The sequence below is a fragment of the Hypanus sabinus genome, chromosome 17 (assembly GCF_030144855.1).
Source record: "Hypanus sabinus isolate sHypSab1 chromosome 17, sHypSab1.hap1, whole genome shotgun sequence".
NCBI lineage: Eukaryota > Metazoa > Chordata > Chondrichthyes > Myliobatiformes > Dasyatidae > Hypanus > Hypanus sabinus.
The window spans coordinates 32064939-32353296 of NC_082722.1; the positions used below are offsets into that span (position 1 = coordinate 32064939).

General features: G+C 41.0%; 2 protein-coding genes and 1 pseudogene across 3 annotated transcripts; 2 read left to right on the forward strand and 1 right to left on the reverse strand.

Annotated features, from left to right (window-relative positions):
• The first annotated feature begins 22531 nt into the window (after positions 1–22531).
• Positions 22532–66200, forward strand: dpep2 (dipeptidase 2). The gene is made up of 11 exons (XM_059992810.1): positions 22532–22701; positions 23368–23553; positions 26291–26417; positions 32632–32761; positions 32862–33003; positions 37047–37116; positions 51065–51241; positions 55906–55990; positions 59847–59922; positions 60002–60137; positions 65789–66200. Exons 2-11 carry the CDS (start codon positions 23420–23422, stop codon positions 65972–65974), a joined length of 1263 nt encoding a protein of 420 aa, XP_059848793.1. The 5' UTR covers positions 22532–22701; positions 23368–23419; the 3' UTR covers positions 65975–66200.
• An 18251-nt stretch (positions 66201–84451) lies between these two features.
• slc12a4 (solute carrier family 12 member 4) lies at positions 84452–210617 on the reverse strand. Of its 2 annotated transcripts, none has more exons than XM_059992807.1 (24): positions 210367–210617; positions 151515–151609; positions 145443–145574; positions 141898–142044; positions 139111–139165; positions 138619–138749; positions 131041–131282; positions 129167–129375; positions 126021–126185; positions 114433–114531; positions 113056–113113; positions 108655–108829; positions 106671–106789; positions 104342–104440; positions 103864–103983; positions 102140–102244; positions 100989–101157; positions 99255–99450; positions 97814–97983; positions 94208–94339; positions 94011–94118; positions 91694–91881; positions 90057–90190; positions 84452–85538 (listed from the first exon to the last, which is right to left on the reverse strand). In XM_059992807.1, the coding sequence occupies exons 1-24, from the start codon at positions 210518–210520 to the stop codon at positions 85447–85449; spliced, it is 3294 nt and encodes a 1097-aa protein (XP_059848790.1). In that variant the 5' UTR covers positions 210521–210617; the 3' UTR covers positions 84452–85446. The 2 variants fall into 2 exon arrangements, with proteins under 2 accessions (XP_059848790.1, XP_059848792.1); XM_059992809.1 differs by lacking the exon at positions 210367–210617 and adding an exon at positions 180049–180252.
• Positions 210618–255017: 44400 nt separating this feature from the next.
• LOC132406622 (uncharacterized) lies at positions 255018–262682 on the forward strand (annotated as a pseudogene).
• Positions 262683–288358: the final 25676 nt, after the last annotated feature.

Sequence of the window (288358 nt, forward strand, 5' to 3'; positions counted from 1 at the left end):
TCCCTGTGGCACTCGGTTACCTGGTCGTCAACACGAATAGCCCGATTAATCAGGTCATCCAGACCATCCTGCTCATCGCGGACCCCTGCGTTGAGTCCCCGCCAGAAGGCAGTGATGAGAGATCTCTCATTCCATCCCGTCTCTACTGCAAGCATTTGGAATTTGACTGCGTAGGCCTTCACTGTACCTCGGCCTTGGCGCAGGTCCAAGAGTCAGTGGGCAAACTCCTGACCCTGTACTGGAAGGTCAAAAACCCTTAACTCTACAATGAAATGTCGGAATGATTTGGCTGCAGGTTATCCTTGCTCCCGTAAGGTGTTGAACAAGCAGAGTGGAGGTCCATCTAGCAGATTGACCATGTTTGCCAGTTTTTGCGCATTATCACCAAAACAACCAAGCTGGGCTTGGAATGTCAGCTAGCATTGGGTAATAAAGTTTCTGCAACCATTGGGATCACCAGAATATCTGCCTAGTGGTGGAATACTCAGTTCTTTCATGGACACGGGTGTCTGTGATGGTCGAAAAGCGGAAGTCAGTTCTGGACCTGGCATGGGAGTGGAAGCAATAGTGGCAAGGTTGTAGGGGCAGCAAAAAAGTAGGACCTGCGAGATGCTGGGTGTGGGACTGATGGGGCCAGAGGTTGCTGAATTGTTTTGGTGAGAATGTTAAGATCTGTCAATTGACACTGGATATCGACACTGTTCGTGGACAGAAGCCGTGAGAGCGGAAATCACAGAGACCTGACTCAGATTGTCTGCAGTGAGCTGCTGCACAGATGCTGTGAGGGACGATAGCTGTTCCTTCAAATGAGACTGGGCTTGTTGGCATGAAATTATCTGCCGCATTGCTTCAGTAACTTCACTGAGAACAGATCCCATTGCCTGTAGTTTGTCCCCTACCTGACCAACAATTCTCAGAGCCAAGGTCAGCTGCACTCTTTCTGCTGAGTCCATGTTTGTGTGGTTGAGACTTGCTGTCAGTTTGTTTGGATATGGCCCAAGTGCAGAGAGCAAGAGACTGAAGCAGGCCGATAGTTCACAGATGTTCACAATAATGTGAACAGTATTTTAAGGGAAAAAGAAAACAATAAATGCTAGACCAAACTGGGTTGTTAGCTAAAACTCTCAAATGGAAAACTATATGCCAACACCATGACTGAAAGAAATATCTAAATATAAAATGAATAGCACTAGTCCTCCATATCAGTGGACTTGACTGTTCACTATTCTCAGGCAAGGCCGAATGCAAGCAGGTATTGGAACATTGCTGTGCTTTGCTCAAGTCTTGACAAGTGCTATAATGAAAAGAAAGGAGTTAAATACAATCATAATGGAATAATAATTATCTGACAAGTGCATATTCACGAGCACAATTGCCAAATCTGCCGTGTGGCTGAGTCTGTGGCTGTAACAAAGTAATACATTACGGGTTATATGTAAAAGTATGTAAATGGCATACATCATCACACCACCATGTGATACATGGGCACCTTGCCTAAAGTAAAAAATAAAGTTAGGTTTACATTTCAGACTCCCGTTTTCCCCCCTTGTTATTAGTTTTTATCTTTTGGAGTTACAAAATGTAACAAATAATCTCACTTCAGATCAGCTGAAAGAAGTTAGACAAAGGAATTCAAAAGAAACATTCTGGAGATGTTTAGCTTTCAGCATCATTAAAATCAGTCCTGGTGCTGGGAAGAATTCCAATAAAGGAAATTATCTCTCCTTTGGTACCATTGACTTCAAAGGTTTCTGACATAGGTGGTCTTCTTGTCAACAATTCCTGTTACTTAACCTCGGTTTTCACTCAGGACAGTATTGACCTCTAAACTAATGTGGCGTGAGCAGGAGTCAGCATCAGTGACCAGTTCATCACTGAGTAAATGCTACCTATCAGCTACAATGCTACAATCCTTTCCAGATTTTGTTGATGATGAATTATATTGATGGAGTACTGATTAGCCAGGTTCAATTATTCCTGTTTTAGTGGGCTTTCATAACAGGAAACAAAATTTCTTATCTCCCAGTCTTTAAGAATTCTAATCATCTGAGGACCTCCCCTCCACCCATGTTCATTGAATCACATTTCCTGCATGAGTTTTCACTTCTCAGATGACAAAGTTCCTATTACAGAAGGGTGCTGGAGAAAGACCAAAAACATCCGACCCACCCTGCTTGTGGACTGTTGGTCTCACCCCCATCAGGGAAATGGCAATGGAGCATTCACACCAGGGTCACTGGACTCAAAATCAGTTACTTCTCCCAAGCTGTCAAGCTAATCAACACCGCCACCTCACCACCACTACATACACATCACCTAGAGTCACTCTACGTGCTGTTCATACAATCAGTTTGCGTACAGAAGAATTACTTGTACATTGTATTTTATAGGACTGTTTTTATAGTTAGATTTACTGTGTTTTCTTTAGTCATGTTCTTTATGCTCCTTGTGTTTTTTGTATGTAACAATCGTTACATTCTCTTTTACATTCATGTACTGAAGAAAGACAAAAAACAATCTTGAATCTTGAATACTAAAATTTCCAAAATCAATTTCTTATTGTACTAGTTCTGTTAAAAGGTCAATGACCGGAAACATTAAATAATGGTGGGAATTTTTGTAATTTAATGTTTTTACTTTCAAATGATTAAATGGAAATACACATATGTATTTCCTCCCAAATCTTCTGCAGTCTCTTTAGCTTCAAGATTGGCAGTCTATGAAGTTTTATCTGTCTGCTTGTGTAACAGAACCACGTCACTCCTGTTACACAGTTGCCTTTTTCCCTTTGAAACGATAGGGCTTTTTGGCCCAATCATCCGCTAGAAATATTGCAGAATACCTACTGATCTTGTGTTCCTCCCAAAGTTTTACATTATCAGTGTTCATTGTTTGCTTGTAAGCAACAGAAAAACATTTTCTGGCTGTCATCCACATTCAGGTGTTAACAACTGCTTGTGCTGCTGGCTGGATGTGTTATTTCTGTCTCCTCATTTTCGGAAATCACTGTCTGACCTGAACAGGCTCTTGAAATACAAACGTCCTGGGGTGAATAGTGTTGCATAGGAAATTCTTGGAACTGAAAACAGGAACAACATTACATCCATGTGAGGACCAGAGTCAGAATCAGGTTTATTATCACTGGCATGTGTTGTAAAATTTGTTAACTTAGCAGCAGCAGCAGTACAATGCAATACATGATGATATATTAAAAAATGGTGAATTACAGTAAATATATATATATATATACACACTTATAAAATAAATATATGTAAAATAGTTAAATTAAATAAATAGTGTAAAAAAAAGAAATAAAAAAGTAGTGCGGTAGAAATGTCCGTTCAAAATCGGATGGCAGAGGGGAAGAAGCTGTTCTTGAATCACTGAGTGTGTGCCTTCAGGCTTCTGTACCTTCTTCCTGACAGTAACAATGAGAAGAGGGCATGTCCTGGGTGGTGGGGTTCCTTAATGATGGACACCGTCTTTCTGAGGCTCCACTCCTCGAAGATGTCTTGGATACTACGGAGGCTAGTATCCATAATGGAGACGACTATTTTTACAATTTTCTGCAGCTTACTTCAATCCTGTGCAGTGCCCCGCACCGTACTAGAAGTGATACAGCCAGTTAGAATGCTCTCCATGGTACATCTGTAGAAATTTGCGAGTGTTTTTGGTGACATACCAAATCTCCTCAAACTCCTAATAAAATACAGCCAGTGTCTTGCCCTTTTTTATGGCTGCATTGATATGTTGGATCCATAAGGCCATAAGATATAGGAGCAGAAACAGGTCATTCAGCCCATCAAGTCTCTTCTGTCATTCAATCATGGGCTGATCCAATTCTTCCAGTCATCTCTACTCCCCTGCTTTCACCCCATACCCTCTGATGCCCTGGCTAATCAAGAACCTATTTATCTCTTCCTTAAATACACCCAATGACTTGGCCTCCACAGCCATTCATGGTGTTGGGTTATGCTTTGTAGGAAGTAACGGCCTGTAAGCCCTGCCAGAGTTGATGTGCATCCCATTCCACCTCCAACCTCATCCAGAATTGTTTCTTAGCTCCTGAAATAGCCCTCCACAAGTTCTACTTGGTTTTCTTGTACAGATCTGTGTCACCAGACTTAATTGCCACAGATCTAGCCTTCAGCAGCCTACAAACCTCCTGGTTCATCCCTGGCTTTTGATTTGGGTAAGTTCTCGAAGACACACACTTATCCAACACAGGTTTTATTGAAGTCAGTGACAGGTGTGGCTTCTTCATCCAGAATCGTAGATGAATCTCTGAATACAGTCCTGTAAGCGCCCTGTACCTCCATTGTCCATATCTTCTTGGTCCTCACTACAGGTGCTGTAGTCTTCAGTCTCTGCCTATATGCAGGTGATCAAACTTTCCAAAGTGTGGGCACTCTTGATGGTGGTGTAACAGTGGTCCAGTGCTAAAGTGATGTAGCGTCTGGTACAAGGGATTTGTTGGTAATAATTATTTAGAGACTTTTTCATGCTGGCCTGGTTAAAATCTTCCAGAATGACAGGGAATGCATCAGGATGTGCTGTTTCATGCCTGTTGATCACATTGCTCAGTTTGGCTGGAGCCTTCTTGACATTGGCCTGAGGTGGAATGTATACCACCACCAAAATGGTCGCTGAAATCTCCCACAGCAGGTAAAATGGACAATACTTGTTTGTGAGGTGTTCCCGGTCTGGTGAACAGGACGGGGTCAGCACAACCACATTTATACAGCATGAGGATTTGATCCTGAAGCATACTTCACCTCCCCTGCTGTTGAAAGACTCAGTGCTCCTATCTTGGCAGTGTACTGTGAACCTGTCTATCTGAATCACTGTGTCTGGAACAGAAGGAGTTAATCAAAATTCCGTTTAACAAAAGATGTAAGTAATCCTAATGTTTCTCTGGTACAGCACCCTAGCTCTGAGTTCTTCAATTGTATTTACCAGAGACTGTATATTTGTCAGCAAGATAGTTGGCATTAGGTGTTGAAAGCCTTGTTTTCTTAAACGAACTTTAAGTCCAGCTTGGCACCCTCTCTTCCGTCACCTTAAAGGGGAATCACGATTGGAGTCCATTTGGGTTACATCAATTTTAAGTAGCATTAGATTTTTTCAGTTGCATTGAAATGATGTTACTAACTGTACAGACCTTCGGTGTAGTTATGGTTCTCAGCTGTAGCAGACTGAAACAGGAGTATTTGATGGTTTCCATCGGAGCTGCTTGCGCGAGTCACCTTCTTCAGTGGTGCCCTGGGGATGAAAGGGGATTTGCTGATGGAATGTCTGCCATTTCCCTGCTGCCCTTTGACCTCATTAATGGCACACATCACAGTTTTGGACAGTGGTGTTGGAGCAGCCTGGGCAAATAACTGCAGTGTATTTTATAGAAAATTAACACTGTGATGGAAGAAACAAATGGTTAGGATGTTGGATAGGTTACTTATCAAGTGGATTGCTTTGTTCTGAATGACATTAACCATCCAGACAAGTGGGAAGTATTTCATTATGCTCAAGCCTTGTACCCTGAAGATGGTGGAAGGCTTTGGGGTATAGGGGGTGATGATTGAGTCACCCCAAGATACCCAGACTTGTCATTTGCTGAGGAGCTGAGAATAGAACTGAATACGGTGCAACTATTGACCTTATGATAATGAAAGGAAGGTCATTGTTAAAGTAGATTGATGATTGGGCCTTGGACACTGTCCCTAGGATCTTCTTGGGTTCTAGTATTAGGACTGACAACCACAACTATCTTCCTTTGTGTGAGGTATGGCCACGTGCTATGTACCAGTGGAGCGTTACCTCCAAAATACCCAATTAATTTAATTTTATCAAGGCTGCTGATGCCAATGGCAGCCCATTCACCCCACCTCTGAAAATTAGCACATTTGACCAAGGCAATATTAACTTGGCAGGGGCATGGAAGGTATTGTGGGGTGGAGTTTTGTCTTGAGTTTTGGAATTGTGGAGAACTAAGTTAAAATTGTGACAGTGGGGTGGAGGAGAAGGTCAGGACTGGGGATCGTTTTTCATTGTTGTTGAATGATCTTTAGAGTTGATGGTGTTGATGATAAGATGTTTGGTGGTTGGTGGAGTTTGATGCTGGATAGGTGAAGCCCAGTGCTGGAGAGGTAAGTGCGATGGGGATCTTTGTACAGAAGAGAATACAGGAAGATTTGAGGAGGTGAGGATTACTGTGTGGCTTGTTGGGCTTCGAAGAAATGTTTCTATTCTGCATGGAAACAGCAGTGCTGTAAAGGCATCTAGCTCATAGATTCACTCCCTTGTTTGGCTTCCTGACCAAATATAGTTAAAATGGAAGAACTATTAAAATAATGACTTACAGCATGAAAAATAGTAATGAACAACCACTCACAAACAGGTCTGAATGGTAAGGTTACAGATGGTGTAACTTATCACCTGTGAACTGATCTCAACTGTTTCTTTTGGGATGTGCAATTCTGTTCAGTGCTATGGAGATAGTTCTGATTTTGTCCAACTTATAAAATAGAGTGCCGCACCTGTCGTTTTTCAAACATATTTAATTGAGCTCATCTGAAAGGAGAGAAAATTCTTTAATTCAGAGAATTGTAGCCAATAAAGTTGGATTGGGGTAGAATTTGCCTGCATGAATCAGGCCTATAACCTATTATAATGTGGAAAGGACTGGAAGGTCGAGAGCAGGGTACATCATAATGAAGTGAATGTGCAAAGACAGACAGGCATACCTCTCCAAAAAGCACAGAGAAGACTGGTGCTAGGAACTCTGCCACAGTTTAAACATTTGGGAACAAACCCATAAAAATGTGTTCCTAATTAAAGGAATACCCACTTGGAAGTCTGTAATTAATGGGATCTGTGCTGTGACCTCTGCTGTTTGTAATGTATATGAATTACCTGGATGAAAATGTAGATGGGTGGGTTTATAGATTTGCATATGTTACCAAGATTAGTGGAGTTGTGGATAGTGTGCGTAAGCCTCTGTTAGTCGCGGTAGACCATGGATTTGCACCTTGGAAAGTTTCCAGGGCGCAAGCCTGGGCAAGGTTTTTTTAATGGAAGACCGGCAGTTGCCCAAGCTGCAAGTCTCCCCTCTCCACACCACCGATGTCGTCCAAGGGAAGGGCATTAGGACCCATACAGCTTGGCACCGGTTAAGTGTGGTTAAGTGCCTTGCTCAAGGACACAACACAGTGCCTCAGCCAAGGCTCGAACTAGCGACCTTCAGATAACTAGATGAACGCCTTAACCATTTGGCCATGCATGGATAGTGTAGAATATTGGTGAAGATATAGACCAGTTGCAGATATGGGCAGAGAAATAGCAGATGGAGTTTAACCCGGATAAAAATGAAATGTTGCACCTTGGTGGGACAAATGCAAGGAGACAGTACACCATAAAGAGCATGGTCCTTAACAGTGTTGCTGAACAGAGAGATCTTAGGATCTAAAGTCGTAGCACCTAAGTGGCTACATGGGTTCATAAGGTGGCTAAGGATTATGGAATGCTTGCCTTTATTAGTTCAGGCAACGAGTTTAGAAGTCACGATGTTATATTGCAAATTTATACAACTCTGGTTTGACCACATCTGGAGTTGCATACAGTTCTGGTCACCCCACTTTAGGAAGGATGTTGAGGTTTTGGAGAGGCTGCAAAACAGGTTTACCAGGATGCTGCTGGTTTAGAGGGCATGGGCTATCATGAGAAAATGGATAAGTTTAGGGCTGTTTTCTCTGGAGTGTGGGGAGATCTGACAGAGCTTTATAAGATTATGAGATGCTTAGCTAGATTAGACAGAGAGTATCTGTTTCCCAGGGTTGGAATGCTCAATACCAGGGACATGCATTGAAGGGGAGAGGGGTAGGTTCAAGGGGAATGAGGGGTAAGTTTTTTTACTCAGAGAGCGGTGGGTGCCTGGAATGTGCTGCCTAGTATGGTGGCAGAGGCAAATATATTGGAGGCTTTTAAGAAATGTTTGGATAGGCACATGGATGTGAGGAGGATAAGCATGGTGTAGGTAGGAGGGATTAGTGTTTGGGTTTTGTTGACATGCTTTTTAGCTGATTTGGTACATTACTGTGGGCTGAATTTCCTGTTTATGTTTATGAGGAAATAGCAGTTAGCAGTTGTGAAGATTCACCAGTGAATATATCCGTGTGGGTCAAGATCCCCGGTCCTCGTTTGATAAATCCTCTTTCTTAACACCAACTTCTACACATCCTTTTCCAAAAATAAGGAAATGTGGAAATTTAAATTGGCTTGTGTCTTGAAATGGTAAAGTGGACAAAGACTTAAAAATAGACAAAAATAAACAAGATGCATACATTTCATCAAGTTCCCTTAAAAAGATTCTGATGCATGGTTCCTTTGTTATGTATTCAACAATAGCACAGAAATATGTTCAGAAGAGTGAGTCACTAAGAGGAATAATACATTCCAGTGACAAACATCTCTCAGTCTCTGATAATGGAGTTAATGTGTCCGTGGGTAATCATTCAAAGCTTCATCAGAAATGGATTAAAATATCATTATGAAAGTGAACAAGACTAATTTAACAGGTGCATCAATCAGCTTGATGGAAATACCAACTGCTGAGGCAGTGAGCAGAAATTACCTGTGTTACAATCAATAAATCTAATTCTTTCTGTCATTGTTGAAAGCTTTGCAATATATTGTGTATGCCCTTTCCTTGTATCGATTATTTTTTTAAAGGAACTATTGTTAGGATAAGGCTTGAGAAAAAAAAGCAATAAAATTAAAGACCAAAGTCAAGGTCAATAGTTTTTGTTAGTGATGACAATGATAAATCATGAAGTTTTATCTTCATCATTATGTGACATGTTGTATGACATGGGCAATCATGGTCTTCAATCTGTCTTTAATCTGAAAATCTCTTAAAAAGCTCTTCAAAACTTTTTCTTCTATCACTTTTTTTCCCATTACTGCAAGATGTTCAAGCTTCTCTGTCATCTCCTGATTGATTATATCAGCTTTCTTCATATTGGGATGACAGAGAGGAAGTCATCACCCTGACACAGTGGTGTCAAGAAAACAACTCCCTCAATGTTGCAAAAACAAAAGAGCCAGTTGTGGACTACAGGAGGAATGGAGACAGGCTAACCTCTATTGATGTCAGTGGATTTGGGGTTGAGAGGGTGAACAGCTTTAAGTTCCTCGGCATCCACATCACCGAGGACCTCACGTGGTCTGTACACACCAGCTGTGTGGTGAAAAAGGCACTACAGCGCCTCTTTCACCTCAGACAGTTGAAGAAGTTTGTTATGGGCCCCCAAATCCTAAAAACCTTTTACATGGGCACAATTGAGAGCATCCTGACTGGCTGCATCACTGCCTGGTATGGAAACTGTACCTCCAACAATTGCAGGACTCTGAAGAGAATGGTGCAGACAGTCCAGCACATCTGTAATTATCCACTTTTCAGAATAATTACAAAGACAGACATGTATCCGAAATGATAGGAGAAGATCCTGCCTGTTCTCCATCTCCCCCTCGTGCTCCCCACCCCCTTTGTTTCTCCCTAGGCCTTCCGTCCCATGATCCTTTCCCTTCTCTAGCTCTGTATCACCTTCACCAATCACCTTTCTAGCTCTCAGCTTCACCCCAATCCCTCCGGTCTTCTACCATTTTGGATTTCCCCCTTCCCCTCCTACTTTCAAATCTCTTACTATCTTTCCTTTCAGTTAGTCCTGACAAAGGGTCTCAGTCCGAAACGGCGACAGTGCTTCTCCCTATAGATGCTGCCTGGTCTGCTGCGTTCCACCAGCATTTTGTGTATGATGTTTGTTTAATTGTTTTGTTGCCCTCTTCCAGTTTGCATTTCTGTATTTTTCTTGTTTGTGACGTTTGGTCTTGTATCTGATGGTCTTTTTGCACCTTCTTTGATGACTTTGTCAAGCATTTCTTGGAGTTTCACTGTAGAAGTAGCTATTAGCACTTGTCATCTACATATTGTAGGCTGAGTTTTATATTGTGGAATTAAAAAAATCATAAGTGATATTTTCATTTTTGTTAAGCAGGTTTGTGGTTTCAGCTGCAATTCATTGACAGCTTAACAAATGGATTATAAAACTATTCATAAGTTTTTATGGACATATGGATATTTCATGTCCAGATAGAGTGGGTTAAACTTTCATCAGTTGTGATGAAAGTTTAACTCTTGTGAATCACACAACTCACCTGAGGCAGAATATCATGACCATTGGCAGTGTCAGCATCGCCTTAATCTTTTATCAGTATCCTCACAATGACTCACTGATCTTCAGATTAATTGATTGACATGAACAGATCTAATACTGTCCTACAAGAGATATGCTGGAATTTGAGAATATTTGTATGTGGAATTTTACTTACAACGCCCTTCCTCTCAACTAATTTTCTTTACTTCAGCCACTATCTCACCTCTCAGTTGCCAAATCTTCCAGAGCAGCAGGTCCTGAACCTGCAGCTCCTAAATTCAGATCGTTTAAGAATTTTTTTTTTATCAATTTGGGCAATTTGAGCTGTAACACCCATCCCCTGACCACCCCAGCATTGCACAGGACATGGTAAGATGGTGATAAATAGTTAAAGTAATTTTGGGTACTAGTGGATTGTACAAGAGTCAAAATGTCGGATGTGATGACAATAACATTTCTTAACACAACTTCTATTTCTATCCCGTTGTAGTACTGCAAGAGCCACCTTTGTCCTTTCAGTTGTCTTAAGTTAGGTGAAACCTATTAGTTGCAAGGGTTGGGTTGAAAAGATTTCTATTAGAAGAGGGATATATGCCTGAAGCAGGTCAGAACATTTTAATTATTTTGTCTCCACTTTAGCCTTTTTTAGATATCTAGCGTCTTGTTTCATGCATCAGTTTGGCTGTAAGGGAGTCTGGCAAAAAACTGGCAGATAATCTAAAAATAGTTCAGTCTGCTGAGAAGGAATCTAGTTTTGGAAGATGAAGTAATGGCATAAGTGACAGTCACGATAGACTAATAATCAAAGGGGATATAGGGAATATGCCTGATCATATGTCTCAATTTTCCACTGCTACAAGTCGAATAGAACAAACTTTATTTTAATCTGGTGTGGATTATACAATAGCACTTCACAGCACCATTAAATACCAGAGGAACTCAGTGGGTCGGGAAGCATATACGGAGAGGAATAAGCAATTGATCCTTTGGGCCGAGACGCTTCATCAGTCCCAAAACATTAGTTGTTTATTCCTCTCTATGATGCTGCCTGAACAGTTGAGCTCCTCCAGCAGTTTGTGTGTCTTACTTTGGATTTCCAGTATCTGTAGAATCTCATGTGCTTATCACAGCACAATTTGTGCTCTTGATATATATTAGTGTCCTGGGCTTGGACTAATTATTAACTGCTGCTTCTGTGCTTCCAAGGTTAAATTGATTGGGTTTGTCTTAAAACAACTTGGTGGATCAATGTCATCCTTTAATGTCCTCCAGTCCTCTGTCAGGAGTCAAGTTAGGGTTGCTTTGCCTTTCGTCTTGCTAGAAACATACCCTAATTATATCCCCCTCTCGGAGGTGGGGAGGGGATGTTTGGAGCACTCCTCCCCCAAAGCCACATAGGTGTGCAGTGACACAGTAACGGAAATGCTCCCGTGCACATAGCCTTTGTTGCTGCACAGCTGGACTTTTCTTTTACATGATGTTTTATTAAGTGCTGCACAGTTCTCAGGCTGTGTAAAAAATTGCCTGCTCAGAGCAATGGTTGGTTTGTGCAACTACATAAAAAAAAGGAAACTTAGGTGTTACGTTTAGTAATTTACAAATGTTAAACTGATACAAAGGAAGGTGTGGGAGACTAAAACTGCTGGTCTAGTTTCATGTTTACTTTAAGCAAGGCACACATGTATCACGTGGTAGCGTGATGGTGTATGCAATTCATATATTTTTATATATAACCGTAATTAATTATTTAAACAAACAAGAATGATAAACCAACCACTATCACTCAGATATTGGTTGGTCACTCCAGATCACTCACACATTACTTAGACATTAAACACACAACATTCCTTCTTGCTTAGCTGTAAACTCCAACTCAATAGAGAATGCATCTCAAATACATTCACAGTATATTATATAGGTCAACTACTATATACAGACATCCACAGCATAGTAAATTTTAAATTGTCCCATTTAGGCCTAAAGGCTTAATCACTGTGGCGGGTTTCTTACTCTTGTGGAATAATGTCTTTCCTGGCAAGGGAGATCACTCTGCTTTGCACGTTAGACTTGTGGCTGTGAAATTAATCTCAGGCCTCTTCCACGACGGTTGCAGAAGTTTACTCTGAGACTGCAGGAAGTGGTTCTGACAGCTCTGGGCAATTTTGTTCTCCTTCCTTTTTCTCCTTCTAGGTTGTGCATCTTGATCTTGGGAATGTGCATTTAGTTCACTGGAGTATTCTCTTACTAATCCATTTTATTGCTCCCTTTACGATCTTATCTCTCCTGTTGGTTTCCTCATTCACAACATCATCTGACAAATCCACTGTTTTCGTAACTCCTTTTTTTTTTGGCCTTCCATTCGTCCTGCTGGGCTTTGGTCTTTGTATCTATTTTTACAAGCTGCTTTCTGTCTCCCACTTGAAGGTCATGCAAAAACCTTAATGCTTGCAGCGTCGATTCTGGTTCTTTATGCTTACAAAAGCTGAGAGCTTGCAACTTTCCTGAAGCTCCTCGAACTCTCTTCTGGCTTAAAAACCTAGCCACATTTCACAAGTAACGGCCTGATTAACCTATCAGAATGTTTCTCAGATAGCTTGCCCACGAAAACTGTTGTAGTCAGACCATTCACAATTCCTCAGAGTAACACAGTCCTTCCATGGTCCAATATGCTTTCCAACTGGAGGCACAGAGATTGGCCCCAACACCTATCTGTCCTCTGTTGGGCAACACACCATGTTGTACAGCATGGAGACAGTTGTGTCCTCATCCAGTACCTTTCCTAATTCACTTTCAGTTGGCTTCATTGCAGGGGATATGGCATGCAATTCGTGAAAGAATCTCCAATCAAGTTACTGTTGTCTCTGCCAATCACATCCTGTTTGTCCCATATACAAGCTCAACGTGGCTTGTTGGGTTTTGTATTTCACTGTCACGAATGCCATTCCCACAGGAGTTATCTTTTCTCCAATATAAGTTCTTAGCTGGATATCCGCAGGCTTCAGTTTAGTATCTTTGAAAAGCTGTTCACTTGCTGCATGTGTGAGTGCTCGGTGGAGGGCGCTGATGGTTTTTTGCTGGTGGAGTGGGTTGATGCCTTGTTGCTGCTTATGCGTGGGAGGGGGAGTTGGGGGGGGGCTTTGGGGTTCTAACGTTTAACTGTCATTCATTCTTTGTGGCACCCCTCTGCTTTCGTGGATGATTGTAAAGAAAAATAATTTCAGTATGTATATTGTATACATTTCTCTGACATTCTTACTTTACTGGTTGGTGAGTTGATGGAGGATATCCTGAGAGGCAGGATTTATGAACATTTGGAGAAGTATAATATGATTAGGAATAGTCATCATGGCTTTGTCAAAGGCAGGTCATGCCTTACGAGCCTGATTGAATTTTCTGAGGATGTGACTAAACTCATTGATGATGGTAGAGCAGTAGATGTAGTGTATATGGATTTCAGCAAGACATTTGATAAGGTACCCCATGCAAGGCTTATTGAAAAAGAAAGGAGGCAGGGGATCCATGGGACCATTGCTTTGTGGATCCAGAACTAGCTTGCCCACAGAAGGCAAAGAGTAGTTGTAGGTGGGTCATATTCTGCATGGAAGCTGGTGACCAGTGGTGACCTGGCCTCAGGGATCTGTTCTCGGACCCTTACTGTTTGTGATTTTTATACATGACCTGGATGAGGAAGTGAAGGGATGGGTTAGTAAGTTTGCTGATGGCACAAAGGTTGGGGGTGTTGTAGATAGTGTGGAGGGCTGTCAGAGGTTACAGCGGGACATAGATAGGATGCAAAACTGGGCTTAGAAGTGGCAGAAGGAGTTCAACCCAGGTAAGTGTGAAGTGGTTCATGTTGGCAGGTCAAATATGATGGCAGAACATAGTATTAATGGTAAGGTTCTTAGCAGTGTGGAGGATCAGAGGGATCATGGGGTCTGAGTCCATAGGACAATTAAAGCAGGTTGACTCTGTGGTTAGGAAGACATACGGTGCATTGGCCTTCGTGAATCATGGGAGCCTAGAGGTAATGTTGCAGCTATATAGGACCCTGGTCAGACCCCACTTGGAGTACTGTGCTCAGTTCTGGTTGCCTCACTACAGGAAGGATGTGGAAACTATAGAAGGGGTGCAGAGCAGATTTACAAGGATGTTGCCTGGATTGGGGAGCATGCCTTATGAGAATAGGATAAGTAAACTTGGCCTTTTCTCCTTGGAGTAACAGAAGATGAGAGGGGTATACAAGATGAATGAGAGGCATTGATCGTGTGGATAGTCAGAGACTTAGTCCCAGGGCTGAAATGGCTAGCATGAGAGAGCACAGTTTTTAGGTGCTTGGAAGAAGGTACAGAGAAGATGACAGGGTAAGTTTTTTACGCAGAGAGTGGTGAGTGTGTTGAATGGTCTGCCTGCGACAGTCATGGAGGCAGATTTGATAGAGTCTTTTAAGAGACTCCTGCATGAAACTTAGAAAAATAGAGGGCTATGGGTAACCCTCAGTAATTTCCAAGGTAAGGATATGTTCGGCACAGCCTGTATTATGCTGAAGGGCATGTACTGTGCTCTAGGTTTTCTATGTTTCTATTAAATGTACCTAATGAAATTTGTTTTGTAGAATGAGCCAAACCGGTGCCCAATTCCATTTTAGTTAATTCGCCATTCACTTCTGGTGTCAGCCCTATTGCTTGTCTGTTCTAATTTTTACAGTGTAATTCTTAAGGCTACACTGTTCTGTGTCATTCTCATCATCAGAGTTTTCATAAACAGCATGCAGATTTGTGCTCTTTGTGAAATTGAAACTTGACGTTTTAGCTTTTTCTCTTCCCTGAGCAGTCCATATATTTTCGTCTGCCTGACATACTCCTTTTAAGTATTCCACTTTGTTGCATTTTCTACAAGTTTTGTCTTTAAATCTGCATTGGCCTAGTGTATGAGCCCCTGCTGCAACGGTAACACAATTTGTTTGGCCTGGCCAGTTTCTGTATAGACACTGCAATTTTATTCACCCTCACTTTCATTCCTGACTGCAACTCAATTATGTCTCTGCCTGTGGTTTCCATTAAAACAGTGATTTCAACTGCTGTTTTAAATGTCAGTTGTGCTTCAGTTAGGAACTGTTTTTAATGCTTTCTTTTAAGATTCCACAAATTAATGACCTCTCAGTGCATCATTGAACCCATCGCTGAACTAACAGTGCACACACAGTCTTGTCAATTCAGCCAGATAAGCTGAAATGGACTACCTGGCCTTTTGATTCCACTTAGGAAATGTAAAACATTCTACAATCAACAATAGTTCCAATTCTAAATGTTCCTGCATTACATTCACAATATCAACCAAGTTCATTTCAGCTGGTTTGGTTGGAGCAGTTAAACTTCTAAGCAAATAGTTTTTTTCCCACTTGTGGCTCTCAGTATCTCTGGTACTTGCTTTTCATTGGCTATTTCATTTACACGGAAATACTGCTCAATTCATTCATCTTCCATCCATCTACTAAATCCTGCTCATAGCTCCAAATGTTACTGGGAAACAGGTTCACAGGTTTGGTAAGTGAGACGGAAGGCACTGATTACAAGTACATTAACCATTTATTTACAGACAAATAGTAAAACAATTGACCAAACATCTAAGTCAAACAAATAATCATCTAAGCCACCTTAAGTTACAAAAGCTATGACACTCACCATTCAGTAACACTTCAAACTTCAGATACTTCATTAAGTATCTCCAAGTTACACAACTACAAAAGATACTTAGCTAATTGTGTCTGCCCCTTCCCCCCTCCCCCCCCCCCCCCCCCCCCCGTATCTCTAGCAAACTTTCCCAGTGGTACCTCTGTGTGAAGATGAACCCCTGGAGACAAAGGAAGGAGAGCGAGTCTCTGACACATGCTATTCTTATACCCTTGAGGTACCTGGAAATGGAAATCGGTGCCATGGCCTGCAAGGCAACCAACAGAAAAAGAGTTGTTGTATCCCTCATATAGGTCAACAAACTATGGCACAGCTGAAGCACCTGTCGACTGGCAAGTAAATTAACCCTGCACATGATATCCTCTTGGATTTGTTTTAAAACTCTCTGATCGCCATTGTTATAGACAATAGACAATAGGTGCAGAAGTAGACCATTCGGCCCCTCGAGTCTGCACCGCCATTCTGAGATCATGGCTGATCATTCACTATCAATACCCAGTCCCTGCCTTGTCCCCATATCCCTTGATTCCCCTATCCATCAGATATCTATCTAGCTCCTTCTTGAAAGCATCCAGAGAATTGGCCTCCACCGTCTTCCGAGACAGTGCATTCCACACCTCCACAACTCTCTGGGAGAAGAAGCTCTTCCTCAACTCTGTTTTAAATAACTGACCTCTTATTCTCAATCCATGCCCTCTGGTACTGGACTCTCCCAACATCTGGAACATATTTCCTGCCTCAATCCTATCAAATCCTTTAATTATCTTAAACGTTTCAATCAGATCCCCTCTCAATCTCCTCAATTCCAGCGTGTACAAGCCCGATCTCTCCAATCTGTCTGCGTAAGACAGCCCTGCCATCCCAGGAATCAACCTAGTGAATCTACGCTGCACTTCCTCAATTGCCAGAGTGTCCTTCCTTAAACCTGGAGACCAAAACTGTACACAATATTCCAGGTGTGGTCTCACCAGGGCCCTGTACAAATGCAAAAGAACATCCTTGCTCTTGTACTCAATTCCCCTTGTAATAAAGGCCAACATTCCATTTGCCCTCTTCACTGCCTGTTGCACTTGCTCATTCACCTTCATTGACTGATGAACTAGGACTCCTAGGTCTCTTTGCATTTCTCCCTTACCTAACTCTACACCGTTCAGACAATACTCTGCCCTCTTGTTCCTGCTTCCAAAGTGGATAACTTCACATTTATTCACATTGAATGACATCTGCCAAGTATCTGCCCACTCACCCAGCCTATCCAAGTCTCCCTGTATTCTCCTAACGTCCTCTTCACATGTCACACTGCCACCCAGTTTAGTATTGTCCGCAAACTTGCTGATATAGTTTTCAATGCCCTCATCTAAATCGTTGACATAAATCGTAAAGAGCTGTGGTCCCAATACAGAGCCCTGTGGTACCCCACCAGTCACCTCCAGCCAGTCCGAGAAACACCCATTCACTGCTACCCTTCGCTTTCTATCTGCCAACCAGTTTTCTATCCATGTTGAAACCCTGCCCCCAATGCCATGAGCTCTGATTTTACTCACCAATCTCCTATGTGGCACCTTATCGAATGCCTTCTGAAAATCTAGGTACACTACATCCACTGGCTTACCCTCGTCTAACATCCTTGTTACACCCTCAAAAAACTCCAACAGATTAGTCAAGCATGATTTGCCCTTGGTAAATCCATGCTGGCTCGGCCTAATTCTATTACTGCCATCAAGGTGTGCCATTATTTCGTTCTTAATGATGGACTCAAGCATCTTCCCCACGACTGACGTTAGGCTAACAGGGCGATAGTTCTCTGTTTTCTCCTTCCCTCCCTTCTTGAAAAGTGGGATAACATTAGCCACTCTCCAATCCTCAGGAACTGATCCTGAATCTAAGGAACATTGGAAAATGATTACCAATGCATCTGCAATTTCCTGAGCCACCTCTTTTAGAACCCTCGGATGCAGACCATCTGGACCCGGGGATTTATTAGCCTTCAGTCCTACCAGTCTACTCATCACAATTTCTTTCCTAATGTCAATCTGTCTCAATTCCTCTGATATCTTATGACCCTGGCCCATCCATACATCTGGGAGATTGGTTGTGTCCTCCCTGGTGAAGACAGATCTAAAGTACGCATTAAATTCTGTTGCCATTTCCCTGTTTCCCATAACAATTTCTCCCAATTCATTCTTCAAGGGGCCAACATTGTTCTTAACTATCTTCTTTCTCTTCACATAAGCTAAAAAAACTTTTGCTATCCTCTTTTATATTCCTGGCTAGACTGAGCTCATACCTGATTTTTTCTCTCCGTATTGCTTTTTTAGTTAAGATCTGCTGTTCCTTAAAACTTTCCCAAATCATCTGTACTCCCACTCATCTTAGCCCTGTCATACTTCTTTTTCTTTAATGCTATGCAATCTCTGACTTCCTTTGTCAACCACTGTGGCCCCTTCCCCCTCTTTGAATCCTTCCTTCTCATTGGAATGAACTGCTTTTGCATCTTTTGTATTATCCCCAAGAATATCTGCCACTGCTGATCCACTGTCTTTCCTGCCAGGGCAGTAACTTTAAAAGCTAATGGAAAGAAAAACATGGGAGCCTGGGAAAACAAGTTTACTTTATTTTTACTTTAGTGAGACACTCAAATACGACATGGTGGTGTAATGAGTATGCTATTTACATACTTCTTACATGGATAATGTATATGGATGATGTAAACACACAAAGAATGCTTAACCAAACAATATATTTACAATATTCCTCAAATATTGCTGAAATATTATATGCACAACAGGTCGCTAACTAGATAAACTTTAAGAGAATGTTGTTGGAGTAAAAGGGTGGCCTGGGTAAATGTAGATTTGTTGATTAAAACCCATTTCTGTATTCAGAGAATATGTTCAATGCAGTTCTCCTGTACAATTTCACAGAAGTTATCTTCAGTTTGTGCAGCAACATTTGAAGTCTTGTCCAACAATCTCCACTCACTAGCACGGGAAGCACACTGAAGTGCATTTAACAAATTTGTGTGCTGCAAAGTATGCACCACAAACAGTTTCCTCTCAATGCCAGAATGGTCAGGTTGGAATATGAAGTCTCCAAAAATACCCGCAAATAGTTTCAGTTCTTGGCAATGATTAGATCACCATCTTACACCTGAAGTGATGCAAAAAGAGGCCATTCATTATTTCTCTATTCTTTTTGCCATTAACCTACCTACAGATGTTTGGGATGTGAGAAGAATCTGGGGTGCCTGGAAGAAACTTACAAGATCACAGAGAGAATGTGAAGGTTCTGCATGTAAAGCACTCAAGGTCAGGATCAAATCTGGGTCCCAGGAGCAATGAGGCAGCAGCCGCAATATCAGCCGCCATAATAGAGTGGCACCTTTCACAGAAAGTGCATGAAAATCTCTAGAACATACTGACCAGAGGAAATGCAACAGTGGAAACAGATGAAATATCAAAGGTAGTTGGGGAAAGCTGATCTTCTTCAGCTCCACAATCATTAGTCAAAAAAATCATCAGCTTAAAATAGTCAGTGAGAAAGAAGAGAAATGCTAAGACATTTTACAATGTGGATGGCCACATTTCAGCTGGTGATCATTCTTCTGTTGTGACTTAAGTAAATACGCATCCCAAACAGTTTAAGAAGCAAATGTGTGAAGAAGTACAGTGCACTAACAAACATCTGGTACAGGCATAATGGAATAACTGACTTCCAGATTTTATATAACCTATTGTTTATGCTTTGATGCACCGGTTGCACAATGAATGCATTTGCATGCAGTGAATCATCAAAGTGTTATTAACTTATTTAATAGACTTACAGTAGATTCACAAATAATGAATTAAAGCTCCAAATGTTGGAAATAGAAACAGCAAATGCTGGAAACACTGAGCAGCATCTGTGGAGAGGAAAACAGAGATGATGCTCTCTCAGGAGAACTGAAAAGGAATTAATCCTTACTTAAATTGTAGATTGGAAAGAACAAAAGGGAATTCTGTTGTGTGGAGGGGAAAAAAGCAAGAGAAGTTCTAAGGAAAGAGATACAGTGTGTGTCAGAGTTATTCGCTACTGGAAAAACTCAGATCTGATGAAGGGTCTCTGAACTGAAGCTTTAATTGTTTCTCTTTCCCAAAACACTCCCTGACCTGCCGAGTGCTTACAGCACTTTCTGTTTTTACTTCACAGCAGTTGTTTTGATTCTCAGTCTTGTTAGCTGCATCTTGGTTCATTGACTCTTATCATTGTAAGGCACACCAGTGATTGATTTTCATATCCTTATGCGATCAGTAGTAGGATACCATTGTTTTCAGTTCCCTTGAAGGAATTCTGGCCCACACCTGATTTGTACTTGTTTATGGTTAAACTACATCAGGTGCATTTGATAATACTTCCACTTTTTATAGTGCTCAAACACTTTACGGGCATCCAAAAGTTATATTTTCCTCAGTCCTGTAATCATATAGAGCCATGGAGCCATACAACATGAACACAAGCCCTTCAGCCCAACTGGTTTACGTCAACTAAGATTTCCATTTAAGCTAGTTCTATTTGCCCAAGTTTGGCCCATATCTCTGCTAAGCTAGTTGTGTCATTGGACTGGTCAGCTGCCTTGGTCAGGTTGGCAGAAGTTCTCCACAATTACACAGCTATTGTGCAATGCTAATTCATTCTTGAAAGTTATATTGATTAGTGTTTTTAATTCAAATAGTTCTATACTTTGTCAGTTCAAATACTTGATAAAACAGTGTACAAAATTACTTCTCTTAAGAAAATAACATCGAGTCTTTAGGGAAATATTTAGAAAGGTAACAATTGTAAATTAGGCTTCTAAACATTTTTTTGACAAAGATAATGGCATTATAAGGGAGGTGTGAATAATTTTTCAGGATGCATTTAATGTGACAATATTTTTCTGTTCTATCAAATGAATTATGCGATTGAGTAAGTTGCAGCTCCGACAAATATTTGGTACCATGGACAACTCTGAAAACTTAATGCCTTCCAACAATCTTTGTTCTGTGGGTAATTGATAATGTTTGTGTGAGCGTGTTCAACGGTATTCAATGTACATGATACAATTGCTGCGTATGTTTCAGACATACGATTTCCTTCAAGTGGGCGCATAATGTACCAAAGTAATTTTGTACCGATTTGCAGACTCGCACGCACTTTCTCCAGCCAATCCCTGCTCTTCTTGCAGGCCAAATGCAAAATGGAAGAGTAGCAACTCATATTCTGCCTGTGTTCTCTACAACCCAACAGCACTGAAATTCTCCAGCCTCAGGTAAACTACTTCCCACTCTGTTTCTTTGTTTTTTTTCTCTCTCAGACCCACCCACACACTGGCTTTCTTGCAACTCCCTCACTGTACCCCGCCCCCAGGCTTCCTCTGTCAGTCAGGTCCCTCCTCTCATGAATCCACCTATAATTTGCCAGCTCTTGCCTACCCCTCTCCTTCACCTTTACATTGGCTATCTAGCTAGTACACTTTCAATCCCATCATCTGAAACGTTTGATGTCTATCTTTCTCCCCAGAAGCTGCTTGACCAGGTGGGTTTCTCCATCTCCAGCATCAGGTTTGTTTTTTTTTAAAATATAGGAACAGAGAGATGCAAGTTAGTTTTCAATAGAAAGGATGATGTAGGAGGGATTTCTGAAAAGTCAATGCACAATTCTGGGTTATTCCTCTTTTAAACTATTTATTCATTTTTGTGACTGATGATAATGTTTCACAATGCACTGTTGCTGCAGACAGTTCATTTCATACCATACTTCAGTGACAAATAAATCAAATTCTGATCTATCCAACCTTCATAAACTGCTTCATAAATTTATGTTAATTTATGTGTGCCAGATAATTAGGATGCATTATCAATAGAGTGGCGGGGGGGGGGGGGGCGGGGGATGGAAACACTAGAAAAACTGCAGATGCTGGAAATCCAAGCAACACACACAAAATGCTGGAGGAATTCAGGAGGTCAGGCAGCATCTGTGGAAAAAGTAAACTGTTAACGTTTCATCCGATGAGGGATCTCTGACCGAAACACCGACTTTACTCTTTTCCACAGATGCTGGATGGCCTGCTGAGTTCCTCCAGCATTTTGTGTGTGTTGCTTGAACAAACAAAAACTGCGTTGTTAGAAACATAGAACACCTACAGCGCAATACAGGCCCTTCGGCCCACAATGCTGTGCCGAACATGTACTTACTTTAGAAATTGCCTAGGGTTACCCATAGCCCTTTATTTTTCTAAGCTCCATGTACCTGTCCAAGAGTCTCTTAAAAGACCCTGTCGTTTCCACGTTGCCGGCAGCCCATTCATTCCACACACTCGCCACTCTCTGCGTAAAAAAAACTTACCCCTGACATCGCCTTTGTGCCCACTCCCGAGCACCTTTTGTTACCCTACAGAGGCAACCTAACTTCTGCTTTCGAATATAAATTGATTATTTAAGCAAATAATTGGTTTACGCTTTCGCATTCTAATTCTTTCCGAAAGGTATCTCGCCGCCTTCACCTACCCTACCGCCCACAACTTCCTTCGACTCTAATTCTTGCACTGATAAACGCTCAGCCCGTTCCCGGAACACTAGCCACTCTAAAGCGATTATTGCAGTCAGGCAATTGGATTGTGGGAGGCCTCTCCACCCCTCTGCTCCCTCCAGCAGGTCCTTGGCTGGGGTTTGGAGATACCGACCGAGTCGGCGGAAGGAGAGGCAGCGTCCCCGCAGAGCGCAGCGCTGGGTCTCGGACCGAAGGTAGCGGAGACGGAGTTGCAGGGGACTGGGTTAATGGCACAGGTACGTGAGGCAGTTTGGGCTACACCCCCTGCCTGCCGGCCGGGGTCCCGAGTTCGTGGGAGGACTTCCAATCTGTCTGATGAAAGTTGGGAAGTGCCTCGGATCAGCGTTGCCTTGATCCCTCGCCGTCGTGTTACGCGCAAACTATTCTTATCTTCGGAGCAAAACTAGTGATGATGCCGACTGTGAAGTCCGGTGCAAACTGTGACAATTCACTGCCACTCTTGCCTCCCAGCCAGAAGGCAGTGACTTTGGCGCTACTTGCGGTCTCAGGCAGACCCTGAACAATCCCCTGACGATGTTTCAAATACAGAAAATGTGCAAGATGTTATAGCATCCCCAACCTGTCAGTTATTACCTCACTATTGACTCCGGTGTCGGGTGAATTTGTTACAAATTATGTGCCCACTGTTTCAATTGCAACAGCGGCTGCACTTAAAATAACCCCGGTTGCTATAAGAGCTGAACGTGTACAAAGCGCATCTTTCACTTGTAAATTTTTTTCGTGTGGAAGCGGACTTCTCAGAGGTAGTTCAGAGAAGTTCTGGTGGAATTTCAGCATGTTGCCATCTATTCTTCAGATGCATTATTTTGTGAAACACGGCCAGTGTCACTGAAAGAGCGAGCCATATTATTTTACACTTGTTTTTGCCTTCGTTTTAACAGACGACTTGGATTTAAAGAGGTAGTGCCAAGATAAGGGACTCCCATCAACACCATGGCTTTCTGGACATTATTTCAATCAAATTTATGCCTACTTTTGCTACTGTCCACCAGACCAGTGTCCACAACAGAGAGATCAGAAACGGAACGTGTGAAAGAAATAATGAGAGCAGCACCACTGATTGATGGGTATGTTGTCCATTGCACCTAACCTCCTTTGCCAATGTTCTGACTAGACCTCTGTTAATATTCAGAGGGGAAAGGTGAAAAAAAAATGGAAAGGCGCTGTGCAAAGGGATTGAACTAGAAGAATACACCCTCAGAGTTAAGGACCAGCATCTTCCTGTGAGGGTGAAAGACAAAGATGACAAGGGATTTTGTAAATTTAGTCAAATAGAAAAAGGAAGTACATGAAATATTCAAGAAGCTGAACAGGAACAGGGCCCCTCATGAATGTATGAAAAGGGAGGAAAGATCAAGGAATTAGCATGGTTAAAAAGAATCATGAAAATGCCAATGTTAAGTAGAATGAAGGGGCATCCCAAAGCATTTAATATATGTAGCGAAAGCAAGGGGTTAGGTCCACACAAGAATTAAGAATGGAATTTATGCCTAGAGCCAGAGGGGGAAGACTTTGCATTAGTACGTGCCAAAGAGTGTGTACTAATTCACAGTGGATTCTGGATAATTGGGACTGAGTGGAACCAGTACATTTTGGCCTAACTAAGCAGCTGCCCCAATTTTCAAAAGTTTAAAAGGATATAAAAAAGCAGACTACCAGTTAACTGATAAACAAATTATGTATTTTAATGAAATTCAGGACAAATTAGAACACTACCACAACGACCACAGTATTAGTACGTATTCTTGATAGTTATTGACAGGAATTCATCCAGTGGGCGCAATGGACAAAATCAGCACAGACACCTAGTGCAGATAATGGACTAAGATGAGAAAATCTGCAGAATCTGGAAATCCAAGCAACCTGCACACAAAATGCTGGAGGAACTCAGCAGGCTAGGCAGCATCTATGGAAAAGAATACAGTCGATGTTTTGGGCAGAGTCCCTTCATCAGGACTGGAAAAAAAAGATGAGAAGTTAGAGCAAGAAGGTAGGGGTTGCTCAAACTTATCTTTCTCTCCAGTCCTGATGAAGGGTTTCGGCATGAAACTTTGACTGTTTATTCTATTCCATTAACTCTGCCTGGCCTGCTGGGTTCCTCCAGCATTTTGTGTGTGCTGCAGATAATGGACCGCCTTCATACAATGCTGTGAATGATTTCATCCTCCAAATCTTCATTTTAACATGCAAGATGATTATTTGTAACTCCAAACTCTTTTGTAGTTTCTAACTTGTTGAAGGAGAGAAATCATTTAATTTTCACTCCTGGCCATTTCTGACATCTCCAAGCCTCAGTGTTTGAAACCGCAGTGAGCTAACAGTTTGGAATTGTCTTGCTGCTAATTTCTCACCAACTATCAGTGACAAAAATCACTGCTTTTTGAATACAAGCACACACAACTGACAATATTTTAAAATGACATAGATAGAATCTAGGGGCCACAAAGTGCACGTGACTGATGCTGGTTAGAACCTTCTCAGCAACCTGTTCCTGCCCAATTAAGTGACATTGTGTCCCAAATAGATGAAGGTAATCCCTGCAGTTTTCTTGATTAGTTTTTGTTCTTTAAGGTTTGTCCCAAATAAGCAACTGCCCTGATTAACCAATGGCCTGATTAACCAATGTCCCAATTAACCAGAATCCACTGTGTTTATTTATTTATTTATTTAGAGATGGCGAGCAGAACAGGCCCTTCTAGGCCAATGTGCCACACTGCCCAGCAACCCCAGCCTAATCACAGGACTATTTACAATGGCCAGTTACTCTACTAACTGATATGTCTTTGAACTATGGGAGGGAACCATGCAGTCACAGAGAGAATATACAGACTCATTACAGATGGCTCCGAGCTGCAACGCCCCAAACTACGATAGTGTTGTGCTAACCACTGTGCTACTGTGATACCTTAAAAGACTAGAACAATGATAAGATCGGGGGATGTAGATGATCTATGTTCTAGGGTATATTGATACTAAGAAGGAGGAGGTGTTTGGGGCTCATAGAAATAACCAATAAGGTGTAAATGGAGCAGCCATTGTAGGAGTGGACAGTGTTAGAGTGGTCAGTCTTTGGCTCAACAGGCTTAAGCGAGAACATGTGGAGACTCTAAGTATTTATCTTTGTCTTATAGCACATAGCCAGCATGGTGAAGGTGGGTCTAGAGTTAATGGTGTGAGATGTGGGAACTTTAGGAGTCCTCCAGTTTTCCTGAAAACTTCATTTGTATGAAGTGCTCCTTAGAGACCATGTAAGGAACTGGATGACCTCTGGCTCATATGGGAGAATGAGAAAGTGAGTAGGAGCTACAGGGAGGTTGTCACCCCTAAGTGACAGGAGGCTTGTTCTGAGATTACAGGCGGGAAAAGGAAAGGGAGTAGGTAGCCAGTGCAGAATACTGTTGTGTCATTCCCCTCAATAGTAAGTATTTCATTTTGGATACTGTTGGGGGAAGACAACCTACTGGAGGAAGCCCTGGCGGCCGGGTCATAAGTCTGTCTGTGGCTCAGAAGGGGAGGAGGGAGAAGAAGAGTACAGTGGTGATCAGGAATTCCATATAGTTAGACGAGTAGATAGGAGATTCTGTGGAACCAGGTGAGAACAGCGAAAGTTAATGGATGAGATCGCCATCTGTATAATATCACAGAGATAAAATAAAATATCGTTTAAGAAATAATTGATTGCCATAACAAGTGTTGATGGTGACAAAATAGTGGCAATTAATGTGGTTAAGCTAGAATCAAGGTGATTAAACTACCTAAGCTGGCACTTTGAATGAGCTGACTATCATTTGTTATTGTCCATAGCCACAATGATTTAGCACTCCAGCTAAGAAAGTACTTTAACAACAACCTGACTGCAGTTGATCTGAATACTCTGAACAAGACCCGAACAAACATTAACAAATTGAAAGAAGGAAATGTGGGAGCTCAGGTATGTTTTCTCAGTTTTCTTTCCCGCTGTTCCTTTTCCCGTTGCTTCCTCCAAGAGTAGCCTGGCAGACTTTTCTGCAAATTAATGGAAGAATTTATTTATTTATTGGGCTACAGCGCAGTATAGGCCTGTCCAGCCCTTTGAGTCGCGCCGCCCAGCGAACTCTGATTTAATCCTAGCCTAATCACGGGACAATTTACAATAACCAATTAACCTACCAATTGGTACATCTTTGGACTGTGGGAGGAAACCAGAGCACCCAGAGGAAACCCACACAGTCACTGGGAGAACATACAAACTCCTTACAGACAGCTGTGGGATTTGAACCCTGGTTACCGGTACAGTCGGCCCTCCTTATCCGCGGATTCCGCATGCGTGGATTCAACCAACCACGGGTCGGGAAAACCCGGAAGTTCTCTCTCCAGCACTCGTTGCTTGAGCATGTACAGGCTATTTTTTCTTGTCATTATTCCCTAAACAATACAGTATAACAACTATTTACATAGCATTTACATTGTATTAGGTATTACAAGTAATCTAGAAATGACTTAAAAGTACAGGCAGTCCCCAGGTTATGAATGAGTTCCATTCCTGAGTCTGTCTTTAAGTCGGATTTGAAGTCGGTACAGGTATATTCGGTATTATTTAGCATCAGTTAGTCAAACGTTTTTCTTAGTATATAGTACATATTTTGCCTTTCTATGCATATAAAACACTTAAGAAATGTACGTATTTCAATAATTTAACCACTGCATTGCTTAGTAATAATTGTAGCTTTCATCGGGGCAGGGCCTTTCACATTCTCCATTAAAATTGTTTGGATTGTTGACTGACTGTAGCCTAACACTGTTCCAATGACCGATGGCGTTTCACCTTTTTCCAATCGCTTTATTACTTCCACTTTACTGTCAATCGTGATCGTGATTATTTTCGTGAACAGAAACTCTGCGGATTCAGAGCTGTGCCGCCAGGTCCTAATGTCCACCACACGGAGACATGTTAAATAAGGTCCGGGGTTCCACTGGGTCCTAAAGACCTAAAGGCACTGATACATGTTAAATAAGGGACTTGAGCATCCGCGAATTTTGGTATCTGCAGGGGGTCCTGGAGCCAATCCCTCGTGGATATGGAGGGCCGACTGTACTGTAATGTGTTGTGCTATTACACTACCATGCTGCTCCAGTTGAAATGACCAGGGAAGTATAGTGAATATTCACAATAAATGTTAACTCGATCATTTGGAAATGAGAAGGTGCTTTGGTTTGATATGGTAACTTACAGCTATGGGTTGATTAAAATAAACACAATCCTGGCACAATGTACGGTGGATTCTGCTTAACGAGGCCATTGGTTAATTGGGATAGATGCTTATTTCCTAAAGAGCAAAAACTAATTTAGAAAATCCCTTTGTTTACTTGAATCACCATGCTGTTTAGTTGGGGCAAGAGACTGTTATCGATCAGATTCTAACTAGTGTTAGTCATATGCACTTATGTGACTGTTAGGCACAACACTGCTTGCTACTCTGTGTCAGAGTGACCAGTTTTTAAATAGCGTCGCTTGTATGTGCTTGTGTTCAAACAGCAGAGATTTTTGTTAATGATAGTTGGCGAGTAATAAGCAGTAAGACAATTCAGAATTTTTTGCTCACTGCAGTGTCAAACATTCAGGCTTGGAGATACCAGAAACAGCCAAGAGTGAAAATGAAACAATTTCACTAGATCAACAAGTTAGGCACTGTGAAGGTATTGACAATCTTCTTGAATATTACAATGGAAATGAAGATTTGGAGGATGCAGTCATTAAAAGCATTGTATGAAGGCAGCCCATTATCTGCACTAGGTGTCTGTGCTTATTTTGTTCATTTACAGTCAGTAGGAAGAACACAGCAGCATGCACTGGATTAATTCTTCCATCTCTGACTACTAGGAACTAATACACAGTTTTATAGTACTGTAGTAGATATGGCAATGTTCTAATTTGTTCTGTATTTCATTTAAATATATCATTTGTTACCATTTAAAAGGTAGTGTATCTGTTTTATACCTTGCTAACTATTTTCACAAAACTTCAGCTCATTGGGGTAGCTGCTTCATTGGGCCAAAATGTACCTGTCCCAGTGTTCCAATTAACTGGAATCCACTGTATTGAGTTTGGAGTGTAAGCATATGGACAAAGGTGAAGAAGAACTTGATATTCATACTTCATGAATGATTTTTTTATGTTTGGGTAAAAGGAATGTCATGGGAATTATAGCAACACCCAATTTCTCTGCCATTTGAAAATGGGCCTTTTTGTTAACCTGCAGAATGAGTACAGGCAGTATGATCCATTGCCCACAGCTCTGTAGCATGGTAACAATAGTAAGTTTGAATTGCTTAAAGCTATCTGCACTTCCCAATTGACCTTCATGGAAAATTAATTGACCCTGGAATCATTTTATTACAAGGGATCGACGACAGGGGAGGGCACATCATCGTGATTTGGAAATATATCGTCAGTCATTCAATGTGATTGGCTCTATAACTCCCTACCAACAGTACTGTTGGAGGGCTTTTGCTCGAAGGACTGGTGCTGCCTGTGAGACTGTGCTGCTTCCAGGGATTCTACTCGAGGGCTGTCTTCCATCATCCAGTTGTTGCAGGACTCCAGTGCGGCCTCAGTTGTGAAGCAGTGTTTCAGCATGCCCGTGATCGACAGTAACTTAATAGTGTGATTCTCCCTGAGAGACTGATGCCTACTTGAGTGCAAGTTGTTATGAGATAGCTCTTGCCATTTGGTTTGCCAGAGTGACAAGATGGCAACTGGATGTTGAGGAAGTAGGTTCCTCGGTTCCAATGTGGACCAGAATTGACATGTTGTATGCACGCTGTGGGGGAAACCTGTAGACATGGCAAGCTCACACATGAATCTGCCTGCTTGTCCCTTTGCAATGGGGAAGGAAGCATTGACCTCTTTGAACAGAAGAAATAAACAGCCCTCCTCCGGTAACAGTGGGCTGCAAGTTGTGAGATGTTGCAAACACCTCTAGCCACAGTCTATAAGAAGCCTGGTATACAAAAGCTGGTTTTTTGAGAGCCATGGGGAATGTTGTCCTTGCTCTGCTTGGAGGTTATAATTTGATCACAGCAGTTGGCAATTTTCACTGAATATTTCCGCATTGAATTACCGGCATACTTTTCCTCGTCAAGGGTGAGGCAGCAGAAGTGATCTCAGAACTTTCTGTGGATGTAGACTCCGACTGAGAGACCTCTTCTTCCCACCTCTCTTCCTTCTCCCCTCTTCCTCTGCCTTTCAGCAAATTCTCCCTGCATGCATGTTAATCATTTTTATTTCTCCAGAGATGACATTCCCCCAAGGAAGGTAGCCACTATTACCCCCATCTGGAAACAGTACATTGGACCAGACACTATGAAGTTCAGGAAAAGTCCTGTATGCTGCTGAGTCTTTTGCATTTATGTCAGTAATTTAGGTAGAGTTGAACTCATAAAGAACCCAGCTGACAGCAAATTATCGTTATCTGCCAGGTGATGTGAAATATGGTCAGGAGCATACCTTCTCAGTTAGCTCACATTGCAAACACTGCTGGATTTCCTTGCATGCATTAATGCCCTGAACAATATAACATCTAGCATGATTTACCCGACAAGTTTTCATGAGCTGTGAAGGTGCAAATGATTACTATTTTTTTTGACAATTTATAAAGAAACTGAACACAGTAAGTCTTTCAGCATATTTTTGTTTTTAAGTCATCACTTTAAATTCAATTATTCATAGGCAAAGGTCTGGACACTATTTATAAAAATCCTTAATTTTTATGTTGTACCCATGTTCAGCAGCACAAAGTTTCCCATCCTTAAGTACACTATGAAATGCATCTTGAAAGGAATTAGAAGTTTATTAAGTTATGCTGCCTCTTTGTACTGACTCTTGGGATCGTTTTTGTATCTGATTATCCGACTGAGTTATTCAATATCTTTAGCTAGCACGTCATCAAGCACAGTTTTGGTGTAATTTCCCATCTGATCCCAAAGCAGAAGTTTTATCCAGAAGTAACACAAATAAAACGCTGGAGGAACTCAGTAGGCCAGGCAGCATCTATGAGAAAAGTACAGTCGATGTTTCTGACCAAGACCCTTCAGCAGGACTCCAGCAGTGTTTGTTTTTAGTATCCACCTTGAGCTTTACTGAAAGATTTGTAGTGCCTTTGATACGGAAAGGAGAGAGGATGTAGGGGAGAGTTAAAGGTTGCTCCTGAACATATTTCACATCACCTAGCAATCCTATGAGAGTGGGAAAGCCTTGGTGTGGATAGCATGAGACAAAATACCCAGACATATTTAGATGTTTAATCAGCTTATATTCAAATCAATTATTCATATTAGTCTGAATCACTTGAGGTACTTCATGAATACTTTGCTTCAGTATTCACTACGGAAAAGGATCTTGGTGATTGTAGGGATGACTAGCAGTGGACTGAAAAGTTTAAGAATGTAGATATTAAGAAAGGCGATGTGCTGGAGCTTTCGGAAAGCATCAAGTTGGGTAATTCACCAGGACTGGACGGGATGTACCCCAGGCTACTGTGGGAAGCGAGGGAGGAGATTGCTGAGCCTCTGGCAATGATCTTTGCATCATCAATGAGGACGAAAGAGGTTCCGGAGGATTGGAGGGTTGAGGATGGTGTTCCCTTATTCAAGAAAGGGAGTAGGGATATCCCATGGGAACTATAGACCAGTGAGACTTAAGTGGTTGGTAAATTGACGGAGAAGATCCTAAGAGGCAGGATTTATGAACATTTGGAGAGGCATAATATGATTAGGAATAGTCAGCATGGCTTTTTCAAAGGCAGGTCATTCCTTATGAGCCTGATTGAATTTGTTGAGGATGTGACTAAGCACATCGATGAAGGTAAAGCCATAGATGTAGTGTATATGGATTTTAGTAAAGCGTTTGATAAGCTACCCCATGCAAGGCTTATTGAGAAAATAAGGAGGCATAGGATCCAAGGGGACATTGCTTTGTGGATCCAGAACTGGTTTGCCCACAGAAGGCAAAGAGTTGCTGTAGACGGGTCATATTCTGCATGGAGGCCGGTGACCAATGGTGTGCCTCAGGGATCTGTTCAGGGACCCCTACTCTTCGTGATTTTTATAAATGACCTGGATGAGGAAGTGGAGGGATGGGTTAGTAAATTTGCTGATGACACAAAGGTTTGGAGTGTTGTGGATAGTGTGCAGGGCTGTCAGAGGATACAGTGGAACATTGAGAGGATGCAAAACTGGGCTGAGAAGTGGCAGATGGAGTTCAACCCAGATAAGTGAGGGGCGGTTCACTTTGGTAGGTCAAATATAATGGCAGAATATAGTATTAATGGTAAGACTCTTGGTAGTGTGGAGGATCAGAGGGATCTTGGGGTCCGAGTCCATAGGACACTTACAGCTGCTGCGCAGGTTAACTCTGCGGTTAAGAAGGCATACAGTGCATTCGACTTCATCAACCATGGGATTGAGTTTAAGAGTCGAGGGGTAATGTTGCAGCTATATAGGACACTGGTCAGACCCCACTTGGAGGATTGTGCTCAGTTCTGGTTGGCATAGAAAGTGTGCAGAGGAGATTTACAAGGATGTTGCCTGGATTGGAGAGCATGCCTTATGAGAATAGGTTGAGTGAACTCGGCCTTTTCTCCTTGGAATGACAGAGAATGAGAGGTGACTTGATAGAGGTGTACAAGATAATGAGAGGTATTGATCGTGTGGATAGTCAGAGGCTTTTTCCCAGGGCTGAAATGGCTAGCACGAGAGGGCACAGGTTTAAGATACTTGGAAGTAGGTACAGAGGAGATGTCAGAGATAAGTTTTTTACGCAGAGAGTGATGAGTGCGTGGAATGGGCTGCCAGCGACGGTGGTGGAGGTGGAAATGATAGGGTCTTTTAAGAGACTCCTGGATGGCTACATGGAACTTAGAAAAATAGAAGGCTATGGGTAAAGCCTAGGTAGTTCTAAGGTAGGGACAAGTTCGGCGCAGCTTTGTGGGCCGAAGGGCCGGTATTGTGCTGTAGGTTTTTCTATGTTTCTTCTTTTACAGTGAGCTTTCTTTTGCACACAGTAGAAAAATATGTTCCACTTTTCTGTTGCTTGATAATTGTTAATTCTGAACAGCATTCATGCAGTATATAAAATAATTACAATGCGGCATCCTGTTCCTTTACAGTTGTGGTCTGCGTATGTACTATGCTCCTCCCAGAATAAGGATGCAGTTCGCTTAACCCTGGAACAAATTGATGTCATCAAACGGATGTGTAGGAAGTATCCAGAGTTTGAATTGGTCACATCTTCAGGAGGTACCCTTTAGGATCATGTCAACGTGGTTCTTTAACATTTCTGAATATATGCAAATAATGAAGAGTATCGATGACAGCTTATTCATTTGATTTAATCTAGCCTTGAGCAACACTGAAAAGATAGCCTGTCTAATCAGCGTTGAAGGAGGACACTCAATAGACAGCAGTTTGGCAACCTTAAGAATGTTTTATGAACTTGGAGTACGTTCGATGTCCTTGACCCACAATTGTCACACACCCTGGTAAATATGCAAAATATTTATGGGAAGAGTGATAAGTTTTCTGAGTCTAAAGAATATCAGTGTGAGGATTTGGAGCTGTGCTATTGTAATCCTGTCTCAGAATTGTGCACTCTCAGAATTACATGTGATAGCTTACCGGAGTTGGGAGGTGGAGGTGGAGCACCCTCAACCAAAGATGTCTTGATTCATAATGAATGTGAATTCATTTCCATTTATTTGAAAGTTTATTTAATTAAATATTACTGTTAGTTTAGCTGGTTTATCATTTTAATGTGGAAGAAAGGGAGCAACTGCCCTGTATCTGGTATAACCCATGAAACAAACTTGGTGATATTAAGTCATGATTAAATTCAACCATGACCAGTAGATAATTAGAGGTAGTTATATAGTCTCCAAAGTTATCACAGTCTTATCCCATTTACTTAACCTGCCTCTATTAATCCATAAAATTTAGCTATCTAATTCTGGAGCCTGGCAACGAATGAACTGTTTATTCTAACTCGTATTCCAAAAATCAATAAAGTATTATTGCTTGTTCGGAGGGTGTGTACCGTATGTTCTTCCTGATTAAGAGTGGATTAGTGAAATTAAATATTTGTGTGAAATTTCTCATAAGCATTTAGTGAATTTAGGACTGCGGTCGGATCCCAGCTATGCTGGTTGGTGCCCGAGGTACGGGCAAATGATGAGGATACGCGGAAGCCTGTTACCTCTAAAAGGGGATTGATTTGCTGCCTAATTTACTTTTCACACATTAATGGAAATTAAACAAACTTTGTCCTGTACCTCTACCCAAGGGTCCAATCATTCTTTTTAAGTTTAGGTTCTTCTCCCCAAAGAAAGTCACGTAGAATCATAAGGTGGTTGTTTTCTCTTGCACTGAGGGTTGAAAGTGAATGAAATTTATTACTACCTACTTACATAATGTGAATTTTGTAGTTTTTTGGCACCAGTGCAAAGATATAAAATCACTTCACAGTAAATTACAATAAATAAATAAATTAGTGCCCTCCACCCCCAAAAAAAGAAATGGGGAGGTATTTTTCATGGACCTTTCAGAAATCTGATGAAGGAGGCACACTGTCTGCTGGATTGGTACTTGGCTTTGGCCTGAATAAAAATCTTATTTGTACTTCAAAATGGCATCCTGACCATAAAAATGTTAATAGAGAAAAAAATTCTGCTGATGTTCTTAAAGGTAAAGACTGACAATTTATTCCAACCTCATAAAATCTCCATACTTAGCGAGATAAATTCTTTTTAATTAACAAATGGTGTTTCATGCATATTGGTAAGTCACTGTATTAAGTGGCTGTGAGGCTGAGTGTAACAGTGACCTAATCTTGCTAGATATGTCTCCAAGGCTGTGCCAAATATGGACAAACTTGCCAGTTTCTTACATTCTTTTCATTCTGGTTTATAAAGCACAAAATTGATCAGCTTATTAACTGCAAAAACAAATCTTCTCCCACACACTCCATATTAACGTTGCCAATCAAACTACTGTGCTACATCTAAACAAAAACAGTGGCTGCTTGAAATCAGAATAAAACCAAAATAAAGAGGACCGATCTTCAGTGGTGAAAGCAAAAGAGTTAATGTTTCACGTCAATTAAATTACAACAGACAATGATTATATTTGGGTCAGTAGTTCGACCAACCAAAGCACTAAGCTTTGCATAATCTCTGACACCTCCCTCCTTTTTCTCAATCTCTCTGTCTCCATTCCCTGGAGACAAACTGTCAGACATCTTTTATAAACCTTCTGTTTCCCACAGTCATCTTGACTGCTGCTCTTCCCACCCTGTCTCTTATAAAAATGCTGTTCCTTTTTCTCAGTTTCTTCACCTCTGCCATGTCTGTTTTCAGGATGTGGCTTTCCGTTTAAAGAGTGAGGTTTCTTTCCCTCCGCTATTTATGCTGACCTCACCTGCATCTCCTCCATTTCTTGTACATCTGTGCTCAACCTATCTTCCCACCTCTTAAATAGTGGTAGAGTTCCTCTTGTCCTTAACTATTGCCTCATTGGCCTCCACATGCAACACATTATCCTTCGCAACTTCCGCCATCTTTAAAGGGACCCTACCACTAAACGTCTTTACCTCTCCCCTGGTTTTCCATAGGGATCACTCCCTCCTCAATTCCCTGGTCCATTTGTCTCTCCCCAGTTGTATCCCTTCCAGCACTTATCCCCGCAGAGTGCTACATCTGCCCAACCACCTCCTCCCTTGCCTTCATTCAGGGCCCCAAACAGTCCTTCTAGACAAGGTACCACTTCACCTCTAAATCTGCTCGGGTCATCTGTTGTGTCTGGTGCTCCGGATGTGGCCTCCTCCGCATTGGCGAGTCCTGTCACGAACTGGGGGACCAGTCCGATGAGCATCTTCGCGCCATCTGCCACAAGGGGGACTTACCGGTGGCCAAACATTTTAGTTCTGATTCCTATTCCCACTGCCTCCTCTTGTGCCAAGAAGAGACCACCCACAGGGCAGGGGTGTAGCACCTTATATTCTGCCTGACACTCTTCAACTGAATGGCATGAATATCGATTTCTCCTTCCAATTTAAAAAACAACCTGTTGCCTCACCCTTCCCTCTTCTATTCCTGACTCTGACCTTTTACCTCTTCTCTCCTGCCTATCACTCCCCTCTGGGTCCCCTCTTCCTTCCCTTTCACCTTTGGTCTACTCTCCTCTCCTATCAGCTTCCTCCTCCTTCAGCCCTTGACTTGTTCCACCCAGCTGGCTTCACCTGTCACCTTTCAGCTAGCATGGTCATCAACCTCAAATATTACTTCTACACTTTTGGAAGAGCACCTGCAAGAGTGACCCTGAGCTTCTAATTGTCCTATCACTTCAGTTCTCTATAGCATTTCCACACTTCCCTTTTTGCTCGTGGTCTCGAACATTATTCCACCAGTGACCAACACAACTTTTCATCTTCCATCTGGGCACATCACAGCTCTTAGCTTTAATGTTGAAGCCACTTCTGTTTTCTTCCTGTCTCCCTCTCTCCACAGATGTCGATATCAAAATAAACTTATTATCAAAGTCACCTTGAGATTCATTTTCTTGCAGGATTTACAGGAAGGTAAAGAAATTCAATAGAATTTATGAAAAACTATACATAGACTGACAACCAATGTGCAAAAGAAGACAAATAGTGCAACTTAAAATAAAAAAAAGTGGTTGTTCTTCTCCCTATCAGTTTTCTCTTTTTTTCCCTTTTCCTCATTCTAATTATTGTAATTTTTACCTTGACCAGCTTGGTCTGCACCCTATCACAGAGACCCCTTATCTTCTCTTCACCTTCCTCTGTAAAGAATAAACATGTTTGTTATTTCATTTTTCCATTTCTTATGGAGGATATTTGCCAACTCCTTTACTCTTCCTGGATGCTGTCCAAACCATTGATAGTTTCTAATAATGACTGCCATTTCAATGTAGAGAAGTGTCCCATGAGACTTTTCAGAAATACAAGGAGAAAGTGAGAGCCCAGCTTCCAGAGAAGGTTCTATGATGAGTGACTGAGACGTTGGCCAATGAGGTTGATATGTGAAGAGCCAAAGGGGTGAGGGAGTGGGTTTGGATGATAAAGGGGGAAATGTGGGTGTTTATGCACAAATCTAAGAAATTACAGTTTGGCTTAATTGGTTGCAAGAAGCAGAAAGACAACATAGCTGCAAATGTCTCCCTCTAACCACACATACCTGACCATAACCATGGAGGGCATTAAAGATTTTGATGCTCGTTATCCGAAATCTGATCTTAACTCAATGGAACAGTGATTTAGGAATAAATACAATGTGTATACTCATTGAGAAATCAGAATTAATCTTGGAAATGAAGGTGGAGCTCCCTCTCTTTAGTATGCTTGAAATGCCTTAGAATGTATTGTTATGACGTCAAGCATGTAATGCTAGATAGACAGATCACCATATTACATAAGTTATTTTGGAAATGTGCAGAAATCTTTCACGGTGTTGACTGTATTTTAGAAGTTATCTTTTAGTCTGAATTTAAAGCACAATATTTACTTTTTCAGGGCGAAAAGTGCAGTAATTAGTCGTGCTAACATTTATGACATAAACACGAATTTAACACAGTTTGGTCAGGTAAGATTTATGTTTTGAATGGACGTTCATGTTCTGGCATTCTTGAGCAGAGATGATTTCACTATTATATATTACCCCCCACCCCCCGAGTGAGCAGCCCATGTTAATTCTGGCATCCCCATTTTGTAAGTGTCACAATGTATACTGCATTCTGTATCAAGCATAATGACGGTATGCCAGAGGAAGGGATTTCCCATTCGTGGCAGTTATAAAACTAGATGGATTACGCTGTGTATATTCTCCAATGCCACGCTCTTGTAAGGAAATCTATACATTAGACACATTTTGGAGAAAGGCAGCCAAATGATGTTGATTACAATGTATCTGAGTTACAGTGAGGCTTTGAATACCCTTGAGGTTGTGTAGTTTGGGGCAGGGGGGAGAAAGGGCCCATGCAGAGATATTATGAGATCCAGTTCTTTGTTTTAGAGCTCTACAGTCAGAGGGCGCTGAATTAATATTAGATTCAAAGTTCAAGATACAAAATTCATTTCCAGTACACAAATGTAAAGGAGAATGTAATAATTGTTTCTTTGGATTCAGTGCAGCACAAATAAAACACAATAATTAAAAAAATGCAATAAATGTAAGTACATAAGAGAGCTTTACATGGATTGTATGTCCATAAAGTGACACTAAGCACAGGAGTGTCTGTATGTAAAGTGACTGATAGGAAATGATACAGTAGTGGTGGTGTGGAGGGGTGGTTGGTGGGCAGAGGTGCTGGTCAGCCTTACTGCTTGGGGAAAGGAACTGTTTTTGAGTTTGTAGGTCCTGGTGGATGCTACATCATCTCCCCCTGATGGGGTAGGACAAACAGTCCATTGGGGAGGGGATCCCTCGTGATGTTACTGGCCCTTTTCTAGCATCTTTTTGGCCTTGATGCCTGGTAGGCAGGTGCTGGCAATGCGTTGGACATTTAAAAGAATTATGTTGAAAACATTTATATTTAACCACCGTAAACACAGTGTGATAATTGTAAACAATGAGTTGTAAAGAAATGAACACAGTTGAAGGGGAGAGTGATTGGAATGATCTTTACTCTGATTAAACAGATGGATTGAAATTTATTGAATTCCTTTAAGTTTTACATTTGTGTGTTGTCTGTTTTTACTTCAAGTTCTTATGGAGAAACCCCCTTCCCCCTTCTCCAGTCCTTGTACACCTTCCACCCCTCCCCACTTTCCCTCATCTACTCTATCTAACTTCTCAGCTTTTTTTTCCAGTCCTGGTGAAGGGTCTCGGCCTGAAACGACTACTGTTTACTCTTTACACCGATGGTTCTTGTGCTCTGAGTTTGGTTAGTTCTTGTAAGCAAAGTTATCATTCTCAATCAAGAGACACTTAAACTTTAATTTCATTCATCATCGTTATAAAATTCTGGACAGTAATTATACAGGAATACTGGCTGTTTACATTCATTAGCTTTCAGTACATTTGGTTATGAAAACAAGGAACACTCTGATTGGAGCCAAAATATACAAGAACCATCTATCATGATGATGCGCATTAATACTCTCCAAATCTTTCTGTTGTACTCATTCATAACTCATTCCTTGAATGGCTGAAAATTACACAAACAGCAAACCCCTGGACTCAGCATATTAAACCAGCCATTTACTCTGCTTGAAGACTCCCTGCATGGTACAAGGTAAATGTCACAGCTCCTATGTACATGATGAAGAGAAGCTGGTAGGAGGTGGCCACAGAAAGATTCTCCTTAAGTAACTCCCAGAAGTAAGTACAGATAGATCACCTAGTTAACCACACTTACAAGTGTTCCACCCGAGTGTGTAGCTGGCTCTTGGCATTCATGAGGGTGGTGTTGCTTTTGAACCCTTCTCCTCCCATTAACTGTTCAACACTAGATGTACCATTGTTACTTCATTTCTAATAGATTCTAGAAGTTCCTTTAACTGATGTCAGGCTAACTAATCAATAGTTCCCCATTCTTTTTCTTCTCTCTCTCCCCCCTCTCTCCCCCCTCTCTCCCCCCCTCTCTCCCCCCCCTCTCTCCCCCCCTCTCTCCCCCCCTCTCTCCCCCTCTCTCCCCCTCTCTCTCCCCCTCTCTCTCCCCCTCTCCCCCTCTCTCCCCCTGTCTCCCCCTCTCTCCCCCTCTCTCCCCCTCTCTCTCCCCCTCTCTCCCCCTCTCTCTCCCCCTCTCCCCCTCTCTCCCCCTCTCTCCCCCCTCTCTCTCCCCTCTCTCTCCCCCTCTCTCCCCCCTCCCTCTCCCCCCCTCTCCCCCCTCTCCCCCCCTCTCCCCCCCTCTCCCCCCTCTCCCCCCTCTCCCCCCCTCTCCCCCCCTCTCCCCCCCTCTCCCCCCCTCTCCCCCCCTCTCCCCCCTCTCTCCCCCCTCTCTCCCCCCTCTCTCCCCCCTCTCTCTCCCCCTCTCCCCACCCCACAATGATTGTTCATTTGTTCAATCAATAGAAATTTAGTTGATGAATTTTCCTATATATTTTACCCTCTTATGTGTAAGTGTCTCTGTAGCAACTTTATTACCCCTTCTTTTTCTTCTATTCCACTTACACCTTGTGTGAAAACGGTGTAACCAGGAAGTAGAGATGCCAGTCCTATTTTATTGAAGGCTTTCCTTCATCAGTCGGTTCTTCACAAGAATTGAGCACCACATTAAAACTGCCATGTTGCACTGACCAATAATTTCAGTGAAACCGAAGTCTTGCCTCCCCCCACTGATAGCGTAAGCACCCTTTTCCTGAAAACTCTGTAGGTGCTCCAACTGTCCGAAGGGCGACAGCTGGTATGTACGATGACTTGATCCACCAGGTCCAATTTCCTGCTTTGGAAGATTGTCCCAGAAAGAGTGGTGCTTATGTGTTCCACTTTGTAAATGCAATCTTCTTGTTTCTTTCCAATTATTCATTATGCAGCACTGAAAGCAGCAAGCCAATAGAAAAATACGATATTTTATGTTAGTTCTCAGCCAGTATTTGAAGCACATTGAAATACTTGTAATAAAGTTAGAGATACTGGAATTTAAATGAATTAGAGTTTGTTCAAGTTTAATGGTCATTCAACCACACACAGTAATAGAGCCAAACGAAATTGCCTTTCTGTGGAGCCAGGGTTCAATACACAGTACCAACAGTCACACACAGTCAACAACGCATTACGCGTACAATTATGATAGTAGAAAAAACATGGTTACTAAAATAATAATAACAAATGCTAATAATACAATATTGTTTACAGTTTTGTTTTGACATAAACAGAGATCAGTTCTGTATTATAATCTAAGATACCTTATTTAGAAAAGTGTTGAGATTATTAAGGAGAAGATTCAACTTTCTTCCGTAAATGTTTGTGCTAAAATTAAACTAAATTTGTACTTCTAGCCTGGAGTGAAGAAGCCACTGGTGTGATATATTGTCAAATGATGTGCATTACTGATACTATGTTAAGGAGGTAATGGGGGAGGATATAACTAGTCCTCGGATTTAGATTCTGAGTTGGAGCAAGGCCAGTTTTGATGGCATCAGGAGGTGATGGAGGTGAGGATGGGTTATGTTGTTTTCTGGGAAAGGGATGTGGGAGGCTCTTCAAAGTGAAATTTTGCGAGTACAGAGATTATATGCTCTAGTAAGAATAAAAGGTAAGGCTAACAGGTTTGGGGAACCTTGGTTTTTGTGGGATATTGAGGCCCTGGTTTGGAGGAGATGGTGCAGAACAGGTATAGGCAGGCAGGAACAAATGAGGTACTTGAGGAGCATAAGAAATGCAAGAGAACATTTAAGAGGGAAATCAGGAGGTCTTAAAGAAGGCAAGGGCTTTTACAGATATTTTAAGAGCAAAAGGAATAGCAAGGGGCAAAAATGGTCCTCTTGAAGATCAGCTTAGTCATCTATGCATGGAGCTGAAAGAGATGGGGGAGATCTCAAATGGACTCTTTGAATCCGTATTCACTCAGGAGATGGAGACTGAGTCGATAAAACTGAGGCAAAGCAGTAGAGGAGTCGGGGGCCACATCTGATTACAGAAGATGAAATGCATGCAGTCTTGAGGCAAAGTCCCCAGTGCCTGACGAGGTACCTTTGCAGGCTTTGCAGAAAGCTAGTGACCTAACAGAGGACTGCAAGGTAGGTATTCTGAGGGGAAAAGGATATATACAGTAAGTATTTGAATAGACAGGGCATGATTAGAAACTATAGCTTTATGCATGGCTTTTGTATGGTAAGTCATGTCTAACCTATTTTATAGTTTTTCAAGGAGCTTACAGGAAAATAGATGAAGGAAAGGCAGTGGACGTTGTCCATATGGACATTACCAAGGTCTTTGACAAAGTCCCTTGTGGAAGGTTGGTCCAGAAGGTTGACATACAAATCGGATTCAATATTCACTTAGCAGGTCAAGCCAGAGTCGGTCGTAGGTGGTTGCCCCTCTGACTGGAGGGATTGGTGCTGGGTCTGTTGTTCTTGGGCATCTATATCGATGATGTGGATGATAATGTGGCAAACTGATCAGCAAATTTGCAGATGACACAAGGATTGGGGGTATAGTGGACAGCAGGGAAGATCATCAAAACTTTCAGTGGGATCTGGACTAGCAGAAACAATGGGCTGAAAAATTGCGGATGGAATTTAATGCAGACATTTGTGAGGTGTTACACTTTAGAAGGACAAAGCAGGGTAGGTCATTCACATTGAACAATAGGGCACTGAGGAGTGTGATAGAACAGGGTGATCGGAGAATACAGATCCATAATTCCTTGTAAGTGGTGTTACAGGTAGATAGGATCGTGAAGAGACCGTTTGGCACACTGGCTTTATAAATCAGAATACTGAGTGCAGGAGTTGGGATGTTATGTTGAAGTCGTTCAAATCATTGTTGAGGTCAAATTTGAAATATTCTGTACAGTTCTGCTCATTTACCTACAGGAAAGATATCAATAAGATTTACAAGAATATTGCCAAGACTTGAGGAACTGAGTTATAGGAAAAGGTTGAATAGATTGAAACTTTATTCCCTGAAGAGTAGGAGAAGGAGGCAAGATTTGATAGAGGTATACAAAATTTTGAGGGGTAGGAGAAATGCAAGCAGGATATTTTCCGCTGAGGTTAGACCTAGAGTTAATAGGTAAAAGGCAAGAGTTCCTTCACTCAGATGGCAGCAGAAGTGGTGGGTGCGATAGTTAAGAGAAGTGGATGGGAGGGGTATCAGGGATATGGTTCAGATATGGAATGCTGGGACCTGGCAGAATAGCAATTCAGCATAACTCGGCTGCGGTGCTCGATGACTTCATGATCCCACGTTCAACACAAACCCAAGTATCAAGTTGAACTGGTACACATCATTGTCAGTCATGTCATGCACAGTTTCTCTCTTTCATTGAGAAGACTAAGCTGCCTTTTGTGGCAGGAGGAGGTTCAGTATAGATGCATGGGCGAGGAAAGCTACCAGCAGTGCCAAAGATGCATGGGTGATGAAAGATGTATGGGTGATGAAAGATGTGTGGGTGAGGAAAGCTACCAGCTGTGCCAAAGATGCATGGGTGAGGAAAGATGCATGGGTGATGAAAGATGCATGGGTGAGGAAAGATGCATGGGTGATGAAAGATGCATAGGTGAGGAAAGCTACCAGCAGTGCCAAAGCAGAAAGGGTCTTCACAAGAGTGTGTTGTTTGGTAAGGGTAATGGCAGCAGCATACATTCTGACTGGCGAAGGACGACTGAGTATAAACCAGAAATATAAACCAGCCCATCATCCTGTGCTCTACAATTTTATTAAATGTCACCTAGCCTAGATTTTGTAAGTAGAAAAAAATATATGCAAGCAGAACAAGTGCCAAACCTGCCCCTACACCTCCTCCCTCACTACCATTCAGGGCTCCAACAGTCCTTTCAGGTGAGTGGACACTTCACCTGTGTGTCTGTTGGGGTCATCCACTGTATGCGGTGCTTCCGGTATGGCCTCCTATATATTGGTGAGAGCCAATATAGGTTGAGAGACTGCTTCGCCAAGCACTTACGCTCCGTCCACCAGAAGAAGCAGGATCTCCCTCTAGCTATCCACTTCCATTCTACCTCCCATTCCCATTCCGACATGTCAATCCATGGCCTCCTCTACTGCAGTGATGAGGCCATACTCAGTTTGGAGGAGCAACATATTGTATTCCTTCTGAGTAGCCTCCAGCCTGAATATTGATTTCTTGAACTTCTGATTATTGCCTCCCCTCCACCTCCCTCTGGTACTCCTCCCCCCTTTCCTTTCTTTCACGGTCTTCTACCCTCTCCTATCAGATTCCCCCTTCTCCAGACCACTATCTCTTTCACCTATCAGCATTCCGGACCTTTACTTCACCCTTCCCCCACTCCTGGTTTCACCTATCGCCTACCAGCTTTTCTTCTTCCCCTACCCTCCAGATATCTAACCTGGGATAGAAGTTCTAGGGTTGGAACTTCTAACCCTAGACATTCTTGAACTTCTAGATCAAGAAGTTAGACTTCTTGATCTAACTTCTCATCTTTTTTTTCCAGTCCTGATGGAGGGTCTCAGCCCAAAGTGTCGACTGTTCACTCTTTTCCATCAATGTTGCCTGGCCTGTTGAATGCCTCCAGCATTTGCTATGTGTCGCTTGGCTTTCCAGCATCTGCACATTTTCTCTTGTCAGAGCACAAGAATTACTGTATTATCTCAATAAGTGTTAGGCATTTTTTTTGGCTCCTAACAAACCACTTTCATGGCTGGTTCATTCTCGCGAATGCCCAACAGCAATAATGTTTTAAGCAATAATGTAGTATTGAATGCTACCTTCCACATTTCAACTTCCATTGTGTATTGTTAGCAGCTCATGCATCAAGTTTGTTTCCTGTCCTGTTAACAACCATGGAAGGTTTAATGCTGCTAAGTAGTTTTTTTTCCACCTAAAGCAAAGTTGCTCCATTTTAACTGTAATCTCCAAGCCTCAAGACATTACTTTGCAACTGAGATAATATTTTACTTCCATTTTACTAATTGTGTTCTTGGAATAGATTTAAAATATCGATTGTTCCAGTTTTTTCCTTCCCCTTCTATTTATAATTTAGTTATTCTCTTTAAGGTATTCCTGAACCAACCAAGGTTGATTTACACTGTTCCTTTTATGTAGAAGCTATGAATGCCCAGTGATTTTGTTGAGTTCAGTAAAGCTTTTAGAATTAATTACCTTTTTACAATAGAATATATCACATAAGCTTTAGTCCTCATAAGGTCATTTCCTGATGTCTGTCAACTCAGAATGTCCATAGAGATAGCAATTGTCAAAAATATACTTGGTACTGACTCAGAATTTCCAATTTTGAATTATTTTCCTTTGCCCCACCTTTTGTATTTGAAACTCAGAATGATTCATAATTACTGAAATTGGGGAATGGAGGACCTGAGTGAAGAGTTGCAACAGTAACTTGCATTTCCCATGAATGTGACATCGAAAGATGAATTGATCCTGCATAAGAAATATCAGGGTAAAAATCCCTCAGTGATTGTATGCATAAAATAGACAGTTGACTCAGTGATGTCTGTTGGGTCCAGTTTCCAGAATTTGCTTCTACTGCATTCAATAAATATCTGTCCTGATTGGCTTTTCTTTAGCTTCTAGCAATAAGATCAGTTATGATAAATATCTACTTGCATCAAGATGAATGGTTGATAATGCAATGTTATTTTTCAGTTCTCAGCTTAATTCATTATCTATTATAAGCAATCTACATTTACTGCACAGTTTGTAACAGCACAAAGAATGAAAAATTTAACTCACTATCCAACTACAGCTAAATGCACAGATTATATCTTTTGTACTTGATGTACAATGTAGTAAAAGATATGTTTTCAACAACATGAATGTAAAACTTTCTGACAAGTTTATAAAATTATGAAAGATAGATAGGGTAGACAGTCAGAATCTCTCACACTGGGTGGAAATGTCAAGTACAGTACTTGACGACATGCATTTAAGCTTCTTTAGTCCTGATGAAGGGTCTTGGCCCAAAACGTTGACTGCTCGTTTCAACGGATGCTGCCCGATCTGCTGAGTTCCTCTAGCTTTTGTACATGCATTTAAGGTGAGTGGGGGAAAGTTTAAAGGAGATTAGTGAAGTCAGTTTTTTACATGGAGAGTAAAAGATTCTTGGAGCTGGCTGCTGGGGTAGTGCTGAAGGGTGATTTTTTAATTAGGGTAACTTTTCTGTCCCTGGGATAGATTTTCAAGAAAAAAATAGCTTTTACAAGAAGAGTTACTGTTGTTTTAAAATTTATGCAATAGTAACTCTAAACCTTTTTTCAGTATGCTTCATAAACAATATTTTCTGAATTTTGAAGTGAGTTAAAATCTTGAATGTGCCAGAATTTCCCTACTCAGACTGTCTTCAAAATGAAGTAAAATAAGTACCAAAGTCATGAAATGTTTAGTTTATATTTTCTCAAAAGAGCTTTCAAAACACATGTAAAATTCATGTGTGTTATTATTTATACAATTTGTACATTTTTTTATGACAAAGAACCGCAGTCCCCAACACTTCTGTCATTACCAACATGCAACACATTTCAGGTTTTTTCAAACAACTGCTTATGTGGTTGCCATGGGAATGAGAAGTGACAGGGGAGCATGTAGTTGTCATGGCAGAAGACTGACATTTTGATGTCAAAATGTGAGTGATTTAAAGATTTGTACCTCCTGATCAGAGTGTATGTTTATTATGTGGCATTACCAAATCAGTTACTATTTGAGTGTTTTAACTGAGAAATGATTAACTTCACCTTGTTTCTGTATGTTTAACTTGCATTTGCAAGCTAGCTATCCAGTTGAGTTAGCCAACTGCTTTGTTAAAAAGTGAGAAATATCATTACCATCCCATCTTTAACATCACACAACTAGTGGTGTTGTCAAAATCACCAGCAGACCAATCAAAAAATACAGAGATACAATTAAAGAAGACCCAGTGAAATATCAGCAGTACCTTGAAAGAGAGAGATACAAGAAAAGAAGGGAGGCAGGAAAACTTGAGATCATCTCATAGTTATCAAAGCACAAACAGAGACAGAAGAGATGATGGTGGAGAGTTAATTAAAGTAACAGAAGGGCTGCAGATAAGAAAAGACAGGCAGTACAAAGTTTTATAGCAGGGAATACCCAGCCAGAAACCCCAGTGGGCCAGCAACAGGAACAGAGTGACCTCCGTCTTCCTGGGGCTGCACTGATGGAGACTATAAAAAAGTACTTTCAATTTCAAGTGTTGCATTTTTCAGAGTTGTTGAGATTTATGTGGATGTATCATAAGTCTGACTGATTTAAAAAAGTGTGTAGAGGGCTGAGTAAATGTTTTGTCAGTGCTTTTAAAAAAAAAAGTGTTCTCTCCTATGGACAGTTGAAAAATAATGATCTCTATAATCTGTTTGAATCATGAACTGCTGCTTATTCCAGAGTTGGGGAGGAGTAGGCAGATGTTTTGTTAGCATTATTGTTTTTTTTAAAACAAGATTAGACAATGCCTCGCTTAGCTGGGCTGCCTCTGTTCATGTTTCACATGGATGTTTTTAACAAAGTTCTCTTAAGGAATTTTGATAAATAGTGCAGACTACGAGGATGTGATTTTATTTTTAAGTGTTACTTCTAGATGGACAGATGTTTTGTCAGAGTTAATGTTAAACTAAAACCATTGTTTGTCAATATTGAAACTATTACCATTGCAGTGCATATTTTGATGGGAAATAAAGTAATACGGGTCTGAACTCATTTGCTGGAGTCAAGTGCTTTGATGCAAAAATTTGCATTCTGTCAAAAAGGGTTAAAATTCCAACAGTCTAATTAATAAACATGTTTCATTGTTTAGCCATAGAATATATTGACACACTGAAGAAAATTTGGCTCAAAAACATATTCTGACTGTATTTAAAAATGAGTTTAAACAAATTTAACAAAGGGCATGGTTTTTATTTGCAGGGTTGACTTTGAAATCTTTGTCATTTCATTTTGTTAAATTCAGTTGATGGTATGGTGGTAATAATACTCATCCATGAAAACTCTGCAAAATGCCGTAAAAGATAATAGTTCTCTTAAAGGATGATCAATACAAAGATCTGGTCTTCATTCCAGAGCCTAAAATAAAGGTTATAACCTAAACAAAATAGAGTTTCAAGAAATTTGTTTTTTCAGAATTTCCAGTGGTCAAAAGTGCTCCTAATTGGAGAACCATGAGATGCAGATACAACAGTGGCATTTAAGAGGCTTTTAAATAGACGCAATATGCAAGGAATGAAAGGATATGTATCATGTACAGGCAGAAGAAATTCCATTTAATTTGGCTTCGTGTTTGGTGCCAGCGTCATAGAGTCCTGTTCTTGTGCTGTGCTGTACTGTCCTGCGTTATAAAACAGGCAAATAAAATGGTATTCACTTGAAAAGAAGGCTAGGCTGAATCAGCTTGAATAACAAATGATGGAAGGCTTTATTAATGAATGAAAATATGCAGATGTTGGAAATCCAGGCCCCCCCCCCCCCCCAAAACAAAATGCTGGAGGAACTCAGTAGGAAAAGAGTACAGTCAATGTCTTGGGCCGAAACCCTTCGGCAGGAAGGCTTTATTAAGTGCTATTAAAATAGAAACAATTTTCTGAGGAGCATTCATCTTGACTACAATAAAAATCATCTTAAACAAGATTGACGTGCAAATGACCACTATTAGTATGATGCAGATTTGAAGTATTTGTGTCAGGAAAGTCTTCCCCCTGCATTGGAAGAGAAGATGAGCTGCTTTCACTCCAGGTTTGTGGACCCTGAGACTCTGCCACTGGTGGGTCAAAAGTTGCTTGCAGAGGCAGCCAGCTGGGTAGTTGAGAGACCGTGTCTATCTTCTGCTGTTTATACTGAGCTTCTCTGTTCCGAACTGTAAAGCTCTCAGTGCCAGTTGTGCTCTTTCTCACTCTGAGCAGCCACGGACTATGGTTTGGTTGGATTGTTGTATATTTTCAAGGAGACTCCGAAGGAAGTAACCGTAATTTTAGCAAATTGTTTTTAAGTCCTCACCCAGGCCAGTACTCTTTGACCTCTGAACTTGTGTGGAAGTAGCCATCCTTTCCAAAAAATGATTAAGTTTATGGTACAATTAGCTCTTAAACCAGGTCAATTCCTTTTGGTCTCAGACTAGTTGTGTTTGGGAGATTGGTTGCATTTCGGTTATACTTTTAATGAACTACTGATGATACTGAGAAATGTAGAAAAAACTATTCCTCCTGCCATTCCAATGCTGCCAATAATCAATCCCTTCTAACAATTAGCTAGGTTCTGACTGTGTGAAGAAGCCGGTGCTCTGCAGTTAATCTATTTGAATTGATTTGATGAGCCAGTCTTTGAGAAGTTAATCCCTCACTGCCTGTAGTCATGGGGGTTACAATGAAAAATGTAATACAGTAAACAAAGTTTTTATAGCAGCCTCACATTTCACTCAATCATGGGACAACGTACTGATGGTCTGAGGCCTGAATTTCCTCACAGTCTTGCCAAGGATATCCTCAGCAGAACAGGACCTGGTTAGAAGGGGTTGATTATTGGGCCTAGCTAAGGAGAAGCTGGTGATTTTGAATCCAAGAAACTTGCTTGTTACTTGCATCCCAGTCCGAACCTGCTCACCTGGACAAGCGTGTGCCATTTGCCAGATAGGCAGGACATCAGCCAGGAGAGAGGAAATGCTTTATGAACTTGTTCCACAACAGAATGCTCTGTAAGCTTAACAAAGGGGATTGGAAAATGGATTCTCACCAGAGAGATGGATGAACCTATTGACACCAGGTCAGTGTGAGCTTGTGATGACCATTTTAAGCAATGGTTACAATTTAGAAAACCACTCAGTCTAAAAAACCATTAATTTGATAAAACTTGATTGTAATTCACTCATAAATATCTCAAAATGCAAGAAATTTAAAAATAATCGAATTATGTTACTGATATTCCAGTTTCTGCTTTATTCACGCACATATATTGGATATTGATTAAAACTGCCCTCTTTTTTGTACTGGTATCTATAAGCCTCAGAGAGCTCTGTGATGTTAGTAGCTGTTGGACCCCAGGGAACTGTCTGAACCAGCACCCAGCAAGAGATCAGATATTAGAAAAGGGGGAACTGTCACTACAGAGATGGCTGTCTCGTTGTGGGAAACTTTCTTCAAAGTCAGGAGCAACTGCTATTGCTTTTTTGCTAACTACCAGTATACATTATCGACATTGTTCAATTTTTAACAATGTTATCATAATTGTAAAATTGAAAATCATTTAGGCTTTGCTGATTCTAATATTTCAATTCTCACACCTAGCTCTACACTAGATGACCTTTCTCTTGAAATGTGGTGTTGTGGACTGACATTATGAAGTACCTTCAATTTAACGCCCATTTCCATTGTATTTTCCTGCATTCCAATGGTTCTCAGCAGCAGTGCAATTCCAGGTGAAAAACTAATACTCAATATCATAAATATGTAAGTTACCTAGAACTCAGGGAGCAGGCTGCCACACGAAAGTTCGGGATGACACGGTGGGGACTCTTGAACTGCTGATGATATGGCAACATGGCTTCATGGAGAGAATCAACCTTCTGTGATGTACTGAAACAAGCAAATGACATCGTAGATTAAGAGAGAAGAGAAAAGTTTCCAATTACGTAGCACTTTTCACAATTTGTCCAGAAAGACTTCTTTGAAGTGATGCTGATGCATAATCACTGCGGTACTACGGGGAACACAGCAATTGATTTCTCAGGAGAAACTAAGGATTATCTGTAATGGTGAGCATGTTTTGGGTTTAATGGCTCTAGTCACAGCCTCAGCAGGAATATGCTCACAGTGTAAGCTCAATTCATTTGTCAATATCACTGCCATGTTTAAGTGCTATTTAAAGGACACATAAAACTGTCATCTGCTACTTCAAGTTTGTGAAGTTAGGATGGAGCCAAAAGTAGTTATGATACAGAGGTTACTACATGTGCTTATGATTTAATATGTTTAGAAGTGATCAGTATAGAGAATAAATATTTGTTGATGCATGTTTCAATCCTTGGCATTGACTGACAAGGTTCACTTTAATGAGTTTAAAAGGCAGCTTTACATTCTACACAGTTAGATAATGTTATAGGCAGACAGCATGGAAATGGGTTGGTGATTACTGTCAATAAACTTTGGTGAATATGTTGCTATAAATTGACTTTATTCACAAAATGCTGCTTACCATATGTGAGAATGCAAAGTGGGAAAAAAACTCAGAGCCTCTGTACCCTACCTGGTTCTCCCTGAAGAGCAAAGGATTCATAGGTTTGGATTTCCCAAGACATTATGCATTGAAGGTATGCTTTCAATTTATAAAATGTTGGTCAAGCCTTAGCTGGAGTACTGCATTCAGTTCTGGAAGGGTTCGAAGGAGATTTAGCAAGACTTTGCCTGGGCTGAAATAGTTCAGTTATGAGAAGAAACTGTAGAAGGTAGGTTTTCTAGTTCATCCCGAGCCTTCTTAATGTTAAGTAAGCATTTAAGAGGTGCCTAGATGATTGCTTAAGCACATAGGACTCCCCATCAAGTGCTGAGTGATGGGGTTAATATACAAGGGTGCCCACTAGTTGGTCTGGATGAGTTCTTCCAAATGGTGTATATGTTGTACGGTTCTGTGCTGTACAATTCTATGATTTGACAGAATTTATACATAAGTACCCTTCACCCACTATTTTTTTCTCTGGGAAATTTAATCTCCTGTTTTGGAGAGGTCGCTATGGTTTGTTTCCTTTGCTCATTAGACAGTTTCTGAGTAAATTGACGTTGTGCGCAGCTCCAATTCAGTGGCTGTTGTATACCTGTCAAGAATATTAAAACAATGCTAACGAGGTTTATTTTCAGTAACGTACTTTAATTCCATTCAGGCCAAGCCCCAGTAAGAACATGAATAACCATAATATGGAATTTCTTGTTGAATTTCCAGGAGGTGGTGTTGGAGATGAATCGATTGGGGATGATAATAGATCTGTCACACACTGCCACAGACACAGCAGAGATGGTGCTAAAGATTTCCAAGGCTCCAGTCATATTCAGTCATTCTTCAGCCTATGCCATCTGCAAACATCCCCGAAATGTTCCAGATAAGCTTCTTCACTTGATTGTAAGTGCTTTTAACTCAACTCTACAAAAATGTCTTTGTTAATTCCTTAGAGAATGTAGAAAATTGTAAATTGCTGATCTATGATATAGCCTTTTGGCAGTGGATCTTCGCCAGAAAAATAATCAGAGGAAAAACTCATTGATATAAGCTGGGAAATTTCCTCAGGCATATCCTGCTATACCTTTGTAACACAGCATTTCCCAGATTTCATACTCCATATTTTGTAATGACATTGAAAGAAGCCATTTGCTGATTGGATCTGTCAACTCTGAGAGCCTTCCCACTAAACCCATGCTGACATTTATTTCCCTGTAACCACTTCTCATTTACCACCCCTGATTCTCTTACCAGCCATCTGTACTAGTTGACAACTTACTGAACAGTTGGCTCGCTGTTGGGATATAGGAAGGAATCCATGTGGCCACAATCTGCAAACTGCACGCAGACAGCACGAGAAGTCAGGACTGAATCTGAGTCGCTGGAGTTGTGAAGCATCTGTACTACCCGCTGCATCGCTGTGTATCACTATTGATCCCTGTAGGATTTTATGACATTTTACTTCGGTTGGGTTGGTATTAGATTTAAGCCATTTATATATGTTTGTTTATAATAAGAGTGTGTCAGTGTGTTATTCTTTAAGTCCAAAAAGGAATAGAAGTATTTCTTCATTTTTTTGTTTTCCCTTGGAGCAAGGTCCCAATCATCGATGTGTCAATAGAAGGAAAATTTCAAGTAGAGGCTGATAGATGCTGCAAAATAATGAAAAGGAGCCTAGTCTGCCTTCATGCCTCATTCCTTGATACACTAAGGAAACTATTGTGAGTGTGTTCGATATAGGAAGCAGGGGGTACAGGATTAGTACAGGAAAGTGATGCTGGTATAAAAGACTAGCTATGATCATATTGAATGGTAGAACAGATATGAGGGGTCAAATGGCCTCTTCTTACTTCCATTTTGTCAGTTCATTCTCTGAGCTAGGGATCATGCAAGAAGCTCTGAAGGTAAGATGGAAAATAAAAGAAGCTTTAAAAATGAGAATCTCATGAGACCACAGAGACTAGCAATGAGATTTTGGATGTCATTTTTTCCAACTTTAACTCAAATGGGAGTAAGTAGCACTGGAAACCATTTCAATGTGAAGTTAGAACAGAAGAAGAATTGGATCTGGCACTTGCATGAGCTATTTGAGCTAGTACACTTGCTATTCCAAGTGTTGCCTGTGCACCAAACTTATCATCACTATTCACAGAGCGTCCATTTTTATCCTTATCAATTAATGGCAAAAGCTGCACCTTTGTTGAAGAATTTAATGAGAACAGGTTGGTTATTCTATTTGCTATTTAAAGGGACTTTCTCCTGACATCCGCGACAGGTGACAGAATTGAGTAAAGGCACTTAAGCATCTCCCAAAGACTTCAGAGTGTACTACAGCTCAGAGATAGTGTTTTTTTCCCTAGTATTTATTTGCTGTATTTCTCAAATCCATCAGTCTTGACACTACTGGACCTGTCACGGTGGTTGTTTATGGTGAGTCTGGAGCTTCAGGTCAGGAGGTGTACCAGTGAGAAAAAATTCAGAGCCACCACATTATACTGGACTTCCCTAAAGAATAATGTATTCACAGATTTATTCACAGAATATCACTGAAGTTAGTGATATTCTTCAGGAATCTTTTAGTCACAGTCTTCTTTCTGGGAATTCAATGCCACGTTGACTCTCAAAGTTGTCATCACATGATCTAAGGTCACCACAGGAGCTCACTGCCATGTCTTACAATTTGTTGTTACTTGTTAGAGTCATTGAGAAATATAGCACTGAAGCAGGCCCTTTGGCCCTGCTAGTCCATGCCTAGATGGGCCAAAGGGCCTGTTTCTGTGCTGTACATCTCTGTGATTCTAACAGGTAGCGGCAAACTGGGAGACAAACTGTTGCAATAGAGAATAACTCAGATCTTAACCTGAGAAGAAATCATTGCAGTTACTTTGGTCTCCGTGAGGAACAGGCAGCAGCAAAGGCGGTGAGATTGCCCAATATTGTTGCTTCCCACAAGTGCACGTGTGTGGCCACAGAGCTTCCCTTCATAATCTAGTGGTTTTTAAAAACATGGAAGGTTCTCTGCCCTCAGGGTGCAGGTAGAAATGGAACAGAAGTATTTGTTTCCAGGAAGCATACGTGACTCCTTCATCCTGAGGAGTTCACTTTGTTGGATATTTCCAGCTGCCAGCTCTGCCTGCAAGGATAGATATTGGGGTACAAAGGCTACCCACAAACTTGCCGGCTCTTCACAACAGTGTCCTCTCCAGCCACATTGTCAGCACGGATACAATGATTGCCTGGAGTGGAAAACAGCAAAGCCTTTTTGCCTGTTGTCGAAGTTCGTGTACACATTGTAGTGTACACCAATGAGATGTTGAGAGTTCATCATCGTTGGCAGCAGGCTGCACTACCTTTCCGATTGAAGATAGCACTGGTGTAGCATGGAGAAGGTGCCTGAAGGCCTTGAGGCCACCCTTGGCCTTACTCATCCTCCAGAGCCTTATCTCCCAGTGGAGGTTGGCATTCAGCGTACACAGGGTAAGAGGACTATTCATGTGAGGAACCTGCAGAAGAAAATTCCACAATGGAAAACCAAGTTGTGTCCACAGAGCATAGAGTAGTCAGCAGAAAAGCTAGATGAAACAAAGGTCCTCGTATCCTGTGTGTAGGATTGCATTGAAAACAACACTTGGTACACGGCCAAGTGGTTAAGGCTTTGGGCTGACGATCTGAAGGTCGTTAGTTCGAGCCTCAGCCGAGGCAGCGTGTGTGTCCTTGAGCAAGGCACTTAACTACACACTGCTCCTGAACGTTTATAGCCTAGTGGCAACGCAGTATGGACAAGACACTGACATGAATGATTCACTGCTTCTATTACATACATATATGGCTTCATACAACTCCTCTATATTTCTTGATGAGAGATGCCTTGCAGAAACAACTATGACCTCTAGTCAATATACTGATTCCTCTGATCAGTTCCTCTCTACAGGTCTAAACATTGATCAAAATCATGAAGCCTTTGGACTGCTGCTCTACATCAATAAAGTTTAATTTCCAGGAAATATGAATAATCTATTCACATTTTGATCAGTTTGGTGTTGAATGACACTTAGATGGGCTAATATTTTAAGCTCGTAAAGCCTACAGTCACCCAGCCATGAGCAATTGCTCATGAGACTCCAGGAATGAGGCAACATTAATTTTAAGTCATTGCAACAAGTAACTATTTTAAATTACACAATGGAGCTCAATAAATAATGTACCATCTACAATTGACACTGATCACTGTAGTGATGGCACACTCCCTTAAACAAGCCATAATTTCTTATTAATTCTGCCTGACCTGATACTGATGTTTTCAATCTCCAAACCTAAAGGGTTGTTCCTAAAGAAGGGACAACATAGAATAGATGTTATAGGCAGTGATGCCAGCAGCTGCCACACCTTTGTAACTTAGCTTGGCACATTAAGTTTGCACTCAGACAGCTGAAATGCATCTTATTTGCAGTAATTAAGATGTATTTCAGCAGCTCAAGTGCATTCAGAATACTTTATGAAGATGCCAAATCAATAATACCTTAATCAAAACTTATTACACTGTCTTAATACCCTAGTATCTCACTTCACAGGCAGTTGATCATAGCAATATGTCACAGTGAGGCATGAGGGGCAGTGAAAACTGAAGGAGTTAGAGTACTGAAATAGAATAGCTGCTTTGGAATTACAGTTTGGCTGGAGGAAGTTGTTCCCTCTCACTGAGTTGGTAAAGATGAATTTGAAGATGCAGAGGAATCCCTTATATTGAAAAAAAATCATTTTTTGTGACCCCATTCCAAATGGTCTCTGAAGTATATATTGATGAACTACCAATGACTGTGTGCTTTTAGGCCATCCCAACACACTTCAAAATGGATTTTGTTCAGCTTCATGAATTTTTTTTTTGAGAGGGGCACAATTACATTTTAGTACTAATTGCAACCATGTTCTGATGCCCTAAAATTGAGTACAGTCCAATTTCAGCATTATAGCGTGGGTTATGACTCATATTTAGGCTAGACCAGAGCAGGTTAGCTGTTAAGGATGGTAGCTTTCCTCCCTGAAGATTGTTTTATAGCTATCATTAATAAGAGTTAACATAATGTCACTTTCCTGATTATTCACTGAATTTAACGTGTAGATGTATGTTTAAGGGGGTAGTATTTATAGTGGTGTGTAAGTTGCCTTGACGTATCTGTGAGATTGTGAGATCTTCCTGGTGCTATTGCTCTGTGCAGCAGAGCTTATCACTGTTCTGTCTGCTGGCATGTATTAGTGTGCCTGGCTGTCGTGGAGAGAATGCCTTTAAAGGCACTTCTGAGTGCAGTACTGCAAAATGCTCTCAGATGTATTTAACTATGCCCAGTCACGTTCAGGAACACAGCTTTTATTTTAGGACACCTTTCCTTACATTATCCATCCCAATGTACTTTAAAATGGATTTTATCTAGATTCATGTTTCTTTCGAGGGGGGACAGAATTTGCTGTTCTTGCTAAATACAACCACGTTCTGACGCTCCAGAATTGAGTGGAATCCGGTTTCGACGCCTACACAATTAGTGCAGCTGTGATCTACTTCTACTTTTCAGAAAGAGAAAGAAGGTCTCGTGATGGTGAACTTTTACCCTGGTTTTGTGGCCTGTCAGGAGCTGGCAAATGTTTCTCTAGTTGCAGGTACAGGATTTATACAAACATATTTGTTTAAGGAAATGGTCTTATGTCTTATGGTCTTCAGTTCTTTTATTTGGCTTTATTGATTGATTGATTTTACTGGGGGAGGGGGTACATTTCTTGATGTCCCAATATTTACCTAAACTAACAATTGCACCTCATAATTAAATAATTTTCCATGTGTCTACTAACAAAGTGTTTTGAAGCTAATGATGGTTGAGAAATGTGGGGGAAAGCCGTGCTTGAATCTCAGGATGGCAGCACTCTGAGACGTAGCTCTTGTGACCGAGGTACAAACCTGACCTCAGGTACCGCCCCTGACGAATTCGTACCTTCTCCCTGTATCTGCCCCAGTTTCCTGGGTGACTTGGTTTTCTCCCACATGGCAAAGTTGTGCTGCTTAGCAGGCTGATTGGGTATTGTAAATTACTCCCAGTATAGGTAGGTGATAACAGGCTCAGTAAGGTGTTGAGAGAGGGAGAAAAAATAGATTACAGGGAATGCCAGCATAGATTTGCAGGACTGAATGGCCTCCTTCTATGATTCCAAGAGTTATATATAGTTTAAATTTAAGAGTAAATTAAAGACACGAGCAGAGCATTCACCATTGCTAAATTCTTTCCGAAAGTGTCTTTATCAAGGAAATATGAATTAAAGTAATTGATCAAGAAGCTGTCACATTTGGAGTGAAAAACTCAGAGGAATGCACAGAGGTTCTAGGGTATGGCCGTAATAAATAAATATTGCTACTAGAGTATTGCAATATATGTGGGGAGCTTTGGTACCTGTTGAAGTTCAGATGAAAAATAGATAAAGCAAAGTTAGGTAACTATGTGTTCAAGTCTGAGAAAACTGGTTTAGTGGCTTTAGAAGAATCAACTTCTGAAATGGGCAGAATGGGTTTAGTGGTGTCCAACCATGCTTCTGACTGATCAGTCAGTTTGTACATGTAGACCAGTAGAGCAAGTGAAAAACCTGAATCTTGTACACTCAACCACTGACATTCTGTTTTATTTAAAAAGTAATTTTTGACAATATTGAACAAAATCTTTAAATGTTGAGACACAAAAGAGTGTTGATGCTGGAAACTGGAGCAGAAATCAAACTGCTGGAGTACTCGAGGTCTTGACTTAAACATCAACTGTCTCCCCCGGCTCCCACACAGATGCTGACCAACCGTCAACAGTCTCCCCCCGCTCCCACACAGATGCTGACCAACCGTCTCCCCTCGCTCCCACACAGATGCTGACCAACCGTCAACAGTCTCCCCCGCTCCCACACAGATGCTGACCAACTGTCTCCCCCCGCTCCCACACAGATGCTGACCAACCGTCTCCCCCCACTCCCACACAGATGCTGACCAACGGTCAACCGTCTCCCCCCACTCCCACACAGATGCTGTCCAACCGTCTCCCCCCGCTCCCACACAGTTGCTGACCAACCGTCTCCCCCCACTCCCACACAGATGCTGACCAACCGTCAACCGTCTCCCCCCGCTCCCACACAGATGCTGACAACCATCAACCGTCTCCCCTTGCTCCCACACAGATGCTGACCAACTGTCTCCCCTCACTCCCACACAGATGCTGACTAACCGTCTCCCCCGCTCCCACACAGATGCTGACTAACCGTCTCCCCCCACTCCCACACAGATGCTGACTAACCGTCTCCCCCGCTCCCACACAGATGCTGACCAACTGTCTCCCCCCGCTCCCACACAGATGCTGACCAACTGTCTCCCCCCGCTTCCACACAGATGCTGACCAACCGTCTCTCCCCACTCCCACACAGATGCTGACCAACCGTCTCCCCCCACTCCCACACAGATGCTGACCAACGGTCAACCGTCTCCCCCCACTCCCACACAGATGCTGTCCAACCGTCTCCCCCCGCTCCCACACAGATGCTGACCAACGGTCAACCATCCCCCCTGCTCCCACACAGATGCTGACCAATGGTCAACCGTCTCCCCCCACTCCCACACAGATGCTGACCAACCATCTCCCCCCGCTCCCACACAGATGCTGACCAACGGTCAACCGTCCCCCCGCTCCCACACAGATGCTGACCAACCGTCTCCCCCCACTCCCACACAGATGCTGACCAACCATCTCCCCCCGCTCCCACACAGATGCTGACCAACCGTCTCCCCCCGCTCCCACACAGATGCTGACCAACCGTCTCCCCCCGCTCCCACACAGATGCTGACCAACTATCTCCCCCCGCTCCCACACAGATGCTGACCAACCGTCTCCCCCCGCTCCCACACAGATGTTGACCAACCGTCTCCCCCCGCTCCCACACAGATGCTGACCAACTGTCTCCCCCCGCTCCCACACAGATGCTGACCAACTGTCTCCCCCCGCTCCCACACAGATGCTGACCAACCGTCTCCCCCCGCTCCCACACAGATGCTGACCAGCGGTCAACCGTCTCCCCCCGCTCCCACACAGATGCTGACCAACGGTCAACCATCCCCCCTGCTCCCACACAGATGCTGACCAATGGTCAACCGTCTCCCCCCACTCCCACACAGATGCTGACCAACCGTCTCCCCCCACTCCCACACAGATGCTGTCCAACCGTCTCCCCCCTGCTCCCACACAGATGCTGACCAATGGTCAAGCGTCTCCCCCCCGCTCCCACACAGATGCTGACCAACCGTCTCCCCCCACTCCCACACAGATGCTGACCAACCGTCTCCCCCCGCTCCCACACAGATGCTGACCAACCGTCTCCCCCGCTCCCACACAGATGTTGACCAACCGTCTCCCCCCGCTCCCACACAGATGCTGACCGTCTCCCCCCGCTCCCACACAGATGGTGACAACCGTCAACCGTCTCCCCCCGCTCCCTCACAGATGTTGACCAACCATCTCCCCCCACTCCCACACAGATGCTGACAACCGTCAACCGTCTCCCCCCGCTCCCACACAGATGCTGACAACCGTCAACTGTCTCCCCCCACTCCCACACAGATGCTGACCAACCGTCTCCCCCCACTCCCACACAGATGCTGACAACCGTCAACCGACTCCTCCCGCTCCCACACAGATGCTGACAACTGTCATCCGACTCCCCCCGCTCCCACACAGATGCTGACAACCGTCAACTGTCTCCCCCGCTCCCACACAGATGCTGACAACTGTCAACCGACTCCCCCCGCTCCCACACAGATGCTGACAACCGTCAACTGTCTCCCCCGCTCCCACACAGATGCTGACAACTGTCAACCGACTCCCCCCGCTCCCACACAGATGCTGACAACCGTCAACTGTCTCCCCCGCTCCCACACAGATGCTGACAACTGTCAACCGACTCCCCCCGCTCCCACACAGATGCTGACAACCGTCAACTGTCTCCCCCGCTCCCACACAGATGCTGACAACTGTCAACCGACTCCTCCCGCTCCCACACAGATGCTGACAACCATCAACTGTCTCCCTCCACTCCCACACAGATGCTGACCAACCGTCTCCCCCCACTCCCACACAGATGCTGACAACCGTCAACCGACTCCTCCCGCTCCCACACAGATGCTGACAACCGTCAACTGTCTCCCCCGCTCCCACACAGATGCTGACCAACTGTCTCCCCTCACTCCCACACAGATGCTGACCAACCGTCCCCCCCACTCCCACACAGATGCTGACAACTGTCAACCGACTCCCCCCGCTCCCACACAGATGCTGACAACCGTCAACTGTCTCCCCCGCTCCCACACAGATGCTGACCAACTCTCCGAGTTCCTCCAGCAGATTGCTTTCTGCTCGTCAAATTTTGAACATTTTTGAGCATATAACTAGAGTACTGAACTTCTCATCAAGATCTATGTTGCAACTTGCTGCTGCTGTTACAGATCACTTTGACCACGTCAAGAAGATCGCTGGATATCAGTCGGTTGGAATAGGGGGGGACTATGATGGCACTTCTGGGTTTGTATGCAGCAGAACTCCAACAGTTAATTATTTTGTTACATTGCCAAACACTTCCTGACATTATGGTGGATTGCAGGTTTCCTCAGGGTCTAGAAGATGTGTCAAAATATCCTGCACTCATAGAGGAATTGCTGAAGCGGAACTGGCTGGAAAAAGAATTAAAAGCTGTATTACGAAATAACTTTCTCCGTGTTTTCCAGAGAGTTGAAGAGGTAAGAAGTTTATAAGTGTGAGACTGGGGGAAGGGGAAGGAAGCTGTGAATGTCTGTTTACACCGTGCGGAACAATGAGGCTGCTACAGTACAGGAAACATAAGATAAACGTGAGCTACACTACCACAACCAATATATCATCTTTTTTGATGAAGATGAGAGAAGGGTGACCAAGGAACACCAGTGGAGTGTGGGGTGGGGGGGGGGAGGGGGAAGGAATGGTTGGGAGTAGGGGCCTGGCTAAGGAATCAGCTTGGTAAGTCTGTTGCTCTTTGCAAGGAAGGAAACTTAAGTTATGCACTGGGTTTTGGAGGTGAGTTATTGGGATCAGGTTTTGCCAGCAGGTTGGGGCTAGTTTAGGTCTGGGTGGGGTGTTCAGACAGTTTACTAGGAATGGGGTTTAGAGTGTTTTGGTATAAGTTTGTATAGGGTCAATGTTGGGGTTAGTTTTGGGTGTGTTAGGTTTGGGGAATGGGGCAATTAATTTTGTGTGGTTGGGTTTGGTCAGGGTCGGAACACAGTTTTGTGTGCTCAGGTTTAGGTGATGAGGTTTGGCGAATTGAATTTGGGGTGGTCACTTGGAGGGGCTGGTTTAGAGAAAAGGGTATTGGTGGAGTCAGGTTTGGGGCAAATGGAGGGTTGGGATTAGGGGGAGTGACGACAGGTAACACATAGCTTGGGCCTATGAATGACAGGCCCTCCCTGAGTCCTGATCGCCGCCTGTTGGGAATTGCTGCCACTGGATATCACCGTAGGCAGGTATCCAGCTGGTATTTCAGATCAACACATACAAAATACCAGAGGAACTCATCGGGTCTGGCAGCATCTATGAAAATGAATAAACAATCGGCGTTTCAGGCCAAGACCTTCCATCAGGACTGGAAAGGAAGGGGAAAGATGTCAGAAGAAAAAGGTGGGGGGAGGGGAAGGAGGACAAGCTAAAAGATGAGAAGTGAAGCCAGGTTGGTGGGAAAGGTGAAAGGCTAGAGAAAAATGTATTTCAAATATATTCCTGATGAACTTGTGCAGTTGATGGAGATTCAAGATACATTTATTATCAAAGAATGTATAAATTATACAACCTTAAGATTTACTTGCTCACAGGTAGCCACAAAGCAAGAAACCCAAAAGAGACCATTTTAAAGAGAAAAAAATATAAATAAAAGACCAACGCTTGATGTGCAAGAGAAAAAAAATACAAGTCATGCAAACAATTGAAGCGAACAACAGCATTCTGAACCAAAACTGAGTCCTCAGATCCAAACCCTGGAGCAGTCTGGAGTAGGCCCAAAGCCTTGCTTATCATTTCATCATATTTCTGGGCATGGAGCACAGTAGTTGGGGCAGTCTTTATAGTCTCAGTGCCGTGGAGATGTCTATTATGGTGAATGAGTGAAATCAGTTCTTGTCCCGCCTGACACCCTGTCTTTTCAGTCTATCTGGGTCGGTGTTTAAGTTAACCAAATAACAGAACAGTGAAGGGCCCCCGACACTCTGGAGTGAGGAGTGAAGATTGTGGAGAATGAGCAAAACCAGTTCTGGCCTTCAGTCTGTCCCGGGGTTTAAATTGTCTAAACAGCGCATTGTACCTGGCACTAGGACCCAGGCAATGTTGCCACAAAGGGTCCTGGACCCAGACCACACTGCCCAGCGACTTGCTCCGGGCCCAAATTTCGTCACCCAGCCTGAAGCCAATTTCAAGCTCTTCAAATCAGCTCTGCGCCCAGTTGATCCAATCTCACACCTGAGCCAGTTGTACAAGCATCAAACTCGAATCTCCTCTGCCTGGGCCTCGACTTATCCTTAGGCACCCAGGGCCTTCTGGCCTAGTTCCCAGGCCAGCTGTACAGGCCTGTATAGGAATTTCATCAACATCAATTCATCCCCTCGTCATTGCTTGTCCCTTCACTGTTTGCGGTGATAATTTAATACAATTTATCTCAGGAGAGGTATTTTTAGTGATGTTTTCAGTTGGCTTTCTTAGCTTTATGACTACCAGGAAGCTATCGCACATGGTTGGTAGCGCCATTTTCACTGGAAGTAAACTGGATTGTGCTGTAAAGTCAGTAGGTAAGTTCCTCAATAGATAACTGACCAACAGGACAAGTATAGTGGTTCAAACAGCTCCTAATGTTTCCAAAGGATCTTTTCTTTCCAAGTTAAAGGCATAAGCAAAGTTTTCAAGCAAATATTATTCCTCTCACCTGACACTGGATCACAAAACTAAACCTATTTGAATGTATTTGTATAGCAACTCATGTTAGAGAAATAAAACCTTGCATCAAAACCAAAGAGAAATAGGGGAAATGCCATTGTTTAAATGGGGAACTCAATATTGTAGGACGTTATGGAAGTAAATTGCTTCAAAGCCTTCAGCAAGGGACTTGAGGGGTACATATAAAGTAAAAAAAAATCTTCTGCTGACAATAACATAGAGGGAAGTAAATTAACTCATTGACTCCATGGGAGCTTTTTCCAGCATTTTCAGCAGTTCCATTTCCCAGTAGACCTAGAACTTATTCTCTGTGAGAAGGTCTGCAGATACTGGAAATCCAAAGCAACACACACATTGCTGGAGGAATTCAGCAAGTCAGGAGAGATGAAGGATCTCAGCCTGAAATGTCAAATGTTTATTCTTTTCCACAAAACTGCCTGACCTGTTGAGTTCCTTCAGCATTTTGTGTGTGATGCAAAGAACAATTTGTTATTCAAAACATGTTTGATTAATTTAACTCTGGCTATTAATTTAACTCTGGCTACTATTATTCAAAGAACTTCCTTGCCTCAAACTGAACTGTGCAAAAATTTTTTAAAAATTGGAAACTCCAGTATGAGATTTAAAGTAGGGCTACTGCTGTGCCATTGAACAGAGACGAATGCGTAGAGTAATATATAACTATCAAAGGGCAGAAATCAGAAAAACAGGGTGTACAAGATGTTGGGTCAGGAGCAGAGGATGTACCGTGTAGTCTTCAGAGAGGGGGGAGCCTACCCAAGCACAGAATTCATGTAGGGGAGGAGAGAAGAGCCAAGTATTGGAATGAAGTGTGTCAATGTTTTTATGAAATTAAAAGGTTGAACAATATTTTCTTCAGTCTGGGATTTGTTCCAAATAAAAATTCCATTTTCCATGGCGATTTCTGTGACTGACCAGCTGGTTGATTACATTGTTCAACTCCAAAGTTTACATGACTTCACAACAATACTTCCAATGAGTGTTTTCTTGGAATATTTTAAAATATGCTGGCCAATACTGTCATAAACATATGTGTTGTGTTGTATTACTTTGTATAGCTACTCAGAACATTGCATGCAATCCATGTTTTTAAGTGAACTGGAAGCCAAACATATTTCGTATTCAGTGTAAGCAGCTTGTTAGAAAGGATGTGCTGAAGCTGGAGAGGGCTCAAAGTAGGTTCATGAAAGTGATTGAATGGCGACATATAAAGTGCGTTTGATAGCTCTGGGCCTGTATTCACTAGAATTCTGAAGAATGAGGGGTGACCTCATTGAAACCTATCGAATGGTGAAAAGCCTTGATAAAAAGGACGTGGAGAGGATGTTTCCTGCGGTGGGAGAGTCTAAGAGCAGAGGACACACTCTCAGAATAGAGAGGCACCCTTTTAGAGCGGAGATGAGAAGCATTTTCTTGAGCCAGAGAGTGGTGAATCTGTCCAATTCTTTGCCGCAGGCAGCTGTGGAGACCAAGTCTTTATGTATTTTTAAGGTGAAGGTTGATAGATTCTTGATTGGTCAGGGCATCAAGTGTTACAGGGAGAAGGCAGGAGATTGAGGCCCAGAGGAAAATTAAATCAGCCATGATGAGATGGTGGAACAGACTTATGGACCAAATGTCCTAATTCTGCTCCTATGTCTTATGGTCTAAATCAGAAAACTAACATAACATTATCACTTATCAGAATGGGAATTAAATACAGAAGTAAAGTATGTCATGCAAGATATTGGTGAGACTACAACTAGAGTATTATGCACTGCAATGATTGTTTTATTACAGGAAAGGTGTTAATGGGTTGGAAGCAGTGAAGAGAAGGTTTACCAGGCTCATACCTGGAAGTGATGAGCCATCCTATGAAACAAAGCTAGAAAGATTAGGCTTGCATCTCATAGGATTCAGTGCAGTGAGAGGTAGATTGATTGAAACCTGTCCTGACAGGATGGCTGGATACTTTTGTGAGAGGATCTAGCACTGGGGGGTCACGTTGAACACATGCACTCAAGCAGTGGGTCTTGAATCCTGGGACTCTCTTCCCTAAAGGACAGTTGAAATAAAGCCTTTGGACCTTTTTAAGGCAGAGATTCTTGATAAGCAAGGGAGCGAAGGATACAGAGGGTAGGTGGCAATGCCATGTAGAGGTTATAACAGAGCAGCCATAGTTATGTCCAGCTAAGGAACCAGGATGCCTACTCCTGCTCTAGAACATGTTGAAATTGATATGGGATGTAGAAGGGTGAGTTCAGTACGGTTATTTGACATCTGAGTGGTTGAAATTTTGAAATCAGCGAAAATGGTGGATTAGTTTAACAATGAATATGTACTTTCTTAATATGTTGCTGGATCATTTAAAAAAAGAAATATTTCACGTAATATCCGGATAACCAGGACAAATCTAGACAAATATATCAGAATTTTCATGTGCTTTGTCTCCACTGTCCCTTAACATTAATTTTCTTTGTGCCAGGAAATTCTGTTTTGTGTCTGGATTCTTCAGAATCAAACCCTCATCTTCCTACCATAATAACCAATATTACAACCAAAGTCTTCAGGCACACAAATGTTTGTCATAGTTGATGGCCAAGATACTCCAAGTTGAATGTTTCCAGGAAAACGCTTAATGGAAAATATTTTAAGTGAACATTGAAACTGCAAAGCTTTAGTAAGCAAAACTTTGCATTTCCTGCAGCTAATGAAATGAGACATTGCTGTCTGCTCTTCTGAAACTTTCTGAAATGCAATGAAGCATCTAAAAGCCTTTCCGCCAGTTCTACTGACTCAGCAAAAAACAAGTTGCTGGAGAATCTCAGCACGTGGAGCAGCATCTCTGGATGCAAAACAGTAGTCAATGATTCAGGTCAAGGCCCTTCATCACAATTCAGAATGTAAAGCAGAGGTTGCCAGAGTAATGAGGGGAGGGACAGGGTAGAGCAGGAGATTATGCAAACTATCAGGCAACCATTTACACTAATCCCATTTTCCCTTAAAGTCCCACTAGATTCTACCGCCCATTCACACTATAGGGATGATTTACAGTGGCCAGTTAATCTCCCAGCCCCACATCTTTAGGATGTGGATGGAAACTAGGAACAAGTAGGTAGTCTTCAGCTTATCATTTTATCTGAGGTAAGTTGTGCTTCACACTGTCATGGTCTGTTAGGACTAAACTGTAGCTTGACCATAAGACTTTCAGACTGCGAAGGTTAGAGCCAAGAAATAGGTGTGAGGGATTAAGTTGGACTGAACAGAAAATATGTTCCTCCATTACCAGAATATGGTGAGAAGACAATTGATCTTGAGGGGAAAGCACTTCCGTGATTAGGCTGGTAATAAAGGTGATAAATTCATCAGGTGTTTACTAATTTAGGTAGCTTCAATAACAGCTTGATCATTGAAAGACATAATTTATTTTAAACAGGTTAAAGAGGATCTGAAGAAGCTGCCACCCAGTGAAAAGGAAATTCCCTACGAGGAAGTTCAGAATCCTTGTCGCTTGAATCTCAGGAATCCTTTCCCATCTCAAAACGGGTCAAAAAGCAAAATAATGGACACCATTTTCATCATCCTATCGGCCATTATTGCCACCATCATTTGCACCATCTGAACTGAACAGTGAATCCAATAAAAGATTCTTGGCAGTGAAGCTCTTCTAAGTGTTTTTGTGGAGAAGTGAAATGAGCATAAACACTACAGTCAGGAGTAGATCGGGATAAATCAGTCCCTAACTAAAATGGATGCCTTAAATTCATTAATTTCTGATTCCCACAAGATGAGAATATTGAAAAACTCAGCAAATCTCTTCCTTTTACTTTATCCTGACAAAAGGATGTTACTAAGTGGGAGGTCTTCAAAAGTGATATTTTGAGAGTACAATTTATATGTTTTTCTTAGAATAAAAAGCAAGAAACATAAGGTTGTAATAGTAGGTGATCTTAACTTTCCACATATTGACTGGGACTCCCATACTGCAAAAGGGCTGGGTGGGAACGGGTTTGTCAAATGTGTTCAGGAAAGTTTCCTTACTCAGTTTATAGCAGTTTCAATTAGAGTGAGTGCGATACTAGATCTCCTATTAGGGAATGAGGCAGGACAGGTGACAGAAGTTTGTGTAGGGGAACACTTTGTATCCAGTGCCATTAGAAACAAAGAAACATAGAAAACCTACAGCACAATACAGACCCTTTGGCCCACAAAGTTGTGCTGAATACGTCCCTACCTTAGAAATTACTAGGCTTACCTATAGCCCTCTATTTTACTAAGCTGCATGTACCTATCTAAAAGCCTCTTAAAAGACCCTACTGTATCCGCCTCCACCACCATTGCCGGCAGTCCACGCACTCACCACTCACTGAGTAAAAAACTTACCCCTGACATCTCCTCTGTACCTACTCCCCAGCACCTTAAACCTGTGCCCTCTCGTGGCAGCCATTTCAGCCCTGGAAAAAAGGTTTAGTTTCAAGGTAATTATGGAAAAGAATAGTACTGGTTCTTGAACTGAGATTCTAAATTGACAGTGCAGAGTTTGTATTTTCCTGCCAGATTAAAAAACAAGGATAGCAGGTTTGGGAACCTTGGTTTTCAAGAGCTATTGAGGCCCTGATTAAGAAAGAGAAGGAAGTGCATTGCAGGTATAGGCAAGCAGGAGCGAACGAGGTACTTGAGGAGTATGAGATATACAAGAGAACACCTAAAGATATCTGGAGGGTTAAAAGAAGAGAGCAGCTTTCTCTAGCAGACAAGGTGAAGGCTCAATGTGGTAATCTGTGCATGGAGCTGAAAGAGATGAGGGAGAACTTAAATGAATCTTTTGAATCTGTATTTATTCAGAGGCCATAGATATATGGCAATGCAGCAGCCATGTCATGGACCCTATACAGATTACGGAAGAGGAAGTGTTTGCTGCCTTGTGGCAGATTTGGGTGGATAAATCCCCAGGGCCTGACAAGATGTTCCACTGGATCCTGTGCGAGGCTAGTGCTGAAATTACAGTGGCTAGTGTTGAAATTAGCAGAGATATTTAAAACATCTTTAGCCATGGGTGAGGTGCCAGAAGAGTGGAGGGTATGTAGTTAATGCTATTCAGTTGTTTAAGCAAGTCTCTATGATTAAGACAGGAAATTATAGGCCATTGAGCATGACATCAGTTGTGGGAAAGTTATTGGAAGGTATTCTATGGTACTGGATATCCAACTATTTGGATAGACAGATACTGGTTAGGGGTAATCAACATGACTTTGTGCGTGCTACAGTAAGTTGCTTCTAACCAATCTTAAAGAGTTTTTTGAGGATATTACCAGGAAAGTTGATGAAGGCAAGGCAGTAGATGTTGTCTAGATGGACTTTAGCAAGGCCTCTGACAAGGTCCTGCATGGGAGTTTGGTCAAGAAGGTTAATTTGCTTGGCTGAAATTGGATTAGACATTGACTTTGTGGAAAAAGCCAGAGAGTGGTTGTAGATGGTTGCCTCTCTGGAGGCTTGTGACTAGTGGAGTGCCACAGGGATTGGTGCTGCGTCTCTTGTTGTTCGTCACCTACACCAACAATCTGGATGATAATGTGGTTAACTGGATCAGCAGATCTGCAGATGACACCAAGATTGGGGATGTAGTGGATTGTGAGAAAAACTATCTAAACTTGCAGCTGGATCTGGTCCAACTAGTGAAATGGGATGAAAAATGACTGGTGGAATTTAATGCAGACAAGTGTGAAGTTTTGCAGTTTGAGAAGACAAACCAGGGTGGGCCTTGCACAGTGAGTAGTAGAGTACTGAGGAGTGTGGTAGAACAGAGGGATCTGGGAGCGCAGGTGGATCTGAAAGTGGAGTCACAGGTAGAGAGTTGTAAAGAAAGCTTTTGGTACATTAACCTTCATAAATCAATGTATTGAATACAAGAGTCGGGATGTCATTGTTATTGAAATTGCATAAGACATTGGTGAGGCTTAATTTGGAGTACTGTGTCCAATTTTAGTCACATACCTTTAGGAAAGATGTAAATAAAATTGAAAGAGTGCATAGAAAATTTACAAGGATGTTGCTAGAAATTAAGGACCTGAGATATAGGGAAAAGTTGAATAGGTTAGGACTTTATTCCGTAGTACATAGACGATTGAGGAAAGATTTGATAGAGGTATACAAAATTATGAGGGGTATAGACAGGGTAAATGCAAACTGAGGTTGGGTGAGAGTAGAACTAGAGGTCGTGGGTCAAGGGTGAGAGGTGGAATGTTTAAGGGGAACTTGAGTGGAAACTTCTTTACTCAGAAGGTGTTGAGTGTGTGGAATGGCTTGTCAGCGCAGGAGAGGGATACAAGGTCGATCTCAAGATTGAAGAGATATTTGGATGGGTACATAGATGGGAGGGGTATGGAGGGCTGTGGTCCAGAGTGCAGGTTGATGGGATTAGGCAGATCAATGGTTTGGCATGGACTAGATGGAGCAAGGGGCCTGTTTCTCTGCTGTAGTCTTCTATGACTAGAGGAGAACTAATGTTATTCTGTTGTTTAGGAAAGACTATAAGAATAAATCAGGAACTTATAGGCTGAAGACATCAATAGTGTGAAAATTATTGGAAGGTATTCTAAGGGACTGGATATATAAGTATTTGGATAGATGGGCTCAATTAGGAATAGTCAACATGGCTTTGTCTGTGGCAGGTCATGTCCAACCAATCATACAGAATTTTTCAGGGAGATTACTTGAAAGTTTGATGAAGGAAAGGCATTGGACATTGTCTGCATGGACTTTAGCAAAGCCTGTGACAAGCTCAAGCATGGGATGCTGATCAAAAAGATTCAGTCACTTGACATTTAAGATAAGGTAGTAAATTGGATTCAACATTGGCTTTGCAGGAGAAGCAAGAGAGTGGTGGTAGATGGTTGCCTCACTGACTGGAGGCCTGTGACTAGTGGAGTGCTGTAAGGTTCAGTGCTGGGTCCATTGTTGCTCGTCATCCACATCAACAAATTGGTTGACAACGTGGTAAACTGGATCAGGTAATTTGCGGATAACACCAAGATTGGAGGCGTAGTGGTTAGCAACGAATGGTATCAGAGCTTGCAGCAGGATCTGAACCAGTTGGAAAAAATGGGCTGAAAATTTTCAGATGAAATTTAATGCAGGCAAATGAGGTGTTGCACTTTGGGAGACAAATCAGGATAGGACTTACACAGTGAACAGTAGGGCATTGAAGCATTCTGTAGAAAAGGGTAGTCTGGGAATACAGATCCATAATTCCTTGAAAGTGGAGTCTAGGGTAAATGGGGTCATAAAAGAGAACTTTTGACACATTGACCTTCATAAATCAAAGTACTGAGTACAGGAGTTGGGATGTTATGTTGAAGTTGTATAAGACGTAGGTGGGGACTAATTTGGAGTGTTGTGTGCTGTTTGGTCACCTACCTACAGGAAAGATATCAATATGATTGAAATAGTATGGAGAAAATTTACAAGGATGTTGTCAGGGCCTGAGTTATAGGGAGAGGTAGGAAGGGTTAGGAATTTATTTTCTGGAGAGTAGGAGTATGAGAGAAGATCTGATAGAGGTATACAAAATGATGAAGGGTATAAACAGAGTAAATGAAAACAGGCTTTTTCCACAGAGGTTGGGTGTGACTAGAAATTGAGGTCATAGGTTAAAGATGAAAGGTGAAACATTTAAAGGGGACCTGAGGGAAAACTACTTTACTCAGAGGGTGGTCCACACGTGGAATGAACTGCTAGTGGAAATGGGTTCCATTTCAACATTTAAGAGAAATTTGGATAAGTACGTGAATGGGAGGGGTACAGAAGGCTCTTGCGCAGTGCTCATCAATGGAAGTAGGCAGAATAATAATCTGATGTGTGAAATGTTTCTGTGCGGTAGTGCTCTGTGATACTGTATTTAATTTTTGCTGAGCTGTTAAACTGGATAGACTTTTATGTAAATGACTTTAACATGAGAGGGGAATTGGGGGGTGTTTGTATTGTTTTTGTGGGGGGGGGAGGGGAGGTTTGGGGGCTGACGTTCTTGTTTCACTTTTGATTGTTTTATGGGCAGGGGAGGAAGGAATATCTATTGTGCCATATATGACCCAACTTTTCCAGGCACACTACAGCACTCTCCCAAGTAGTCCCAGTTGCCTGCAATCTGACAAACCCCCCGAAACTTCTCCCCTCCATCTACCTAGCCAAATGTCTCTAAAGTATTGCAACTATACCTGCCTCGGGTACTTCCTCTGGCAACTCATTCCATCTCTTCACTGCTCCGTTGTGTTGAACTATTCTTAGTTGACAATAACCATTTTAAAATGGGTAGAGTATTGACCTTCACTTTATAAATCTTGCTGACTCAAAACACAGATATCTTTTTAAAGTTTTGACAAATGGAAGTTCTCATTTGTTAATTCAAATTATGGTTCCCTATTCAAAGTTGTGGATATGTTAGTTGATTAAACACTAAATTATACCATAATATGTGAATTAATTTTGCATTTCAATATTAGAGGCAAAGTAATTTGAATACCACCATCTTTAAACAATATTCAACTTTACGTGAGTGGTATTTTGATTTAGGGAACTTATTTTGTTTTGCTCATTTTCTCAGTAGTAGTAGAAAAGTGAATGTTAAAGTATTATTTTGGTGAACTTCACTGTTGATCAATAAAAATTGGTAATTAACTGTTACAGTTACTCGTCATTTCATTTTTAACATACAGTAATTCACAAACGTGCCTGAGCCGATTTTTCTCTTCTTAGGAAATTACCTGTTCCTATTTCAATTTGCACTACAGGTCCTTTAAGGTAAAAGAAAAAAATCTGCATGAACAGTACTGTTTCAGTACTTCATCTCTGTGATGTTTGCAGAGAGGGGAGTAACAATGCAATAAAATACTTGGGTATCTAATAGTAGCAACATGACAGAACCAGCAATATTAATTTAAATTTGATACCCTTTGTTGCCCTAGAAAAAGAATCACTGAGATTTTCTGTTATGCCTTTTCTCTGTGTCCCAGCTACTTGCTGCCTGGCATTGATGCTGTTTTCCTTGAATAATACCAATCCACGAAAAGAGGTAAACCTCAAAATGATGAACTAAAATAGAATTGATCTGCTATTTCTAACATTAGACATGATAAAAGAAATCCAACAATGGATATCATAGAGCCATAGAAAACTACAGTACAGAAACAAACCCTTTGGCCCGTCTAGTCCATGCTGAACCATTAATCTGCCTAGTCCCATTAACCTACACCTGGATCATAGCCTTCCATAGCCTTCCCATCCGTATCTCTCCAAATTTCTCTTAAATGTTGAAATTGATCCCACATCCACATGCACTGGCAACTCTTTCCGCTCTTTCAGCACTCTCTGTGAAGAAGTTCCCCCTCATGTTCCCTTTAAACATTTCACCTTTAACCCATGAACTCTAGTTGTAGTCTCACCCAATCTCAGTGGAAAAAGCCTGCTTGCATTTATCCCCCTCATAATTGTGTATATATCTCTAGCAGATCTCCCCTCAATCTTCTACTTTCTAAGGAATAAAGACCTAACCTATTCAACTTTTCCATATAACTCAGTTCGTCAAGTCCAGGAAACATCCTTGTCATCTTTAAAGTCATGGCAAGGTGATCTTTTGAAAGTGGGCTATATGTTTGTATTCAAACAAGTTTTTCAAGTAATCCTACAGAATGCATGCAGTGTGTGATGTCATTCACTGTTTCTCCTTGAAAACTTTGCATATGTGATATTCACATTGCATGAAAAATTTTAATTGTGAGCAATTCTAGATCATCTCCAATATATTAATCCTCCACAGTTAAATTTTACCATCTATCGGATATTGAAAGGCCTAGATAGAGTGGATGTAGAGAGGATGTTTCCTAGAGTGAGAGAGTCTAGAGGGTATGGCCTCAGAATAGAAGGACATCCCTTTAGAACAGAGATAAGGAGGAATTTATTTAGCGAGAAGATGGGATCCATTTGTGTGGTTCATTACCACAGATGGCTATGGAGGTCAAATCATTGGGTATATTTAAAGCAGAGGTTGCTAGATTCTTGATTAATAAGGGAGGGAGAAGATAGAAGTCAAGGGTCAAGAGGGGTGATAAATCAGCTATAATGAAAAGGCAGAGCATATTCGCTGAGCCGAATGGTCTAATTTTCCTCTGTCTTATTGTCTTACCTCAAAACATTAATAATGTCACTTCATACAGTACTTTGAATAAGAAAACACTTAATGGCTTACCATCTGTAGTGGTTCTCCCTTACCTATTCTACCAGTTACCCACTCAAAAACAAATTTCATGTTAGCTTTGTTTAATCCTGCTGATAGTTTTGAAGTGCTCCAGTATCATGACTCTTACGTTATACTCTAGCTTTTTTCAATGCAATGATGTGAGGCCAACTGGTCACTGGTTCTCTGTTTTTTCTCCCCCTCTCTTTTTAAGTAATGGTGCTGCACTTGCCATCTTCCAATCTGCAGAATTCCATAATCTGTAGAATTTTGGAAGATGACAACCAATGCACCACTGTTTCCATAGCCGTCTTTTGTTGTGCTCAGCATCACAGATTATGAAACTGCAGGGATTCCCCAGCTGTCAACATAATTTCACAATCATTATTCATCTAATCATGGCAACTTCCTTTAACTTGTCTATTGCATTAGATTCTTACTCCCCTGGTACTTCTGTGAAGTTATTTGTGACCTCTTCCATGAGGGCAGAACCAAAGTATTTGTTGAAATTACTGTTATTTCCTTGTCCTCATTATAAAGATTCCCACTTATAATTAGAAATGATATACATTCACCTTCACTAATCTTTTTACATACTAGTACAAGTTTTTAATATATACTTTCAAATTCCTCTCACATTCCATTTTTTGTTCCCTTAATTAATCTTTTTGCCGAATTCTGCTACTCTTCAAGCACGCTATTATTTTCTGGGAACTTTGCACGTCTCCTTCCTGGACCTAATATTATGCTTCATTTGACAGCTTGTGCTATTCTTTGCATAGGAGAGGAGTGGGTAACAGCTGACATTTATGAACAAATATAGTGATGTGCAACAAAATGCAGCAATGTTCTATCCACTATGTCGGCTTTTAATAAAGCTCCCCACTCTAGCTGTGTTACTTCTATACTTTAATGGTTTACTTTGTTTACTTTTAAGACCTTAGCTTTAGATGAATTAATGACGAATTCTTTCATGTTACGACCATTCTACTCCAAAGGACTCTGTAAGATCCTCAACTAGCCATTTATCATTGCACAAAAACAGATCTGAAAATAGCCTTCTCCCTATTTGGTTCTCAACATATTGATCTTGAAACCATCTCATACATCTTTAATTTTCCACCCTATTACTTCTAATTTGACATCCAGTCTATATGTGTATAGTCCCCCCATGATTATTGTTATCCCTGTTACATATGCATCTTTCATTGCCATAATTATTCATCGCCCAATATTGCAGCTACTATTTGGGTGTAGTTGTGATATTGGGCAATGCATAAAAATGAGTTATTGATTTGGTTACCTATAAATAACTTCTACCAATGTTTTCTGCCCTTTGTTATTATTTAGCTCGATCCAAATTTATTCAAATTGTACATAATAATTTGCCAAATCAAGATCAAATCTCTTCCTCTGTTAATAACTTTACATTTTTACCAAAATGGCAAATACCCTTGTAGCCATGTCTCTGTGATGTATCATACTCATTTCCTTCTATTTGCACTATTAATTTAGCCGCCTTGTTCTGAATGCTGTCAGCATTTAAGTACGGCACTTTAAATTTTGGCTTTTTAACATCTTTCCATATACCAACCCCACTTGCCTTTGTTCATGTTACTTATTTCACTTCCTATCTTTCTAATTTCTCCTTCTTGTTTTGTATCCCTCCTTCCTGGTTTAGTCTCGAAGTTCCCTTCTTCTGCCGAGTGAGTTTAAACTGGCCCAGAAGCACCTTCACCTGCAAAGATACTGATCTGAGTTCCAATGCCTTGGAAATCGAAAGGTCTCATACCTGTCCCATCTCTCCACTCAAACGTTCATTCAATCTATTCCCCTGTTTTCAGACCTATTACCAAGGGCTGTATTGCCACCTATGAGGTCTTGTGTTCTGCATTGTTGTTAGCTGCCTATGCTCTGCATGCTGGTCCCCTCCGCTTTCTCTGGTGCTGATATTGGCGTCTCTGGCTGTTCATCCTCCCCTTGCGGGGAGCTTTGCAGCTGTTCTGTGACCACATTGACCCTGTCACCAGGGAGATAAATAATCATCCAGGTGCTTTGTCCACAGCCACAGAACCAACTTTCCTTATACAATGGAGCATCTGTGCTCCTTCAGCTTAGTTGCTGAACAGCCATTGTTTCATTGCTTCCTCAAATGAATTTAATGAAAAACAAATACTTTTAAAGTAGACAAGTACTATGAATATTTATAACCATTTGACTTTAAATTACATCATTTTGAAGCTTACCTTGTAATTTTAGCAAAGGCCACCATGGCTATAATTGTATAATGAACAAGCACTCAAATCATGTTTTGTGTATGCAGTTGACTTAAAGATGCATGTCTATAATAGATCAGTGACTTTCACCCCTCTGCACTGAACCTCCCTTAATTTGATTCCAAGCTCCAGCTTCCTTTTTCTAACAAAATTAACTGCACTCCTGATGCAGATTCATGCCTGATGCCAGATCTGGTGGACTCATCACGCCTGCCCTCCCTCAAAGCCATATCGGTCCCACGCCCAAGTGTAAGTCAGATGGCTGTGACGATTTTCGTATTTTTCATGTCACATTCTGGAGGAGACGTTGGATTGTGCATAATTAGGCACTTGGCAAAGACCAATAAAAAGAAGTTAGGTTTAAGCGGAGCGGCCATTGTGTGAATGGACCAGTGCTGGTGTGGGGAGCTGAAGCTTCGGCTTATTGAGGCTTAGAAGAAGCACAGTCTGTAGGTAGATTGTTTTTCATTGTTTATTCTTTCTTTATTTCTTATTGAACATCTAGAGCAGTGGGGATGCCAAACGGGATATTGGAATGTTCTGCTTGTGGGATGTGGGGAGATAGGGAGACCTCCAGTGTCCCTGATGACTACAGCTGCAAGAAATTCATCCAGCTGTAGCTTCCAATGGACTGTGTTAATGAGTTGGAGCTGGAACTGGACGAACCCGGATCATTTGGGAGCATGAGCAGTTGATAGACAGGACATACAGGGAAGTAGTTACACCTAAGATGCAGGACACAGGTAAATGGGCCATTGTTAGGAGGGGAAAAGGGAACAGGCAGCCAATGCAGCGTATGTTCCCTCAACAAGAGGTATTCCGCTTTGGGTACTGTTGGGAGGAATGGTCTATCAGAAGAAAGCCACAGCGGTTAGGTCTCCGGCACTATTGTCTAGCTTTGTGGCTCGGGAGGAACGGTGGGGGGGGGGGGAGAAGAGTTGAGCAATAGTGATGGGGATTCCATTGGTAGGGGGAGCAGAAAGGACAAGAAAGAGATTCCAGGATGGTTTGTTGAGGGCCAGGACATCTCAGATTGAGTCCACGTCATTCCTAAGTGGGAGGGTGAGCAGAAGGAGGTTGTGGATTGGTACCAATGACATACTGGGAGGGTGACAAAGTCCTGCAAAGTGAGATCACAGAGTTTGGGACAAGAGCTCCTTGGTTGTGATGTCAGGATTGATACTCATGCCAAGTACTAGTGAGGCCAGAAGGAGGAAGATGATACAGTTTAACATGTGGCTAAGGAGTTGGTGCAGGAGAGAGTGCTTTCGATTTTTGGATCATTGGGCTCTCTTCCAGGGAATATGGGACATGTACAGAGTTGTAGGCGGAGCGCCAGAACAGATAGCGGAATGGTTGTAGAAAAAGATGTTGTTAAGCCCTGGCTGTGCATATATTTCAAAGGAAGGAGAACTGTAGGAAGAACAGATGAGCCTAGAGCATGGATCAGCACATAGAATTATGACGTTGTTGTTTCTAGGATGGGCAGGACTGGCAGCTCAATGTTCCAGGGTTCCGTTGTTCTAGATGTGATAGAGTGGAATGGATTAAAGGAAGGGTGGCATTACTAATTAGGGAAAATGTCATGGCAGTACTGACGTACGACAGACTGGCAAGTTCGTCTAGTGAAGCTTTATGGGTAGAACTGAGAAATAAGAAAGATGTGACCACATTAATGGAATTATAGGTCTCGGAACAGTCCTCGGGACTTAAAGGAGAAATTTGTAGAGAGATCGCAAACTGTTGCAAAAAACAAAATATTGTGGTAGTGGGTCATTTTGACTTTCCAAATATTGACTGGGACGCCCGTACTGTAAAAGGGCTGGATAGGAAAGAGTTTGTCAAATGTGTTCATCAGGCTTAGAAATCCCAACTAGGCAGAGTGCAACACTAGATCTCCCATCAGGGAATGAGACAGGGCAGGTGATAGAAGATTGTATAGGGGAGCACTTTGCATCTAGTGATCATAATGCCATTAATTTCAAGATAATTCTGGAGAAGGATATGTCTGGTCCTTGGTTTGAAATTCTAAATTGGAGAAAGGCCAACTTTGATGGAATCAGAAAGGATCTGGCAAGTGTGGATTGAGGCAGATTGTTTTCTGGCAAAGGTATACTTTGTAAGTGCGAGGCCTTCAAAAATGAAAATTTGAGAGTACAGAATTTGTATTTTCCAGTCAGAATAAAAGGCAAGGATACCAGGTTTAGGGATCCTTGATTTTCGAGGGATATTGGACACCTGTTAAGAAAAAGAAGGAGGTGCCTAGCAGGTGTAGATAGGCAGGCAGGAGCAAATGGGGTATTTGAGTAGAAGAAATGCGAGTGAACACTTAAGGAAATCAGGATGGCCAAAAGGAGAGATAAACTTGCCCTTGCAGACAAGGTACAGGAGGCTTCTAAGGGCTTCTACAGATATATTAAGAGCAAGAGACAAAATTGGTCCTCAGGAAGATCGGAGTGGTAATCTATGCGTGGAACCTAAAGAGATGGGAGAGATCTAAAATGGATATTTTACATCTGTATTTACTCAGGAAATGTGCAGAGTCTATGGATGAGAGGGAATACAGCAACGCGGCCATGGACCCTATGTAGATTACAAAAGAGGAGGTGTTTGCTGTCTGGAGGAAAATTAGGGTGGATAAATCACCAAGTGCTGACGATGTGTTTCTTTGGACCCTGTGGGAGGCTATTGCATAAATTGCAGGGACTTCAGCAGAGATATTTAAAACATCCTTTTTAAATGGCTGAAGTGCGGAAGAATTGGAGGATAGCTAGTGTTGTTCTGTTGTTTAAGAAAGGCTCTAAGAATAATCGAGGTAGTTATAGGCCGGTGAGCCTGACATCAGTAGTGGGAAAGTTATTGGAAGGTACGCTAAGGGACTGGACTTACAGGTATTTAGATAGTCAGGGACTGGGTAGGGTTAGTTAACATGGTATTGTGCATGGTATGTACTGTCTAATTAATCTTCAAGGAAGTTAGCAGGAAGGTTAATGAAGGCGAGGCAGTGGATGTTGTCTAATTGGATATTAACAATGACAAGATTCCACGTGTGAAGTTAGTCAAGAAGATTCAGTCGCTGGGTATTCAAGATGAGATAGTAAATTGGATTAAACAATGGTTCACGAAAGAAGCTAGACAGTGATTGTAGATGATTGCCTCTTGGTCTGGAGGCCTGTGACTAGTGGTGTGCCACAGGGACTGGTTCTGGGTCCTTTGTTGTTTTTAATCTATATCAACAATCTGGATGATAATGTGGTAAACTGGATCAGCAAATTTGTGGATGAAACCAAGATTGGAGGTGTAGTGGACAGTGAGGAAGACTTTCAGAGCTTGCAGAGGGATCTGGACCAGCTGGTGAAATGGGCTGGAAAATGGCAGATGGAATTTAATGCAGACGAGTGTGAGGTGTTCCACTTTGGGAGGACCAATCAGGGTAGGTCATACACGGAGAGTAGTAGGACACTGAGGAGTGCAATAGAACAGAGGGATCTGGGAATACAGGTCTATAGTTTATTGAAAGTGGCATCACAGGAAGATAGGGCCATAAAGAAAGCTTTTGGCGCATTGCTTTCATAAATCAATGTATTGAGTACAGGAGTTGGGATGTCATTTTGAAATTGTATAAGACATTGCTGAGGTCTGATTTGGAGTATTGTGTGCAGTTTCAGTTATCTACCTAGAGGAAAGATGCAGATAAGATTGAAAGAGTGCACAGAAAATTTACAAGCATATTCCCGGGACTTGAATAGCCTAGGACTTTATTCCTTAGGATGTATAAGACTGAGAGGAGATTTGATAGAGGTATACAAAATTATGAGGGGTATAGATAGAGTAAATACAAGCAAACTTTTTTCACTGAGGTTGAGTGGGACTATGGTCAGAGGTCATGGGTTAAGGGTGAAAGGTAAAATATTTAAGGGGAACTTCTTTACAGGGGTGGTGATAGTATGGAGCTGCCAAGTGCAAGTGGTGGATGCCGTGTCAATTTCAACATTTATGAACAATTTGGATAGTACATGGGGGGGAGGGGTATGATGGGCTGTACTCTGAGTGCAGATTGATGGGACTAGGCAAATTAATGGTTCAGCATGGATTAGATAGGCCAAAAAGTCTGTTTCTGGGCTGTCGTATTCTATGACTCTATACCCCTTTGTTGGTTCTATACATTACCACCCAGAGGCTATTTTTGTGATAGGTTGTAGGTGTGCATTCATCAGCAGCTGTACCAACTACCAACACAATGGTAGGAAGTTCATTAATGACACAGCCAGAAGTGACTGGGCTGAGGACTCTGTCTATGGAACAACTCAGAGATATGCAATGATTAACCTTCAACAATAAAAGACGTTTTTCTTTACTATTGTGATTTCAGCAAGTGGGTGTTTTCCTTTTGACACCTTTTGTTTTACCATACTTCCTCATGTCAAGGGCAGTCATTTTCATCTAATATCTGTAAATAAGCTTTTTGTTCCTTACTTGGACAAAAGGTTATGGCTAATTAAAGAACCATCAGAAAAAGAAGTTGTCCATTTCACAAACTTGGGTATCTTATTATATTTCACAAACAGTTTAACATTTACTATACATACAGTTATATGGAATATTTGAATATAGTAAGTTCCCATGAATAGAAACGAGAAACAAGGTTCGGCAAAGAACGAGAACCTGGATACAGGGCTCTAGTGTCTGAAGATATGCATCAGCATCTGGAACTGTCCATGTATGCTCAGTGAGGAGACCAAATTCTGGTCTTGCATCTCTTACCAGTAACTGACGCATGGATCTAAGCTGTTTCCTTCAATCTCTGGTGAGTCAGGGGATATTTACAACTAAAGCTCAAGTTGATATTTTTTACCAAACTTTTGTAATGACAGTCTCTTTCCCCTGGAATATTTATTCTGACAATTGACAATTGACATGTACTTCATTTTCATAAATTTCATATCCTCCACCTCCTCAGGAGACACATCCTTGCCAACCTTCATTGTCTCACAATATCATTGCAATAAACCATCTTCAATGCTCTAAATTGATTTTTAATACCCGAGCTACTTCATGCTCCTTTGCCTAATCATAGCTTTCCTGTCAAAACCTCTACCAGATGATAGTAGATTTTTCTTTCCCAGCGTCAGATACAGTCTCGGCACACTGTTCTTGGAACCACATTGTCTTTTTCTGTTGGGAAGGAAATTAGCAATCTAACTGATGAAAGCGCATTTTGATGCAATTTCTGTCTATTTCTCCTTTTCCTACTCAGCTTTACTGTTCATATGTTGTTTTCTATTTAAAGCTGAAGGAGAATTTTACATTTAAAATCTAAATTAGAAAGAGGCATTACCTATTTTATCCATTTTCCATAAGGCAATAAATGTAAAATAGATCCAAAGAAATATATATCAAAATGTGCATTGCAAGGACATAAGTGAGTTTAATGATTAATTTTGATTAAGTAACTATTTCATTCAAATTAAAATGTTAAAGGCACACTTTTAAAACAAGAACTGGACAGTTTGAATTCAGGTGAAATGTTGCAACCTACAAGCAACTGCTCACATGTTGTATATCAACTTGGAGATGCCCCACCAACTGAAACACAGAGATACAAGTCTCAGAAAGAGGCCATTCAGTCCATCTTGTTCATTCCAGCCAAAATAGCTACTAAGACTAATCATAGCTCTCAGCCTGCATTCATCCAAAGACTTATTAAAAAAATGAGAGGGTTCTCCCTTAAGCATACTGTAAGGCAGTAAGTGCTAGACCTCTCCTAGAAAAATTTCTAGGTCGCTCCTCATGTGGTCCTGGGTTCTTGTGCTGTTGCAGGCTTTGATACAGAGTTAAATCTTATTTTCAAGACCCATCTCCTTCCTATTCTTCTTTTCCTCCACCAATGAGTTGGTTCCATTGTGTCAAGTTTGGCTAGGTCCAACCCATGCTGGTCTCCCTTTGTCATATTGGTGGCCACTGTGTACATTGCACTTTACCATTCAATCATTTGTGTAGTGATTTAGTTCTTGGTACGGAGCCAGTCGGGTCAGAGGTGAGGTGTCCCTCTTTCGATGATGAAGGAGGAGGTTACTGTGGTTCTGTGTTTATGGATTAGACTATTGTGCTTGTGGACTTTTCAGACTCATGGTTTTTATATTCTGTGTTTCTCACCCATTCCTTCCTGTTTTGTTGTGCAAAGGGGGGAATTTAGGGGTTGATATTTTTGTTGTCTAGTGTTTTTTTTTGTGTGGGGTTGAGGGGGCTTTGGGAGGGTTGAAGGCTTTGTTCCATTTTGTGCGGGGGAGGTGGATTTGGGAGCTGATGGTCGGGATGCTGTCTATTTTGTGCGGGGGAGGTGGATTTGGGAGCTGATGGTTGGGATGCTGTTTATTTTGTGCAGGGGAGGTGGATTTGGGAGCTGATGGTCAGGATGCTGTTTATTTTGTGCGGGGGGAGGTGGATTTGGGAGCTGATGGTCAGGATGCTGTCTATTTTGTGCAGGGGAGGTGGATTTGGGAGCTGATGGTCAGGATGCTGTCTATTTTGTGCAGAGGAGGTGGATTTGGGAGCTGATGGTCGAGATGCTGTCTATTTTGTGCAGGGGAGGTGGATTTGGGAGCTGATGGTCGGGATGCTGTCTATTTTGTGCGGGGATGGTGGATTTGGGAGCTGATGGTCGGGATGCTGTCTATTTTGTGCGGGGGGAGGTGGATTTGGGAGCTGATGGTCAGGATGCTGTCTATTTTGTGCAGAGGAGGTGGATTTGGGAGCTGATGGTCGGGATGCTGTCTATTTTGTACGGAGGGTGGATTTGATGTTTCTCTCTGAATGACTTTCACATTCTTTTCATGGCTGTCTGGTGAAGAAGAATCTCAGAGTTGTTGGTGGATACATACTTCAATAATAAATGAACCTTTGAACCTTTAGGAGCATGGAATCAATTGCTCCTGACAGTTCACATCACTCTCACATTTTCCCTGTGGAACTGGTTTCAAAACAAGGACTCTTGAATTAGATATTTCTTAATTATATTCTAAGCTTCTGTTATGTCATAGAGTCGTGCAGCATGGGGCAGACCCTTTGGTCCATGTAGACTAAGATGCCCTTCAAACTAGTCCCATATCCCTCCGAACCTTTCCTATCTACAGTATGCACCTATTCAAATGTCTTTTAACTGTTATTAGTGTATCTGCCTCAGCCCCTTTTCCTGGAAGCTCATTTCATGTACTGACTACTCTTTGTTTCCTTAGAACTTCTGCTCATTATGTGCTCTCTTATTTTGTTTCTCCTCTCCTGATATATTAGAACAGTCTTTTCCCAGCTCATTCCATATATTGACTGCTCTTTGGGTGAAAAAGTTGCCTCTCATATTCTTATGTCTCCCCTCTCACCATAAACCTATGCCCTTTAGTTCTTGATTCCCTAGCCCTGAAAAAAAAACTGTGCATAGTCTCCCTCTCTATGCTTGTCGTGATTTTAGACAACTCAATTGATATTGTCCATTGATTATCAACAAGCTGCTCTCTGCCCGCTGCTGAAACCTCAGGTGCTGATTGAGGTGTTTCCGAGTGGACCATTGATGCTATCTTCACTACAGCCAACCGGTCACTGTCTCTATGTGCCAAAGTTATTGCATGACCAAGGAAAACTGTGCTGTCTCATGTCAGTTTAGCTTGAGCCTATGTGTTTATTATACAAAATCTTCATTGCTACAGATTGCTTCTCAAAACAAATCCCAAATTAGAATCTTGCAAACAACCCTGGAAATACTCTGCTTCTTTGAAAATCCATCAGTCTCCTTGCTTATATTTACTTAACAAACGTGGAGATTATCCATTTCCCAGATGTCTGTACAGACTTGCCTGAATCTATTTTGTTATATTTGTCTCAACACTTTGGTTACAGCACAATTACTATGCCTCAAAAGTCTTGCAGAGCGTTGATCTGACCCTATAAAAATCTCTCATATACTGTATGTACTTAAATATGTACCTAATGTCATTTCATCTTCAGCCTTCCTCATTTCAAGCACACCTGACCTTTCCATGCATGGCAACTTCTTCCAAAACCTTCTTTGAACCTTTTTTTGTTATTTATGGGATGACCAGAACTGCTATAGCTGTGAGTTTATGAATCATGTACATTTTGTCTTGGCCCATAAAAGACTCTCTGTATGCCTGATTATGCACCATGCCTATCTGCATTAGTCTCTCAGTTACCTGTGGTCATCACACATCCTTTTATTTTCTTATAGCTTCTACTCATAATGTGTTCTATTGCCTTATTTATCCTATTTGGATATATTATATCTTTTCCAGATTGAAATCTGTATTACTTTCAAGCTCACTTAATCTGTCGACACCATCCTGCAATCTGTGCTATTATTTCTTACTAATTTTTATTTCAGGTTATTCACAAATGTCCTAATCATGCTGCAACAAAGTTCTCTGAAATATGTAAAAAAAAACTTAAAGAACCTGGGACTGCACCCCATGGAATCCAATTACAGTACTAGCAATTATTTGGCTATCAAAATTTACATCCTTCAGCCTTTCTGCTAAAGAGGCAGTTTTGGTTAGAATAGAGTCAGAGAGGCCCTTGGCTACACAGAGTCTATGCAGACTATCAAGCACCTTTATGTTATACTAGTCCTACAACGATGTGTTTTCGTCTCTCCGCATTCCGATTAGCTCCTCCCAGATTCTACCACTTATCATCACCTCTCACAGATAAATAAAAAAATGGATACAAAGTGCTGATCTTGTTCATAATCTCCAGACACGATAAGGACAATATAAATAGGGGGTGTTGTTAGATAAAACTGCAGCTTCATCCTCACTTCCGTTTTTGCTTTACATCACCATTCAGCTTTGCTTTCCTGGCTATCCGAAAAAAATAACAAAGGAAATGACGTGATGAAGGGTGCCAAAGAATAATTGTACAGGTTGTCACCGAAGAGTTAGAATGGAAACAAGGCCTTTAGCCTTACTCATCCATGCAGAACATTTGGTCCCATTTGTTTGCATTTGGTTCACATCTCTCTAAATGTTCCCTAACTCTGCAACTGTCCAAATGTTGTAGTTGTACCCACTCTATCACTTCCTCTGGCAGCTCAGTCCACACATCCACCGCACTGTGTGAAACATTTGTCCCTGAAGTGTGAACTGTTTTGGAGATGCTGGGGTAGAGATGTTAGGACTGCATTGTAAGTAGCTGATAGGTGGAGTCGTACCCCACCACTGGATGGGTTTTCCAGTTTGACAAAGATGGCTTCTTTAAGCACCCTGTCCAAAATGTGCACTTTGTTATTATCGAAGGAGTGTCCATTGTCCTTTAGGTGTAGATAGATAGCCGAGTCTTCACTGACCAAGTTATGCCAGGGCTGCTAAATCAGCTTTCCTGAACTAAGTTGTAAACATCATTACCATGCTAGATTTCCAGTTGTACAGCGCTGCAAATACCAGTCATATTTCAGCATACAGTGGTATGAAGGGCCTAAACATAAAATCATAATTAAGTTGCTCAGAATTTACTGCATGGTTTGTAAATTTTAACTGATGTGTGGACTAGCCTTCTACCAAGGCAAAACTTTAATATAGAAATATGGATTTCCTTTTACAGTACTTTATTGAGAAAAATAACATTTTTGATGACTATTTACTTTTAATATGATAAACAAAAGCACATTATATAATAGAACAGCTCCAAAAAAATTAGAACAATTTTACAGCTGATAAGCGTATTGTGAAATTTTAATCTAAACATTTAGCAGCTCCTTTACTTGTGCAATTACAAGCTTCCATCTCCGGCACACCAACCCCAGACTCCGCAAACCTCGGTGCAGCATACTCAACAAGCACAGTCCACCAACTGATGGTCTTAATTATATTCTGCAGGAAAAGACAGCACTCTCTATCTTGGACAACATTGAAAAATAATAAATACTAAAATAAATAAATTTGTCTTTGCCACAAACAGCATCCCAAACCCTGGAAGATACAGCTAGGCCATTTGGATCCCATTACTTCATAATTAGCATCTACTATGCAAAAGACTTGAAAGTTATTCAGTAACAAATAGCCAAACCTGTCAAAATATTTTAAAATCCACATTATGTAATAGAAAGTGTGGTGTTGGAGACACCACTGCAATATGTGACCACCAGCTGTGTCATTGTGTACAATGTTTTAGGGCTGCAATACAGTTAAACTACCACTGCAGCTAACTTATATAAATTTACTTAGCTGAAATATAAAAGCAGTGCAAAGCTCAATACTGACACATCAGACATCTATATTCCAAGTCCAAATTGCAATCTTATTTTAGAAAAGGTATTCAGTACCGTATACCTTTTATCCAGGGTACTCCTTTCATATTTTTAACCGACCATTACACCGTAGCATTGTTTATTCAAATTGTACTCAGGAGCTCTGAACTCTGATATTAGACATTGTTAATAAAGCTTCAACTGACATGGGACTTGGAATATAACCCATGAGATTTTGTCCGAAGTCTGACCAATAAAAAAAATGTTCATCAGAAGACACAGTTTTTGGAATGTTTTCTGTGGACATGTTTCCATACTGCTTGAGAAAGTAGTCATGTTCAAGAGTAAATAGTGATAACTTCGCAGCCACCACCACGTACCAGCAATACTCTCTCCAGACCTTCTGTAAGTACCTCCAGAAATTCCATATCTAAAATTAATATGTCAAGGAGATTAAAAATGTGATCTATTTTAAAGGGCCTTCTAGAGTTGTCCTTTAAATTGTGCTTGAAGGCTACATGAATGCTTTCAGAACCTGTAATCTGGGAGAAAATAAATAGCCACTTGGATCTAGTAAAGGAGGGCTACCACACATTGATTAAAGGCAAGTTACATTTGACTAAATTGATTATAGAGCTTTTATGAGGCTGAAATCAGATGAAGACAATCTAATTGATGGAGGCTGAAATCAGATGATGACAATTTAATTGATGGGATTGTAAACTTTCAAAAGGTGTTTCCTAAAATACCAACTATAATTATATTAGAAAAATTGAAGCCCATGAGATAAAAAGGTTAATAGCAGCAAAGTACAAACTTAATTAAGGAAGAAAAAACAACTGTGATGAATGTCTGCAGTTGCGTTTTCCAGTGTTTATTACTGTGGTTTTGATATGTGCTACAGCCAGTATATACAGGTATATCAGATTTGAAATCATAGTGAATGAGGGAAAATATTAACATCAAGCAAGCAAATATAAATATTCTGATAGAACAAGCAACACATGCCTTTTGTCATTCATTACTGAAAAGAGCAGTGTGTCCAGAGTGAAAATGCATGCAGAGTGGAACAATTTTAAAGAAGAGCCTAACAGGAGAGGGACTTGCGGGTCTTCAAAGTAGGAAAGATTAATAGAGAAAGTAAAACTACGGTTGGAAAAAAGTTTTTAGTAAGTCCAAGGGGACAATGACAATTCGGTGCTTTATTCAAAGAAAGTGAAATATGACAAAGGCATATAACTTAAATAGTTTCAACAGGAAATCACACAGCAGGGGAGGTGAGAACTGAAACACGAACTATAAGGTTAAAGTAGAAGTAGATGTGACCAGAATATAACATTGCCACTGATTGGTTGGGAAAATGGCCTATGTTTGTGCTGTACTACCAAATAATGTGGAAAAGGAAGGCTCTGCCAAAGGGCACGATGGGTATAAGGTGACAACATTTTATGTTTTAAGGAGGTATCAAGCAGATCCAGGTAGATGGGTTTTAGGGAGATATCAAAAATTTAGAGCAGGAAATATTAGTGAATATGGAGAAGTCTTGCATAATTCCGCAGAACATGTAACTGTACAGCAAAGTACAGGCCCTTCAGCCCATGAAGCTACTCCAAGATCGATCTAATCCTACCCTCCCACATAGATCTCTATTTTTCTCTCATCCAAGTGCCCATGTAAGAGTCCCTTAAATGTCCCTAATGAATTTTGTTCTACCACCACCCCTGGCAGTGCATTCCATACACCTAACACTCAGTGTAAAAAACTACCTCTCACATCCACCCTATAATTTCTACATTCATCTTAAAAGTATGTCCACTTGTGTTAGCCATTTCTGCCCTGGGAGAAAGCTGCTGACTGTCCACTCTATCTATGCTTCTTATCATCTTATGCACCTCTATCAAGTCAGCTCTCATCCATATTTACTCAAAAGAGAAAAACCCAAGTTCACTCAACTTTTACTCATAAGATATGTTCTCTATTCTGGGCAGCATCTGGTAAGTCTCCTCTGCAGCCTCTCTAAAGTTTTCACATCTTTCCTAAAATGAGGTGACCAGAACTGAACACGAGTGTGGTCTAACCGGAATTTTATACAGCTGTAACATTATTTCGTGGCTCTTGAACTCAATCCACTGACTAATGAAGGTCAACAGATCATATTCCTTCTTAACCTCCCTATCTCCTTGCCTGTAACTTTGAGGGATCTATGGACGTGCACCCCAAAATTCCTCCATCCTCAATACCGCTAAGATTCCTGCCATTAACTTTGTACTCTGCCTTCAGGTTTAACTTTCCAAAGTGTATCACTTCCCACTTTTCCAAACTGAACTCCTTCTGCTATTTCTCAGCCTAGCTCTGTATTCTGTCAATGTTCCACGACCTTTGTGTCATCTACAAATTTACTAATTCACACTTTCACTTCCTCATCTAAGTAATTACAAAGAGCACGGGACCTAGAACAAATCTTTGTGGAACACCACTGATCTTGGACCTCCAAGTAGAATACACTCCATACACTACCACCCTCTGCTTTCTGTGGACAAGCCAGTTCTGGTTCAATGCAACCAAGTTTCCTGAACCCCATGCCTACTGACTTTCTCAATGAGCCTACCATGGGAAACACTGTTCAACACCTTACAATAACCCATATACATCACATCCACCACTCTACCTTCATCAATTTGTCACTTCCTTGAAAATGTCAAGCAGGCTGGTAAGACATAACCTGCCCCTCACAAAACAATGCTGACTATTACTAATCAGACTATGCATTTACAAATGCTCGTAAATTCTGTCTCTATGAACTCACTCCAATAGTTTGCCCAGCATTGTTATAAGACTCACTGGTCTATAATTCCCAAGGTTATCACTATCATTTTTTTGATTAAAGGAATAACATTTGTCATCCTCCAATCTTCTGGTACTACTCATTTGGCAAGTAAGGACACAAAGATCATTGTCAACGGTGCAGCAATCTCTTCCCTTGCTTTCTGTGGGTTATATCCCATCAACACCTGGGGTCTTAGCTATTCTAATGTTTTTCAAAAGTCCCGACACATACTCTTTCTTAACGTCGACATGTTACAACACATTTGTTTATTCATGCCCCCTTCTAGCTCTCCTAAGTGCATTCTTAAATGCCTTGCTGGCTGCCTTGTAACTTTCAAGAATGTGGTCTGATCTTTGTTTCCTAAGTATGCTTTCTTCTTCCTCTTGACTAAATGTTCCACCTCTCTTGTCAATCATGTTTCCTTTACCCTACTATCCATTCCTTGCCTCAATGAGATAAAACTATCCTGAACCCCACAGAAATGTCCCTAAACAACTTATGTATTTCCCTTGTACATTTCCCTAAGAACATCTATTTCAATTTACTATCCCAAATTCCTGCTTAATAGCATCAAAATTAGTCCTCTCCTAATTCTTTCCCAAAGCATCTGCTCCTATCCTTGTTCAAGGCTCTGCTGGGCAGGGAGTCACAGAGTCACAGAAAGCTACAGCACAGAAACAGGCCCTTTGGCCAATCCAGTCCATACTGAACCATTTAAACTGCCTTGTCCCATCAACCTGCATCCGGACCACAGCCATCCATGTACCAACCAAACTTCTCTTAAACATTGAAATTGAAATGGCATGAGGGGTATTGAAAAGGGAAGAGTGGTGCTGTGGCACAGCTGGTCGGGCTGGTGCCTCACAGCTCCCGTAACCTAGGTTAAGTTCTGACCTCAGTTGTCTGCGTGGAGTTTGCACTGCGACCACGTGGGTTTCCCCTGTATAATCTGGTTTATCTGGCATTTGGTAGGTTAAATAACTACAATATATTGCCCTTAAGTGAATGGTAGAATCTGGGTGAACTTGGAGGGGAAAATACAACTTAAATATTATAGGATTTACATAAAAGGAGTACTTCAAGGTCAGTATGAACTTGGTAAGCTCTTGACTCTCAAGAGCACTCTTAAGGGCCTGTTCACGTACTGTATTTCTGAAGGGAAGAAGCTGTGGAGATTAATACTGGAGCTGGTGGGGGCTAAGAAAGAAAGAAACTCCATTGCTGCAGTTACTTAGACCAGCTCATGGACGGCTCTATAGAAGAAAGGTGTGACTAACTGTAGAACTCACAGGACCACCAAAGAAAAGTTATGTATCACGGAGTCATTCTCACTTTTAGTGCCACGACAGAAATCTGAGTGCAGAGTTTCAAATGTGGAGCTCTAAGACGGGGACTGAAAGATAACAATACTGATGCAGAAAACGATTACGTGACAAGAACAGTTAATTAAGACTAAATGAAATGCTCTTTCAAAGAATGCGCACATGATACTATGTATAGCCACAGTACTCATTATTGACAATGGGTAGGTGTGGCTGAGGGGATGAAATCTGGACTAAAAGTTAAAAACCAAACCTGCCTGCTTACTTGCTTGAATCAAGTAGATTAAAATATGTTTATCCTTCATAGATTAAATTAAAGGTTACATTATCTAATCAACTCACTGAAATGCTGGAAACCCTCAGCAAGTTAGACATTGCCTGTGATGAGAGAAAATACAGGTTCAAGCTGATGACTTTGGCTTCCAATTGATGCCGCCTGACCTGCTGAGAAGTTCCAGCATTTTCTGTTGTGCAGGACTTCAGTAAATATTTCATAATGTATTTCAGTACATTAAACAGTCAGACAGTGCAAAATTTCAGGGTCTGCTCAATCAAATTAGATGTCAAATTAAATACCTAGCATTTATTTAGATGTGTATATTTAAAGGTATATATGTAATTTTATGATAAGGAACAGAATTGCGAATACCTGTATACAGCTCAACAGAAGATCTTTGTTATGACCATGTATCTCTATTGGTAAACATTGAATATCAAGATCAACTGAAATATCATCAGGGCTATCTTTTTGCCAAATATTCTTGCTAGAATTTACTGGAAAATACTTGACAAAGGATACAGTTTTCATCTCCATCTTGATTTTTTGGTGGTCCAGGCATGTTAAGCAAAACTAGTTTGGAATCATGGGATCTATTTACGATGACTTCATTCAGCTTCACTGCTGTGTGCATTCTCCTTACATTGGATTGGTCTCTGAAAAAGACAAACAACATCCTTGTTGAATACATTAAAAAAAACCATATAGACTAAGTACAGATTGTGTTGGGGTGTTGTGCCAAAACATACTTAGCTTTAGTTGTCATGTCTATAGGGAGCCATCACATCTGCTAATCCATTGTTCAACTCTTCCCAAAATTCCATACCAGTGTGTGGAATTGCAGACGCTGGTAAAGAGCTGGAGGTCAGATGGGCATTCATCTACCTTCCTTCTCTGCAGCTAGATTCACCCCAAGTCATGGACACGCTACAGAAAATGACTGGATGGGAGGAGCATCTGACCCTCATCTTTATAGCAAGAACACCGGGCATGAAAACGGTGACCCATTCATGTGGATCATCCTGACTGATGAGTACAACCAAATCACACAGGTAACGACATTATTAAAATTCCACTTTCTTGTTTGCTTTTACAGGCGATCCCTGCATTAGAGCAGTTTGGTCAACAAAAATTCTCCCTTAACAACTCACTACCAAAACTCTGAGATAGAGAAGACAGATTTGCTTTTGCAGAATTTCTGTCAATATTTATTGTTTCAATTCATATTTTTGATGCATTGCTACTTTGCATTATGGAATATTGGGATACAGGTGGATTTCCAGCTGTTCTAGGTTAAACTCCCCAGTAATGTGAGTGTCAGCTGCAATGTTTTCTCATACTTTCAATATTATATAGATACAAAGTATTGTATGATTACATTCAGTTTATTAGCCTAGATGAATGGATTCTTTGCGTGAAAGGAGAAAGTGAAAAGATCTGTGTACTACCAGAGTATTATTTTTCCCTAACTCAGATGTCTTCAGTCAGCAAGTGAATGAAGACTCCAGAAAAACATGGGGAAGATTTTCCTGAGAAATACTCCTACTGGTTCAGTAAGTTCAAGACAGGACTCCTGTGTCTGGATTGGAGTCATGAAATTTCTGACAGTGCTTGCTGGCACTAACTTCCTGCAACTCTTCAGCATTAATGGAAGGAAATCTACTTCCAAATCTGCGAGGAAACAAAGACTTCATTCATTTTAATGAAGAATAATAACTGCAAGGGAGAAATTACAGTTGAAATAACTTGAATTTCTATGAATGGATCAACTTTACTTTTAAAGTCTAAGTTTTTGAAAGCAAATTTAAAAAAAAACTAAAAAATTAAGAACTTAATTTAACTTTTAATGCATTTAATGTTTCTAACTGTCAGCGACTTAGAAAAATTCACTTTTCCAGATTTAAATTGACAGCAATCAACTCTTATTCAGCAACTTGCTAAGGAAATCAGGTCTGACTTGATTCAACAATATAATTACTTTGTTGATATTTAGATGTTGATGCCAGGTTTCTGAATGCCAACACAAAGTTCGAATTACACTTCCAGGCAAAGAAATGCATCAATAGCAGTACGTATCAGTTCCATAAAAAAAGAGGAAACTCTTTTATGGTTATGTAATTCGTAGAAAGCTTGCTTCCCTTGAGACATTTGACACTTACGGTTTAATACTGATTAATTCTCTGAAGCTGTCTGGGGTGGCAGCACTGCTTCGGTTTCTCTCAGATTCACATTTTTCTTTTGTCCAAGTCATCTGCACTTTCTCAGGATAAATGTGCATCTCTTCCTCCTCATCCATGTACACGTGAATTGGATGGATTAATGAATTTCTATCCTTTATTAATTGAGCCTAGAAGAAATTAGTGTGGGACTTTTAAAGACTGAACGATAGCATTAGCATTTTTAAAATAAAGAATATATTCCAAAAAAGTTACCATAAAACAATTTAAGATTGGGTGCATTATCTGCTATATCACAGGTATTAAGATTCCTGCATATTGCCAAAGAGGTAAAATGCACAAGATATGTTAAGTAGTCATACCTGTCTTAAGAATTTAATACTATATTTATACTAAATTTATATTATAAAATTCTACACAAGTTTGCTTTCCTGATGTAGGAATATAATTTCAAATCCCTTCCATCTACTGCATTCCTTAGTATGAATAAGTCTTCTGTGGTGTTATAAGCATACATTAGATTAAGGCTTCTGGTTTCTGAGATAGAAATGTAATCTTGTTTTCAGAATCTTGTAATAACTAAAAAAACTAAAACACTTTACCTAGACTGCAAACAACACTGGAGCACTGTATGGAAATGACCTTGGGTTTTTTCCTATGAAAAGCTTTGGATCTGGGTTGAGAGGGTAAACAGCTTCAAGTTGCTCGGCATTCACGTTACCAAGGACCTTGCGGTTTGTACACACCGGATGTGTGGTGAAAAAGGCACAACAGCACCTCTTTCACCTCAGATGGTTGAGGAAGTTTGGTATGGCTCCCAAATCCTATGAACTTCCTACAGGGGCACAATTGAGAGCATCCTGACTGGCTGCATCACTGCCTGGTATGGGAACTGTACCTTCCTTACTTGCAGGACCCTGCAGAGAGTGGTGCGGACAGCTCGCACATCTGTAGTTGTGAACTTCCCATGATTCAGGACATTTACAATGACAAGTGTGTAAAAAGGGCCCGTAGAACCATTGGGGACCCGAGCCATCCCAACACAATCTACTCCAGCTGCTACCAGCTGGGAAGCAGTACCGCAGCATAAAAGCCAGGACCAACAGGATCCGGGACAGCTTCTTCCACCAGGCCATCAGGCTGATTAACTCATGCTGATTTGAGTGTACTCTATATTACATTGACTGTTCTATTTATTATTAATTACTATGATTGCACATTGCACATTTAGATGGAGACGTAACATAAAGATTTTTACTTCTCATGTATGTGAAAGATGTAAGAAATAAAGTCAATTCAATTCTGATAAAGGAACAATTGCCTTTCTGTAGGATTCCCTGGGTCTAATGCTAGAAAACTGAATCCTTGAAGGTGTCAATGCCCCTACAAGTTTGAAATTGAGTTTTAGGTTTGTAAATGAGTTTTTAAGTGAGCAATAGGCTGCAGGGAAGTGATTGCTCTCAGCTTCAACCCCAACCACCCACTGAAAGGGGAAACACAATGTGAGCTCTGCAGGTTGCAAAACTTCCTGTTATCTGCTTCAGATAAAGATTTGTATGTTCCTGAAGGCGAACTCAATTGCTCCACCCTCACAGCAAGGGTCACTAACACCATAACGTTCAAATTTGCTTTGCCAGCTGGCATTTAAAAGCAGAAGGAACTTGTGATCTTCAACATCCATTTCAATCAGATTTAACCCGTCCAGGAATGCAATGCATCCAAATGATCGAGTTACCCTTTTCATTCTAGAACTGCCAAAAGCTAATGGGACATTATCTGCGAGATTCTCCTCCGATGTAAAAAATATCAATAATTGTGATCTGAATTGTGACAATGTCCATTGCAGAGTCTTAAAACATTTACATAAATTAATGAAATGAACAAAATACAAATTAATACAAAGAACATGGTTGAAGTTCAGGAATGCATAATTTTAAGTCACCTTAAATTGAACATAGCCTTGAAGTCAAAATAGGTATACTTTTGGAAAATAATATTAGTCAGTCTTGCAGGTTGAAGCAGTTAGAGGATAATACATAAGAGTTTACCAGGTACAGAACAAGATATGATGGGAGATGAACCATTTTAGTAAATGATGCAGGAATATGATTGAGATGCTTAACAAAAGTGCATTAGAAGAGTATATTCAGTAAGCAGCTTGTAAAAGTTAAAATGTATGCTGAGACCTAGTTACAAAATCATTTCTTTTTGTTAGATTAATCTAATGGGGCAATTAATCACACTTTCCAAGATCAAGATATATAGATGAGCGTGATTATTAAAAATTACTGCCATTTACCTCTCTTTCCCTCTCAGTCTTGGACAACCGCATCTGCCTTAACATTTGTGACCGCTGCTCCATCATGAGAGTCCTTTCGTATGTATAAGCTGAAATATCACTGCCATGCTGAGGGTAGAATTGGATATTATTATAAAAATAAACATCTCCTTAATAAAAGCTTCATTTTGTTGTGTCCTAACAGGTTTGCTTCTCACCATTTCAACAACTTCAACTTCTGCTTCAATCCGCAGGTGATAAAGAAAAATTGCAAGGTCTTTCTTCATTTGAATACTATTGTCATCCATTTGGGCTACCGTAAAAATGCGCATTTTGCATTTCTTCCAGACCTACACAGAATTACAACTCGAGATCAATATATATTTTGGCTAGCCAGCAAACAAAAGCCCAAACAATTAAAAATAAATGTACAATGAGCCCCATTTCCATTAATTGTCCTAAATTCAGACCCCAGAAAAATGTAAATGTAACTTTTATTGGAAAATGCTCATTGCTGGCACATCTATTACTTGTCACCTAGCAACATGAATCTGATTTTTAGCAAAATACAGAGTCTCTCTGTTTGATGTTAATTTGTGAGTCAGATATACATAAGAGATTGTGCAGATACTGGGAATCCAGATTGACACTCAAAATGCTGGAAGAATTCAGCAATAGCAAGTCAGATAGCATCTATGGAGGGAATAAACAGGACTGGAAAGGAAGGGGGAGAAGCCAGAATAAGGTGGTGGATGGAGGGGAAGGATTACAAGCTGGCAGGTAATAGATGAAAACAGGAAATCTGCAGATGCTGGAAATTCAAGCAACACACATAAAATGCTGGTGGATTGCAGCAAGCTTGGCAGCATCTATAGGAAGAAGTACAGTCGACGTCTTGGACCAAGACCCTTCGTCCTGACAGAGGGTCTCAGTCCAAAACATCGACTGTACTTCTTCCTGTAGATGCTGCCAGGTAATAGATGAAGTCAGGGGATTGGAAAGGTGGGTGGGTGTGGGAGGTGTGATGAGGTGAAAAGCTGGGAGGTAATAGGTGGAAAAGGTAACAACTAAAGAAGGAACCTGATGTCAGCAGAGTGGACCATGGGAGAAAGGGAAGGAAGGCATTTGATAAGGTCCTACATAGGAGATTGGTGGGTAAAATCAAAGCTCAGGGCATCGGGGGGAAGATCAGAATCAGAATCAGACCTTAATCACCAAATACCTGTGCACATACAAGGAATTTACTTCTGGCAGATGTTGTCTCTCTGCTCATAACAATAATAATGATAAATATAAATGAAAATATAGATTATACATATTATACATACAAGTAGTGCAATCCAAGTAATAGTTAGCCGACAGTTAACTGGCAGTTAACTGTTCAGCAAAGTGACCGCAGTAGGGAAAAAACTTCTCCAGTGCCTATTAGTCTTAGTCTGGAGGGATCTGAAGCGCCTACCAGACGGAAGCAGTTCAAACAGTCCGTGCGCAGGGTGGGAGGAGTCCTTTATGATGTTCCCCACCCTCTTCTTCAACCTGGAAGAGTACAGGTCCACAATAGAGGGCAGGGAGGCTCCAATGATGCACTCGGCAGTCCTCACTGTGCGCTGTAGTCTGAATAGAAAACTGGTTGGCAGATAGAAAGCAAAGGGTAGCGGTTAATGGGTGTTTCTTGGAATGGCAGGTGGTGACTAGTGGGGTGCCACAGGGCTCGGTATTGGGACCACAGCTGTTTCAATTTATGTCAACGGTTTGGATGAAGGCATTGAAAATAACATCAGCAAATTTTTAAGCTGGGTGGCAGTGTGACATGTGATGAGGATGTTAGGAGAATTCAGGGTGACTTGGATAGGCTGGGTGAGTGGGCAGATACTTGGCAGATGACGTTTAATGTGAATAAGTGTGAGGTTATCCACTTCGGGAGTAAGAACAGGAAGGCAGATTATTATCTGAACGGTGTAGAGTTAGGTAAGGGAGAAATACAAAGAGATCTAGGAGTCCTTGTTTATCAGTCACTGAAGGTGAATGAGCAAGTGCAGCAGGCAGTGAAGAAGGCTAATGGAATGTTGGCCTTTATTACAAAGGGAATTGAGTACAAGAGCAAGGAAATCCTCTTGCATTTGTACAGAGCCCTGGTGAGACCACACCTGGAGTATTGTGTACAGTTTTGGTCTCCAGGGTTAAGGAAGGACATCCTGGCTGTAGAGGAAGTGCAGCGTAGATTCATGAGGTTAATTCCTGGGATGTCCGGACTGTCTTACGCAGAGAGGTTAGAGAGACTGGGCTTGTACATGCTGGAATTAAGGAGATTGGGAGTGGATCTGATTGAAATATATAAGATTATTAAGGGATTGGACAAGATAGAGGCAGGAATTATGTTCCAGATGCTGGGAGAGTCCAGTACCAGAGGGCATGGTTTGAGAATAAGGGGTAGGTCATTTAGGACAGAGTTAAGGAAAAACTTCTTTTCCCAGAGAGTAGTGGGTGTCTGGAATGCACTGCCTCGGAAGGTAGTGGAGGCCAATTCTCTGGATGCTTTCAAGAAGGAGCTAAATAGGTATCTTATGGATAGGGGAATCAAGGGATATGGGGACAAGGCAGGAACCGGTTATTGATAGTAGTTGATCAGCCATGATCTCAAAATGGTGGTGCAGGCTCGAAGGGCCGAATGGTCTACTTCTGCACCTATTGTCTATTGTCTATTGCAGAGGGGCAGCCAAGGGACAATTCTGAGAAATTAATGTTTATGCTGTCAGGTTGGAGGCTACCCAGATGGAATATGAGGTGTTGCTCCTCCAGACTGAGAGTGGCCTAATTGTTGCAGGAGAGGAGGGCATGGACTGACATGTTGGAATGGGTTATGGTTATGTTTTGAAGAGGAAGAGGAAGAAATATCAACAGAAACAAAAGAGATTGTCATTGGCTTCTGAAAGGAGGGGGGTGCACATGCTCCTGTGGTGTTGAGAGCTTCAGGTTCTTAGCCTGTCCTGGTCAATCCGTATTATTGTCGTGGTCAAGAAAGCCCACCAATGCCTCTACTCCCTCAGGAGTAGGAAGAAATTTGGCATGTCCTTGTCAACTCTTACCAGTTTTTATCAATGCACCATATTGTGTATGGATGCATCACGGTTTAGTACAGAAAATGCTCTGCACATGACCACAAAAAACTGCTGAGTTGTGGACAGAGCTCGGGACACACTTCTCACAAACCACCTCCCCTCCACAGAGTTAGTCTATACCTCTCGATGCCTCAGTAAAGCACCCAGCACCATCAAGGACCCCACCTACTCCACTCTCTTCTCCCCCTTCCCATTGGGCAGAAGATACAAAAACCTGAAAGAATGTACCACAAGGCTCAAGGACAGCTTCAGTCTCTCTGTTATCAGACTCCTGAATGGACCTCTTGTAAAATAAGATGGACTCTCGGCCTCACAGTCTACCTTACGGTCTTGTACTTCATTGCCTACTTGCACTGCACATTTTTGGTAGCTTTCAGACTTTCCTTGCTTTATAATTGTTTTATTTTATTCTTGCTCAATGTATTGTGTAGTGATTCTGATCTGCATAAACAGTATATAAGATAAGCTTTTGACTTATCTTATAATGTGACAATAATAAACTAAAACCAGTATCAAGTTGGTTCATCACAATTGAAAAACTGGCACACTTCTCAGTACATGTCAAAAGCCCAAGCTGGAAAAATACATTACTATAGGATTACACAGCCTGTTACTTCAAAATATCCACATAATGTACCACTCAGGTTGTAACCTTTCATTTATGAATCTATACTAGGTATTCATACATTAGTCAGTATTTTATACCTTGTGTTGACGGAGAAGAAATGGAAGAAGCATTAACATGCCTCCATCATGCACAATCCACCAAACATCAATGTAACTTTCAGTAAAGCGTTCATGGTTACTTGGGAACAAGGAAATATTTTTTGGCACCAATAGAGCAAGGTGACCTGCTGTGGTGACTCTTACTGTGTCTGTTAAAAAAGGAATACTGTTAATAGTCAATGTTTTCTCATTAACAAATTAAAAAATAGCCAATTAGAATCAGAAATATATTGTTTTTGTTCATGAAAAGTATGTTGCTACTGCTGTAACAGTGTTTTGTGGGGAATGCTCAACACATTTAAGCTGAGTTCCACGAAAGATAGAGATCAACACCAGAATATCACAAGACTAAAAATACCAACTGACATTAAAATATGAATTAATTCAATAAGCAATGCTTTAAAGCTGGGGTCCCCAACTTCTTTATGCCGTAGAAAAATATCATTAAGTAAGATGTCTGTGGACTCAGGTTGGGAACATCTGCTTTCAACTAACATCTAGTTTATAACTATTTTGTTCTATACAGCTGTCAAATCCAGCCACAATAGTGATAATAGAAAGAAATTGCACCTCGGATGTGTTAAGCTAAAATTGGCTATTTAGATTCAAAACACAATAGACTTCAAGAAGGCTTTATATGTTTATGTCTGGGATGCACAAGTCATATTTCCATCTAGTTAGAAAGCAAACATCAACTTTTCAATGAGTTTGAAGTTACATGTTTTTGATACAGTCACTGAAAACTGCCAGCTGCAGTCAAAGAAGTTAAGCTAGAAGTGCTTTAACTGGTTTCATATTTTTTAATGTTTGACTATAATAATTCATGAGCTAAGCTGATTCTTTTTGATGCCGTTAGCATGGGTCTCAAAATAATACAAAATATTTTTTTCTTTGCAACTTTGAATACCCTCCCCTCCCTGCCAAAGGACCACTGTCCATTTGAGAGGGTGGGCAATGAGCTATCTCCTTTCTTTTGCATCAGATACGGGCTTGCATATACTCCAGTTTTCTAGCCGGGAAGTGGTGTTGCTTTCAGTTATTATTACTATTCATCTCATGGTTGGGCAAGTGCTATGGCTCACAAATGCAATGGTGCCATCCGCCCACTCAAAGGGCATGGCAAGAAACAACATTATCAGTACATCGAAGAGCTGCCATCAGCATGGGGTGCAGTATGTATCAACCTGCTGAAATGTGACAGAATCCACAGGTTCATCATTGGATAGAAAGTGCCCCTCATTACAGGTACACACAAGCTGGGAGTCCTAGGTGGACATCCAAGCAGATGATCTAACCCCTACTTCCAAGGATAGAAGATGATTTACAAACTAGTGATGAAAGTAACTACAAATTGAAAAGAATATCTTATCTCAGATATCAAACGTACAATGTAAAGACGGAAAATGCCGATAAGCATTACCTATGAATGTTTTCCAAGCTCTGGGATCTTCACTCTGCCTCCAGCCATAAGGCCAACCCATGACCACTGTATTATGCTTCATTCCACCAAGTCCGCAAGATTGAATTAAATGAGCAATGCCCTCTCGAATCTTGCAAGAAACCACAACCTGGCAAAATCCTTTGACCTTTTCGATTGCCATCATGTTTTTGATTGTCTAAAGTGAAAAGTAAATGTGATTCAAAGTGTAAGTGTAGTTGAACTTCTGTATAAGTACAATGTTAAATTGCTCCACTGATATCTCATTCAATTTGTCACAGTTACCAGTTCTATTTTTGAATTGTTAATAAACAAATTATATGATCTTGGGCACTTAAAAAAATGGACTGTGTAGCTACACATTGCGCTAAAGATAGAAAGCATTGTCAAAACTACAAAATATTGAGAACTTTAGTACAAATTATAAAAAAACAAAGAGAATACAAGAACATTTCAAAGAATTGTAGGTTATTACCAGATTCAAAAAACTTGATTATTTGAGTTTCTAAAATTCCTGACCATTTTCTGCAGTGACGAGTCCATCTTCTAAGTAGTGTGCACAATGTATCATTTGAGAGACACTTTTTAATGACTCAAAGACATTTTAATGTTGATCTATCTGCCTAATCGTTCTCGGGGTTTCATGATGGGCCGTTACTCTGCACGCCAAGAGCGCGGCCTAAAAGCTTCGCTTGCCTTTGGAGGTCTGAGATTTCGTGGCTCTGGAGATGGGGGGGATCAGAGGTCGGTGTCTGGGCACGAGATCAGTGTGTCGTGGGAGTCGGAAGATCTAAGGTTGTGTGCCCAGAGACCCGAGGTCTTTGGACACAGAGCTTGGACAAAGCAACGCAACGGACTTTTAACATCGTAAATCAGCGAGTTGTTTGTTATGTCTCCCCTCTCACTGTGAAATGGGGACATCTCTTTTTCCCTTATTAGGGAGAGAGTGCACCTATGGTATGAATACTGGGTGAATGAGTAGTCTTTGGAGTACTGCAAGTCTGTGTCTTTGCTTTTGCTTTGTTCATCCTTAAGTACTCGGTTGCTTTTTTTTTGCCAGTGGGGGCTAGGGGATCATTGTTTGCTGCCACTTACGTGCGGGAGGAAAGGGAACCGGTGGGGGGACTTTGGGCTCTAACATTTAACTATTGTTCATTGTTTGGGGGCACTCCTCTGTTTTTCATGGATGGTTGCAAAGAAAAACCATTTCAAGATGGATATTGTATACATTCGTCTGACATTAAATGTGCCTTGCTGACCCTCTCCAGAGACATTGCATTAGTTGATTAACAAAGGTGCAGATGTACTTTACTCGCATTTATTAAACCATCATCGAGAAAAAAGAACTCTGAAGGAAGGAAAAGCATGCTCTCTGCATCAACCTCCTAGGGAACTGTAAACCACAAACTTAGTGCTGACATCAAATATCAGACTGCCATTTTTGTTTAGTACCATGATGCCATGCTATATTTAATCTCTGTGCCTTACTAACGAACGCTTGGAAATAAAGGTCTTCTCCGGCTTACTAACACTGACATCTGAAAGAACACTTTAGAAACCAGTGGTAGGATATTTGCTGGTCCTGCAAGTCTGCAGGAAATGGTTTGCATTTCAATCTTGCAAACTATGCTGTGATACGGGGGTGGCCTGTTTTATGACAATAAAATCATTCACTTTGATGATATTAAGTTGAGGAATTATAAAATCTTGTGATACCTGTTCAGCTGCTTGTGCTTCTCCGTAATTTTCCAAGAAATTACCTTGAATGATTGAACCAACAATTGTAAGACCTTTGCCAGCTTTTAACTGGGAAGCAAATGTTAGCAACCTCGGGTGCTTCACATGAAGATCTTCATCAAGTTTCAACATAACTAATAGCTGAGGCCTAGGAAAGAAACAATTGTTGAATTAGCGGAGTCATTCAATGTTAGCAATAAAAATAGTGAGCTCCCTCAGAGCTGAATTAAGTAGAGAGATGAAGTGCAATTGAATAAGATCTAAGAAAAACAATCTTTAATTTTTAAGAAATCTCTATCCAAATTAAAAAAGGCTATAGTCTTCATTTGTTATGTAATCAATAATCAAAACAGTCTTAGCTCAGCAAAATGGCAGACCTTTATCCAGAATAAAAAAAAATTAATGCAAGCTATAGAATTACTTTGGAGTGGGCACCATGAGGTAGAATGAAAGTGTGGAAGCAGTAGAGAAAGTGGGAAGGGGGTGAATGCCCGAGGGAGCATAAGATTGCTACCAGTGAGATACATTTAAAGATGCTGCAAAACTGCAGGGTAATTATATTTAAGACTATTTATTAATCAACTCAAGTATAAAATATGCCTTAAGAACAAGGCACGTCTTAGAAAGAAGAAGATGCAGCAAGTGGAAGTGGGTGTGGATTCTATCAATAGTATATATTTTGCAGGGGAAGGGGCAGGAATTTGATTTTACAGGAATTGCTAAATGCCTACATGCAAGAAACTTGTAAAGAAGACATCTTAATAGAGATTTTTTGAAAACAAGTTCAATGTCAGTCAAACGCCCCTAGCTTTATAAGCAATTATGTACCGAAGTGCAAGTGATGGCAAATCTGTGGATTCACACTAAGCACAGAAGATGGCATGCAACAAAGAAAGGTGTAAAATAATGTTACAGCTTCAGACAGAACAATCATTCTTGACTAAATACATCTTCAGATTTGAAATAAATTTTATCATGTTTGAATGTAAATCATTCCCTTTGCTATGATGTGACCCTTATAAAAATAAGCTTCTAGCATCTTTTTAACAATGATCAGCACACAATACAAATCATGTTATATCGTGTGAGCTCCAATCCAGCTTTACATTGTGGAGTTGTAATTGCTTTACCGCCAGTTCTTAGTGTGAGGAGGACCTTCTTCCAGTCTCAGTAATGCATAACGAGCTGCGCTCAGAGACAGACCACGGATGCCGTCACCCCACTCTTTCTCAGCACTGTGGAAAGACATGGTCATATTATTCAGTGTTGGTTAAAATACTCGGCAGAGTAATGAACTGGCAGTTATATCATGCTTTATAATCAATTTTTAATTGGATATATCTCTTAAAATATTTACTATGGCACCGAACTCTCAAAATGCATGAAACACAAAATCTACCATCAGTAGCCTTGGTTCAGCACAAAACTAGTAAATGCAGGTAGGCAAAACAAGTTACACTGGGCAACTTGCGAGGTTGCAAAGTCTCTTTTCCAAAAGTAACACATTAGTATTTCTGAGAAACCAAATTAATCACTATTACCTGATGAATCAAAGCTTTAGTCCACATGGGACAACAGTGACATGTTTGTTTCCTCCTTGAGGTCAGAAATCTATTGTCACCACATAGAGCATGGGAAATGTCCAGCAATATGTAAATATCTCTAAACTACAATATAAAAATATAGTCCAAGGTGGAAGTCCCGCCCAGCCTCCATATGCCTGGAATGGCTTTTCTAGGATCTGAATTATTCGCTAATGACCTTTCGTTTTCTCAAATGGAAATTACTCTACCCTCTCTTCACTAACATCAACACAACTTCCATTTTCACACAACAGTCCAGTGGGAGCTTCAAACTACTCTGGAGCACAGCAACTTTTTTTCTTTGACTAGGTTGAGTTATCCTCTGCACCAAATTCTGCTTGAACTATAAATCTACAGTGATGACAAATGCTACAGGTTGGATTGCCTTGGCCACCCTCCTTGGTGAGTTTACATCACAAATTGCTGAACCAGTAATTGGAATAAAACACAGTGGTTGCAGCGGGCAATGAGTAGTGCAGAAACACAGTTAAAAGTTAATTCTGAATGCTGATTTCTGCATGATTTTCAACCCAATGTATTTATCTAATTTAGTGACTCACTATTACCACAATAAAGTTTTCCTATAATGTCATCTACCTCTATCGTCAGGTTCTGGCTGGGAGACAGCAATTTTAAAAATGATTTACTTCATCTGTGATTTGACATCAGAAATCAATTGAAGTGTTACAGAGGACAACCAGCCCAAGATTCAACCTCATGGCATTTCAAGAGTAACTTTATTTTTTCCCACAAATAACAACACTTAGTCTTGTGGGAAACTAGTACAAATAATTTTAGACTTCTAACAGGCATGCCATGTGTTGATTTTACCTTAATTCTGTAACAATGCAAGTGATAGTGATAATCTTGCTGACATGAATTCATTAAATTTGATTATTTTACCTTTGCTATTAATGGGGTACGAGCTTTTTTCATCATTTTGGAATAGAAATGCTAAGTAGAAATTAGATAACTTGAAACAGAAATGCCTGAGAAAAAGCAGAGTTTAAAAATGTTTTAGGAAATTTGATGTGGTACCAGAAATGGCCCAAATTACCCACAGTACAATTTCTAGCATACAGTAGTAATACAGAAGGGTAGTAATTCAGCAAATTCTGGGCCACTATTTTTATGTTAAAGTTCATGAAACAAATTGTATCTTGAAGTCTTTAAAATTATAAGACTCTTCAGAAAAAACGAGCAGAGAAATAATTTTGAGAAATCAAAGAACCTGAGCATCAAGTAATCAGGAAAACTACTTTAGCACTTACCCTTGGTACTCAATATATTTGTAAATCATTCCTGCAATGACCATGGCCACAAGAGCATAATACCATGAAGAAATGAACATTAATGCAAGACACATGCTCATTCCTAAAAAAGACAAAGCCCTACAAGAAAAAACAATAATAAATTAAAATAAAGCTTTATCCAGATTTACATTTTATAGGGCTTTAAGAAAAATATTTTAAAGATTTAAAAAAATTATTTGAAGTATTCATGGTGCCATGATCAAAGGAAAATAATTAAAATAAGTCTAATTCACTTTCACTCATAATTTAAATGGATACAATTACCCAAGATCCCTGCACTCACTGTAATAAAATACAAATTTAAATGTTAAAAATCACACCAATCTGCAACTTGTTCTGCTGGCAATTAAAGTATTCTAGATTAAACATAAACAAACTAATAACCATTCACAAGAATAAAAGTGAATAGTTATTATTGATGGATTTAGCACCTTACCAATGATAATATTTAAACCTGGGACGCCAGTTGGGTGTTCGTAGAAGCGTCTGAACTGCACAGGCCAGATTAACAAACAAATAGCACATTAAGAAAAACCTGCAAAACATGAATGGAAAGATAACTTTAAAAAAAAAATTCTAAAGATTGAAAAAAATGCTGTAAATTGTTAGCTTAAATTGTCCCCTTTTCCTTATATATTCACTTATCAAGTGGTGGTGGGGGCAAATAGTCATTCATGAAACTACCAATTTTTTTCACACTGTATCACACAACTCAATTACTGAAAATCACTTTTAGTCTGATTGTGTATTACATAGTTTTAGTGTTCAAATGAGATTTCTGTAAATGGGCAAAAGGTCGGAATAGATGGGCAGCGTGGACCTATTGGACAGAGTGCAGGTTTCTGTGTCGTACAACTCTTTAAACTACTTCCACTCTCTTTAAATTCCTCCCCTCCAGCAACAGTCACCCCAACCCCAGACTTCTCAATATATAGTATCTATCAATCTACTTTCACTTCTCAGCATCTTTTGATCATTACTAAAATTCACAAATTGGTAAAGTTGTCATGGAAATTCTTAAAATACCCTTCAAATGAAGATTATTCAAAGATAGACTTTGCTTTTACTTGGCTAATGACAACTTTTTGCCATATTTCTTTTACATATTATCATTTTACAAGCTACTTGTAAACCTTCTCTGCACTCTTTCAACCTTATTAATATCCTTCCTGTAATTTGGTGACCAAAACTGCACACAATACTCCAAATTCGGCCTCACCAATGTCTTATACAACCTTACTATAACATTCCAACTCTTATACTCAATACTTTGATTTATAAAGGCCAATGTACCAAGAGCTCTCTTTACAACCCTATCTTTTAGGGAATTTTGTATCTGTATTCCCAGACCCCTCTGTTCTACTGCACTCCTCAGTGCCCTACCATTTACCTTGTATGTTCTACCTTGGTTTGTCCTTCCAAAGTGCAATACCTCACACTTGTTCCCATCAGGGATTTTTTTTTTTACATTTGCTGTTCGTTAATTCTACCCACAAAGATTCTACACCTTCCAACCCTATGCCACCTCTTTCTACCGACTTCATTAAATATTTTACCAACAGAGCCACACAACCCCATTTACAAGGATGTTGCCGAGACTTGAGAAACTGAGTTACAGAGAAAGGTTGAATAGGTTAGGACTTTATTCCCTCGAGTGTCGAAGAACGAGGGGAGATTTGATAGAGGTATATAAGATTATAATGGTATAGATAGAGCAAATGCAAGCAGGGTTTTTCCACTGAGGCTACCAGAAATCCTGAAATGCTTTTTATTTGCAAACATCCATGAAAACAGAGAAGTTAAGGGTGAAGGGGGAAAAGTTTAAAGAGAACATGGGGGGGGGGGGGCTTCTTCACACAGAGAGTGGTGTGAGTGTGGAATGAGCTGCCAGGTGAAGTTGTAAATGCGGGCTCACTTTTAACATTTAAGAAAAACTTGGACAGGTACATGGATGAGAGGCATATGGAGGGATATGATCCAGGTGCAGGTCAGTGGGACTAGGCAGAAAAATGGTCCGGCACAGCCAAGAAGGGCCAAAAGGCCTGTTTCTGTGCTGTAATGTTCTACGGTTCTATTCAGAATATCAAATTCTATACAATATTCATGCTTCTACTCTGCAGTTTAACTTAATATCTTTATGACTTCTTACAAGAAATTACCAATCTAAAAAGGATAAAAACCTTAAAACAAAGGGTGACGAAATGCACAACTCAGCCAATCTTTTAAACAATTCAAAACATGTAGCTGTACTTCTGATTTTCACGATTTTGATTGCAGAAAGAGAGATTTGCATTAGCAATAAAACCAAAGCAATTACTGATGTAAAATCAGTAAGAATACTTAAAAAATGATTAGGAGACTTGATTTTATGTTGATGCAAAATGTACCAGACCAAAATTAAGTAATCAAAAGGACAGAACAGAAAGCTCTTTCTCTTCGCATTGACAAGATTTATCTGTTAAATATTTAGGGACAACCTGAAATACAAAGAAAGCCAATTTTAAGGTCCTATCCTTATATTTATTCACTGTAATGTAATACTTTACTTTGATACATTCAGTGAGCACTGTAAGGTTTTCTGAAAATGGTCGTTAATACATTTTTCTCCTTTGGAAAAATAACAAATACAGAAAAAAATGTAAAAGGGATGTGAAAGAAAATTTTAAATGGGAAGTATGCAAGGGATGTAGAAATGGGTGAAACTGACGAAACTGAAAGATGAAATCACTGATTAAAATACATTACTTATAAGAAAATCCACTTACATTGAAAGAATGGGAGCCACCATGTCAAGTGAAGCAATTAGTATTCCAAATTCCGCAATTATGGCTGTCAAAAGAAGGGCCCAGGTTGGCTCTCCATTGACTTTTCCATTGCCAAATACCTACAGTATTAAAAATATTGTCAATCTTCTAATTATAAATCATAAGCATAAAGTTGCATTAATATTTCTGATTCATTTCATCAGCTCAGCAATGAAATTGTGAAGCCAAAAGGTAAATTGACACTGGTTGAGGGAAGTGAATAACAAAATAAAGGAACAATTCATCTCTAATGATGCTATAAAACACTGCATTCGTTTGATGCTTAATACAAATTATATATGATTATTCTTAAGAAGTTTAATTAATTTGCTTTTTTATTCACTGGCAAAATGTTGATGTACAAGAAAGAAACCAAAAGGCAATAAAAAAGAGGAAACTGGACTTAAAACTTTTAAAAAAACCTTTTGTTCAGCATCATTAGTAACAACATTTTAGTTCCTAATCATTCAGTGCAATGACGTAATTGCTTTGAGGCAATATTTATTTTCGCAACTGCTAATTAATACATAAAGGAAAATGAGTTCAAAGGTCCATTTTAATGACAGAGGAATGTATACAATATACATCCTGAAATGCTTTTTCTTTGTAAACATCCATGAAAACAGAGAAGTGCCTCAAAGAATGAATGACAGATAAAAATAAGAAACCCAAAGTCCCCCCACCCCCTCCTGCACATAAATGGCAGTGAGCAACATGGCAAAACCAAAGCAAGCATCGGTACCACCACTGCGCACTCAGCATGAGCAAAGCAATGGCAAAGACACAGTTATCCCAGACTTCATGTTTCATCCAGCATATGACATAACACAGATTCTCTCTCTCCCTAATAAGGGAGAAAAAGGTGTTTCCGTGTTTCACCAGCGAACGGGGAGACTTAACAAACTTGCTGGTTTACGATGTTAAAAGTCCATTCCATTGCTTTTTCCAAGCTGTTTTTATGCCATTGATGACCAGATTACTTTCTATGACCTGGCTATTTTCAGTGTTTCTTCTAAGCATTGTTTAAAAGTGGAATGGCAGCAGATGGTAAAACAGGACAGGTTTTTCTGTGTTTGTCCTAATGCCTTGAGACTGCATGACTTCTGCAGTAAGTGTGAGAACTTTCAGTATTACTCCAAATGAACAATATTCCTCTGTACTGCCCCTTCATTTGGTCTATCTTATTGGTGGTGTATTACATTCAGATATCGACGGGGACAATCATGGCATGTTTGAAGACTATAAGCCCATAAAATATAGGAGCAGAATGAGGCCATTTGGTCCATCGAGTCTGCTCTGCCATTTCATCACGGCTGATCCAATTCTCCTCTCAGCCCCAATCTCTTGCCTTTTCCCTGTATTCCTTCATGCCCTTATCAATCAAGAATCTATCAACCTCTGCGTTAAGTATACATAAAGATACATTAGCAACTGAAAATTACAGAATGGGTCATTGGCAATTATAATGATAAAGCAGATGAAAACCAAAACATTCTGCAATGCTTTTTTCATATACATTTGTAAAGGTAGCTAATTAAGTCATCATTAATTCAAATTGATTATGTGAATAAGGGTTAAGCAGTCAATAAATGGAAGGTAAAATCAGTTATCCCTTCCCATCAGTTTTATTCAATATGCCAAAGATTAATTTGATGATATAAGAAAAATCTACCTGGTTATACAGGTTAATTTTTTAACTATTTGAATATATTTGGGATTAAGTACAAATGAACCAGCAAAATAGAAAAATGGATTGGGATTTGCAAAAAATCATTCAAATAGGCAACCATAAAATATTTGAAAGTTTTCATTAACAACTAAGCACAAAGAACAGGTATACAGTACTAATCAGAAGAATCACTTTCAAAGAATACATTTGGGAAGTTCCAGACGGGAAGGTGTCTAGTCAGAACACATTAATAATGTATATGCATATGCTACTAACCCTCAAGAAAGGGATGATGTTGTCTTTAGCTATTGCTTGCAATAACCGTGGAGCTCCAGTTAAACTCTGCAAACCAGCTCCACATGTTGAGAAAAAGGAACCTATCACAATAACCCAGGGAGAAGGCCAGGCTAGAGTTCCAATTACCAGATTTTTCTTCACTGCATCACCATACCTGGACAGGAAAGTGAAAGATAAAATATAAATAATGACATCCAACTGGAAAGTGTAAAAACATCCATAGTGTTCAAAGCATGTATATTAGAACAATAGAATTATTACACAAGACAAAAGGTTTAGAAAAATTTGGCACAATTTATTGACCCACAATTTTCTGAAGTAAGTCAAGTTACTGAGTTGGAAAAGCTAGACTATGTTGTACATTGTAAACTGGTAACAATGTACTTGTATATTAGCACATTAATGGGAAGTATGGCATCTGAGGACAAATAAACAGAGAAAGCAGAAGTGGTTTTCTTTAGCCAAACAGACTGAAGTTATGTGAAACTAGTTTCACAACTGGAAATAATTTGACAACATATTCAGTGGGGTATTTAAGTGTACATGTGAGATATTTTTGAATTACGTTTACTCTTGCAGCTTGTTCAGAATGTTAGATACACCAAAAAAATGTTCAAATGATAGGAAAGGCAGGAGTGGTGATTTGAAAGAGTCTGGATCAAACCATAATAATCCAGTCAATGAAGTCCCAAAGCCCTGGAATTCCATTCCTGAAACTTTTAACTGCCTGAAAATCTTAATGGCAAGATTAACAGTACTTTCATCACCATATTCACGAGTCACTGTTTTCAGCGATAAGCTTGGTAAATTTAATTATAGGATTTTTTATGGATATGAATCAAAGCTTATAATTTCACATTTACATTTCTTATGTTATATATGAGGTACAATAAATTAGAATAATTATAATTTAGAAACTCTGTTATTTTTCAATTGTCATTTTAAAATGCTTATATCAGTAATTTTTGAATAGGCTTTCGAAAATGCTTCATTTATTTCAATCTGTGTTTGTTCTAATTTTATTAATGAAGCCATATAAATAAGCAACAGGACTCTTCCTTTTTTCTAAAAGGAGTCCAAACTATTGTTACTAATTCATTAATCACTGATAATCTGCTCTCAAAATTACTATGGTATGTGAGGGAATTTATGAGAAGATTATTGCCAATTGGGGCACACTGTCTCAAAAAGGTTTGCCATCATTGCTCTATAACAGGAGTTCCCAACCTTTTTTATGCTACGGACCAATACCATTAAATAAGGAGTCCATGGACCCCAGGTTGGGAACCTGTACTCTATAATTTAGTCAACAAATTATACACCATACTTCAACATAAAGCTTCAAGTATTATTGCACTGATTTGCAAGATCAAAGAGTACAGTTGGCCCTCCTTATCCGCAAGGGATTGGTTCCAGGACCCCTCGCGGATACCAAAAAACATGGATGCTCATGTCCCTTATTCAACCTGTCTCAATACTTTGGACCTTAGGACCCAGCGGAACCCCAGACCTTATTTAACCTGTCTCAGTGTGGTAGACATTAGGACCTGGCAGTGGAGCTCTGAATCCACTGTGTTTCTGTTCACGAAAATAGTCATGATTGCGATTGAAAATAAAGTGGAAATAATAAAGTGATCGGAAAGAGGAGAAATGCCATCGGTCAATGGAAAAGTGTTAGGCTACATCGGTCAACGATCGGAACAATTTTAAAGGGTAAAGTGAGAAAGGCCCTGCCCAATGAAAGGTACAGTTATTAATAAGCAACGCAGTGATTTAATTATTGGGTTTTGGGGTTTTTGATCCTCCACATCAACCCAGCATGAATGGAGAGCTCACTCAATAGTGGTCTGTCACTGGATTGAACTCAGTTCTCGATACGTGGTTGGTTGAATTCACGGATGCGGAGCTCGCGGATAAGGAGGGCTGATTGTATTCTTTAAAATCTTGAAGTCATGTAATTTTAACATCAAATATTTTTGGTCTCTTTCAATGCATCAAAGTTACTTTCAATGAGAAATTGAGATTAAGAAGCTGAGGTGTGTTCTAAATATGTACATTAAAACATTGGCAATCAGATAGAATGGATACAAAACAATTGCTTCCTGTTCCTTTTCAAAATTGCAACTAAGTTGATTAAGGATAAAAATCAAGAGAGATTGTCATACCATCATTTATCAAAAGATGGATGCCTGAACAATTTGCAAATGCTTATAAATTAATTATTTCAAGACCTAAACTGATAGTTTTTTTAATAGCTGAGGGTATCAATGGATATGGGTTAAAGAGAGATAAATGAAGCCAGGATCACCCATGGTCTGGTTGATCAGTAAAATAGTTCAGGAGGTCTGATGGTCTCCTAACTGGTATAATTAACTCCATTTAAAGGCCATACGTATTATGAACTGAGAGATAAAATAGCATCTGTTTGTTAATGTGAATTTCTTGGTGACAAGGATTTTTCGCTGCATTGTGCCCAAAAATAAAAACTGTCAATATCTTTGAAAGGTGAGAGGCTTCATAACTCCGGAACTGATTATCTGTTATTTGTGAAGTGGGATGCCGTGCGCAATCATAATCGATTGAAATCGGACGTGGAAGCACGGAGAAACATTGGGAAATTCCAGGAAGACCTTCTTCATTGCTGCTGCTGCTGTGAGGTCCGGGACTCTGCTGGGAAGAACAGGCTCCCAGTCCTCGGGGTCGCGTTGCTGATGGCCGTTGGCAGGGTCGTCTTAATATGCTCGGCAGAGGATGGAGCTCAGAGAAGCTGTGCTGGTGGGGATGGTTGTTGGCTCGGAGGTTCGACGGACTCGGAGTCCTTTCGACGGACTCAGGTCGCTTTCAGTGTGTGCTGCGTCTGCGAGGCTGGTTTCGACGGAGTTTCCATTGTGTGCTGCGTCTGCGAGGCTGAGTCGGGCGGCGTCTTGGAAGTCCATAGCGGGGGTATTCCCTTCTGCCGCCAGCGTGGGATGGCGAGTCTGTCGGAACCCTGGGGACTTGTGGAAACTGTGGTGATTTCTTTTGAACTTACAGTCCTTTAACATCTTGGACTATTTTTACTGTGCCCATAGTCTGTTTTTTTAATCAATTATGCTATTGTTTGCACTATTGTAACTATGTGGTTTTGTGCAGGTCTTGTAGCTTTAGTTTTTGGTCTTGTTTGTCTGGTGGTTTTAGAGCTCCTTTCCGGGGAACGCGCTAGATGGTAGCGCGATATTAATATGCAGCAGCCTCTCCGGACTCTGGACTGGGGATTGCCAAACGTTATGTGGATTTTCTGGTGTAGTCTGTTTTGTCATATGCTTTTGTGATATTATTCTGGGGGAACGTTGTCTCATTTTTTAACTGCATTGCATTTGTGGTTTCTAAATGACAATAAAGTGAATCTGAATAATGGTTAGTTTGTTGATATAACAGATGGCATTACCTATAGCAGTGGTAATGGCACAGATGAAGAAGAAAACCTGCCACCAATGCTTTTATGATAAACAGGATCAAAAATTACAGGAAGTGCATCAGTCATATAAACTATTATGATATTGGACTAAGGACATAACATTATTATTGGAGACATTATATGCAGGGCACAGATGGTACTCTGCATTTATCTTCCTGAGGCTGTATACTGTGCTCTCACTTGATACATGTAGGCAGGGACTAATTTGCAATTCACGTGGTTGGAAGGGGAATTGAACCCTTCAATGCAAATTCAAACATCTGTGTTGAAGACCACCAACAAAATAGATGGAGACAGCTGGATGTAGGCTGAAGGAACACCTATACCTCTAGTTCGGGTGGAGATCTAGTGATGACTTTCACTACCATCTTTCTTGATGCCAGGTGACAGACACCCTCAACTCTCAAGGGATTGAGTCCCATCAGGGCCCACAAATGCTTTGTTATCACTCTCACCTCATGTAAGTCTCTCATCACAGGCCAAGGCTGGGGTAAGTGGACTGGTGAACTCAAGCTCAATATTTTTGTACGTATTATTGACGTACAAAGATCAAAATTTTACAAAATATTTGGGTAATGGTCTATCCATCAGATTAAACAACCAAAAAATTAGTGTATATTTGTAGCTTGGGACTAGCTGGGAAAGATCTAGTACTGTGGGGACAGACTAATAAGGAAAATGGGCACAATGTATATATTTCCTCTACGCACAGAGTGAAATTAAACTACAACTTTGGTTTTAATTAACATTATTATTTTTCAAGCTATGATAGTTATGAATATTTAATAAAAGATTAGTGATTAAGTACAAATAATTTTATTGGTAAACAATAAATGCAATGGACAAATCAAATATATTTTGAACTGAGGTGTTTTGTATAACTTTTATATAAGTTTTATAGTTTTTAAAATGATGGAACTTACTTATCACAAAGCACAACGCCTTCAACGCAGGCTCCAAATAATATCACACTACTCAAGTCTGATTGACAGTCAAGGTAAGTCCATATAGACATAGACAATAAGACACAGGAGCAGAATTAGGTCATTCAGTGCATTGAACCAGCCCTGTCACTTGATTCAAGTTTATATACTGCTGAAAAAAGTACTTAGTTAATAAATTGAGTGGATTATACAAGCTAACATCATGATTTGGAATATTAAAATCATTATTCCAAAGCTCAAGAGTCAGAAGTTCATAATTTTTAAGTATTGTACATCTTCTCCAATTAACTACATGTGTGTTTTGAACAAATATTTTTCCATTTTCAACCAAGAAATCTAAACAGGGATGGTATGTTGCAAAATTAGGTAAAAATCTTATTAACAATTGAATTGGATCATGTACTGTATTATAGATTTCTGGACACCAAGCCTTTTATGGGAAAATAAGAAACCAGGTAGACTTCTTCAAACAATATTGTTTAATAAACATTTAGAATAGCCACCTCTTCTCAAAAGCAGAGAATTCAAGCAAATTAAAACGTTCAGAAATTAAACTACAATGAATGACAAAACTGGCAGGGATTTCCAGGCCTGGAGTGCAAAAATTCCTTACGTTGATTAAGGAAGCAGATAAATTGAATCCCAATGGCACTTTAAAATCCAAACTCTAAACCAAAGACTGCCAACATAAACTTCAGAAAATAGGGCATGCAGATTAGATGAAGAAAGAATTGGTTTTATATGGTGCCTATTGCAGTTTGCATAAATGCTAGAACAGTTAATTAGTTGACTTTTTAAAAAAAGTCACTGCAGTAACACTGTTGTAGCAGATACAACATCCAATTTCTTCTAAGACGAATCCCACAAGAAGCAATGTGCCGTTTACCCGGTTTTAGATCTTTAATATTTTCGAAGTCAAATTCCAACCACAATCAGGGAGGTCCATTGCTATTCTTTAAAATAATGATTCCTGGCAAGTGCATAATTCCCTTTCAACATAACTGATGTGCTAGCTTAGATAATGTATTTAGTATTAGAATCAACTTCAATTTTAGAATCAGCTGACCTAAAGGAGAGAATAGTACTAACTGAGCCACAGTGAAAATTCAAAGGGAACAAGTGGATAATTACATGTAATAATAGTACTGGAAATTAATTAAAATAAATCAAGTCAGAACCTCTCTTCTCTTTAATAGTCAATAAATCATCTGAGTGATAATTAACAGAGAAAAGCAAACAAACTGCTTCAGACAGCATGAAATTATTAAAACTACTCAAAACACCAACTCAGATTTTAAACTTAGAGATAAGTTGCAAAATATGTTGTAGTATTTTCAATTAAATAAAAAAGGATACAAATCAGTGATGTTGTAGCAATAGCAAAGATTGTACCGATAGGAATAGATTTCTGTGCATCCTTCAGATCTCCTGATCTATTGGAACCAGCCATGATACCTAACACATAGAAGCAGAAAATGGATATTATAGTGAAAATGAAATCTAAATTATGGTTATAAATACAACTTACACTTCACATAAACTAATAGATAAAATGAGTAGAATGTTGAATATGGCAGAAAAGATCAGAAATTGCAAGTAAATGCGCAGGTACAGCTTTTCAGTGAGGACCCAGCATTCTTTTAATTTTTATTAGGTAAAGAACAAATATACAACTTACCCAGCAGCATTATGATAATTCTATTCATAATCACACATCAAATTAAAATACACTACATGACCGAGGGACAGCCTTCATTTACAGTGAAAATGTATTTCCCACTTGCAAATTTCTACAGATGTACAAGTATGTGAACAGCAAAAGGATAAGACATGAAAGAATAGGACTTATCAAGTGCGACAGTGGGAAAGTGTGTATGGAACCGGAGGAAATAGCGCAGGTACTTAATGAATACTTCAGTATTCACTATGGAAAAGGATCTTGGCGATTGCAGTGATGACTTGCAGCAGACTGAAAAAGCTTGAGCATGTAGATATTAAGAAAGAGGATGTGCTGGAGATTTTGGAAAACATCAAGTCACCAGGACCGGATGAGATGTACCCCAGGCTACTTTGGGAGGTGAGGGAGGAGATTGCTGAGCCTCTGGCAATGATCTTTGCATCATCAATGGGGATGGGAGAGGTTCCGGAGGTTTGGAGGGTTGTGAATGTTGTTCCTTTATTCAAGAAAGGGAGCAGAAATAGCCCAGGAAATTACAGACCAGCAAGTCTTACCTCAGTGGTTGATAAGTTGATGGAGAAGTCCTGAGAGGCGGGATTTATGAACATTTGGAGAGGTATAATATGATTAGGAGTAGTCAGCATGGCTTTGTCAAGGACAGATCGTGCCTTATGAGCCTGATTGAATTTTTTGAGGATGTGACTAAACACATCGATGAAGGAAGAGCAGTTGATGTAGTGTATATGGATTTTAGAAAGACATTTGATAAGGTAACCCATGCAAGGTTTATTGAGAAAGTAAGGAGGCATGGGATCCAAGGGGACATTGCTTTGTGGATCCAGAACTGGCTTGCCCACAGAAGGCAAAGAGTGGTTGTAGACAGGTCATATTCTGCATGGAGGTTGGTCACCAGTGGAGTGCCTCAGGGATCTGTTCTGGGACCCTTACTCCTCGTAATCTTTATAAATGACCTGGATGAGGAAGTAGAGGGATGGGTTAGTAAGTTTGCTGATGGCACAAAGGTTGGAGGTGTTGTGGATAGTATGGAGGGCTTTCAGAGGTTACAGCGGGACACTGTTAGGATGCAAAACTGGGCTGAGAAGTGGCAGATGGAGTTCAATCCAGATAAGTGTGAAGTGGTACATTTTGGTAGGTCAAATATGATGCAGAATATAGTATTAACGGTTAGACTCTTGGCAGTGTGGAGGATCAGAGGGATCTTGGGGTCCAAGTCCATAGGACGTTCAAAGCAGCTGCGCAGGTTCAGATTCAGATTCAGCTTATTGTCATTTAGAAACCACAAATGCAATGCAGTTAAAAAATGAGACAACGTTCCTCCAGAATGATATCACAAAAGCTCATGACAAAACAGACTACACCAGAAAATCCACATAACGTTTGGCAATCCCCAATCCAGAGTCCGGAGAGGCTGCTGTGTATTAATATCGTGCTACCGTCTTAGCGCGTTCCCCGGAAAGGAGCTCCAAATCCACCAGACAAACAAGACCAAAAACTAAAGCTACAAGACCTGCACAAAACCACATAGTTACAACAGTGCAAACAATAGCATAATTGATAACAAACAGACTATGGGCACAGTAAAAATAGTCCAAAGATGTTAAAGGATTATAAGTTCAAAAGAAATCACCACACAGTTTCCACAAGTCCCCAGGATCCCGACAGACTCACCATCCCATGCCAGCGGCAGAAGGGAATATCCCTGCTATGGACTTCCACGGCGCCGCCCGACTCAGCCTCGCAGACGCAGCACACACTGAAAGCGACCTGACCGCAGCTGACTCTGTGGTTAAGAAGGCGTACGGTGCAGTGGCCTTCCATCAATCGTGGAATTGAATTTAGGAGCCGAGGGGTAATGTTGCAGCTATACAGGACCCTGGTCAGACCCCACTTGGAGTACTGTGCTCAGTTCTGGTTGCCTCAGTACAGGAAGAATGTGGAAGCCATAGAAAGAGTGCAAAGGAGATTTACAAGGATGTTGCCTGGATTGGGCAGCATGCCTGATGAGAATAGGTTGAGTGAACTTGGCCTTTTCTCCTTGGAGTGACGGAGGATGAAAGGTGACCTGATAGAGGTGTATAAAATGATGAGAGGCATTGATCGTGTGGATAGTCAGAGGCTTTTCCCAGGGCTGAAATGGTTGCCGTACGAGTACACAGGTCTAAGGTGCTGGGGAGTAGGTACAGAGGAGATGTCAGGGGTAAGTTTTTTACTCAAAGAGTGGTGAGTGCGTGGAATGGGCTGCCAGCAACGGTGGTGGAGGCTGATAAGATAGGGTCTTTTACAAGGCTTTTAGATAGGTACTGCAGCTTAGTAAAATAGAGGATTATAGCAAAGCCTAGTAATTTCTAAGGTAGGGACATGTTCGGCACAACTTTGTGGGCCTGTAATGTGCTGTAAGTTTTCTATATGTTTCTATAAGTTCTAGATGTACCGTGGAGAGTATTCTAACTGTCTGGCATGGAGGTGCTATTGCACAGGATAAAAAACTGTATAAAGTGGTAAACTCAGCCAGCTCCATCATGGGCACTATCCTCTCAGGCATCCAGGAAACATTCAAAAGGTGATGCCTCAAAAAAAGGTGGCATCCATCATTAAAGACTCCCATCACTCAACACATGCCTCTTTTCATTGCTACCATCGAGGTGGTACAGGAGCCTGAAGTCACATACTCAACATTTCAGGAACAACTTCTTCCCTTTCACCACAGATTTCTGAATGGACATGAACATTCCCTCAATATTTTTTTCCTCACTTTTTGTACCACTTATTTATTTTTAAAATATTCTTCTTATTGTAACTTATTTTCTTTATTATTGTACAGTATATTGCTGCAGCAAAACAACAAATTTCATGACATATGTCAGTGATATCAAACCTGAAACTTATGTATTGTAGAATTACTTACAATAAACAAAATGTTTATAAAATGCCACAGTTTCATTAGGAGCATCACATGGAGCAGCATCAAAAGCCTGGACTGTTGCTTTTCAGAGATGCAAGTTTTTTGCTTTAAGTGATTGTAAAAATACACTTTCAAGGGGTAACTGACCATGTGAATTAACAATTGGAATGTGGGGAAGAACTGGATGTATGGAATATGGATGTGAATTGGGATGGGATTTGGTAAAGAAGGTGAAAAAGGCATTGATGGCTATTAAGTTGAGAACATAATCATTTTTTAAAGCAAGAAAATGAAATAAAGCTGACAGTAGTTGAATAAAAGTCAGGGCAGGTAACTTTTAGCTCATTTAAATGCACTTCCTGAACCATGTGTGATATTCAGTTACTGTTTGCATCTTGGACAACCACACAAGCAGTAAGCCATCAACCATCACCTGAAATCTGCATTTCAGACCTTGAGCAGCAGATGGCATCATTGCATTTGTGAGGCAAAGTGCTCAATGATCAGCGTTCTTCAAGAGGAGGTTACTTCATTACCTGCTGGAAGGGCAAAGGTTTCAGGTAGGATGGGATGGATAATATAGGAGTTTCAAGTGCATCATACTTTCGCTGAAATCCATTGAACAAAATCTTTCAAACGGTCACAAATAATATTAACTAAGGAAGGTCAGTCAAAAGTTTTATTGAAAACTGAAAGGTGACAAAGAGATTAGATGTCCCAATTCTGGGGCAAGGAAGAGATACGTTCAGCAAAGAAGGGGAATACCAGAGAATGCAGTGTCTACTCAAAGAATAGAAGGCATTAGTCAGAGATCTTTGGGTTGATCAACAGTTCTGATGAACAAAAAAATCCACCTGTCTTGACTGAAAGTTCAGTTAGAGAAACAGTTTTAATATTAAGTAGAAAAATTAGCATGGAACCGAATTAATTGAGATGGTTTGTAATTCACCGAATGAGAAGTGGCAAAAGGCAAAACCTCTCACCACATTATAAGAGGTAAAAGCATGAACATACTTTATAAACTGTTTATTCCCATGGCAACTCAAGCCCAAGGTATTCCTATCGTACTATGCATCACTCAACCTCTCTGCCACATGAAAGTGGACTTGTTTTCTCTTTCTTAGTTCTGACTTATGATATTCAATCCACAAAGGTTATCTTTTTTCACATGCCAGATACTGCCTCACATGCTGAACATTCTTATTATTTTCCTATTTATTTTAAAGGCCTCCAGCAATTTGTTTTGATTTTGATAGTTCCATTCTTTGTTGATATAGATGCAATCAGTCATCCATAAGCTGTCTTATTTATTATTGTACTTGCACTATACATAAATTTCATAAAGTCATAAAGAAATGTTTAAGTTTTAAATCCTAATCAGAAGACTCAGTTCAAATCTGGTTCAGAAATGGAACACCGACATTTATCCATTGGGCATTGTTAAGTAAAGAACATGAGTGAATGATAATGATAATTATAAAATTAGTACTTTTTAAATATGACTGTCTATACATAACTTTTATTTGCACAGAAGAGTGTTTAATGTTCTAAGTATAGCAAAAGTTCACGGAACAACTTCCATACATGTTTAATTTCATAGCAAAAACATGCTATATATAAAGATTATGCACATATACATTTTGCACATTATTTATTATTTTAGGAGTTACTGCAGCTCCCAAAAACATTCAGCAATTTGTCACAAAAGTTCTGCGGGAGTATGAAAATTATGATATGAGCAACTGGTAGATTTGCAAGGACATTGAGTTAATAACCATGAAACTCTAGGAATTGTGGTGAGACTAAATACAAATATAATGAAAGGTAGGGAAATACAATGGTAAAAAAGATAATCACTCTATAAATATTTTGATCATAAAACCATAAGATATAGGAGCAGAATTAGACCATTTTGCCCATCAAGTCTGCTCCACCATTTCATCATGGTTGATCCAATTTTCCTCTCAGGCCCAATCTACTGTCTTCTCCCCGTATCCCTTCGTGCCCTGACCAAACAAGAATCTATCGACCTCTGCTTCAAATATCCATAAAGGCTTGGCCTGCACAGCTCCCTGTGGCGAAGAATTCCACAGACTCACCACTCTCTGGCTGAAGAAATTCCTCCTCATCTCTGTTCTAAACAGACACTCCTCTACTCTGAGACTGTGTCCTCTGCTCTTAGACTCTCTCTCATTATAGGAAACATCCTCTCCACATCCACTCTATCATGGTCTTTCACCATTTGATAAATTTCAATGAAGTCACTCTCACTCTTCTGAATTCCAGTGAATGCAGGCCCAGAGCCAACAAACGCTTTTCATATGACAAGACATTCAATACTGGAATCATTTTTGTGATCCTTTGAACCCTCTCCAGTTTCAGCACATCCTTTCTATGTTAAGGGTCCCAGAACTACTCACAATACTCTGTGAGGCCTCATCAGTGCTTTATAAAGTCTCAACATTACATCCTTGCTTTTATATTCTAGTTCTCTTGGAATGAATGCTAACAGCACATTTGCCTCCCTCACCACAGACTCAACCTGCAAATCAACCTTCAGGGAATCCTGCACAATACCTACCAAGTCCCCTTGCACTGCTGTATTTTGTATTTTCTTTCCATTTAGAAAATAGTCAACCCTTTCATTTCTTCTACTAAAGGTCATGACCATACACTTTCTGATACTGTATTCCATCTGCCATTTCTTTGCCTATTCTTCTAATCTGTCTAAGTCCTTCTGTGGCTTCTCTATTTCATCAAAATTACCTGCCTGTCCACCTATCTTCATATCGACTGCAAACTTAGCAACTAAGCCATCAATTCCATCATTAAAATCATTGACATATAACGTAAAAAGAATCGGTTCTAACAAAGATCCCTGTGGACCACCACTAGTCACATGCAGTCAGCCACTCTTTGCCTCCTGACAATCAGCCACTGCTTTATCCATGTTAACATTTTATCCATGTTAACATTTTTCCTGTAATACCATGGGCTCATAGCTTGTTAAGCAGCCTCTTGTGTGGTACTTCTCAAAGTCCTTCTGAATATTCAAGTACATAACATCCACTGATTCTCCTGGCCTATCCAGCTTCAAAGAATTCCAACAGATTTATCAGGCAAGATATTCCCTTGAGGAAACTGCACTATGATCGATTTTATCATGTGCTGCCATGTACCCCGAAACCACATCCTTAACAATTTACTCCCAACATCTTTCCCAGCCACTGAGGTCAGACAAACTGGCCCATGCTTCCCTTTCTTCTGCCTCTCTCCCTTCTTGAGGAGTGGAGTGACATTTGCAATTTTCCAGTCTTCAGAACCATTCCAGAATCTAGTGATTCTTGAAATATCATTACTAGTGGCTCCACGATCTTTTCAGCTACTCCTTTCAGAACTCTGGGGTGTATAACATCCGGTCCAAGTGAGTTATCCACCTTCAGACCTTTCAGTTTCCCAAGAACTTTCTCTCTTCTTACGGTAACTTAACACACTTCATGCCCCCTGACACTTGGAATCTCCACCCTACTGTTTGTGTCTTTCACCATGAAGACTGATGCAAAATACTTATTCAGTTCATCTGCTATTTCATTGTCCCCCATTAATACCACTCCAGCATCATTTGCGCTCTTGCTTCTCTTTTACCCTTCATGTTTTTGAAGAAACTTTTTTTAAATATTATTGCCTGGCTTACTTTCATATTCCATCTTAACTTTCTGAGTGACTTTTTTAGTTGCCTTCTGTTGGTTTTTAAAAACTTCCCAATCCTCTAACTTCCCACTAATTTTTTGCTCTATTATATGCCCTCTCTTTGGTTTTTATGTTGGCTTTGAATTCTCTTGTTAGTCAAAGCTGTGCCATCTTTCCTTTAGAGTAATTATTCCTCTTTGAGATGTAGATATTCTATACTTTCCGAATTACATCTAGAAATTTCAGCCATTGCTGTTCTGCCGTCATCTGTGCCAGTGTTCTTTTCCAATCAATTCTGGCCAAATCCTCACTCATGCCTCTGTAATTCCCTTTACTCCACTGTAATACTGATATATTTGACTTTAGCTTCTCCTTCTCAAATTTCTGGGTGACTTCGATCATATTATGATCACTTGCCCCTAAGGATTCTTTTACCTTTATCTCTCTAATCAGTTCTGGTTCATTGCACAACACCCAGTCCAGAATAGCTGATCTTCTAGTGGGTTCAATTACAAGCTGTTCTAAAAAGCCATCTTGTAGGTGCTCTAGAAATTCCCAATCTATATGCCTACTGAAGTCCCCCATGGCTATTGTAACATTGCCCTTTTGGTATGCATTTTCTGTTGTAATTTGAGGGCCTCATTCTTACTACTGCTTGCAGGTCTGTATACAACTCCCATCAGGGTCTTTTTATGCTTGCAGTTCTTTAGCTCTATCCACAATGATTAAACACCTTCCAATGCTATGTTACCTCTTTCTAATGATTTGATTTCATTTTTTACCAACAGAGTAATGCCACTCCTTCTCCCTTCCTGCCTATCCTTTTGAAACAATGTGTATCCTTGGACATTAAGCTTCTAGCTATAATTTTTTCAGCCATGATACATGTTCAGTCATACAGTAATTCCTGTATCAATTTTTTTAAAAAGAGCCATGAAAATAACATCCTGCACAATGCTAATACGATTTATGATGCCCCACTGAAATTGCAATCTTCGAATGTGAGGTTTCTAAAGCTGGATTTGGACAAAATTCAAAGGACAAATGATATATTTCCAAGTTAGGATAGTCTGTAGTTTGGAAGAGGGCCTGCAGTTTGGGGTATTCCCATGCATCTTCCACTCGGGTCAGAACTTTGGACATGCCGGTGGAGTAGCCTGGGTTAGTAAATTTAGTATATTTCAGAATGGTACACACAGTAGACATCACGTATTTGTGGTGAAGAGAATGTTTAGAATTGATAAGCTGCCAATCAAATAGAAATGCTTTTTACGGGATGTGCTGAGTTCCAAGTTGCTGACATTGAACACATCAAGACAAGTGTACATTTGAATATTCCTTTTTGTAGACAGTGTAAATGTCATTGGCGGTGTGGTGGTCAGTATACCTAGTGTCCAGCTTGCTTGTGGTCTGTGAGTTCTGTCTATGGTGACACAAAGGATAATTATAGTGGGGGACTTGGCAATGATGATGCCATTGAATGTGAAGGACAGGTGGGTGGATTCTCTCTGACCGCCTGGCATTTATGGCATGGATGCAACTTTCCACAGAGGTAACCATGTCTGCATGCTGTCTGGATTTTATTGCATGAAGACAAGGTCTGATTTGCTGTGAATCAAACTGAACTTTCTAAAACAGTGAATATCCCTACCTCTGGCCTTATGATGGAAAGAAGAGCATTGATGAAATAGTTAACACGAGGAAATCTGCAGATGCTGGAAATTCAAACAACAACACACACAAAATGCTGGTGGAACACAGCAGGCCAGGCAGCATCTATAGGGAGAAGCAATGTCAACGTTTCGGGCCGAGACCCTTCGTCAGGACTAACCGAAAGGAAAGATAGTAAGAGATTTGAAAGCAGTGGAGGGGGAAATGCAAAATGATAAATGATAGGAGAAGACCGGAGGGGGTGGGATGAAGCTGAGAGCTGGAAAGGTGATTGGTGAAAGTGATACAGAGCGAGAAAGGAAAGGATCATGGGACGGGAGGCCTCAGGAGAAAGAAAGGAGGTGGGGGAAGAAGCACCAAAGGGAGATGGAGAACGGTAAACAACTAAATATGTCAGGGATGGGGTAAGAAGGGGAGGAGGGGCATTAACGGAAGTTAGAGAAGTCAATGTTCATGCCATCAGTTTTGGATTCATTTTGACAATAGAGGAGGCCATGGATAGACATATCAGAATGGGAATGGGACGTGGAATTAAAATGTGTGGCCACCGGGAGATACTGCTTTTTCTGGCGGACCGAGCGTAGGTGTTCAGCAAAACGGTCTCCCAGTCTGCGTTGGGTCTCGCCAATATAATAAAGGCCACACCAGGAGCACTGGACACAGTATACCACACCAGCCAACTCACAGGTGAAGTGTCGCCTCACCTGGAAGGACTGTCTGGGGCCCTGAATGGTGGTGAGGGAGGAAGTGTAAGGGCAGGTGTAGCACTTGTTCCTTTTACAAGGATAAGTGCCAGGAGGGAGATCGATGGGAAGGGATGGGGGGGGGGGGGGATGAGTGGACAAGGGAGTCGTGTAGGGAGCGATCCCTGTGAAAAGCAGAAGGGGGGGGGGGAGGGTAAAATGTGTTTGGCAGTGGGATCCCGTTGGAGGTGGTGGAAGTTACGGAGAATTATATGTTGGACCTGGAGGCTGGTGGGGTGGTAGGTAAGGACAAGGGGAACCCTATCCCGAGTGGGGTGGCGGGTGGATGGGGTGAGGGCAGATGTGCGGGAAATGGGAGAGATGTGTTTGAGAGCAGAGTTGATGGTGGACGAAGGGAAGCCCCTTTGTTTAAAAAAGTAAGATATCTCCTTCGGCCTGGAATGAAAAGCCTCATCCTGAGAGCAGATGCGGCGGAGACGGAGAAATTGTGAGAAGGGGATAGCCTTTTTGCAAGAGACAGGGTGGGAAGAGGAATAGTCCAGGTAGCTGTGCGAGTCTGTAGGCTTATAGTAGATATCAGTAGATAGGCCGTCTCCAGAGATGGAGACAGAAAGATCAAGTAAGGGGAGAGAGGTGTCGGAAATGGACCAGGTAAATTTGAGGGCAGGGTGAAAGTTGGAGGCAAAGTTAATGAAGTCGATGAGCTCAGCATGCGTGCAAGAGGCAGTGCCAATGCAGTCGTCGATGTAGCGAAGGAAAAGAGGGAGATGGATACCGGTATAGACTCGGAACATGGACTCTTCCACAAAGCCAACAAAAAGGCAGGCATAACTGGGACCCATACGGGTGCCCATGGCTACACCCTTGGTTTGGAGGAAGTGGGAAGAGCCAAAGGAGAAATTATTGAGAGTAAGAACTAATTCCGCTATACAGAGGAGAGTGGTGGTAGAGGGGAATTGGTTAGGTGTAGAATCCAAAAAAAAGCGAAGAGCTTCGAGACCATCTCAGTGGGGGATAGAGGTATATAGGGACTGGACGTCTAGTTGTTTGCCTGTTCTCCATCTCTCTCTGGTGCTCCCCCCCTCCCGTCCCATAATCCTTTCCCTTCTCCAGCTCTGTATCACTTTCGCCTATCACCTTTCCAGCTCTTAGCTTCATCCCACCCCCTCGGTCTTCTCCTATCATTTTGCATTGCCCCTCCCCCCACTACTTTCAAATCTCTTACTATCTTTCCTTTCGGTTAGTCCTGACGAAGGGTCTCGGCCTGAAACGTCGACAGCGCTTCTCCCTATAGATGCTGCCTGGCCTGCTGTGTTCCACCAGCATTTTGTGTGTGTTGTTGTATGAAATAGTTAAAGAAGGTTGGCGCAAACAGACTGTCCTGAGAAACTCCTGCCATTATGTTCTGGGGCAATGATGATTGAGCTCCAACAACAAAGTAACACTGCATTCGCTGATTCCCATTTACTACCTTTATGGGGTTCTTTAATGCCACGTTGTGTCAAATAATACATGAGGTCAAGGGCCATTACTCTCATTTCACATCTGGCAGGTCTTTGGATAATGTCTGGAGCGATGTTGTGATGAGCTCTGTGGTCCTGGTTAAATCCAGACTGGCCACCAACAAACAGGTTGTTCAAGAGTGAGTAGCTTTCGTCTATGGCACCTTCCACCACTTTGCTCCTGCTGAAAGTAAGCTGAGCAATAAATACCCAGATTGGCTTTTACCTACTTATTGTGCACAGGGCAAACCTGGGCAATTTTCCAGTCTTTTTACCAAAATGGAATAACTTGGTAGAAGAGGAGCTAATTCTGAGGGGAAATTGTTCAGCATTATAGCCAATGTTTTCTGTTCAACTAGCTTTTGCATTATCTAATGCTCACTGCCATATCTTGATATCACGTTAAGTGAATGAAGTTGGTTAGAGACTGGCTTCTGTGCTTGTGGAGAATCTATACTAAGTTCCATCATAAGAAGAGGCAGGGAAAGATCTGCTCAAAGTCTCCTTGAAGAAAGGCAGTATGATTGTCTAAAGTTTTGAAAAGAATTCAGGATAGTTTTGAAAACCTCAAGGGCTGTAGATATATATAAAACAACAAAGCTGTTTTAGTAATCTATCAACCTGTTCCACCTACAGAACAACATGAGTAGCAGTGGAAACATTTTCATCAAGTTAGATCAAGTAAGGACAAGACTTAGTTCCTAGCATAAAAAATGTGGTGTACATTTTATCGTAGTCTTAATTACAAATCCTTTGCAGTAATTCACTTTACTTACCAGTCACTGAAGGAAAGAAAATCCCAACCAACATGGTAAAGGTAGTAGTGATGTCTGCAAAAACATACACAGCCAGATTTTTCCTTGATCCAGCAGCTTCAACAGATGACAAAGACTGCTTTTCAAGCACCTCCCCTTTGCTCATGTAGTTGCTCCATAGATTTTCTATGTTAAGATCAAAAATAGTGAATGCAAGAACCATAGATTAAAAATAAATACATAAACAAATAGAGCTAATGAATGATGTTAATAATTTTAATTTAAATTGTTCAGTTTGGTATTTTTGAATGAGGGATTTACACAGAACTATAATTTTGAATATACTGTTTAAAGATACATTTGGCACTTTTATTAATATAAGCAAATGCAAGCATCATTGCCAATACTATTGAAATTAACATTTGAAAATACTCAGCGAGCACAGCGGTGGAGATAGTAAAGCTGCTGCTTCACACTATGGCGACTTAGATTCACATCTGACCTTGTGCACTGTATGGAGTGTGCATGTGTCCAAATGGCTACTTGGCTTCCTTCCACAGCCCAAGCACATGAAGGTAGATTGCTTCTTGTGTATTGGGTAACAGAATCTGGGAGGGGTTTTGAGTTCCCAATAAACATTGATTATTGGGAACCCAAGTGGTTGAATGGGTTGTTTTGTGAGTTGCCATAGGGGCAGAGTATTAACTGATTTTGCAATGAAAATAATCTGCTATTGACGCAGTTATTAGAAAATATTCAACTTTGGTTCTTTAGAAATTTTATCAACTTCTTAACATAAAGCATACTTTCAGCATGATTTACATCATAACATTAATAGACAGAATAACAAACACATGCAAGTCCTTTTTTAGTATCTCTCTTAAGCTCTTTTAGTATCTCTCCCTTCAGTTAGTCCTGACGTAGGGTCTTGGCCCGAAACGTCGACAGTGCTTCTCCCTATAGATGCTGCCTGGCCTGCCGTGTTCCACCAGCATTTTGTGTGTGTTGTTTCAAGTCCTTTTTTGTTAACTAACACATGTCAGTTGGCTTCAGTACAAAGGCTCCTAAAATATACTGTGGGCAAATTAAGTGAAAAATAAGCCTGGTTGTATATGTTGGAATCTTGAAGATTTGCAATATATGGGTCATAGCCTCTCAAACAAATGGAAAGGAGGCACAGTGGTAAAATATTTATGGAAGTTTAACTTGAAAGTGGCATTGCCTTGTCCATACAAGATAGCTCTGCTACATTTAGTAGTCCAAACCAAAGCACCTCAAGAAATAAGACTGTTTTCTTGCATATATATTCCTTGAATATGCAACAATGCATTACACTATCAGCAATGTGATACCATCATTTATCAAAAGACCAAAGCTTGAATATTACTTGACATTGTTGACATATGTATAACTTATATGGCTAAAGAATGTATTAAAATTCAAGGAGGAAGTATGTGACCAGAAGAAACACTGAACAGATTGGTCCAGGTTTGTGCCAGTTTAAATCATCTAAACTGGGCTACATTAAACAACAAAATTAACCCCTACAAAATGAGTGCTTTCTGCAAATTAGAAGCGTGGAATTACACAAGTGAGTGCAGTTTAATAATTCAAAGTTCAAAGTAAATTTACTATCAAAGTACCCCATGTCACAATATACCACCATGAGATTAATTTTCTTGTGGGCATTCACAGTAAATAGAAAGAAATGTAATAAAATCAAAAACAGCACACCACTGAGATGGACAAACACCTAATGTGCAAGAGACCAAAAACGATGTAAATACAAAAAGAAAATAAATAAATAAATAAAGAGAGAAAGAAATATTGAGAACATTGAGTTGTAGAGTCCTTAAAAGTGAGTCCATAGGTTGTGTAATCAGTTCAGTTTTGGGGTGATTGAGGTTCTAAAGTCTGATGGTTGAGGGGTAATAACTGTACTAATTGGGACATGAACGATATCTCATATCCAACTAAACCAATTCTTCACATTTTCCCTGAGCTTCAAAAATTGTGTGCCAACTCCTTACATTCTCCATTTAGTGGATTAGATTAAACCACTGTACAGAATCCAACCTCTTGTCTGAATGTACAACTGACTCATGCAGATCTGAAAGATTCTACGTTTGATTATCTTCTGAGAATGTTAGCAACACACACAAAATGCTGGAGGAACTCAGCAGGCTAGGCAGCATCTTTAGAAAAGAGTAAACAGTCAATGTTTTGTGCCGAAATCCTTCATCAGGATTCTGAGAAATGTTAACTGTCTCTCTCAAAAATTTTTTAAAACAAAACATGCATAACATATTTAATTAAACATGGTAAACTGATGAAGTAAAATTAATATAGATGAAACTGGGGATATCCCTGAAGAAACATTTTACATTTGAATAATTGGTATTTTAACATTATTGGGGTTTTTTTTAAAAACAATCCAGCCATTTTCCAGTTTTGTTGATCTACACAAGTTAGCTTTTTACAATTTATACTTCGCTCTACTTAGTGACTTAAAGACAAGTGAATATACAAAAAGATCTTTACGATGGCCGATGTGATTAGAGGGTTTGGATTTCCATGCATAATTAGACTGAAGCTACGTACATTGGATTAACGATGGTAAATGTTACAAGATAAAGAGAAACCTAGAACTAAATCACTTTTAAAAAGCAAACATCAGGAAATCTGCAGATGCTGGAAATTCAAGCAACACACACAAAATGCTGGTGGAACGCAGCAGGCCAGGCAGCATCTATAGGGCTCCCTATAGATGCTGCCTGGCCTGCTGCATTCCACCAGCATTATGTGTGTGGTGCTCACTTTTAAAAAGGAGTAAATTAACTGACACACAAGAGAAAATCTGTTGATGCTGGAGATCCAAAGTTGGTGGAGGGACTCATCTATTGCAAACAATTGACGATTCGGGTCAAGTCTGCCTCGGCCTGAAACATCAACTGTTTACTCTTTTCCACAGATGCTAGCTGGCCTGCTGAGTTTTTCCGGCATTTCGTGTGTATTACTCTGTAAGATTACTCATGCCAGTAACAACACTTCTGCGAGACTTTAATTTGGAAGACATTTGTACCATTTCAAATACACAGTTAATAAATTACTTCATTTGGCTAAATAGTTACATAAAATGGAGGTTTCATTTTCAGTTTTGTACAAACCTTTTAATACACCACTTGCCACTCCTGGAATTCCTTGGATTTCTGTGACATTATTTCGAACAAAATATTCATCGCAACTATCCGTAACATTGCTAGTGCAGAACATGTCCCACAGTTTGGTAGTCACAACGGTGTTGTTTTCAATTGTGGTTTTGGCACAAACATCAAACAGATTTCTGGAGAGAGTTCGATTTCCCAACATGCAAATTCTAAAAACAAGGGTTTTTTTTAAACTTCACATTCCTAGGTTAATTAAAACTCTTAGTGCTAGTTACACAATAGTGCTGCATGTGTGTAACAAAAGGGAATGGTAATAACAAGTACTTCAATGAACTCAAAAGATTCTAACTTCCCCTTGAAGGCTTCCACCAGGCTTTCAGGCAGTGCACTCCAATCACAGCTCACTGTGAAATTCCCTCACCCATCCCTCACTCAACCCCAGTTTCTTTGAGTATTATCCCACATTCAACCCTAAGGCTACCAACAGTCCTGCCAATGGGGACATGTTCCTTTTTATTTATTCCAGCAAAACCATTCATTATGTTAAACCTCTTCAAAACATCCTTTTATACTTGTAGCAACTCCAGCTTGTGACAAAACAACATTTTTACTTAAATTTGGCAAGGTGAACAGCAGACTGAATTACATGCACATAAATAAACAAGATGGAGATCATCACATAGGCCAAATATAAACAGAGGCTCCTTCTGTAGAATGATGTCAAAAATAAATTCCACATGGCCTAACCATTGCTTAAGTTTTTACAGTTCACTTGTTTTAATGCTCTATTAATTTATTCATTCAGAAACAAAACCAGAGATGCTTTTTGCATCAGCCTTCTTATGTTTGCCTTTTCAAAAATTTGCAGTCACTTATTTCACAGCTTATTTCTCCTGCACCAGACTATTTAGTTCACAAACATTCTCTCTTTCAAAATGAATCACACCATAACTCCAAATTAAACTGCACTGGCATTTGACCTTCCGTTTCATCAGCAGGTCTTTGTTCTGCCCAAGTCTGATGCTACAATCTCCACTTTAGATTTATGTTATCGAAGTGTACAAGATGAAACCATTTGGCCTATCAAGATTATGGGAGGAGTTTCAAAGAGTAATCCATGAGGTCCATTGCTACACACTGCCCACAGGGACGGCAATTTTTTATCCTTTGAGCATCAATTCCAGTTCTACTTAAAAACTACATTTGAACTGATACTTGCCATACCTTATCAAAAAAATCATATTCCAAATTATCACTATTGTTGGTAAACCATTTTTTGACATGTCACCTCTGGTTCTTTTGCACATCCAAGTTTCATGCAGTATGCTTATGCAGGGCATGTATCACTATGCCATTAATGATTTTCAAAGGCAGCCTCATCTCAGGATTGAATAAAGGCAAACTGACATCCTGACTTTGGGTAGTATCTGTGTGAAGTTCGCACATTGCCCTTATGACCGCATGGATTTTAGCTGGATACTCCAGATACTTCTCACATCTACTATAAATGACCAAATAAACAATGAAAGTATTCAAAAGTTGTTGACTGCTGTTGCTGAGAGAATATGCTGCAGAACTATAAAGAAATGGGCAGATGGAATTAGCTCTGCTGAGAATCAGTGAGGAACTTATGGACTAAGTGGCTTCCATCTGTGTAAAAATAGGTAAGTAAAAACTCTACTCCTTAACTGCTTCCAGTCTTAATCACCTACTACAGATTCTGCTCAACTATGCTGGACTGGGGTCAGAAGGTTGGGAAGGAGGGTGGTGGTTAGGTAAATAAGTTAACTGTGACTCTACCCAATAGACTTTTTTAAAAATAAAATGGTGTCCTTCTTATCAAACACAGACTGTGAAACAAATATTTTACTTACTTAAATTCTGGAGGATGAACAGCGGATTTAATGACACCCACATAAATGGACAAGATGGATAATATCACACAGGCCAAAAACAAAGATGCAAACTTATTAACATATTTGACACCAATGAAAACGACCAGGCACATGAAAGTGAGGAAAATTGTTCCATAGACTCTCATGTTATTAAGCAGAGCAGTGGTTTCTTCATGCGGTTCAACATGCTTAAATATTGCTGCTTTGGGTGCAATGTAGGCCTGCAAAATAAAATGAACCGACAGAATTAAGACAAGTAGCACTAACAATGGAGCAAAAACAAAAAGATAACAACACGTATCACAGGTTCAGAGAGTGGACTGGACTTGTATCAACCACCACTGAACTGAGTATCCCAGCTTAAAAAAACAGCCACCCTTGCACAGCATCAGGGAAAGGACATTTTACAAATCTCTACTGCGTGTTCTTCTTTGCTATATGAATGCTCCAGGTATGGTAAGAAAAAAAAATGCCCTTTGGTATTTCTTTTGTTCTGGATCAAACAGACTAGAAGTAAAATATCTAATAGTGCATATAGGATTAACTGTGATTGCAAGTTTTAACCTCAGGATGGCAGAAATAAAAGGGCAAAAGGGAGACGAGGAGGTTGGCACCACAGCATTCATCGTTGATTCCAGAGCACCACCACCTCCTCATGCAAAAAAATTACTTTGACATATGAATGCAGAGTTTAAATTTAATAATAATTTAGTCTGACATTCTGTATGTGATACATGAAAACACTGCAGAAAAATCTCAGTAGGGAGAGTAGCACTTTTCTCAATCCACCCTGTGATTCATGATGCATTTACCTTAGCTGATATTTCATACTAAATACATGTGGAACATAAACCAGTGATTAAGTTACTAGCCAAGCATTTAATAGCCTTGATGAACAAAGCAAAGGTACAAGTTTGAAGTTTCCCATGGCAACTAAGTACAGTTAATTAAATACACTCTAGAATTAAAAAGCTAGAATTGGGAATGATAACCATGAAATTAATACATTTTCAGTAAAGCTGTATGGAAAGTAAATCCACACATTGCAGTGGACAATGTCACTAAAGCATGTTAGCACAATATTTAGCTGGAAGAATTTTTGAGGAGAAGGATTAAAAGCAAGCCTTTTCAGACAGTTAAAGCATCAATGGAGAGGAGTAAACGGCTCGTGTTTCAGGCTGAGGTCATTCATCAGGATCACAATTTCCAGCATTTGCAGAATTTTGTGTCTTTACACACAATTCCTGGGATGTGAAAGAATAAAACAAAATATGGGCATTGTTAAAGGGTGGTATGGTAGCGCAAGTCTCTACAGTACCAGTGACCCCGGTTCAATTCATGCCGCTGCCTGTAAGGAATTTGTATGTTCTCGCCATTGACTATGTGGGTTTCCTCTGGGTGCTCTAGTTTCCTCCCACAGTCCAAAGGTGTACTAGTTGGTAGGTTAATTAGTCATTGTAAATTGTCCTGTGATTAGGTAAGATTAAATTGGGGGAGTACTGGTCGGCAGGTCTTAAAGGGCCTATTCCATTGTGTGTGCCAATGAATAAATAGAGAAACACTGTGCAAACCTTGATAGTCAATGCCCTCAGCTGACAATCAGGGATCTTACCAAAGATGAGTAGCCAAACAGACCTTGCTACCACTGTATGAACTAATTCCATTAAGCAGCAGTCATGGTGTAAGGTTAAGTAGTAAGCACCATGATTATTGCTGCAAGAGGATAGCTTTCATAGTCCTGCCTGAGACAGGAATGGGGATGATGACGATGCCAAGTAGTTCCATGTCCCAGAGGTTCTCCAGTATTCACCATCTAACATGGGAGCTACTGATATCATAAGAACAGTAGCAACAAGTCTGATAATACTGCTTTCACTATTTGTTCTTCCTGTGTTTTTCTTACAATTTGTTAAATGTTTTGTAACTCCAAAACATAAAACTGATCAAAAGAAAAACATGAGAGCCTGGGGTAATGTGTGTACTGCGTTTTTCCTTTAATGAGGCGTGCAGTTGTGGTGGTGCAATGACATATGCCAGTCAGGTACTTCCACATATAACCCATTATGAATTATATAAATAAAGAATGCTTAATCGACAACATATTTACAATATTAAATACACTACACTCCTCCTTGCTTAGCTATAAACTCCAACTCAATATAGAATGCATCTCAACTTAAATATGTAACATATTGCTCTCTAGTTATCTTACGCAATGTATGATAAAATACAACTACTACACAGAAATCCACAACATAGTAAATTTTAAATTGTCCCATCCAGATCTAAAGATTTAATTGCCGCGGATTATTTTCTTACTCTTCTGGGATAATGTCTTTCCTGAAAAGGAAGATCTCTCTGCTTGTCAGGTGAGACTTGTGGCAGTGAAACAATCTCAGCTTCTGTGGCCTCCTCCGTGCTGGTTGCAGGAGTTGACTCTGGGACTGCAGGAAGTGGTTCTGACAGATCTGGGCACATTTCTTCTCCAACAAGAACTGATCACTTTTGATCAGCTCCATAGTCCCTCACTAGAACTGCCTGTCCAGGAGTACAACACTGAACATCAATTTGTCTCAGCTGAATTCTTCTGAGATTGGGTTTGAGAAGATCCCAGCATGAGCACAAGGGATGATCCAGGAACAACAAAACTGCTGAGTTGTTGGTTGTAGAGTGTGCTGCATTCTGATATACATGTAGGATATTGGTGTGCTTCTGATTCTGTGTCGGTGTAGTGTGTTCTGCCGACATTAGTTTCAGTGAGTTCTTCAGACTCTGGACAAACTCTTCTGCAAGCCATTTGTAGCTGGGTGGTATGGTGCAGATATGTCTTATGGAATATGTCTTATTCCATTAATTTTCAGGAATGACTGAAACGGTTCCACAAAAGTACTGTGGTCCATTGTCACTGACTAGGTTTTTTGGAACATCAGACCTTGAGACGATGCTTCTCAGCAGATCAACAGTGTGCAACTATTGGGAACACTTCTGGCCACTTTGTAGCTACATCCACTACTACCAAGAAATTTGTGCCCATGAATGATCCAGCAAAGTCCACATGAATCCTCTGCTAGGGCAATACAGGCTATTCCCAGGGATAGAGAGGTGCTGTTTTTGGCGTCTTCTGGATGTGTTGGCATCCTGTACAGTGCATGGCAAACTACTTGATCTGCTGAATTTCCCAGGTCACCAGAGAAAGCTTTGAGTCAATGCTTTCATTTTGACCATGCTTATATGATTACCATGTTGCTCTTCCAACACTTTAGCTCTCAGCTTGGATAGTACAGCAACTCTCAATCACCACATAAGCCTATTATAGCTATAAAACCCTTTATGAGTGTTTATGGTGAGAAACACTTCGGACTTTTCTTCTACTTTCATCTGTAGCATGACCTCCCTGCTCTTGAATTCAAACCCTCCAGCAATGAATGCCAACATTCCATTTGCCTTCTTAATAACCTGTTGTACCTGCAAACCAACTTTTTGTAATTCATGCACAAGCACTCCCAAGTTCCTCTGCACAATAGCATGCTGCAAACTTTTACCATTTAAATAATAATCTGCTCTTCTATTATTCCTTCCAAAGTGGATGATCTCACATTTACCAACATTGTATTCCATCTGCCAGACCTTGGCCCACTCACTTAATCTATCTATATCCCTTTGCAGACTCTCCACATCCTTTGTACAATTTGCTTTTCCACTCAGTTTAGTGTCATCAGCAAATTTTGCCTCGCTACACTCAGTCCCCTCTTCCAATCATCAATGTAAATAGTAAACAGCTGTGGGCCCAGTACCGACCCCTGTGGCACCCCACTCACCAGTGACTGCCAACTGGAGAAACATCCACTATCCATGCCAATACACTTCCTCGGACTCCATGCATCCATATCTTATTTATAAGTCTCTTGTACGGTACCTTATCGAACGCCTTCTGGAAATCCAAGTATACGACATCCACCTATTCCTCTCTATCCAGTGCACTCATTATGTCTTCAAAGAACTCCAGTAAGTTTGTCAAACAGGACCTGCCCTTTCTGAATCCGTGCTGTGTCTGTCTAATGGAATCACTCCTTTCTAAATGTTTTGCAATTTCTTCCTTAATGACAGCTTAAAGCATTTTCCCGACTACAGATGTTAAGCTAACTGGTCTGCAGTTGCCCATCTTTTGCCTACATCCCTTTTTAAAAAGTGGCGTGACATTTGCTGTCTTCCAATCCACCGGAACCTGCCCAGAGTCTAGAGAACCTTGGTAAATGATTACCAATGCATCTATTATAACCTCTGTCAATTCCCTCAGCACCCTGGGATGCATCCCATCAGGATCAGAGGACTTATCTGCCTTCAGGCCCTCTAGTTTGCTCATCACTATCTCTTTAGAGACAGTGATTTTATTGAGGTCCTCACCTCCCATTTCATCCATAATATCATTTTTTGGCATATTAGATGTCTCCTCCACCGTGAAGATAGACACAAAATAGTAGTTCAATGCCTCAGCCACTTCTTTATCACCCATTATCAATTACCCCTTCACGTCTTCCAAGGGACCTACGGTGACTTTAGCCACCCTCTTCCGCTTTATATATTTATAAAAACTTTTGCTATCTGCTTTTATATTTTGTGCTAATTTACTTTCATACTCTAAGTCCCCTTTCCTTATTTCTTGTTTAGTTGTTCTTTGTTGCTTTTTAAAGTTTTCCCAATCCTCCAGTCTCCCACTACTCCTTGCGATTTTGTACACATTAACTTATAATTTGATAGTATCTTTTATTTCCTTAGTTATCCCCACACTTACTGTCCTTGCTCTTGACTGGAATATACTTTAGTTGAGCACTGTGAAAAATCACTTGGAAAGTATTCTACTGTTCCTCAATTGTCCTAGCAAATAGCCAATGCTCCCAATCCACATTAGCCAACTCCTCCCTCGTCCTGTTGTAGTCTCCCTTATTCAAGCATAATACACTAATTTTAGATCTATTTCATCCTCCATCTGTATGTGAAATTCAATTATACTACGATCACTCTTTCCAAGAGGATCCCTGACTTCAAGATAGCTAATCTTATCTGCCTCATCACACAGGACTAGATCCAAGATAACATTTTCCCTTATAAGGTTACGAACATGCTGCTCAAGAAAGCTATCATGAATGCACTCTATAAAATCCTCCTCAAGACTTCCTTGACCAACCTGATTCACCCAATCTATGTGGAAGTTAAAATCCCCCATGACAGCTGCCGTTCTGTTCTTACAAGCCTCAGTTATTTCTTGGTTAATCGCCTCTGCCACTGCAATATTTTTATTAGGTGGCCTACCAATGATTTTTATTCCCTTTATTATTCTTAATATCTACCTAGATGGACTCAACATTCTGCTCTGTAGATCTTATATCATCTCTCACAATCGTCCTGATCTCATCCTTAATTGAGAGCGCCACCCCACCTCCTTTGCCTTCCTGCCTATTTTTCCGTATTACCTGATACCCTTGGATATTTAATTCCCAGTCATCTCCACCTTGCAACCAGATTTCTGTAATGGCCACTAAATCATATGCCTTGGAACTGATCTGTGCCACAAGTTCACTACCTTGTTTCTAATACTAGATAAGGGCATTTAGATAAAATGCCCTTATACTCATTGTCCTTTTAGAATCTAGGACCTATGAGATTTTTGCTTTGAACTTTTATGCACTCTACTCTTATCTTTTTCTTCACTAACTCTAGCTTTGGTATCTGCATCACTTCCCTCTTCTTTTCTGTGTTGGTTCCCATCCTCCTGCCATGTTAGTTTAAAACCTTCCCAAAAGTACTAGCAAACAACCTCCCTAGGACATGGATCTTGACCCTGCTTAGATGTAGACCATTCGTATGTTACTGGTCCTTACCCCCCCCCCCCCCAGAAGCAGTTCCAATGCCCCAAGAATCTGAAACCCTCCCTCCTGCACCACCGCTCAAGCCACATATTCATTCTAGCTATCCTGCTATTTCACCTTTAAATCTACATTTGTTTAGTGCATGTGAGCCTCTGCTGCAATGGTAACACAATTCATTTGGTCAGGTTGGTTTCTGTTGAACTTTGCAATTTTGTTCACACTCACTTTCATTCCTGACTGCAACTCAATTGCATCTCTGTATGTGTGTTCCATTCATACAGTGATTTCACCTGCTTTTTAAATGTAGGTTGTGCTTCAGTTAAGAGCCATTTTTGAACACTCTCTTGTAATTTCCCTCAAACTAAACAATATCTCAGTGCATTATTAAGCTCACCACTGAACTGATGATGCTTAGACAATCTCTTCAATTCAGCCACGTATGCTGAAACGGATTTTCCTCCTTCCTTGATTCCACTTATGAAACCTAAAGCATTCTGCAATCGACAATGGTTTTGTTTCTAAATATTCCTGCATTACTCTCACGATACCAGCAAAGCTTATTTGGCTGGTTTGGTTGGAGCAGTCAGGTTTCTAAGCAAACTACATGCTTTTCCACCAATTGCATGCAACAAAACTGGCACTTGTTTCCTATTGGCTGTTCCATTTGTTTCAAAATATCGCTCAATTCGTGCAGTATATAATATCCAGTTATCTTCTGTGCAATCAAATGTGTCTATTTTACTGATGTAGCCATCCATTTGTTTTTCTTAACAATTTATTATCACCCAATATTGTTTAATTCATGAATTTTGTCCATTTTCTGCCTTTTGCTTTTAACTCAACCATCTTTCTCCTATTCCAAAGAGATGTAATGTGCTTTTTAAAAAAATGTTTATATCTCTTCCCTCTTCTGAAGAAGGAAAAAATGTCCCGCTGCTTATCTACAGGTACATAGTTGTCTTGGGTTAGTTTTAAAACTTGCTTGTCATCATTGTCATGTTTTGTAATTCCAAATCATAAACTGATTGAAGGAAAAACATGGGAGCTCAGGAATAATGTATACTCCAAATTTGGTTTTAATTAGGCATGCATTTATGACATGGTGGTGTAATGACATATACCATTCACATACTTTTACATATAACCCATATGAATTATATAAATAACAAAGAATCCTTAACCATAGAATATATTTACAATATATTCAAATATTACTGAAGTATTAAAGACACAATAGTGATGAAACATCATTTTATGGAAATGTTAACTGTGTTTCTCCCTGCACAGGTGATATTTCTGGATCTGCTGAATACTTCTCACATTATTTCTATTTCAGATTTCTTGCACAGTTGTTTTACTTTTCCAAAACATATTATAGAAACTGAGTCTGCCTAGTAATTGTTTTTTAATGAACTCACACAGCAATGATCGGAACCGGTCTGATTAATAAAGCAGATCATAAAATTAGAATAATAGCAGCATTATGAAAGACCGCAAGCCATAGGAGCAGAATGAGGCTACTTGGCCCATCAAGTCTGTTTTGCCATTTCATCATGGCTGATCTATCCTTCCTCTCAGCCACAACCTCCTGGCTTCTCATAAAACAGCACTTTGTGTTTCTTTGCAAATGGAGCTTGAAACAGTTACTGGAGTGTTGCTAAATCTTTGAAAGCTATCACTAGGTACTCACCAGTAGAATTTCTATGGCACCAAGTATGTACATGGCTCCTGCAAAAGTTGTTCCAAGATAGAAACACAGGCCCACAGCACCCCCGAACTCAGGACCAAGTGACCTTGAAATCATGAAATAAGAACCACCGGCTGCAATGGAAGCACGAACGAAAGGAAAACAAAGTGTTATTCATCAAATCAGATCATGGTGAAAGCATACTTTAAAAGGTGGGATCTTGGACTGAATGCAGGAAATTTGATCCTGTGATCTTGCAAAACTCAGAAATAACCATTTCAGGAGACAAAGTGGAAGCCAGTTAGTCTTAAAGTAATGAATATGTACATTTTAAGGGATAACTGTTAAAATTAATGCTATACGAATGATAAGTTTCAGTGGATTTATATAGAACACTATTTAAAGAACAATGGCTAACCATGAGCACAATAAAATAAAATAAGACCCGGAAGTATACACCTGGTTCCCTAAATCCCTCATTAGGGAACTTGTTACCTGGTACAACTCCATTTGTTGCTATGGCACTCATTGATATGGCTGTTAACATCGTCTGAAAAACAGAAGATTTAAACTTTGCAAAATGTCTTTTCAATTTTTTTTGCCCCTGAATGTAAGCAATACAAACATCAATACAAAATTTTAAATAATTTTATATGCATCAATAAATGAAAATCTTTATATTCTACCTTTGTAAAGATATTTACAGATTACAAAGAATTTCAACTGTGAAGATGGAACAATTTTACTCCCTGAAGCACTGGAATAGTTGTAACTAGGTGTTACTACCATCAACATCAACTGGTTATTATGTATTTAAATACTGTATAAAATACAGATGGCACAGGAATCCTTTCATCTATAGTGAGAGAAGTTATACTGATCTGACCACCAAAATCCATGTTTAGACATTTAAATTGAATACTGAGAGGCCAGCATTTTGCACAACTAAGGTAACCTCCCTTAACCCAAATGAAAATTGGGATAAAGGAATCAAATTTAATTGTGTAAACCTAGATCTCCTGAAATGCAGTTTCAACAAACCTTAGTACTATATAAAAGTGGTTAATGCAGATTACGCAGGACACTCTGAGGTGAAACTGACAAGGACACAATGTAATCTGAGGAAAATATGTCTTTTCATAACAGGATGCTGTTGTCAATTACTGAATAACTGACCTGTAAAAATGTTTGCACATAATTAGCCTGTGCTACTAAACCAGTCCAGCAAAAAATGAATTCATAGCTGATAGGGTTCTGAAAAAAAAACCTAAGAAATGCACTTTCCATTATACTCATCAAATCTGTACTCTTAGGCTCCTGCCTTTTAAAAAGATTATTTATTTAATTTATTGAGATACAGTGTGGAGTAGGCCACTCTGGCCCTATGAACCATGCCATACAGCAATCCACCAACTTAACACTATTCTAATCATGAGACAATTTACAAACAGCAATTAACCTACCAACCAGCATGTCTTTGGAAACTGAAGCACCCAGAGAAAACCCACGCAGTCACTTGGAGAACGTACCAACTCCCTACAGACAGCAGTGGGAATTCAGCCCAGGTCACCGGTACTGTAAAGTGTTGAGCTAACCACTATGCTACCGTGCCACCTTTTTATAGTTGTTCTCGATTATTTGGTTACTTAGAGGAAAGCTCAATGATAATGAAGGTGCGCAATAGGTTAGGAAACCACAATTTAGAAACTTCAGTGCAGTACCAAAAGTATAGGTTTTGCATGATTCCAAGAACCCTACTACAAGAGAATGGTTAAAAGTTGTTCAGAATCCCTGGCTTTATATAAAAACAACAGTATAAATTACAAGAGAAAGGAAATCATGATGTACTACAATATTGGTTTGGCCATAAGCATATCCAGTCTGGTTACATTTTAGGAAATAAGTAAAAAAAAAACATATGTGCATGAGATTTACCAGGGATGAAGGACTTAGTGGATAAATGGAGAAACTGGAGTTGTTGTCTTTGCAAATTTGGAAGATATAAGCAAAATAGCTACAGGGGAATTGTTCTTATTAGTGGAGCGGGTCAAAAACTAGAGAACACAGAAAACAGGCAAAAGAACCAAAACTGAAATGAGGAAATTTTATTTTTAAATCTGGAAATGCAGTGCAGGGGAAGTTATAGGCGTGTATTCAATTGTAGTTTTCAAACAAGAGTGGATGAATTCTTGAAATGAAAGTATTTTCAAAGTTATAAGATGATGGTGGGAGAGTTACCACTACAGTTTCTCCTTTGGTTTCTATATTATCTTTCATATGCTATACAGTGTACTGTCCCAGACTGACATGAAGTCCACTTGGGGAGATGGCTGGCTTATATAGGATCAGTCAAAGGATTATTTGGGGCTGAGGTTAATGAAGGTGGTTGGAAGAGATTAGTGGAATTGATATTATAGACAATAGACAGTAGGTGCAGGTGTAGGCCATTCGGCCCTTCTAGCCAGCATAGCCATTCACTGTGATCATTGCTGATCATACACAATCAGTAACCCGTTCCTGCCTTCTCCCCATATCCCTTGACCCCGCTATCTATAAGAGCTCTATTTAACTCTCTCTTGAATGCATCCAGAGACTTGGCCCCCTCTGCCTTCTGGGGCAGAGCATTCCACATATCCACCACTCTCTGGGTGAAAAAGTTTTTCCGCATCTTTGTACTAAATGGCCTACCCCTTATTCTTAAACTGTGGCCTCTAGTTCTGGACTCACCCATCAGCGGGACCATGCTTCCTGCCTCCAGCATGTCCAATCCCTTAATAATCTTATATGTTTCAATCAGATCCCCTCTCATCCTTCTAAATTCCATTAAAATCCATTTGTTTCAGGAGTTATGATTGCTCCTCAGAATAAGCTAATTTCCCCATAATGCTTCAAGAGAAACATTGAACAAGATATTATCTCATTTGGTGCAAACCTGTCCTAGAAATTCTAGCATACAAGTAAATACTATGCATTCGCTAACCTTAAAATTATCCAGAATATTGATCTTATTAATTTGCTGCACAGAATCCTCTCAAAACTAAGAAATTACTTTAAATGATCTAGTCCCTTACTTTCTAAACTGTGAATTCTCATCAACATCTAAATAAGCTGTTTTGCAAGCACAATATTTACATGTTAAGAAAATCTCAGGAGAGAGATTATAGGTTTTGAGTCTCGTTTTAAAATTGAGAGAAAAATACAAATTTCTTGTGCAAAAAACATTTTGGGTGAGAAATTTTCAAAAAATAGAATAAATCAAATGGTTAACAATTTGGTACTTACACAGCAGCAACACATGAAGACAATACAAAGCGACTGCAAGACCCCTGCAATTCCGACAAGCCATGTCAAACGTAAAAATAGTATGACTCCAAAGATATTCTGTAGACACGGCAGGTACACTCCCATAAGAGTGCCCATACTTGGAGACTGAAAAAACCAAAATGAAATAGCTATTAGTATTTTCATTTGAAACTGTGAGCCACATCACAGAGATCACAGGGTCATAGAGTACCAAAATAGGCTCTTGGTTCACCATGTCTTCACTGACCTTGTATTATTCTTCATATGTTCAATAGACCAAAAGATATAGGAGCTGAATTAGGCCATTTGGCTCATTGAGTCTGATCTGTCATGGCTCATCCATTTCCCTCTCAGCACCAATCTCCAGCCTTCTCCCTGTATCCCTTCTGCCTTGACCAATCAAGAATCCATCAACATCTGCTTTAAATGTATGTAAAAACTTGGCCTCCACAGCTGTCTGGGACAACACATTCCACAGATTCACCACTTGTTTACTAAAGCAATTCCTCCTCATCTCCATTCTAATGGACAGCTCCCTAATCTGAGGCTGTGTCCTTTAATCCTAGACTCACCCAGCAAAGGAAATATCCTCTCCACATCCATTCTATTGAGACCTTTCAACATTCGATAGGTTTCAATGAGATCCTACTCCCCCCCCACCCATTCTTCTGAATTCCAGTGAGTATAGGCCCAGAGCCATCAAACACCCCTTATGTGATAATCCTTTCAATCCCAGAATCATTTTCATAAACCTCCTTTGTCCCTCTCCAATGGCAGCACATCCTTGCTTAGACAAGGAGCCCAGAACTGCTCACAATACTCCAAGTGAAGCATCACCAGTGTCATATAAAGCCTTAACATTACATTTGGCTTCCACACCACCGACTCAACCTGCATATTAACCTTTAGGGAATATAATGTGAGGACTCCCAAATCCCTTTGCACCACAGATTTTTGAATTTTCTCTCCATTTAGAATATAGCCTACACTTTTATTTCTGCAACCAAATTGCATGGCTGTACACTTCCTGACACTATATTCCACCCAACACTTCTTTGCCCATTGTCCCAATCTGTCCAAGTCCTTCTGTGGCCTTTCTGCTTCCTCAACACTACCTGCCCCCTCCACCTATCTTCACATCATCCTCAAACTTGGCCACAAAGCCATCAAATCCATCATCCAAATCAGCGACATATGACGTCTTTCAGAACCCTGGGTTGTAGACCATCTGGTCCAGGTGATTGGTCTAGCTTCAGACCTATCAGTTTCCCAAGTATCTACTCCCTAGTATTGGTAATTTCACTCACTTCTGGCCCCAACACTCTTGAACTTCCAGCATACATCTAGCGTCTGCCACATTGAGGACCACTGCAAAATACTTATTCAGTTCATCTGCCAATTCCTTCTCCCCCATTACTGCTTCTCCAGCAACATTTTCTAGGGGTTCAAAATCTCTAAAAAGCCATCTTGGAGGCAACCTACAAATTCCCCCTCTTGGGATCCAGCCTGATTTTCCAAATCTATCTGCATATTGAAGTCTTCCATGACTCCTGTAACATTGCCCATTTGATGTGCATTTTCTATCTTCTGTTGTAATTTGTAGCCCATATCTTTGTTACTGTTCAGAGGTCTGCATACAACTCCAATCAGGGTCATTTTACTTTTGCAGCTTCTTAGCTCTACACACAACAATTCTACACCTTCTGATCCTAGGTCACTTCTTTCTAACAATTTAATTTCATTTTTTACCAATGGAAACACCCCCACCATCTCTGCCTACCTGCCTGTCGTTTTGATACAATCCTTGGACGTTAAGGTTTCAGCTATAATCTTTCAACCACGATTCAGTGATGCCCACAATATCATACATACTAATCCTAACTGTGCTCCAAGTTCACATGTTTCCATTAACTTCATCCAGATTCTGCTACTCATCACAAACTAGGGGCAACTTAGAGTGTTCAGTTAACGTACCTACCTGCATGCCTTTGAGGATTCGCAAGTGGAAAACATACAAACTTCACACAGTGAGCACTGATTGTGGGTTGCTAGAGTTGTGAGGCCTCACAAATTATTTACTTGTGCACTTTCAATACATCTTAATGAATGATTATGAAAATATTGTCATTTTTGCATTACTGTTCACAATCTGACAATGCCTCAAAGCACACAACCAATGAAATATTTCAGAAATTTATTTAGCATTGTAACAATTTCATAGTGAACATATTCAAAGTGAAAGGTATCTGAGTGTCCATATATATTTCATACTTGCTCTTAGAATTGTTCACTAGACTAGAAAAAAGCGTCAATTCTAGATGCACTGGACACAAATTTGGGAATGACAATTCCGATAGGCTAAATGCAGAGGAAGGATAGGACAACAAAAAGGAAGTTAAACCTTATCACCTACGCATACAACAGTTTTGTTGAAAACCAAAGTTTATGTCTTTTGCAGACATTTTGACTAATGGTACCAGCACGAGCACAGTCCATGCTGATGACATTTGCAATGCCTTCTGCATCCTTCACAGATAAATTGGGCACTTTTCCTTCATGTTTCACTTATCTTTCCTGTGTGCCAGCTGTCAAAAATCCAGGAATTCTACCAATAAATATAGTGGTCATGCCAGGTGTGATTAGTAAATAGTCAACTTCACTTTGGGATATGCAGAAGTCACCAGATCTTCATCATTATTGCTGAATAAGCACCTGCCTTGAAAGTTACTGGTTCAGGACACTGTAACTAATCACTTTAGATGCACAGCCCAATGTATTATCTAATGGAATGAGAGCAAAAATTTGTGCACCTCAAGTATAAGCTCATTTTGCAAACAGAAGGCAGTCAACTTGAAGATGAACTTTCCCTGGGCATACTTTAGGGAAGCTAGATGTCAAAAGCTTTTCTCTAGTTCTGTGGGAGGGACTTATTCTCACCATGCTTCTGCCTAATGTGATGTCATTTACAGACTCCACAGTATTACATGACTTTCTGCTATTTAGAACAAGGCATCAAAAAAGAGCAGTTTTGCTACAATGGATCTGGAAAAGACAAGCTCCCACTTAACCACGGTTATATACTATAACTACGCAAAGAACAAAACTGACGGATAACATCTGTATTGTGCTACAATAAGGACAGGAAATGCTATGAATATTCAGTATATCAAGACGTCTATACTTGACTAATATGTGCTATTTGAATTTTCCCTTTTCTGGTAGATACATCAACAATCTAAAATATTAATTTTGCTTGCCACGGATGCTGCCTGTGCTGTAACCAATGATTACCATTTTTATTATCATGGTAAATTTCAAGCAATCATAGCATTTAAGATTTCCCTCCAGAATATGCTGAAAACCATTTAAAATAATTGATTTTAGTGTTTTGGTTGAATGACACAATGATGAATCAATTCGTTCAGAGAATTGTCAAAGGCTGGATGCAAAATAATTACACTGAATAATGATTACTGTTAAAAAAAAGATACACATCAATAAAACGTTAGTGGAGGTGTAATTACCTTGGCTGCTTTCTTCTTTGAAATCTCTGCACTGTCTGCTTCCTCATGTTCCTTTGCTCCCTGAGTAATGTTTGTATAATTAGCTAATCTGCTGAGTAGTGACGATACCTTTGGTCGAATGTCCAATTCCTCCTGGAAAAGAGGTAGGGAAAATGTGCACCAGTTATTAAACCAACATAAAACAATTATTCATTAAGTTATAAATATTCAGCTTAAGTATTTTTGATATAACACAGTTTATACTTTGGACACAGATAGATTGACTTCATGAACCAAAAGGCCTCTTCCTACTTTATGAGAAATTAAATTTACAAAGCTATTTTTCGCTATGAAGAATAGGATGGTACACTGTGCACAGAAATAAACTGTACAGAATGGTCGCAATTTTTCCTCGTCTTTCTGATTTTCCAGGAACTCTTTTGTAACTTGAGAAATGGCTGTGCACAATCTGCACTCTCTCATATACATTGTTAACTGACCTACTGATATGGGGATAGCCTGGGATTATTTTCCTAAATGGAGTAGGGGTGTAAGCAATCCTATATCAATGCCTTTCCAGACCTGACCTTTATTGGTATTGGCTTTGTTAATGTCCCATCTGCTGAGATACAGTGTAAACCTTTTGTTTTGTGTGCCATCCAGACAAATCATGTCTTATGTAATTATATCAAGGTAGTAAGAAGAAAAGAGAATACAAAATACAGGGTTGCAGTTACAGAGAAAGTGCAGTGCAGGTTAAAGAATAAAGTGTATGGGCCATAACAAGGCAGATTTGAAGATCAAGGGTTCATCTTTTAGTATACTAGAAATCTGTCCAAAGGATAGAAGCTGTCCTCAAGTCTGGTGGGTTATACTCTCAGGCTTTTCTATCTTTTTCTTGACAGGAGAGGTGAAAAAATCCTATGTTTTTCTGTAATAATTCATTAAGGAGCAGAGTGTGGAAAAAATTATTACTTTGCTTCTCTGGTAATAGAAATGCAGATGCAATCAGATAAAACAAATCAAAGTTCCTCATTATCATAAGAACAAAGTGCATCCTACTCCCTTTGGTTAGTCATTAATAGTACATCACTGATGCCACATTGTGGTAGATTTATAAACGTCATTAAAATCAGAATCTGGTTCAATATCACTGGCATATGTCATGTAATTTGTTATTTGCAGTAGTACTTTACTTATTGTCACCGAACAATTGATACTAGAGCGTACAATCATCAGGGTGCTATTTGATACTCCGCTTCGTGCTCCCTGAAGTACAAATTCAAGTAAATACAATTAAAAATTTTAATTATAAATCGTAATTAGAAAATAGAAAACGTAAAGTAAGGTAGCGCAAGTTAGGTCCGGATATCTGGAAGGTACGGCCCAGATCCAGGTCTGGATCCATTCAGCAGTCTCATCACAGTTGGAAAGAAGCTGTTCCCAAATCTGGCCATACAAATCTTCAAGCTTCTGAACCTTCTCCCGGAGGGAAGAGGGACAAAAAGTGTGTTGGCTGGGTGGGTCGTGTTCTTGATTATCCTGGCAGCACTGCTCCGACAGCACGCAGAGTAAAGTGAGTCCAAGGATGGAAGATTGATTTGTGTGATGTGCTGGGCTGTGTTCACTATCTTCTGCAGCTTCTTCCATTCTTGGACAGGACAACTTCCATACCAGGTTGTGATGCACCCTAGAAGAATGCTTTCTACGGTGCATCTATAAATATTAGTGAGCGTTTTAGGGCACAGGCCAAATTTCTTCAGCTTTCTCAGGAAGTAAAGGCACTGGTGGGCCTTCTTGGCAGTGGACTCTGCTTGGTTAGACCAAGTCAGGTCATTTGTGATATTTACAGCGAGGAACTTAAAGCTTTTGACCTGTTCCACCAGCACACCACCGACCGATGCAGATGGGGTCAAGTGGGCTGCTACTCCTTCTGAAGTCAACAACCAATTCGTTTGTCTTGCTGACGTTGAGGGATAGGTTATTGTCTTCGCACCATGCCACCAGGTTCTTAATTTCCTCTCTGTACTCCGACTCATCATTACCCAAGATATGGTCTATAATTGTGGTGTCATCAGCAAACTTATATATTGAGTTCGATGGAAACTTGGCTACACAATCATGAGTGTACAGTGAGTACAGCAGGGGGCTGAGTACACAGCCTTGTGGGGCACCAGTGCTCAGAGTGATTGTAGAGGAGAGCTTGTCCCCTATTCTTACAGCCTGGTCCTGTCTGTGAGAAAGTTGAAGATCCAGCTGCAGATCTGAGTGCTGAGACCCAGGTTCCGGAGCTTAGGAATTAGTTTATTTGGAATGATGTTGTTAAAGGCAGAGCTGTAGTCAATAAAAAGGAGCCTTACATATGAGTCTTTATTCTCCAGGTGTTCTAAGGAGGAATGTAGTGCCAAAGAGTGGCATCTACCGTTGACCTGTACATTGCAATACGTAATAACTATAAATTACATGAAATAAAAAGAAAAATAAATTAAATATGTGGTGCAGGAGTCAGCTGGAGACGCTCATGGAGTGAGTACTGTTTTGGATTCGCTCCATAACCTTTACTTTTTTTAACCTTTGATCACCCTTATTCAGCTTATTTTTACCTATACCGAAAGTTTCTTTGTTAATTTTTCTTGGATTTACTGCCAAGAGTTTGTTGTGAACTTTTGAAGATATGCAAACAGAAATGTCTCTCAGGTCGAAGGGACGGGATCCCGGACGCAATCCGAAAGGTAACGGAAAAAAGCAGGCTCCGCCACAACAAACTCAATTAACTTTTGAATTGTTTATGGAGGTTTTGGATAAAAAATTTGCTGAACTACAACAATTTTTTAAAGAAGATATAAAGGCTTTTCAAGAGTACATGGTTAAGACGGATTTAGTAATTAAACAGCAACAAGCTCTTATTGCGTCTCTGCAAGAAGATGCTCGGAAGCGAGATTTGACTATTGAAAAACTGCAACAGGATTTAATTTCGACCATTAAGCTGATGGAAGCCCTTAAAGCCAAGAGTGACGATTTTGAGAATCGGTCCAGAAGACAGAACTTACGTATACTTGGTCTTCCAGACGGCATAGAAAAAGATGACCCTTTGAAATATTTTGCTCAACTTTTAAAAGAAGCATTTCCGACGATTTTCCCGAATAACCCCCCTTTATTGGATCGGGCACATAGAAATCGGCGTCGATCACCGTGTGTTACAGACAAACCTTCGGTGGTAATTGTCCGGTTCCATTATGCACATGACAACTTATAAAATATGCGGTGCAAAAACAAGAGGGACTGAGGTAGTATAAATGGGTTCAATGTCTATTCAGAAATCTGATGGCAGAGGGGAAGTAGCTGTTCCTGAAACATTGAATATGTGTTTTCAGGCTCCTGTACCACCTCCTTGATAGAAGCAATGAGAAATAGGCATATCCTGGATGATGGGGGTCCTTAATGAAAGTGTTCTGGATGCTGGGGGAGGCTAGTGCCCATGATAGAACTGGCTGAGTTTACAATTTTCTGCAGTTTTTTCTGATCCTATGCAGTGGCCCCGCTTTACTAGACGATGACACAACCAATTAGAATGCTCTCAATGGTACATTTGTAGAAATCTTCAAGCTTCTTTGGTGACATACCTCCTCAAGTTCTAATGAAATATAGTAACTGTCGTGCCTCTTTGTACTCTGTTACTATCGATGGTGAGGATGTGGATGCGGTGAGGACCTAGAAGTAACTCGGGGTGTACCTGGATGACAAACTTAAGTGAAGCACCACCACAGAGACTGTGTAAAGAAGGGCCCAAGTCACCTCTACCTCCTGAGGAGATTGAAGTCCTTTGGAGTGTGCAGGCCTCTCCTTCACATGTCCTACCAGTCTGTTGTCGCCAGCACAATCTCCTATGCAGTGGTGTGCTGGGGCAATGGCATCAACATGGGTGATGTCAACAGGCTCAATAAACTGATTAGAAAGGCTGGCTCTGTTATAGGAGTCAAACTGAACCCACTGGAGGCTGTGGTAGAAAAAAGGACCCTATGGAAAATACTGGCAAACCTGGACAATGTTTCTCACCTTCTGCATGCCAGATTGGCTGAACAGAGGAGCTTTTCAGTAATAGGTTAAGACAACTGCACTGCTCCAAAGAGCGCTAGATGAGGTCATTCTTACCCTTGGCCATTAGGCTCTATAATGAGTCAACCTATAGCCGGAGAAGTAATGACCTCCTCCTGTTAGACTGTTTGAAGTAACTTATTTTTTATTCTTTCTTCTCTTCTAATGTTTGTATATATGTGCACTTGTAATGCTACTGTGACTCTGTAATTTCCTTTGGGATCAATAAAGTATCTATCTATCTACCTAATTGTATCAGTTTGTTGGGCCCAGGATAGATCTTCGGAGATGTTGACACCCAGGAACTTGAAACTGCTCACTCTTTTCACTTCCGATCCCTCGATGAGGGCTGGTATGTGTTTCCTTGACTTTCCCTTCCTGAAGTCCATAATCAATTCCTTGGACTTACTGATGCTGAGTGCAAGGTTAATGCTGTGGCATCACTCAGTCAGCTGATCTATCTCGTTCCTGTATGCCTCCTCGTCACCATCTGTGACAGTGTATGAGCTGTGACTGGCCACAAAATGGTGGCTGTAGAGAGAGTAGAGCAGTGGGCTAAGCATCCTCCAGGTGTGCCAGTGTTGATTATCAGTGAGGAGGAAATGTTATTTCTGATTCACACAGACTATTGCCTCCCTGTCAAGGATCCAGTTGCAGAAGGAGGTACAGAAGCTTAGGTTTTAGAACTTGTTGATTTGAATGGAGGGTATGATGGTGCTGAATGCTGAGCTGTAGTCAATAAACGGCAACCTGATATAGGTATTACTCTTGTCCTGGTGATGCAAGGCCAAGTGGAGAGCCAGTAAGATTGCATCTGCTTCTGTAGACCTATTGTGGTGATAGGCAAATTGCAGTGCGTTCAGGTCCTTGCTCCGGCAGGAGTTGATTCCAGCCGTGACCAACCCCCCCAAAGCTCTTCATCACAATAAATGAGTGTGATAGTTGTTGAGGCAGCTCACCCTGCTTTACTTGGGCACTGGTATGTGTAAACCTCCAAATACAACAGTGAGAGTTTGAAGATATTCTTGACTACTCCCACCAGTTGTTTGGCACAGGTTTCCAGAGCCCTACTAGGTAGACCATCAAAGCCTGACGAGTTGTGGGGGTTAACCTACAGGGTCGTTTATAGTGACATACATTTTTTTTAAACTTTAGAGCAACTTCAATGAAGGTATGCAAAATCCAACTGCCACCAAAAAGTCCCATTTGGGGAGATTAGCACAGATCTGCTGGTATTTTTGTTTTATCCATTATGGTATTTAACAGAGCAAAAGTTGGCTTCAGTCCCCAGTGGTTAGAGTAGGAAATCTGCCCTCTGAATGCAGATTTCGCAGAACACTGATGCATTCATTTTAATGCTGAGAAAAAAAAAGTACTGAAAAATGAGGTTATAGTATTTCCATTTGTAAACGATTGAGTTTCCATTATTATTCGTAACTTTTTTTTAAAACAAGTGAGCTTGTCTTAATGTTTCTATTTGTTCACAAAAATGCAAACAATTTACATTACAAATGAACATTTTAAAAATTGTTTACATGGGACATATTCAAAGGCTGTAAGAAGTTAGTAATAAATCCAGAACAGCATTAGGATTGCACGAAACTTTGAAACTGCACAGGGCTTGGCTATTTTGGATTTGAGTGGTGTCAGTTAGTGTTGACATAGGCAGCCTAGAAAAATTAATTTTGTGATTGTGCCCTAGTTTGGCTGCATGCTGCCCTCAGTACATCCTTGGGTTACATTGGTTGGTAACGCAAAGGGCACATTTCACAATAGTTTTGATGTACTTGTCATAAACAAATACATCTGAATCTGATTTAGTTAGTGTAACAGCTTGATGCTAGCAGCAAATTAAGTTTCCAGTGACAAAGGCTGATTATACAAAGGTGATCTGTTTAGAACTGAGAATTATATCAAATAGCATTAATCAGCTTCTATTTTAAATTGAGAAAGGAAAATTTTGAACGCTTAGCAAGTTATTGCATTGAAAAAGCTTACCTCAAATAAGGCGAGGTTTCTATCATAATATTCGCGTCCTTTTGAAGTGTCAGTGTTGTTAAGGAAAGGACTATCTTCTTTGTGGTATCCATGACCTAAAAAACAGTTTGTAATGCACATCAGTGAAGAACAATCTAAAAGCAACTGTGTCAGGAGTATGCCATGCAGTATACTATGTGTACATTCCACTATTGCTGTACATTATGTATTAAAGTTTGACTTTAATATCTAGTGTATCCATTTTCTGGTTTCAGATAGGTAGATAGAAAATAGATCAAAGCATGAGTACACCTTACTGAGGTATAGGATAGAACGGGAGTCTGCTCACACCTAAGAAACACAACTTCAACTGCAGCAACAACACACACAAAAATGCTGGTAGAACACAGCAGGCTAGGCAGCATCTATAGGGAGAAGCGACGTCGACGTTTTGGGCCGAGACCCTTCGTCAGGACTAACCGAAAGGAAAGATAGTAAGAGATTTGAAAGTAGAGGGGGTAGGGGGAAATGCAAAATGACAGGAGAAGACCGGAGGGGGTGGGATGAAGCTAAGAGCTGGAAAGGTGATTGGCGAAAGTGATACAGAGCTGGAGAAGGGAAAGGATCATGGGACGGGAGGCCTCAGGAGAAAAAAAGGGGGGAGGGAGCACCAGAGGGAGATGGAGAACAGGCAAACAACTGAATATGTCAGGGATGGGCTAAGAAGGGGAGGAGGGGCATTAACGGAAGTTAGAGAAGTCAATGTTCATGCCATCAGGGTGGAGGCTACCCAGCCGGTATATAAGGTGTTGTTCCTCCAAACTGAGTCTGGATTCATTTTGACAATAGAGGAGGCCATGGATAGACATATCAGAAGGGGAATGGGACGTGGAATTAAAATGTGTGATCACTGGGAGATCCTGCTTTTTCTGGCGGACCGAGCATAGGTGTTCCACAAAATGGTCTCCCAGTCTGCGTTGGGTCTCGCCAATATATAAAAGACCACACTGGGAGCACCGGACGCAGTATACCACACCAGCCGACTCACAGGTGAAGTGTCGCCTCACCTGGAAGGACTGTCTGGGGCCCCGAATGGTGGTGAGGGAGGAAGCGTAAGGGCAGGTGTAGCACTTGTTCCGTTTACAAGGATAAGTGCCATTTCTAGCCTGCTGTGTTCTACCAGCACGTTGTGTGTGTTGTTGTTTGAATTTCCAGCATCTGCAGATTTCCTCGTGTTTGCTCTCCAACTGCAGCATACTCTGGTTTTACAGTCAAAACTTTCCATCTTAGTGGTTATGAGAAATATTTCAAACAATAAGTAATATAGCTAGTGAAAAAGTCTCCAATTTTAAAGGTGGGAGGAAAAACAAATAAATAGCAACAAGTTGAGGGGACACAATAAAAACTGAAATGGCTACCTAACCATTGAATTCACTGGAGGGAAACTAGAGTAAGATGAAACCCAGCTTCCTGATGCAATGTCAAGAACATTCTCAAAAGTGGCATGATCTACTAAATCAACAATTATAGAGGTTTTATGGAAATTAAAGGGGAGACCAGAAAAATATAATTGGCATGGTAGGGAAAGAGAGAATAAACACAGAGCAGAAGTAACTGAAGAGATCAGCTGAATCTTTACAGCGGAGGTCCGTGAAATATGGTTGACAGCCAATGAAGAAGGGCTCAAGGTGAAAGACAACATCAGCTGCATGGAAGAGTTACCATTTTGATAATCCTATTCAACGATGATCTTAAAAATATTTTTAAAAGACTTCTAATAGAAAATCTGTAATGATTTTTATATCTTTTCATTATATTTGAAATGCACATGAAGCTTTGTCTATTCTGACATTTGCGAGCAGAGGAGAGTGGGGCAGAGACAATACATTCCAAAACTCAACTTGGAGCTTCTGAAATTTCATCATATCCAAGCACATGATTGAAATAGACGGAAATTAGTAACAGCTGGAGAATTCTCAAATCACTGAGCAAGAATCATTCTAACAAAAGTATGAACAATATATTGTTATCGAAACGATGATTTGTTTGAAAGGATTGAAAAAAGCTGCAGAGAGTTGTTAAACTAATCAGCTCCATCTTGGGTACTAGCCTCTGCAGTATTGAAGACATCTTCAAGGAGCAGTGCCTCTGAACAAGCAACACGCACAACACGCTGGAGGAACTCAGCGGGTCGGGCAGCATCCACGGAAATGAACAGTCAATGTTTTGGGCCGAGACCCTTCATCAGGACTGAAGAGGGAGGGGGCAGGAGCCCTATAAAGAAGGTGGGGGGGAGGGTGGGAAGGAGAAGGCTGGTAGGTGCCAGGTGAAAAACCAGTAAGGGGAAAGATCAAGGGGTGGGGAAGGGATACACAGGAAAGGTGAAGAAGGAATGTAAGGGGAAAGCACTATGGGTAGTAGAAGGAGGCGGAACCATGAGGGAGGTGATAGGCAACTGGAGGCAGAGTGAAACTGGGATGGGGGAAGGGAGGGGGAGGGAATTACCATAAGTTGGAGAATTCAATGTTCATACCAAGGGGCTGGAGACTACCCAGACGGTAGATAAGGTATTGCTCCTTCAACCTGAGTTTGGCCTCATCATGATAGTAGAGGAGGCCATGTATGGACATATCCGAATGGGAGTGTGAGGCAGAGTTGAAGTGGGTGGCAACCGGGAGATCCTGTCTGTTGTGGCAGATGGAGCGGAGATGCTCGACAAAGCTGTCCCCAAATCTGCGTCGGGTCTTGCCGATGTAGAGGGGGCCGCACCAGGAGCACCTGATGCAATAGATGACCCCAACAGACTCACAAGTGAAGTGTTGCCTCACCTGGAAGGACTGTTTGGGGCCCTGAATGGTGGTAAGAGAAGAGGTGTAGGGACAGGTGTAGTACTTACACTTGCAGGGATAAGTGCCAGGTAGGAAATCCATGGGGAGGGACATGTGGACCAGGGAGTTGAGGAGGGAATGATCCCCGCGGAGAGGGGTAGAGAGGGAAAGATGTGCTTAGTGATGGGGTCCTGTTGAAGGTGTCTGAACAAGGCTGTCCATTATTAAGGACCCACATCACCCAGGACGTGCCTTCTTCTCATTGTTACTGTCAGGAAGGAGATACAGAAGCCTGGAGGCACACACTTAACAATTCAGGAATAGCTTCTTTCCCTCTGCCATCCAATTCCTAAATGGACATTGAACCCATGAACACTATCCTCATTTTTTTATTATTTATTTTTGCAATATTTTTAATTTAACAATTTGATACATACACACACACATTTTACATATTTACTGTAATTGCTTTACTAACTGATTTAGTTTTCTATACCATCATGTATCGCAAAGTGCTGCTGCCACTAAGTTAACAAATTTCATGACATATACCGATGGTATTAAACCTGCTTCTGATTCTTAAAGGAAAAAAAAAACTATGACTAATTTATTCCAATGCTTACTCAGGCTACGTCTTTACTCTTTGAATCACAGGAGAATGAGAGGTAACCTTACGGAGTATATAAACTTCTGAGAGGCAATAGATAAGGTGGATGGCAAAATAATTTTCCCTAGGGGAGGCAAGTCCAAAACTTAGGGCAAATAGTAGATTTAGCATGAGATGAAAAAGATACAAGAGGCATGAGGGGCAACTTTTTCCTCACACAAAGAGAGGTGAGTATCTGGAATGAGTTGCTTGTGAAAGTGGTTCAGGCAGGTAAAATAGTACTATTTAAGTGCCAAGTTGGGCTTGGAGGAATATGGGCTGAAAGCAAGAAACTGGGAAGAGTTAGGTGGGCACCATGTTTGGCTTCGGCCTGTTGAGCCAAAGGGGCTGTAACCATGCTGTATTGCTCTGATTCTCTGATTATGACTCCAGTAGTAAAAAGCACATACAGGTATTAGGCGGAATACTGACTTTGGCAGTATTTACAGTACCTGGTTCTGGGAAGTTTGCACTGTTATCATAAGAAATTGTCACCACAAGAATGCAAAAATCAACTCCCAATGATAACAAATCTAAGTTAAATTTGTAAAGGTAAACTATTATGTTGTGTTATTGCATGATAAGTGCATTTTTGTAAAACAAGAGCAGTATGACAGTATTTCATGGCTGGGAAATCAGTAGGCTTGTTGTCTGCTTCCTGCAATCTGTTTCAAATTAATTCCTTTGCCTCATTGTCTTTTTCTTCCAATCTAGTTTTCTGCATTTGATGTAATATTCATTTTGCTATTACATATTAGCTGGCCGGGTAGCCGTGTGGAGAAATGTCTCTACCAAAGAAGAAGGATGGCCCCCCTTCCCTCTGCTAGCCCACAGGTCATTCCTGGGCAAAGAGTAGCAGCTGCTTAGCCCCCCACCCCCCACCACCTGATTAGGGTCATGTGAAGCCATGGGTGTAGGTGGTGGATGGTCGTATGAACAGCTGCTGCATATCACAAGTCCTGGTTATGCGACCACGGACACCAGGGTGACGACCTCTGAAGAGTATTGACAATGGCTGGGGTCACCTGTCTTGTAAAGACATTGCCCAGAGGAAGGTAACGGCAAACCACTTCTGTAGAAAAATATGCCAAAAACAATCATGGTTATGGGACCATTATAGCCTACGTCCTACGACGTGGCACATAAGGATGATGATATTAGCTGGATTTTCCAGTTAAAAGCTGGCAGTTCCATTTGGAACTATTCTATCTTTAATCTACATAGTGCAGTGAAAATCAAGACTGTTGAGTACAAGACATAGTCTTGAACTTGTACTCACCTCACCTTTGACTGTGGGACAATTGTATTCTGTTACTGAGCTCCATACTGAATCTAACTAGGATCCACATATTTCTGGAGATTTTCCAGCAATTCAGTTGTAAAATTTGTGCACTGAACACTGCAGGAGTCTAGTGGGCACACTGTAGACAGAGAAAGATATTCATAAACATTCTCTTTCAGTTTTGGCATCTGGTAACCTGCAGAATGAGCTCTTAAAGCAACTGTAGGGAGCACAGACTGTCAGCTCTGTTTGGAAAAGATTTTAGCTGCATTGGTCTTGCCAAACATCGGGATGTCATCCAGAGACCTACTCCAGAAAAAGCAGACCTTGTGAGCTGGTGACTGGTTGCTTACTGTGAGCTGAGACCTGGGTCAATCACAAAAAAAGTAGAAGCAAGATAATAAAATGGGGATATGTTTTTCTCTGATTCATGAACTTTATGAAATTGGTGCATGAAAAGATAAACTGATTTGCTTAATTATGTAAAAATAGGTCCTATTTTATACAGATATCACTCAACTCTTTCCATTTAAATCCAAAGTGTTTGATATTGCAGTTTTCTGAAAGCAAAAATAATAACAGCATTTATCAAAACCTAAGCACTAACAGATCCAAAAACATTTTTGCAGATTACCAAAAGAAGAGGTCTTTAACATATCAATTTTGAAAGAGGAACTGGGTTAACTTCATGGAACAATTTACTTTGCCACAGTTAAGAGCACTTGACAATTTCACTTTGCAGCAGACCAAAGCTGGCAGCAACTTGTTTCAAGCTTTCACATCTTAAAAAGTCTTAATCAAAAATCGGTAAATAGGTGCTGCTAAATAATTGCATCATTTAAGAAGTGTCCTTAGGTTAATTGTTCCAAGCAATCAGTAAACTGATTTACATTAAATGCTGTTTTCCTATATCCACATGGTGTCACCATGCTTTGAAAGTAATGGTAACTTTTGAAAAGTAGTCATCCTTGCATTTGAAGTCTATTTTGGTATAATTTGAACATCGGAGATCCCATAAATAGCAACAAAATGAATGACTAGTCAAGCCTGATTTGTTATGGTAAGTTGAATAAACATTGGCCAGGCAGGGAACCAGAGATAAAAACTTTGGATTCTGAAGTCACTAAATTGGGCAAGAAGGACGTTTCAAACTGTAACAAGTTCAGAGATCACTACAACCTTATTTGATATTCAGGAAATTTGAAGTGAAATTAAAATTTGCTATTTAAATAAAGTTCATCAAAAATTTTGGTGGCAAATTAAAGTGAAAACTGTTATAAATCTGAACTTCAATTTCCCAACCATTGTTCAAAGTTTCAGATGGCAGAATATGTTTTAGAATCCATTTTCTAAAACTTTAGCTGCTAAGAAATGTTATTAGTCTGGTAGGGCAAGCATCAAAAGAACTGAATTCAAAACTCACTTCACTGGTTTTCAAATCAAAAAGAAAAACAAATGCCTGTTTTGTATCTGATCACAGTTCTAAAAGTTTTATAATTTAAAGACTCTTCTTAAACACACAGGCCATATTTACCTGTTCTATTAGGTATTTCTGGTAACTGCAGTGTTTTGCAATTGTATCTCGGTTTTAAAAGTTTCTACCCCTTCTCCCCCCTCCCCCACCCCACCTCACTCCATCAAACTGACATTCATCTATTAACCTCGTGGACACTTTGTGACTTGGACAACTCATATCTTTATGACAAACATTTCCTTGTTTTCTCCAGCCTTGTCCCTTCCCTTCCCTGCAATTTAAAACCCATTGTTTCCTCACTTCTCCAGTTCCAATGAAGGGTCATTAGCTTTTCAGGTTAACTGTTTTTCTCTTTTCTCTGATTCCATCTGATTTATTGAATCTATCTAGTACTTTGTTACTTATAGCAACATGATTTTCTTCTGTCCAATATGGGTTGCCCCAGCTTTTCTCTACAAACCAGTACGAAACTCACCAGAAAACTACCGGTGTTACAGTAACTAAAGTTAATGTATTCTCATCTTTCTCTCACCAAAGCAGTTAAAGTAGTTTGCTTGAATTCTTCAGTATTTAAAATACAAGACAAATAGCAGTTGTAATTTTGTCTGTAATAGCAGTCTGTTAATGAAGTCAAACAAATAAATAAATAATGAATAACTGTTACATTGTATAGTGTTTTCCAGATAGAATTTGTCATTTTACAGACTTGGCATCAAATTATACTGTTCACAAATAACTTTGTATGAAGGGGCTCCTGCTGCTGAAAGCAATGCAATTTACAGCATTATAAACCAGGTGTTGGTTTTCAATTGGAACTGTAAGCATCAATTTATGATACTAAAGAAATCCCATGTGACAATCATTTAAATGTTTATTGTATCAGTGAAATAAAAGACATACATTATCACACCTCCATTATACAAGCTGACAGCCAAACTGTTAGGAGGAGCTGCATGCCAGTCATTTAGGTGTTGTCAAAATGAAAGCATTAGCTTGAAGCATTGTCTGGTGGCCTGGGATAGATCAGCAGATCGAGCAGCTTGACATGCACAGTTTGGAATAACAACCCGTCCAGAAGAAACTTATCTAGAGCTGTCAAAACTACTTCCTGCATTCCCAGATTCAAATCCTACAACCACCATGGAGGAGCTCCACCCAGACTTGAAACTGTTTCAGTTTCACAGCCACAAGAATAAACTGGTCAGGAAAGATGATACCCCACAACACTAAGAAAATCTCCACAACAATTAAATCTCTAGACCTAAATGGGTGAATTTAAAATTTACTATGCTGTGGATGCCTAGATAGTAGTTGTATTATATGGTATATACAGTATATATAAGTAAGATACTTTCCATAATGAGTTGGAGTTTATAGCTAAGCAGGGAGGAGTGTAGTGTAATTAATATTTCAGTAATATTTGAGTACCATTGTAAATAGATGATTTGATTAAGCACTATTTGTTGCTGGCATAATTTATTGCAGGTTATATGTAAAGGTACATAAATGGCATACATATATCACACCACCACCAAGAGTAAAATCTAAAGTTACATGCATCTCTCGGGCTCCCTTGTTTTTCTTTTGATTAGTTTTACGTTTTAGTTATAAAGCATAACAGTGGAGAAAAGGATGTTTTCCATGAATCTGAGCAGATCAACTACAGTTGGAGCGCAATGAGATGATTGAGTTAAAAAAAATTGCAGCGCTTGTTCTTTGGAAGGGAAGAGATGGTCAAGTTTAAACAAACGGCAGAAAATGAACAAAATTCATGGGTTCATAAACAGTGAACACTGGAGATAAGAAAAAAAATGGGTGGCTACATCAGAAAGATAGATGCATTTGCTTGCACAAGAGATAATTGGAATAGGTACTGTATACCGAGTGAATTAACAGTATTTTTGAAGCAGCATGTGTTCATCGAAAGGGAAGAGAAAGTTGAGTTAAAAAAAGGCAAAAATGAACGAAATTCATGGGTTCATAAACAGTGAGTACCAGGTGAAAATAATAATAAATTTTTAAAAAGCATAAATGGCTGGCTACATTGGGAAGATAGACACATATGAATACACGAGATAACTGGATTATGTATACTGAGTGAATTGAACAGTATATTGAGACAAATTAAATAGCAAATGTAAAGTGAGTACCAGTTTTGTTGAGTGCATTGGGTGAAAAAGCATACAGTGTATTTAGAACAAACCAGCTGAAACGACCTTTGCTGATATCATGGAAGTAATGCAGTAACATTTACAGCCAAAAACGTTGTTGATTGAAAATCGCTTTTGATTTGATAAGTGGAATCAACAATGTAATCAAAAGAAAGGGGAGCCCATTTCAACATATATGGCTCAATTGAAGAGATTGTCTGAGCATTGTTAGCTCAGTGATGAGCAAGATTCTCTGAGAGATTGATTAATTTGTGGAATCTAACTAGAAACGATTCAAAAACAGTTTCTAATTGAAACACAACTCATATTTAAGACAGCAGTTGAAATCACTGCATCAATGACAGAAATGCAAAACTACCTGTGTGTAGTCCACCTATCTTCATATAGTCTGCAACCACAATTCCATCAGCCAAATCATTGAATTGAGCTGACTTTATTTCTTACATCCTTCACATTCATGAGGAGTAAAAATCTTTATGTTACGTCTCCATCTAAATGTGCAATATGTAATCAGAGTAATTTATAATAAATTGAACAGTGAATGTAATATAGAGTACACTCAAATCAGCGTGAGTTCATCAATCTGATGGCCTGGTGGAAGAAGATGTCCCTGAGTCTGTTGGTTCTGGCTTTTATGCTGTGTTGCCACTTCCCAGATGGTAGCAGCTGGAATAGATTGTGGTTGGGATGGCTTGGATTCCCAACGATCCTATGGGCCCTTTTTACACACCTGTCCTTGTAAATGTCCTGAATCATGGGAAGTTCATAACTACAGATGCGCTGGGCTGTCTGCACCACTCTCTGCAGAGTCCTGCGATTAATGGAGGTACAGTTCCCATACCAGGCAGTGATGCAGCCAGTCGGGATGTTCTTAACTGTGCACCTGTAGAAGGTTCTTAGGATTTGGGGGCCCACACCAAACTTCCTCAACCACCTGAGGTGAAATAGGCGCTGTTGGGACTTTTTCACCACATAGCCGGTGTTTACAGACCATGTGAGGTCCTTGGTGGTGTGGATGCCGAGGAACTTGAAGCTGTTTACCCTCTCATCCCCAGATCCATTGATGTCAATAGGGGTTAGCCCATCAGTCACAGCTTTATCCATGCTAGAATCTTTCCTGTAAGTCCATGGGCTGTAGTTTGTTAAGCAGCCTCATATGTGGCACCTTGTTAAGTGCCTTCTGAAAATCCAAGTACACAAAATCAATCTATTCTCCTTTATCTATCCTGCTTGTTATTTCTTCAAGGAATTCCAACAGATTTGTCAGGTAATATTTTCCCTTGAGGAAACCATACTGTTTACAGCCTGTTTTATCATGTGCCTCCAGGTACCCCAAAACTACATCCTTAACAATTGACTCCAGCATCTTCCCAACTACTGAGGTCAGATTAACTGGCCAACAATTTCCTTTCTTCTGCCTCTTTCCCTTGTTGAAGAGTGGAGTGACATTTGGAATCTTCCAATCTTTCGGAACTATTCCAAAATCTAATGCTTCTTGAAAGATTACCATTAATGCCTCCAAGATCTCTTTGAACATCTCTTTCAGAACCTTGGGGTGTACATTATCTGGCCCAGGTGATTTATCTACCTTCAGACCTTTCAGTTTCCCAAGAACCTTCTCTCTAGTTATGGTAACATCAGACATTTCCTGACCATAACATCTGGAATTTCCACTATAATGCTCATGTCTTCCACAACGCAGGCTGATGCAAAATACTTATTCAGTTCATCCGCTGTTTCCTTGTGCCCCATTACCACCTCTCCAGCATCATTTTCCAGCAGTCCAATATCCACCCTTGCCTCTCTTTTACACTTCACGTATCTGAAGAAACTTTTGGTATCATCTTTAATATTATTGGCTAGCTTACTTTCCTATTCCATTCTTCATGACTTTTTTAGTTGTCTTCTGTTGGTATTTAAAAGCTTTCCAATCACCTAACTTCCCACTAATTTTTGAGCTATTATATGCTCTCTCTTTGGCTTTGACTTCCCTTGTTAGCTATGATTGTGTCATCTTGCCTTTGGAATACTTCTTTGCCTTTCGGATGTACAGAGCCTATGCTTTTCGAATTACTTCCAGAAATTCCAGCCATTGCTGCTCTGCTGTCATCCCTGCCTGTGTTGTTTACCAATCAATTCTGGCCAAATCCTCTCTCACACCTCTCGAATTTCCTTTACTCCACAGTAATACTGATACATCTGACTTTAGCTTTTCCTTCTCAAATTTCAGAGAAAATTCAATCATATCATGATCACTTGTCCCAAAGGATTATTTTACTTTAAACTCTCTAATCAATTCAGTTCCATTGCACAACACCCAGTCCAGAGTAGCTGATCCCCTAGTGGGCTCAACCATGAGCTGCTCTAAAAAGCCATCTTATAGGCATTCTAGAAATTCCTTCTCTTGGAATCCTGCACCAATCTGATTTTCCCAATCTACCTGCATATTAAAATCCTTCATGACTATTGAAACATTACCCTTTTGGCATGCATTTTCTATCTCCCATTGTAACTTGTAGACTACATCCTTACTACTGTTTGGGGGGGGGCAGGGGTGGTCTGTATACAACTCCCATCAGGGTCTTTTTACCCTTGCAGTTCCTTAGCTCTATCCACAATGATTCAACACCTTCTGATCTCATGTCACCTCTTTCTAATGATTTAATTTCATTTTTTACCAATGGAGTCACACCACCCCCTCTGTGCTTCTGCCTATCCTTTCGATACAATGTGTATCATTGGACATTAAGTTCCCAGCTATAATCTTCTTTTAGCCATGATTCAGTAATGTCAACAACATAATGCTTGCTGTTCTGTAACTGTGCTACAAGTTCATCAACCTTATTCTGTATATTGCACGCATTCAAAAATAACACCTCTAATACTATATTCACCTTTTTTTTTGATTTTGTCCACCTTTTACATTGCAACTCATTTTGTTGATTGCAATTTTGCCCTATCATCAGTTTCTCTTTGCTAAGAGTCGCACAACACATTGCCTCTGTTTGTAGACCAAATACCTTATCTTCAACACCATCATTCCGGTTCCCATCCCCCTGCCAAATTAATTTAAACCCACCCGAACAACTCAATGAAGGTTGCCTGCGAGGATGTTGGACCCACTTGGGCTCCAGTGTAACCCGTCCTTTTTGTACAGGTCATACCTTCCCCGGAAGAGATCCCACTGATCCAGAAATCTGAACCTCTGCACCAGTACCTCAGCCATGCCAAATCATCCTATTCTTACTCACACTGGTACACGGCACAGATTGTCACCCTGGAGTTCCTGTTCATCAGCTTTCTAGCTGGCTCCCCAAAAATCACTCTTCAGGACTTCCTCACTTTGTCTACCTATGTCACTGGTGCCAATATATACCAAAACTTACAGCTGCTCAAGCTCGCCCTTGAGAATGCCATTGACACAATCCAAGACATCCAGATCCCAGCACCGGGAGGCAACATACCATCCAGGTATCTCTATTGCACCAACAGATCCTTGTCTCTGTTCCTCTAAATAAGGAATCTCCTATCAACACTGCAGTCCTCTTCACAGACTAATTGCACATATAGAATCATGATCATGAAAAAGACTTGAAGGTTGAGAATTTCACAATTACAGCTTTGGCAGATAGTGGTCCACATTCACAGGCCACAAATCACAAGTGAGCAGGACAGTGATTTGGGCATCACTGGCAGAACAAACATTTATCACCCATCCCCAATTATCCTTGAAAGTGCTATATAGCCATCAGCTTGAAATGGAAAACTCTTCATTGAAGATATCCTCACAGTGTTGTTGGGAAAGTGTTGCACGATTTGGATCCAATGAAGAACTTGGAATTTTGAATAATAAAACACAAAAATGTCATGACCAGCTGTAAATGCACGCCTTCAATAAGACAACGTATGAACACGATAGCAGCAGGATTAAGGTAACCGAACCCTCATCCCTACCCCATTGTAGAATGTTCCATGTCTCAACTTCTCTCATGTCCTTTTCCCCACAATCCTTAGCAGCAGGATCTTTCAGAAACTGAGATATTTCCACCATAAGTACCTCCAATGATCTGCACCACATATCTCTTGAGAAGAGAACTCCAGTAACTCACTAGCTTCAGCAAGAAGAAATTCCCTCACAACTCAGTTTAAATTTACTTTTTCTTATAGCCCTGTCTTTTTGAGATTCTTTCACTGGTAGAAACAACTCAACATCTTCTTTATTGAACTTTTCAATTTTACGTATATTCTAATAAGATCCTTCTTCATTCCAAGGAAGGATAATGCACAGTATTCACTGAAATAGCACCAGTTATTCAGTAGGGTTTTTCAGTGTAAGGGCAGAAGCACAAACAGAGAAATGGATAAAGTTTAAGTGTGGATTTGGGAGATGTTAACATTTAGGAAATAGAGATAATGAGGGAGATGGGAGTGGGGCAATAGTTTTGAAGTATACAGCAAACCAGTATTTTTGAAAGTACCAAGTTGGCAGAATTGGAAGAGAGTAAGAATGTAGTAAGGACATGGGAACTGTTTACAACATCAGCAAACATATAATGGAAATGGGATTATGGGCAAGGGAGAAGAGACCTTACAGGCAAGATGAAGAGAGGTAACAGAGAAACTAGAGAAAAGTGCACATAGAAGGAAACCTTCATGAAAGCCTGGATGGGGGACTATACAAGTAATGGGAAATCAAACTGAATTAACCTTAGATATAATCCTAAATAATAAGTACCTCTCAATTTCAGAGAGGTGGGTGAACAGGTGCAGGGGAGAGGATTTTAAGGAGCAAGCTGATAGAGCAAAAAAGCCGGAGGAACTCAGCAGGTCGGGCAGCATCCGTGGAAACGAACAGTCAATGTTTTAGGCCGAGACCCTTCATCAGGGCTGAAGAGGGAGGGGGCAGGGGCCCTATAAAGAAGGTGGGGCAAGGGTGGGATGGAGAATGCTGGTAGGTGCCAGGTGAAAAACCAATAAGGGGATAGATCAAAGGGTCGGGGAGGGGAAACAGGGAGGGGATAGGCAGGAAAGGTGAAGAAGGAATGTAAGAGGAAAGCACTATGGGTAGTAGGAGGCAGAATCATGAGAGAGGTGATAGGCAGCTGGAGGAGGAGGCAGAGTGAAAGTGGGATGGGGGAAGGGAGAGGGAGGGAATTGCCAGAAGTTGGAGAATTCAATGTTCATACCAAGGGGTGGAGACTACCCAGATGGTATATGAGGTATTGCTCCTCCAACCTGAGTTTGGCCTTATCATGGCAGTAGAGGAGGCCATGTATGGAATATCCAAATGGGAAGGTGAAGCAGAGTTGAAGTGACTACATATCAGGAAAATGGAAAAACAAGTCATATAGTTGCAACGTAAAGATAGTATTTTTTCAGGTAAACTTAAAATGTTTGAAATAAATAGATGCAAAAATCATGCATCAGTGAATTATTATGTTGTAATCAACACCTGTACTCTAGACATATAGATAACTTAGATCTGTCACATTTTTTGTATTATTTACTTTTCCATGAAATCAAGTTGAACTTGGATTATCGTACCTGAAACATTATCCATGCATTGTGGTGACCCACTTTCTGCGCAGGTGAACCAGCTCACAAATAGCCAGCGCGTGGGGAGAGACTTTGGTAATGCACCTCTGATGTCATTTCCGCCCTGAGAGGGTGGGCACTAGGGATTAAATGCCTAGTCTTGAAACGACTTACCGACTGTGTGTCATTGTCTCTAGCTCTGTATGTAGTACATTACTACATTGGTGACCCCGACGATCCAAATGGGATTTGGACCAAAGATGACTGACTCTTCATCTGTTCACACAGTTTAGCTAAAACTGCCGACTTTCTGGACGCTGCGACCACGCGTGCGGTTTAGCCAAGCAGAAGTCCAGTTCCAGATTCGGCAGATATCTTCTGATTCCACACGTTACCATCAGGTGGTGAGCACCCTTGACCAGGAGATGGCCGCCCAGGTTGGGGATTTCATACAGTCACCCCCGGAAGAAGGCAAATATGAAGCATTCAAAGTGTTGCTCATTGGGACCTTTGGCCTCTCATGCGTGAGCGGGGTGCCCGCCTGCTTCACCTGGACGGTTTGGGAGACAGGCTGTCGTCAGCATTGATGAACGAGATGCTGGCCCTGGCTGACAGACACAAGCCCTGCCTCATGTTCGAGCAAGAGTTCCTAGAGCAACTGCCCAAGGACATACATCTGCTGCTGGCCGACGCAGATTTCAGCGACCCCCGGAAGGTGGCTGCCCGGGGAGACGTGCTGTGGAAAGCCAAGAGGGAGAGCATGGCGTCCGTCGGTCAGATTACCAGGCCACGCGCCCAACAGCAGACCAGACCAGGCCCGGCAGGGGGGCGCACACAACACAAAGGCAGGAGTGAGGAGGACAGTGAACAAAGGCCCGCCTTTGTCGCCCGCCCTGCAAGGGCCAGCTGCCGCTAATGACTATGGCGGTTGGCCACCAGGACAGCTTCTTGTACGTCTGGGACAAACAGTTGGGGCGGCGCTTCTTGGTCGACACTGGAGCGTAAATCAGCGTCTTGCCCCCGACGGGGTACGACACCTGCAACAGGAAGCCAGGACCCACTCTGAGGGCCATAAACAGCAGCACGATATGGACCTATGCCCAGTGCAGCTGCAGTTCAGCTACAGCCAGTTCATGTGGGACTTCACACTGGCCGTGGTGGCCCAACCACTCCTGGGGTGGACTTCTTGCGAGCTCACAGCCTGCTGGTCGACTTGCAAGGGAAAAGACTGGTACATGCTGAGACTTTCCAGACGTTCTCCCTGGGTGAAGCCAAGTTGCCGGCCCCACACCGGGACTCCATCACACTGCCGGACAACGAATTCACCAGAATCCTGGTGGACTTTCCATCGATTCTGGCACCGCAGTTCACGGCAGCCAAGCCCAGACATGGGGTACAGCACCACATCCCGACCCAGGGACCACCCCTCCACACCCATGCACAAAGGATCCCCCCAGAAAAGCTCCGCCTGGCGAAGGAGGAGTTCAAGGGGATGGAGGAATTGGGGATTGTACGGAGGTTCGACAGCCCATGGACCACCCCCCTGCACTTGGTGCCCAAAGCAGCCGGGGGCTGGAGACCATGTGGCGACTACCGCAGACTGAATGAGGCTACCACTCCAGACCGCTACCCCGTGCCGCACGTACAGGACTTTGCAGCAAACCTGCATAGGGCAAGAATCTTTTCCAAAGTAGACCTCGTCCAGGGATACCATCAAATTCCGGTGCACCCTGAAGACATCCCCAAAACAGCACTCATCACCCCGTTCGGCCTGTTCGAGTTCCTCCGAATGCTGTTCGGCCTGAAGAATGCCGCACAGACGTTCCAGCGGCTAATGGATGCGGTGGGACGCGACCTGGACTTTGCGTTCATCTATTTGGACGACATCCTTATAGCCAGCAGTAGTCGTCAGGAGCATCTGTCCCACCTCCGCCAGTTCTACTCCTACCTGAGTGATTTCGGCCTCACGATCAACCCGGCCAAATGCCAGTTTGGTCTCGATACCATCGACTTCCTGGGCCACAGGATTACCAATGACGGGGCAACACCTCTGCCCGTCAAGGTAGACGCGATCCGCCACTTTGCCCGGCCCAACACGGTCAAAGGCCTGCAGGAGTTTGTTGGTGTGGTGAACTTCTACCACCGTTTCCTCCCCTCAGCAGCCCGTATCATGCAGCCTTTGTACACCCTGATGTCGCGTAAAGGCAAGAACATTACTTGGGACGAAGAGGCCGTGGCTGCTTTCATTAAAGCCAAGGAAGCCTTGGCAGATGCTGCGATGCTGGTGCACCCCAGAATGGACGTTCCGACCGCACTCACGGTGGACGCATCTGACACAGCAGTCGGTGGGGTGTTGGCAATCCCTGGTGTTCTTCAGCAAGCACCTACGACCACCCGAATTCAAGTACAGTGCTTTCGACTGGGAGCTGTTGGCACTGTATCTGGCAATCCGGCATTTCAGGTACTTCTTAGAAGGCAGGCCGTTCACCACATTCATGGACCACAAACCGTTGACCTTCGCGTTCACGAAGGTGTCCGATCCCTGGTCGGCTCGCCAGGAGCGACATCTGTCCTACATCTCCGAGTACACGACAGACATCCAGCACGTCTCGAGAAAGGACAACGTCGTGGCGGACGCACTCTCCAGACCAGCTGACCAGGTCCTGTCCCTGGGGGTGGACTATGCAGCACTGGCGGAGGCGCATCAGGCAGACGACGAGATGCCCAGCTACAGGACCACAGTCTCAGGTTTGCAGCTGCAGCACTTTCTTGTAGGCCCAGGTGAGAGAACCCTCCTGTGCGATGTGGCTACCGGCCAACCTCGCCCCATTGTCCTGCCAGCCTGGAGGTGGCAAGTTTTTGAATCCATACACGGTTTGGCGCACCCATCTATCAGGACAACTGTCCGGCTGGTCTCCAGCAAGTTCGTGTGGCATGGACTTCACAAGCAGGTCAGTAAATGGGCCAGAACAAGTGCGCAGTGCCAAACAGCCAAGGTGCAGCGGTACACTAAAGCCCCGCCACAGCAGTTCGAACCCACCCACCGGAGGTTTGACCACATTCATGTGGATATCATGGGCCCCCTACCAGTGTCCTGAGGAGCGCGGTACCTCTTAACTATGGTAGACCGGTTCACGAGGTGGCCAGAGGCGGTCCTGCTCACCTATACATCTGCCGATTCCTGCGCCCGAGCACTGATTGCAACCAAGGTAGCACGCTTTGGGGTACCGGCCCACATTACCTCCCCCAGTTCACCTCCAGCCTGTTGGGAATGCAACTACACCACACAACTGCCTACCACCCACAGTTGAACGGACTAGTGGAACGCTTCCACCGTCACTTGAAGTTGGCTCTCATGGCCCGCCTGAGAGGACCTAACTGGGTGGAATAGCTTCCCTGGGTCCTGCTTGGAATTCGCACAGCACCCAAAGAGGATCTGCAGGCCTCGTCGGCCGAATGATGTACGGCGCACCCCTGGCCATCCCAGGAGAGTTCATACCCAGCCCCAAGGGGGCAAGAAGAAGAACCTGCAGCAGTCCTGGACAGACTACGCAAAAGGCTCAGCAACCTGGCCCCCGTACCAACTTCACAGCATGGACGGACCCCGATCCATGTACCCAAAGACCTGCAGAACTGTAAGTTTGTGTTTGTACGAAGGGGCGGACACCGGGCACCGTTATAGCGGCCACACGAGGGGCTGTTCAAGGTGATCAACAACAATGGGTCCACGTACATTCTGGACATTGAGGGAAAAGAGGAGGTTCTCATGGTGGACTGACTCAAACCAGCCCATGTGGACTTGGCACAGCCGGTTGAGGTTCAGGCACCGCGGAACAGAGACAGACCTCCCAAACAGAGGCTGATTCAGACTGTGGACATTGGGGGGGTGTATCGCCAGTTCTGGGGGGGGGGGGGGTTATGTGGCGACCCATTTTCTGGGCAGGCGAACCGGCTCACAAATAGCCAGCCAGAGAGATGTTGGTAATGCACCTCTGATGTCATTTCCACCCGGAGAGGGCGGGCGCTAGGGATTAAATGCCAGCGCCACAAAGTTTGACTAAACTAGTCTCGAAACGACTTACCGACTGTGTGTCATTGTCTCTAGCTCTGTATGCAGTACATCGCTACAGCATCTAAAATCAGAGGCATCACAACTTCTGGTTATGTACCAATTAATGGTTGACTAGCTGTCAGTATTCAGAGAAAAGGATACCCTCACTATTATATTGGAAAACACTTAACCTATACTAGTCCATGAAAATGGCCAGTTCTACAAAACAGCTACAGGATGTTCTCTCCTTCAGAGGCAATTAAGGCTTTGGATCAAGTATACAAAAGGCAGAATGAGCTAGATTGGCTATGCCCAGATATCACTCAAAAAATATCCTGATCTAAACTAAACTAAGCCTGTGGAAAGTGGCCAGTGAGTGAGTGGGCTAGTGAAGGAGTGGAGATTTGAGGCTTTGACTCGAGAGGCTTCGACGAGAAGGCTTCGCCTGTCAGGAAGCGGCCTGGTGTGAAAAGTGCTAGTTTTTGGCTCGAGAGTCTTTGGCGAGGAGGCTGAGGGAAGAGACTACATCACAATTGGAGAGGGTGAAGACATGACTGCTAAGCTGATTCAGTGTGCTACCTGCATGATGTGGGGGGTCAGGGACACTGATGGTGCCTCTGGCTGCTACAGCTGTGGAAAGTGTGTCCAGATTCAGCTTCTGAAGGAGCATGTTGCAGCACTGAAGAAAGAACTAGATGACCTCAGGTTCATCCGCGAAAACAAGAGTTTTCTGGATCGGACCTACAGTGAGGTCGTTACACCGAGGATACTGGAAGAGAGAAAGGGAGTGATGATGAGGAAGGAAAGGATGCTTGAAGTACAGGAGACCCCGGGGGCTGTACCTCTCGTAAACAGGTTCACCCTCTTGGAAGCTGCCAGGACTGAAGATACTGCCAGTCTGAGAGGTGGACAACAGGTCTGTGAGTTGAAAATTGGTGCAGAAGCAGAGCCAAGGAGTCAGACATCAGGAAGAGCCATGGTAGTAAGGGACTCCATAGCAAGAAGTACGGAAAGGGGTTTCTGTGGCAACAGGTGAGATTTAAGGATGGTGTGTTGCCTCCCTGGTGCTAGGATCCAGGACATCACGGACCGATTGCAGGGAATCCTTAAGGGTGAAGGTGAACAGCCGGAAGTGGTAGTGCATGTCAGCATAAATGACATCGGGAAGAAGAGGAAGGGCATTCTGCAGCGGGACTTCAGAGAACTCGGAAGAAGGCTGAAAAGCAGGACTTCCAGGGTGGTTATCTCCGGTTTGCTTCCAGTTCCTTGTGCTGGAGAGGGCAGGAACAGGGAGATAATGGATCTGAATGTGTGGCTGAGGAACTGATCCAGGAAGCAAGGATTTACATTCTTGGGCCACTGGGGTACGTTTTGGGGTAAGGAAAAATTGTACAAAAAGGACAGATTGCACCTTAATCGGCGGGGCACCAGTATTCTGGCAGGCAGGTTTGCCACTGCAACACGGATGTGTTTAAACTAAGTAGTTGGGGGGAAGGGATAAATTGAAAATATAAAGAAGGAGTTAAAGGGAAAATGAAAATAAGAAAAGTTAAAAAGGACAACAGAATCAATGGAGCAGAAAGCTCAAGAAGAGATTATACAGTATGGCCAAGTGAAATAGGAATTGATATGAAAGGTGAGGGGAGTAACGAATTAAAAGTATTAAATATGAATGCACGAAGTATAAGGAATAAAGTAGATGAGCTTGAGGCTCAGTTGGAAATTGGCAAATACGATGTTGTGGGAATAACAGAGACATGGCTTCAAGCAGACAGGGCCGGGGAAATGAATATTCAAGGATATACATCTTATCAAAAGGACAGACTGACTGGCAGAGGGGGTGGGGTGGCTCTGTTGGTGAGGAATGATATTCAGTCCCATGCGAGGGGGGGACATAGAATCAGGGGATGTAGAGTCAGTATGGATAAAACTGAGAAATTCTAAGGGAGAAAGACCCTAATGGGAGTTATCTACAGGCCCCCAAACAGCAGTCTGGATGTAGGATGTAAGTTGAATGAAGAGTTAAAATTGGCATGTCGCAAAGGTAATGACACAGTTGTCATGGGGGATTTCAACATGCAGGTAGACTGGGAGAATCAGAATGGTACTGGACCTCAAGAAAGGGAGTTTGTGGAGTGTATCCGAGATGGATTCTTAGAACAGCTTGTACTGGAGCCTACCAGGGAGAAGGCAATTCTAGATTTAGTGTTGTGCAATGAACCGGATTTGATCAGGGACCTCAAGGTAAAGGAGCCACTAGGAGGTAGTGACCATAATATGTATGTTTTAATCTATAATTTGAGAAGGAGAAGGGAAAATCAGATGTGTCAGTACTACAGTTGAACAAAGGGAACCATGGAGTTATGAGGGAGGAGCTGGCCAAAGTTCAATGGAACAATACCCTAGCAGGGAAGACAGTGGAACAATAATGGCAGGTATTTCTGGGAATAATGCAGAAGGTGCAGGATCGGTTCATTCCTAAGAGGAAGAAAGATCCTAAGGGGAGGAAGGGGCGGCCACGGCTGACGAGGAAAGTAAAGGACAGTATAAAAATAAAAGAGAAGAAGTATAACATAACAAAGACGAGCGGGAAGCTGGAGGACTGGGAAGCTTTTAAAGAGCAACAGAAGATAACAAAAAAGGTAATACGCGGAGAAAAAAATGAGGTACGAAGGTAAACTAGCCAAGAGTATAAAGGAGGATAGTAAAAGCTTCTTTAGGTATGTGAAAAGCAAAAAAATAGTTAAGACCAAAATTGGGCCATTGAAGACAGAAACGGGTGAATTTATTATGGGGAACAAGGAAATGGCAGATGAGTTGAACAGGTATTTTGGATCTGTCTTCACTAGCGAAGACACAAACAATCTCCCAGATGTAACAGTGGCCAAAGGAACTAGGGTAATGGATGAACTGAAGGAAATTTATATTAGGCAAGAAACTGTGTTGGATAGACTGTTGAGTCTGAAGGCTGTTAAGTCTCCAGGACCTGTTGGTCTGCATCCCAGGGTACTTAAGGAGGTGGCTCTAGAAATCGTGGACACATTGGTAATCATTTTCCAATGTTCTATAGATTAAGGATAAGTTCCTGCAGATTGGAGGGTGGCTAATGTTGTCCCACATTTCAAGAAAGGAGGGAGAGAGAAAACAGGGAATTATAGACTGGTTAAGCCTGACGTCAGTAGTGGAAAAGATGCTGGAGTCAATTATAAGAGGAAATTACGACACATTTGGATAGCAGTAGAAGGATCAGTCTGAGTCAGCATGGATTTATGAAGGGAAAATGATGCTTGACTAATCTTCTGGAGTTTTTTGAGGATTCAACTATGAAAATGGACAAGGGAGAGCCAGTGGATATAGTGTACCTGGACTTTCAGAAAGCTTTTGATAAAGACCCACATAGGAGATTAGTGGGCAAAAGCAGGGCACATGGTATTGGGAGCAGAGTACTGACATGGATTGAAAATTGGCTGGCTGACAGGAAACAAAGAGTAGCGATTAACGGGTCCCTTTTGGAATGGCAGGCTGTGACCAGTGGGGTACCTCAAGGTTCGGTGCTGGGACCGCAGCTGTTTACAAAATACATTAGTGATTTAGATGAAGGGATTAAAAGTAACATTAGCAAACTTGCCAATGACACAAAGCTGGGTGGCAGTGTGAAATGTCAGGAGGACGTTATGAGAACGCAGGGTGATTTGGACAGGCTAGGTGAGTGGGCGAATGTATGGCAGATGCAGTTTAATGTGGATAAATGTGAGGTTATCCACTTTGGTGGCAAGAACAGGATGGCAGATTACTATCTAAATGGAGTCGTTAGGAAAAGGGGAAGTACAACAAGATCTAGGTGTTCTTGCACATCAGTCAATGAAAGCAAGCATGCAGGTACAGCAGGCAGTGAAGAAAGCTAATGGCATGCTGGCCTTTATAACAAGAGGACTTGAGTATAGGAGTAAAGAGGTCCTTCTGCAGCTGTACAGGGCCCTGGTGAGACCCCACCTGGAGTATTGTGTGCAGTTTTGGTCTCCAAATTTGAGGATGGACATTCTTGCTATTGAGGGTGTGCAGCGTAGGTTCACAAGGTTAATTCCCGGAATGGTGGGACTGTCATATGTTGAAAGATTGGAGTGACTGTGCTTGTACACACTGGAATTTAGAAGGATGAGAGGGGATCTGATTGAAACATATAAGATTATTAAGGGATTGGACATGCTGGAGGCAGGAAGCAGGTTCCCGTTGATGGGTGAGTCCAGAACTAGAGGCCACAGCTTAAGAATAAGGGGTAGGCCATTTAGAACAGAGATGCGGAAAAACTTTTTCACCCAGAGTGTGGTGGATATGTGGAATGCTCTGCCCCAGAAGGCAGTGGAGGCCAAGTCTCTGGATGCTTTCAAGAGAGAGTTAGATAGAGCTCTTATAGATACCAGGGTCAAGGAATATGGGGAGAGGGCAGGAACGGGGTACTGATTGTGTATGATCAGCCATGATCACTGTGAATGGCGGTGCTGGCTAGAAGGGCCGAATGGCCCACTCCTGCACCTATTGTCTATTGTCTAAGACAATCCAATGATTTTATTTCAGTATATGATCAAATTCTTGTCTTGGGTACAAGCATTCTCACAGCAGAAGTTTGTGCTTGTCCTTGTAGCTCCACTCCAGGGATAAGCATTTTATTTGTTCTACTGATGCTGTAGATCAGTACACATCTGCCCACTTCTATAAAATTAAAATCATTAATCAATTGGGGTTCTGCAACATTCACATACATTAGCTACAATGATTACATTGTAAAAGAATACACTACAAAAGTAGATCATTGACAGAAAATGAAAAGTCTTTCCAAGAGCCTGTGCACATAGCAACGTATTATACAGAAGTTAAATTCTTTCACTTTATTGCCCTGCATGTTATATTTGTGGAACAAGGTAGTTCATTGGTCAGATTTTATAGAATTTCACTTTGTCCCTGTTAACATGGACTATATTTAGAGAATTTGGAAAAAGATACACACTCACAGAGACTCAAATTTAGTTCTGACGTCAAGATGCAACTGTTACTTAGTCAGTAGAATCAGGGCAATTTGAATGAATTTCTATTAATAGATATAACTAAGCTGCATTAAACATGGAACATATTTACAGCAGACAGAATAGATTTACAATAGAATAGCACTTTAACCTCTTATTTGTTGGAATCAAAGTCAGAAATCCCTTATTCAACCGCATCAGAGATCAGACAAGTACCTTTTCTACCAATGAAGGCACATTCTACAGTGGTTAATGTGACAGATGAGTGTTACTCAATTCAGTATGCTTTAAAGGTAACCACTTATTGATAACAGCAAATACTGTACAAATAGACCAAACACATTGGGGCCTGGCAGAACTTCACAAATGTTGCATATCTTCCGCTAACAATGACTTCCAATTTCTTCATGCCTTTCCCAATTTTTAGCATTATCACACAGATTAAACTAACATATGTCTTAATTCATGCTCTGCCTTTGGCAACTTTAAAATAATTAACACACAAAAGCCTAGAAGACCACAATCCAAGAAGAATAGGAAAATATTGAAATTAACTTAATTATAAACAACATCACATGTGCTGTGCTCATGCATTTTATGAAGATTCACTTTTTTAACAAACTACCCGGAGCCAATATTCATTCTATTGTCCACCAGATGAAGATTTTGTACATTTATGTACATAGCAAAGATGGATCACAACTTCAACAATACTAGCCCATACTAGTTTTAAACAAAATACAATAGAAGGAATGTAACTTCCAATGACTTTTTAACCTCACTATAAAGAAAAGAGAAAAGCAAATAATGTTAATACGTAACATTGCATCAATAATTCAATATTTAAAATTAATTTACAATCTATGAATTTTTTAAAGGTAAAAAATGTTACCATTCTCTCCAAACAGAATTAGGGGTGGCTGAACTCTAGGAAATTACAGGAGTTTGATCCTTATTCAAAAGCAAGGTACACAATTAAATCTAGTAACTATGGGCTCAACAATTAAGCCATGGCGATGAGAAAAATTTGAAAAGCAATGGTCAGGGTCAGAAACAGCAAACCACTAACCAAGACTAACCAAAGCAATACTGCATGGATTTATAAAAGGAGATTGTCTAGTTTTTAGTTTTTTTTAAATTAAGTAGCAATGACGGCCAATGTGGTTCAATGTGGCATATATGGATGTATATTTGAACAAAATTGGCCTGTCATCAAGAGTGAAGGCCAAAGAAGGGTCTGTAGTCAGAAAACCATAATACATAGGGGCAGAATTAAGCTATTTGGATAGAGTCTGCTTTCCCATTAAATCATGGCTGATTTTATTTTCTTCATCCCCTGCCTTTTCTCCATCACCTTTGATACATTTATTAATCAAGTATATCCAGTGACTTGGCCTCCACAGCAATCAGTAGCAATGAATTCCACAGATTCACCACCCTCTAGCTAAAGCAATTCTTTCTCATCTCTGTAATAAAGGCAAGTTCTACTATTCAGATGCTGCGCCCTCTGGTCCTAGACTCTCCCATATTGGAAACATCCTCTCCACGTCCATTCTGTCTGAGCCTTTCAATATTTGATATGTTTCTTCTTCTAAACTCTAGTGAGTACAGGCCCGGAGACATCAAACACGCCTCATATATTAACTCTTTTCATTCCCCCGATCATTCGCATAATACTTCAAATGTTGTCTGACCAATACTTTATAAAGTCTCTCATTACACCCTCACTTTTATATTCTAGACCTCACAAAATGAATGTTAACATTGCATTTGCCTTCCTTAACACTGACTCAACCTGCAAGTTAACCTTCAGGGAATCCTGCACAAGCACTCCCAAGTCCCTTTGCACCTCTGATTTTTGAATCACTTAGAAATTAGCCTTCACTTCATTTCTTCTGCCAAAGTGTATGACCATACATTTCCCTACTTTATCAGATTTCCCAGTTTAGAAAACAGTCTATGCCTTTACTCCTTCTGCAGCTCCTCTTTTGCCTCAACACTACTTGGCCCTTCACCTATCCTTGTATCATCTGCAAATCTGCCCATAAAGCCCGCAATTCCATCATCCAGATCATTAGCATAACTTTAAAAATAGCAGACCCAACACCAACCCTTGCAGAACACCACTAATCACCAGCTGCCAACCAGAAAATGCCTCCTTTATTACCACTCTTTGCTTCCTGCCAGTCAGCCAATCTTCAATGCCACTACAATGCTAGTATCTTTTGTGTTACGCCATGGGCTCTTATCCTGTTTAGCTGCCTTATGTGTGGCACCTTTTCAAAGGCCTTCTTAAACTGCAAGTATTCAGCATCCACTGACACTCCTTTGTCTATCCTGCCTGTTTGTTCCTCAAAGAATATCAACAGATTTATCAGGCAACTTTTCCCTGGAAGAAACCATGCAGACATCAGCCTATTTTATTTATGTGGCTCCAAGTATCCTGAAACTTCATCCTAATAATGGACTTCAATATCTTGCCAACCACTTAAGTCAGGCCAACTGGTCTATCATTTTCTGCCTTTTGCCCTCCCCCTTCTTAAGGAGTAGGGCGATATTTGCAATTTTTTAGTGCACTGGAACCATTCCAGAATCTAGCATTTTTTGTAAGATCACTACTAATGTCTCTACAATCTCTTCAGCAACCTCATTCTATCTGGTACAGGTGATTTATCTACCTTCACACCTATCAGCTTCCCAAAAATCTTCTCCTTAGTAATAATGACTACACTCACTTATTTCTGGCAGGTTGCTAATGTCTTCCACAGTGAAGACCGACACAAAATACTTGTTCAGTTCATCTGCCATTTCTCTGTTCCCCATTACTACCTCTCCAGCATCATTTTCCAGTGGTCCAATGTCCACTCTTACTGTTTTTACTCTTCATATACCTGCAAAAGCTTCTGGTATCCTCTTTTATATTATTGCATAGCTTACCTTCATGCTTCAACATTTCTCTTATTGTTTTTAGGTTTCCTTCCGTTTGTTTTTAAAGGCATCTCAATCCTAAGATTTACCATTAATTTTTGCCTTTCTTTTTGTTTTAATGCTGACTTTTACTTCCCTTGTCAGGCACCATTGCCCCATCATCCCTTTAGAGTGCTGCTTCTTCTTTGGATTGAGCAGGTACAGCATTTTCTGAATTACTTCCAGAAACACCCATGATTTACTGTTCTACCATCATCCCTGCTCGTGTTCCCCTCCAATCACCTTTGGCCAGCTCCTCCCTTAAGCCTCTGTAGCTCCCTTTACTGTAATACCTGCTCATCTAATTTTAGCTTCTGCCTCTCAAACTGCAGGGTGAATTCTTATCATTTTATAATCACTGTCTCCTAAGGGTTCCATTACCTTGAGCTCCCTAATCAAATCTGTTTCATTACACAGCACCCAACCCAGCAATACCTTTTTTCTGTAGGCTCAAACACAAGCTGCTCAAAAAAGTCATTGTGTAGACATTCTACTAATTCCTTCTCTTGGGATCCAGACTGAATTGATTTTCCCATTTTACAGGCAAATTGGAATCCTTTGACCATCCTAACATTGCCCTTTTTATATTCATTTTCTATCTCCCATTGTAATTGGTATCCCACATCCTTGCTTCTGTTCTGAGGCATGTATACAATTCCTATCAGGGTGTTTTTAACCTTGCTGTTTCTTAACTCAATCCGAAGAATTTTACATCTTTTGATCTTATGTCACTTATTTTTAAGGATTTGAATTCATTTATTACCAACATAGCCACCCCACTTCTGCCCACCTGCCCATTCTTTTGACACGATATGTATCCTTAGATGTTAAGCTCCAGCTGTGGTCTTCTTTCAATTCCAACTCTGTGGTACCCACAATATTATATTTGTTAATTTCTAACTTAGTTACATTTAACTTATTTCATTAACAGCATGCATTGAAATATAACAAATTCAGTCCTATTTTCATCATCCTTTTTAAAAATTTTGTCTCCATGTTGCCTGAAGTTAAATTATTATCCCTTACTAAACTTTTTATTCTGGAGTTAGCCATCTAAGTAACAGGAACCAGAGTAACAGTGAAAGTTTCTTTTCAGGCTTGAAAAGAATTGTACAGTTAAGTTCCCCAGAAGTATAAGGGGCATTAGTTTTCTTAATGTTGTATTAAAGTACAGAGTGTAAAGCATTCACATTTCATGATGACAAAACATGGAGGCACAGCAAACTACAAACACCATTAAAGACTTCAAGGAGATATAGAAAGACTGATATAACTGAGTGATAGGTGCTGGATGAAATTTAATGCTGAAAAATGTGAAACATTCCTTTTGTTGTGAAGAATGGGAAATAGAATATAAAAGGGCAAAATTCTAAAGAGGGTAAAAGAACAGAGATCTGGGGTATATGCATAGTTTATTAAAAGTAGTACAGCAGGCAAATAAATGGATTGAAAAAAAAACATACAGGTCTTTGAGTTTTATAAATACAAACATTTGTAGAATCATAGTGTACAAGAGCAATGAAGACATGACGAACCTTTACAAAATACTGATCAGCCACAACTCGTCTACTATGACCAATTCTCTGAGACACTATTGATGCTTTAGAGAGGGTACAAAAGAGGTTTCCTTGAAGTGGTCCAGGAATGAAAGGTGTCAATTATGAGGACAGATTGGAGAAGCTGGAAGGATGAGGGGAGATCAGATAAAGGTATTTAAAATCATGAGGGCATCAATAGAGTAGATAGAGAGAAACTGTGATGGATATGTCAAAGAACAAGCAAATAAAGTATTTAAGAGAATAGCAAAATAACAAATGAATAATGAGAAATATTTTTTAAAACATAGAACATAAAAAGGTTGAGGAATCCATAGTCAGACCTAGACACTGAGGCAAATTCAACTGCAGCTTTCAAAAGGAAGCTGGGTGAGTAACCAAGAGGAAATCATTTGCAGGGTTATGGGAGATGGGAGAAGAATGGGAGCAGCTGCATTGTTCTTGCATAAAACCCGTAACAACTTGACAGGATGAATGGCTGTAACCACTGATTCTGCGATTCCATTAATTAAGCTCTCAAAAATGGATCCAACATCTGTCCAACCATAAAAACAGGCAAATAGAAAATGCACAATCTCTGCCCACTAATACGAGTTTTTTTTTCTATAAGCATTAAGAAACAATATATGAGAGTAACTGTCTACTTGTGGAAATAGTTTAAACAAATAATTTTGTCTATCAACTGACTTAGTTTAATGTAAGATTCCATCTCAAATTGCTGCTTCAAATTTCGCTAGGATTATAAAGAAGCTCATCATGACCTCACCCCTGTACTGGGTCTGCATTTACTGCAAGCTACATGTTAAAACAGATCCTTGAATACAGTAAATCTGTCTAAAAAATTAGAGATACCAATGCCTTGTTCATGAAAGAAATCATAACTTAGGATATTTGATCAATACTGTGTTTAAAGACAGTTTGGAGTTGAGGGCAGGGAGGGGGAATCTAGAATATAAGAGAGAGAAAGAGAGAAAAGAAAGAGAGCAGGAGCTGAAGAGATTTTCAGAAAGTTTTCACAACTTACCGTCAGAGCTCACTGTGTCGTTTGGATCTTGTGAACAATGCCTGCCCTCTCTGTAATCAACCCAAGTCAATCCTTCCAAGCTATCATAATCTGATGTATGCTGTTCTTCTACTGGCACCACAGTAAACTGATGCATTTTTCACAGTCAGGCTGTCTATTCTTTCTATCCGAGCTGAACAGCGAGGGCTTCTTTGCTAAGATTGCATTCCAACACAATGTGGTCACTTCCTCTGGGAGGAAATAACTGTAGTCTGGAACTCCACCCAGAGCTAGAGCTGCAAATCTCAGCAAACTGCTCTCAAATTGTGTACAAGTATCCTCACCTTTGCCCTCTGCCCCACCCAACTGCCAATGCTACCTTCTAAGGTCAGAAAATAAAAAGATAAGGTAGAATGGCAAGTACTCTTTTCGAATTTAAACTTACCACACAAAAAAAATCAAACTGCTAATCCCCTTAAATAACTAAACATTAAAATTTGACATAAAACCTAAAGCATCTAGTGTCTAAATAATAGCAAAATACTTCGACTTACCTGAAATGAATGACTTGCATATGTAATTTTGTTTTGCTTACTGTAAAAATTGTTTTATTTAACATCCTATTGACAATACAGGTTGAGTACCCCTGGTCTGAAATTACAAAATTCAAAAAGTTCCAAAATCCAAAATGGTTTAAGGCACTGAAATAACATCAAAATGGAAAATTTCACAAGGTGCTGGGAACAGGTAATGCGCAGGTCTCTGGACACCACGAACAGTTGTGAGAAGTGACTTGAACAATATAATGAAAAATAGAAGAACACAGCATAAAGTGAAAAATGAAGATCTTGATTGTGTATTGAAAGAGTGGATTCTTTGGCATCGGAGTGAATACATGTATGCTGATCATGAAACAAGCAAAGATTTAACACTGTAAGCTGAAAAGTTGAAGGAAATTGTGAATATTTAGCAGGCTGGTTGCAGAAATTTAAGAACAGGCATGTCATTAATTTTTTTAAAAGATTTATAGTGATAAAGAATTTGCTGATCCTGAAGTAGTAGACAAATTCATTGATAAGTTTGCCAGGATCATCGCTTATGAAAATCTAACATGCTTAACGGCTGTACCAGTACATATGTGTGATGAAGTTCAACGTTCAAAGCAAATTTACTGTCAAAGTACATATATGTCATCATATACTACACTGATGTTAATTTCTTGCAGGCATACTCAGTAAATATTTTGAATAATAACTATAACAGAGTCAATGAAAGACTGCACCAACTTGGGTGTTCAACCAGTGTGTAAAAGACACACACTGTACAAATACCAAAAAAAGAAATAATGATAATGAATAAGCAATAAGTATCAAATCAGGAGATGAAGAGGTCCCTGAAGGTGAGTTCATTGGTTGTGGGAACATTTCAATGTAGGGGCAAGTGAAGTTGACTGAAGTCACTCCTTCTGGTACAAGAGTGGTAGTAATTGTTCCTAAACCTGGTTGTGTGTGAGTTCAAGGCTCCTGTATCTTCTTGCTGATGGCAGCAGCAAGAAAAGGACATGCCTTGAGGGGTGGGGGTCCCTGATGATAGATGCTACTTTCCTGCACCATTGTTTCATGTAGATGTGCTCAATGATGGTGAGGGCTTTACTTGTGATGGACTGGACCATAGGATTTTCTGTTCAAGGGCATTGGTGTATCCATACCAGGCTGCGATGCAGCTAGTCAATATACTCTCCATTACACAGCTATAGAGGTCTGTCTATGTTTTAGGTGTCATGCCAAATCTTTCCAAACTCCTAAGGAAATTCAGGCACTGCTGTGCTTTCTTTGTAATTGCACTTATGTTCTGGGTCTAGGACAGGTTCTCCAAAAGAATAACAGCTTAAAGTTGCTAACCTTTTCCACCCCTGATCCTCTGATGAAGACTGGGGCATGGCCTTCTAGTTGCCTTCTCCTGAAATCAATAATCAGCTCCTTGGTCTTGCTGATATTGAGTAAGAGGTTGTTATTATGGCACCACTCAGCCAGATTTTCAATCTCTCTCCTATATGCTGATTCATCACCACCTTTGATTTGGCCTACAACTGTAATGTCATCAGCAAATTTGAATATGGCATTGGAGCTGTGCTTAGCCACACAATTGTCAGTGTAGAGTGGGTAGAGCAGGGGACTAAGCACCCAGCCTTGTGGTGCACCTGTGCTGATGGAGATCGTGGAGGAGATGTTGCCAATCTGTGCTGACTGTGGTCTGCAAGTGAGGAAATCAAGGATGCAATTGCTCAAGGAGGTATTGAGACCAAGGTCTTGAAGTTTATTAATTAGTTTAAAGGTGATGATGGTATTGAATGCTGAGCTACAGTCAATAAAGAGCATCCTGACAGCATCGTTGCTGTTCCCTGTTCAGTATTAAATGAAGAGTCAATGCGATGGCATCTGCTGTGGATCTGTTGCTCTGGCAGGCAAATTGGTCTGGATCTAAGTCACTTCTCAGGAAGATGATGATATGTTTTGTCACCAACCTCTCAAACACTGCATCAATTCATTGCAAGTGTAAGACCAAAACTTTGGAGCACATAAATTCATAACTGGGAATGCCAAACAGCCACTAACCTGGGTGACTGAGATAGGGATAGCTTACCTTTCTGATGGTTCAATGTACACATTGTTTCATGCACAAAATTATTAAAATATTATATAAAACTACCTTCAGGACATATGTACAAACTGTATAACTGTATATGTCATGTAAATGGATTTCGTGTTTAGACTTGGGTCCCATCACTAAGTTATCTCATTATATTGGTGCAAATATTCCAAACTCAAAAAAATTAAGTCGAAACACTTCCAGCAAGTGGCATCTAGTGACTGAATGGGTTTCTCCCAAGCATTCTACTTTCCTCCCATAGAGCAAAAACATGCTAACTGGCAAGTTAGTTGGCCGCTGTAAATTGTCCCTAGTGTAAGTGGATGGAAGGAGAACTGAAAGGAACTGATAGGCATAGGAGAAGAAATAGATTAAAGAGAAACGACAGTTCACTTGTCAGTCCTTGGCTCATTTTCCCAACTCATCACAATCACTTGTAATCTACAATGTCACCCACAGACTTACTAATCAAGCCTCATGTACTTGCATCCAAATCATTTAGAGAAGTAAAAATACAGGGGTCCAAACCTGACCACTGTAGCACACCACTAGTCACTGGCCACCATTCCAATGTAAAGGGGGTTTCTTCTTTTTTCTTTGTTACTGTTGGGAAAGGGCTTCTTTGTTTTGATAAACGCAGGAATGTTTCTTTGTTGCGAGAGAGTGCTGGGAGAATTGTATTCCTTTGTAAACCAAATGGGGATAAATGTTCTTTCTTCTGAGTCTGTAAGCTTTTGATGACGGGCTTTTGGGCAGATCGGCGCAAGGGGGTCGAGAGAGAGGACGCAACGCTGTAAGCTGGGCGAGGAACGGACCCCAAGCGGAGGTCCGAGGCCAGGAGGTACTCCGAGGAGGGGGGATGAAGCTAGATGTGCTTGGTTGACCACTCGGAGGGTCCTGAGCTGCGAGTCGATGAGTTTGGAGGGGAGCGAATGGTGGCCAGAAGACTTCAGTAAGTGAGCTCCAACGGTTGTGCACAAAGTGGTTTGGACTTTGATAAGTTTGGCGCCTTTTCTTTATTTTTTTTTCTTCATATATACTGTATCATTATTAATCACTTAGTTATAGTAACCTTTATAAATTGTACTCATTTAATCGCTTATGGTGTACTGTCTGTTTTTGGGCGAGGCGGGGACATCACACAGCACCCACACCAGCGGATTACCCAGTTTGGCGGGGCCGAAGGCTGCTCCCCCTAGATGAGAACGAGCTGAGCGAGCCTGAGGCGACCCAGGGGGTTACACCAAAAAAATTAATCTTCAACACACCAAAAACATCAATAACACACAAAAAACAAAAAAAAAAAGTCTGGTTCCTAACTCCAAGCCAATTTTGAATCCACTTAACAAGCTCTCTCTGGATTCCATGAGACCTAACCTTCCAGACCAACCTACCATGAGGGACTTTGTCGATGGCCTTGCTCAAGTCCGATAGGCAACATCACTGCCCCACCCTCATCTATCTTTTGGACTACCTCCAGAATAAGACTTTAAAAGGCTCATCAAACATGACTTTCCATTCACAAAGCCTTGCTGGCTCCTTCTAATTAGACAGTCTATCCAAATACTTGTAATCTTAACCCATTGAATTCCCTTTAGTAATTCCCCATTACGGATATCAGGGTGACCAGCCTGTAGTTCTCTTGTTTACCATTGCTACCCTTCTTTAAAAAAATAGAATGATGTTAGCCACCTGTCGTATTACAATGCAGCAAATATCTGCTCAAGGGCTTCCACTATCTCTTCTCTAGCACTCCTACCCGAATCTACAAAGTTCAAGGATGCAATCAGGCCATGGGATTCATTCACGTTTATGCACTGGAAGGCTACAAACACTTCATGCTTGGTAATAATATGTCCTCCAAAACATTTTCACTTGTTCCCCTCAACTCTTCAGTAGTCTTAGCCTTCACCAAATTTCTTTGCTGGGGAACAATGTGCTTGACCGTATGGACCATTTCTCTAATAGTGACTATTGGGTATAGGACAGCCATATTATTTTCAGTTCAATAGTTCCTACATGTTACTCCCTATACAGTTGGCCCTCCTTATCTGGGGGGGCGGGGGGATCAATTCCAAGACCCCTCTGCGGATACCAAAAAAACGCGGATGCTCAAGTCCCTTATTTAACCTGAATCAGTGCAGTAGTCTTTAGGACCCAGCGGAACCCCAGACTTAATTTAACATGTTCAGTGCGGTGGACATCAGGACCTGGCGCAGCTCTGAATCCTCGGTGTTTCTGTTCACGAAAATAATCACGATCACGATTGAAAATAAGGTGGAAGTAATAAAGAATTGGAAAGAGGTGAAACGTCATCGGTCATAGGAAAAGCGTTAGGCTATAGTCGGTCAATGATCGGAACAATTTCAATGGAGCATGTGAAAGGCCCAGCCCCGATGGAAGCTACAATTATTACTAAGCAACGCAGTGGTTTAATTATTGAAATATGCATGTTTCTTAAGTGTTTTATATGCATAGAAAGGTAAAATATTACTATACACTAAGAAAAACGTTTCACTAACTGACGTTAAATAATACCGGATGTACCTGCTCCGACCACAAATCTGACTTAAGGACGGACTCAGGAATGGAACTCATTCATAACCCGGGGACTGCCTGTACTTTTAAGTCATTTCTAGATTACTTATAATACCTAATACAATGTAAATGCTATGTAAATAGTTGTTATACTGTATTGTTTAGGGAATAATGACAAGAAAAAAATAGTCTGTACATGCTCAAACAACGATTGCTGGAGAGAGAACTTTCGGGTTTTCCCAATCCGCGGTTGGTTGAATCCGCAGATAAGGAGGGCTGACTGTAGTTCCAATCACAATGCATTGATAAAGTATGCTTAGTAGTTAATATCCCTTGTTTATCTTTCCATCCAACTATCTTCCTGCTTCAGTTCATTTGCTCCAAGTCTCACACAAATTTTACCAGCTTTACTGTACATTCTATTATCCCACAGATTCCTTGGATAGCTTATTTTTACTCTGCTCTTCATGAACGTTGGCATATTTAAAATTCTGATGTTTGCAACTTAATCCACAATTATCCATCATCCCCGTATCTCCTGATCTACACTAGTGTTCATTTGAGCAATTCTGCAATTTTAATGCTCCTATCCTTGTCCTTGTAAGCTTTCATTTATGATATTTGTTCAGAGGAAGCAGTCATGATAGCTGTGGGAACTTGTGGACTTGTACTGGATGTTTATTGCCAGCCCATCTTGAAACAGATGCAGAGTAGTGCTGAAAGGGAAGAGTCAGCGATGGATCCTGATTAGTAATTCTGAATGACTTTGGTTCAGCAACTTTTGAGAATAATAGTCAATAGTTGCAAAAGATTTTTGTGTGACTGATTGGATTTCAGCCATACTTTCTTAGTTTTAGAAGCACCTACAAAAATTTAACTATATTCTTTGTAATTAAAGTAAAACAACATATTTATGACACATCATACCTTGTGTCCTACTAAAGGTACATTAGGGAATAATTAAAGTAAATCTTGAGTCAAGAGTCATGATACCTCCCATACCCATTCATCAATAGGTATAGGCTAGAACTTGTATCCAAAAATGTTCTTTTGCAGGAGCATTACAGTTAAAAATTATTTTTTTAACATCACAACTTAAGTTATCACTGATTAAATATTTACAAAGCTTAGCTTTATCACCTACTACCATAAAAGGATGGAATGTACCAAGGCAATGATATACCATTAAGTACAAAGGGAATGCAAACTAGTTTCTTCTTGCCTACAAAGATTAACTGAAATTATGCAAACATGCACAAATGGCAAAGCTCAGAGGTAACACATACTCAAAATATTTTTCAACAAGCTAAACAAATGTTAGTGGATTGTCAGCAATTTAAATTTAAATCTTGTGATTCATTACAGTGGTCTTAAGAAATCTGTTTTACCAAAATAAAATTCAACTTTCAGGGTTTACGGGGCAGAATTTACTTTTCTAAATGGCATTGGTCTCACCCAGTAGCAGAAGTTTTAAGCATATGGTGTGCGTACTTTACTTTTTTTGTTCAAGTTGTTTGTGCCATGAATTACAATCTGGCAACTGTAATTAATGAGCATACAGAAAAAGATAATGATGCAACACAATCTCATTAAATAAAAGCACCATGATATTGTATTAATTTATTTTGTCACATCCATTTTTCAAATCATGAACAGTATTTTTGAAATAAGTTTAAAGTAGATTAACTACAATTATCCAAATGAAAAGACACATTTGACAAATATGTAAATAAAATTTAAAACAAAATTAAATACAATCTTAAACCTCGGGAATGTGCTTCACAATTTAATACACTTTATTTTCTAGGCAGGTGAATTATTCCAAAGGGAAGAAATAAACCTATCATTTATCTTATTTAGAAGTACAATGCTTAACAGGCCCTTCCAGCCCAACAAGCCACATTGCCCAGCAACCCACCTGTTTAACTCTAGCCTAATTAAAGGGCTATGCTGATTCTTTAGTATAAAGCCATGTCTATGCATATCACTATTCCTGGAGATTTATCAAACCACACACTCCCACATAACATTCAAATTAGAATGTCACTGCACTCATGATCGATAGAAGAAGCCTACATTGCTCTCAACTGTCCAGACTTGTGTCACTAGAAAATGGTAACCAACTTAAACTAATTTGCAAGGGGGATGGGACCTAGAGCAATAGAGCAGTGAAAGAAGTGCATGGAGTAAAGCCAGATCTAACATATAGAGAGGCTTTGAGGGAAGAGAAGCCGAATAAAGGGTGTAAAGGTAGTAAGGTCGAAGGGCTAAGGTGTGTGTACTTCAATGCAAGAAGCATCAGGAGCAAAGGTGATGAACTGAGAGCTTGGATACATACATGGAATTATGATGTAGTGGCCATTACGGAGACTTGGCTGGCACCAGGGCAGGAATGGATTCTCAATATTCCTGGATTTCAGTGCTTTAAAAGGGATGGTGGTGGGTGGGGGGGGGGGGGGAGAAGAGGAGGAGGGGTGACATTACTGGTCAGGGATACTATTACAGCTACAGAAAGGGTGGGTAATGTAGCAGGATCCTCTTGAGTCAGTATGGGTGGAAGTCAGGAACAGGAAGGGAGCAGTTACTCTACTGGGGGTATTCTATAGGCCCCCTGGTAGCAGCAGAAATACCAAGGAGCAAATTGGGAGGCAGATTTTGGAAAGGTGCAAAAATAACAGGGTTGTTATCATGGGTGACTTTAACTTCCCTATTATTGATTGGCACCTGATTAGTTCCAAAGGTTTAGATGGGGCAGAGTTTGTTAAGTGTGTCCAGGACAGATTCCTGTCACAGTATGTTGACAGGCCGACTAGGGGGAATGCTATACTAGATCTAGTATTAGGTAGCGAACCGGGTCAGGTGACAGATTCTCAGTGGGTGTGCATCTGGGGGACAGTGATCACCGCTCCCTGGCCTAGAGCATTATCATGGAAAAGGACAGAATCAGAGAGGACAGGAAAATTTTTAATTGGGGAAGGGCAAATTATGAGGCTATAAGGCTAAAACTTGCAGGTGTGAATTGGGATGATGTTTTTGCAGGGAAATGTATTATGGACATGTGGTCGATGTTTAAGGATCTCTTGCAGGATGTTAGGGCTAAATTTGTCCTGGTGAGGAAGATAAAGAATGGTAGGGTGAAGGAACCATGGGTGACAAGTGAGGTGGAAAATCTAGTCAGGTGGAAGAAGGCAGCATATATGAGGTTTAGGAAGCAAGGATCAGATGGGTCTATTGAGGAATATAGGGTAGCAAGAAAAGAGCTTAAGAAGGGGCTGAGAAGAGCAAGAAGGGGGCATGAGAAGGCCTTGGTGAGTAGGGTAAAGGAAAACCCCAAGGCATTCTTCAATTATGTGTAAAACAAAAGGATGACAGCAGTGAAGGTAGGACCAATTAGAGATAAAAGTGGGAAGATGTGCCTGGAGGCTGTGGAAGTGAGCAAGGTCCTCAATGAATACTTCTCTTTGGTATTCACCACTGAGAGGGAATTTGATGACGGTGAGGACAATATGAGTGAGGTTGATGTTCTGGAGAATGTTAATATTAAGGGAGAGGAGGTGTTGTAGTTGTTAAAATACATTAGGACGGATAAGTCCCTGGGGCCTGATGGAATATTCCCCAGGCTGCTCCACGAGGCGAGGGAAGAGACTGCTGAGCCTCTGGCTAGGATCTTTATGTCGTCGTTGTCCACTGGAATGGTACCAGAGGATTGGAGGGAGGCGAATGTTGTCCCCTTGTTCAAAAAAGGTAGTAGGATTAGTCTGGGTAGAAACACAGAAAAATAGGTGCAGGAGTAGGCCATTCAGCCCTTCGAGCCTGCACCGCCATTCAGTATGATCATGGCTGATCATCCAACTCAAAACCTTGTACCTGCTTTCTCTCCATACCCCCTGATCCCTTTAGCCACAAGGGCTATATCTAACTCCTTCTTAAATATAGCCAATGAACCGGCCTCAACTGTTCCCTGTGGCAGAGAATTCCACAGATTCACCATTCTCTGTGTGAAGAAGTTTTTCCTCATCTCGGTCCTAAAAGGCTTCCCCTTTATCCTTAAACTGTGACCCCTCATTCTGGACTTCCCCAACATCGGAAATAATCTTCCTGCATCTAGCCTGTCCAACCCCTTTAGAATTTTATACGTTTCAATAAGATCCCTCCTCAATCTTCTAAATTCCAGCGAGTATAAGCCTAGTTGATCCAGTCTTTCTTCATATGAAAGTCCTGCCATCCCAGGAATCAATCTGGTCAACCTTCTTTGTACTCCCTCTATGTCTTTCCTCAGATTAGAGGGCCAAAACTGCACACAATACTCCAGGTGTGGTCTCACCAAGGCATTGTACAACTGCAGTAGAACCCCCCTGCTCCTGTACTCGAATCCTCTTGCTATGAATGCCAATATACCATTTGCCTTTTTCACCACCTGCTGTACCTGCATGCCCACTTTCAATGACTGGTGTACAATGACACCCAGGTCTTGTTGCATCTCCTCTTTTCCTAATCGGCCACCATTATAGACCAGTGAGCCTTACATATGTGGTGGGAAAGCTGTTGGAAAAGATTCTTAGAGATAGGATCTACGGGCATTTAGAGAATCATGGTTTGATCAGGGACAGTCAGCATGGCTTTGTGAAGGGCAGATCATGTCTAACAAGTCTGATAGAGTTCTTTGAGGAGGAGACCAGGCATATAGATGAGGGTAGTGCAGTGCATGTGATCTACATGGATTTTAGTACGGCATTTGACAAGGTTCCACACAGTAGGCTTATTCAGAGAGTCAGAAGGCATGAGATCCAGGGAAGTTTGGCCAGGTGGATTCAGAATTGGCTTGCATGCAGAAGGCAGAGGATCATGGTGGAGGGAGTACATTCAGATTGGAGGGTTGTGACTAGTGGTGTCCCACAAGGATCTGTTCTGGGACCTCTACTTTTCATGATTTTTTATTAACGACCTGGATGTGGGGGTAGAAGGGTGGGTTGGCTAGTTTGCAGACGACACAAAGGTTGGTGGTGTTGTAGATAGTCTGGAGGATTGTTGAAGATTGCAGAGAGACATTGATAGGATGCAGAAGTGGGCTGAGAAGTGGCAGGTGGAGTTCAACCCGGAGAAGTGTGAAGTGGTACACTTTGGAAGGACAATCTCCAAGGCAGAGTACAAAGTAAATGGCAGGATACTTGGTAGTGTGGAGGAGCAGAGGGATCTGGGGGTACATGTCCACAGATCCCTGAAAGTTGCCTCACAGGTAAATAGGGTAGTTAATAGGGTAGTTCTGGGGTGTTAGCTTTCATAAGTCAAGGGATAGAGTTTAAGAGATGCGATGTAATGATGCAGCTCTATAAAACTCTGGTTAGGCCACACTTGGAGTACTGTGTACAGTTCTGGTCCTCTCACTATAGGAAGGATGTGGAAGCATTGGAAAGGGTACAGAGGAGATTTACCAGGATGCTGCCTGGTTTAGTGAGTATGGATTATGATTAGAGATTAAGGGAGCTAGGGCTTTACTCTTTGGAGAGGAGGATGAGAGGATACATGGCAGAGGTGTACAAGATATTAAGAGGACTAGATAGAGTGGATAGCCAGTGCCTCTTCCCCAGGGCACCACTGCTCAATACAAGAGGACATGGCTTTAAGGTAAGGGGAGGGAAGTTCAAGGGGGATATTAGAGGAAAGTTTTTTACTCAGAGAGTGGTTGGTGCGTGGAATGCACTGCCTGGGTCAGTGGTGGAGGCAGATACACTAGTGAAGTTTAAGAGACTACTAGACTGGTATATGGAGGAATTTAAGGTGGGGTTTATATGGGAGGCAGGGTTTGAGGGTTGGCACAACATTGTGGGCCGAAGGGCCTGTAATATGCTGTACTATTCTATGTTCTACACATCTTCACCACTGATGCGTTTCACATGTTGCTCATTCTAGGATGAGGATGATTCTCATTCCTTTCTAGTACTAGTTTCTTTGTCAAAGGAATGATCAGTAGACACCTGCTTTGCCATTATATCCCCACTCACCCCACCCAATTTATTCTTGTTGCTATGACTGCTCACACAAATAATCCATTTTTTCTTCCTCTACTGCAAATTATCTTTTAAAACTGCTCCTTTAGGTCCACTCGTTTCCTCCAAAATTATCCCTAATTTCACTCACTCAAAATCTTTTCACTTCCCATGATTTCTTTAAACTTACCTGACACACCGGCCTCAAACTGTCTTGGAGAATGGCCAATTGATATATACGAAAGGATCTGGCATGTATGGATTGGGACAGGCTGTTTGCTAGCAAAGGTGTACTTGGCAAGTGGGAGGACATCAAAAGTTAAATTTTGAGAGTACAAGGCTAATATGTATGAGCCTTTCAGAAGAAAAGGCAAGGATAACGGGTTGAGGAAACCTTGACTTCAAGAGATATTGAGGCAGGTATAGGCAGGTAGGAACAAATGAGGGACTTGAAGAGTATAAGAAATGCAAGAGAACGTTTCAGATTCAGATTCAGTTTATTGTCATTTAGAAACCACAAATGCAATGCAGTTAAAAAATGAGACAACGTTCCCCCAGAATGATATCACAAAACAGACTACACCAGAAAATCCACGTAACGTTTGGCAATCTCCAATCCTGAGTCCGGAGAGACTGCTGCGTATTAATATCGCGCTACTGTCTAGCGCGTTCGCCGGAAAGGAGCTCCCAATCCACTAGACAAAAACAAGACCAAAAACTAAAGCTACAAGACCTGGCCAAAACCACATAATTACAACATATAGTTACAACAGTGCAAACAATAGCATAATTGATAAAAAGCAGACTATGGGCACAGTAAGAATAGTCCAAGATGTTAAAGGACTGTAAGTTCAAAAGAAATCACCAGAGTTTCCACAAGTCCCCAGGGTCCCGACAGACTTGCCATCCTACGCCGGCGGCAGAAGGGAGTACCCCTGTTATGGACTTCCATGGCACCGCCCGACTCAGCCTCGCAGACGCAGCACACAATGGAAGCTCCGTCGAAACCAGCCTCGCAGACGCAGCACACACCAAAAGCGACCTGAATCCATTGAACCTCTGAGCCGACGACCATCCCCTCTGGCACAGCTTCTCTGAGCTCCATCCTCTGCTGAGCGTATTAAGACGGCCCCGCCAACGGCCATCGGCAATGCGACCCTGAGGACTGGGAGCCTGTTCTTCCCAGCAGAGACCCGGACCTCACAGCAGCAGCAGCAACGAAGAAGGCCTTCCTGGAATTTCCTGATGTTTCTCCGTGTTTCCATGTCCGTTTTCAATCGATTATGATTATGCACGGCACCCCACTTCACAAATAACAGATAATCAGTTCCGGAGTGGCCGCTGCAAGCTGCATCGCGCTGCCATCTTGGATCTAAGATCAAGGGCTTCTACAGATATGTTAAGAGCAAAAGGATTGCAAGAGACAAAATTGGTCCTTGGAAGATCAGATTGGCAATCTATGCATGGAGCCAAAAGAGATGAGGAGATCTTAAATGGAATTTTTATATCTGTATTTACTTGGAAGATGGACATAGAATCTGTAAACGTGAGGCCAAACAGCAGTAAGGTCATGGACCCTATGCAGATTACAGAGGAGGGTGTTTATTGTCTTACGCCAAATTAGGGTGGATAAATTCCCAGGGCCTGACAAGGTATTCCCTAGTGGAGATATTTAAATTATCCTTAGGGACAGTTGAGGTACTGGCGGTGTGGAGGATAGTTAATGTTGTTCCACAGTTTAAGAAAGGCTCTGAGAATTAACCAGGAAGTTATAGGCAAGTAAGCCTAACATAAGTAGCGGGAAAGTTATTGGAAGATACTCTAAGGCACTGCATACATGAGTACAGTTGGCCCTCCTTATCCCCAGGGGATTGGTTCCAGGACCCCTCGTGGATACCAAAATTCGTGGATGCTCAAGTCCCTTATTCAATGTCTCAATGCGGTGGACCTTAGGACCCAGCGGAACCCCAGACCTTATTTAACCTGTCTCAGCGCAGCGGACATTAGGACCTGGCGGCAGAACTCTGAATCTGCAGTGTTTCTGTTCACGAAAATAATCATTAACACGATTGAAAATATTGAAATAAATTGGAAAGAGGTGAAACGCCATTTGTCATTGGAAAAGCGTTAGGCTATGTTGGTCAACGATTGGAACAATTTTAAAGGATAAAGTGAGAAAGGCTCTGCCCTGATGAAAGCTACAATTATTACTAAGCAATGCAGTGGTTTAATTATTGGTTTTTGATCCTCCACATCAACCCGACACGGTGGAGAGCGTACTCCGCAGCGGTCTGTACTGAGTCCCGTGAACTTCCGTTCCCGAGCCCGGCGCTGAAACATACGTTCTTAAATGTTTTATATGCATAGAAGGGTAAAAATTATACTATATACTAAGACAAACATTTGACTAACTGATGCTAAATAATACCAGATGTACCTGTTCTGAATTACTTAGTAAGAGAATTTAGGATTTTTTTCGATCCCGATCTATGATAACCCACGCACATCCTCTCGTATACTTTAATCATCTCTAGATTACTTATAATACCTAATACAATGTAAATGCTATGCAAAATGGTTGTTATAATGCATTGTTTAGGGATTAATGACAAGAAAAAAAAGTCTGTACATGCTCGAACAACAAGTGCTGGACAAGCACTTCCAGGTTTTTGCGATTCGTGGTTGGTTGAATTTGCGCAGGTGGAATTTGCAAATAAGTAGGGCTGACTGTATTTGGATAGACAGGACTGATTAGGGATAGTCAGCATGACTTTTTGTGTGATAACTCATGTTTAATCAATCTTACAGGGTTTTTTGAGGAAAAAAGACGTTCTGGAAGATCAGAAGTTACTAGAAGTAGAGCCGATGGATTTGTCACAGAATCAATGGGGGGTGGAGAGAAGGTCTGCTTACCCATGCCAACTCTCATTGACTGTGATCATATTCCCAATCCAAAGTTACCTTAGTGAACTCTATTGTTTTCTTGACTCAGAGTTGCTGGAACTCCATGCCCAGAAGATGTCAAATCAAATCAATACAGTGGGAACCGGGCTGGAGGGAAGGGGTATAATGCAATGAAAAAATTGGAAGATGCATTAAGGAGGCACAAGTCACTCCAGAGGTACCTCATACAATCGTCATTCTGGGTGAGCACTGTGTCACTGTACCGCTCATTAGACATTACCACGTCATTAAGGACAAATTTTTCAAAGCGAGAATGGTTAAAAACTGCAGTTTAGATTGTTTCAAGTCCAGTCTCTGAAACTGTCCATTCTTTTGCCAAAGACATAATGAAATGATCATTTGAATTTCAGTTTCAGAAATCAAGTTTGATATCATGGATGTCAGACAGGGAGTGTTCTGCCTCTAGAGGCGTTGTTCATTTAGTAGAAACATTGTTTCCTGTTCATAAGCTTTTTTCTTTTTAGATCATTTCCTGCTCGGGTTTATTCGGATTTTGAATTGAAGCACACACAGTAGAAAGACATCCATCTCCATTCAATTGTTAATTTGCCTTTGAAACAGCAATATCTTTTCATAAAGTTTTCTCATTAAATACCCTGAAAGAAAGCTTAACCATTTTTGAGAAGGTGTTTAACTCGCTGCCTGGTTTTGTATGCAACATACTGCGAGGTCAGTAGAGTGGTAGAAACAGAATTAGTGCCTTCAAACAAGTTGATACTTAACCATATAACCATATAACAATCACAGCACGGAAACAGGCCATCTTGGCCCTCCTAGTCCGTGCCGAACCCTTAATCTCACCTAGTCCCACCTACCCGCACTCAGCCCATAACCCTCCACTCCTTTCCTGTCCATATACCTATCCAATTTTACCTTAAATGACAAAACTGAACTGGCCTCTACTACTTCTACAGGAAGCTCATTCCACACAGCTATCACTCCTTGAGTAAAGAAATGCCCCCTCGTGTTTCCCTTAAACTTCTGCCCCCTAACTCTCAAATCATGTCCTCTAGTTTGAATCTCCTCTACTCTCAATGGAAACAGCCTGTTCACGTCAACTCTATCTATCCCTCTCAAAATTTTAAATACCTCGATCAAATCCCCCCTCAACCTTCAAAGCTCCAATGAATAGAGACCTAACTTGTTCAACCTTTCTCTGTAACTTAATTGCTGAAACCCAGGTAACATCCTAGTAAATCGTCTCTGCACTCTCTCTAATTTATTGATATCTTTCCTACAATTCAGTGACCAGAACTGCACACAATATTCCAAATTTGGCCTTACCAATGCCTTGTACAACTTTAGCATTACATCCCAACTTCTGTACTCAATGCTTTGATTTATAAAGGCCAGCGTTCCAAAAGCCCTCTTCACCACCCTATCTACATGAGACTCCACTTTCAGGGAACTATGCACAGTTATTCCTAGATCTCTCTGTTCCTCTGCATTCCTCAATGCCCTACCATTTACTCTGTATGTTCTATTTGGATTATTCCTGCCAAAATGTAGAACCTCACACTTCTCAGCATTAAACTCCATCTGCCAACGTTCAGCCCATTCTTCTAACCGGCATAAATCTCCCTGCAAGCTTTGAAAATCCACCTCATTATCCACAACACCTCCTACCTTAGTATCATCGGCATACTTACTAATCCAATTTCCCACCCCATCATCCAGATCATTTATGTATATTACAAACAACATTGGGCCCAAAACAGATCCCTGAGGCACCCCGCTAGTCACCGGCCTCCAGCCCGATAAACAATTATCCACCACTACTCTCTGGCATCTCCCATCTAGCCACTGTTGAATCCATTTTATTACTCCAGCATTAATACCTAACGACTGAAACTCCTTAACTAACCTTCCATGTGGAACTTTGTCAAAGGCTTTGCTGAAGTCCATATAGACTACATCCACTGCCTTACCCTCGTCAACATTCCTCGTAACTTCTTCAAAAAATTCAATAAGGTTTGTCAAACATGACCTTCCACGCACAAATCCATGCTGGCTACTTCTAATCAGATCCTGTCTATCCAGATAATTATTAATACTATCTCTAAGAATACTTTCCATTAATTTACCCACCACTGATGTCAAACTGACAGGTCTATAATTGCTAGGCTTCCTTCTAGAACCCTTTTTAAACAATGGAACCACATGAGCAATACGCCAATCCTCCGGCACAATCCCCGTTTCTAATGACATATTAAAGATCTCCGTCAGAGCTCCTGCTATTTCTACACAAACTTCCCTCAAGGTCCTGGGGAATATCCTGTCAGGACCCGGAGATTTATCCACTTTTAAATTTCTTAAAAGCGCCAGTACCTCCACCTCTTTAATTGTCATAGGTTCCATAACTTCCTTACTTGTTTCCCACACCTTAGACAATTCAATATCCTTCTCCTTAGTGAATACCGAAGAGAAGAAATCATTCAAAATCTCTCCCATCTCCTTCGGTTCCACACATAGCTGACCACTCTGATTCTCTAAGGGGCCAATTTTATCCCTCACTATCCTCTTGCTTTTAATATAACTGTAGAAACCTTTCGGATTTACTTTCACCTTATTTGCCAAACCAACCTCGTATCTTCTTTTAGCTTTTCTAATCTCTTTCTTAAGATTCCTTTTACATTCTTTATATTCCTCGAGCAATTCCTTTACTCCATGCTGCCTATATCTATTGGCATATATTGCCTATATATCTACTTGAGAAAGAATTTGCAGAGCTATATAAAAAAATGCAAGAATGGAATGGATGGGATTGCTGTACTTTATGGTCTGAATTGGACAGTTGAAATTACATAATTTTGTAAATGCATTTCAATAGTTTTTGCTGAAGTCCTCTAATTATCATTAAATTTCAGGTATTTTGTTTTCTTTAATAGCATAATAACATTGCAGAATTTCATTGGAACATTATCTGGGGTAAAATCAGCTTAGATTTAAAAGGCTTCACAATCTTGAAAAGAACATGGTTAAGAAAAAGCAAACATGCAGAGGTAGGATAATTTTTTTCAGATAAATTTTAAATGCCTTGTATAATGGTGTGTATTTAATGTAGCAGTAATATTTGAGAGATATTGTAAATATATTGTTTGAGCAAGCATTCTTGTTACTTAAATAATTCATTATGGTTATATGTATGAAGTACGTGAATGGCATACATCATCACACCACCACGGTATGTACAAGCCTCGCTTAATGTAAAAAAAAACTAAGCTAGACTCATGTTTCTGGCTCTCTTGTTTTCCTTTCAATTAGTTTTATGTTTTGGAGTTACAAAATATAACAGTGGCAATGAGGAAGCTTTAAGCAAAACCTGTTGAAGTGCAGCGAGATGTTTGTGTTAATAAAAGCACAGCAAAAAATGGTCAAGTAAAAAAAATGCACACCACAATGCCCAGCTTCGAAGTTTAACTGATCCAACCAAACCAGCTGAAATGAGCTCTGCTGAAAGTAATGCAGGAATATTTAGAGCCAAAACCATTGCTGATTGCAGAACACTTTAGGTTTCATAAGCAGAATTAAAAGGGAGTCTATTTCAGCGTACATGACTGAATTGAAGAAATTGTCTGAGCACTGTCAATTCAGTAATGGACTTAATGAAGCACTGAGAGCTTGTTTAGTTTGCCGAATCTTAGAAGGAAACATTCAAAAATGGCTCCTAACTGAAGCATAACATACATTTAAAAGAACAGTTGAAATAGCGGCATTAATGGAAGCAACAGACGGAGATGCAATTGAGTTGTAGTCAGGAATGAAAGTGAACATGAACAAAATTGCAACATCTAAACAGAAACCAGCCTGGCTAAACAAATTGTGTTACTGTTGTGGCAGGGGCTCATATACACCAGACCAATGCATGTCTACAGGCAAAACTTAGTAGGACACATACAAAGAGCATGTCGGCTAGACAAAAAGAAATGGACTGCTGAGGGAAGAGAAAAAGCTTAAAAGTCAAGTTGCAATTTCATAAAGAGGACTAATCTACATGCAGTTAATGAAAAAATCTGATCATGAGAGTGACAGAGAAATGTGTAGCCTTAAGATATACAGTGTGAAAATTAATAATAGACAAGTAATATGGCTTACACTCAAGGTGAATGGCAAATTAATTAAAATGGAATTGGACACTGATTTTGGCTGTTTCAGTTATTTGACAAAATGAGTTTGAACAGCATTACTGAACTAAAGCCTGCAGATATCCAGCTAAGAACTTATACTGGAGAAAAGATAATTCCTGTGGGAACGAAATTTGTAACCGTGAAATACAACAGCCAACAAATCACATTATGGTAAAGTGGTATGTGGTAAGAACAGGAGGGCCACTATTGTGGGGATGCAAGTGTCTGAGACAACTACAGCTTGATTAGAGATCCATTCACCACTTGTATGCCACATCCCCTGCAATAGGGTCAACAGAAAGTGAATTAAGAAAGGTACTGGATGTTGCCACATCTGGCTCTATGATGTACATGGACCATGTAGCTGTCTACCTCTGTGCCTCTGGTTGGAAAGCATACTGGACCAAGGAAGAACCATGTTACTCAGAGGAAACATTAAAGTGACAAAAGCAATAGTCCAACTTCAATAGTTTTTGTAGCTAACACATATATAAAAGCCTCAGACAATTACTTGTAAAATGTGGCTTCATTTTAGGCTGGAAGAGAATTCAAGGAGCATCAGGAAAGTTGCAGAGCATTTGGCTTTTGTGAGGATAAAGAACCAGAATCTATTCTGTGTGCATTAAAATTATTGCTTGAACCTAAAGTGGGAGGCACGCAGCTGTGTGTAAAAGTAGATGCAAAAACTAAAGCCCACTGGGTGAATGGAAGGCCAAAAAGAAAGGAGTCAATGGAAATATGGAAAAAGGGTATTCGTCAGATGATGTTGTGGTTGAGGAAACCAAGAAGAGAGATTCAGATTGTAAAGCAAGCAATAGAAGGATTAATAAGAGAATACTCCAATCAACTAAATGAACCTTCCCTAGATCAAGATGCACAAACTAGAAGAAGGAAAAGGAGGAGAATAGAGGTGCCCAGAATGGTCAGAACCACTTTCTGCAGTCTCAGAGTCACTCCTACAACCATCATGGAGGAAACCCCAGAACCGGAGATTGTTTATATAGCCACAAGTCTCACCTGTAATGCAGAGTGACCTCCCTTGTTCGGAAAGATGTTAATCCACAAAAGTAAGAAATCCTCCACAGTGATTAAATCTTTAGGCCTGAATGATTGATGTATCCTTTTTCATGTGGATTCGCGTTGAGGTAGCTTTCCATTAATTCTTGTAGTCTCGTTCATTTATAATTTGTTCTGGTAGCCAGATGGTCCTGGTTCCCTAATCATTGACACAAACCTCATTAATCCAGGCGACATCCAAACCAAAATGACTTGTTGATTTTGTTCTTGTCACTCTCATCTGGAGGTTTTTGTGGGCTGAAATAGCTTAAGTATTAGGCCTCCAGCCCAAAACCCCTACTGGGCCACCACCACTGGGATCTGAACCCCAGACCCCCATACTGTGGATGGTTCCCAGTGTCAGGCTCCCACCCTGCCCGACTAATTCAAGGAAGGACAGTACTCATAATGAAGGATCCTCACAAAGGAGCAACACTGTCAAACTACCAGCCTATAACCTGCCTGTCAACAACATGGAAGCTCCTATCAGGTATCATAGTCACCAAAAATGAAGAAACATGTGTGTAACTTCCTGGGCCCTGCTCAGAGGGGGATTGGTAATGGAACAAGAGGCTCGAAGCACGAACTACTGGTAGACAAAGCAGTCATGTGAGATTCCAAGACCAGGCAAACCAACCTAAGCACAGCCTGGATCAACTACCAGAAAATATACAGCTCAATGTCCCACGCACGAATCCTGGAATGCTCTGTACGAGGCCAATAAGACACTAAGGTCCTTCATTAAAAACTCAATGGGCCATTGACAGACAATGCTAGAAGTAAACTCAAAGCCAATAGCACAAATGACCATTAGATGTGGAATATAGCATGGTGCTGCACTATCCCCTCAGACAGATCATCCCAAAGAGTGGATATGGGTATAGGTTCGAGAGTGAAGTGACCATCAGCCACCTCCTGTACATGGACGACATCAAGCTGTAAACCAGAAATGAAATAGACATTGACTCACTAATCCACTTGACAAGGTTATACAGAGAGATAGCGGGATATCATTTGGACCGGAAAAGCACAGCCGGATGGTTGTGAAAAGAGGCAGACTCATCAAGACTGAAGTAGTTGAGTTACCTGAAGGCCACATACTAGATGCACAGGATAACTACAAGTACCTGGGGATCCTGCTGGTGCATGGAAACCAAGACAAGGACACAAAGAAGGTTGCAACATCCAAGTTCATCCAAAGAGTGAGACAGATACTAAAAGTCCAGCTGAATGGGAAGAACAAGATAAGAGCCATCAAGATATGCATCCTACCAGTCATCTGATACCCAACTGCAATAGTGTGCTGGCCAAGGAACAAACTGGAAGCCACTAACATCAAGACCCAGAGACTACTAACAATACATGGAGGATTCCATCCAATGTCGAGCAACTGTAAACCCACTGGAATAAAGGAGGATGGAGACGTGTAAGTGTCAAGGCCACAGTCCTGGAAGAAATGCAAAACATGCATGTGTATGTCAGGAAGATGGCCTCTAAGTATGACCTGCTGGGAGAATACCTCAGACAGCAGATATGGAAATGGAAGTGGGTGAAGCAAAGCCAGAGGACCAGAGGATGGACCATCAGAGGCGGCTGACATAAGGAAGTCCTACCAATGGCTGGAAAGGGCAGGGCTGAGGGACAACACCAAGGTGCTGCTCATGGTTGCATAAGAACAGGCACTGAGCACAAGAGCAATAAAACCAGGGGTCTATTGCACCAGACAGGACCCAAGATTTTTTGTGTGTGTGTGTGTGTGTGTGTGTGTGTGTCTAGGTATATATATATAAATATATGATACTGTGGCGGCTCATTTCCTAGCGTATTCGAACCGACTCACAATTAGATAGCCTACGGGGGTTTGCGAGCACAGAGCTTTGGAGCCTCTTCGCCATGGGGGGCCGGTTGACAGAGGCTTAAAAGTGAGGCTGAAGTTTTCGAATAAAGTTTTTTCCTTCGACTGCAGTTACCGACTCCGTGTCGTAATTTTAGCGCTGCGTGTAGCACACCGCTACAATACACACACACACTAAATAGACTTACATTGCGAGCTCTCTTGTTTTTCTTTCAATTAATATTGTGGTTTGGAGTTCCAAAACATAACAGATAATAGGAAGTGTGCATTATTTAGCCCTGTGGACCTGATTAATCATTCAGAATAATCATAACTGATTATAATGTTTAGGATTCAGTTGCACTTTCTCTCCATATCCCTGATCCATTTGGCACAGGAAAATATATTTACCTCTTTCCTGAATATGTTCAAACCATTGCTTTTACTGTATCTGTGTAAATAATTCCACAGGTTAATTGCCCTCGAATTCTTTTGATTTTGGTTCTAAATGGCATATCTAAGGCAAGACTACCAGTTCAGAACTTTACAGCCATTTGAAATATTTCCCTGTATGTCATCTTATTTTTTAAAAATTGCTTCCAATGAAATTCCTATTCTTTTACGCACTATTGAAAATGGGTCTAACCTATCAATTACAAACAAGAAAAAATCTGCAGAGACTGGAAATCCAAGCGATACATAGAAAATGCTGCAAGAACTCAGTAGGCCAGGCAGCATCAATGGAAAAAAGTGTAATCGACGTTTTCAGTCAAAACCCTTCGGCCCCAATGTCAACATTACTTCTATAGATGGTGCCTGGCCTGCTGACTTCCTCCAGCATTTTGTGTGTATTGCTAACCTATTAATCCATTCATGAGTCAGTCCATATATACAAACACACACACACACACACACACACACACAAAACACATGCCCCCCCCCCCCCCCCATAACCACTCATGGAACTGCCTCCACAGCAAGATTATCCTTCCTCAAATAAAGAACAATTGTACATAAAATCCAGATGTGTTCTAAGACTGCATACAGATGCAGCAAGATGTCCATGCTCCTACACAAATCCTCCTGCAATGAAGGTCAACTTGGCTTCCTAACTAGTTGCTGTATCTCAACACTTGTATCTTGTAACTGGTATACAAGCATATTTTTGTTGCATTTTCCCTTTTCCACAAATTTATCAACATTCAGTCATCTTGCAGATTTAGAAAGAAAGTGGATAAACTCATACTTATCGTCATCAAACTTCGTCTGCCGTGCATATATCCATTAACACAACCGGTCTAAATCACACTGGAATCTATCTGTATCCTCCTCATTCTTCACATTCCCCATAAACTCCATCCAACCACATCATGGACCCCAAAATTGTGATGTCTGGAAATTTTACAGATGCTACGTTTTGTTCCCTCATTGAAATCATTTATATATAGTGAACAGCTGGAGCCCAAGTTCTGATCCCTGAGGCAAACCACTAGTCACTGCCCGCTACTTGGGAAAAGAATTGATAAACAATAAAACTCTGCTTTCTGACCATTGTCCATTGGAATAAACAATTTTCTACTGAATCTAGAAGGTATTGGTCAAACAACTACTACAACTTTTGCTCTGCACTATGCACGCACCGTCCTAAATATACTGTCTAACTTGCTCTTTTCAATGATGGTGAATACTGATAGCAGTAACATTAAATAGTGCTGCATTTCTCAACAAAATTTAGTTGTAGCCCTCTGCTTTTTATTTCCTGAACTTGATAGCGTTTCTTCAGAACCAATTCTACAATGACATCATTCCTTTTAAATTAAGACAATGCAAATTTAAAAGTTTAATATATATTCAGTAGAATATTAACTTGAAATTGATAAGAATAGAGGCAAAATCAATACTTTACTGGAATTAGACATTATAAAATGAGCAACACACAATATTAATTAAAGTTATACTGGCTTTATCTCTATTCTCAATTGAAAACACAACTATTCTGTAAATGGTATATTACCACTAATGTGCAGCTTCCCCATTCCTCCTCCCTCCCTCACATTGAATTCTTTTTCTGACCAACTTCAGTTTAAAAAGCTGGTCAGATCAAAATCAATTATAATCTATTACAACTCAGGGTATGATATTTGCAGAAAATGACAAAACTGTCAGGATCAACCTCCAATACATTGAAATTGACAAAAACTCACCTCTGCACTTGATAGTAACTTATGCTAGTGATAGACAGCAAGGTACTTTGATCAACAATTTGAAATGAATCATAACTTATTATGCACTATCCCTTGCCATAAAAATGTGAAAATGTAGTACCTTGGAGGTATGAGCAAGTTATCAAGTCATCTTTAACTAAAATGAAGAAATTTGAAATCTCTTAAAATTAATTTGACGTGTGGGATTTAATCACAGAAGTAATAAAAATAGAAAATATTAGATATTCAAGAAGTTAGACACCATCAGTGAAGTGAGAAGCAGTGTTAATATTTCAGGATGATGACCTTCCATAAAAACTGGTAAAGTGAGAATTTGGTCTTGTTTTAAGTTGTAAAAGGGACATAGAGGGAACCTAAATGTCACTGATACTATCTGGAAGAGGGTGATGAATACTTGTTAATCATAGTAGTTAGGTCGGAAGGAATGCAAACTGAGGGAGATAGGTGGCAGTAGTTGTAAGAGAAGAAAAAATACTGGAACCATGAGGTGCAGTACACAGCAGCTGAAAGGTATTTGAAATAAAAGAGAATGCTATAAGTGTTCAGCAAGTCAGATAGCATCTGTAAAAAGAGAAAAACTGAATTAATATCACAGGTGGATGACTTTACATTGGAACAGGCTAGTTCCAAGAAAAACAGTAAAAACCAGCCATCTGAAATTGATTTCAAAATTGACTCCAGGGGTGCAATATGCCCAGATAACGACAAGTCAGAGCACGGAGATATGCCCTTTGGTCTACTCGGTCTAGTTGGGCATTTAGTAGTTATCTACATGAATCACAATTTCCAGCATTTCAATTGCTCATCTAAATATATAATTTAAGGTATTCTCCACCAACTCCTTGTAAAACGTGTTCTAGGTTTCTCCTCTGGTTGATAAAAAGTTCTTTCTCTAATCCTTCTAAAACTTTTAGCCCTGCCACTAACCTGTAGCCTCAGGTCATACAGTAGATATTTCTAAGAAGAAATGTTTCTCCTTGTCTACATTATCGCGATTAGAGCTTTGTATACTGTTGGTGATGCTGTAATCTGTCTCAAGAGGCTGACTTCAGAATATCCTTCATGAAGACTAACCTTCACAAGGCATCAGGATGTGATGGCGTACCTGGTAGGGCACTGAAAATCTGTGCCAACCAACTGGCGAGTGTTCAAGGACATCTTCAATTTCTCACAGCTACTGTCAGAGGTTCCCACCTGCTTCAAAAGGGTGACAATCATACCAGTGCCCAAGAAGAGTAGGAAGAGCTGCCTCAAGAACTATCTCCTAGTTGTACTCACATCTACTGTGTGCTCTGAGAGGTTGGTCATGGCCAGAACCAACCCCTGCCTAAGCAAGGTCCTGGATCCGCTGAAATTTGCCTATTGCCACAACAGGGCTACAGATGATGTAATCTTACAGGCTCTCTACTCAGCCTTGGATCATCTGGGCAATAACAACACCTAAATCATGCTGCTTTTCATTGATAACAGCAGTTTTCACCATCATACCCTCAATACTAATCAACAAGCTCCAAAACCTGGGCCTCTGTACCTCCCTCTGCAACTGGATCCTCAATGTGCTCACTGGAAGACCACAGTCAGTGTGGATCAGAAAGTGACCACCACACTGACAATCAACACTGGCGCACCACAGGGATGTGTGCTTAGCCCACTGCTCTACTCTCTCTACACCATGACTAAGTAGCTAGGCACGGCTCAAATGCCATCTATAAATTTGCTGAAGACACAACTATTATTGACAGAATTTCAGATGGTGGCATCAATCATTAAGGACCCCCATCATCTAGGACATGCCCTCAAAGGAGGTGGTACAAGATCCTGAAGGCACACACTCAACACTTTAGTAACAGCTTCTTCCCCACTGCCCTAAGATTTCTGAATGGATAAGGAACCCATTTATCTTTGCTGTCAAGGCCACGAGGGGTGGAGGGAAGTGATGATGGTGCTAAATTGTGACTCCTTTGCTCCCATCTTCGGAAACAGCTCTATTTCCATCTTTAATATCTCTATTTTTCTCTTTCAGGGTTCTTTTGAAGACCCTGACCAGGAGTTACACACTGACTACAGCTCTTTGCGGGAATGGGACCTGCTCTCAGGTTTTCGTAACTGGCCTTTGTTCAGCATGCCAAGGGCTCAGCCTAAGAGCTCGGCTCGACTTTGGAGGCCGAGGATCTTGGGGCTCTGGAGACAGGTGAATCGAAGCTCGGTGTCATGGCAGGAGATCCATACGTCGTTGGGGGAATCAGAATATCTACAGCTGTGTGCCCAGAGACCTGAGATCTTTGGGCACAAAGCTCGATAAAAGTGACACAACGGACTTTTAACATCGTAGACCAGTAAGTTGTTTGTTATGTGTCCCCTCTTGCTGTTAAATGGAGACACCTTTTTCTCCCAATTAGGGAGAGAGAGAGAGCATGTGGTATGTCGAATACTGGGTGAAACGTGAAATCTTTGGGGTAACTGCAAGTTTGTGTCTTTGCTGTTGCTTTTCAGACTTGAGTGCTCGGTGGCGGGGGCCGATGCTTTTGTTTTGCCAGTGGGGGGCGGGTGTTGTTGTTTGCTGCTGCTTACATGCAGGAGGGAGGAATTGGGGGGACTTTGGGGTTCTAACATTTAACTGTCGTTCAGTCTTTGGGGCACTCCTCTGCTTTTGTGGAAGATTGTGAAGAAAAAGCATTTCAGGATGTATGTTGTATATATTTCTCTGACATTAAATGTGCCTTTGAAACCTCTCTTTTTTCACTATTATCGTAATTTGCAATTTATTATGTATTGCAATGAACATCTGTCAAAAAATATTTCATGACTCATGCCAGTGATATTAAACCTGATTTTGATTCTGACCCTAAACTTCAATGTTTTTAGTCCAGAGAAAACAAATACAGCCTAATAAAATATAGCTGCACTGATCCTTCTATGAGGACTGGAGTGTGTTCCTTCGTCTTACCCTTTCTGAAGTCCACAAGCAGTTCTTTGGTCTTACTGATGTTGAGTGAGAAGTTGTCGCTGCAACGTCACTCAACTAGCTGGTATATCTCGCTCTTGTACACCTATACCATTTGAAATTCTGCCAACAAGAGTTGTGTTCTTTGGTCCAAAGGAAGACAATCTCTTGTAATAGTTGAACTGCTTGATCCCAAGATCCCAGTCAACACTTCGGGGAATATTCTTGTGCAATTTCATCCTTTATACACTCTGATGACTAGAACTACAACATAGCATTCCAGATGTGGCCAGTACAATATAGCATAACTTGCCTATTCTAATATTGTATACTGTCTAACAAAGGCAAGAATACCACATATTTCTTAAACATTTTATCACTTATACTGCTGCCTTTCGGGATTCTTGGCCTATATACCAACATCACCCTGTTCCTCAGCATTCCCAAGGGTCCTACAATTTATTGTGCATATCCTGGCCTTATCATGCCTCTCAAAATGCATCCTCTCACATTCTTCAAAATTAACTTCCATCTGCCTTTTCTCTGCCATCTTCGCAACTCATCTGTACCCCGACACACCAGTTTTTGTGTTCTCTACAAGCATAGGTCAAACTTCCAACAACAACACACAAAGGAGATTTGTAGTGGAGAGTATACTGACAGCCTGGTATGGAAATATCAGTGCCTTTGGACGAAAAATTTTCCAAAAATTAATGTATATGAACTAGTCCACTATGGGTAAAGCCCTCCAAACCATTAAGCACATCTACGTGAAATGCTGTTGCAGGAAAGTTGCATCCATAATCAGGGACTCCCACCACCTAGGACATGCTCTCTTCTTGTTGCTGCCATCAGGACTCACACCACCGGGTTCTGAAACAGTTATTATCCCTCGATCATCGGGTTCTCGAAACAAAGGGAATAACTTCACTCAACTCGCTTGCTTCATCATTGAAATGTTCCCACGATCAGCAGACACTTTCAAGGACCCTTCATCTCGCTTGATCTTTATTGCTTATTTGTTTATATTTATTTCATCACTTTGTATTTGCACAGTTTGTTGTCTTCAACACTCTGGTTGGACGCCTTAGTTGGGTAGTCTTTCGTTGATTTTGTTATGGTTATTATTCTGTAGATTTACTGAGTATGCCCACAAGAAAATGAATCTCAGAGTTGTATAAGGTGACATACATGTCCTTTGATAATAAACTTTACTTTGATTTTGATATTTTGACTGTCTCGAATTCTCAAACCTGCTCCAGCTACCTTTTCCCCTCTCTTTATTCAAACCTTAATGTTTATCAACAATCAAGGTTCCTCAGACTTGTTGACTCTGACTTTCACCACAACTGAAGAATGTCTACCTTGAACTCTTATAGCTATATTTCTGAAGACTTCACATTGATTCACCCAGTGTTAACTGGATTGATTCAGCTATTGAGACTACTAGACAGGTATATGGAAGAATTTAAGGTGGAGGGTTATATGGGAGGCAGGGTTTAAGGGTCGGCACAGCATTGTGGGCCGAAGGGCCTGTACTGTACTGTATTGTTCTCTGGTTCTATTTTCTATATCCAACCAGATTTACTTGCAGGTAAATGTTTCTAAGCCATTTTTGCCATTTGCCATTCTGACTTATTGCATTGCAATGAGCCTTGACCTACAACCCCTCCATGCTCCCCCCTCCCCAACCCTGCCGCCATCCCCACTCTCAAATGCAGGATCTCAACTTCTAGGCTAATCCTGTGTTTTGTGTAACAACCTTGAACTAAGAGTTAAGATCACAGTCTCAGTGGTCTCCCACTGATACTCCCACAGAGATTAGACCCACTATTGACCTGTTTCAGATATGACTATCTACAGTATGTATTGATTTAAAAAACTCTCTTCAATGTACTTGAAAAATTCTGTATCTAAGCCTCTCATGATAAGCTACTAAGATAATACAGGAGAGTTGAAATGCCCTATTATTTTTGCACAGCAGATTTGTGATTTGTCCACATATCTACTTCTGGGTCTCTCATTGACTATAGGAGATGCGTAACACACTCACAAAAGACTGTTTATTCCTTTCTTGGTTCTTAGGCCCTTCCTTAATTTTGCAATACTTCTCCCTCATTTAAAAGATCATAAGTCATAAGACATATACATAGCAGAATTAGGCCATGCATCTCATTGAGTCTGCTCTGCCATTCCATCATGGCTGATTTATTATCCCTTTCAACCCCATTCTCCTGGCTTTTCCTTTTGACACCTCTATGATTCAAGAAGCCATCAACCTCCGCTTTAAATATACTCAATGATTTGGCCTCTACAGCCACCTGTGGCAGTGAATTCTACAGATTTATCACCCTCCTTGTTTCTGTTCTAAAGGGATGCCCTTTTACTCTGAGGCAATGCCCTCTGGTCCGAGACTCTCCACTACTGGAAACAACCTTTCCACTCTATGTAGGTCTTTCAGTCATATTTTCAAGAAGCAAAATATCTTCTTCCTTTAAGGATGTCACTCAAACATCCTTCAAAGACCTCGTTCAAATATCCTTCAAACCAGACATGAAATACAGATATAATTGAAAACATGCTTAAAAACTATGCTACAATAGTTTTACTTCAATATAATAAACCTGTTGAGAAATTTCTGAAGTGCAAATACCTAAACCTACAAAAGAAAAATAGCCATTGCCTGAGCAGAGCATGTGTAAATTAAATAGTTTACATTTTTAGATTGTAAGCTTTCAAATAAATAAAAATATCCTTCTGTAAGATTATAACACCATAAGCAAAGGTAATTAAGAACAATCTAAACTACAAAATGTACTAATTGGAGTTATAATTGCATATAACTAGTTTATAATGTACTCAGTTTTGCTCAATTTTCATTCTCCTTAAGAGCACCAGGGAACAAGACAGTCAAAGCAGAATAAACTCTGGAAAATATCCAGCACAAATGGCTGTCATAGGGTCAGATGTATAGGGAGTTCAGATAATGAACAGCTATTGCACACACTTGGCCCTTGTGTTAGTCTGATGTGAATGAAAGAACAGAAAATGCAGCCCCCTTTAAGACCATAGTATGTCCAAATCAGGAGGCATTTTAATCAATTCACTTACGCAGACAAACACAAAGGACAGGATAGATAGAGCAGGTACATATAAATTTTAAAAATAAAGGGATGGATTTTCCTGCTCAGTCATTTGCACATTCAAGCATTTGAGCAGATATTCAGCTCAGTTTCAGCAAAGTACAGCATCAGCTTCAGAAAATATGAATCCTAAATTAATATTGCTAGCAACACAGTATCCTATTAAACAAAGTAATTTAAAGAATCATTAATAAGCATAATTAGCTTTGAACCAGGCTGTGTTAAATTAGATTTAGGAACACAATATTAAGCATACAAAGCAAACTAGAGACAGAAAAACCAGAAATAGAAAGACAAAGATTTTTTTAAAATTAACATGTCAGGCAATAACTAGGTACTGATGAAATGACTCTTAAAAGCATCAGAGCCAAATAACTGGTTTAGTTGAAGTAAAGATGGTCACGTCAATGAATTGGAATGGTAAATCAGAAAGCAAAATGCCATCTTTAGAATATCAGGGCAGAAAGATTTTCAGATCATAATTTTCCAATATCAATGTTAAACTGCACACAAGATGGCCAGAAGTTGGTTTAATTTTGCATACCAAATAACCATAAGCACTATTGGTTTAATATGCTGTGAAGTTATCCATTTTAAGCAACGTGGGCTGATGACAAAAAATGACCAGGTCATCATTCTCTTTCAAAGCAACACAAAGAATTCTTAACTTTATTCAAGGAGTTTCAGTGGAACATTCAGCCAAGTGACGAGAATCGTACAGGGAATACTGTACTGTACAATACTAATTTAATGCTCAAGCCTCTGGAGGGGGAGTTTGAATTTCCAACTGACTGATGCTCTCAAGTGCAAGGCTGGTACCTAAGCGAAAAGTCAGTATATTTGCTGACATAAATATGCTTAAAAGAGCCAACCTGATCCACTGATGATAGAGGTGGAAGTCTCGGCTCTCTCAATTTCTTCTCCAATATTACAGGAATATTCTTTCTTTTCCTCTTGGGCTTTCCCTTCCTTCCCTTTTTTGTGTTTGCCTTTAATGAAGGTGATGATAAACCTGCCCCTCGACATTCTGTCCCCAAACTACATCTGGAAACAAAGTTGATATTCAACCTAACCTCCGAGCACCGAAAAGTTAACACTCCGTTCCTCCATTATCTCACGTTATTCCCGCCCCTCTGTCCTTACGTCAGCTACACCTCCCGTTACCATTAGCAACGGGAGAAGACGCTCAAAATCCGCCACCTGCGGCTGATGCTGAAGACGCGCATGCGCACCTACAGCAAGGCATTCTAGGCGTTGCAGTCCTCTTAAAGCGCCGGCTGCGTTAACTTTTTTAAAAAGGACTACATCTCCCGGCATGCAATAGGACACAATTGTACTGAGCGCCATTGGCTGCGCAGAGCCAGGAGGGACATTTGAACTATCGAAGTGCATGCCATGGTGATGGCAGATTACCGTGGGTAGAACATTATCATCAGCATACCTCACATTTATGGGTTTGAAATGTTAGCAGCTGTCTTTGGTTTTTAAAACGATCGTGCTTTAAAATTACAAAAACATTTAATTACAGTAGAAAAAAGTACTTATTTTTGCCATATCTAATTTACAAGAATATAAATGATCGAAAACTTGCAAAACATTGTTTTTGTTGCTTGTTACTGAAATGAATGGAATATTTGAAACTGAGCCGAATCTATCCTAGCACTGTCCAGCTCCCAGATATTTCAACATAACAGCTGAGTCATAGAAAAGTATGGCACAGAAACAGGCCCTTTGGCCCATCTAGTCCCTCCCAAACCATTTAAACTGCCTACTCCTATTGACCTGCACCAGGGTCATTGGCCTCCTTAATCCTATCATCCAGGTACCTTTCCGAACTTCTGTTAAATGTTGAAATCGAGTTCATAGGCACCCCTTACACTGATATCAGACATCCCACCCTGCAAAAACTAATTTCAGGGAGGTAGCACCATCAATTTGCGGGAGACTCCCAGGAGAGGTGGGATGTGGCTCCTTAGCAGCTAGCCAGCTAGCTTAAATAATGTTAATTATGCTAATGAACGAATGATACCTGTTAAACTCACCTCAACCGCTCGTGCTCCCCCACTCCCTCACTCTCCCAAAAATCGATTTCCGGGATATTGTATATCAGTTGCGGGTATCAGGGAGCCACTGTCAATTTGTGGGAGACTCCCAGAACTTCCGGGAGAGGTGGGATGTCTGTGACAACTCGTTCTACACTCTGATGACCCTCCTAGTGAAGAAGTTTCCCCTCATGTTTCCCTTAAACATTTCATCTTTAACCCTTAATCCATGAGCTCTAGTTGTAGTCCCACCCAAACTCAGTGGAAAAAGCCTGCTTGCATTTACCCCATCTATACCCCTCATAATTTTGTATACCTATCAAATCTCCTCTGAATCTTCTATATTCCAAGGAATGAAGTTCTAACCTACAGTGTTCAATCTTTCCCTATAACAGGACCTCCAGACACGGCGACAGCCTTGTAAAAATTTCTGTACTATTTTAACCTTATTTGCATCTGTCCTGTAGGTTGGTGATCAAAACTGCACACAATACTCCAAACTTGGCCTCACCAATGTCTTATACAACCTCAATGTTATTATGTCAGTACAACTACATATGAAATAAATAAAGACACACTGGAGAAGTGTATATTCGCTTAGCAGAGAGAGCAACAAATCAATGTGCATGTGTAAGTTATTCATCGATGATTAGTGCTAAGGGGAGACATTGCGCTAAAAGAAATAGATCTGTACATTACACTCCTTCCTTTAGATTGATGTAGCATAAAACTGTATGTGTAACAAAACATTCAATTTCCCTTTAACAAACCATATTCAGTTAAACATACTTTCACAAGAACAGTGTTTGGTTGATTTGTTTTCTTCTTTTTAAATAACAGTCCATAACCATCTTCACTATACTAAAGACCCAGTCATTTAGGTAGCCCTGTTTCCTTCTGGATAGCACGTCTGGATCTGTGGAGTGGCATCAGATTTGACAGGTGTCTTGTCAAAGACAGCTTTCTCTGTTGCAAGTGTCATGCTGCTGTTAGTAGCATGATCATCACTGATGGTTAAGTCCTGTGGATTGAATGTGTCCATCTTGTTTGACGCAGACGACCCAGATGTGATATTTGGCTGAGAATCCAGTACTTGGTCCACGTTACTTCTCCATAACTGATCTCCAACATCCACTGTGTACATCAGTGGTCTAGTTCTTATTGCTAACCTACCAGATGACCACTTGTCTTCTCAGCAATCACGAGCTAAGATATCTTGTCCAGCCTCAAAGCTCCTTGATGTTTTACTTGGCAACTGGCTGAACTGTTTATTCTGCACTTCCATCCATAGATCTGGTTTCAGGAGCTCTATGTGAGATCTCAGGTTCCTGCTCATGAACAGCATTGCAAGTGTTTGATTTGTCGTTACTTGAACAGAGTTCCGATACACAAAACGGAAGTTGTGTACTTTGTGCTGCAGAGAAACATCCTCCTTGTACATAGCTTTAATGGATTTCTTGAAGGTCTGGACAAACCTTTCAGCTAACCTCAGCTGGGTGGTGAGGAGCTGACTTGAAATGTTTGATGCCATTTTTCTTCATGAACAGTCAGCATTCTTTTGACTTGTATAGTGGTCCATTGTCACTCACAATCTGTTCAGATAAGCCTTTTCTGGAAAAGATGCTCCTTAGAGTGGAATATCTTTTCTGATGTGGTTGACTTCATTGGCGTGATCTCAGGCCACTTCGAATGAACATCTACAGCGATCAGAAACAAAGTCAATATGCACTCTTTGCCATGTTGAAGACAGCCATTCCCAATGATGTAAACATGCCTGTGGGGTCCATTTTGAACTTTGTGGCATCTGAAACAGCTTATGGTCAAGTTTTCAATCTGGCTGTCTATTCCCGACCACCCCTTGCAGCTCCAGGCAAGACTCCTCATCTTGACTGTACCCTGGTGTCCTTCATGCAGATTCTCTAACACTCTAGTGCGCTGATTAGAAGGAATCACAGCTTGAGATCCACACTTCAGAGTTTTTTGACATACAAACAGTTGGTCTACTCTCACTGAGAACTCTAGAAACATAGAATTACCATGAGCTGGCCATCCTAGTATGGTGATTTTATAGACTTTTGACAATTTTGGATCATTCCTTGTTTCTCTTTGTATTTCAGAATTTGTTACTGGCAGCTGGTTCACCAATGCTCTGTGGAACGCTTCTGCTGGGCCAGAGAGTGAAGAATTATCTTCTTAAGTTGTCAACAGTGGAAGGTGCGACAAGTTGTCAGTGTTGCTGTGCTGTTTGGTACCCTTGAACTCCATGTCATAAGAGTGGGCACCCAGGAAAAGTGCCCAACATTACAATCGGGTAACAAGCATCATTGTGATTCCCTTCCTGGGATTGACAATGGACTCAAGGGGCTGGTGGTCTGTCACTTGAGTAAACTTCTGTCTGTAGAGATGGTGATGGAACTTCTTTATCCCCCGGACTAGGCTAAAGGCTTCTCGGCAGATCTGTGCGTAGTTGCATTCTTCGCCCAACAGTGATCTTGAAGCAGGTGCAATTGGATGTTCAGATCCATCTTTCACAGCGGGTAAGAAAACGGCTCTAATGCCTTAAGGGGATGCATCACATGCCAGTCTGATGGGCATTGATGAGTCATAATGGGTGAGGTATTCATCTGATGTTATTAGTCTCTTTGTTTTCTTGGATACTCTTTCACAACTTTCTGACCATTCCCACTGTCTGCAACAGTGTGTTCAATGATTGCAATACCATAGCAAGCTTTGGGAAGCCCAAATATGACCTGAGTTGTGACAAATCTTCCGATTTGTGTGCTTGTAGCACTGCTTCAGTCTTCTCTCGTGACGTATGTAAGCCATGCTCATCAATGACATGTCTACAATATGAGATTTAATTCTTGAAAAACTCACATTTCTCTTTCTTTGTGCACAGACCATACTCACTCAGCCTCCACTTCTAGAGGTTCTCTTCATCATTTTTACCAGTCACAATGATGTTATCAAGGTAACATCGTGTCTCAGGATATCTTGGAGCACTTGGTTCGTGGCCCTTTGCCAAATTGTCAGAGCTGATGTGACACCGAAGATGAGGTGATTATACCGGAACAGTCCCTTGTGAGTGCTGATTGTGAGGAAATTCCTGCTTGACTCCTTGATCTCCATTTGCCGATAGGCTTGAGAGAAGTCAATCTTTGAAAACCTCTCCCCACCTGCCAAAGATGCAAAACTGTCTTCAATTCATGGCAGGGGTACTGTACAGTGTGCAGCACAGGGTTCATGCTCTCTTTGAATCCTGGCCTTCCTTTTCTTAATTACCAGAACAATGGGCATGGCCCAATCACTCCACTCAGCCTAGTAGAGAACGCCAGATGCCCCCAAGCTCTGAAGTTCAGCATTCACTTCAGGACACAGTGCGTTAGATAATGGACACACTTTATGAAATCTTGGTATTCCTGCTTCATCCAGTTCGATTCTGGCCTCATGCCTTTGCGCTTACCAATCTCTTTCTCAGACACCTTCTCATCAGCATTAAGCAACTGTGACAGTCTCTGGTTAGTGCTACCATTTGAGTTCCTGTTGATGATAGATTGAGAGTTTTGATTGTATGCCAATCTAGTTGGATTTTTCTAAACCATTCGTGTCCGAAAAGTGCTGGCATTCCACTTTTCAATACATAAAGCTCTAAGTGCTGTGTTTAGCCTCTGAAACTCATTAACTTTCAGTTTGTCTTTGGGAGACACTTTTTTTTGCCTGTGTAAGTTTATAGCATCACCAAGATCTTTTCTAATAGAAGGTTAGAAAACAGTCTGTTGTAATCAGCCTCTGAAATTATAGACAAAGCTGACCCTGTATCCAGCTCCATTTTCAGTTTTACACCAGACACATGTGATCCATATGATTCGGTGATCTGCTTCAGAAATGCTCTGCAGTTCTAGGCATGACAGCTCACCTTTGTCAGACTCTGTGTTGTTTGGTTTACTTTCATTTTTGGTCACTTTATGCATTTGTTTAGTTTTGGGTTTGAAACTTTTCACTGTTTTTTTTACTTTTCAGTTGGGCTGTTTTTCAGACTTACTCACTTCCTCTATCGGACCTTGTCTGTGACACTTCCCTCAGAATTTTTCTTTGAACCAACAGTCATTTGCATCATTGGAAGATTTGCCACATCAATAACATTTTTGGCTTTTTGCACCTTACCTGGTTGGTCCTACCAAAGAGCAACACCTTACACTTGTCGGCATTGAATTCCATCAGCAATTTTCCAGTCCATTTTTCCAGCTGGTCCAGATCCCACTGCAAGCTCTGATAGTCTTCCTCGCTGTCCACTACACCCCCAATCTTGGTGTCACTTGCAAATGTGCTGATCCGGTTAAATACATTATCACGCAGGTCATTGATATAGATGACAAACAACAACAGACCCAGCACAGATCCCTGCGGCACTCTGCTGTCACAGGCCTCCAGTCAGCGAGGCAACCATCAACTACCACTCTCTGGCTTCTCCCGCAAAGTCAATGTCTAATCCAGTTTATTACCTCATCTTAAATGCTGAGTGACTGAACCTTCTTGACCAGCCTCCCATGTTGGACCTTGTCAAGTGCCTTGCTAAAATCTATGTAGGCAATATTCACTGCCTTGCCTTCATCAACTTTCTTGGTAACTTCCTTGAAAAACTCTATAAGATTGATTAGACACGGCCTATCACACACAAAGCCATGTTGACTTTCCTTAGTCAGTCCATGTTTTTCCAAATACTCACATATCCAGTCCATTTGCATACTTTCTAATAATTTTCCCACTATTGATGTCATGCTCACCGGCCTATAATTTTTATTTTTAGAGCCTTTTTAAACAGCAGAAACATTGGCTATCTTCCAATCCTCTGGCAACTGTCCTGTTGCTAAGGATGATTTAAGTATCTCTGCTAGGGCCCCAGCAATTTCTGTACTTGCCTCCCACAGGATCCAAGAGAACTCCTTGTCAGGCCCTGGGGATTTATCCACCCTAACTTGTCTCAAGACAGCAAACACCTCCTCTGTAATCTGTATAGGCTCCATGACTTTGCTGCTGTTTTGCCGAATTTCTATAGACTCTGTGTACATCTACTGAGTAAATATAGCTGCAAAAAATCCATTTAAGATCACTTCCATCTCTTTTGGCTCCATGCCTGGATTACCATTTTTATCTTTCAGAGGACCAATTTTGTCCCTTGTAATCCTTTTTTCTCTCAGCATATCTGTAGATTCCCTTAGAATTCGCCTTCACCTTGTATGGTAAGGCAACCTCATGTCTTTTTTTAGTTCTCCTAATTTCTTTCTTATGTGTCCACTTGCATTTTCTATGCTTCATAAAAATCCCATTTGTTCTTACCTGCCTATACCTGCAAAGCACTTCCTTTTTTTTCTTAATGAGGGCCTCAACATCTCTTGAAACATCTCATGGTTCCCTGCACCTGCTATCTTTACATTTTATTCTGACATGCTCGTACAAACTTGATATTCTCAGAATTTCATTTTTGAAGGCTTTGCCAGAAAACAGCCTGCCCAAATTCACACTTGCTAGATCCTATCTGACACCATCAAAATTGGCCTTTCTCCAATCTAGAATCCGAACTTGCAGACCAGACCTATTTTTGTTTTTGCATATTTACTTTGAAACTAATGGCATTGTGACCACTAGATGTAAAATGTTCACCTACACAAGCTTCTGCCACCTGCCCTGTCTTATTCCCTAAGCAGATCAGGTTTCACACACTCTCTTGTTGGGACTTCTACTAAGTACTGATTAAGAAAACTTCCCTGACACATTTGATGAACTCTGTCCCATCTAGTCCTTTGACAGTATGGGATTCCTAGTCAATACATGGAAAGTTAAAATCACCTACAACAACCACCTTATATTTCGTGCAACTGTCTGCGATCCTTCTACAAATTTGTTCACCTAAATCCTTGGACTGTTGAGTGGTCTGTAATATAGCCCCATTAACATGGTCTTATATTCTTATTCCACAGTTCCACACGTAACACCTCACTAGATGAGTTCTCCAGACTTTCCTGACTGAGCATTGCCGTGACACTTCCCTATACTAGTAATGCCACCCTTCCTCTTTTAAGCCCCCCACCCCACTCTGTCACATCGAAAGCAATGGAACCCCTGAATATTGAGCCACCAGTCCGGCCTCTCCTACAGCCAAGTCTCACTGATGGCGACAATATCATAATTCCAGGTGTTGACCCATGCCCTGAGCTTATCTGCCTTTCCTACGATACTTCCACCATTGAAATATGCGCAGCTCAGGGCATTAGTTGCACCACACTGAAACTTTCGATTCCTGACTTCATCTGAACTCTTAACAACATCTGTCTCCACAACCTCTCCACTAACTCTTCTGGCTCTCTGGTTCCCATCTTAGCAATTCTTAGTTTAAATTCACCCCCCCCCCCACCACCCCTGCAAATTAAAAGTTTGACACTTCTCTGATGAACCATGAGAAATTCTAGGGATGCTTGTAACTCTAAAGCCAGATTTAGGTTTATCTGAATTGTCATATGATCGCTTTATCTGTGAATTTTCTGACTGTATTATGTCAGTCTTATGAAAGCTTCATGAACACCCTACAATCTTGCTATAACTTGCATGTTGGTTATAGACCACAGATTGAAAACTACAACTTTAAATTGCAGTTCAAAAGCATGTTTTCATCCATTTGATTTCCCAATATAGTTTATGTGATAAAAATAACAGCTACAAGAAGAAAGAGCAACCAGTTAATGATCACAAGTAGGAAAGACAGGGCACAAATCTACATTCATACTTTATCGGTATTTTAATCGTACATCAAATGGGCAGACCTCCAGCCTTGACAACTTGAGGAGTCCGCAGCCGACAGGGCTGCGTGGCGCGCCCTGACCAGAAAAGTTGCATCTGACTTTGAGGATGACCGAAATCAGCACCTTGCAGCAGCACGAGACGGACACCACAAAGCTGTGTATGCACCTGTTCCAACACAGCCATTCTACGTCCAACTCACAACCGCACGTGTGCTTCAGCCTTCAGCCTCCGAAGCCACATGCGTATCCACAGATGACTACACAATGTTTAGTCTTCCTCGGACCCCACGAGACAACCACCACAATGGTGTTCATTAATGTTAACATAGATTAATAATAGTCATAGCTTATTTCATATCAATGATGTTGTTCAAAGTGTTCTACAATGTGATAGAGTGCAAACATAAAAATAAAACAACAAAATGATGTGAGGTAGAAGCAAGGTTAAATAAATAGGTTTTGAGCTGGCATTTAAAGCTGCCGGCTGAGCCTGCATCCCTTATAGTTTTAGTTATGGGGTTCTGCAGGTTAGGAGTGTAGGTAAAAAAAAAATTGACCTGCCTGTTTTGTTTTGAGAGATATTGTTTAAATTCAGGTGAATCTGATTGAAGAAAACGTGAGAGCTTGAACAGGATTATAAAACAAAAGCGATTTTGTGATGTACTCCAGTTTCCGACAATTGAGTGTTTTAAAATCAGTTTTAAAAGATACAAGAAGCCAATGCATAGTAGTTAGCATGTAAGTGATTTGCTCCCTCACCCTGGTTTTAGTTAAAAGTCTAGCAGCGCCGTTCTGAGTGAGTTGAAGATTTTCAGTGGATTGCTTCGGTAGACTAGTAAATAGTGCATAGCAGTAGTCTAGTTCATTCGATATACGGCTGTGAATTAGTTTCTCAGCAACCTTTCTTAAGGGTAGAAATACTGCTCTGGTCACTTTCTTTATGTGATAATTAAAATTCAAATCTGAATCTAAAAGACTTTCATTTTTATCTTTTTTAGGGAATTATTGCTCATCTATTTGTTTATTGTAGCCATACCAGGAGACAGACAAGATAGGGTGTTATCGTCAGCAGGCTTGACCAAGATATACAAACATGAGTCATCTGCGTTACTATGGAAATCAAGTTTATGCTCTCTAATGATGTCTCCTACGGAAGAGAAAGAGACCAAGCCAATTTCCCTACTTAATATCTCTTAGAAAAATGCTCTTCTTGACAGATGAAACATTTTCTCTCTGAGATCAGTTAAAGGTTAAATCAGTTAAATCAGCAAAATCAGTTAAAGGTGCTACCAGAGATGGAAACCCATTTCTCAAGGCAATCTAGGGGAATGTTGTGGTCATTTGTGTTGAATTTAATTTTAATCATTTAATCACAGACAGATCATATCAGACACTTCAATCAAATTCTCATAGAAATATCAGTCAATATTCCATGGAGTAATTTCATCAGCATTTAAATGCATATAATATTTTGGCCTTCATCTCAATGGGACTGGAGAACAAATGGGTGGATATTATTCCACTGTCATATAAAGCTCTGGTTAGTACCACACCTGGAGTAATGTGCTCATTCTAAGCCATGTGCAACAGAAAGTTTAGAACAGCACAAATTAACGTAACAGAAACTGGAATAAAAAAGATTAAGCCTCGAGGGCGAGTATCGAACAGGCTTGTTTTCTCTGGAGTATGCAAGATCAGAAGGTGATCCTTGAAGCTGAACTTTGAAGGAATTTTGGGCAGGGAGATTGTGCAATATATGAGCTGCCATATGCATCCACTAAAATTTTTCAAAGAGAATACATTACACCCAATTCACAAGGCTGTATTTGTTCACTTTTGGATGTTAATGGAAGGAGCATTTATTCCACTTCTGTTAATACATGATTTTATCTTTCTATGGTTAATTCTGGTTCTTTCATTACTAATGAACGTTGTTCTAAAATATTGACAATACTGAACTCATGGTCTGCTGTAACCCTTCTATTTCTGATTAGTGACTGATCCCTCTTTTTTCCCGTAGCTGCTGTTTTCATCTCTGGTATATAAATATAGATGAAAGCATAGATGCTGTGACTTTTTTCTGCAGTGTCAATTAAAGTTAACTTTCCAGTCCAGTGTTTGTGGCCAGCTTGGAGGCTGCAGCAACAATTACTGAAGGTCCACAAATCTTCCATAAAATTGATGCAGTGTACACTCACTGGCCTCTTTATTAGATAAAGGAGTAGGACCTGGTGTCATCTTCTGCTGCTGAAGCTCATCCACTTCAAGGTTTGATGTGATGTGTGTTTTGAGAGGCTCTTCTGTACACCACTGTTGTAATGCTTCTGAGTTACCGTCCCCTTCCTGTCAGCTTGAACCAGCCCAGTCATTCTCCTCTGACCTCTCTCATTTACAAGTCATTTTCACCCACAGAACTGCAGCTCGCTGGATAGTTTTTTTTTGCACCATTCTTTGTAAACTCTACAGAATGTTGTGCATGAAAATCCCAAGAGCTCAGCAGTTTCTGAGACACTCAAATCACCCTGTCAGGTACAACAATCATTCCATGGTCGAAGTCACTTCAGTGATGTTTTGGTCCGAACAACAAATTAACCTCTTGACCATGTCTGCATGCACTGGGCTGCTTCCACATGATTGGCTGATTAGATATTTGCATTAACGAACAGGTGTACAGGTGTACCTAATAAAGTGGCCGCTAAGTGTAGTTACGGAGTTCAAAGACTAAGTAATAACATACCCAGCCTTGGAGCAGTTAGCATCCTGGAATTCCTGGATTTAAAGGAATGGTTTGTAACACAATCAGGGATTTATGGTCTGGGCTGAGTTTCACTGAGTGTGAACAAGTGTGGTTTTTATTTAAAACAGTTGTGAGCTACCAAGATAATGAGTATATTTGAACAATTTAGTTAAATCCATTGAAGAGAATGTCAGGAGTTTAATTCACTCATGAGCACATGGCCAAATTATGCTCAAACTACACCCACAAGTTGATAGCACGTTCGTGAGCAGCGTCTCTAACAATGACAGGAAGGAGAAAGCTTGTGACATGGTGTGATGATCATAATCTTTCCCTCAGTGTCAACAAAGCAGAAGAGCTACACATTGCTTCAGAAAGGGAGGCAGCAGACATTTTCCTGTCTATATCAACAGTATTGAGGCTGTAAGGGTTGAGAGCTCCAAGTTCCTAGATGTGAGCATCACCTCTAGCGTGCCCCGGTCCAGCCATATTGATGTCACGGCCGAGAATCCTCAGCAACACCATTTACTTTCTCTGCATGCTGAAGGCATTTGGCAGATCCCCGTTGACTCTTACCAATTTTTATTGATTCACCTTGGAAAGGGTTCTGTCAGGGTGCAAACAGGGAGCTGCAGGGAGTTGTGGACACAGCTCATATCATCACAGGCCCCAGCTTTCCCTCTATGGACTCTGTCTATACCTTTCTCAGCCCCAGTGAAGCAGCTGGCATAATCAAAGACCCCAGTCATCCAGGACATTCTCACTTCTCTGCTGTCCCACTGGGCCGGAAATACAGGAGTCTGAAAGTACGTACCCCCAGGCTCAGGGTCAGCTTCTACCCTACTGTTATCAGACCCTTGAATGAACCTCTTGTACGATAAAGATGGACTCTTGCCCTCACAATCTACCTCATTGTTGTTTACCTGCACTGCTCTTTTTGGGTAGGTTTTACACTTTATTTTGACTGCTATTTTTAACCTTCTACTAGCTCAATACACTGTATAAAGATTTGGTTTGTATAAACAAAATGTAAGGCAAACTTTTCCCTGTATTTTCGTACACATGACAATAATAAGCCAATAACAATACCTGAAATTTCTTGCTCTGTGAACTCTTGACCTCACTGGAGACATCAAACATCAAACTATGCATTTTACCTTGTTCAGAGAAGATCCGAATTGTTAACACTCTCCGCAATAATGATTATGAAGAAACACCAGATGTGATTCAGGAACAAATTACCTCTGAAGTTTTTAATTGAAGGGTGGTGAATCACCAAGTATGGTTTTAAAAGGGAGTGGAGGCAGGGAGATGGCTGTGGGCTGGAAACTGACGGTTTACAGAGTCTAGGAAAATATTTTATTCCCATTGTTCTGCTTGAGAAAGGTATGGTTGTAAGCATTGCAGTTACTTATTTCCTGAGTTTAAAATTACACTATTTTTATTAAATACAGGAACTTCAATGAATTATTTGCAAGAAGGTGCATGACCACTAGATGGCACCAAGTACTAATCTATTTTTAATGTGGCTGGGTTGGAAATAACTGAAATACTTCTATAATATTGTATATGAGCATACAGTATACATTTGGAAAATTATCTTTAGTATTTAAGTTTCCTTTTGTTGTAGCTTTTCTTTTGCTTTCCATCATTTCCTTTAATTTTATGTGTTGTAAGAGACCAAAAGTCAGATGAACAGTGCAAACCTGAACAATATGCTAAAGAGAGATGTATTCAGATGGTCATCTTAGCAACCCCTCCGACCCGAAACTTGCCCTTCCCTCCTCCCCACCCAAGCTCTGTTTATGATAAAATGTATGACAGTGTGTTGCCTTATAATGTTTTTTTTCAGCTTGGAATTTGTGTGGACGTCATTCTGTCCCCCCCCCCCCCCCATTACAGAACGAGCTGTTATGTCAAAATGGGTATATCCCACAAGATCTCTTTGATTATAGTCAGAAACACATATCCTGGAACGTAAAAGAAATTTAATTTCTTGCGTGCATTTGGACCTCTGTGACATTTATAGTTAGCAGAAAGATGGAAGTTATTTAATGTAACTTCAGTGGAAAACATAGAACAATACAGCAATGGAAGGTTGCTTTGCTGAACTAATAAACTAGTGATTAAACATCTAACTAAACTAATCCCATCTGCCTTATCAAGTCCATTTCTCCCCATTCTCTGACTATTCATGAGCAGATCAAATAGCTGCCTTTATTGTCCCCAGCACCACCCCTGGCAGCTCATTCCCACTCACTTTCCCCATACATCTGTCTTCTCAATTTATCCCCTCTCACCTTAAACACTCGCCCTTCGCTAATAAACATTTTGACCTGGGTGGAAGGTTACTCCTGTTGACTCTATCAATGCCTCTCATAATCTGATGAACTTCTGTCAACTCTTCCCTCGGCCTCTGTCACTCCAGAGAAAGCAACCCACGTTTCTACAGCCTGTCCTCTAATCCAGGCAGGATCCTCTCCAAAGCCTCTACATCCTTCCTCCAATGGGGCAACCTGTATTGAATGCAATCCTCCAGATGCAAGCTAACTGGAGTTTTATTGAAAAATGCTGTGCTGTTCAAAATCAGGGTTGAAGATCAAGTTGCACCCATTTCTGGTGCCTTGGCCTTTCTCAGATAACCCACCTTCTCATTTTCCAGTATCATCAATAGTGCAATGTTCAGCATTTATCTGCTCTCAGATTTTCACCCTCACTGTTCTCTAAAATGATATTTTGTGCTGATAAAACACCCAGTATTTCCAATATCACCTTTTTTTCTGAAACTGCTCAAATTAAAAGATAAACACTCAAACTTCTTTCTTGATCCATGTGGAGTTCCTGGCCCTTCTGCAGCTGATTCCAGACTTGTGTGCCCGGATGCTCTTTCCCTGGAGGTCAATGCCAACACTACCCTCTGCTTCCTGGCCTCAGGATTGTTTCTGGTTGCCAGCTCTGCTGATCTCTGCGACATCTCATAGTTCGCTGCTCCCTGCTGCATTGGGGAGGTCACCTGAGCTCCATAATCATGAGCAGTAAACATTGTTCATTTTTCCTTCATCCCACAAGCAAAGCATAGCTGGGGAACCCTGAACACAGCAACCACCTTCAATACCCAGGCACTCACCCGCAGCAATGAGGTCTTGGTACTTCTTGCAGGATTATCTCTGGTTTTGACAGGATTCCTCTACGAGCTGTTGTTTACTAGCCTGTTTCGGCTCCTCTGACACCCTTCTGGGAGCTTTCTCATTCCCCTGTTCCATCAAGGCACTGAACATTCAATCAACAACAACACTGCTCTACAGCTGGAAACTTGTTGCATGTATTGTGCTTCTTTGGGAGTTGTCTCTCAAGGTCACAGCAGTAGGATGAAGAGTTCGACACAGCAGTGCCGTCCAGTGCCAGCACTGTTAGACGGGACATCCCAAGAAAGCCGTTCTTTGAACCTCACAATCGAAGATTATGATCCTTATGGAATGTTCACAAGTAGTTTTCAGGTGGCATCCCAAATTAGTTTGAGCAGCAGTGAGAATGTGGTAATGCAAACTCCAGGCTAGTATCTGAGGAGGTGTTACACTTCGGTCTCAGCGATTACAGAGAAGGGCAAGTGTATATTATGGAGTCTGCTGATACTGGAATCTGCAGCATTAAGCAGAATTCTGGAGGATGTTAAGTCTGGCAGCATCTGTGGAGGCAGGGGGATGGTCAGCTTTCAGCCGGAGATTCTGTATCATGGCTGTGAGCGCAGCGGGACGATGGAGAGTATCAAGGGGGAAGAGAAAGGGCTGAGCTTCTGTCACCTCTTTAGAAACTCTGCACTCTTGGTCCTGATGAAATGCCAATCACTCCTGAGACTATGCAGATGCTTCCTGACCTGCTGTGGTCCTCCAAGTATCTCGTACAGTCAGTGTGATTGGCAGGTGCAGCTTATCGTTCCAGGGCAATTATTGTCGTAAATTTTGATCACTAATATCCATTTTCAGGGCTTCCAAATGTGCTCAAAGCAGCAGCTTATTTCTAGCTTGGGTTTATTTTGAAACATAATGAAAATTGAAATTATTATCAAAGAAGTAACATTGTACTTGTATAGGGGGGAGTATGCACTTCCTGCTTGTGATTTATCTTCAATTAGCAATGGTACCTTCATTTTAAAATTAAAATATTCACTGAAATTATATAGTTGCAAGATCTTCTGTTATTTTCTACTGTGCAAAAGCTGGAGTCCCTACTTTTCCTTCCCAGGATTCAAAATTCAATGTTTAATGTAATTTCCATTACACAAGTGTAAAGGAAAGCAAAATAATTGTTACTCCAGGTCCGATGCAGCACAATAAGATAAAGAGGACGATGCTAATTAAAAACACAATAAATATAAATACATAAGATAGCTTGTGTGCATACGTAGATTGTTTGTATGTCCATAAAGTGGCACCAGGCACAGGAGTGCTGGGGGTGTGCAGAAATGGGTTAGTGGTGGGGGATTGATCAGCCTTACTTCATGGGGAGAGTAACTGTTTTTGAGTCTGGTGGTCCTGCCATGAATGCAACATAGCCTCCTCACTGATGGGAGCGGGACAAACAGTCTTATTCATTAATATGCACTTAAAGTGACATTTCACAATAGCATTCAGTGATGTCAGTACTATGTCAGTCCGAGGCTTTGAAGGATTAAAGAAAGCTCTTGTATGTGACTATGTACTGAACATCACCCACCTCAGATTCAACAGCTTATTTCCTATAAAAGCTATTAATTGCTTCAGAGGAACCCTACAAAGACATTACTATGCGTGCGTCAATGAAAATGAATTAGCACAGCTTCAGACAAGTTAGAGAGAGAAGATAAAAGTACTGGCTTCATTCTTGATATGAAATATAGAACAATCACTGTAGGAGAACACATTCCAAAGGTACGTGTAATCCCTCACTGGGATTTTGCCAATGAATATGTAAGTCATTACCATTTTGAAAGTAGGCCAATTTCGATTGCGAATACTTCAGGAAGAGATATTCCAAATTATTCATTGTCATGCTTACAATCTATCAACTTGAAAGTTTTGGTTTTGATGCCGTAAAGCTCACAAGGGATCAAAAATTACTACTTCCCCCTCCCCCCACCCAACGTCTCCTCTGTCTTTCCCCAATCTTTCCAGGGACTTCATGTTAAATTCTCATGAAGTTCACTTTCCCCATTGGGCTGTTCCACTCTGTAAACAATACATGCAGTTGTCCATTTTATACCAGCAACATGCACAAAGTCCTTGCTTGCACAGGGATCAGAAATGTAAATCCTCAATTGCAATTAGATTCTGTAACAATGAGGTAATATTCTGAAGACTTCATGTGGAATCATTTTAAAACAAAACAAATTTCAGGACAATGTGTTTCTGTAGTTTTAAAGTAAGTAATGCACAGATTATTTACTGATAACTAAGTAGAGAGTGTTTTACATAAAGAGATACTGAATTGGGCTTGATTTGGAAAATGTATAGCTCAGGTGGTTGGGCTGAGTTGTTCTCTGATCTTTGCAACTCACTTGCAAACATTTTATCACCACATGAGGAAACATCATCAGTTCGCTGTTAATTGTAGTGTATCTTCCAAATGCTTGGCCATCATATACTTATTGATCAGCATTACAGAAACACCATTGTGATGTAGGGAGAAAATCACAACGGTGATTGGTTGAGTGGCGAACTTTCTGTGTTGTGGGCTGAATTGGGTCTGAGTTAATTTGCAGATTTAATTTCAGTTCTAGAATAACCTTTTACAATTTTCTTCATGTTACCTCAACCAATGTTACAAACTATGAATATACTCAATGGGTACAACTTGTGCCCTGCATCATATGTAACTGTAAATGTAATTCTGATACAGAGGCTTTGACGTGTGTTCTAGATTTACGCTTCTGTATTGTGTGTGAGGGGGAGCATTATGCTGGCAGAAATGCCATTTTACAGACAATTATTTAATTATTTGTCAACTTAATTTAGATATTTATATTTGTTCTGTTTCTCTGTCCTCTTGTCCCTCAAATAGATGGACTAGCATTTGCAATATCCTGCTAACTGATGATCTTGTCATCTCTGTGGGATCTTGCTGTGTGCAATTGGGCTGCTGCATTACAAAGGTGATATAGAAAACTTCAACTGAGAAGTGCTTTGGAGAATTCTGAGATTGTGAGAGATTCTATTCCATTTTACAGTTTTCTAAACGTAGAATTGGTAGATAAACATATATGGAAAACAAGAATGCTAGAAACACTCAGCAGGTCAGACTGCGTCTGTGAAGAAAGAAACAGCAAACATTTAATTCAATTGTGTTCAATGCTAACCCTCTTCTCCTATTGGAGGAAAGTGGTCTTCTGCTTGTGGGGGGAGGAGTGGGGGGACATGGTAGCGTAGCAGTTGTGCATTGCGCTGGGTGTAGATTGGGGTTCGATTCTCACCACCGTCTGTCTGTACTTTGTACATTTTCTCCTTGACTCCGTGGGTTTCCTCCGGGTGCTCCGATTCCCTTCCAGACTCCAAAGACTGAGGGTCAACGAGTTGTGGGCATGCAATGCTGGTGCCAGAAGCATGGCAGGTACCAGTGCATTCCTCGCAGATTCGACCACTGCATTTCACTGTATGTTTCGATGCAGATGTGACAAATAAAACTGTTTTTTTTTAATCTGATGCCTTACAAAGGAGTTGTGGTGATAAAGATATGATGGTGCACTTTGTGTTTGTTCTGCCCCAAGAAACACTGAGAGCACAGCCCCTCTGAGTAATGGGTGTATCATTTGACATTAGAAATATTGATGCCCAGCTTGCATTTTAAACAATTAACAACTTTCTACCATTTAACACCAGGATGTGAGGCACATTTTCCTCTTTAACAGGCAAAGGCGATATATTCATTTTTCATCATATTGTGGACGAGTGACACAACAAAGCATTGTGGACGAGTGATCTTTTTATCAGCAGCAACCAACAAGTTTTTATAATTTTATAGTCATGATCCTCTAATACTTATCAAACAGTAAAGAGGCAGCTAAATCAATATAGTTGTTGAACCATCCATTATCGCAGTTGCAATTGGTGTAATATTTATGCAGTGATAACTGAAACAAAGACAATTGCTATTACTAAGCATGGGCTGATTTGTTTATTGTTATTGTGTGATTGGACACAGGAGATGGTGGGAGGTCCACCTATCAAATTAATTACTCAATTTGTGTTGGTGGCATTCTGATAAATGATTTTTGATAGTGCAAATCTTCCACCAGGCAGGTATGGCATAAAGAACTCCACCAGGTGGCAGCATTTACCACCACAGTTGTCCCATTGCATGACTTCCACCAAAGGGTCAATTTCACTGAAGTCACAATCAGAATTTAGTACTTAAAACTTTAATAAACAATTGATATTTGATGAATATTTTCAATAACTAGCTATTGGCTATAGTAAGCCACTTCTAAGGTATTTGGTGGACAGCCGATAGAAGTCGAAATTAAACATTTTGTTTCTACCAAATGCAGGATTGTTATTAAAAATCAGTCAGAAAGAAATGAGATTTATATACAGTGGTCAGCCCTAACACAGTTGATAGTCATATGAGCAAGATAAAGATCAAAGCTGCATTCAGAGCAAACTCTACTTATCATGGAAAGACCGGGCTACAAATTGTATTAATGTCAAAGGTGTTGACGTTAATTTTATTTATGATGTTATATCATCAGTTGAAACACAGTTACTGAAAGAGAAAAGTTTTTTTTATTTATAATTATTCTGGGGTTCAGGGAGAAGATGCAAGGCCAGAATTTGTTACCTGCTCTTTTTATTTTATTATATTTTTATTGACTGCTCTTCACGTTGGTGGTTTCCAAGATCATTTCAGAGAGGAGTTAAGTGCCAACCACATGGGTGGGTCAGGAGTCAAATGTAGGCAAGACAGGTAAGGGTGGGGGAAGCATTGGTAGAAGATGTTTTGGGCCACAAAATAGTTATTGCAATAGGTCATTATGTATACCCTAAGGATTTAAACACTCATGTAACAGGGTTAAATCAAATAAAACAGCAATAATGGGAAACTTTAACTTACTTTGCTACTGGATAAATTAATTAAATTTATTGTACTAAAGAGAATAAATTCCTGGAAAGTCTTTGGGATTTTTATTGGAATAGTATACTTGGCAACCAAGTCGGAAAATGGCTATTTTTGATTTTGATTTGTGCCATGAGAAAGGTCTTTGGGAAAGCAATGACTGGATAGGCTCTACATCTCAAGTTCTTAATATTTATTGGTTATTTATTTATTATTATTATTTAGTTTGCTTTTCTTTTTTGTGCTTGCACAGTTTGTTGTCTTTTGGAGATTGTTTGTTTGTCCGTCCTGCTGTGCGTGGTTTTTCATTGATTCTATTGTGTTTTTTGTATTTACTGTGAATGCCCGCAAGAAATTGAATATCAGAGTTGTTTATATTGACATAAAGGTACCTTGATAATAAATTAACTTTGAGCTTTGACCTTTAAGCTTTGGAATTTTACACTGCATTTGAAAATGGTGAATGTGATATAGTTCATTATGAAACTAGGGTCTTGAATTTAAACAAAGGACGTTGTGAAGGAATGATGAGAGGTTTGGCTGCAGTTACTTGGGAGAAGGTGATATTGAACAGACCGATAATAACACTTGAACAAATTACGGAAACAAATTTTAAAAAACCCAAAGGAAAAGTGATGCATCCAGGGCTGTCAAGAGGAATAAAAGTTAGTTCTAAATCAAAGCAAGAAGTTGCTAAAGTTGCCAGAAATAACAACCAGCCTGAGATTTGGACGCAGTCTAGAGTTATCAAAGGAAGACCAGAAAATTAATAATGAAAGGCAAGATGGAAAATGAGAATAAACTGGTAGAAATGAAACAAAAATAGACTGTAAACCTTTTTTTTGGGACACAAAAAGGAAAAGGTTAGAGAGGGCAAATCATAAATGTATGTGTCACTTTAGAGAGGGCAAACATAGTCTCCTTATACACAGTGACTGGAGAATCTAGAATGGAAAATAAAACCGTAGAACTAAACAATTACTTTGCATTTGCCTTCATGGAGGAAGCTCACAAGCCTGCCAGATATATTTGTGAATCAGCGGGAGGAATAACTAAGTATTAATCAGGAATCAGTATGAGAGAAAGCTGATTAATTGCATGATTTACAACTCGGAGATTTAAGGAGTTGCCTGTAGAAATAGTGGGCACCATCTTTCATGGTTTTATAAGCTTTGGGCATGTTCTCATAGATTGAAGGATAGCAAATGTGACTCTGAACTTAAGATTAGAGGGGAAACTACTAACCTGGTCATGCACAGGTAGGCAAATATGGGAAGTTATGATGAAGTATGCCATTACAGTACATGTTGAAAAGAATAATAGGATTGAGTAGAATCAGACTGGTACCATGGGAGGTAATTCATGCATGATTAATCAACTGGGGTTCTTTGAGGATATGGTTTGTAAAATAGATAAGAGGGGATGATCAGTGGATGTGCTACATAAGACTTTTGAGGAAGTCCAACACAGGAGTTGGAGATAATATACCAAATATAAATTGAACATAAAACCAATAGTGGGAATCAATAGATCCCTCTCAGGCTGGTCAGCTCCTGGGCTCCAGCTATTTGCAATCCATATCAACAATTTGGTTAAGGGGATCAATATCATATTTCCAAATTTGTTGATGATACTAAACAAGGCAGGATTGCAAGTAGTAAAGAGGCTTCAGGGAATAGGACAAGCTGGGTGAGTGGTGAAAGCATTGCAGGTGGAAACATCCCCTTTTCTCTTTTTCCATTTCCCATCCTAGCTCTCCTCTTACCCTTTCTGTTCTCTTCACATGTCTATTGTCCTCCTTTGGTGACCTTCCTCTTTCCCTTTCTTCCATTATCTCTCCTCTCCTATCAAATTCCTTCTTCTTCAGGTCATTACCTCTTCCACCTATCATCTCCCAGCTTCTTACTTCAACCCCCATCCCTACCCACCCACCTTACCTCTCCCCTGGTCTCACCTGTCACCCCCCCCATCTTCTGATTCTGGCTGTTTCCCCCTTCCTTTCCAGTCCTGATGAAGGGGCCCATTCTGAACACCCACTATTTATTCCTCTCTATGGATACTGCCTGACTTGCTGAGTCCCTCCAGCGTTTTCTGTGTGTTACATGATGTAGAAAATGGTGAACATAACAGAAAGGTGAAATATTTGTTAACTGATGAGAGGCTGGGTGGTTTTCCTCTTCAAAGGACCCGAGTGTATTCTATACAAGCTGCTGAAGGCCAACATGCAGTAGGGAAAATGGGATAGTTCGACTACAGGAGTAAAGATGTCATAATATAACTGTATATGACCTGAATGAGATTGCATTTGCAGTATCATGTACAGCTTTATGTAACTATTGAAGGCTGTACTTTCCATATAAAGAGTGCAGTGAAACCTCACTAGGCTGGTTCCAAAGGCTGTGGACTAACCTATCAAAGGGTTACAGACCCAAAGCGTTAACTGTTCCTCTTTCTGTGGGGATTGCCTGACCCCTGAGTGTTCCATAATATATTTTTTGTTCCGGGCAAATGCCTTCATTTGTGATTGGAGACTGAGGGGGCTACAATTTCTGTAATTTAGCACAACTGAAGATTTCATCAAGACCTACTGAACTGTTAAAGGTTCAATTCACAGATACCAGAGGGATAGTGTATCAGAGTAGGGCATTCTGGTTAGGATGGTGTCAGACCTGCTCCCACCGACACCTCCCAGCCTGCACGTGCAGGCACCTCTCAATCTCCACCCAGCTGATAGGATTCACCTGCCACTCATCACCTGCGGTCTATTTAACCGCTGTTCTCATTGGCAGTCCTTGTTCACTCATTGAACCAGCCGGCCTCAACCTAGCGTTCGCTCTCCTGGCCTAAGGTTCACCCTGTTGTGTTCAGTTTCTGTTCTCTCTTGTTCTGTGGACCCTTGTGGATTTTATTTTCTGGTCTATTATTACAGCTATTGTTGGCTGCTCTGATTTTGGGGTCAAGCCTCACCTACATTTCCTGACAGGAGGAGTGAACCAATGATCGACCCAGCCAAGTGTGCTCACCTAAAGGAAGTCATCCAGCACACGATCCAGAAGCAGCAGGAATCCACTCTCATCCAACTGCCCACCTCGGAGGAGCAACCATACTGATCAACCTCCTCCCTCTGAGCCCTGTACCTGAACACAACCAACTCAATTCTACAAAGTCCTGTCCCAGTGCAACGTGAACTTTACGCTCCAGCCGTCAATGTATTCTATGGACTGGGCCAAGATCGCCTTCCTCATCTCTGGCCTCTTCCATCTGGGCAATAGTACTACCATTTGCAACAAATATGTTGTTTGTTGCGATAAATGTGCAGAGAAGTTCCTGGTTTTTGACCATCTGGGAAGTGGAAGGGAGGCAGTGGATCTGATATTTCACCTGCTTCAAGGATCGCTCTCTGTGCTGGATTGCACCATGAAATTCAGGAGCCTCTCCACAGACTGTGGCTGGAATGTGCAGTGCTTCTGGCCCGTTACTATCACGGCCCCTTTGAGTGCTTATTAGGTTCCCACTGGCCTTCAAAGCCTCATCACTCTGGCTCTCCAAACTGACAGGTGTCTTTTTTTAAATTTATTGAGATACAGAGTGGAGTAGGCCATCCCCGTCCTTCGAGCCCCGGCACCCAGCAATCCTTCAATTTAATCCTAGCCTAGTCATGGGACAATTCACAATGACTAACTAACTTACTATCTAGTGCACCTCTGGACTGTCGGAGGAGACTGGAACACCCGGAGAAAACCCATGTGGTCACGGGAAGAACGTGCAAACTCCTTACAGGCAGCGGCGAGAATTGAACCTGTATTGCCTGTACTGTAAAGTGTTATGCTAACCACTATGCTACTGTGCCACCCTCATGATCGACCCTCCAGATCATCATCCACACCCCCAGTTCTGTTCCCAGAACCATTTCAGGCTGCAGGACCCTCAAAGCCAATTCCTCTAGAATCTATGTCGATAGGGAAAACTTCTTTAACTCTCCCCCACCCCCGAGCACGAGCGTTGGTGGAGAAACAACTTGTGGGCTTACTGTGGAGCAGCTGATCACCAATGCAACAAATGCCCACTGGGTTTGGGACACAGTGCCTCCAGGTAGAGATGAAGGACTTTCTATCTAGTAAGCTTTCCCTAGCACCATAGCCGATCTCACTCACTCTGTCGGCCCTACATGCCCAGGAGGCTCTGGTGGATTCTGGCGCAGCAGACAGATAACTGGACTGGATTCTGTGTGTGCAAGTCGGACTCACTACTGATCCTGCCTTTCACACCTTCAACATCATGGCCATTGGCGGACATCCTTTGTGGCCAGGAATGGTCAGAGCATGCACACGGCCTGTGCACATCGGCATCAGAGTACTCAAGAGAGGCTGTCCAATTCCTCCTTATCAACTCACCCAACACTCATCTCGTCTTGGGTAGCCCCTGCTCTCCACTCACAACCCTCACTTACCTGTTCATTGCTGAGATAGAGACCCACCTGCCTGCAGTCTATTTGACACAGCACCCTGTAAATCTGTGGATACAGAGGAAACTCTCAACCTCACCAACCTCCCACAGGAACACTACAACTTGGCCATTACCGTCAATAAAAGGGATGCCAACACCCTGGCACCACTCAAACCACACAATTGCACGATTGACCTCCTCCCGAGTTCCAGAGGCCATCTTTTCTCCCTCTCTCCTCTTGAGACCCAAGCCACAATTGCCTACATTGTCTAACACTACAGCACAGCTTCATTTGTCCATCCTGGTCCCTAGCCAGTGCAGGATTCTCCTTTGTCAAAAAGAAGGATGGGGGGGGTGGTCTCTGTCCATACATTGACTACCATGGATGCAACAGTATCACTATTAAGAACTGATACCCTCTCCCCTTGATGCACAGCCCATTCAATAAAACTCTGTGGGGCCCAGATCTTCACCAAACTGGATCTCCGGAACGCATAGAAACTGAATCACATCCGCCAGAAGGATGAGTGGAAGACAACGTTCATAACACCCACTGGCTACTATGAATACTTAGTGATGCTGCTAGAAACTACTGTTTTTTAAATACTTTTGATAAGACTTGTGCTTTTTAACAAACTAATGTATTTTTCCAGTATGTGGTGATGAAGCACACTCACTGGCAAAAAGCGATATAGCAACTAAACTGATGGTTTATCACCTTTCTCACTGTTCATTGGCCATGTATTAGCAGATTACCCATGTGATGTAAGTGTTTTAATTATGTAGCCTATTAACTAGTTCATCCTTATCTAAGGAATTTCTTAACTTGTCCATAAAACTGAAGCAGTTTTCAGAGGCACTATCTTTATTCCTTTTGTCTACACATGTATTCACCTCTTAGCATTGTTTCTCAGCTTTTTATTTACAGTAGTTTGCTTAGTAATTGCATGTTTGTACACTAAAATAAACTTACAGCTTAGAATTAAGACTACTCATCATTTGTGACTCCTAGAAGAACCCCGAGGATCAGAAAATAAGCAGATATCCATCAATGCCTTTCAGACTTTACAAGAGTTCAGCTATTTTCCAAGCCTTCATGAACAAAATTTTAGATGTGCTGCATATTTAACATATATAGATATGAGTTCGTCTACCTCAATGGTATCCTTATCTTCTACATGAATCTGCAAGACCACATCTGTCACACCCAGTCAGTCCTTTAGGATCTCCTGCAAAACCAACTGTATTGCCAGTCCATATCAAAGCCATTTCCTTCGTGGGTTACGTGCTTTCACCCCAAGACCCAGAAAAAGTACGCGCTGTCATGACTGCGCTCCCTCAAACACTACAGCTTTTCTTGGGCTTCTCCAACTTCTACAGCTGTTTCATCAGAAACTACAGGCAAGTTTCTTCTCCTTTCGCCTCCATTACCAAGTCACCTGCCTCGTGGATAACCTGGTTTGCTGCCAAGGGCTATGCTTTTGAAGAGTTCAAGAGACGCTTCACAACTGCTCCCATTCGCTGCCATCCAGACCATTTGGAGCAGCTGTGGTAGAGGTGGACACATCTGAAATGGGCATTGGGGCCATCCTCTACTAGCAACAACTGGACAGGAAGACGTGCCCTTGAGCTTTCGTCTCGCATAAGTTTAACCCTACACAGTGCTGTTACGAAGTAGGAGATAGGGAGCTACTCACTATTAAATAGGCCTTCAAGGATTGGAGACATCGGCTGATGGGAAACACCGAGCCCTTCCTGATCTGGAATGACCACCAAAAACTCATATTCATACAAAAAATCTGCCACCTCAACCCACATCAGGCTTGCTGGACCTTCTTCTTAGAACTGGTCAAATTCACCATCTCCTACCAACCTTTTTCCAAGAACATAAAAGCAGACATCCTGCCACTAGATTTTCAACCCAGCTGAAATTGAGATGGACCCCCAGCCCAAAGGTCCATCCTCCTAGATCCTCGCACTCCCCCCCCCCCCGCCATTGTCTAGGACCTTGAGAACCAGGTCTTCCTGGCCCTATAGCATGAGTCTGCTCTGGCCAGCTATTTACCAACTGCATGTATGTGCCAGCAGCTGGGAGCTCCAGCACACTCCAGTGGGCCAATTGCTCACCCCTCTCCAGCCATTCTGGTGCATGACGAACTTTGTACTTTCTGTGACGCCATTTCTGGTGGCCCAGCATGATCACAGATGTACGTCAGTTCATCATTGACTGCCCTTAGAGTGCTCAGTCCAATTCCTCCAATCAGCAGCCTTCTGGGCTCTTGTGGCTCCTGTCTGTGGTCCCACATTGCCATGGACTTATCATGAGTTTGCCACTTTCTGATGGGCTCATGGTGATCAAGACAGTTGCAGACCGGTTCCCCAAAGCCGCCCACTTCATTGCCCTCCGCAAGCTTCCATCAGCTGCTATGATGATGGACTAGGTTCTCCAGCGTGTAGCTTGGTTCCATGTCTTCTCACAGGATATTGTGTCAGACTGGGGCCCACACTTTGTCTCCCACTCCTGGTGAGCCTTCTGCTCCTCTGCACCTCAGTGAGTTTGTCCTCTGGCCATCATCCACAGATCAGCGGTCAGTCAGAAAGAGCCAATCAGCAAGCAGAGACATTTCTGTGATGCTTTGTCACAGAGGTCGGAGAAGAATGGCCAGAGTGGTGCAAGCTGATAGGAAGGCAAAGTAACTCCAATAACCATGTATTAAGCAGTGATGTACAGAAGGTATCTCTGAACACACTACACATCGATCTTGAAGTGGATAGCTATAGTTGTAGAAGACCATAAACGTACACTCAGTACCCATTTTATTGGGTACAGGAGATGCTTAATAAAGTGTTCACTGGGTGTATTTACTGGCTAATTTCACTTGTGCTATGGAATAAAAAAACTGACTTCCTGAAAAAATGGGCTTTTGTCATTCTGAACACTTTTGCAGATTCATTTGAAATTGATTTGAGACTATCCTTATATGACTTTTCTCCCTAGTGGTTAAATTGTTGGAAAGATATTAGAGAGGGACGCGGCCTTACTAAAAGGATATCCATGTGGGGATAAAAACATGAGATGCTAACTTTGTGCATAAATTGAGTTTAATTCTGGCGAAAGAAAATCGTGAATACTGTTTCCGGAGGAAGTGTCGATATATTCATAAAGGCAAATCTCTGCTGGTTGAGAATGAGCCCTCAAATGAAGCTTCATTTGCTATGCTGTAAAAGAGAGTTGTATGCTGGACCTGCACTGGAAATACCTGCTGGATTCTGTTACCATTAAGTAAAATCCACAAAGACAGACGGACGCCTTCGGTAACCATTGCAGCCAAAATATACCAGTGGTGAGAGATTGCAGAGGAATTTTATTTACATTAGCTAATGGTTATTCATACTGCATCCCACATAAATGTGGCTGTAAAGATTTCCATTAGTGTCTGCAATTTTTGTAACAAAAGCTAATCGCAAGAATTATAATTGCACATTAAAGAGATTTGACTATTTCATTGTTGAGCTTAAGGGGAGATCAGAAATGGAATGAGTATTTGCTGGATATGGATGATGATTGAGAATAATTCTGTGGATCATATTATAACTCTTAATAAACTCATTTATTTTGACATTTTATCCTATCATAACAATCACCATTGCCAAGATTTATTACAGTACTTTCATATCATTATCTTACCAATTCATTTCAAAAGAAAGACCGTCAAGAAAAATTTAACTTTGAATAGCTAGGCTCAAAATTTGATAGTTCTTTCTCCATTGATGAATTTTGGCAATGGATTAACATGGCTTCCAATTGGCCAGAAGCAGAAAATCATTCAATGGCCAACAGATTCATTTTCATTTATCTTGCCTTCCTGCAAATGAGACCACTGTAGACAACCATTTCATGACCTATTGCATGAGAGCAGTTAGGGGAGGGGTGAAGGTGGAGAAGGACCAAGGTTCCTGGGTATTATCCTGCATTGTCCCTATAATTTACCTGGATCATGAGGAGAACCCGAAGGGTAAACCCTTGGGTTGCAGTGACAAAGCTCAAAATGTCAGAACTAAGAGACCTGGTTGTGACTTCCTCACTTTTCTATTTGGCCTACAGCATGCCATCTATCTTAAAAAAGCTTCACTGGAGGTTACCTTCCTCATTCTGCTTGGGGTGGTAATGTTGTGCAGATCCAAATTTCTTGATTTTTTTCCCACTGCACTAATAAGCACCTGTCTGGCATAAGCAATCCTACTGGGAACCCACCTTCCTGCCTAAAGTATCCTGACTTTAAAAATGGGTAAAACTCTTCCTCAAATGAGAAAGGTCCTGCTCGTAAATTGTCGGCAAACTTGATACTCAGGAAACATTTCAATATGATTTGATTGCCAAGTTTTGGTGTTACATTTTAGAAAAGAAAAGAAAATGATTTAATGCTGAAAGGTTTTTAGTGGACCACACACAAAATGCTTTAGCAACTCTACAGGTCAGGCAGTATCTAAAGAGGGAATAAGCTATTGATGTTTCAGGCCAGTTCTGGTTAGTAGGAGTACATGCCTCATAATTTCATTTGATTTCTTCAGAGAATGGACACCATTAATTTTAATCATACTGCACTGCATCAGCTGCAAGATACTTGAATGAATCATGGTTAGCCTTATTAGATCAACCATAAAGTATATCCAAAAAACCTTCCTGGGCCACAGCATTTGAAGCTACCCTCATGATACGAATGAATGACTTTTAATAATGGTCATATGAATGCCTCACCCAAAGTTGCCTACTGAATGGTGCTTAACATGAAGGAATAATGAAGTATCTCCTTTCCCATGTCTGGCGAGATCCCATGAAGCCTTACGGCATTGACATCGAAGGTTTTTCGAACATCCACCTCCCTACTAAACAGCACTGCACTGCCCTCTCCGTGTCTCCTCTGCCTGTGGGATGGAGGAGATTGCTTGGCTAGCCTGTGGATGGTCATGGTGGCATTCATACCTCAGGATCCTTAGTCACTTCATAATTGATATGGATGGCAAGATCTACAGAACCGTTTTTCTTCATATTCATATTGCAAGGGAAGGGTTTTGGCTCTAATGGGGATCCTGGTTTAACAATAGGTGTGTTGTACACTAAGAACTCGTCATCCTCTGACTTACCATCCGTGTAAAATCCGTGTGCATGCAAGATCAGGGTTGGGATCACCAGGGTTCAGGAAAATGGGTCAATTCATGGACGGTGTACGGGTCCAGAGTGTCAGGTGTGAATGCACTGGAGCCAGGGTCTGGGACTTTAGATGAGGGGTACTGACCTGAAACATTGACTGTCATTTCCCTCCACAGATGCTGGCTGACCCACTGAGTTCCATCAGCTTGTCCTTTGCTCCAGATTCCAGCATCTGCAATCTCTAGTATTTCCCAAACACTACACCTGGAAAAGTACATTAGACTTGTAAGCTCACTTAACATGGCAGCCATTTTGCACGGAGGCACCAATGTGATACTGACTAGGTGGTCCTTTTTGCAGTTGTCAGTCAGGAGAAAAGGTATCAAACACGAGGAAATCCTGCAGATGCTGGAAATTCAAAGAACACACACAAAATGCTGGTGGAACACAGCAGGCCAGGTAGCATCTACAGGGAGAAGCGCTGTCGACGTTTCGGGCCGAGACCCTTCATCAGGCCAGAAAAGGTATCATCCAGGTTAACGGGAATCTCCCTCAATGCTCTTCAAAGTGATTTTTATCAATATAAAATATTCATCTGAAAGATAGCAAATCCTTGAGTCCTTTGATCGTAAATTATTGATGGTCTTTACTAAGAAGGTGCCCCTTCTAGATGCAGTTTTTAAGTTGAATAACAGCTGATTGTGAGAAGAAGCTACCTCAGTTTGCTGATTCACAAACTGGAGAACTGCATTTTAAAATCACTTAAATCAGGGGTTCCCAACCTTTTTTATGCCATGGACTAATCCTATTAAGCAAAGGGTCTGTCGACCCCAGGTTGGGAACCCCTGACTTAAACTAAATTTGCTGGTCAATGAAAGTAGTTGGTTAAATATTCAGCAACACGGAATGTGGAACAGATTTCCTTCTGCATCTTATCCTTCAACAAGAAATTCTGTGGAACAGTTATAATTCTTGGTGTCAAATCTTGCAGAAGTGACCTTTAAACTATGTTTAACTAAGAAAAAGAAAACTGTGAGCGCATTGAAAGGAAAAGAAAGCCTTGGCTTGTAGAATGAAATAATGAACGGTTCTAATTTCATGATAGTGTGTGCTTTGTATAACTGAGCACCCAGTGGATTGTGATACTAGACCTATTTCACAAGTCAATTTTGTTCCTGTGGCATTACCCCTCTTTCTTTAGTAGCCTCATACACAAAATATGTAAAAAAATAAGTTTATCTTATTAGAACAGTACACTGTGATCAGATTCTGTGAGAAAACACATGAAGTTGCTCATTGCTATTAATTAAAGAGAAATCATAGTGAACATTAGCCTAACAATAAAGTGATTGATTTATTTGGTAACTCAAGCAGTAGTATTCCTTGATATGTTCAGAGATATGTCCCAGAGCTAGAATTAAACATGCAAGTAAAGTTACTTATGTATTTTGACACTTTGGCATAAACAACACTTTCAAATCCAGTGTGCAGCCTATTATCCTCTACAAAAGTAAAAGTGATCTTTTCCATGTTATACTTTCATTATTTAGTTGTGACTCACTTTGACCCTTTGCCCTGTGTTAAGTTCCTTGGAAAACAAAAATAACTTGGCTTAATCTGAATCCTGCTTTTGACAAGGCTGTCCACCTTCCTAAGTAAACAGCCTAATTGAGGTTCCATTTTGCATGAATCCTCAGATGTAAAATAAAATGTAATGAAAATTCTTCATTGCCTGACCTAATCTTCGGCCGAATGCCATGTGGTGTGTGTGGTGTGTGTGCGATAGGGGGTGGGGTACAGATTAGGTCGACTGCTTTCTTGCTCATGAGTTCAGCTGAAAGTACCAAGGGTCAATAAGGATCACCAGGAGGTGTGTTGTCCAAGCCTCTTTATACACGTTTCTTTGGAAAGGTGATCACTTGCTGACTTAGAAGGAAAGGAGGTAGCGTTCTGACAGCTGTTCTATGAAGTGGTGGTACAAAAAAGGTAAAGAAGGATATGGGTAAATGTATGGGAATGGGACAAGCTCGAGGAGACAACTTATTCAGCATGGACAAGTTAGGTTGAAAGGGCTGTGTCTTCGCAGTATAACTCTATGACTATATAAAAACCCGGAATTGCTACGGTCTCAGCAAAATCTTTGTTAAATGTGCATTGTAAATTTTTTCTGAGTCAAATTAAGTGAATGACTTTTGACTGGTGACCATTTAATTGAAAGTAAGACCTGCATTTACATAGCCCCTATCCTGAAACGTCGACTCCACTCTTTTCCACAGATGCTGCCTGGCCTGCTGAGTTCCTCCAACATTTTGTGTGTATTACAAGTCACATTTACATGTGATAGAAAGTTGTAATTCCGTCATCTCCTGTCATGATCCATAACTCCCACCACTGAAGGAACTTTATTCCTTGTAGAGAGCTCTGCGGCTAAAGATTAATTAAATACAGCAAATGTTTAAATCAAGGGAACTATTAGTCTCAGGGCCTTAATAAAACTGTCCATGAAATCGTTGCCAAATGGCTGGTAGTAGTTATCGTCAGCTTTCCAACGCGCAATCCAAAGGCTGAGTAAAAAGCATTCCATCGGTTCTGAGCTGCGTTTCACTTCACTTTTGAGCTTCATGTGAAACCACAGAAATGGAATAGCTCCCAAAATTTTGTAGAACATTAACCTCTAAACCTTGGCACTGATTTGGGGATTATCTTCGATAGTTGTCCTGTCATCAAGCAGTAAAGCCCCTTTACAAATGTCACCATTCTCTTGATGGATACTGCTTTAGGAAGTTTCTATAGTGTATGGAAAATGCTGAAGGAAGAAAGGTAGTTTACCTTCCTTGATTGTATATTCTCTTATCATTCATATGTAAACAATGGGACGAAATTTGAATTCAATGAGTGCAGGCAATCCACTCAGGTGCAATTGGTTTGTCTAATAATTTGATTATTATAACTGTTCAAAAATGATGAATCCCTGCATTTTAGTTCATTTTGTTAGCATAGTCCCCTGATTTTTATTAAACACAGCTAAGTTGACATCAGTATGCAAACATGGCATTACCTCTCTACTATATCTGGACTTGAATTGTAATTTCTGACTGAGTACGCATTTTCTGTCAGAGCCAAACTAACAGGACACGTGAGCTGATGAGAATAGACCTATTCATATGAATTGCTAGGCCATTAACCTCAAACAGTCAAGATCAAGAAATAAATCTTATAATCCCTCTTCATTTATTTCATAATGTTTCCTTCATTATATTTAATAGTTGGCAGTCTCCCCATGTTGCCTCTCCTAATTCTGTCGCTGCTTCACATTAGATGGAATGCTAAGTTCAATAATTACAGAGGTGGGAGATGAAGAGGTACTGTGGGTGGTAAACTATGTTTTTGTTAAAACGACAAATAACAGTAGGCAATGGAAATTTATATAAAAAGACTCAACAGATTTATATTTCAGTTTGAATTCTGAAAGACAAAACAGTTGAAATACACTTGTGGATGAAAGCCCAATTATACTTAGGGTTTGGATTTGCTTCGAGTTTACCTGGAATTTGGAAGGGGAGCATAATACTATTGCACCTCTTCTGAGAAATCTTTTTTGAGGGATTTACTTGGGCAGCATTCTCTGATAATGATTTTGGTAATGTTTGCTGTCAATTTCCACATATTCTAGAGTGGTGGAATTTTAATGAAAACAACACTTTCACTTTTTTAAAAGAAGAAAAATTTGTTTCCAGAAGAAATACCGAATATAGTGTCTCATTTTGAGTCATTTATTTCTCCCGAAAGCCTAAGCCTTTATCTTTTGCCACATCGTTCCCACCTCACTCTTTTGTATTTAACATCAGCATAGCTGGGTTTCCTGCTTTCAACTGTAACCTTTCATTTGGTAGGCTTTCACTTTCTTGCACACATGTTGAAGGTATTGAAATAGTTTTCTGTATGATTCATCTCGCTGCCTTGACTTGCTGCCCTTGATCACTGCCCACCCAGACTTGCATATTGCAAGAGTGTAGTGTAGACCTCCATTAGTCTCAATAGACCATGGATTTGCGCCTTGGAAAGTTTCCAGGGCACAAGCCTGGGCAAGGTTGTATGGAAGACCGGCAGTTGCCCAAGCTGCAAGTCTCCCCTCTCCACACCACCGATGTTGTCCAAGAGAAGAGCATTAGGACCCACACAGCTTGGGACCGGTGTCATTGCAGAGGAATGTGTGGTTAAGTGCCTTGCTCAAGGACACAACATGCTGCCTCAGCCAAGGCTCGAACTAGCGACCTTCAGATCACTAGATGAACGCCTTAACCACTTAGCCATGTGCCGACATCATTGCAAGAGTATGGGAGTTGGCACATGGGTATGTTTCAGTTTTACATGACATTGGTGAGTCTGCACTTGGCTTATTTTGTACAGGGTTGGCCGTCCTGTATAGAAGAGCTATCATTAAACGGGAAGGATTGAGAAAAGATTAATGAGGATTCTGCAAGACTCAGGCCTGAATTATAAGGGAAGGTTGGCCAGGTAGGACTCTATTCCTTAGAATGTACTTGATTGAGGGGTGACCTTATTTCGTTTTATCTATTTAGAGTTACAGCATGGCAGAAGGCCCTTCTGGCCCAATGAACCCACACCGCCTAATTACACTCATGTGTCCGATTAATCCTCTTTGGAATGTGGGAGGAAACCAGAGCACCCAGAGGAAATTCACACAGTCACAAGGAGAATGGACAGACAATAGTGGGATTGAACCCAAGTCGCTGGTGTTGTAATAACCTTATGCTAACCACTACATTACCACGTGATCCAACAATGCATAACATCATGAGGGGAATCAGTCACGTCAATAGGGTGAAAATCCACAGGGCATAGGTTTAAGGTGAGAGATGAAAGAATTAGAAGGGTCCCGAGAGCAACATTTTCAGGCAGAGGGTAATGTAATGAGCTGGTTGACACAGGTACAATAACTTGCACAAATGTCCAAGCAATACTGGACACTGAATGGCTGATTGCAGATGTTTCTCGAGAGAACAGGTAGCTACAGGTTTACGCAGTTTGGTCATGGGATCATCTAATGCAGCTGTCTTTACCCAGTTAGTTTCTACAGCTATTGTGTGGAATGTTTCTGAAGATATAGAATGATAAACATTGAAGGACACAATGCCAGCGACAGTGGTGGAGGCGGATATGACAGAGTCTTTTAAGGGACTCCTGGATAGTTACATAGAGTTTAGAAAACTAGTGGGCTATGGGTAACCCTAGGTAATTTCTAAAGTAAGTACAGTACATATTTAGCACAGCATTGTGGGCTGAAGGGCCTGTATTGTGCTGTAGGTTTTCTATGTTTTTATGTTTCTAAAGCCTCTGGGATATTTCATTAGAAAATGAAATAGTTCATCTTTAACTGTACAAGATTTATACAAGAAGCTCCTCATGCCTTCATCCTTGATTTATTTTAGTTGCTCAGTAAAATTCTGATAAATCTGCTACACAGAGAAAACATGAAGTGTTAACATTTGGAAATATGGATTCCCATCACCCCTTGGCTCCCCTGTGGGAAGACAATTTTATATTTACATTTGGACTTGACACTAAAACATGAGATTTCTGTAACGTAGAAACACATTTCCGTCCACACTATTCAACTGCAAAGTTCATCCTTATGCATTCTTGATGTGAGTTTGGACTCTGCAAAGTTTAAGCTATTAAACCAGCATTTTCCCTAGTGCCAATTAGCACATCTTGCTATAGACGGTGTCTGTGGCATTCATACAGAGAACCCAGTTTTATTTCAGGACAATGCTACCTTACTTCTTCCTGGATGCCACTGGAATTTTTGCAGCTGATCCTTTCAGCACTGAATACCACATGTTCCTTGTATCACAGGCTTAAAGTTAACTAGCCTCTTTTAGCTCTTCCCTCCTCATTAGAATGCACTGGATGTAAGGGGTAACAAATGGGTTACATGTGCAAGATATGAATATTGTAGAATGTACTTATTTAATTCTGCAAATTTGATTCCATTGTCCAGTCCATTTAAGCAGGATCAAATGTATATCCCAGAATAGGCCATAATTCATGGAAATTCTACCAGTTCATTCTTTGAGAACCATCCTCTCTTGCTATCCGATAAAGCCACAATAAAGGGAACAACAGTCCTTTAAGACTTATTACTCACTTCAGTTTTCTCTTCTTTTCAAATGACTTCCTGTGCTCACGTGAAAGACCCAATGCGTACTTGCTGTCCTTCCTGAATCACAGAAGCCAGACCTCCTGTAAGAAAGTTACAGTACATTGCAATGACTTTGTCTCTACTTTTTCTACGAACATGCAATCGACCTTGTAGTACATATAATCTGTTTTAGTTTTTTATGAATTTAACCTGGAAGATAAATGAGCTGCACTGGGGAATGAATTTACCCGAGGTGGTTACTTTTAGCTTGCATAAATCAAGGTCATCAGTTAGCTATTTTATGGAAAATAGTAAGTCCTTGAATTGAAGAGTCAACTGGGTAAAGTGAAAAACTATTCAGCAACATATATTAAAGCACATTTCCTAAACATTGAGTTGATTATTACCCACCCTTACCTTGAAACTGAATATTCTTAGCTACATTCAATGAGCAGAGTTACACTAAATAAGGCAGCCATGGTTGGCATAAAGAGGAGGGGTCAGGTCTGAAGTGTTTATGGCCTTTCAGCTCAGCCACGGTTGGCAAAAGCAGGACAGGCCATGAATGAAGTGTTATTGGCCATTCAGTCATGGTTGGCAAAAATGGGAGGGGCCAGGTGTGAAGTGATTTTGGCCTTTCACTTTACAAACTTTGTACTCACTGGTAGGTCCAGGAATGAGGCAAAACGTCAGATGCATCCAGGACGTCCAGCTAGCTATTGGCACATCCCAGCCCCATGAATCTGCTATTAGTACAATACATTTGTTTCAGAAACAACTATCCCTAACTATCCTTCGACCATGATTCCTCTCACGTCCATAAATGTGTCCATGAGGTCTAACCTTATAAATTCATATAAATCAAATGGTTACTTGCTGAAATCTTTCAAAGCCAAGTGAGAGTTTTTTTTTAATTTCTGAAGAAGATGGGCTAAAACAACAGATTAAATCTTCTATTAACAATGTACTCTGATACATTGCAATATTGTGAGTCCGATTCACTGGTTCATCAGTGAGACCGATGGCGGGGGAGCTGCGTTGCTTTGGCTGTTGCACGGACGAGGTCTATATGTCCTGGGGCCGCCTGCTGCAGCTGCTGGCGAAAGATTCGCCGGAGCTGGCTTTGTGCTGCCGCATTCCATACTAGGTTGGGGGCTAGCTCCTCCCATCGATGCTGGCCTGCAGTGTTCACACCCAGGAAGACAAGCTGAATTGTGTTAGTCTGCAGCTGTACTTGTGCCAGATGAGAATCTGCTTCGTCTTTGTTCTTCAGAAACATGGTCCAAGGTCAACATCCATGCACTATCAATATACTGGCCATGATGCTCAGGGACTTGGGCGATATTCTTATTTTGTGTGTATGTATATATATATATATATATATATAGGTAACTATGATTTTCTGCTGTCATTATTATAACTGCTATATGTGCTCTGTGTGAATTCTGGTATTGTGCTTTGCACCTTAGCCCCAGAGGAGAGGAATGCTGTTTCCTTTGGCTCTATTCCTGTGTACGATGAATGACAATTGAACTTAAATTTCAACTTGAACTTTAACTTGTATAATGTATTGGCATGCTAGTATTAGATCCACGTTTAATCCATAAAATCATTATAACATTCGGTGGCATAATTCAATTTGCCCTCCAAGTAATATGTGGTCTTCTGCTGCTGTAGGTCACCCTCTTCATGGTTTGATGTGTTGTCCGTACAGAGATGCTCTTCTGCACACCACCTTTGACAGCTACCTTCCAGTCAGCTTGAACCAGTCTGGCCATTCTCCTCTGAACTCCCTCACGAACAGTGTATTTTAGCCCACAGAATTGCCACTGGATGTATTTTTTATTTTGTTTTTCACATGATTCTCTGTAAACTCTAGAGACTGCTGTGCGTGAAAATCCATAGAGATCGACAGTTTCTGAGATCCTGCAAACACTTCATTTGGCACCAACAATCATTCTATGGTCAAAGTCACTTAGATTACTTTCCTCCCCATTTCAATACTTTGCCTGAAATCCAAATGAACCTTTTGACCATGTCTACGTACTTTGATGCATTGGGCTGCTGCCACATGATTGGCAGATTAGATACTTGCATGAATGAGCGGGGGTACAGATAAAGTGGCCACAGAGTGTACTTTGCCTTCTAGTTAAGACAGATCACTATATTCCAAAATTTGTGATGCAGGACACAGTAATTATTTACTTCCATGTTTCACACCTGATTTTTCCTTGCCTGGATGACCAAAACTAAGGATCATAACTCCAAAATGCTTACAAATGGATCTCACTGAAAATTCACACGAGCACCCTTTGAGAATGGTTGAAAAGTGGAATTTGTTACTATAAGGAGAATTGATTGAACGACATAAATACGTGTCAAGGAATGATCAATCTAGGAGGAAAGAGTCAGCACACTAGTGTACAAATTAGTTCATCACTTTACAGCACCGGCCAGCGATCTCCAATCAGGCTCAATTCCCACCCCTGCCTGTAAGGTGTTTGTACATTCTCCTCCAGATGCTCTGGTTTCCTCCCACATTTCCAAAGCTGTACAGTTAAGGTCAGTGAGTTAAGGGCTTGCTCTGTTGCCGCCAGAAGCATGGCTATGCATACAGGCTGCTGAGCACAACCCTCGCTAATCTGATTAAAAACAAGCGACACATTTCACTGCATGTTTCAAAGCAAGTGTAAGAAATGAAGCTAATCTTTAAAGAAAGAGAATCTTTAATATTTGGGAAGCAATATGTTACATGATACGGTGGGGTGGATAGTGAGGACAGAAGCCTAACAAGCAGCAAATGAGCTAACTGTGCTGTGTAATGCTATATATTCGTGCATGACATTTCAGAGATTCACATTAAACTGGCTTAAATATAATTTAAAAGTGATCTGCATTTATGGATTTTTGTTATAAACTTAACTGCCAAAGGCTACTTATTGGATAAATTATGGCGGCTATTAAGTAAGTTGAAACACGTTTTATCTGAGCGAATGAAAGAATCTACAGTTCGTTCAATAAAGTAGCTTCTGGCAACACATTTTCTGTCGTGGTTTTAACTCATCATCCACTTAAAGTAGTTAAGGTGGTTGCTGTGAGTAAGAAAACAATTAATATTTTTATTTAATCTTAACTGATTTTTATTGAGAATATTTCTAATAGCAGCCTGTATAATAAAAAATGAGAAAAGAATAGACTTAATTGGAAGTTTTACTCAAAACAAACGGTAATATTAGTGAATGCACTAAAATAGATGCGTGTTTTAATCTATTTCAGTTATATAGAGTTGGATGGATTATCTTACCTTGTTTGGAAGCAAGTTATTTTGCCTTTCTGAAATCAGTATCTTTATATAAGAGTCATAGAGTTATAGAAAAGTACAGCACAGAAACAGACCCTTTGACCTATTCAGTTCGTGCCCAACCATTTAAATTTCCTACACCCATTCACCTGCCCCGAGACCATAGCCCTCCATACCTCGCTCATCCATATACCTTTCCAAACTTCCCTTAAACATTGAAATCAAGCTCACATGTACCACTTGTGCTGATCACCTTTAACCTATGACCTCGGCTTGTAGTCCTACCCAATCTCAGAGGAAAAAGCCTGCTTGTGTTTACCCAATTATTCTCCCCTTGTAATTTTATATACCTCTATCAAATTTCCTCTCAGTCTTTTAAGTTTCAAAGAATCAAGTCCTAATCTATTCAGTCTTGCCTTATAAGTCAGGTTCTCCAGACTCAACAACATCCTTGTAATGTTTTCTGTATTCTTTCAACCTAATTTATATCTTTCCTGTAGGTAGGTGACCAAAACTCCACACAATACTCCAAATTAAGCCTCACCAACATCTTATACAACTTCAACATAACAGCCCAACTCCTGTACTTAATACTTTTGATCTATGAAGGCCAATGTGCCAAAAGCATTATTAAAGACCCTATCTCCCTGTGACACCATTTCCAATGAATTATGGACAATGAATTATGGACTTATATTCCCAGGTCCCTTTCTTCTACAGCACTCCTTTCACTGTGTAAAACCTACCCTGGTTGGTCCTGTTAAGGTGCACACCTCAGTCTTGTCTGCATTAAATTTCACCTGACATTCTCAGCTCATTTTTCCAGCTTGTCTAGATCCCGCTGCAAGATCAGATCCTTGCCCACCATTACACCACCTGTTTTGGTGTCATATGCAAGTTTGCTAATCCAGTTAACCACATTATCATCCAGATCATTGATATGAATGACAAACAACAAAGCAAAAAGTAGTAGGTAGTTAGAAGACTGGTGAAACATTTAAAAACTAACAGAAGGTGACTAAAAGGCTATAACAAGACAAAAGTTGAAACATGAAGTTGAGCTAGTCTATAATATAAAACAGGATAATTCAAGCATATTAATATGCAACAAATTTATCCGAGATTTCTGTTTTCATTGTTTTAACAATGGTATTATTTCTTTCCAAAATAAATGAGTTAACATTGCCACTAAAAAATAAGCAAAGCGATATTTCCACAGTGTAATTTCAAAACCAAGAGTTTCCTGATGGTTGGAGAGTTATCGAATGGGTGCAATCTGTATTTGTGCAGCAAGGGATTCAATCATCTCTGCCGGTTTTCTATTTTAAATTAGAAAATAATATTGAGAAAAGAGAAAAATATTTTTCAACTGGTGATTTTGACATGTTGAAAATCACTTAGGTGAAAATATATTACCACATTAGACAGGAAATGCTGTAATTTAGAGCATCACCCTCGAAGCTGGAGGAGCCCATTGCGACAGGCAGCATCTATAGGGGGAAAATGCACAGTTAACGTTTGGGGTTGACAACTTTAATCTCAACCCAAAGCATCAATTGTTCAATTCCCTCCACAAATATTGCTTGCCCTGTTAATTTCTATTAGAGCATAAAATGATAAGATACAGGATCAGAATTAGGCCATATGGCCCATTGAGTCTGTTCCTTCATGTTCCTATTTCTTCATGGCTGATCCATTTTACCTCTCAGCCCTAGTATCTCCTCATGCCCTGTCCAGTCAAGAATCTATCTATTTCTGTCTTAAATATACATAAAGACATGGCCTTCACAGCCACCTGTGGCAAAGAATTCCACAGATTCACCACTCTCTGGCTAAAGGAATTCCTCCTCATCTCTATTCTAAAAGAACTCTCATCTATTCTGAGGCTGTGGCCTCTGGTTCTAGACTCTTTCCCTAGAAGTACCAACCTCCCCACACCCACTCTATAAAGGCCTTTTAACGTTCAATAGGTTTCAAATAGTTCACCTGTCATTCTTCAGAATTCTAGTGAATACAGGCTTGGAGCCATCAAATGACAAACCTTTTAATCCTGGAGTCATCTTTGCAAACCTCCTTTAGCCCGCTCCAGTTTTAGCACAGAAGGGGCCCAAAAGTGTTCACAAAACTCCAGTGCTTTATAAAGTCTCAAAATTATATCCTTTCTTTTATATTCTAGTCCTCTTGAAAGGAATGCCAACCTCTCGTTTGCCTTCCTCACAGACTCAACCTGCAAATTAGTCTATAGGGAATCCTACACGAGGACTCTCAAGCCCCTTTTTAACTCAGTTTTTTTTTGTATTTTCTCTCAATTTAGAAAATAATCAACCCTTTCATTTTTTCTACTTATGTGCATAACCATACATTTCCTGACACTGTATTCCATCTGCCATTTCTTAACCCATCCTCCTGATCTAAGTCCTTCCGTGGCCTCTCTACTTCCTCAAAACTACCTGACCCTGCATCTGTCTTAATATCATCTGAAAACTGCAACAAAACCACCTATTCCATCATTAACATAAAATGTAAAAAGAATTGGTCCCCACACAGACCGCCATGGAACGTCACTAGTCACCGGCAGCCAAACAGAAAAGGCTTCCTTTATTTCCACTCTTTGCTTCCTGCCAACCAGCCACTTATCCATGCTAGAATCTTTCCTGAAACACCATGGGCTCTTAGCTTGCTAAGCAGCCTCATGTGTTACACCTTGTCAAAGGCCTTCTGAAAGTCCAAGTATACAACATCAACCGATTCTCCTTTGTCTATTCCTGCTGGTTACTTCTTCAAAGAATTCCAACAGATTTGTCAGACAAGATATTCCCGTGAGTAAACCATGCTGACTATGACCTATGTTATCATGTGCCTCCAAGTACCCCGAAACCACATCCTTAGTAGTTGACTCCAACATCTTCCCAACCACTGAGGTCAGACTAACTGGCCTATAGTTTCCTTTCTTTGCCTCTCTCCCTTTTTGAAGAGTGTAGTGTCATTTGCAATTTTACAGTCTTCTGGAACTATTCCAGATTCTAGTGATTCTTGAAGGATTGTTACTAATGCCTCCACAATCTCTGGGGTGTACAACATCTGGTTCAGTCTGCCATTTGTGATGGAATGGTTTGGAATTTTAAAAAATGTTAAACTGTTTGAATTTGTGGGTACCTTCATATACTATATCGCTTTTACTGTCAGTCTTGTTTTCAGTAATCTCCACAGTCAAATCTAAAGTTTACACAGGGAAAAGGATTCTGAGACATCACATACTTCATTTTTTTGTTACAGTACGTATTTGAATTAAGTTTCTCTTTAGTAAAATTTGTGTAAAAGTTTCAGGTAACAACTAATTTTTAAAAGAAATGCCATACAAATGTGTTTCTGAAGAACCATATTGATCATAAAGATATCCAGTATAAATAAACTTGTTTTGGAAACAATACATTAAGGTGTCCTTTCCAGTTCCAAAGATTTGATTTATTCCTGTACAGCATTGATTCACTCATGGTAACAGATTCGATTTTGATCTTGTGCTGAGATGCTTCAGTCTTTTATTCCTAGTATCTTTTTTCACTTGTCATGCTATATTATGGTTAAAAGAGCAATACAGCAGATCCTGGCCTTCTTGGTAATGAAATTCATTAATTTGACATTTTCATCCTGATTCTTGAACTGATAAAAATTAAACCAGGTTATATTCTAGATCAGAGGAAACACAAGAGACTGCAGATCTAAATAGAAAGTTATACTGGTTGTACTTGCTAAGGTTTAGAAAAATGATGGGGAATCTCATTGAAGTCTATCGAATATTGAGAGTCCTAGATAGAGTGGATGTGGACAGGGTGTTTCCTATAGTGGGGGAGCCTAGGACTAGAGGGCACAATCTCAAAATACAAGGATGACCTTTAGAACAGAGTTGAGGTGGATGATTGTAGAGGACAAAGATTGGGTATATTTAAAATGCAGATTGAGAGATTCTTAATTAGTAAAGGTGCCAGGAGAATGGGGTTGAGAGGGATAATAAATCAGCGATGTTGAAATGGCAGAGCAGACTCGAAGGGCTGAATAGTCCAATTCTGCTCCTATGTTCTATGGGTTATGATCTAATCTGCAGCAACAGTTTTAAAGCTGGAGGAAATTAACAGGCCAAACCCCATTTATGGAGGGAGTTGAACAGTTGATGTTTTGGGTTGAGATTTAAGTTGTCGACCACCATAGATGTTACTTGTCCCAATGAGTTCCACCAGCTTTTTGTGTGTTGCTCTAAATTATAGCATTTCCTGTTTAATGAGGTAATATATTTCAACGTGTCAGAATTAGCAGTTGAAAAATATTTTTCTCTTTTGTCAATATTATTTTCAAATTTAAAATAGAAAACAGGCTGAAATGATTGAACCCTTTGCTGTACAAATACAGATTATACCCATTTGATAACACTCCAACCTTCAGGAAAGTCTTGAGGTTTTGAAATTGCACTATGAGGATACCACTTTGCTGCTTTTTACTGGCAATATTAACTCATTTATTTTGGAAAGAAGTAACACCATTGTTAAAATAGTGAAGACAGAAATCTGAGATAAATGTATATTTGCACACCACATAGTAATTTCCAGAAACTGTATGTGGGAAGCATTATTTGTTTCCACTAGTATGAATCAAGATTGCCTCCATTAGTAGTAATCTTCCTTTTGAGTTAAAATATTTTGTTCATTGCCCATTCTAGAGAATTCATTTCAAAAACCCATCCTTGCATTGAGGGAGTGCTGCACTGTTGGAAGTGATGGGATTGCTCTTCAGATGTTAAACAGAAGCCTTGGCTGATTCATCAGGTGGGCATGAAGCCTGCCCAAACTCCATAACCCAACTAATGATAACTTTCATCTCCAGAAGACCATAAGACATAGGAGCAGAATTAGGCCATCTGGCCCATCGAGTCTGCTCCACCATTCAATCATGGCTGAACCATTTTTTTTCTTCTCCTCAATCCCAGTTCCTGGACTTCTCCCCATAACCTTTCATGCCATGTCTAATCAAGAACCTATATCAATTTCTGCCTTAAATACACCCAGCGTCACGGCCTTCATAACTGCATGTGGCAACAAATTCCACAAATTCACCACCCTTTGGCTAAAGGAATTTCTCTGCATCTCTGTTTTGAAAGGGTGCCCTTCTATACTGAGGCTGTGCCCTTCTGTCCTTGAGTCTCCCACCATAGGAAACATCCTTTCCACATCTGCCCTTTCAATATTCAAAAGGTTTAAATGAGATCCCTTCCTCATCTTTCTATATTCCAGAGAGTACGGACCCAGAGCCATCAAACGTTCCTCATACGATAACTCTTTCGTTTCTGGAATCATCCTTGTAAACCTCCTCTGGACCCTCTCCAATCCCAGCTCATCTTTTCTACGATGAGGGGCCCAAAACTGTTCACAATACTCAAGGTGAGGCCTCACCAGTGCCTTATAAAGCCTCAGCATCGCATCCTTGCTCTTGTATTCTAGACCTCTTGAAATGAATGCTAACGAGGCATTTGCCTTCCACACTACTGGCTCAACACACGTTAACCTTTAGGGTGTTCTGCATAAGGACTCCCAATTCCCTTTGTATCTCAGATTCCTGGATTTTCTCCCCATTAAGAAAATAGTCGGCACATTTATTTCTACCACTAAAATGCATGACCATGCATTGTCCAACATTGAATTTCATTTGCCAGTTTCTTGCCTGTTCTCCTAATCTGTCTAAGTCATTCTGTATCCTAATTGTTTCCTCAACACTATCTGCCCCTCCACCAATCTTCATATCACCTGCAAACTTGGAAGTAAAGCCATCTATTCCATCATCTAAATCATTGATATGCAGCATAAAAAGAAACGGTCCCAACACTGACCCCTGTGGAACACCACTAGCCACTGGCAGCCAACCAGAAAAGGAACCTTTTATTCCCACTTGCTTCCTCCTACCAATCAGCCAATGCTCTAACCATGTTAGTAACTTTCCTGGAATAACATGGGCTCTAAACTTGGTAAACAGCCTCATGTGTGGCACTTTGTCAAAGCCCTTCTTTAGTCCAAATATACAACATCCACTGCATCTCTTTTATCTATCTTCCTCAAAGAATTCCAATAGGTTTGTCAGACAGGACTTCCTCAGAAGAAAACAATGCTGACTTTGTACTATTTTTTCCTGTGTCACCAAGTACTTCATCACCCCATCCTTAACAATCAACTCTAACATCTTCCCAAACACTGAGGTCAGGCTAACTGGTCCATTGTTTCCTTTCTGCTGCCTTCCTCCTTTCTTAAAGAGTGGGGTGACATTTTCCAGTCCTCTGGCACCATGCCAGGGTCCATTGATTTTTGAAAGATCTTTTCTAATGCCATCACAATCTCTAACGCTACCTCTTTCAGAAACCTGGGGTGCAATTCATCTGGTCCAGGTGAACTTATCTAGCTTTAAATCTTTCAGCTCTTTGAGCACCTTCTCTCTTGTAGTAGTGATTGTACCCATTTCTCTTCCTTCACACACTAACCCATGCTTAGGTGTTTTGCCAAGATGATAATATCTAAGTTAAGTCTGGTGTGAATGCCAGCATTTTACCACTTTGCTTACAGGATGCATTTATTGCCCACTTTTAATTCTGATGGGAGCCTCCTTCTTGAACCACAGCTATCAGCCCAGAGCAGGGGGTGGCGAATCTTACAGAGAGCATGTGCCCAAACTGGCAATAATCTAAAAGGTTTTCTTGCTTGCCATAGTAATTTTGAGCAGAGATTATCATTGATTAGTGAGTCAGTAATAATAATAATGAGATGTGGGATTTCATGGTACCTGGCACTCTTCCTGATAACTACATCTGCAGGATGTGCACTTATGTTCAGCTCCTGACTGGCAAGGTCAAGGAACTGGAGCTGAAGCTGGATGGTCTCAGGACTACCTGGGAGGCTGAAAACCTCATAGATGAAGCTTTTACTGTGGAGATAGTAGATGGGTGACAACCAGGAAACATAAGGGGAGTAAGCATTTAGTGCATGGTTCCCCTGTGGCCTCAGCAACAGGTATAACCCTTTGGATATAGTGGGGGGGGGCATGACCTACCTGCAGAAGCAGCCAGGCTATTGGCACCGTGGCGGGCTCTGAAGCTCAGTGGGGAAAGGTAAAGTCAGGCAGAAAGATGGTGACAGGAGACTCCATAGGTAGGGGAACGGACAGGAGATTCCGTGGCTGAGGAAGTGGCCCCAGAATGGTGTGTCACTTCCCAGGTGCTAGGGTCGAGGATGTCTCAAAACTGAACAGCTGCAGAATATCGTCAAGGGGGAGGGTCAGCAGCCAGAGGTTGTGGTGCGTATTGTCGCGAATAACATGGGTAGAAAGGTGGAAGAGGTTCTGCACAGAGAGGTTTAAGGAGTTAGGAGAGAGGCTGAAGAGAAGGCCCCCCAAGGTGTTAGTCTCTGGAATACTCCCAATGCCGTGTGCTAGTCAGGGCAGATGAACGAATGGCTAAGGAAGTGGTGCAGGGGCAGGATATCAGTGTCTTGGATCATTGGAACCTCTTCTGGGGCAGGGGTGACCTGTATAAGAGGGACGGGTTGCACCTAAACTGGAGTGGAACCAATATCCTGGCTGGGAGGTCCATTAGTGCTACTCAGGAAGATTAAACTAGTTTTGCAGGGGGATAGCAACCTGGGGACCAGGTTGGAAAGTGGAAGGATGCAGAAGACACTAGATGTCAAGGTTAGTAAAAACAAGCACGGGAAGTAATAGATATGACAGGACGGGTAGTTTGGGCATTTTTAATGCTGGTTCTATTATGGGTGGAACACCCTGGTTAAGATTTTACTGTTAATGTGCAGGGTAGTTCTTTTAATAGCCTTCTGTAGAAGCAGTGTTCTGCCAGTGGCGTTTGGATTACCATTAAAGATAAGGGGTTGTGATGTTTAGCTTAGGAGTACGGAAATAGCCAATTATGATGATGGAATTGAGAGAAGGTTCTAGAGGAAGCTGGGTGGAGAGGTTTTGTGATGGACACTGGGGTGAGTCAAGGTATTTTCAATGGGAGATGGAGAGAGAAGAAGCTCGAGAGAACCGGCCATAGGATTCAATCCAACTGGAACGTGCGATTTGTTGGAGTCCAAGATGGGAAATTCTACCAGATATCAGTGAATAGGAGTTGGTGCCATGAGTGAAACGGACACGTCCAGCTTTTGGCAGATCTGAGCTCCAACCTTGTGCACATTTGATTGTTTTAATTAAAATGGACCTGTTTGTTTTTCTCTTTCTTCCTTAATAATGATTTGATTAAGCTGACATTGATAAATATACCTTTTTATATTTGTAGGCAGTGTATGATCTATTATTTCTTGCCAACAGTGAGCAGTATTTGCACAGCATTCTCAGATCAGGATGTGAGTGGTGGAAACATCCCAAACTCCCAAATTTGGTAGGACCCCAGTCATACTGACCCTAGACGCATGGAGTACAAGAAAGGTGGTTTTCTCAACATTGAGTCCAGTGGCTGTTTCTGTGGATGCCCAGTAAAAGGGAGCTTCATGGGTAAAAGTGATGAACTTAGAGCATGGATCAGTACATGGAACTACGTTGTTGTGACCAATACAGAGACTTGGTTGAGAGAGGGACAGGAATGGGTGTTTAATATCCGAGGGTTTCCATGTTTTAGGAAAGATAGCAAGGGAGGTTAAAAAAGGGAATGGGGAGTTGCACTACCGATCAGGTACAATATCACAGGTGCACTCAATGGGGACGTAATGGTAGGCTTCTCCACTCAGTCCATATAGATAGAACTCAAATGCTATGAAGGGAGCAATCAGTCTGGGGTGGGATTATACTACAGACCCCCAGTAGCCACCAGGACAGTGAGGGAAAGATATGCAGGCATATTAAGGACAGGTGTAAAAACAATAGGGTTGCTGTCGTGGGGGAATTCTACTTCCCTAAGATAAACTGAAACCTTCTTAGTGCAAGGGGTTTAGATGGGGCAGCATTTGTTAGGTGCATCCAGGAGAGATACTTAAATTAATATGTAGATAGTCCAACAAGAGGTGGGGCTGTAGTGGGTCTGGTGTTGGGTAACAAGCCAAGTGATTGACCTTTCAATGGGTGAGCATTTAGGGAATAATGACCACAACTTCTTCAGTTTTAAGATAGATATAGACAAGGATTAGCATGAAATTTACGGGCGAGTATTAAAATGAAACAGGGCAAATTACAAGAGCATTAGTCAGGGATTAGGGAGAGTTAATTGAGCACACTGTTTTTGGGCAAGTTCACAACGGACATTGGAGGGTGTTAAAGACCAAGTACATAGGCTGCAGGACAGGTACGTTCTGGTTAGAAGGAAGGACAAGGATGGCAAGGCAAAAGAATCTTGGATGGCGAGGGAGGTGATGAATTTAGTCAAGAACAAAAATGGAAAATAACTAAAGCTTAGGAAGCTAGAATCAGACAAAACCATGGAGAATTAAAAAGAAGCCAGAAAAGAATGTAAGAAGGGAATTAGGAAAGCCAGGAGGGGCCATGATAAGTCATGGCAAAGAGGATTAAATAAAATTCCAAGGCATACTTACATACATCAGGAGCAAGAGTATAACTGGGCAGAGGGAAAACGAGGAATAACACAGAAGACTGGCAAAGAATACAACAGGATATAGATCATTTGCAGATACAGGGAGAGAAATGGCCAATGGAATTCAACCCAGAGAAATGTGAGGTGTTGTACTTGGTAGGTCAGATTTAAAGAGAGTGTTGATGAGCAGAGGGATCTTGGCATCCAGTTCAGAGCTCCCTGAAAGTGCCTATGCAGCTTGATAGGGTGGATAAGAAGGCACACAACACGCTTGCCTTTATTAATCGAGGCACTGAGTTCAAAAGTTACAGCTTTCTAAATCTCTAGTTATGCCACCTCTGGAGAAATGCATGCAGTTCTGATCACCCTGTTATAGGAAGGATGTCAAGACTTTGGAAAGAGTGGAGAAGAGGTTTACCAGGATGCTGCCGGGATTAGAGGGCATTTGCTAAAATGAAAAGTTGGACACACTGAAGTTGTATCTGTGGAGTGGCAGAAGCTGAGGAGAGATCTGATGGAGGTTTATAAGATTATGAGAGACATAGATAAAGTAAACAGGGAGTATCCTTTTCCAAGGGAGATATGTCTAATACCAGAGTGCAAGCATTCAAGGTGAGAGAGGGACATTTTAAAGGAGATGTGAGAGGCATGTTTTTTACACAGAGGGGTGGGTTCATGGAATGCACTGCTTTGGGTGGTGATAGTGGCAGATACATTAATGGCTTTTTAGAGTCGTTTGGATATGCACATGAATGTGAGGGAAATCAAGGGATATGGACATTGTGTAGGCAGAAAGGATTAGCTTAGATGGCAATTTGATAGCTAATTTACTTGGTTTGGCACAACATTGTGGGCTGAACGGTCTGTTCCTGTATTGTACTGTTCTGTGTTCTATGTTCTAATAATTATGGACTTTTTTAAGGAAAAAAGAATGAATTGCTTGCTTACTTTTGTGTATTCATTACTTTACTATTAATAAAAGCGTAATAATTACAGATTGAAATAAATAAGCATTTTAGAAAGTGTTCTAAACTTACCCTTTAAAAAGACAATTGAAAGATATTCATGGAGGCCCTAAACTACATGCAGTATTTATTGTTATTATTACTGAATATCCAATTTCACTCAGAAATGACAGAAGAAAAATATAGGTGGAGTGAAGCCAATGCCAACTGGCCCAGCCGTTTACTGTACAAATACTGATGTGCACGTCAGGTTTGCGAGGATTTCAAAGCATATCGTCCAACACCACATGTTCTCACCAGTGTCTAGCTGGCACCAAGCTGGCTGAGACGTTTCCTGTGAAAACATTTCACTGCTCTCAGTTTCCAAAAATGTCATTCGCAGTTTCATTTAGCAGTAAAGATAATAAGACCGTAAGACCATAACACATAGGAGCAAAATTAGGCCATTTGGCCCCTTGAGTCTGCTTGGCCATTCTATCATGGCTGATTTATTATTTCTCTCAACCCCATCCTCCTGCCTTCTCCCTCTATCCTTTGACATAGTTACTAATCAAGAACTTATCAATCTCTGCTTTAAAAATGCCCAGTGATTTGGCTTCCACAGCTGTCTGTAGCAAAGAATTCAACAGATTCACCATCCCTTTGCTGAAGAGATTCTTTAAATCATGGTGTATCTTTTTATTATGGCTGGGGTTGAAAGAATCATGGGTGGCACTGCATGCTGCTTCCCAACAAAGTTTCTGTGTGCCATCTTGAGCGCACATGCCCTAGATTTGCTATCACTAGACTAGAGTGTTGTATCATAAGGTTTAACAAGATTAAAATACAGCAATGATGACAGAACAGTATTATATCTCCAGGGCAATTTTTTTGTTTCATGGAAGGAAACTTGTGGGCTTTGGAGTTCCCATTCCCCTGCTTTATTGGCCTAGCTGGTAGGGGCAACTGGCTTGGGATATGTTTTCAAAAGTTGTATCTCGTAACCCATCAGTCACAAGCACCATCACAGATATTCAACAGTGAGTTTCTGAAAGATATGCTAGACGATCCACCACCCGTAAGTATAGAGGAAGAAGTGTACACAGCAAGAGCAAAGCTGGTAGTAGAGGGCAACTGGGTCCACTGAATGGCAAAGCAGTAGTCCTTCTACTCAAAGAACCAAAGAGTGTTGAGGATCCACAACATCAGGCAGGAGATGAAAGCACTGAAGTCCCAGTACAAGGAGGCAGGAGAAGAGGAGCGCATTGGCTTGGCCCAGCTAATATGCATACTACAAAAGAAGATCAGGGTTCTCCGCTGGGTAGAGTGGCATCAGAGGCGGCATCATGAAAGGGCCCGAAAATGTGCTGCCTTTATCCCCAACCCCTTCAAGTTCACCAAGCAGTTGCTGGGGCAGAAGCACAGTGGGAAATTGGACTGTTCGCAGGAAGACATAGACCAACATCTGAAGAAGGTATACAGTGATCCTGAAAGAGAGCAGGAGCTGGGAGAGTGCAACATCCCAATAGACACCTCCCCCACCCCCACCCCCCAAACCGGATGTGTAGTTTGACATGTCAGAGCTGCAGCTAACAGAACTCAGAGAGGTCGTCCTCAAAGCAAGGGCAAGCTCAGCTCCAGGACCAAGCAGCACCTGGTACAGAGTGTACAAGAACTGCCCCAGACTCCTGCTGCATCTGTGGAAGACTCTGCGAGTCCTCTGGAGAAGGGGGAAGATCCCAGAACAGTGGAGAGTGGCTGAAGGGGTGTGGAAAACGCCACCCAGATAGACCAGTCCCTGCTGTGTGTCGAGGCGAAGATCTTCTTCAGTGCTGTTTCCAATTGGCTGTGCGCCCGCCTGGCAAAGAACACCTATATCAATACGTCAGTCCAGAAGGGTGGCATTTCAGGGATGCCGGGCTGTCTGGAGCACACCAGTGTGGTGATACAGCTCATCAGGGAGGCCAGAGAGAACAAGGGCAACCTGTCAGTGCCGTGGCTCGACCAGGCAAATGCATTTGGCTCCATTCTGCACAAGCTGGTGCAGCTCACACTGACCAAACGTCACGTCCCCAGCAGGATCAGAGATGTTATCACTGATTATTACAGCAACTTCAGGATGAGGGTATCTTCAGCAGCAACTACATCAAGCCCGCACAAGGTGGAGATTGGCATCATCACAGGATTCACTATCTCAGTGACACTGTTCTCCCCAGCCATGAACATGCTCACTGAGTCTGCTGAACCAGAGTGCAGAAGGCCCAGAGTGAATTCCGCTCAACAGCAACCACCCATCAGGGCATTCATGGATGACCTCTCAGTCACCACAGAATCAATCCCAGGCTGCCGGTGGATTCTGCAGGGGCTCGAAAAGCTGGTGGAGTGGGCCCGGATGCGTTTCAAACCAGCCAAATCAAGATCAGTGGTGCTGAGGAAAGGCAAGGTGGAAAACAAGTTCCGTTTCAGCGTCGCAGGTTTAGCCATCCCAGCGTCACAGAAAAGCCAGTCAAGAGCTTAGGTAAGGTTTTTGACAGCTCTCTAAGGGTCACGGCATCCGTTCAGGTGACCTGCACCGAGATGGATGGCTGGCTGAAATCTGTGGACAAATCCGGCCTACCTGGGAAGTTCAAAGCCTGGGTGTATCAGCATGGTGTTCTTCCAGAATCCTGCGGCCCCTCCTCGTCTGTGCAGTTCCGATCTCGACGGTCGAACCCTCAGAGAGGAGGGTCAGTAAGCCCCTCAGGAGATGGCTGGGGCTGCCAAGGAGCCTGAGCAGCATCGCCCTCTATGGACACCACAACAAACTGCAACTGCCCTTCAAACCCTCGGAGCAGGAATTCAAGGTAATAAGGGCCAGAGAAGTGGTACAGTACAGGGACTCAAGTGATCCGAAGGTGGCTCGAGCAGGGATCCAAGTGAGGACCGGCAGGAAGTGGAGGGCAGAGGAAGCTGTTCAGGAAGCAGAGGAAAGGCTGTGTCATAGGAGGCCGGTGGGAATGGTCACACGAGGCCGAGCTGGGCTAGGATCCTTCCCAACTCCCCAAATGGACACCATCAGAGGGAAGGAAAGGCGCCGCCTAGTTCAGGAGGAGCTGAGAGCATCAGTGGAGGAGACAAGAACCTGTAAGGCGGTGGGAATGAAGCAACAGCGAGCTTGGACAAGATGGGAGAATGTGGTTGAGAGGAAAGTGGCCTGGGCTGAGCTTTGGAAAACCGAGCCAAATCGCATCCAATTTCTCATCCAGGCAGTGTACGATGTGCTTCCAAGCCCATCAAACCTGCACACGTGGGGCAAAGCAGAGTCATCAGAGTGCCCACTGTGTTCCAAGCCAGGAGCCCTGGAGCACATCCTCAGCGGCTGCACAAGGTACTTGGTGAGGGACGGTACCGATGGAGGTATGATCAGGTCCTGAAGACCATCGCCGAAGCCATCAGCACAGGAGTGGAGTGGGCGAAGTGATCCTGACCCTCCAAGCATTGCCTTTGTCAGAGCTGGGGAGCAGCCAATACCCGCCAAGAGAACATCTGCAGGCATCCTGACCTCTGCAAGGGACCGTTGCAGAGCTGTTGGTGGCCCTCAAAAGGCAGCTGAGGTTCCCCGACCATATCGCAGCCACCACCCTGCGACCAGACATTGTCCTTGTGTCTGAGTCTACGAAGCAGGTGGTGATGCTGGAGCTGACAGTCCCATGGGAAGATCGCTTGGAAGAGGCCTTTGAAAGGAAGCTATCGAAGAACACAGGACTTGTCAGGCTGGATGGAGGGCAAGGTGCCTCCCAGTGGAAGTTGGTTGTAGGGGATTCGCAGCCCATTCCTTAGCCAGAGCCTATAGCAATTTGGGCATTGAGGGAGAGAGGAAGAGGAGAGCCATCCGCAGTACCACGGATGCGGCAGAGGTGGCCTCAAGGTGGCTGTGGCTCAAGAGAGGGGAGCCATCGAGTCATGTGTAGCGAGCCATCGGGACACGAGCTGGGGTCTGATCAGCCCCGGCTGGGTCACCTGGAGAAGGGTGTATGATGTTGAAAGACCCGAAATACCTGATGATTCCAGGAACATCACTGAAGATGTGTCCAGAGGCATCAGTAGATGCAGCATGACTTCAGCTGAGAGTTAATGGAAGCAAAATAGCTTCACGGGTTCCTTGCAATCTGGAATGAAGAGCATTCAGTGGTTTAATGGAAAATATGCAGCATTTCACTTTTAGCATCACCAGAGCATTGATGCGGAGTGTGAGCCCAACTACTCTCATTTACAAAGGGACTTGTAGATGCTAAGGCAAGAGGTAAGCAACATCTGAAGTTTGGGATGCCTATTTGTCCTAATACAATTCAAAAATCTATATGTTCCAGAGTAAACGTTGCAGCGCAGGCTAAGTTTACACACAGCATACTTTACACGAAAAACCAAATTCTCGTAATAGTAGCATGAACAGTTCAGAAAATTGAAACAGTACTTTCTACAAATCCTAGCCTTTATTAGGATCCCATTCTCCCTTGCATTCTTATACCATTTTGTTCTAATTATCTTCCTTTCTCTTCTCAGGAACTCTGTATCATAAAATTGATCTTGATTTCTCTTATTTCATGCTGTTTTAAAAATTCTTGCCTGTTTCACTGAGACATATATTTAGGCTTGACCTCCCAGGAAGTGTTGATCCCTTGATTACCAGGTTACCAGGCTTCCTAACTCCTTCCCCAGAATGCAATAGGGGAAGGAGCTGGAATGTCCCATTCTTCTGATTTCACCTGGCAGGAGAAGGAAGGGTTTGCTATTGCCACATTGACAGCTTACAGTCAACTTCCTCACTGACAATTTAGCATGGATTTAAAAAAAACATTATTTTCAGTGTTAAGATGGGAAACTGAGAATATTGTGATAATTCATCCAATGTGTCACACATTTAAAACTACATTATATAAAATGTAATACTTTAAAAAATAAAACAGTGAGTCTTTTCAGGCCCTCTGGACATTAATCCTTGCCTCTTGAGTGAACAATTAATCCAATTCTTAACCTCATTTCAAAGGAGCAAAACCAATTCAGTTGGATCTAATCAGATATTTACTCCAAAATTTTAATTATTTCTCTGACAGAGGAAGCCAGGGTTCCAGTTATGCACCTTAAAGTCTTTGTGATTAACAGCAGTACCTTCCTCTGATTGATATATTGCATCAAATCTGAACCTCTTGTAATGGGCTCGTGGCATGATTTCTTTTCTCTCTCAGTGAAGTAACTCAGCTGAGCACAGCAGTTGGTGGCTTTGCTGCTGAAAGCTGCAATTTGAAGCACAAATCTATGAAGCCCTGACAGTAAACATTTTAAGTTTTCCAGCTGAATGAACTAGAAAATGAGGCTAATGGAGATTTAGCAAGTATGTGTGGTTAGGGTGTTAGCTACCTTAATGAGGTAGATCATTTTCAGTTCTGATACAATAAATAACATTCAGAGTCACTTTGACCATCAAAACATGGAGGAACCATCATGAACCACAATCCCCGATGATCCTATGATTTCAGTCTCTGAAGGTGACATCCAAGCACCCTTCAGGAGGGTGAAACCACAAGAAGCATCCAAACAAGATGGGGTACCTGGCAAAGTACTAAAGACCTGTGCTGATCAACTAGATAGTGTTCACTGAGATCTTTAACCCCTCGCTTTGGCAGTGTGTAATACCCAAGCAGGCTTCAATTATACTGGCGCCCTGAGAGAGTGTGGTGACCTGCCCCAGTAGCACTTACATCCACAGTAATGAAATATTTCAGAGGACCTGTCCAGGTCCCAGCACATAAGTGCAAGCATGGCAGCATCCCTACTTCCATAAAAGTTTGCAAATAACAACCTTCTATAGATGTGTAGTGGAGAGTATATTGACTGGTTGCATCACAGCCTGGTTTGGAAATACCGATGCCCTTGAATGGAAAATCCTACAAAACCTAGTGGATGTGGCCCAGTCCATCAGGGGTAAAGCTCTCCCTACCTTCTGAGCATATCTACCTGAAGCATTGTCGCAGGAAAGCAACATCTAACAATAAGGACTCCCACCACCCAGTATATGCTCCCTTATTGCATCAGGAAGTAGGTAGAGGAGCCTCAGGACTCACACCACCAGGTTCAAAATAGTTATTACCTCTCAACCATCAGTGTGTGAACTATAGGGGTAACTTCATTCATCTTCACTTACCTCATGGAAATGTTCCCACATCAAATGGACTCACATTCAAAGACTCTTCAACTCATGTCCTTGTTATTTATTGCTTATTTATTATTATTATTTCTTCCTTTTGTATTTGCTGTTTGTTGTCTTCTGTGCACTGGTTGAATGCCATAGTTAGACCATCTTTCATTGATTTTGTTATGGTTAGACATGGATATAGACATGGAACAGTACAGCACAGGAACAGGCCAGTCACCCCATAACATTGTGCCGTACCAAAGGTTCAAATGTTCATTTATTATCAAAGTATATGACTCTGAAATTCTTCTTCTCCAGATAGCCATGAAACCAAAAGAGAAAAGAATGGCAGCACCATCATCAACTCCCCAAATCCTTCCACCCTGCACAAGAAAACCCAGAAAAATGGAACAGGCACATTAACCCCCAAATCCCCCTCCCTACACACAAAAAATAAGAAAGCGTGGGGAAAACACCTTAAGTCTGAAATAAAGTTTATAGTCCAAGTCCATATCCAAAACACAGAAAACCTGGGTACATTCTCTAGTCACAGCAGCAGTCTCTCCTCTCTCTCATAGAAGAGTGATCCTCAGCAATCAAAAGGCAGTCTTCCCTCCCTGGAGCAGAGCGATCCCCAAGCCATCAAAAGGCAGGCAGCTGGCACTCACCTTCCATGTTTGCCTCGATCGGCGACAATGAATGCTTTACTCAGCAAAATAGAGTTGTCCATCGGCTTACGCCATGTCATGCAGTCTTCTCACCCCGGGGCTTGTGCACGCTGCCGGTGCCCTCCCAGAATCCCCTCGGAGATCGCAGGGCAAACAATCTCCAAGCTGCAAACCATAGGCTCCAACAGTTCCAGAATCACATTCAAGATAAAAAAACAAACATAAATGATATAAAAGGAGTGAATTAAATGGTTTCATGATCTATCCAGAAAATGTCAATTGAAGGAGTGATGTATGCAGGTGCCATCTTGACCAAAACCAGCTAAAAAGTAAATTGAGAAAAAAATGAAAATCTCTCCTACCTTTACAATGCCCATATCCTCATATTCATGTTCCTATCCAAACGTCTCTTAGAAGTCTCTAACATATTTGCTTCTACCACCATACCAGGCATCCATGACTCTCTGAGTGAAAAACTTATTCCTCATATCTCCTTTGAACGTATCCCCTCTCAGCTTCAATTCATGCCCTCTGGTATTAGACATTTCAAACATGGGAAAAAAATACTCCCTGTCTACTCTATCTATGCCTCTCATAACCTTATAAGCCTCTATCAGATCTCCCCTCAGTCTCCGCTGCTCCAAAGAAAACATCCCAAGTCTGTCCAGCCTCTCAGGATAGGACACGCCTTCCAAATCAGGCAACATCCTGGTAATCCTCTTCTGCACCCTCTCCAAAACCTCAACACCCTTCCTACAGTGTGGCGACTAGAACTGTGTACAATACTCCAGATGTGGCCTAATCAGAGTTTTACAAAGTTGCAACATAATGTCTTGACTTTTGAACTCAGTGCCTCAACTAATGAAAGCAAGCATTCCATAATCTTCTTAATCATCCTATCGGTCTGTGTTGCCACTTTCATGAGCTATAAACTTGGACTCCAAGATCTCCCTGCTCAGCAACACTGTTAAGTATCTCGTCCTTAACCGTGTACTGTTTCCTTGCATTTGCCCTGCCAAGATGCAACACTTCTCATATCTGGGTTAAACTCCATCTGCCATTCCTCTGCCCACATCTGCATCTTTCCCAGTCTTCTACAATACCCACAACCCCACCAGTCTTGGTACATCCACAAACTTACTCACCCATCCATCTACATTTTCATCTGGGTTATTTTAGAGATTTATTGAGTATGCCCACAAGAAAATGAATCTACGGGTTGTATATGGTGACATATATGTACTTTGATAAGAAAATAAATTTTGAACTTTTAAATACATGCATGATTTAAAACTCTCATAAGGGAATCAGAGTTTATTAGGAATTTATTCAGCTTTCTCTATTTTTCAGGTTTTCCAGATTTACTGCAAAACGCAAAAAAAATTTTCTCATATGTTCCCTATGTTAAAGATCAACTAAAGAAGTACGATGCATTTTGAGCATGTTGATTTCTCAAAAAGGAAATTGTGTTTAAATTTCAGTAACGCGTATAAATGAACAACCCAAGTGAGATTTAATTTGGGCAGGAAATAAAGGTTAATGATGCTTAGGCAACTTTAATGTGAATTGACAATGTTAAAAAAAGTATGTGTGCTGGTGTACAATCATATTATATTTGAGGGGTGCCTCAGTCATTGGCATCACTAGAAAGAACATGAAAAGATCTGCTGCAGGAACTCATTGAGTCAAGTAGCATCTGTGGAGGAAATGGATGGATGACATTTTGGTTCAAGACCCTTCATCCAATTAGAAGGTCTTGAACTGAAACATTGACTATCTAGCTAAAGAGCCTTGATCCAAATCATTGGCTGTGCATTTCCCTCAACAGATTCTGATTGGTGCACTGAGTTGCTCCAGCAGTTCTTTCTTTTCGCATCAGATTCCAGCATCCACAATCTCTTATAGCTACACTGGCAATTACAATACCCTTTATTAAAAATTTGCTCAATTGCATAGAATATGACTGGATCAGGAATCCACTGTTAACTCCTAAATATTTTCTGTGCCTTCTTCCAAGAAGCAGACACAAAAATTTTGTTTAACTTCTCACATTCAAATTTATTGCCATTTCAGCTATATACACGTATATTGCCAAACGAAACAGTGTTCCTCTGGGCCAAGGTACACAATGCAGTACATATAGCTCACAAAACACAATAAGTCATATTACCATAAAGAAATTGTAAGTTGCATTTACATCACAAGTTCAAAAATGATCAGTACACACTCCTGGCGCTTCATATGTGGTGAGACCTGGGTGATTGCAGAGGGTTCAATTGTCTCACAGCCTGGGGAAAGAAGCTGTTTACCATCTTAATAGTCCTTGTCCTAATGCTATGGTACCACCTGCCTGATGGTAGGAGGTCAAAGAGATTGTGGGACAGATAGGAGGGATCATTGACGATGCTAAGGGCCCTCTATATGCAGTTCTTCTGCTAAGTATCTCAGGTGGGTGTAAGAGAAACCCTGATAATCTTCTCAGCTGTCCTCTCAATCATTTGTGGAGTGTTACAGTCAGACGTCTTGCATTTCCCATCATAGACAGTAATGCAGCTGGCCAGGACACTCTCAATGGTTTTGCTGGAAAAATTGGATAGAAATGGGGGGTGAGGGGAGAGTGAGCCTCCCTCACCTCAACCGCCTCAGGAAGTGGAGACGCTGCTGTGCTTTCTTGACTCGAGATGCGGAGGTGAGTAACCAGGTGAGCTTGCCCATTGTGTGCACTCCCAGAAACTTGGTGCGCCGAACCCTCTCCATGGAGAAGCTGTTTATGTGTTGTGAGGAGTGGTTAGCCTCCACCTTCCTAAAGTCCACAATCATCTCCTTAGTGTTCTCCACGTTGAGAATCAAGTTGTTTTACCAGCTGATCTACCTCCTCTATGTACACCATCTCCTCTTTGTCATTGATGAGGCCACACTCTGCTGTGTCATCAGCAAACCTGGTGATTCGGTTGGAACTGCAGCTAATAGTACAGAAATGTGTCCGCAGAATGTACAGTAGCAGGCTGAGATAGCCCTGGGGTGTGCCAGTGCTCTGCATGGTGGAGCTCAAGGTGTTGCTTCCAACATGGACTGGCTGTGGTCTTTCTGTCAAGAGGTCCAAGATGCAATTACAGAGAGAGGTGTTGAGACCTATTTACCATTTTCTCATTCCTCAATATAATTTCTCCTATCAACAAGGGACAATATTACTTCTTTCCAATCTTTTTCCAACTTAATGTACTGTTAGGAACTCTCACAATCAGAATATACTTTTTGCTCGCTAGCTTTGTCTTCTGCTTTCCTTTTTTTAAATCATATGACATCTGTTTTCATAGATTTGCCTCCATGTCCAAGTTTTCTTCTGGTGTTCATTGAATTGAACTAGAACTTCTTGGGGTCATTTTTAAGCAGAATATTTTGTAATGAGAAACAATTTATGACTACAACAAAGTTATGACTATATCTTCTATAACAAAGGACTGATGGAAATGCATCAGGCATGGCGCATGTTTAGCCTGCTCTTTGTCAAATTTATTCATTCCTATAGTCTGTGATTCAAAAATTGCATATATTTATCATGAGATTTACTTTAATTGCTAACATATGCTTATTTATTCACACTGTAATTTGAGCTCTGTATAAATTATCCTGTTCGACTAAATTCATTCAGATCACATCGTTAATCTAGATGATGACAGGCAGGAGAAACACTAGATCTATTCATTGCTATTTTTACATCTAGGATGCGACAAGGAAACTGATACGAGGGAGAGAGGTGCGGACTGTAGCAGGACCGAGCTGAATTTGAAATCAGCTTTGCTGAACTTTGCAAGGTTCACTTCTTCTTTTAGCATGCATGTGTTTACAAGTAATAGGTCAGTATTTACAATAAACAGGAACGAGTTTTCATAGACTTTATGTAAGAGCTCCTTGGGACCACGTGCACTCCCACCTGCAATGGGAAGACATCATCGTTGACGAAATAGGTCTGGAGATGCCTGGACAGAGAGAAATGCCTGAGGACTACAGGGCTCATATTTTGGGAGCCAGTGGAACATGAAAGTATATTTATTCACACATAATTCTTGGTGCAGAAGAACACAAACCAATACTAGATGTTACCAGAAGAATGCACCATATAACACTTCATATTTTATTGCACATGTCCTTTCATCAAGGTAGCAAGCACAGCTGATCTGATGTGTATATTCTTATGATGAAGTGTTGACCCAGAAAGTGTATTAATGCTGCATTGGAATAAACACAGACCAGGTAAATGAAAGTTGCCTGTTTGAGTACAGCATCTGCATTCTATACCTTCAGAAGTCCTGCTCTGCCGTATAATTTCTGCGTAAAGACTTGGGACTATAGAGGACATAAAATTTGGCATGAGACTGATTTCAGTGCTCTGTGTGGCTTCGGTTGAATACTGGTAGAGGTTTCTGAAAATCAATAAGTTCCTACGCTGCACTCAGTGCTGTTAGAGATGCCAATATGTTCTCTGTCCTATCACTCAAACCTTGAAATGGAACCACGTTATTTCATTTCATCTTAAAGGATACAGGAAGTTAGAGATCAGCTGGAAATTCGGGTGGAGAAAGGGCAAATGAAGTTTAGGCTGGACAAGTGTGAGATAACGTAGTTTGGGACGTCAAATATAAGAGGAGATTGAACTGTAAACGGTAGGATCCATTGGAGCATTGATGGACAGACGAATCTTGGGGCAAAGTCTATGGCTCTTGGAAAGTAGCAACACAAGAAGATGAAGTTGAAGGTAGCAGTGCACTCAGTCAAGTCAAATATGATGTTCTCTTAAGGGATTGTCTACTGCTAGTTGTAATGGGCTGGATTAATCAGACCCAGATTATTTGAGTGTCCAAGAGATGTGTCAGTAAGCATACAAGCACATCAAAGTAACTTAAGACTAATTTATTATCATAATATACATTGCACCAACTGTACATGTCACACTGCTCAATGCAATACATCTCCATTGTTCACATTACTCACCTCCAATCACTGTCAGACAGAACTCGTTCCTCAAATGCACCCTCTTACTCCTAGCAAATTTGGAGAGTCTCAAACTCATAAGAATGTAAGAAATAGGAGCAGGAATAGGCTATCTGGCCTATCCAGCCTGCTTCACCATTGAATAAAATCATGTCTGACCTGACCACAGACTCATCCCCACCTACCCGTCTTTTCTCCATAGCCCTTAATTGCCCTGCTATGCAAAATTCCCCTACTATCCCCTGGCAGTTCTGAGAATTTTACTACTCATTTCCCCTCTTGTAGTTTACATGTTGTTGCCTTCTGAGTTATGATAGTCATTTCAACAAATATTCCCTTTGAATTTGTGTGTCAGTGTTAATTTCTCTCCAAGAGGAGACTGAGCAGGTTTTCATTGATTAGGTGGACAACGGTAGATACTCAGAGAGGGAATCTGAAAACTTCATTCCCCAGGTGTGTAGGAGATACATAGTACCTTAATAGGCAGCAGAAGTTTGCTCCTGACTACAGTAATGCATGCTGTTACACATTCTATAACAGGTATGGATGCAGTAGGGTAAAACAGAAACAATGTGACCAAATAGTGTTAGTATAGATTAGTAAATTGGCAGTATGGACAGGGTCGGACCTGTTCTATGTAATATGACTCTGTGTCTATGTTATATCAGAAGGCGTGTCAGGTGTGCCCAGCTTTCTTCATGTACTTTCACTCTAACTGCTTGGATCAGCTGCAATAAGCACTATCAATGTTGCAAAGTCCTGATCATTTTTCCAATTGGTCTTATATTGCAATTTAGTTCCACAGCATTTAACAAACATGCACTTTACAACTGAATTTGCCTTCTGTAAAACAGTGATAATGCATCTGACACAACAATTACATCAGATTTAAGACTATAATATTATAATTCTATAAGATATAGGAGCAGAATTAGACCATTTGGCCCATTGAGTCTGCTCAGCCATTTTATCATGGTTGATCCAATTGTCCTCTCAGTCCCAATCTCCTGCCTTCTCCCCAAATCCCTTCAAGTCTTGACCAATCATGAATCTGTCAACTTCTGCCTTAAATATACATATACACTTGGCCTCCACAGCTCTATTCTGAGGCTGTGTCCTTTGTTCTTAGACTCCCCCACCACAGGAAACATCCTCTCCACATCCACTCTATCAAGGACTTTCACCATTCGATTGATTTCAATGAAATCACCCCTCATTCTTGAATTCCATTGAATGTAGGCCCAGAACCATCAAATGCTCTTCATATGACAGGTCATTCAATCCTGGACTCATTTTCATAAAACACCTTTGAACCCTCTCCAGTTTCAGCACATCGTTTCTAAGATAAGGGGCCCAAAACTACTCACAATATTTCATGTGAGGTCTTGCCAGTACCTTATGAAGTCTCAACATTACATCTTTGCTTTTATATTCTCATCCTCTTAAAATTAATGCTAACATTGCATTGCATATTTCACCTCAGATGGTTGAGGAAGTTTGGTATGGGGCTTCAGATCCTAAAAAATTTCCACAGGGGCACAATTGAGAGCATCCTGACTGGCTGCATCACTGCCTGGTATGGGAACTGTACCTCACTTAATCGCAGGACTCTGCAGAGAGTGGTGCAGACAGCCCAGCACATCTGTAGTTGTGAACTTCCCATGATTCAGGACATTTACAAAGACAGGCATGAAAAAAGGGCCCAAAGTATCATTAGGGATCCAAATCACCCCAGCTACAATCTATTCCAGCTGCTACCATCTGGGAAATGGTACCACAACATAAAAGCCAGGATCAACTGGCTCTGGGACAGCTTCTTCCTCCAGGCCATCAGACTGATTAAATCCCACTGATTTGAGTGTACTTCTATGTTATGTTGACTGTATGTGTATGTATGTGAAGGATGTAAGAAAGAAATTCAATTCAATTCATTTGCTTTCCTCACCACAGATTAACCTTTAGGGAATCCTGCACAATGACACCCAAGTCCCTTTGCACCTCAGTTTTTTGCATTTTCTCTCCATTTAGAAAGCAGTCAGCCCTTTCATTTCTTCTGTGAGAGTACATGACCATATACTTCCCAACACTCTATTCTCTCTGCCATTTCTTTGCCCATTCTTCTAATCTGTCTAAGCCCTTCTGTAACCTCTCTAATTCATCAAAACTACCTGCCCCTCCAACTGTCTTCATATCGTCTGAAAACTCCTCAACAAAGTCATCAATTACATCATCCAAGTCATTGATATATAACATAAAAGAATCAGTCCCAACACAGACCTCTGTGGAACACCACTAGCAGCCAGCTAGAAAATGCTCCCTTTATTCCCATTCTTTGCCTCCTGCCAATTAGCCACTGCTTTATCCATGCCAGAATCTTTTCTGTACTACCATGGGCTTGTAGATTGCTAGGCAGGCTCATGGGTCCTTTGCAGAAACCATGCTGACTATGTGCTATTTTGTCGTTTTCTTCCAAGTACCCTGAGACCTCATCCTTAATCCAACATGTTCCCAACCACTGAGGCCAGACTAACTGGCATATAGTTTTATTTCTTTTGCCTCTCTCTTATCTTGAAGAGTGGAGTAACATTTGCAATTTTCCAATCTTCCAGAATCATTTCAGAATCTAGCGATCCTTGAAAGATCATTACTAATGCCTCCACGATCTCTTCAGCCACCTCTTTCAGAACTTTGGGGTGTACACCATCTGGCCCAGTTGACTTATCTACCTTCAGACCTTTCAGTTTCCCAAGAACTGTCTCCGTAGTAATGGTAACTCCATGCACTTCATGACCCCTGACACCTAGGAACTTTCACCAAACTGCTAGTGTCTTCCACCGTGAAGACTGATGCAGAAACATTACCCACAAGGTTGAAATCCAGAAGGTTTTTGTAATGAAAATAATTTATCCTTAGAACAACATCCCATTATGATAGCAACCTCCCTGTTTGCTGGAGAAATTGTGGAAATCAAAATGAAAATCATTATCATATTTTTTGGGACTGCCTTGTTATCAAAAACTATTGGAGGGGGATACACAATGCCCTACAAGACATCTTTAAATGTGAAATACCCTTAGAGAGTAAGACCATATATTTTGGATATATACCTCAAGAATGGTTGAAAAGAGATAAATATTTAATGAATATACTGTTGGTGGCTGGTAAAAAGACTCTTACTAGGAAATGATTATCACAGGAGAGCCCAACTTTAAATACCTGGATGGGAATTACAATAGACATTTACAAAATGGAGAAGATAACAGCATCTGTTAATCATAAGCTGGAACAATTTGATTCATACTGGGAAAAATGGTTTAACTACATAATGCCTCATAGGCCTGATTTTATTCTCACAAATCAATGAATCTGTTGTAAAAGAAAGATTACTCCCTACTTGTACATAGTTCTTTCCTTTTGCTTGTTTTTTCTTTCCACTCTTTTCTATAAGTGTATACCTCAGATAAATACTTTGTGGAGATTTGTGATATATATGATTATATGATATATTTGTACAATGTCTGAAATATATCTTATGGAAATGTTTGTTTGATGATGAATTTCAATAAAAAAATAAATTACAAAAAAAGAATAACATGCAGATGACTCTATGGCAAGTACTGTTAAACCAGGAAACCTCTCATCAAAGCACATTCCTTAAATAAAATTAGTGATGAACTAAATACAGATTGATATGAAGAACTCAGAGAATCTGATACACTACCCTCTGTCTACATTTCATTTCCCCTAAGGAATCTTTGACGTAATCCTCAGTGACAGGCCCAATAGAAACCAAATCGATGAATAACTAGAATTGTCCAAGTTGCTTAACAGTCCTAGAACCATTCAAACTCTGCTAATCAAGTTCCTTTATGAGAATCGAATTTGGAGTGTGTAACAATGGTACTTAAAATCTATCTCAAGGTCTATCCTGTCAAAGCCCAATCCTCAGTAAATCCTGCTGGCACTTGTGTTATGACAAACTATAATGGTGATCCTGCACCTCTTCCAGACTTTGTTGAACATTGCAGCAAAACTTCCCCAGATGTTTTGTAGGAATATTAACATACAATCACAAACAAGAGAATTTCTGCAGATGCTGGAAATCCAAGCAACACACACAAAGCACTGGAGGAGCCCAGCAGGGTAGCCGGCATCTACAACTCCTCAGGAGTCATCTTTTTATTCCCTGTCCTGCTGAAGGGTCTCGGCCGAAAACATGACTACACTTTTCCATAGATGCTGTCTGGCCTGCTGAGTTCCACCTGCCTTTTGTGTGCGCTCCTTGTTAACATACAAGATGGTTTCACAGAGCTCCATGCGGAGTCCCTAAGCTGAGGTTCAGGGGTTGCTGTGGGTAGGTTGGTTTATTGAACTTTGTGTCTTGGTAATTGAAAACAGAGAGCCCAAATCTGGGAGTGAAAGGTCTGAAGGTAGGCGACTGTAGGATCAGAAATGATAATGAAGATAGGGAAGTTTAACTCAGTTGAGGGACCTAACATAAGGTGTCAGTATTGTTAAATGTACTTAATTTGAATAGTATGACATTGGCTCCACTGAGGTCTACCTAGGTCATAGGAAGACTTTATTTTATTATACTCTTTTTTGCTTTCTCTTGACTACTTTTGAAAATGAAACCATGTTTCAGAGCTTGATTTCCATCCATTGTTGTTTGCTCACATCACTCTTCTCTTCTACCTATCCGCATAATCCAAACCTTAACCCATCTTTACTGCTTGAATACTCCTGAAGCTGCTACTTATTTTTTAGCATTTTTGGATTGAGATAAGAAAAATTCCAATTTCAAACTCTCGTGTGATATCACCATGATGGTGCAGTTTATTGTGCGTCAAGTATTGTTTTTTATTTAGCAGAGGATTCAGCACATGACTATCTGAATGTTGGTAGATTCTTAAATAATAATAGGTTTTTAATAAATGGATGTGATCAAATAGTTTCTAATTCAACATTTCAAAACAGCAGTGACAGCTGAGTTCCTCAGGCAAATACATAGATGCCACTGACCATTCCCACAAGATGAATTACTCATTACCATCTGTTTATCTGCTTATAAAAGGTCTCTGCTCCAAGCAATAGAAACCTCTAATTTACAAAGATTGATCATTTTGCTTGCAGGCTGTTATTTACCAAGTTTCTCAGCTCATCTTTTCCTTTTGTAATTTCATCTTCAGCTAATTTGGGGTATTTCTGCAATTAGGTGGTCATGTGATCCTTTGCCTGCCATTTTCCTTTTCAGTCAGATTATGCCATTAAGTGCTTTGTGTCAAATGTTGTTTGAAATTTGGCTTATTTCTAAGAAAAGCAGACTGCACTGATAAGCAGATGACAGAAGAAATCACCTAGAGAGCCGTGACAGATGAGAGTAAAGCCTCACTAAGTAAATGGCCCTGAGACACCATAAGTCAGTTACAAGGCCACATCAACATTGTCTATCTGTTGGTGAACAAAACACTGCAAAGCATGAGCTATATAATCTTGGTAAACCAAAATATGTCCTGAACTTAAGACATATTTACAAACTATTCTTTCAATTCTTGAAATGCTCCACCCACTTATTGGCATTACAAACAGGATCATAGCTTAGAATTTTAGACTTCATTCTGCCATCAGGTTACTCTTTAGCCTCCTTTACCCCAGGGAATACAAGCGTACCCTTTCCAATCTTTCCCCATTACTATCTCATTAAATCTTTAAAAACTCTATTTGCTGGCATTGGGTGAATCCTACCCAACTGATATCAAATTCCCCTTACTATCTTGTATCCATTAGACACTCAGAGCTTTGGACTGAACATAGAATACAGTAGAAGAAAAGGCCATTGGGCCCACAATGTTGTATTGAACTAATTAAACTAGTACCTAACTAAACCATTCAAGGTCCAGAGCTCCATTCGCAGGATGATGACTCACTTCTACCACTTACACTTGGCTTCTCTGTTTCTCTGATGAACAAATTGGAGGTTCTCAGTGATATCCTGATTGTTCCCTCTTATTTTGAGCAAAGTTGGACCAGGGGTTCCCATCAACTAGTGGGAATGTAATGTATTTTTAAAGGGCTTTTGAGAACAGCATTGGAATATTTCTTATATCCGCCTGGTGAGCATTTACCATCAGAGAAGTTAGAGCAATGTTTCAGGAGTTTGGAACTGAGCATACCAAAGTCAGAATGTGCAGCCAGAGGTAAGAGCTGTCTGACTGAAGCTAGAGGAAAAGGAAATGGCAGAGGTATTTACAAATATTTTGTATCTAACTTCACAGAAGAAGACACAGGTAACAATTCAGAGACAATAGAGAACTACACACCTAGAGTGAAAAAAGAAGAAATCAGTGGGACTGAAAGCTGATAAATCCCCAGGACGTGAATGGCATCCTTTGAAAGACGTGGTGCTGAAGATACTGAAACATTAGTTCTCATCTTCCACATTTCCTCAGGTTCTCGTTCAGTAGCCACAGGTAGTACAGAAGATGTAAGACCATCACCCAGGAAGAGGGCTTGATAAAGAATAATAGCAGAGGGAAATTTAGAGATTTTTAAAAAAGAAAATCATGTTTGACAAACCTATTTGAGTCCCTTGATGCTATAAAGTAGAATAATACATCAAAGTAAACCATTGGATATCATCTATTTAAACTTGCAAGAGACCTTCAATGAGGTTCCAGACAAGAATTTACGAAACAAAATGGGATCTGTATAATGTATTAGTGTGGATTAAGGATTGACTAATGGACATGGAACAAAGGGAATGAATTGGTAAATTTTGGTTTGCAAATTTGTGACTATTTTATTGGCACAGAAACTGACGTTAGGGCCTCAACTGTACATAATGCAAGGCAATCACTTGAATGAGAGGAGCAACTATAATAGATTGAGGTTTGCTGATGGCTCAAAGCTAGGTGGCAGTATGCATTTTGAGGAGAATGCAGAGAAAGTTCAGGGATGTATGAAGAGGATAATTGGAATCATAGAGTCATAGCAAAGTACAGCAGAGAAACAGGCCCTTTGGCCCATCTAGACTGTGCCAAACCATTTAAACTGCTTACTCCTATTGACCTACACCGGGATCATAGCTCTCCATACCCCTACCATCCACGTAACTAACCAAATTTCTCTTAAGCATTGAAACTGAGCTCACATGCACCACTTGCACTGGCAGCTTATTCTATGCTCTCATGGCCCTCTGATTGAAGAAGTTTCCCCTCATGCTCTCCTTAAACTTGTCACCTTTCACTCGTAACCTCTAGTCATGGAGGAAGATCATGCAGAGGGAATATAACGTAGCAAAATATGAGTCCTTTCACTTTCATAGAGAGAGAAAAAAAGAAAAAGGCAGTTTATTTTTAAATAGAGAGAGAATCAACATTGTTGGTGATTACATTAGTCAATCTTCTGTTGTTCTGACTGTTAAGGGCTCTGCTGCCATATTGAAGGTGTTGATGAATTTCACCAATGATGTTTCTCTTCACTGAGAGGAAGCCTCATAATGGGGAAGAAGACATGTCCCATCATGGTGTTTCTCACCATTGGGAAAAGCTTTTGTGGGATCCAAAAATGCCATGCACTATGGTTAGTTCCTCTTGTTTTATTTTCCTGGAGTTCGTGCAAGATGCAGGTAATAAACTTTGAATCTTTAAAATAAGCATGGTGATTTTCCTTGACCATTAGCAAGACACTGGTGATTATTTTCTCTGTGGCAGTCGCTGGGAGGCCCATGTGCAACCAGATCTGTGTCTGTTCTTTAAGGTGGTCACAATAGTATTATCTCCGGCAACTCTTCTCTTTCAAGACATGGTGTTCAGGTGGGAAACCTCTGGCTAAAGCTAATCTCTAACCAGTTTAGAACTTCAACAAGAACACTCTCTGACACCATCTATAGCAGTAAAATTCAAAGCACTCTGATGGCCCGAGCTGCTGGTTGGTTTCGCTTCAGCACTGGGTAGCATCCTTTTTGAACTTTGGAAACTTGCTTTACAAGTATGTGTCAAACTCAATGTAAAGAACACTAGTGTGGAAGTCAAGTCCTGGTGTTGTGTTCATTCTCATGGAAGATTGTAAAGGGATCTGTATTGTCAAGCTGTTTGTTTCAGAGAGATTTCTCAGGTACCGCAGATCAATTCAAGATTGTTTAATGTCACTTCCAGTACACGTGTAAACAAGAATAAAATAACTGTTACTCCAACTCCAACACAGCACAAAAATACTTTAAGATAAAGAACACATTAATAAAAACATAATAAATATAAATACATAAGATAGCTTATATACATAGATTGACTGTGTCCATAAAGTGATGTTAGGCACAAGAGTATCTGTATGTAAGGTGACTCTGACAGGAAATAAGTAGTGGTGGTGGTGTGGAGAGGTGGATTAGTGGGTAGAGGTGTTGATCAGCCTTACTGTTTGGAAAAGTAACTGTTTTTGACTCTGGCGGTCCTGGTACAGATGCTACATAGGTAACCACCTCCCTATAGGGAGAGCAACGAACAACTGAATGTCTTTATTTTTGTATCAGTACAAACTATTTTCCTTTGTAGATATTTTCTTAAATTGAGGCTGGTTGCTTATTTAGCAGAGAAGGCAGGTGGTTTGTTTTCCTCTGTACAAGTTTATCAGCTTCTATAGTGCTCTTTAAGTATTTCCAATTCCTTGGGATTGTTGCAGATTGCAAAGTGTTTGGCCATTTTGTAAATAATGAAGTGGCAAATGCTCACAGACTAAATGACCAAACGTAGAAGTTACAACTAATGCCTGTTTCATTGGGCGAAGGCTGATTGGTGATGTGGAATACTAGGAGTTCGATTCTCTGCTTCAGTGGTGAGACTAATGGTGTGGGAGCTGTGATGCATCGGTTGTTGTGTGGACTAGGCCTCGGGGTCATCTGTAATGGTCGCCGAGGAAGGTGACGCCGGAAATGGATGTGTGCCGCTGGACTCTGTGCTGCGCTGGAGGCTGTTCCCACCCGTCAGTGCTGCCCTCCAGTGTTGGCCTGGTGGAAAACAAGCTGGATGACTTCATCTGCAGCTGCAGAGTGATATGAGGAACTGCTGCAGGCTGTTCTTGCAGAAACATGGCTCCAGGACAATATCCATGCACCATCAATCTACAGGCTTTGACACTCTGGGACTTAGGTATATTATTATATTTTAAATGTTTTCGTAACTCTGTTTTTCTGCTATCATAATCATATATGCTATATGTCTAGTGTGCTGTGTATGACTGTTGGTTCTGGGTTTTGCACCTTGGCCCCAGAGGATCACTGTTTTGTTTGGCTGTGTTCATGGGTTGAACACAGTTGAATTTTAACTTCAAATTGATTACTACTTGTCTCCTCAAAGTAAGTGGAGACATTGCTTATTATTTTTTGTTTCTCATAACAGAAAACTATTGGTGTGTTTTGACTTAGAATTAATCTCATGGAAAATAAAAGTCACAGTTAAGTGCCCCAGTGTTTATGAGAAGTCTGCTCTGTTATAAAAGCGATGTGGAGATCTGTTTGAAGTTCAGTCTGACATCCTGGAACTTTTTGAGATAAGAGAGTAGATTGCTTCAGTTTTAAAAGAATTATGACAAATCATATCGCTTTTTATCTAGAAGTGATCTTCCTCTTTTTCTGTTTGTCTGGCTTAAGTTAATTTGAGAGCACTTAGAACCGAGTTTTGAGTGGTATAATATCTAATGCAGAGTCCATCACTTTCATTTGTTGTATAAATCCATCTCATTCAGTTTCATATTAGACTGTAATGTAAAGAAATATCCTTCCTCTGAAGTTCATTTCTATCTTGACAGGAAGGGAAGTTGATAAAGTTCAATAAAAACAGCAACAACCTATTCTATAAGCCATGGTAAATTAGTTTGGTACAGAGAGTGATGGTGAGCTGGAGCCAAGTATCAGTGGCAGGCATGCAAACAGATGTAGTGTCTTCAAATGATACTGCTGAGAAGCAACACACGGATCAGAAATAACAGATGACCAAGGATGGGCCTCTGGAGAACCCAAATGTAATTGCTTGAAGGTGGTAAAAGGAGTCATTGTAGATAACCTACCAGCTATGGTTCTAGTGCTGGACCACTATTGTTTGTATTGGAGAAGAATGGAGTGATGAATTGTAGCAAGGGTAGTAGATTGAGAAAAATTCGGAAGAATGAATCACCACAGTCAAGATTATAAAGAATATCATGTGACTTTGATATCATCTCTTTCAATACGTGACAGGATCAGAAGCCAGGACAAAGGATTTCAGACAAAGATACATGTGAAGAATGGATATTGGTTTAAGAGGTGACAAAATCTTCAAAGCCTTTGGATAGATAAAAGCATGTGGAAATACAATGGTACTCCTTGAGAACAGAGAGACAACACTGACATCATTAGTTATTAAAGGGCCAGGAAAGAAAATTGGATGGTTACAGTCTGCTCAAAATAGGGACAATGAAGAAGTAGTTGAACCTCATATTCTGTGCTTGGAGAGAACCTAGAGGCAGGCTGTATACTGGAAACTGGAGAAAGAGGAGATCTTAGACACTTGGTGTGGGTTGTCAAGCAGAAAAGAGAGGTATACTGGAGATCAGTTCTGACCTTCATGCCAAATCTGGCCAGGAAAGTTAAACTAGCTTTTTGCCCTAAGCATTTGAAGACAATACTACTTAAGGGATCATAAATAAGAGCTATACTACAGAAAATGACTATGATTATGATTTTAATGAGGAAAAAGGCATTAAAGATAGTGATGAGAATGTGCAGATGATTGGCAGCTGCAGAAATAGGCATGGTAATTAATGAGTCAGGTTCAAAGTGGTTGAAAGTTTAAATGTGCATTAATAAGTGATTTGATGGCAAAATGTTTTTCATGAAAAAATCAGAAAAAAGGCAGACATGGGATGGAACAAGAAAGTGGGTGGAGAGAAATAAAGGGAATGATTAGAATTTGCAATATCTGTGTCATTACAATCAGATTTGCAAAGCCAAGTGAATGTGCAAAACAATGATGAAAATGGCAAAAGAACTGATAGGGAAGGATTTAAGGAGGTAAGCAGACGGAGCAATTACCCTCAACAGGCTCATGGATAACAGGGTTCTTGTTCATAAAGAAATGTACTGTCTGGAACAAACGATAGGGAGGGGCAGTGGTGATTATTTTACCTGAATGTTAGAATCAAAGCTAGTAGATTGTGCAGAAGGTTGACAAAGTTATTTCACTGCAGGTGTCCATGATGTGGATGGGGAGATGGGGGGCGGGCAGCTGTCAGACACAGAGAGAATGACTTGAACAGTTGTGGTTGCTGCCCTCTCAGGGACAATGGCAACTGCCCTGAGATGTTGGTGGGTGCAAGAGAGGTAGGGAGGGAGGGACTACCCAAGAGGGAGGTGAGCCTGGATGGGAGAGTGGAAAAGATGATGAAAGGCAAAGGGTTGAGCCTTTAGGAGTAGAGTATTCTGAAGCAGGAATAAAAGGAAGGAGAGTGATGTAGAGGTAAAGAGGAAAGGAGAGATGAATGGAACCAGAATGATTGGCTTTGGTAGTGGCCTGTGGCACCTGGTGAGGCTCCATGCCAGAACCGTGTAGCTGTTTTTGAGCGCAGGGTGAATGGAGACGACCAAATACTTTTAAGAGATAAAGGTGTAATTAACTAATTGAGCTGGCTGATTCCAGTTATGAACTGAGGACAAGGAACAGAGACGAGCAGAGAAATTCCCAGTGATGAACAAAAATCTGCAAAAACAAAGATCGTTTCTTCAGCAGCTACTTAAGTAAAACATATTTGATAGGTCCCTATTAATTAATTTTAAACACCGGTGGTTAAAAAATAGAAAATCTAATTAGTATAATTGTAGTGAAAAGTTGCTGTTCAAATCAGTTTTTACATTTGTTAGTGAGACAGTGCCTCCAGGTGGATCGGACATCGAAGTAATGGCGTACAACTTTCAACAACATTCTCATATATCGAAACCTCAAAAGCTGCAATTCTCAGGATGCACTTGTGTTGAGGTTGTTTATTGTATTGAATTCAGAATCGCTCAATATAGAATTCAGAAATCAGAGGTGCAAGGGACTTTGAGTCCTAGTGCAGAATTTCCTAAAGGTTAACTTGCAGGTTGAGTCATTAACAAGGAAGGCAAATCCAATTTTAATATTCATTTTGAGAAGACAAAATAAAATATAAGAAAATAAGACTGTATCAGGGAAGAGGCTACACAGCATCCATGCCAGGACCACCAGAATCCAAGCTGCCTGGCAAATCCACACCTCTCCCATTTACCCACCCCACTACAACCTCCAATCAGCTATGGAGGCCAAGTCATTGGGAATCTTTAAAGTGGAGGTTGTTAGGTTCTTGAGTAGTAAGGATGTCAAAGGTTACATGGAGAGGACAGGAAAGGGAAAATAAATCTGCCTTGATTGAAAGGTGGTGCATACTCAATGGGTTGAATGATCTCATTCTTAACGTATGTCTCATGGTCTTTTCATGGAAGTGATCACAAACAACTGTCTATTATTATGGCAACATAACCATGTACTTCAAGAAAGAAAAAAAAATAAAGAACTGCAGATGCTTGAAGTCAGAAATAAAACTGAGCATGTTGGACAGTCTAAAACAAGAGAAAATCTGCAGATGCTTGGAAATCTGAGGGAGATTGGGAGACCACTTCACCGAGCATCTATGCTCCATCCTCCAGAACGAAGAAGTGGGATCTCCCAGTGGCCACACATTTTAATTCCACTTCCCATTCCCATTCCGATATGTCTATCCATGGCCTCCTCTACTGTTGTGATGAGGCCACACTTAGGTTGGAGGAACAACACCTTATATTCCGTTTGGCTAGCCTCCAAACTGATGGCATTAATATTGATTTCTCAAACTTCTGGAAATGCCCCCTAATCCCCACCCCCTTCACCTTTTTCCTCTCTCACCTTGTCTGCCCATTGCCTCCGTCTGGTGCTCCTCCCTCCCTTTTCTTTCTTCCATGGCTTTCCGTATCTTTCAACAATCAAATTCCCAGCTCTTTACTTCATCCCCCACCCCCTCCAGGTTTCACCTACCACCTGGTGTTTCTCTCTCCCCTCCACACTCCCCCACCTTTTAAATCTACTCCTCCACTTTTTTTCACCAGTTCTGTGGAAGAATTTTGGTTTGAAACATCAACTGTACTATTTTTTCAATAGATGCTGCCTGGCCTGCTGAGTTCCTTCAGCGCATTGTGTGTGTTGGAAATTCTCATCTGGTCAGGCAGCACCTGAGGAGCGATGTGCGGACAGATCTGTGTACCTCTATTCACAGATGTTGCCTGACTTTCGGTGTATTTTAAATTACAAAACCAGCTTAACTAGTCAGGTTTGTAAGGTCCCAAGCACCATTTAGCCAACTGAGCACAGCCAAAGTAAATGGGCAAACAGTGCGACCTGATCTAAGGAGCACTCCAGCCTCGCACATCATGCTCACAGATACCATGTCAGAACAGATCTGCTATATGACTAGAATTATTCAAGAATTTGAAACTTATTTTCTGGGCATTAGATTTGAAAATGTTTTCTCCAGAGTCTGATGCAATTTTCTTGACCATAAGTCCTAAGAAGTAAATTCTATTTATTGGCTGAAACTGTTGATCTCTTTTGCTGGTATAAGGCATCGTCATCTTAGTATAGATACTGCAAGAATAAATACTTTATCTTCAGTTTTTCCTCCTCTGTTACAAAAAAGATGTAGATTTCTAATGTGCATTCAACCATTTTGCAAGATCATTTTTGAGCAGACAGAGCAACTAATGGTCCTATCCTTCTTGTATTAGATTAGAGCCTTAATTTTGCAAATACAGTACTTACAGTCCATCTAATTTGTTTTCTTGTTTGAGCTGTTGCTGCTATTTCAAGCCACTGATGATAGTTGTGGCTCACTGCATGCAAGAAGTAAGATTATGAGGGACTCTGAAACAAACATAAAATTAAGCCTGCACTGTTTTGAAGGTGGACATTTTTGTGACATTCTGCCAAAGTTAACATCACAGCTCTACATCACTTCAACAGCTGCTGCCAGTTTCAACAAAAGTATGAAATATTGCTTCTCACAAAAATGCTGTCTTCTGAGATCACATCTTAAATAGTAGGCTAGCCAGGTTAGCTGCAGCACTCAAAAAATACTTGCATTCTAAAGAGGAATTTTGACCCAAGCCAATTTATAAGACTCGGTATAGGTTGATTTAGCACTACTGTTAGAGTCAGCAAAGCTATCAATTAAATTGACATCCAAACTCAATTGAAGAATTCACCTTTGCTGAAAATTTGTGGTAGAAATAACCATGAGCATATTACCGGTAAAGGCATCTGACAGCAAGCACTGGAGTCCAGAGTTAAACAAGGAAGGTGCTATTCATGGATCATTGAATGTGTTCTGATGCTTCACTTTTACAATCTCCAGCCCAGAGATTTGCCACAGAGACACCTGGAGAGGAGTAGAGTTGAGATGCATGCACAATCACTATCCAATGAGCAGGTCATAAAATAACTAGGCCTTCCAATGGAAAATCAACCTAACTGTGCAATAAGTCTCAAATTCTCTGACACTAAGAACCTCCTTGATCCTAAAAATTAATAACCAATCTTCTTCCTTCAGATGTGAATTATTGTTGAATATTTTAGAAAATGGTTTGTATGCAGTTTGATATTGAATTAATTATTCTGGATTACTGCTCTACTGCTGGCTGATACATAACTAGGTAAGAATTCTTTGATGTAAATTGTTAAGAAGATTTTAAAAAACAACTTGTTCTTTGAACTCAAGTTACAGAGCCCTTGTTGAGAACACCATAATGTTCCAATGCAAAAGCCAATGAAAAGTTTAGGAATAATAAACAACTCTGCTGTTTATGAATGACTTCAAAATTTCAACCAGTATCATCAAATTAAGGGATCCAGCATAAAGATACAGTGATAGAATTTTCATTACCAGTACTTAGAGCCAATACAAACCAACAGAAACTAGTTGACTGGTTCTGAACCATGAACGTGATGTTAAACATCAAAAAATGGTTTGATTGTCAATATGTTAGAGAAATGGGATTTCTCTATGAACTGGCATTGTCTTGATCAAGTGCAAGTTGTCTTCTTCTCTGTGATTAGGAAATATGGAGTTTACTGGGATCAATGGAAGTTTGCACAAGGCACAGAGGGAACACACAAGTAGTAATACCGTACCTTAAGTCAGTACTTTTGCTGATGACACCATGGTTGTAGGCTGGGCCAAAGGTGGTGATGAATCAGCATATCAGAGGGAGATTGAAAATCTGGCTGAGTGGTGCCACAACAACAAACTCTTACTCAATGTCAGCAAGACCAAGGAGCTGATTATTGACTTCAGGAAGAGGAAGCCAAATGTTCATGAGCCAGCCCTCGTTGGAGGATCAGGGGTGCAGTGGTTAAGTGGAATTAAATTCCTCAGTGTTATCGTTCCAGAAGACCTGTCCTGGGCTTTCTTCAATTATGAAGAAAGCATGGCAGCACGTCTACTTCCTTAGGAGTTTGCGAAGATATGGAACAACATCTCAAACTTTGATTAACTTCTATAGATGAGTGGTGGAGAGTATATTGACTGGCTTCATCGCAGCCTGGTATGGAAACACCAATACCCTTGAATGGACATTCCTACAAAAAGTAGTGGATACAGCCCAGTCCATCATGGGTGAAGCCCTCTCCACCATTGAGCACATTGACAAGGAACGCTGCCACAGGAAAGCAGCATCCATCATCATGGACTACAATTACCAGGTCAAGCTCTCTTAATGCTGCTGCCTTTGGGAAGAAAGTACAGGAGCCTCAAAATTACACCACCAGGTTCAGGAACAGTTACTATCCCTCAACTATCAGGCTGCTGAATCACTCAACTTCATTTGCTCCATCACTGAACTGTTCCCACAACAAATGGACTCATTTTCAAGGATTCTTCATCTTATGTTCGCAATACTTATTACTAATTATTATTTCTTTTTGTAATTACACAGTTTTTTGAGTTTTGCATGTTGGTTGTCTGTCCTGTTGGTGTAGTCTTTCAATCACTCTTTTATGGTTATTCGGTTTTTTGAGCCTGCACACAAGAAAATGAATCTCAGGGTTGTATATGGTAACATGTATGTACTTTGATAATAAATTTGCTTTGAATTTTGAACTTTAATCTTTGCCTGGATTTCATTGCTGCACGTTTTCCACTGCCAGGCATTGACGCATGCTGCAATGATGGTGCAGGAAAATTGGCAGACCCACTGTCTTTAAATGCATTCCTACATAGAATAGTTTGCCTTGGGAGAGCTATGTTGAAAATGGAGAACCCCCAGTCTGTACAAGCAGCTTTCAAGCCCTCGAACTGCAAGGAAATGCCCTATATTGTGTTTGCAAAATTATTTGTGCAAGATTGGTTTAGTGTCATCAGTGCCAAGAAGGACAAAGTGAAGAAAAGCATACCAAATTAGGGTTACTGTGACAGAGTCAGTCAGTTAAGTTTGATTGCGTGGTTACTGAGCAGTCAATGAGAAAGGGGAGACGAGGCTGGATAGACCAATTCCTCCCACGACAGCCTGAGACCAACAATAGCAACTCTGTGTCAACGGCAGGGATGTAACATCGGGGCAGTTTAGTGACCACACAGGGAGGGGAACATAACTGCAAAAGTTTATCCAAAATGAAATAGTTTTTCTTTTCCCCTGTGGCTACATATTAGGGTTTCCTGTTACTCACCACTCAAGAATATAACATTTCATAAGCGTGACCGCTTCAGAATCTGGTAAGAGGTTTACAGGGAGAAGGAAACCATTCATTCCAGGGAAAGCACTCCAAAATCTTTTACGTTCATCCAAAAGGGCATGCGTTGCTTTAACATTCAGTGTGAAAGCCGGAACAGTTCAGTACTCCTCCAGTGCTCCGGTACAGTGCCAGCCTTGACTTTCTGTCAGGTTGCTACGGCAGCATTTGCTCCTAGAATCCTTTGGATTTTGGGTAGGAATTCTATCACATGGGCCATGGCTGATCTTGCAGGGAAGTCATGTAAGAGCAGTGCTTGGAAGAGCCACATTTTGGAAGCAGTTCCTTTACTCGCTCACACTGCTGGCACAAACATTCTGAGGCACCCTGACGCTGAAGAACTGAACTGGTGGGCCAGAGGCAGCCTGGCCTGGCATTAGAGGCCCATCTGTGTGTGTGTGAGGGGGTGAGTGGGTGGGAGGGTAGGAAAGGTGCTTGCTTCGCTGCTGTTGTTTTATTCTGTTGTTATTGTTGCTGCTCTGTGTGTTATTCTACAGAACATTGTGGACCAGAGTGCGTAGCAACACTTCTGGGCCGCCCCGGCACATCCTTGGGTGTGTTGGTTGTTAACGCAAACACTGTATTTCACTGCGTGTTTCAGTATACATGGGATAATAAATCAGAATCCCAACCTGAAATTAAATTCCAAAATTTCATTGCAGAACAGGGTATCATTTAACCTAAGGTGGAAATCAGCAGTTGGAGAAGAACTCAGTACTGTTCAGGAAAGGACAAGGTCTCTTTGCACTGCTCCCAATTCTCTACAGCTTATAAATCATTCTGTTCTATTCTGTTTTTTTTTAGCCGAAAGTAATGGTCAATATCTGCCACCATTTTTCTCCTTGACTATCTATTAATTGAAGATGCAAGCTTCTGTCCTATCTGAAGTAGTTAAATCCCTAACCTTTGAAACCACTAGTGGGTTTATCAGCTCAACATCTCAAGTCACCTTCGACCCTTGATCAACCACTCTCTTAAAACAGTCAATGTAAGTC

What these genes read in the sequence shown, in the direction of transcription:
- dpep2 (XM_059992810.1), top strand. Translation starts at nt 23,420, where the DNA reads ATGGCTTTCTGGACATTATTTCAATCAAATTTATGCCTACTTTTGCTA. An exon ending in CACAATTGTCACACACCCTG is followed by an intron (nt 33,004 to 37,046) that starts GTAAATATGCAA and finishes TTACTTTTTCAG; the next exon opens with GGCGAAAAGTGCAGTAATTA. An exon ending in TTTTCCAGAGAGTTGAAGAG is followed by an intron (nt 60,138 to 65,788) that starts GTAAGAAGTTTA and finishes TATTTTAAACAG; the next exon opens with GTTAAAGAGGATCTGAAGAA.
- slc12a4 (XM_059992807.1), bottom strand. Translation starts at nt 210,520, where the DNA reads ATGTCGAGGGGCAGGTTTATCATCACCTTCATTAAAGGCAAACACAAA. An exon ending in AAATATATTGAGTACCAAGG is followed by an intron (nt 102,245 to 103,863) that starts GTAAGTGCTAAA and finishes GTCTTTCCACAG; the next exon opens with TGCTGAGAAAGAGTGGGGTG. An exon ending in AGCTTGGAAAACATTCATAG is followed by an intron (nt 97,984 to 99,254) that starts GTAATGCTTATC and finishes CTTTTTTAACAG; the next exon opens with ACACAGTAAGAGTCACCACA.